We start from the raw sequence: 288358 nt of genomic DNA on the forward strand, positions 1-288358 counted from the left end.
AATCAAAAGCAAAAATTTACAAGTGATTAGAGTTCCAGAACAGGGGGAGAAAATGGAAAACACAGAGAGGATCATTGAAGAATTGTTGACAGAAAACTTTCCTGATACCATGAATGATGAAAAGCTGACCATCCAAGAAGGTCAATGAACCCCACATAAGATAGACCCCGAAAGAAAATCACCAAGGCATATCATAATCACACTCGCTAAAACCAAAGATAAAGAAAATATCCTGAGAGCAGAATGAGAAAAACAAAAAATCACATAAAGATGAGAAACAATAAGACTAAGCTCTGATTTTTCAGCAGAAATCATTCAGGCAAGAAGGCAATGGGATGGCATTTATAAAACCTTGAAAGAAAAGAACTCTCAACCAAGAATAATACACCCTGCAAAAGTCTCATGCAAATATGATGGTGAAATTAGGACATTTCCAGATAAACAGAAATTAAGGGAATATGTAAAAACCAAACGAAACTTGCAAGAATTATTAAAGAGAGTCCTTTGGTCTGAGAAGAAACAGCATCAGACCACAGCCTGAATCTGTGATGCAAGATTGTACTAGCCAGATACCAACCTAGGAAATGAACACTCAAGGATTATTCAAAACCAGAGGAATTACAACAGGGAACCAGAGAGGTTAATCCATAAATGACAACAACATCAGAACAATAAAAGAGGGAATAAATGGTGTAGGTATAGAACTTCCTAATGGAGAGGAAGGCAAGGCGATACCAAGTAATAACAGGCTGGTTCAAATCTAGGAAGATAAGGGTAAATTTCAAGGCAACCACAAAGAAAGTTAACAAACCTACTCATCAAAGCAAAGAACAAAAACATAAAGTCTCAATAAAAACAGAATCTACAAAAACAAAACAAATGAAAAAGAAATCCACAAATAAAAGGAATTCAGCACAGGAAAGTAAGAAGAACAAAGAAAATGTCAGCACCACAAAAAAAAAAAAAAAAAAAACACACACAACAAAGTGACAGCAATAAACTCACCCCCCAAAAAAAACCCACTGCCATTGAGTCGATTCTGACTCATAGCGACCCTATAAGACAGAACAGAACTGCCCCCATAGAGTTTCCAAGGAGTGCCTGGTGGATTTGAACTGCCAACCTCTTGGTTAGCAGCTGTAGCACTTAACCACTATGCCACCAGGGTTTCCAATACCTATCAATAATTACACTGAATGTAAATAGCCTAAATGCACCCATAAAGAGACACAGAGTGACAGAATAGATTAAAAAAACAGGACCCACACAATATGCTGTATACAAGAGACACACCATAGAAACAAAGACGTAAATTTATTAAAAATCAAAGGATGAAAAAAAAACATATCCAGCAAATAACTACCAAAATAGAGCAGGAGTGGTAATACTGACTTCAGGTAAAATAGACTTAAAAAAAAATCCACCATAAAAGACAAAGAAGGACACTATATAATGATTAAAGGGTTGATCCATCACGAAGACTTAAACATAATAAACATCTATGCACCCAATGTTAGGGCTCCAAAATACATAAACTAACAGCACTGAAAAGACAAATTGACAGTTCCATAATAATAGTAGGAGACCTCAAAACACCACTCTCAGCAAAGGATGGGACATCTAGAAAGAAACTCAACGAAGATACAGAAGAGCTCAAGAGCACAATCAGTCAACTTGACCTCATAGACATGTATAGAACACTCCACCCAACAGCTGCGAAGTACACATTCTTTTCCAACTCACATGGAATACTCTGCAGAACAGACCACATCTTAGGCCACAGAGAAACCGTCAACAAAATCCAAAACATTGAGATAATACAAAGTATCTTTTTTGACCACAACACTATCAAAGTAGAAATTAACAACAAGAAGAGCAAGGGAAAAAAATCAATTACATGGAAACTGAATAACACCCTGCTTAAAAACAACTGGATAACAGAAGAAATCACAGATGGAATAAAAAAATCCCTAGACTCAAATAAGAATGAAAACACATCATACCAAAACCTTTGGGACACAGCAAAGGCAGTGCTCAGAGGCCAATTTATAGCAATAGACGCACACATCAAAAAAGAAGACAGGGACGAAATCAAAACATTACCCACACAACTTGAACAAATAAAAAGGAAACAGCAAAAGAAGCCCACAGCCACCAGAAGAAAGGAAATTGTAAAGATCAGAGTAGAAATAAATGAAATAGAGAATACAACAGCAACAGAAAGAATCAACAAAACCAAAAGTTGGTTCTTTGAAAGGTTCAACAAAATCAACAAACCACTGTCCAAACTGACAAAAGAAAAACGCAAGAGGACACAAATAACCCCAATAAGAAATGAAAGGGGGGACATTACAACAGATCCCACTGACATAACAAGGATCATAACAGTATTACGAAAAACTATACTCCAAAGAATTTGAAAACCTAGAAGAAATGGACAAATTCCTAGAAACAACATTACCTACCCAAACTAACACAAAATGATGTTGAAAATCTGAACAGACCTATAACAAGAAAAGAGATTGACAAGGTATTAAAAAAAAACTCCCAACAACAACAACAAAAAAGCCGTGGCCCAGAGAGCCTCACTGAAAAATTCTACCAAACGTTCAGAGAAGAGCTTACGCCACTACTACTCAAACTATTTCAGAACACAGAAAAAGAAGGGATACTGCCGAATTTGTTCTATGAAGCCAGCATAACCCTGATACAAAAACCAGGCAAAGACACCACAAAAAAAGAAAATTACAGACCAATATCTCTCATGAATATAGATGCAAAAATTCTGAACAAAATTCTAGCCAATAGAGTTCAGCATCATATCAAAAAAATAATATACCACAACCAAGTAGGATTCATACCAGGTATGTAAGCATGGTTCAACAGTAGAAAATCAATCAATGTAACCCACCACATAAACAAAAGAAAAGAATCCCTTGATCATCTCAATTGGCCCAGAAAAGGCATTGGACAAAGTCCAATACCCATTCCTGATTTAAAAAAAAAAAAAAAAAAACTCTCAATAAAATAGGTGTCTCAGTGCTGTTGAGTTGATTCCGACTCATAGTGACCCTTAAAGACAGAGTAGAACTGCCCCATAGAGTTTCCAAGGAACACCTGGAGGATTCGAACTGCCGACCCTTTGGTTAGCAGCCGTAGCGCTTAACCAGTATGCCACCAGGGTTTCCAAAATAGGTATAGAAGGGAAATTTTTCAATATAATAAAGGGTATCTAGGCAAAACCAATGGCCAACGTCATTCTTAACAGAGAGAGGCTGAAAATATTCCTCCTGAGAACAGGAACAAGACAAGGATGCCATTTATTACCACTCCTATTTAACATTGTGCTGGAAGTTCTAGCTAGAGCAATAAGGCAAGAAAAAGAAAGGGCATCCAAATTGATAATGAAGAAGTTAAACTGTCCCTATTTGCAGATGATATGATACTATACATAGAAAACCCAAATGACTCCATGAGAAAACTACGGGAACTAATGGAAAGATTCATCAGATTAGCAGAATACAAGATAAACATACAAAAATCAGTGGGATTCCTACACACCAATAAAAAGAACAATGAAAAGGAAATCACGAAAACAATACCATTTGTAATAGCCTCTAAAAAAATAAAATACTTAGAAATAAATCTAACCAGGGATGTAAAAGACCTATACAAAGAAAACAACAAAACACTATTGCAAGAAACCAAAAGAAATCTACATAAATGGAAAAACATACCATGTTCCTGGACAGACTCAACATTGTGAAAATGGCAATTCTACCCAAAGCGATTTACAAACACAATGCAATCCTGATCCAAATACCAACATGGAAAAACTTATTAACTTTATATCGAAAGAGAAGAAGCCCCCCGATAAGTAAAACACTACTGAAGAAGAAGAATTAAGTAGGAGGCCTCACATTGCCTGAACTCAGAACCTGCTATACAGCTACAGAAGTCAGAACAGCCTGGTACTGCAACAGATACATTGACCAATGGATCAGAATTGAGAACCCAGATGTAAATTCATCCACTTATGGTCACCTGATCTTTGACAAGGGCCCAAATTCCAACAAATGGGGAAAAGACTGTCTTTTTAATGAATACTGCTGCCAAAACTGGATGTCCATCTGCAAAAAAATGAAACAGGACCCACACCTCACACCGTGTACAAAAACTAACTCAAAATGGATCGAAGACCTAAATATAAAGTCAAAAACTATGAAGTTCATAGAAGAAAAAATAAGATCAATGCTAGAGGCCCTAATACACAGCATTAACAAGATACAAACCACAACCAACAGCACACAAACTCCAGAAGATAAGCTAGATAACTGGGATCTTCTAAAAGTTAAACACTTAGGCTCATCAAAAAACTTCACCAAAAGAGTAAAAAGAGAACCTACAGACCGGGAAAAATTTTTGGCTATTACAAATCAGACAAACTTCTAATCTCTAAAATCTACAAGAAAATCCAACACCTCTACAACAAAAAGAGAAATAATCCAATTAAAAAATAGGCAAAGGAAGTGAACAGACACTTCACCAAAGGAGACTTTGAAGCAGCCAATAGACACATGAGGAAATGCTCGCTATCACTAGACATTAGAAAAATGCAAATGAAAAGCACGGTGAGATACCATCTCACCCGGCATTACTGGCAGGAATCAAAAAAACAGGAAATAATAAATGTTGGAGAGGCTGCGGGGAGATCAGAACTCTTATGCACTGCTGATGGGAATGCAAAATGATACAACCATTTTGGAAAACAATATGGTGCTCCCTTAGAAAGCTAGAAATAGAAATACCATATGCTCCAGCAATCCCACTCCTAGGAATATATCCTAGAGAAATAAGAGGCATCAACAAATTGACATGCACACTCATGATCATTTCAAGATTCTTCACAATAGCAAAAAGATGGAAACAACCTAGATGCCCATCAACAGTGGAATGGATAATCAAACTGTGGTACAGACACACAATGGAGTATTATGCAAAGATAATGAACAATGATGAATCTGTGAAGGATCTCATAACATGGATGAATCTGGAGGACATTATGGTGAATGAAATAAGTCAATCACAAAAGGGCAAATATTGTATGAGATCATTAGTATAAAAACTCATGAAAAGGTTTACCCACAAAAAGTAACAATCTCTAATGGTTACAAGGGAGTGGAGTGTGGAGATGGAAAAAACACTAAATAGACAACAGGTAAGTGGTAACTTTGTTGAAGGGTGAGACAGTACACAACATTGGGGAAGCCAGCACAACTTGTACAATGCAAGGTCACGGAAGCTCCACAGACACATCCAAACTCCCTGAGGGACCAAATCGCTGGGCTGAGGGCTGTAGAGACCATGGTCTCGGGGAATATCTAGCTCAATTGGCATAACATAAACAGAAAATGTTCTACATTCTACTTTGGTAAGTAGCATCTGGGGTCTTAAAAGTCTGTGAGTGGCCGTCTAGGATACTCCACTGGTTTCACCCCTTCGGGAGCAAGGAATAACGAAGAAAACTAAAGAGATAAGGGAAAGATTAGTCCAAAGGACTAATGGACCACATGTACCATGGCCTCCACCAGACTAAGTCCATTACAACTAGATGGTGCCTGGCTACCACCAGTGACTGCTTTGACAAGGATCACAATAGAGGGTCCCGGACAGAGCTGGAGAAAAACGTAGTACAAAATTCTAACTCAAAAAGACAGACCAGACTTACTGGCCTGACAGAGGCTGGAGAAACCCTGATAGTATAGCCCCTGGACACCCTTTCGGCTCAGTAATGAAGTCACCCCAGGGGTTCACCCTTCAGCCAAAGATTGAAGAGGCCCATAAAACAAAACGAGACTAAAGGGGCACACCAGCCCAGGGGCAAGGACTGGAAGGCAGGAGGGAACAGGCAAGCTGGTAATAGGGAACCCAGGGTTGAAAAAGGAGAGTGTTGACATGTCGTGAGGTCGTTAACCAATGTCATAAAACAATTTGTGTACTAACTGTTTAATGAGAAACTAGTTGGTTCTGTAAACCTTCATCTAAAGTACTATTAAAAAAAATAATAAAGAAGTGTTTTGCAGTGAAATAAATAAATTAAACCATAAAAATATTAACTGATCAGAACTATAGGGTCGCTGTGAGTCGAAATAAACTCAATGGGAGTGGGGTGGAGGTGGGATCAGAAAAATACTTAGATGTACAGTTCCAAGAGGGGAGTGTTTCCTACAAAGCAAATCTAAGAAACTTCAAAGAACTTTCATATGCAACTGTGTGATTTGTTAAGCATAAAGTACACATTGTTGGAAATTTGATTTTCCTTGTCTCCTGACAATTCCTCGTGGCGGGAAAGGCTAGCTGGAGGAGGTTGGGGAGGGGAAGAATGTGTGATTATAAGTCAAAAGCTGCTTTTGCCTTAGAAACAGTGTGCTAAAAGATTGTATTTAATTTCTCACTCCAGTCCTAACTATTGTGTGTGTATGCAAGAATTTTAACTCGACTCTACCTCATTTTTTCTCATGTATTTAATGAGGATAACAAATCCTACTTTGTAGAGTTGTTGTGAAGATTAAAAAGATTTTTGTATATAAAGCACCCAGTACAGTGTTGGTATACAGTAGATAGTCCTCGAACATTAGCTTTTGGCTTATTGGAGAAGATACCATTCCTATCCACAAAACCACAGCTACCATTGCCAGAAAAATGGGAGAAAGCCCTTCAGTGCCACCCCCAAACCCACCCCCTTATGCGTTAAAGGGATGGATTCTCTTTTTCAAATTTTTCAGCAGGGTTGTTGGGGTGGCCTCAGCAGCACTGGACCCACTGAGCCCTGTAATAAACCTGCTTTCTGATTTTTCAGGGTCCCTAGGAGACTGGCTGTGAGTGTTATAACTTCCTTTGGAAATTCCAATGGGTACAATGCACAAGAAGCTGAATAAATAAAATGAGAGAGAGCACCACACAGATGGACTTCTTTTTTCTTTTTTTAATGCTCATTGTGGAACATTTCAACAAATTCAAAAATATACAGAAGAGTAGTATAAGTCCCATGATCCACTGTCATCTAGAAATAACCATTTTGACATTTTGGTGAACATCATTGTAGGCCTTTCTCTATGCTAACATACATAAATGCAAATAATGGTTTGAATGTATAGCATTTTATTCTATGTGCTGTTTTGAAAACTGCTTTTTTTCCCCTCAGCAACTCATCATGACTGTCTACTCACATCAATGAAGGTAGACATACATAATTTTTAAACCGAAATCAAATCCTTTGCCATTAAGTTGATTCCAACTCATGGTGACCCCATGTGCTACAGAGTAGAATCACTCCATAGAATTTTCTTGGCTGTAATCTTTACAGAAGCAAATTGCCAGGCCTCTCTTTCACGGTATTGCTGGGTGGGTTTGAACCAGTAATTTTTAGGTTATTTTTTTTTTTATTACTTGAGTCCAAACTACTCGTGCCACCGAGGGACCTTCTCGTGGTCTTTACCAAAACGAAAACCAAACCATACCATTGAGTCGATTCTGACTCATGGCCTCCCCATGCGTGTAGAGTAGAGCTGCACTCCATAGGGTTTTCAAGGGTGTGATCTTTCAGAAGCAGATCACCAGGCCTTACTTCCAAGGTGTCTCTGGGTGTGTTTGAACCGCCAAAATTTCAGTTAGTAGTTGAGCACTTAACTATTCGCGCCACCCAGGGACTTACATGGTCTTTGTTGTTTGTTGTTGTTTTGTGCTGTGGGGCCAAATCTGATTCGTAAAGATATGCTATCATTTACTTACTCAGTCCCTCATTACTGGACGTTTAGGTAGGTTTTTTTTTTACTATTAATTCTAAATATGTTTCACATTGGTGTATGTATATACGTCTTCTCACACTTGCCCAACTATCTTTGGAATGGGATTGCTGGGTCCACAGAAGAGTGGTAACAATGCACATTCCCTCCTCAAGTGACTAGAAAATCAGAAAATCTAGCTTCTCACTTTAAATTTGTGATGATAAAACACAAATGGATACTCAACACTGCTATCCTACCATAAAAAAAAAAAAAAAATTTCCCTATGTATTCTGCTTTCCTACTTGTCAAGAAAAGTCTTCTAAGTCCTTTTATTTCTCCTGAATCCTCCCCAACCCTTTCTCCCTTGCACATGCTCAGCTGATGTCATGGTCTCATACTTCTTTGAAAAACAAACAAACAAGAAGCTACCAGAGAGGAATGCCCTTATCCATTCATCCCCAAATCAACACTCCTCCTTCTCACTGGAACCCATTCTCTCTGCCTTCCTGCTTCGTGGTGGCAAATGGTTCACTCTCCTAGGAATGGTCAACATTTCACTGGAACCATGCTAGCCTAACTACTCAAGAACTTCTTTTCTGCAATTATTGCCTCTCTCCCCTGTATCATCATCATCATCTCTCTATTGGATCATTCCCAACAGCATAAAACAAGTGCTGTCATCTCCCACCTTAAAAAACAACAAAATAAAATAAAAACCCTCTCTTGATCTCATGTTTACTCTAGCCTTCACTCTACTTCTCTCAGGGTCCCTTTCCAGCAAAACTTTTACAACAAGTTGTCTACACTCTTTGCCTCCAATCCCTCACCACCCATCCACTCTCCACCCACTCTGTGTCCCTACCACTCCTCTCCAACTGTTCTTGTCCAGGTCACCCACTCCCACCACGTTGCCATATCTAATGGATACTTCTTGGTCCTCATCTTACTTGATTCTCAGAGGCATTGTCTACAGCTGATCACTCTTTCTTTGAAACTCCCCTCTCTTTCTTCTAAGATAATACACTTCTCAAGTTTTCTTTCTAACTTACTGGCTTCTCATACTTAGACTGTTTGCTGGCTCCTTCCCCACCACATGAACTCTGAATATTGGAGTGCTCCAGGGCTCGGCCCTCTACTCTCTAAGCCTGCTGCCTCACTGCCTTGCCCCTTTTCTTCTTCTCAGTAATTGATACACAAAATCAGTGTCAAAACTCGACAAAGACAACCCAGGAAGGGAAATAGCTAAAGATCAATATCGTATCATTCATTCACTCATTCAATATATTTTTATTAAACACATACTATGTGCCAGGGGCCCCTGGTAGTGCAGTGGTTAAGAGCTACAGCTGCTAACCAAAAGGTCAGCAGTTCAGATCCACCAACCATTCCTTGAAAACCCTATGGGACAGTTCTACTCTGTCCTATAGGTTCACTATGAGTTGGAATTGACTCAACGTCAATGAGTTTGGGATTTTTGGATGTGCCAGGCACTAAGGGAAGAGAATGGTGAACATGACAGGCAAGGTCTCTGTTCTTGAGGAACTGAAAATCCAGTGGCAGAAACGGATATAACTTAACCAAGAAACAAGCAGATTGTGATGCTAGGATAGAGAGTAATGGGGTGGGGTTGGGGCACCACTCTACAGAGGAAGGTCAAGGAGTGATGCTCTCAGAGGAGATATATGATGAAGACAGCCATGCAAAGATTAGAGAACTTTCCAGAAGCTCTAAGGCAGGAGAGAACTCTGGCGTTTGAGGCCCAGCAAAGAGACCAATACTCTGGCGTTTGAGGCACAGCAAAGAGACCAACGTGGCAGGAAAGTAGAGAATGAAGAAGGGTAGTGAGAGTCCAGATGGTGTAGCCCATAGTTAGGGAATTGGATTTTATGTGAAGTCACTGCGAACACATTACATGTTTTCAGGCAACCTGCTTGGAATTTCTTTTTTAAAAAGCTCTCTTCAGCTAGCCTGTGGAAACTGAATTTCATGAAGATGGAAAAAATTGGTTGTAGGGTGGTCTAATTTTTTAAAAATATTAAATTATATGAAATTCCAGTAATATAATGATGTATCCATAAAAATATCCACCCCACCTACCATAAAATGCAAAAATCCCACATTCAAACCAGAAGAGAGTTAGCTGTCAAGAACCTAAAGTGGTAAAATTGAGTGTGAAGGTCTTTTTAATATCTGACTTCATTAAAGTTTACTTTTTTTTTTTAAGGGGGAAAAAAAACCAGATTAATGTCTTTGAAAGATACTTTGGCATAGATTCTAAACAAACATGCTAAAGCCATATTCTGTCATCTTCTTAGATTCATAAATGAGCTATTTCCGTACTTAAGTATAATTAGGAATTGCTTATTTTCTCAATTTTAAGTGAGTTTCTGAAACGTATCACATGATTCAGGGGATGAGGGGAAATTAGAAACTTGCTTCTTTTTAAGGTCATAAATCATGCCATCCTGCTTTTCCTCTGCAATTTGCTGCTAATAGTGTTGGGAATCTAAGACCACCAACATGAATTAATGAGTTAAAAGGACCTTACCCAACTCAGCGCTGTAGGCGATTGTTTACATCACCCACACGGTGATAAATTAGAAAGCCCTTCGTGGATTTAAGATTGATTTCGCAAACATTTGGATATTAGCGTAATTGCCTTTAGGATAAAAACAAGGTTCGTCTGGAGTTGTTTTCAGATATTTTAACACACATTTGAACTAAATGTACAAAAATATAATATGTTGTCGTTAGGTGCCTATGAGTCGACTTTCTACTCAAAGTGACTCCATATTACAGAGTAAAACTGCCCCATAGAGTTTTCTAGGCTGTGATCTTCATGCGAGCAGATTGCCAGGTCTTTGTCCTGCAGAGCTACTGGGTGGGTTTGAACCACGCTAACCTTTCTGTTAGCAGCTGAGGGCTTAACCATTGTGCCACCAATATATTATACATGCATAAATTATTTCACCCCCGCTACCTTTTAGGTAGCCACAAGAGATAGGTCTTTTGCTTGCACACATACTTAAGTGCCTATCTTTCTTTTACTGGGTTTCTGGCTTTATCTCCTCCCCTCCTTTCAGACTTTTTCGGGGCCATTGAATGGACATCTTGAATCATGAATTTCCTAGGCTAATTATTCCAACGGATTTAAGCCTGCTGGACATTGAGGCTGTGGTGTGTGCTCTTATTCCTCTGAGGTAAACGTTCTTTCTGATTTCACTGTGCTCAAGATCTCTAAGGAGAGGCTGTGAACCCAGAGAGTTTCCTCTAGAATCCCGAGGATGCAGAGAAGGTGTTGCTTCTGCCGGTATTGCAGACACTCTAGCAAGCCTCCCATTATAACAAGTTGTTCTGGAGAAGTCTGCAAACAAAACTGATTTTGCATCATGTTAATACAACAGACATTTATCTAGTGGCATTTTTAGAGCAGAGGTGAAGGGATACGTACTCCAGGGATGTCACAATCATTGTAGAGATTGTTGCAGAAGATTATAAAGTCAGATATCACATACCTTCCTAGCTGGCTTATTTTACACATGAGGAAATTAAGGCCCAGGGAGAAGTTCCCTGCCTCAAACCCACAGCTAAATTAGGGACAAAGCTGAACAGACCATAGACCTCTTTCTTCATAAGCCAGATCTCTTTCCTCTAAAATGTGTCCATCTGCATCCCCCCCGTCCCAATTTTCAGAGAAGAAAAAATGGTGGTTGGTGTTTAAGAGGTTTGCCTCAAGTCTCATAGCCACTAGTGGCTCAGATGGGACTCAAACCCAGGCCACGGAGGACAGCTAGCCAGCACTGTCCTGCAAACATTCTCACTAAATAAAATTAAACCCACTCACAAAGGCTGAAACACGAGGCATAACAGAGAGTGTGGTAACTTAAACCCAAGAGCCCTGGTTTCTGCAGTCATGACCTGAGTAAGAAATACAGGGGCACAGGGGTCTGCTTTGCCTCGGCTGCCATGGCATCCTGACCGTGCACAAGCTCAGTCAGCTGCAGGCATTCTCTTGGTGTGTTTCACAAGGGCTTAGCTGCAATGTGGTTTAAATTAGACAATTTTTTTTTTTTTGCCAGAGTAGAACAAATCACTTAGGTTATATGCCTGACAAAAAAGGAACAGTCTGCATGCTTGGAAAGCTTAGGGGGAATTAAATTATGTGCTGTCACTTCAAAGCTGTTGCCCTGTCCTCTGTTCCACCACCTCTCATTCGCTTGCAGGAGTCCTGGAGCCTTGCGTGCAAGCCTTGCCGTAACCCAAGGCTTAACATAAACGTCGGGCTCTCGGGTCATTGGGAAATAACAGGTATATCTGGTTGGGCCTTCTGTGCTTGTCTGCACGCAAATTAAAAGCTCGTGCAAAGCTGAAATCCTGGGAGCCTCTCTGACTGGGGAGAAGGGCGGATGCGTTGGAAGGGAATTCTCACACAATTGCCGTGTTTATTTAATTTTTCTTTTCCAGGGAATGGGGTGTTTATGGGATGTTCACACCTCTGGGAGGCTGAGCTCAGTAGGGGCAGGATGTGGGGGTGATCCTGTGCCAGATGGCCCTCTGTGGAGCAGGGCTCCAAATAACCCCAAACCAGAGCCCCAACAGGGTGAAGTTCTTATGGACCCTGGCAGGAGAGGGGACGAGAGGTCCGGGAGATGCAATTCCTGCATGTCCTCGCTGGAGCCAATAATGCTAAGGTGCCAGGGTTGTTACCGGCCTGGAAGGGCTGAGCTGGGTGGGAAGGGGTGCAGCAGGGGGTCTGAAATCCTGAGGGCACGGCCAAGCTCCGAGGGCTGTCTCCTGGGATCCCCATCCCCTCAACATTGTGATGCTCCCGGTATAATTCAACCCTAAAGCCTGTGGGAGACCAATTGCAGTGCCACAGGGGTAAGTCCTATTCCATGTTTCTGGCCACGGAGAGCAGGCATGTTCCTTTGGCATGACTACTGCCTCCTGCCAAAATAGAGAAGCCTCTGTGCCCTGCCCTCCAGCTGCCAAGGTCCTCTGGGTCAGTTTGCCCACCTTGTGCGGCTGGGAGGCAGTGGAGGCTTGTGGCTAACTAAGAACATAGCTGTTGGAGTTCAGTAGACTTGAATTTAAATCCTGGCTGAACCACCACAGGAGCTGTGTGACCTTGGCTGATAATCCAACCCTTCCTGCCTTGCTTTATTTGTCTGTAAAAAGGGGATTATGGCAAGAGTTACCTCAAAGGGTTGGTTGTGGGGGATTAATGCAATGATTTGAGGCAAGTGCTTGGCACATTGCCTGGCTCAAAGTACTTGAAAAATGGTACTTGTTTTATTATTGGTCTTATATTATTATTATCACTGTTGTTATTACTGGCCAAGCTGCCATCCAAATTGTCCCTAAGATTTCAGGCTGTCGCTCAGATGCCCTGCTGGCCCCACACCTGAGCAGACACTGCCTCTTCCACTAAGCTCAGCTCTCCTGATGCCCTGGCTTAGGCCCCCTGGACGCTGGGCAGCAGGCATTTGGGAATTACACTGTTTGCTACTTCTTCCTGGCCCTGCTAGGGCTAACGTGCATCAGCCAGGCAGTGTGGGAAGATGAGATCTTTCTGGCCAGACACCTGCAACAGCCCAACAGGGTTACAGAACTATTTGAATGTGCCCAGGTTGGTTTCACTGTTGGCTAGGAGTCCCCAACATCCTGGGTTTGAGTCCCATCTGAGCCACTAGTGGCTGTAGGGCTTCAACCACTGTTTTTTCTTCTCTGAAAAATGGGACCAGTTGGGGGAGCATCATTACCTTTGCCAAGTCCATAGTCCCTTTAGGATATTTTTTGGATGGAGAGACTCTCACAAAAAAAAAAAAAAAAAGCCCTGCTTTTAAGCTGAGATAGTGGTTTTCAAACTATAGTCCAGGGACCACTGGGAACTCCCCAAGACCCTTTCAGGGATCCACAAGATCAAAACCAAGGCCATAACAACAATAAGGTGTCATTTGCCTTTTTCACTTCTGTTCTCTCACAAGTGTAGCGTGAGTCTTCCAGAGGCTACAGGACACGTGACACCACGGCAGGCTGAATGCAGAAGCAGGTATGCCTATTCAGCTATCTTCTGTTAAATTAGAAGTTGAAGAGATTGGTGAACACGCAAAACAATGCCACTCCTCTTTCTAAATCATTTTGACTTTGGAAAATACAGTTATTTGCCATAAAATATGTTATTTGTATTAAAATGTAATGGATTTATTATTTTTAATGAATTAACAAATAAGCATTTTATTTTCTTCTCCATTTTAATTTCTAAAATGGTAAATAATGATAGCTATAACTCACATAAACAATAGCTTTTTGGGATCTACAATAATTTTTAAAAGTATAAAGGGGTCCTGAGACCAAATCATTTGAGAAGCACTGAGGTAAGACTTGAGCGTTGGGTCTATGAAATCATTGCTTTGCTCACTTAGTTCTAAATAAAATAATCATTTCTGGGGATCGGAGTAGTGTGAATTTCATGGTAAATTCCAACATAATCGATTTGGGAGTATCAGATTGAGTCAGGAGTCCCATACGGAGGCTTCAGCCCAACTTTCTGAATGGTCCAGCCACTGTTTTAAAGGAAAATTTTCTAAGACTTCCCAAGATTTGACTGTAAATCACAGAGACTCAATTGCATTGGGGAAATATCAGGGACACTGTTCACTGTGAGGGGAGGGAGAGCGTTTGAATCTCATTTGGCACTTGGATGAAAACTGGCTTTACCTATAGGGGTGCTAGTCCCCTAGAGAGAGTCCCCTCACCTGGCCGTGGAGGGGCTTAGATGGCTTAATAAGTACAACAGTACCAGAGAAGTCTATGCTTAGTGTAGAGTTAGAAGAGAGGGGCTTCTGTAAGATTCATGATGATGGGCAAGAAGTCAATCAGCGTTTAGTGGTATACGTAATATGAATGGATTTTGGGATCCACAGACCTGAGTTCAAATCTTGGCTCCATCACTTGTTAGCTGTGTAACTTTTGGCAGATAGTTCACCATCTCTGACCCTTAATCCCCTTACATGTAAAATGTTGTTGTTGTTAGCTGCTGTTGAGTCAGCCCCCAACTCATGGTGACCCCATCTTTTGGGGACATGGCACCCTCCTGCCTAAAGAACCACCTCAGGTCTGTGGATCCCAAAATCCATTCTGAACAACCACTGCCCTACTGTATGTAAAATAGTCTAATTATATCAATATTTTTAGGACCATTGGGAAGAGTAGGGAGTCCTGCTGGTGCAATGGTTAAGCACTGAAATGCTAACTGAAGGGTCAGCAGTTTATACCCACCAGCCTCTCCATGAGAGAAAGATGTGGCAGTCTGCTTCCATATAGATTTCAGCCTTGGAAATCCTATGGTGCACTTCTGCTCTGTCCTATAGGATCCTTATGAATCAGAATCGATTCAATGGCAACAGGTTTGGTTTCTTTTTTCTGGGGGGAGGAGTAAATTAAACAGTCGATGTAAAGTATGGACTACAGTTGAATTTTCCCCTCTCTGGTCTGCCTTAGGGAGCCCCAGGTATAGTGCTCAGAACCCAGCAGTGAAAGAGAACAGAAATGGGCCCTCCTCCCAGCTAGTCCAGAGTTCCACAGTTGTCCTTGCTGTGCAGGTAGGCTTCCATTTTGTCCCATAGCCCCAGAGATTCATTTGGGTGTGGCGCTGGTAGCCTGGTGGCTCAGGGCTCAGTCATGTCCTTACTGCACCAGGAAGTTCCGAAATAATGTACAGGGAGCTAGGCACTTGAGGTCATCGTTGTGGGTAAGAGGTTGCAGCCATCCTGGTCAGGCCAGGGCATTATTCTCTCAGGGCTCAGAAACTGACACGTCCCTCCTTCCTTATGCAGCCAACCCCTTCAAACAAATGACTACCCCCGCAGGACTGACTCAGCAGAATGGGAAAAAGAAAAATGAAAATTTGTCACCACCAAAGTAAAACTATTTACCCTAACTTTCTGTTTTGGATTGAAGAGCATTCTGGACAATTTCCTCCCAGAGTAGCTGTCAGATGTGCCCCATGCTGCAGGCCCCCACAGGAGAAGTCTGAGGTCACAGTGCACTTTCCCCCAGAGCTGTAACACACGAAAAGAAGGAGGTGTCTTCTGGGAAGCTGGACAGCATTACCTCATTTGTAGACATCACTAGGAGGCCCCACAACTGCACTCCCTTGAGCTCTCTCCCATTTTACTGCTAGAGTGGTGTTTTCCCAACTCTCCTTGGCAGGGAATTGTATGAGTGTTGTTCTGAGGCCTCATTACCACAGAGTTGCAAAAGTATCCATGAAAGCCAGGAGGGACTGGCCAAGCCTGGCTAGGAGGAAGGAACCCAGTGGGACCTCATCTGGGATCTTTGGGGATATGGCACTCTCCTGCCTAAAGAACCACCTCTGTCCTAAGGGTCCTGACGTGCAGCGCAGCTGGGTGAGGTGAAACGAGATGAGGAAAGAGTACTCATAGCTGCCATCTGAGAGATGGAGGAAAACATAAATTGGCCATTGCGTTAGCCAAGAGCAGATGGTTCTGTGAGTTTAGCCTTTTAAAGACAGCAATAAATTGCCTGCCATGGCATAATGATAACAGCTAATACTGCCTGGGTGCCTACCACGTGCCACATTCTACTCCCAAAGCTTTGCATGTATTACATCATTTAGTCCTCATAATAGTCTATGAAATAGGTACTGATACCATCCCCATTTCACGTAAGGACCTAGAGAAGGGATTTACGGCACCTGAAGTCACTCAGCTCCAGGATTCAGACCCTGCAATGTAGCTCTGGAGCTGTGCTACTGACCACTCAACATGCTGCCTCAGAAAGACAAGAAGGAGGTGACTGGTATCACCTTAGGCTTTCAGGAGCTTACAGGTGGGTAAAGGTGTATCACTCTGGGGGAGTGGAGGGCTGGGCATCAAAGTGAATAAAATAGGCTATGTCTTTATTCCTGAGATCCAGGTCCTTGTCATGACTCTGATTTTACTGGGCAGGAATAAAGGCTTAGTAATAATAATAGCAGCAGTAATAGCTAACTTTTATGAAGGGCTCCATCTTTGTAATCAACCATGCTAGATGGTTTCCTCAGGATATCTCACTTAACCCTCACCATCACCCTCTTAGGTTGGGATATTGTTATAGCTCTTGTATGAATGAGGGAACATGGGCTCAGGAAGGTTAAACAGCATGGCCAAGGCCACTGCTTATAAATAAAAGAGCCAGTCCCCACACCCAAGAGTGCCTGGGTCCAGAAACCAAACTCCTAATGATCATGGTATGCTGGCTTTATTACTTTTAATCTTCTCTGTAGGATTAGATAAGCCCAGAAGGCATTTGGTCCCGTGGCTGGGCCTATGACAAATTGTCATCATCTCCCAGGGTATATCAAGATGCGCGGAGGCTGCTCCCCAACTCGGGCTTCCATGGTTTCTTCCACAGTGATATGGAGATCAGGAATTTCCCCCTTCTGTCTTAAAAAAAAAAAAAAAAATTTTTTTTTTTTTTAGTGTCTTACCAGGGAAACCCTGGTGGCATAGTGGTTAAGTGCTACGGCTGCTAACCAAAGGGTCGGCAGTTCAAATCTGCCAGATGCTCCTTGGAAACTCTCTGGGGCAGTTGTACTCTGTCCTATAGGGTCGCTATGAGTTGGAATCGACTCAATGGCACTGGGTTTGGTTTTTTTGGTTTAGTGTCTTACCAAGGAGCCGTGGTGGTGCAGTGGTTAAGAGCTCAGCTGCTAACCAAAAGGTTGGCAGTATGAATCCACCAGCCTCTCCTTGGAAACCTTATGGGGCAGTTCTACTCTGTCCTATAGGGTCATTATGGGTTGAATCGACTCAATGGCAACAGATTTGGTTGGTTTTGGTTAGTGTCTTACCAAAGGAGCCCTGGTGGTACAGTGGTTAAAGCGCTAAGCTGCTAACCAAAGGGTTGATGGTTGAAACCCACCAGCTGCTCTATGGGAAAAAGGTATGGCAGTCTACATCTACAAAGATTTATCAACTTGGAAACCCTATGGGACAGTTCTACTCTGTCCTACAGAGTTGCTATGAGTCTGAATCGACTGGATGGCAAAGGATTTGGCTTTTTTGGGGTGTTGTTTACTAGTGTCTTACCAAGGAGCCCTGATGGTGTAGTGGTTAAGCACTCAACTGTTAACCGAAAGGTTGGCATTGACCCACCCAGTTGCTCCTCGGGAGGAAGATGTTGCAATCTGCTTCCATGAATATTACAACCTTGGAAACCCTATGGAAGTGGGCAGATGGGGGGTGCGGACTGTACCAGGTGCCAGATGGAGTGACACCAAAATGACTGTCTATAAAATTTTTGTGCAGTGTTCCAGCAGAAATGTATTATTTTTATAAAAATATTCCTGTAGTTATAACAACAAAAACATTTTTTGTAAGCCCAGTTTACGCGAATCCATATACCTACAAGGCTAAAACTCTATGCTAATTTACTTTTTGAACCTTTTAATGAGCTCTGGTCAGAGCTGTCATTATTAGGAGTTACAGTGATGCTTTGAACTACACGGTTTCATCTACATGCACTACAAACACCCGCTATTGTTTTCATTGCTGCTGGTGTTTTTATAGTTGCCAATTTTGTCAAATTTTCTGGTGTTTTAGCTACAATATTATGGTAATTAGCATGGGGGGTTGACACCATGAGTTACTGCACTGGGTGACACCAACACTAGTGATGCTACTGCCCCATGGGGGGCAGTTCTACTCTGTCCTACAGGGTCACTATGAGTCAGAATTGACTTGACAACAACAGCTTAGTTTTTTGTTTGTTTAGTGTCTTTAAAAAAACCCAAACCAAACCCATTGCCGTCAAATCAATTCTAACTCACTTGACACTATAGGACAGAGTAGAACTGCACCACAGGGTTTCCAAGACTGTAATCTTTACTGAAGCAGAAGGCCACATCTTTCTCCCAATGAGTGGCTGGTGGGTTCGAACCACTGACCTTTCAGCTAGCAGCCGAGTGCTTAAGCAGTGTGCTACCAGGGCTCCTTGTTTAGTGACTTACCAGCTTTAACTTAGGGATTTCCCTCAACTGTAAGAAAGAAAAGGTGATCTGAACACAAGGATGTATTTTATTTAAGATAAGGAAAAAAGGTTCAGAAAGATGAGTAATATTTTTGTTTTTGTTTCTGTTCTATGTTTGCAAAGCCAAATTAAATAACATAGTTCCTTATAGAAGGAAAAGTATTTGGGGCACATGCTGTTATTAGTTGCTGACGAGTCAATTCCGACTCATGGCACTCCCATGTGTTCCAGAGTAGAGCTGCTTCAAGGGGTTTTCAAGGCTGTGACCTTCAGGAAGTGTGACCTTTAGGAAGCAGATCGCTAGGCCTAACTTCTGAGGTACCTCTGGGTGGGTTCAAACCACCATCCTTTTGGCTAGTAGTTGAGCGCTTAACTGTTTGTGCCACCCAAGGACTCCTGGCACATACTATTTGGCACAGAAACCAAGGTCGTGGGGGTTGAAATTGGCACACCTTTTTGGAAGGCAATAAGAGCATATCCATCACCCTGTAAAATGCACCTCCCCTTGGCTTGGGCATTTCTACTGGGAATCACTCCTGGGGAAACACTTGCAAGTGGATATGGAATTATAAGGACAAGAGCAGTCACTGCCGCAGTGTGTGTAATAGAATTGGAAACAACACAAAGGACCATCTAAGCGAAATGGTTAAATAGATTGTTACGGTCATACTATGCAATAGTTTAAAGGCATGGGGTAGATCTATGCTTTTGTTGTGGAGATTACCGAAACAAATGGTTAAGTTAAAAAAAAAAAAAAAGTCCCTGAACAATAAATCTAGTATACTTCCATTTGTGTAAAAAATATGTATATATGGACAACCATATGCATGTAGCTGCCACTTGTCTGTCACTGGAGGCTTGAGTGTTGCTATGATGGTAAACAGGTTTGTGGAGCTTCCAGACTAAGACAAACTAGGAAGAAAGGCTTAGTGATGTACTTCTGAACATCAGCCAGTGAAAACCTTATGGATCACACCAATCTGATTGGCAACAGGTCATGGGGTTGGGGTATGCCCAGGCAGTGTTTCGTGTCGTTGTATGGTTGCCTCTGGGAAGGGTGAGAGTGGAGGCTCTCCCACTTTTCTGCATATTGTTATATACTGACTCTTGCAAGAAAAGTCTACTTATGTACTGCATGTGTGTGGGTGTGTGTTTTAAGAAGTTATACCTGGCCAAAACAGAAAAATATTTTATATTTTAAAAACCATAGTCCAAAGACTTTTGGCCTAGAAGTAGTCCAGAAAAGTAGACATCCTCTCCCCATGTCATTTTCTTGTCCCTGTCCCCAGTCTCTGCCCCTCAGGGGCTGCAAGAGAATCAGCATGGCTCCATGGGCCTAAAGCCATAAGATGCATTTAACAGGAAAAAGTGAAAATGTTTATATTCAGGTTTTTTTTTTTTCTGTTGAAATCAAGTGTATAAGTTTGATTAAATACTATGGTATCAATTCCTATTTTAAAAAAAGATGTGGCTTTTAGTTTATCACAAGTTTAGTATGGGTATAACAGTGTAATGCAGCTATTTTAAAATAAGCAAAAAACTTGGTTTGCATTGAAAGAAACACTGTGTGGTTGATGGGAGGTAACCACGGCCCTTTGGACTGGGCAGGATGTTATCTTTGTAGTATCGTGTTCAGTTTCAGGCATGTAATTAAACAGACATATTGAAAAACTACATTGCCCAGAAGGCACAGGTCAGCGGATAAAGTTCTAGAAACCAAGTTATTCAAAGAATGGTTGAAGGAACTGGGGCGTTTTTTAAATTTGGTGGAAGGGTGGCTCAGATGGCAGCCATCTTCAAATATGAGAAGGAGTACTACATAAAAGAGGAATTAGACTTTCGTTTATGTTGTTCCAATGGGTGGCTCCCGGTTCAGAACGTAGGATAATTCACTCTAGACTTTTTCTTAATATTGCAAAGAATCTCCTAACATCTAGAGCTGTCTAACCAGAACAGTCTAACAATAGGGCAGGCCATAGCAGAGAAATGGCCACTTCAATAGTAGAAGGGAAAAATCCTGTTGGGAGACTATGGTTAACAAAATTGATGTATAATTACCCAGCCCTCATGTTTTGTTTTGTTTTTTTCATGTTCTCTGTCAGGAACATGCAGGGGACGGATAACCATGGAAGTTAATTCTTTTCTCAAGCCCTGGATGTGGCTAGTTTTTGATCTGGGTTTTGTCCCTTTGTATAGAGAATTAAGAAAACCTGGGAGGGAATATAGACTTAAACTAAAAACTAAGAGGCTAGTGGAGAAAAAGGTACTGGACTCTGGATTCTCAACCAAGATCCAACCTAAACCTGGGAGTTGTACCAGCTAGCATGTTCATGGCCAGGTGCTGAGATTTGGCAGAACCCAAATATTTATTCTTCTACTTTTTTTTTTGGTACTTTACTTGTTGCTTTATGTATTTTCTTGGTAACTTAGTAAAAATTTGTTTTTAGGAAATGAAAATGAAAAATATCCTCTATCTGCCCAAAGATTTTCTGTCCTTATTTAAAGAATTAGGGAAGAAAGATTTTGCTCTGCTGACCAAAGTAGTGGGCAACAGGCTCTCAGTTCCATATTTATACAAGTGAATTTCAGAAACTGGAAGGGGTGGTAGTAGAAGCCCAGGGAACAAATGTGCAGAAGCAACCACAGACCTCGGCATCCCTTCACTTCCAATAGAATCATTGCTGTCCTGAGATAGTGAGAGTTTCATCACCACAAACATTGAGCAGGAGGGACTTATATGTCGGCTGAGAGATTAGAAAGAATGACTGGCCATGAAGGTTACTGTTTAGCTCCAGTGCTTTGTATTGTACTCCTTTTTGTCTTAGTTATTCTAACTCCCTCACCCTCTTCTTATGTTTTTCACCCCTTCTCTTCTCCTCTTTGCCCTTACTCTTTACTCTTCTGTGAGAGAGAAAAGGAAGGTAAACAAGAGATGGTAGAGATGGAGAAGATATAGGACAGCAGCAAGCTGGCAGCCAGAAATGGTGGAGAAAAGAATGGTGGTCTCAGAGGGAATGCGGGTTAGAATGAGATAAGAATGGACCCAGGGGAAGGGAGAATGAGAAAGAAGGAAGAAGAAAGTACTAAGACAGAAAAAAAAAAAAAAAATGGAGGGTGCGGTGAACCAAAGGCAAGAAGTGAAGAAGAGAAGGAAGGAGATTACAGGGAGAAACAATTAAAGCACTGCACCATTTGCTGTATTTATGAAGCACATGAAACTTTGAGATTATCTCTATAAAGCAAGGACAGAGTGAAAGTGAGGACAAGATACTATTTATACATTACATTTCTTCTCGTTCCAAAAGGAACTGAAAGTAGCTTATGATAAAAGAAACAGATAGACTCAAACCATTCAGACAAAGAGCAAGCACAGCAAAGAAGGCAAGGATCATACGAGACAATGCTCAGGAAAACTATTGTGCACAAACTTATTCTTAGACCTAAACTCTAAAAGTAACATATCACACAGCGGATACCGAACTGCATGTTAATCCCAGGATCTTTCCATGGTCCTTTCTCGTAGATCAACTCTCAGCAAAAGCTGACTGGAGTATGTGACATCATCATGCTATGAAGACATTTCTTTTTATGTTTTACTTTTTATTTTGATATAATTCCAAGCTTAGACCAAAGTTGTAAGAATATCACAAAGAACTCTCATTTACCTAGATTCATTTATTAACATTTTTACTACATTTCCTTTATTGTTATCATCTTTCTCTCTCCCTCCCCCCATCTCTCTCTTATGTATTTTTTTCTTGAACCATTGGAGAATAAGTGGCAGACATCAGTGTCCCTTTACCTCTAAGTCCTTAGGAAAACATTTTGGTGGGAAACTAGATTAATATAGTATAGCTCTGTGGCTTTCACTAATACCAGATTATATAGGAAGAACTTGGTAGGGGAAATTAGTTTGGAAGGAGAGAGGGGCTAAGAAACTTGTCTTGAAGTTGCATTGACTTAGCAAGCTTTACCTTTCTTACATTAACTTAAAAGCCAATTGATTTGAGTCAATTCCAACTCATGGTGACCCCATGTGTGTCAATGTGGAACTGTGTACCACAGGGTTTTCAATGGCTGATTTTTCTGAGAAGTAGATTGCCAGGCCTTTTTTCCAAAGTGCCTCTGGGTGGATTTGAACTGCCAAACTTTCAGTTAGTAGCCAAGTGCTTAACTGTTTGCTCCATGCAGGGACTCTTACATTTACTTAGGTCAATGAAAAGAGAAAAATCTTCTATCCACATTTTACACAGGATTGAGAAAACATCAATTGCCTATATCAGATAATAGAAGGGTGGGTGGCCCCAGCCACTCCATACAAGAAACCTCAGGACCACCACTGCTTAATAAAAAGCCAGATTTTACAGAATCCAGAAAATTGTTGTTAGCATGCTGATGCTTCCTCAATTCTAGAACACACTTTAATAAAATATTTTAGAGACTTACATAAGTGGAAGAACATACCTTGCTCGTGGATAGGAAGACTTAACATTATAAAAATGTCTATTCTACCAAAAGCAATCTATACATTTAATGCAATTCCGATCCAAATCCCAACGACATTCTTTGATGAGATGGAGAAACAAATCACCAATTTCATATGGAAGGGAAAGAGGCCCTGGATAAATAAGGCATTACTGAAAAAGAAGAACAAAGTGGGAGGTGTTACTTTACCTGATTTTAGAACCTATTATACTGCCACAGTAGTCAAAATAGCCTGGTACTGGTACAACAACAGATACATGGACCAATGGAACAGAATTGAGAATCCAGACATAAATCCATCCACATACGAGAAGCTGATATTTGACAAAGACCCCAAAACAGTTAAATGGGGAAAACACAGTCTTTTTAACAAATGGTGCTGGCATAACTGGATATCCATCTGCAAAAAAATGAAACAAGACTCGTGCACAAAAACTAACTCAACATGGATCAAAGACCTAAATATAAAATCTAAAACGATAAAGATCACGGAAGGAAAAATGGGACAACGTTAGGAGCCCTAATACATGGCATAAACAGTATACCAAACATTATAAAAAATGTGGAAGAAAAACTAGATAACTGGGAGCTCCTAAAAATCAAACACCTATCCTCATCCAAAGACTTCACCAAAGAGTAAAAAGAGTACCTACAGACTGGGAAAAAGCTTTTAGCTATGACATTTCTGATCAGCGCCTGATCTCTAAAATCTACATGATACCGCAAAAACTCAACTGCAAAAAGATGAATAACCCAACTAAAAACTGGGCAAAAGATATGAATATACACTTCACTAAAGAAGAAATTCAGGTAGCTAACAGATAAATGAGGAAATGTTCACGATCATTAGCCATTAGAGAAATGCAGATCAAAACTACAATGAGATTCCATCTCACTCCAACAAGACTGGCATTAATCCAAAAAACACAAAATAATAAATGTTGGAGAGGCTGTGGAGAGATTGGAACACTTCTACACTGCTGGTGGGAATGTCAAATGGTACAACCACTTTGGAAATCGATCTGGCTCTTCCTTAAAAAGCTAGAAATAAAACTACCACACGATCCAGCAACCCCACTTCTTGGAATATATCCTAGAGAAATAAGAGCCTTTACACTAATAGATATATGCACACCCATGTTTATTGCAGCACTGTTTACAATAGCAAAAACATGGAAGCAACCACGGTGCCCATCAATGGATGAATGGATAAATAAATTATGGTATATTCACACAATAGAATACTACGCATCGATAAAGAACAGTGAAGAATCTGTGAAACATTTCATAACATGGAGGAACCTGGAAGGCATTATGCTGAGTGAAATTAGTCAGTTGCAAAAGGACAAATATTGTATAAGACCACTATTACAAGAACTTGAGAAATAGTTTAAACTGAGAAGAAAACATTCTTTTGTGGTTACAAGAAGGGGGAGGGAGGGCGGGTGGGAGGGGGTACTCACTAATTTGATAGTAGATAAGAACTACTTTAGGTGAAGGGAAAGACAGCACACAATACAGGGGATATCAGCACAATTGGACTAAACCAAAAGCAAAGAAGTTTCCTGAATAAACTGAATGCTTTGAAGGCCAGCGTAGCAGGGGCAGGGGTCTGGGGACCATGATTTCAGGGGACATCTAAGTCAATTGGCGTAATAAAATCTATTAAGAAAACATTCTGCAACCCACTTTGAAGAGTGGCGTCTGGGGTCTTAAATGCTAGCAAGCAGCCATCTAAGATGCATCAATTGCTCTCAACCCACCTGAATCAAAGGAGAATGAAGAACACCAAGGACACAAGGTAATTATGAGCCCAAGAGACAGAAAGGGCCACATGAACCAGAGACTACATCATCCTGAGACCAGAAGACCAGAAGAACTACAACCGATGACTGCCCTGACAGGGAACACAACACAACAGAGAGCCCCTGAGGGAGCAGGAGAGCAGTGGGATGCAGACCCCAAATTCTCATAAGACCAGACTTAATGGTCTGACTGAGACTAGAAGGACCCCTGTGGTCATGGCCCGCAGACCTTCTGTTGCCCCAGGACAGGAACCATTCCCGAAGCCAACTCTTCAGACATGGATTGGACTGGACAATGAGTTGGAGAGGGATGCTGGTGAGGAGTGAGCTTCTCGGATCAGGTGGACACTTGAAGCTATGTTGGCATCTCCTGCCTGGAGGGGAGATGAGAGGGTGGAGGGGGTTAGAAGCTGGCGAAATGGGCACGAAAAGAGAGAGTGGAGGGAGAGAGCGGGCTGTCTCATTAGGGGGAGAGTAATTGGGAGGGTGTAGCAAGGTGTATACGGGTTTTTGTGTGACTGACTTGATTTGTAAACTTTCACTTAAAGCACAATAAAAATTATTAAAAAAATTTTAATATCTCTGAAATCGTGTGTCCTACACTTCAATGGCACAGTTAAAATTGGCAGCTTTCCCTCCTTTTTTAGTACGGAAAATAGTGGTGCTTCCTATAAATGATGGCTTCTTAGATTGCATGAAATAAGATACGGCATTAAACTCTATGGTTCTCAGCCTGTGTATTGCTAGGAGGAAGGAAGTGGAAGCAATGCAGATGAGACACAGGGTTTTGGTATCGGCTCCTAAGAATCCTTTCAATTGCCAGCACATGGTGTGAGAATTCTATAGCTCTCTTACCCTTCCACCACACTCTTAGTCACCTTAGACACCTGATGTGTCTCTAATTTCCTGTTTCTCCAGTCTACCAACATGTGTCTGATTACTGATTCCTCATGCCACACACAGGGACAGATTACCCAGTAAGCAAGGTAAGCAAGTGCTTAGGGCATCAACAAAACAGGGGCACCAGTTGTCCAAAGCAAAGACCCATAGATTCCAAGCAGACAGGACACAAGAAAAAGTGAGAACCACAGTGAAAGGGAACTGGCAGGGCACTAAATGAAACCGATACCAGCTCTGTTGTGTGAGAATGTGCCCACTGGAAATAAAGTTCACCCTCAGGGTCACGAGGGCGTCCACATGCAAGGTTGTTTAAGCTATGAGGCCCCCATCACTTCAACACCTCCGTTGACATCTGTCTCCTACAGCAGTCCCTCCCATGAAATTGAAATGCCTTATCTTGCTGGATCTCTTGGGAATATACTATTTCTTTCTAATAGACAAGAGATGGGGGTGGACTGTCGAGTCTAACTCTTGTTACATTCACCAACTATGCAACTAGATCCAACTTGGGTGGTTACTGGGCAGGGTCGGATTATATTAATAGATAACGGGTCTCTGAGCCATTTTGAGAGAACCGTCCTGTGTATCCATATCTGCTGATCCAGCAACTCCAGCTAGGAGGGCCGGCTATGCTCTTTGCCCTGATACAAACACAAAGTATGCTCCTGCAAACTCCTGGTAAACAAACAATGGGGGACTTCAGTGTGAGATAACGCAAAAAAGGGAGGGAACTGGAATAAGTTGACCACTCCAATGAATTCAATCAAGTTACTTTTCAACTGTGTAGCATTTACCTACAGAGTTATGTCCTAAGTTTTGTAAACAATATTTATAATTTTAGAATATTTTCACCAAACATGTGGACACAATCCAGCATACATTTAATATAATACTAACATGGGTAATAATTTAACATAATACTAATATATTAACAGCAAAATCCAAATACTACTGAAAAGATTAATATTTATCTAACATAAAAGTTTTAACTTATGTATCAAGTGAGTTTCATTTTTTATTGTCTGTTGTGCAGGACACAGTGCTTGATATTACCCTACATATGCTAACAAATGAGAAATTAGGCACATTAAAAGAAAAAGAAAAAAAAATTAAGAGGATGCAAAATTCAATATTGTGCAATATTTTGCAGCAATGACTATGTTTCTAAATTTGCCTTCCAAAAAAGCAACAAAGGGCAATATCAGAACATTACATTTATATTTTATCAGAATATTTACATATCTCTGTGTAAGGAAATAGAACAATTCCTCGAGGAAATCAATTAAATGAATATTTAGATAATAACAATTACATAAACGTATTTTATTTTCCATTTCCCTTCAGACTGACTTTCTTTTAAGAAACTGATTGATATTGTTATGACTCTCAAACTTGCTTGTCGAGAAGTGGTGTTATTGTTACATCGATTATGTACCTGTCACTGAATATGGAAGTTAAACAATTCCACAAAGAAATAAAATGTACATTTTATAAAATTTATACATGATAATAATTACATTTTCTTTTTCATTTCAGACCGACCACGTATAAGCTCATATTCAGTTCTCTCGTCGACCACATTAGAACGCTCCAGCAGCACTATAATCACATGATCTGTGACGTATCTGGTCCTTTCCTGTGCAAATGGAACTAAAAGGCGTCTTCACATTGAACACCCTTGTACTTGTATCGTGCTCTTTGCAATCACGTTCGCCCCCGTGGGTATCAGCAGTAGTCCAATGAACTGTGAAGATGCAGCATGAAAGGACGGAAAATGAGTGTGGAAGTTTTTAAGTATTATTTCAAGGCAAAAAAAACACTTGTGGAGATCTGCGAAGGGTCAACAAACATCTTACCACACACAAACACGATTATTTCTGGCTGCCTTGTAAGCACTATTTCTTTCAACTATCTCAGACCTGAAGAACAAAATTACATATCCCAAATCAATTTTTTTTATTTACTAATTTTCAAATATAAATTTTTGTATTAACTTCCAAATTCAAACGTAAATTTTATTTTTACAGATGTTACTTGTTCTATAAACTTATCTTCAATTATTCAAATTTATTTGCTACAGTAGAACCAAATTTAAAAAGCGACATAATTTTACATTCAGGTAAAATGAAACGGCAATAGTAAAGTGGAGCAAAAAAAACGAAAGCTCACAAAAGATAAAAAGGTTTTGTGAATCCCTAAAGATATTTCGAAAATTAACTTCCTTTTCAAAACATAATTAACCAGATGAGAATTCTTCCATTGAACATTCAAGTTTAATGGTCACAAATTGTTGTATTAGTACTGCTAGTGCTGAAATTAATAATAAAACCAAAAAGTAAACCAAACCTGGTGCCGTGGAGCCAATTCCAATTCAGAGCAAGCCTGTAGGACAGAGAACTGCCCCATAGGGTTTCCAAGCAGCGGCTGGTGGATTTGAACGGCTGACCTTTTGGTTAGCAGCTGAGCTCTTAACCATGATGCCACCAGGGCTCTGAAATTACTAAAAGCAATACGAATATAACAGAATTTGTTCCAAATTCTGCATCCGTTCCTTGCTGTGTTTTTTAAAAAATTAATAATGGTGTAGAAAATGAAACTATTTTAGAATCTGAAATGGTCACATCTGCAGGCCTCATAAGTAAGAGAAACACAGATCCTGCTTTGTGAAATGATTTTTCTTCTAATGGTGTAAATTATTGAATCAAAAGAGGGCCAAGTGATTGTCAACATCACAGTGGACCATTTGAAAATTCATGTCAAAAATTTCTGGGTGGTAAACCAACAAGGTTCTGTATGTTTCTAGGTGATGAATATGTTTCTAGGTGGCAAAGCTAATGGTGAAAATTATAAGAGGAAGTGGCTACTGCATTCTTCATCAGTTGGCTCTGTATATTGTTTTTTTTTTTTTATTTAGTCCTAAATCACTTAATTCTCGATTTGCTATGGATAGATTTAACAATTGGTGCAACTTAAATGTTTGATAAACATGAAAGCAGTTCAACTCACAGAGATTGTCTGTTGTAATATTGAAACCAAAGACATGATTTTGCCTTAACTCACGAACTGGAAACATAAGTTAATGAAGAACATCGGTATTGGAAAGCTGTTTTGCAATGCGTTGTTGCTGTCATTGTAACAATCACTGAACATGGGCTATCTTTTCGAGAAAGAAATGAAGTGTTTGGGTCCCCACAAAATGGAAATTTTGAGGGTTTACTTGAACTTGTTGCTCAGTTTGATCTATTTTTAGCATGTCACATCTCAAAGTATGGTAACACAGGAGAGGGCAACCCATCTTATATGTCTAAAACATCGCGTGAAGAGTTAATAAACTTAGTGATAAAGTTTGATCAACTATTTTCAGTGAAATAAGTACAGCTCGATGTTTCAGTTTGTCTGTAGATTCCACTTAGATCAGCTAAGTATTGTTTTAAGATGCATATCTCCAGCAGATGGAAAACATGTCAAGCAATTTATTACGTTTACTAGCTTAAAAATCCTACTGATAAAGAAGTTGCAAATCAAGTACTTCACTATGTTAAGTTTGCAAAATTGATTTTTCTTTTCTTTTTTTATTTATTAAAAACAATTTAACTCTTTATTGTGGAAATTTTCAAACATACATAAAAGTAGAGAGAAGAGTATGATGAACCTCCATGTACCTATTCCTCAGCTTCAATCATTATTGACATTTTGCCATTCTTTTTTCGTCTACCCCACCCAACTATTTTTCCTGCTGGAGAAAATTGAGACAAATTCCGTAATACTTCAGAATAGCTCTCTAATAGATAAAGACTTTTTAAAAATGTAACTGAAAAACTATTATCATAAAAAAAATTCATACGTAACAAAATTGACAATATTTTTTTGTTGTGCTTTAGCTGAAGTTTTACAGAACACATTAGTTTCTCATTAAACAATACACATATTGTTTTGTGACATTGATTGCCAAATCTGTGATGTGTCAACACTCTCTCCTTCTTGACCTTAGTTTCCCCATTTTCATTCGTCGAGCTTTCCTGACCCCTCCTGCCCTTTTTGCCCTTGCCACTGAGCTGGTGTACCCACTTAATTTCACATACATATATTATTGTTTGTTTTATGGGCTTGTCTAATCTTTGGCTGAAGGGTGAACCTCTGGAGTGTCTTCAATACTGAGTTAAAAGGGTGTCCGGGGGCCGTACTCTTGGGGTTTCTTCAGTCTCTGTCAGACCAGTAAGTCTGGTCTTTTTTTGTGAGTTAGAATTTTGTTCTATGTCTTTCTCCAGCTCTGTCTAGGACCCTCTATTGTGATCCCTGTTACAGCAGTCGATGGTGGTAGTTGGGCACCATCTACTTGTTCTAGACTCACTCTGGTGGAGGCTGTGGTAGTTGTGCTCCAATGGTTCTTTGGACTAATCTTTCCCTTATGTCTTTGGTTTTCTTCATTCTCCCTTGCTCCAGATGGGGGGAGATCAGTAGAGTATTTTAGATGGCCACTCACAAGCTTTTAAGACCCCAGATGCTACTCACCGAAGTAGGATATAAAACATTTTCTTTATAAACTATGTTATGCCAATTGAGCTAAATGTCCCCAGCCCTCAGCCCCAGTAACTTAGTCCCTTGGGGAGTTCAGATGTGTCTGTGAAGCTTCTATGACTTTGCCTTGGTCAAGTTGTTCTGACTTCCTCAGTATTGTGTACTGTTTTACCCTTCACCAAAGTTACCACTTATCTATTGTCTAGTTAGTGTTTTTCCTTCCCTGCCCCTCCCCATCCTCATAACCATCAAACATTATTTCTTCCTGTGTGTCATGGACTGAATTGTCTCCAAAAATATGTGTCAACTTGGCTAGGTCACGATTGCCGGTATTGTATGATGGTCTACTACTTTGTCATCTGATGTGATTGCCCTATATGTTGTAAATCCCATCAGGATTTAATGAGGTGGATTAGTGGCAGTTATACTGATTAGATCTACAAGATTAAATAATGTCTTAAGTCAATCCTTTTGAGATATAAAAGGGAGAAGCAAACAGAGAGACATGAGGACTTCATACCACCAAGAAAGCAGTGCTGGTAGCAGAGCACGTCCTTTGGATCTGGGGTCCCTGTGCCTGAGAAGCTCCTCAAAGACTAATGACAAGAACCTTCCTCCAGAGCTAAGAGAGAGAAAGCCTTCTCCTGGAGCTGATGCCCTGAATTCAGACTTGCAGCCTACTAGACTGTGAGAGAATAAATTTCTTTGCTAAATTCATCCAATTGTGGTATTTCTGTTATAGCAGCACTAGATGACTAAGACACTGTGTGCAAACCTTTTCATGAGTTTTTATGATAGTGATCTCACACAGTATTTGTCCTTTTGTGATTGACTTATGTCACTCAGCATAATGCTCTCCAGATTCATCCATGTTGTGAGATGTTTCACAGATTCATCATTGTTCTTTATCATTGCATAGTATTCCATCGTGTGTATGTACCAAAGTTTGTTTATCCATTCATCTGCCAATGGGCACTTAGATTGTTTCCATCTTTTTGCTTTTGTGAATAATGCCTCAATGACTTTGGGCGTGCATATGTCTATTTGTGTGACAGCTCTTATTTCTCTAGGATATATTCTTAGGAGTGGAATTGCTGGATCGTATGGTATTTCTATTTCTAGCTTTTTAAGGAAGCACCTTATCGTTTTCCAAAATGGTTGTACCATTTTACATTCCCACCAGCAGTGCATAAGAGTTCCAAGCTCCCCACAGCTTCTCCGACACTTGTTATTTTCCGGTTTTTTGACTCGTGCCAGTAATGTTGGGGTGAGACGGTATCTCATTGTCATTCTGATTTGCATTTTTCTAATGACTAGTGAACGTGAGCATTTCTTCATGTTTCTGTTAGCCGCCTGAATGTCTTCTTTGGTAAACTGTCCATTCATATCCTTTGCCCATTTTTAATTGGATTATTTGTCTTTTCGTTGTAGAGGTGCGGGATTTTCCTATATGTTTTAGAGATAAGAATTTTGTCGGATATGTCAGAGCTGGCAAAACTGATTTTTGTAAGTGCAGAGGCCAGTCCTATGACAATGCTGCAAATAGGTCAGGGTGTTATAAAGGCATGCAACTGCAAATTTTAGAACACAAGGAATAAGCCATTTTCATACCACATGCTTCACATTCACTTAACCTTGTAGGATGTAGCACAGCAGATTGTTGTCTGGAAGCAGCTGATCTTTTTTCTACTGTTGAGTTACTCTACACATTTTTTTCCTGCCTCGTCTCACTGACGGCAGCTCTTAAAACATATTTAGGCAATGATCGAGTATTGAAATGCCTTTCCAATACACAATGGGAAGTGCATGGTGTAGCAATGAGTGCAATCCTGGAGCTGTACACTCAGATTCTAGATGCCTTAGAAAATATTGCTGAAGAACAGACACAAAATGGAGATACTGAAAGAGAAGCTGAAAATATCACCAACAAAATGCAAACACTAGAGTATGTATTTATGTTGGTTATGTGGAACAACATATTGCAGCATTTTCATTGGACGAGTCAAGCTCTTCAAGACTCAGAAGTAAATTTAAAGACATGCACAAAAGCCTACCAGTCATTAACAGAACATTTACATACTTTAAGAGAAGATTTCGAAAACACAACAAAACAAATACTGATTATCAAGCAGTACACCATTGCAGATGCCTTAGAAAGAAACAATGACGGAAGTGCTCCAAAACAATTGGGTGTAAGATACCAATTTTGCATAATCACATACTACGCCATCACTGATGCACTTAAATCTTGAATGAAAAGAAGAGCAAAGATATATGAAGTTCTTTCAAATAGATTTTCCTTCTTAAACAACGTGAATGTACCTGATGAAGACTGCATGAGGGCATCCAAGAAATTAGAGCAGGCTTATCTGGATGACTTAAGTACAAACCTTTAATGGAGAAGTGTGACAATTTCATTCTTACATGAGAACTACATTTACAGATTCAGGAAAGACCAATTTTACTCATGTAGGCATCTATGATTTCATAACAGAAGATAAAATACAATGCATATTTCCCAATTGCATATTTCTAACGTTCATGATCACAAATTGCGTAACAGAACATTCACTTTGTCCCTAAAGAGACTCAAAAACCCTCAGCATACAACAATTCAGGAAAGACTTGATTCATTATCCTTATTATGTGTGGAAGTAGACATTTTTTGGCAGCTTAATTGTGATGAAATCATTGAAGAATTCCTAAGAAATGTTTTTAATTATAACATGTTAGAGATGAAAATCTATCTAAAGATAAAATATAGTAATTTGTTGCAATATTTGTTTTCTAATCACTAAATTTTCTTATATGGCATCTTATCATTTCTTTATTTATAATTATAGCATTTATTCCAAAATTGAAGTACGAGCCATTTTAAAGCAAAATTGATGAAAGTCAACTTTTCAATGTGGGAGATAAACAGAATTTTACCTTGATCGTTGAAAAACTAAGTTCACTGACTAATTTTCTTTGTTGTAGAATATGTGTAACATTCTTTTTGTAAAAAATGTGGAATATAGTAAAAATCTTAGTACCCTGCATCCGCTAAAAATTTTATAATCCAGTTCAACTCATTCTGCTGAAATGGCGTACATCACTTTTTGTGTTCATCTGCTAATATTATAGTCTCATTTAAAAAGAAGTTATATCATGGAGAGCTAAAATGCAAACACGTACAGACATATATACTGATGTATACATATAACTTACATATCCTGTTCGGTGCCTAAGCAGAGGAGGGGCACCATTGATTATCAGCGTTTAGGGTCCTCACATGCCTTAATCCAGCCCCGCCCACACATCAAAGACTTGCATCAAAGACTGCTGCTTCTTCTCCACTCTCATCTTGGTGCATGCATGTACGTGTGTTTGGGGGTGCATGGGAGAGCACAGTAAAAAAAAAAAAAGTACCCATAAAATCAACACAGAGATCATGCGAGAGAGAAAGCCCATGAAGAAAGCCAACTTTCAACCTCATGGCACACGGGTTGAGTTTTCTTGGCTACTGGTTCCAACCACAATGCGTCTATCTAATTTGCTGGTTTAAAATACTGCTGATAACGAGGGTTGTCCTCCAACCTAAAAGCGAGCGATTGGCAGCAGTGGGATGCATAGGGTAGTCTGTGGTGGCTCCTATCTTTGCCTTCCCAGCATGATTTCCCCCATCCCTCTTTTTCTGATAACAGACCCAGCCTCCTTGGCCACAGGGGTGGGTACCTGATGCTGACTTGGCGCTTCAGAGTCCTTCCATGGGCTTTGTATAAATGACCTTCAAAAAAAAAAAAAGTTCTCTTCTTTTGTGGTTGTTAATTTGAGGCTGATCATTGCCAGCTTCCCCACCACGCAAAGCATGTATGAAGAACAAAGCCCAAGCAGAGAACAGCATAGACTGAGATCAAATGGAGAAGCCCTGGGACCTTCTATCCTGCGACGTACCACACTTACCCTTCTCTGCCGTGTTAGCCAGTGCATTCCTGTCCTGCTTAAACAAGCTTAAGCTGGGTTTCCGTTTCTTGGAATCAATACAGTATAAAGTATTTAAACCTCTAGACTATCCCTCTAGTTTAGCTGTTCTTTTGAAAGTATTTGCAGCAAATAATTCAAGTTTGAGATTTGGGAAGATGAAATCCCTATATTCTATGTTGTTGACTAGAAGGAGATCCCTGAGCGTAAGATGCCTGCTGGGGTTGAGAAATTGTGCTGATAATTAAAGAGCCTGATATGGATTCTTACCAGAGGGAGAGGCCCACCTTGGCCAGGAGCTGGATGGCAGGTACCCACAAGACTCTGGATTTACCCAAAGTCTTCATCAGGTACCAGATGGGACCTGTGATAGAGGTCTGTACCACGAATCACCTGAAGATTCTGAAGAAGGTGTTTCTATAGCCAGTCATTTTGATTGGTCATAATTGATAAGGGTCTGTCTTTCTGACTGCATTTGCCCAACTAATTCCTCTGCTTTTCCAGGCCTGTCCGAGAGCATGAGCTGAGCCTGAAAAACCAGAGTTTAAAAGACATGCCTGTTCTATTTGCTGTGGCAAGAAGGCATGCACTGTAGTTTATCTGAAAATTGTATGGTATTATTCAGGAGTTAAACAGGAGGTCTTGAGAACTACCCTACTTTATAATTTTTAAGATAGAAATTTACTGATTTAAAGGCAACTTTCATCTGCTTTGATTCTGGTAGCAATACTGTGATAAAGACTTTCAGCAATGTTGAGAGCTCAGTATTGGCTTTAGCCCACAGATAATTTCCGTCAACTAAAGTAAAGGCTAACAAGAGATCGATGCACGCAATAGAGCTGTGAATTATTAGGATGAGGGTCTTGCAAAGCTGGACCTATTAAAGTTATGAAACTCATCGCAAAGGCAATGTAAGCCAATGCAAGCTCTGAGAAATCAATGCGTATTTACCCAGTTGCTTAAAAAAAAAAAAAAACCACTATATTACTGATCCAAGTACTCCATCATGGGATAGGGAATCATTTCCAGAGAACCTCCCAAAAGTTACGGAATGGAGACTTACAAACTGATATTTTCCTATCAGTTCAGGCATTTTATGGTTGATTTCAAAAAAGGTAGTCTCAAGAAGCAGTCTCTTCTCAGATCCCCGCTAGTTTCTTTAAAATTTAATCAGTTATTACACGATCAAATATGAGACAGTCCATAGCCCTCATACATTCAAAACCAATTTGATTGCAAAAGGTGAGCATACTGTTTCAATTCTGAAAAAGAAATACAGAGTAAACTATTTTTTGGTAAACTTTTAAAAAAAAAATCCTTCTAGCTGAAGTTTTTTTTTTTTTTTTTTTTTTTAAGACAGGCTGAAAAGTATTTGTGCCATTTATCTGCGGATTTCGTTCTGTGTAAACTTGTTTGAGGGTCTGGAGTGGGATTTCCTGGCTTCAAATCCTGGCTCCGCCTGTTTGTAGCTGTGTGATTTTGCGTTTAAGTCACATAAGCTCTCTGAACCCCAGTTTCCTCATCTATAAACGGGGCGATAAACAGTAGAGGATTAGTAGCGCCCACAAAGCGCAAAGCACAGCGTTGTCCAGCGGTAAACGGGCCACTTTTATATTTACACTCGATGAGCCCGGATGCCCCGAGGTACGATTCCTACTTGGTTAACATTCCACTCACTCCCACCTGCTGGGTTCCCCCTTTCCCCAGCCATGCGGACAAGACCTTGAACTCCCCAATGTCTTGCACCAGCCAGTAGGGAAGGGACGGGAGGCTAGCCGCCGGCTTCAATTTTGAAGAAAACGCGCCCAACGCGAGCGCACCCGCGCCCTGCAAGGAGATGGAGCCGCGAATGCGCTGCGTGGTGGCGAAGCACGCCCCGGCCCCGCTTGTGAGTGGTGGCCCGGGCGTCCTCTTCCCCGGCCGGGCGGACACCCCGGACTGCAGCCGTGCGTGCGCCACGCGGTGTGGCGCAGCCAGCACCCCGCCCTGGGTTGCCGCCCCTGCGTGACAGGTGCCGTGAGAAGAGCAGCAGAGGCGGCCGCGAGGAGCGCCGAGGGATATGACTGAAGCCAACTTTCCAGAAGCCGCGCACGCAAGGCACAAGCTCCGCACGCAAGGGGGAGGTGACTGCAGAGGAAACTTTTCAACCCCAGAAAGTTCGCTGGCGCAGCGGTTTGCCCCCACCCCTCCACCCTGGGTCTCTTACTCCCGGAATCCTCCGAGCGTCCTCTCCTCCCCGTTCGCCCTAGCTCGGCTGCGGGCCGGACGCCAACGGCCTCCGGACGCAGCAGGGTAACAGGGCAGCGGCGCCACCTGGGGTGCTTTCTCCGCGGGAAACCTCGGGGCAAGCAGCACTGGGGCGGAGTGCAGTCTTTTAGGGCATCTTGCCGCACGCGGTCCAAGAACGTTAGGCGCCAAAGGGCCTCAACCGAGGGGCCCATTTGCTTGGGAGAACATTAAAAGGGGGGGGGGGTGGTGGTGGTGGTGGAAGGAATAACGTGGCAACCGGCCACCTCAGACAAGCTTTCCTCATTTCCAAACGAACAGGTTTCCTTTCTCGGGATGGAGCACCCAAGGATTCAGAGCGATTCTCTCTCTGAGAACAAAGCTCCAGTCATTGCAAGGGAAGGGAGGTCGAGCCAACTAAACTTTCGGGCTGTGGGGCGCGCTCCCACGGTAAGCGCATCTGAACGAGCAGTTTCTGCTCCCTGAGGCCTCGACTGGGGGATGACCGGGATTAAGAGCGGCTTTTGGGCAAACGAAAAATTCACACCAACGCTTCTGGTGAAGCCGCCACTTTCTGCTCAAAGCCCCTCGGAGAGAACGCCGCGCGGCCCCGTCGCGTGACCACCGGTGCGCACAGACCGAGCGCCGATCGGTGCGGCTGGGAAGGTCCTGGCGCCCCCGCCCCACCCCCCGCAAGCTCCGCCCCTGCCAGGTCCAGCTTCCTCCTCCCCTTGCCCAGTCCTTAAAACTCAGAGAAGTGGGATGGCGCGTTGGGACTCTGGAGTGACTGTGTGCATACGGGCCACATCTTTGCGACGCTAGCTGCTAGAGTCGCTCGGGGGCTGTGGGCTCGGAATTGACTCCACGCATCGACCTCTCAGTCCCAATCCCAATGCAGTGAGAAAACCCTGGGGCTCCAAGTTCAGCGGGGATTGGCAAAGGAGGAACCTTTTTCTGACGACGCCAAGGGACCCCGGAGTGGGTGCTTAAAGCATCTAAAGTGGGCAGCAGGTGTCTAGGGCGCCTCCGAGTTCCGAGAGACGTTCGGGCTGACTTCCTGTCCTCTGTAAAGGCCCCAACCCCTTCTCTGAGCCGGCTGTCCCGCGCCGCTGGAAACCTCGCCTTCCCGCAGGTGAGTCGTTCCGCAGATGCACCTTCCCGCGTTCTCCTCTGATGAGTCATCGCAGGTCCGGGGTGGGGCGGGGCGCAGGGGCCGTGAAGATAGGCACTTTAGAGGGAACCGAGAGCCACCGCCTCGATGCCCGGTGTTGTCTGTCCCCGAATTGCAAAAACCGTTACGCGGCTACGGGAGGGGGGACTGAGTCACAGTCAGAACACGCCCCCTTCCCTTCTCCTTTGGAGAGTGGGTTGGGGATGCGAAGGGACGGCTTCAGCCACTTTCCCAGAGATCCTGCCTTGACCTGACCTTTGCACGACCTCCTCTCCACCCAAAGGCTGACGGTAGACCAGAGGCTGGGCTAGGACTCTGGGACGCACACACCTTTCTCTGCAAACCCGAATGTCATACCTTCGCCCTTCTGTCCCTAGCATGGCCACCAGCCTCAGTCCAGACGATCCCCGGCCGGCTAGCCCGCTGTCCACACAGCAGACCACGCTCTTGCTATTCCTCTCCGTGCTGGTCGCCGTGCACGTGGGCCAGTGGCTGTTGAAGCAGCGGCGGCGGCAGGCCGCGTCCGCGCCGCCAGGGCCCTTCCCGTGGCCGCTGATCGGAAACGCCGCGGCTGTGGGCCCGGCGCCTCACCTTTCGTTCGCGCGCCTGGCCCAGCGCTACGGCGACGTCTTCCAGATCCGACTTGGCAACTGCCCTGTGGTGGTACTGAACGGGGAGCGCGCCATCCACCAGGCCCTGGTGCAGCAGGGAGCGGCCTTCGCCGACCGGCCGCCCTTCGCCTCCTTCCGCGTGGTGTCGGACGGCCGCAGCCTGGCCTTTGGCAGGTACTCGGAGAACTGGAAGGCGCGGCGGCGCGCGGCCAACAGCACGGTGCGCGCCTTCTCCACGCGCCAGCCGCGCAGCCGCCGCGTCCTCGAGGGCCACGTGCTGGGCGAGGCGCGCGAGCTGGTGGCGCTGCTGGTTCGCGGCAGCGCGGGCGGCACCTTCGTCGACCCGAGGCCGCTGACCGTGGTGGCCGTGGCCAACGTCATGAGCGCCGTGTGCTTCGGCTGCCGCTACAGCCACGACGACGCCGAGTTCCGCGGGCTGCTCAGCCACAACGAGGATTTCGGGCGCACAGTCGGTGCGGGCAGCTTGGTGGACGTGCTACCCTGGCTGCAGCGCTTCCCCAACCCAGTGCGCACCGCCTTCCGCCAATTCCAGCAGCTCAACCGCGACTTCAGCAACTTCGTCCTCGATAAGTTCGTGAGGCACCGGGAAAGCCTTCGGCCAGGGGCCGCGCCCCGCGATATGATGGACGCTTTTATCCTCTTGGCAGGAAAGGAGGAGACCAACGGCTCGGGCAACGGCGGCGTGCGGCTGGACCTGGAGTATGTGCCGTCCACTGTCACCGACATCTTCGGCGCCAGCCAGGACACGCTCTCCACCGCGCTGCAATGGCTGCTGGTCCTCTTCACCAGGTACAGCCCCCAGTAGGCTTGGGTCAAGCCTGCCTTTTCTCCTCTGTTTATGGGCGAATGAGACCCGAACAAGCTATGGTCGCAACCAGAGCGCAGGGTTCAGTGTTTCGCACTAGGTCTTCACCCCTCAAAACTTAAATCGCACCCCAGAAGTGAAGGCAGGGAGCGCACAGTGGGGGACCGAGACATGCGCGCGCGCACACACCCCACCCAGGAGCGTCTGGACCTCCCCTCATCTCAAATTTTGTCTTTATTCCCCACCACCGCTGCTTCCGAATGGGGACAGATTTGCGAGAAACCCCTTTAGAAAAATACGATTTACAAAGTGGCGGCAGATCCGCTCTGCACTCTCCCTCCCTGACGCAGGAAAAGCGAAATTGGAACGGTTCAGAAAGAAAGTGTAATGCAGTGAATATGTTAAATAAACACAGTAGCATAACCAGCTCAGCGAGTCATCCGCACTGCGCCAGGCAAATCTCAAGGAGCGCGCCGCCGGGTAGGGCTTTCGTTTCCGAGGAAAGGCACCGCTCGGAGGCTCGCAGCCTGGCCCCGCTGACGGTTAGCGGGCACGGAAGCTTTAGGGTGGCGGCCAGAAACCAGCGGGCCGCGCTGGGTTTATAAAACCGCAGCACTTGGAGTAGGAGCCATGTCGGAGTAGAATCTGAGAAGTACTTTCACCCAGTGCAGAGCGGTGTCTAGAAAGGCAAATAGGAGAGCCAGAAGGAGCCTGCAGACCTTACTGTCTCTGCTCTGAGCTTGGCTAACAGGGCCCCAGTGCCTACCTTGATGAAGGAGGTCGACCTCTGCCACGCTCTGTGCACACACGAATTAAACAGGACCCTGGAATAGGGATGCCAGATTTAGCAAATAAATTTTGCTTGGAATGTACTTACACTGAAAGATGAGTCGTTTATCTGAAATTCAAGTTTTATCAAGTGTCCAATGTTTTATCTAGCAATTCTACTCAAGGGGCGAGACGCCGCACTCCAGGCCAATCTTGATTGCGGCTTGAGGGCCCTTTCTCCACCCACAAGGAAGCGCTTGTTGTATGCTGTAAAATGGATTCCGACTCATAACGACCCTTTATGACAGAGTAGAACGCCCCATAGGTTTTCCTAGGCTGTAATCTTTAGGGAATCAGATCTCCAGGCTTATGGGTTCACCACTGATTTTTCGGGGAGCAGCCCAGCGTTAACCGTTGCGCCACCAGGGCTACTTAAGGGAGCGGTGGGGACCCCTAAAGCTGTTGTCCTGGAAGCATTTGGAAGGCAGAGACGTTTCTTTTCACAGCATTTGTTTCTTTAGATACCGTGTAGTTACTTTCACAAATTAAAATTTTTTGTGTACTTAAAATCGCTTTTTAGTATTAAGGTCATAGAAAAATGTACGGAAGGGAAGAGGGGAGAGAAGTCGGAAAACATGTACTACTATTGGGCAGCAAAAAGAAAACAATTTAGATGCCGCTTTCAGTTCAGTAGAGCTGAGAAAAATTCTCTCTTCTTTTTAGGGAAAGACCTTATGACCCACTCCCACTGCCGTTGAGTCGATTCCAACTCCTAGTGACGGTATAAGACAGAGTATAACTGCCCAATAGTTTCCAAGGAGCACCTGGTGGATTCGAACTGCTGACCTCTTGGTTAGCAGCCGTAGCACTTAACCACTACACCACCAGGGTTTCTGATCTTATAACAGAGGTCAGCAAATTACACCACTTTGTATGTGTTGTAGTGAAATATAGCCTTGCCTGTTTGTTTTTGTGTTGTCTATGGCTGTTTTCAGGCTATAGGACAAGGCAGAGTTAGGTAGTTGCTACAGAGGGGCCCACAAAGCCTAAAATACTTGTTGTCTGGCCCTTTATGAAAAACGTTTGCAGACCCTGCCATGTGACGTTAAAGAAGCAATTTTTAAAAACTGCCCTTAACTCAACCACAGACATGCTTCAATTTTTTTTTCAGAGTTTCAATAATTAGGTACTTTTTAAAAATTTTTCTGATACTTTCATTTAATGTAGTGGACCATTCCCCATGATTTAACATGTATTTTAGTAATTTTTGATAATGTTTGCCATAGTAATATATAGTTATAATCACTTATTAAGCTTTAATGTTGGTCATTGATCCAGATTGCATTAAAAAAATTAGCTATTGTTTGGTTACATATTTTTGTACGTGTTAAATCATTTCCCGAAAGTACAATTTCAGATATGAGTTACTGGGCCAAAAAAGGAGAGGGTGGGTTGTCCTTATGGCTCTTGCTTTGTAATGGGATTTTGTTTTCCAGAAGGGTTTTAGCAGTTTCTGTTGGCAACCATGAATAAGTATTGCAGTTTGTACCATGATCTCACCAACACTGGAAATTTGTTTAAAAAAAAAAAAATTCTGGTACTTACAGCAAAACATTTGCCAGTTCAACAATTTCTGCGTATAAAATTTAGTGACATTGATTACATTCTTCACGTTCTGCAACCATTGTTGCTTTCCTTTTGGGAATTTGCTTTTAAATTTAGAAAATATGCAGCCATTATCTATCAAGATAACAATTATCTTTGTATAAAGGTGAGAACTGTCTGTCTGCTGGAAATGTTTGTTCATTCACTGGCTCAGATAAAGAAAAGTGAAATATGAAAGAAGAATTAATTTTTCTCACTTGTTTACTCCCTCTATTAAAACCAAACAGGTATCCTGAAGTCCAGGCTCGAGTACAGGCAGAACTGGATCAAGTTGTGGGTAGAGATCGTCTACCCTGTATGGACGACCAGCCCAACCTGCCCTACATCATGGCCTTTCTTTATGAAGCCATGCGCTTCTCCAGCTTCGTGCCGGTCACCATTCCTCACGCCACCACCACCGATGCCTCTGTCCTGGGCTACCATATCCCCAAGGACACGGTGGTTTTTGTTAACCAGTGGTCAGTGAATCATGATCCAGGGAAGTGGGCTAACCCTGAGGACTTCAATCCAGCCAGATTCTTGGACAAGGATGGCTTCATCAACAAGAACCTGGCCAGCAGCGTGATGATTTTTTCAGTGGGCAAACGGCGGTGCATCGGGGAAGAACTCTCCAAGATGCAGCTATTTCTCTTCTTCTCCATCTTGGCTCACCAATGCAATTTCAGGGCCAACCCTGACGAGCCCTGGAAAATGGATTTCACTTATGGCCTGACCATTAAACCCAAGTCATTTAAAATCAACGTCACTCTCAGGGAGTCTATGGAGCTCCTTGATCATGCTGTCCAAAAGTTACAAGCCCAGGAAGATTGCCAGTGAGAAGCCAGAGGCCAGCTAAAATCTTAGAAGTTCGCAGGTCTGGGGGTATGGGAGTAAAATGCAATTTGTCTTAGCTTCTCTGTGCTTTTAGCCTGTAACGCGTGCATAAACCCGCAGACTGTAGATGGGGTGTGCTCCACACCTGCCTGGGGTGATTCTTCCTGAGCACTGGGCTGTGCAGGAGCTCCCGGAAGATTTTTTGAGTCAAAGAATTAAAGGACTCAAGGAATGCTTCTATAAGTATATATATATCTGTGCTATATTTTTTTGAGAGAGAATTCTTTAGAGTCACACACACACGCACAAACCCTAATGAAGAGGTATTTTATTAACCAAACCTTCTTGAGTGGGATCCAAGATGTATCTTCCGTGAACCGAAATCTGCACCATAGAAAACTGCATTACGCAAGGTATCAGAACATATTGTTGAATATGCAAAGGCAAGTCACTTCAGTGTAAGATGTGTGACTGAGGGCGCGATAAGGAAAATGGTAAAGATCAGAGATTTCCTTTCTCACTTTTTCAATAAAATAGCTATGATAGGCTGTAGTATTCATGGATGGAGTTATCTTTTTGCCTACTGGTGGGCTTCTGTACTTTTTAGGACAAGTCATAAAGTTGCTCAAAAAGAAATTCATGGCTGATACAGAGACGATAGTGGGTTTCAGGAAACCCTGGTGGCGTAGTGGTTAAGTGCTATCGCTGCTAACCAAGAGGTCGGTAGTTCAAATCCGCCAGATGCTCCTCGGAAACTCTATTGGGCAGTTCTACTCTGTCTCTGTAGGGTCGCTATGAGTCAGAATCAGCTCGACAGCAGTGGGTTTTTTGGTTTAGTGGGTTTCAGTCATTTATCGTGAATTTTAAAGTGTAGGTTGTGAACTGTAAAATTTCAAGCTGAAGCCATCTCTCTCTTGGTTGCCAAAGTGATAGTATTCCAAATATGAGAAAAATAATTTGTCTGCCTAGCAAAGCTTTAAATTATGTGATTGTAATACACTGATTTCAATTAGTCTCATAGGTATAAATAAAAAACATTTCGCCAAATAATTTTCAATATGCATATATATTGCATAAGTATTCATGAACAATATGTTAATATTAGGAAAAGGTTGAATCATGTATGTCTTTCATGTAAATCAAAAAGTACAACATATTCAACAAATTTGGGCTCAAATATGTTAAATGAGCTTGATTAAGTCAAATATGTATATATATATAATAATCATTATGATTTACTTTTTTTTACATCACGGAAACCCAACTGAAGAAAAGTCTCTCTTCTCAACCAAAACTTGGATGAGAACAGGTAAACCTCAAAGTGGGGTCTGTAAGATGTGTTCCTTATCATTTCACAGTATTGTTTTAGTATAACCCCAAAACCCCAGTTTTAATGTAGCATCTATTATAATATAGCATCATAATATAGCATCTCTTTTTGAAATACCACAAATTGATCTAATTCATATGTTAAAATTCCAAACTCCTAGCATGTTTATATTTTAACTGAATTTTAAAGCCATCTGATTATTGAGTGTTGAAGTTGGTGGAAAGCTGGTCATTAGCTGTGGAAGGCCGAGAAATTGGATCTGTTTCTGCCTGATCCTAGTGGAGACCCCAAGGAGCTGTCTGGGTGTTCTCTTTATTAGGTAACAAGAAGGAAGAAATGCTGTCATAACTGACCTAGAAGCCAGAATTTTTTTTTTTTTTTTAGAAGCCAAACAAAGAAAGGTCCATTTTGTTTCTTTTCTCTTTTAAACTGATTTTTAAAAAATCATAATTAATGTCTGTTTTTTGGGAAGTCGGAAGGTAGTCCGGGGAGGCTCTTTTGTTTGTGTTACAGCGTAGCTGCCAGATCCAGTTGTGATATTTAGAACGGCCAACCTAGTGAGCAGTCACTTTGGTGGCTGTGAAAACATAAAGTGTGAACGAAATGTGTCTATTCAGCTTATGTAAATAACCAAAAACTTTTTAAAAAAGTGATGGAAGAATGCAAAGTGAACTTTGAAGTTTTAGTATTCATTGCTTGTGAACTTCAAAAGAAAGGTCTACAATGTCCTAAAAGCTTATCGCTTGTTACGTTTTTATTAAGTGTTTTAGAATCTTTTAGTCAAAATACAAAGGGTGTATTGTATGTGTGTGGGGGAGCGGGGAGGTGAAAATAGAAAAGAGAGAATGAAAAGGAGGGAAGATAATTAAACATTTCCTCATTCATTGCAAGTTAATTAATTTGAAGCACAAAATTTAAAGTATAAACATTAAGAAAAAGATGTTTAGTGTGCCAGTGTTAAATCACAAATAGACTTAAAAAAAAATTGTTCTTAATGACAGCATGGGTCCCTGGGTGGCACAGATGGTTTACACTCAGCCAGTAATCAAAACATTGGCCCTTTGAACCCACCCAACAGCACGGAGGAAGAAAAGTCTTGGCGATCTGTGTCCATAAAGCTTACAGCCAAGAAAACCCTATGGAGCAGTTCTACTCTGTAACACACAGGGTCACCGTGAGTTGGAATCGACTCGATGGTACAAAACAACAATAACATAGAAGATCTATTTTGTAATTTGGAGTTTTTTATTAATAAGAATCATATAATTTTTTATTATTAAAACTTTTATAGCTGTTTATCTCTTGAATATGAAAAAGGATGTCAGTATTTTTAAAAGGTATTTAGGTGAACTATAGAAATCACGCTAACCCAGTATTTTTTCATTTTTTGGTCATTGGTTATGCCAAAATGTTATATATATTCCAACAGGATGAGACAGTGAATTGGGGCCGCCCTAGCCTATTGACTCTGATTTAGAGATGTGTGGCCGCAACAGTAATCACGTACCAATCTGGATAGTTCATTAAGTCAGCCAGGCCCAGGTATGTCATAACCTGCTTCTATGCACGTGGGCTTAGTCATCACCTGGTGTTTGTGGTGACGGGAAAGCTTTTTTTGCTTATGTAGAAGAAAGTAAAGGACTTGTTAGGAGGTTACCTGGTTTATTTAATCTGTGTATAGCCTAATTAAAGGAAGAAAACCAAAAAACAAACAAACAAACGAACAAACCTGAGTTTGGGGGCTATAGTAATCGAATCACTGGCTTCATCAGAACGCCTCATTTTACTTCTGCCAGAGATGGAACGTAGTTGCTCACCACCACGAAAGTCAGAACATCTGCTCCAGGTTATTGCCGTAGTTAAAGTGCATTTGTTTATGAAATGCCTGATGAAAGACATTAAAGCTTTGACTTTGTAAGAAAATTGCTTTTTTTCTAAAACAAAAGATGCCTCAGGTTTGTTTTGTGGGTTATCTAAAAGCTCTCATGTTCCAGAACTTAGCGTTTACCTGTGAAATGTTACTACAGCCTTAATATTTCCACCTTAGATCTATATTAGATCAAGCAGTTGCATAGCAGATAGATGGATTTGTATGATTTTAGCTATGACACAACTGTGTGAATAAAAAGGTACACTTTAGTAGCTCATTACTATAACTGAAGGATCACTTTTTATTTACCCTTTTCTTAATTTTGTACTTTACGCACATAGCAGCCGCGGTGCACGGTACACAGTTGTAACTGAAATGGATTTTGGGGACACAGCGTTAATACGTGGCTTTTACTATTAGATATTCTATCTTAGAAAATTCTATATTGTAATTACCTATAATGGGGCACCATTAACCAAAATAATAAAAATCACTTTCATAATCTTGTTATGAAGTTTTACTTTATGTTGTAGCGAATACAGCCTAACGTTCACTTCAACTACTGTTTACAAATGCTTGAATTCACATGCTGCATTTGAAACATTTCGTTTGGCCATTTTAGGTGTTAGGTGCTTGCTTTTGCTTTTTTTTTTCCCCCAACAGGCCTTCATCATCCAGTTGCCTACCAAATTCCTGATCTCTGTGTTTTTGAATTTATGAGAACAATCCCAGGGTTTCAATTTCAATAATAAGCAACCTAGCAAAATGGGAATTAATTTGCAATTCTGAAAGATTGACATTTTAAGACTTCACCTTTCTGCTCCCTCTGAAAATGCGGGACACTTTTTTTCCCCTCAGCAGCATCCTAATCCATTTGTTCATTTTTTTAGCGTGAATTAATAAATGGAAAAATGTCCGGTAGAACAGATGGGTGAGAGTATTCTGTAATATATGATATGGAGATATTTTCTGCTGACCTTTTGACCTGGTCCAAGAGAGACAACTTCACAGGCCCGGATTGTGACTCTCTAGGCCCTCACACCCCACCCTCACAGATGGCAGGGCTGTGCTGGGCCAAGGATGTTTATGTTTTTTCCAGCCCATAGCTCCTGTTGCTGTGAAAACAGGAAAAGGAATCATGAAGCAAAAATTGCGCACAACGCCATTGATGCTTTGGCTCGTGAACACCACTTTAGCACCCAAAAGGTATGACCCTGAATTGGTCGAAGAGAACGCTTACTTGTTTCCAGATGTGCTCTGATAGGATCTTGGAAAAGGTCATAAAAGTTCAGGACAAGTAAATATTTTCATGGGAAAAAAAATCCTTTTAAAAGCTTGTAATTGGGGTCAGATTATTGCAAAAATGGCAAGCAGAGTTGGACTCTACCGAATCAGTCCTATAGAGTATACCATTGGACTGGACAGTGGGAAACGCATGCCGCTTTGGACATAAGGTGGGTTGTTGCAAACTCCGTTAGTTTGTTTCTACAACCTTAAAATCAGTCAATTCGACACAAGTGCTGTAGAAATTTTGGCTGCTGTATTTCTCTCAGGAACTCTGGTGGTGTACTAGTTAAGTGCCATGGCTGCTAACCAAAAAGTCGGCAGTTCGAATCCACCAGCCGCTCCTTGGGAACTCTATGGGACAGTTCTACTCTGTCCTATAAGGTCGCTATGAGTTGGAATTGACTTGATGGCAACAGGTTTGGCTTTTTTTTTTTTTCCCCTCATCTCATTTTGGCTCAGTGAATGTCACAATTTTGGCCTGTTATAATTCTGGGAGGGTGGGAAAGAAGGGAAAAAAAAAAAAAAGATATTCAGAAGCAATTCATTTTAACCTGAAAAATTGGAGGAAAATAGTTTAAATCAGCATGGACAAGCTATAGGTAAACGATAGCTTATGTTTGTAGTTTCTTTATTCACTTACATGTAGGCTTTGTAGGAAGAATGCTGCCATCTTCGTTGACACTTGGTAAGATGGCCAGTGCACCTCGTGCAGATCACCACCTGTCCCTCAGTGGAGGCTTGCATATTGCTATGATGCTGAGCTGGTTTTAGTGGAGGTCCCAGACTATGAAGAAAGGCCTGGTAATCTACTTGGGATATTCAGCCAATGGAAACCCTGTGGGTCACAACGGTTTGCTCTGCAACCAATCATGGGGATGGCACGGGACCAGGCAGCATTTTGTTCTATTGTACACAGGGTTGCCATGAGTTGGGACTGACACTATGGTAGCTAACAAGATGTGCCAGGTATGAGGGGAAGAAATAGAACTAAAATATGTTGAACACTCATTAATTTTGTGTCACCGTACTAAGCTCTTTTATTGCACATGAGGGAAGCAGTAATGTAATGTGCTGAAATTATACACTTAAAAGTGGCAGTGTCCTGATTTTTCCTGGAGATAAACTGACTTCCAAGCCTATTGTCTTCCTACTAAAGCTTTTGTGTCTGCATATATAATCTAGCCAGTCTATTTTTTAATTCCTATGATCCCTGGAGTTTCACAAGCAATTTATCTTCTTCGTCCAGTGTACATTCCACGCTCAGAGTAAGGGAGTGACTGACTTTGGAAAGTGCCAGGAAGACTCCAACGCTGCCCCCTGCAGAGCCTAGGAGCACTGAAACAATTCCTGAGAACCATTGTTGCAACCTGCTGGTATTCATAAAGTTTTCACGGGCCAATTCTTTTCAGAAGTAGACTGCCAGATCATTCTTCCTAGTCTGTGTTAGTCTGGAAGCTCAGCGGAAACCTGTACGCCATGGGTGACCTTGCTGCTATTTGAATACCGGTGGCATACCTTTCAGCATCACAGCAACACACAAGCCCCACCCACAGTACGACAAACTGACAGACACTGCAACAATTGGCTCAAGCATAACAATTGTGAGGATGATGCAGGACTAGGCAGTGTTTCGGTCTTTTGTACATAGGGTGGCTATGAGTCAAAACCAACTTGACAGCACTTAACAACGACAACAACCAGAGAGCAGGCTCTTGGAGTTACAACAATGCCTTAAAAAATACAGTTTCAAGTGGCCTGTTGGTTCTTTAGTTTTACATGCACCAAAGGACTCTAAATGGATTCTTTGAAGCACTTAATGGGTCTTCTCCCCAGACATTTTGTAGACTCTAACGCTGGCCTTTGTATCAAACGTCTATTATACCTGACTGAAAAGGATTTCTACCCTGATCTCAGTGGGGTTGCGGAGAAGAGCAGCCTCCTGTTACAGTTTTCAGGATCGCGTGTCACTTGGTGTTGCACTGCGTGGGCGGTAACGCTTTCCTTTCCTTGGTAAGGCAATAAAGCAAGGCAGTTACTGCTTTACCACACAGCTCTTGTTACTGTCTAGGTCTGGGAACGCCAGGAGTCAGGTTACGTCCAGTTTTGAGAGCACCACACAGTTCCATCCCCACATTTTAGTGAAAGCTGTTAGTGTTCCCTTGGATTTGGTATGTGCTCATGAAATGCAGACTCTGGGCTGGCCCCCTCCTTCGCCTCCTGCTACTCTCCTCACATTTCACAGCTGCTGCCTTCATAAGGCTAAGGGGCACCTCTGTTCTCTTACAGTCCTTCCCAGCAAGCGTCACTTTAAGGCTCTGTTTCTGCAGTTTCCACAGTCAATCCAGTTGGCGTACTGCTTTCCCAGCACTTAGTGTACTGCTTTCCCAGCACTTAGTGTGGACATGGGGGGAAAAGTGAGAAAACACAGGCTGGACAAAGCAGTGGGAGAGTACGATTGATTTTTCACACTGTTTTCCAACATGATTTCCAGGAACCTACTGCAGAAGAAAAGAGCCCTGGAGGTGCAGTGGCTAAAGCGCTCAGCTGCTAACCAAAAAGATCAGCTGCGGTTCAAACCGCCAGCTGCTCCATGGGAGAGCGATGTGGCAGTCTGCTTCCATAAAGCCTTGGAGATCTTATGGAGCTCCTACCCTGTCCTTTAGGGCCGCTTTGAGTTTGAGTTAGATTCCACTGGATGGGAATGGGGTTTTTTTTTTTTTTCATTGCAAGTATGTTTTTATTATTTATTTTATTGTACTTTAGACGAAGGTTTACAGAACAAACTAGTTTCTCACTGAACTGTTAGTACACATATTGTTTTATGACATTGGTTAACAACCCCATGACTTGTCAATACCTCCCTTCTCAAACTCGAGTTCTCTATTACCAGCTTTCCTGTCCCCTCCTGCCTTCTCGTCCTTGCCCTTAGGCTGTTGTGCCCCTTTAGTCCCGTTTTGTTTTATGGGCCTAATCTTTGGCTGAAGGGTGACTTCATTACTGAACTAAAAGGGTGTCTGGGAGCCATGCTCTCGGGGTTTCTCCAGTCTGTCAGACCAGTAAATCGGGTCTGTTTTTGTGAGTTAGAATTTTGTACTACATTTTTCTCCAGCTCTGCCCGGGACCCTCTGTTGTGCTCCCTGTCAAAGCAGTCAGTGGTGGTAGTTGGGCACCATCTAGTTGTACTGGACTCGGTCTGGTGGAGGCTGTGGTAGTTGTGGTCCATTAGACCTTTGGACTTATCTTTCCCTTGTCTCTTTAGTTTTCTTCATTCTCCCTTCCTCTCAAAGGGGTGAGACCAATGGAGTATCTTAGATGGCCGCTCACAGGCTTTTAAGACCCCAGACGCTACTCACCAAAGTAAAATGTAGAACATTTTATGCCACTTGAGCTAGGTGTTCCCCGACCTTATGGTCCCCACAGCCCTCAGTCCAGCAATTTGGTCCCTCAAGGAGTTTGGTTGTATCTTGCCTTGGACAAGTTGTGCTGTCTTCCCGAATATTGTGTACTGTCTTAACCTTCACCAAAGTTACCACTTATCTACTATTTAGTGTTTTTCCATCCCCACTCCTCCTCTCCCTCGTAACCATCAAAGATTGTTTCTTTTTGTGTGTAAACCTTTTCCTGAGTTTTTACAATAGTGGTCTCATACAATATTTGTCCTTTTGTGATTGACTTATTTCCCACAATATAATACCCTTCAGATTCATCCATGTCATGCATGAGATGCTTCACAGATTCATCATTGTTCTTTTATTGTTCATTAATACTCTGTTGTGTGTGTGTACCGTAGTTTGTTTATCCATTCATCTGTTGCTGGGCATCTAAGCTGTTTCCATCTTTTTGCTACTGTGGACAGTGCTGCAGGGAAAATGGGTGTGCGTATGTCTATTCATGTGATGGCTCTTATTTCTCTAGGATATATTCCTAGGAGTGGGATTGCTGGATCATATGGTATTTCTATTTCTAGCTTTCTAAGGAAGTGCCATACCATTTTCCAAAATGGTTGTATCATTTTGCATTCCCACCAGCAGTGCGTGAGAGTCTCAATCTCCCCGCAGCCTCTCCAACATTTGTTATTTCCTGTTTTTTTGATTTGTGCCAGTAATGCCAGGGCGAGATGGTATCTCATTTTGGTTTTGATTTGCATTTCTTTAATGGCTAGTGATCGCGAGCATTTCCTCATGTGTCTATTGGCCGCTTTAATGTCTTCTTTGATGAAGTGTCTGTTCGTTTCCTTTGCCCATTTTATTTGTCTTTTTTGTTTTGGAGGTGTTGGATTTTCTTGAAGATTTTAGAGATTAGACCTTTGTCTGATTTGTAATAGCCAATTTTTTTTTCCTAGTCTGTAGGTTCTCTTTTTACACTTTTGGTGAAGTATTTCAATGAGCGTAAGTGTTTAATTTTTAGAAGATCTCAGTTATCTAGCTTATCTTCTGGAGTTTGTGTTGTTTGTGGTTTGTATCCTGTTAATGCCTTGTATTAGGGCCTCTAGCGTTGATCCTATTTTTTTTTCCATGAACTTCATAGTTTTGGGCTTTATATTTAGGTCTTTGATCCATTTTGAATTAGCTTTTGTATATGGTGTGAGGTATGGGTCCTGTTTCATTTTTTTGCAGAGGGGCATCCAGTTTTGCCAACACCGTTTGTTAAAAAGACTGTCTTTTCCCCATTTGACGGACTTTGGGCCCTTGTCAAAGATCAAGTGACCACAGCTGTATGGATTTACATCTGAGTTCTCAATTCTGTTCCATTAGTCAATGTATCTGTCATTACACCAGTACCAGGCTGTTTTGACTATCATAGCTGTATAGTAGGTTCTGAGGTCAGGTAGTGCAAGTCCTACTTTATTCTTCTTCTTCAATGATTCTTTACTTATCCGGGGCTTCTTCCCTTTCTATATAAAGTTACTGATTAGTTTTTCCATCTCTTTAAAGAATGTTCTTGCTATTTGGATCGGGATAGTGTTGTATTTGTAAATTGCTTTGGGTAGAATTGTCATTTTCATAATGTTGAGTTTTCATATCCATAAGCATGGTATGTTTTTCCATTTAGATGGATCTCTTTTGGTATCTTGCAGTAGTGTTTTGTAGTTTCCTTTGTATAGGTCCTTTACATCCCTGGTTAGATTTATTCCTAAGTATTTTATTTTTTAGGGGCTGTTATAAATGGTATTGTTTTTGTGATTTCCTTTTCATTGTTCTCTTTGTTGATGTGTAGGAATGAAACTTTTTTTGTATGTTTATCCTGTTTCGTGCTACTCTGCTAAATCTTTCTGTTAGTTTCAGCAGTTTTCTAATGGAGTCTTTTGGGTTTGCTATGAATAGTGTCATATCATCCACAAATAGGGACAGTTTAACTTCTTCATTAACAATTTAGATGCCCTTTATTTCTTTTTCTTGCCTTATTGCTCTAGCTAGGACTTCCAACCCAATGTTAAATAGGAGTGGTGATAAAGGTCATCCTACTCTTGTTCCTATTCTCAGGGGGAATGTTTTCAGCCTCTCTTGGTTAAGAGGAAACCCTGGTGGCGTAGTGGTTAAGTGCTACGGCTGCTAACCAAAGGGTTGGCAGTTCAAATCCGCCAGGAGCTCCTTGGAAACTCTATGGGGCAGTTCTACTCAGTCCTATAGGGTCATTATGAGTCGGAATCGACTCGATAGCTCTGGGTTTGGTTTTGGGTTTTCTTGGTTAAGAATGATGTTGGCCGTTGGTTTTGTTGAGAAATTTCCCTTCTATACCTATTTTATTGAAAGCTTTTATGAGGAATGGATGTTGGACTTTGTTGAATGCCTTTTCTTCATCGATTGAGATGATCATGTGTTTCTTTTCTTTTATTTATGCAATTACGTTGATTGATTTTCTAATGTTGAACCATCCTTGCATACCTGGTATGACTCCTACTTGGTCATGGTGTATTTTTTTTTTGATATGATGCTGAATTCTATTGGCTAGAATTTTATTGAGAATTTTTACATCTATATTCATGAGAGATATTGGTTTATAATTTTTTGTGTGTGTGTGGTATCTTTGCCTGGTTTTGGTATCAGGGTTATGCTGGCTTCATAGAATGAATTCAAAAGTATCACTTCCTGTTCTATGTTGAAACAGTTTGAGTAGTACTGGCGTAAGCTGTTCTCTGAATATTTGGTAGAATTCTCCAGTGAAGCCACCTGGGCCAGGGCATTTTTTTTTTTGTCAGGAGTTTTTTTTTTTTTTTTTAATTACCTTTTCAATGTCTTCTCTTTTGTGGTCTGTTCATATTTTAACATCATTTTGTGTTAGTTTGGGTAGATAATGTTTTTCTAGAAATTTGTCCATTTCCACTAGGTTTTCTAATTTGTTGGAGTATAGTTTTTTCAGAGTATTCTGTTTTGATCCTTTTTATTTCAGTTCTGTTTGGTGTAATTCCACCATTTCATTTCTTATTTGGGTTATTTGCATCCTCTCCTGTTTTAATTTTGTCTGTTTGGCCAGTGGTTTGTTGATCCTTTCAAAGAACCAACTTTTGATTTTTTTGATTCTTTCTATTGTTTTTCTGTTCTCTATTTCATTTATCTCTGCTCTGGTCTTTATTATTTCCTTTCTTCTGGTCACTGTGGGCTTCTTTCATGTTCTCTTTCTATTTGTTCAAGTTGTGTAGCTAATATTTTAATTTTATCCCTTTCTTCTTTTTCGATGTGTGCATCTATTGCTATAAATTGACCTCTGAAGACTGCCTTTGCCATGTCCCAGAGGTTTTGGTAGGATATGTTTTCATTCTTCTTTGATTCTAGGAACTTTTTGATTCTATCCCTAATTTCTTCTATTACTCAGTGGTTTTTAAGCAGGGTGTTATTCAGTTTCCATGTAATTGATTTTTTTCGTTGCTTGTCCTGTAGGGTCTCTATGAGTCAGAAGTGACTCGATGGCAGCGGGTTGGTTGCTTGTTTCCTGTCGTTAATTTCTATTTTGATGGTGTTGTGATCAGAAAAGATACTTTATATTATCTCAGTGTTTTGGATTTTGTTGAGAGTTTCTCTGTGGCCTAAGATGTGGTCTATTCTGGAGAATGTTCCATGTGCATTGGAAAAGAATGTGTACTTTGCAGCTGTTCTGTGGAGTGGCCTATATATGTCTATGAGGTCAAGTTGGCTGATTGTGCCCTTTAGCTCTTCTGTATTCTTACTGAGTTTCTTTCTAGATGTTCTGTCCTTTACTGAGAGTGGTGTGTTGAAGTCTTCTGCTATTATTGTGGAACTGTCAATTTCTCTTTTTAGTGCTGTTAGAGTTCATCTTGTATATCTTGGAGCCCAGTCATTGGGTGCATAGATGTTTATTATGGTTAAGTCTTTGTGATGGATCATCCCTTTAATCATTATATAGTGCCCTTCTTTGTCTTTTGTAGTAGATTTTGTTTTTAAGTCTGTTTTGTCTGAGGTTAGTATTGCCACCCCTGCTCTTTTTTGGTAGTTATTTGCTTGATGTATTTTTTCCATCCTTTAATTTTTAATAAGTTTATGTCCTTCTTCCTAAGGTGTGTCTCGTGTAGACAGCATATTGATGAATCCTGCTTTTTTTTTTTTTTTAATCTATTCTGTCACTGTTTGTCTCTTTATGGGTGCATTTAGGCCACTTGCATCGGTGTTATTATTGATAGGTGTGAGTTTATTGCTGTTGTTTTGTAGTGCTTTTTTTTTGTGGTGTTGACATTTTCCTTGTTCCTCTTACTCTCCTGTGCTAAATTCCTTTTGTTTGTGGATTTCTTTTTTGTTACTTTTGTTTTTATTGAGAGTTTTTTTTTCTTTATTTTGATGAATAGCTTTGTTAACTTTTTTGTGGTTGCCTTGAAATTTATCCTTATCTTCCTAGGTTTGAACCAGTCTATTTTTTTATTATGACTTGGTATCACCTTGCCTTCCTCTCCATTAGAAAGTTCTATACCTACACTGTTAATTCCCCTTTTTACTGTTCTGATGTTGTTGACTTTTACTTTTCTCTGGTTTCCTGTTGCAATTGTTTTGGTTTGGGATAGTCCTTGAGAATTCATTTCCTAGGTTGGTATCTGGGTGGTACAATTTTGCATCCTAGATTCAGGCTGTGGTCTGATGCTGTTTGTTCTCCAACCAAAGAAATCCCTTTAATAATTCTTGTAAGTTTGGTTTGGTTTTTACATATTTCCTTAATTTCTGTTTATCTGGAAATGTCCTAATTTTGCCATCATATTTAAATGAGAGTTTAAACTGCTTGGCAATTTTTTTCTTTCAAAGGTTTATATATGTCATCCCATTGCATTTTGCCTGCATTTTTGCTGCCAAATGATCAGAGCTTAGTCTTATTGTTTCTCCTCTATATGTGACTTTTTGTTTTTCTTGAGCTGCTCTCAGGGTTTTTTCCTCTGTCTGATTATGATATGCCTGGTGATTTTCTTTTGGGGCCTATTGTATGTGGGGTTTGTTGAGCTTCTTGGATGGTCAGCTTTTCATCTTTCATGATATTAGGGAAATTTTCTGTCAGCAAGTCTTCAGTGATCCTCTCTGTGTTTTCTGTTTTCTCTCCCTGTTCTGGAACTCCTATCACTCACAGATTTTTGCTTTTGATTGTACCCCACATAATTCTCAGGGTATCTTCATTTTTTTTTTCTGATTTTTCCTCAAACAGAGTTGTATCCAAGTGTTTGTCTTCAATCTTGCTGATCCTGTTTCCATCGTTTCAAATCTCTTTAGCCTTTCTATGACACTGTTAATTTCTGAAAATTTTTTATCTTCCAGATTTCTAAATGTTGTTTTTGTATGATTTCTAGTTGTGAATTTATTTTGGCATTTTGTTCCTGTATTATTTTCTTGAACTCTTCCATTTTTTTGTCTGTATTTTCCATGAATTTGTCTATTTTTTTCCTCATTTTTCTCTGCTTTTTGCTTCAACTCTTAGATAGCTCTGAATATTAGAGGTTTGAATTCCCTGTCAGGTAGTTCTAGTGCCTTTTGTTCTACTGGAAAGTCATCTGGTGTTTTATTTTGGACTCCTACTGGAACCATTCTGTCCTATTTTTTTATTTTTATGTGGTCGCTATGAGTCAGAATTGACTCGATGGCACTAGGTTTGGTACATGTTTTTATATTGTCTGCTGTCTGTGGGACTTTCAGTAGTTATTCTCTTCATTTATTGATTGTAGATCTGTTTGTTTCATCCTGCTTTTTGGTTTTATTTGTTTATGTCTGAGCAGGTGGGCTGTGCATTCTTTGTTGTTTACTTGTCTGTGGTCATGATACTTTTCACCTCCTTGTCCAATGGGCAGGGCTAGTCACTCAGTTATGGTGCAGCAGGACAGGTACAGCTGACGGGAAGGGGCCGGGATAGGTCATTTGTGGCACATACAAGGGCTGACAGAGTAGGCTGGGAATCAGTCTTGGGCAGGTTCTGGTAGGCCGTGCCTGAGCTGCTTAGGGGTATGCAACTAGGCAGGAAAGATAGGAGAGATTGTGATATGCGGAACTACTATGGGTATGGAAAAGAGGAGAGAGAGAAGAGAGAAACGGGAGCTAAAAACAAACAAACAAACAAACAAACAAAAAAGAGTGCTAATGGACCTTGCCATTGGAGTGGAGGCATGAGAAACCAAGAAATGGAGAAAAAAAGAAAAAGGGAAAAGGAAAGAAAATAACTAGATAAAAATTTGGAAAAAAGAAAGAAAGGCACAAAAAGCCCCCAGGGGTCCCACCAGTGAAGCTGTGAAGACTGGGGAAGTGGCTCCCAGGCTGTGCAATACTGCCTGGCTAGAAGGGGTATACATGTCACACAGCGCCATGTATTCAGGAGACAGGAAAAGAAGGTAAGTATAGACAGATAAGAACTGAGAAATGAAGAAAGACAGAAAGGAAAAAAGAGGAGAGAAACAAAAAAAAAAAGAAAAAAGAAATTCCCCCAGGGATCCACGGACATGGCTGTGCAGGCTGGGAAGTGGATCCTAAGTTGTGTAGCGCAGCCCGGCTAGAAGGGGCTACTAAGCTGCAAAAAGAAAAAGAAAAGAAACAAAACAAAATAGAACATATCAAAACAAAACAAAGCAAAAAAAAAAAAAAATGCTCAGGGGTCTCACCATTGTGGTGTCGTAAGCCTGGGGAGTGTTTCCACAGTCCAGCAGTGCTTCACAGCCTTTCAAGAAGAAGCACAGATGGCACACAGAGCCAGGTGTTCGAGAGAAAGGAGGGGAAGGTGGTGGGAGGCGCAGAAGAAACCAAAATAAATGGAAAAAAGCAACACCAGTAACAGATAAATGGCAGTCAGGGAGACGGCCAGTGTGGGCAGGGTGAATCCAAGCAGCCTGTGGCCAAAGCAGTTGCCTATGGGCCAAGAGACTACAGCTGACAGGAAGTAGAGGAGGCTGGGGTGGGGAAGAAGGGTAGGGGTTAGGAAAGTGCTTATCTCCTGTTACCAGATGCTCTGTCTCCTGGGAACTTCGTGAAGCTGCTTTCCAATACTCCCTGTCCACTGTTCTCCAATGTGGGCAGGACAAATCCAAGTGACACAGATGCTACACTTCCCAGCTGGCCAAGCCACCACTGCCAGCCAGGCAGTGTGGAGGTAGGGTAGCAGGGAGAGGATGGGGGTGAGAAAGTGTGTATCGCTGGTTACCAGGTGCTCTGTCTCATGCTGGGAGCTCCGTGAAGCTGCTTTCCTGTGCTCCCTGTCCGCCAATCTCTGACAGGAGTCCAAGATGGTGAATCCATGATGCATTAGCTCATAGGGGACCCCTGCATGTATCTCTCCTCACTCTCTGTTCTCTGTCAGTTTCTTATTCCATTTGGTGCTTGGCTGAGTTCTCTATCTCTTCATTTGACACTTCAGTTTCCAGGATCGATGTTTGTTTTTGTTTTACTTTGTTTTTTGGGTGTTTGCTGTGGAGGGATAGCATGGTGCTTCTGTCTATGGCACCATTTGGCTGCAAGTCCCCCCCCCTTTTTTTTAAAATATATTTTCATATTGTCTGCTGCCTTTGGGACATTCAGTAGTTATTTTCATTGTTTATTGGTTATAGATTTGTTTGTTTCATCCTGCTTTTTTGTTTTATTTGGTTATGTTGGAGCAGGGAGACTGTGCATTCTTTGTTGTTTGCTCATGTGTAAGCATGATACTTTTCACCTCCTTGTCCATTGTGCATCAGGGCAGGTCCAGCTGAAGGGGAAGGGCTGGGATGGGTTGTTTGTGGCACATACTGGTGCAGGTAGGCTGGAATGAGGGGGGAGGTAGTGATGTGGGGAGCTAAAATGGGTATGGAAAAGAAGAAAGAGAGGAGAGAGAAACAGGAACCAAAAACAAACAAATGAACAAAAAGAGTGCTAAGGGGGCTTGCTCTTGGAGTGGAGAGATGAGAAACTGAGAAATGGAGAAAAACAAAAAGGCAAAAAAAAGGGGGGGAGGAATAAATAAATAAAAATCAGAACAAAAAAAAAAAAAAAAGAAAAGCCCCAAGGGGTCCCACCACTGCAGCTGTGGAGATTGGAGAAGTGGCTTCCAGGCCATGCAGTACAGTCTGGCTAAAGGGGTAGAGTTGTCACACAGCACCAGGTATTCAGGAGACAGGAAAGAAGGTAAATATGGAGACATGAGAAACTGAGAAATGAAAAATGACAAAAAGGACAAAAGAGAAAAAAATAAAAAAAGAAAGAAGAAATGCCCCCAAGGATCCCCAAAGCATGGCTGCATAGACCGGGGAAATGGCTCCCAACCTGCTCAGTACAGCCCAGCCAGAAGGGGTTCCCAAGCAGCAGGAAGAAAAAGAAAACAAAACAAAAAAAAAGCCCCGGAGATCCCACCAGCATGGCAGCATGGGCCAGGGAAGGAGTTCCCCAGTTGAGAGGTGCTTCACAGCCTTTCAAGAAGAAGCAAAGACAGCGCATGGAGTAAGGTGTTCAAAAAAAGGAGGGTGAGGTGGTGAGAGGCACATAAGAAACCAAAAGAAGTGGAAAAAAGCAATACCAGCAACAAACAAATGGCACTCAAGGAGCTGGCCAGTGTGGGTGGAGCAAATCCAGGAGGCATCGGGCCTAAGCCGGTGCCTCCTAGCCAAGAGTCTATGGCCGGCAGGAAGCACAGAAAGCTGAGTGGGGTGGCGGGGCGAGGGAGGGGGGGGAAGGATGGCAGGGGGAAGTGTATCTTGCTGGTTATCTGGTGCTTTGTCTTCTGCTGGGAGCTTTGTGAAGCTGCTTTCCGGTACTCTCTCTCTGCCAACCTACGACAGGAGTCCAAGATGGTGAATCCATGATGTGTTAGCTGGTAGGGGACCTCTGCATGTATTTCTCCTCACTCCGTTCTGTCTCAGTTTCTTATTCCATTCAGTGTCTGGCTGAGTTCTTTATCTCTTCATTTGATACTTAGGGTTCAAGGACTGACGTTTGTTTCTGTTTTACTTAGTTTTTCATGTCTTTGCTGTGGAGGGATGGCATGTTGCGTCTGTATATATCTCCATGTTTGCTCCGCTTCCTTTTTTGTTTAATTTCAGTAAAAAGCAGAGGGAGACTGCTTGCTACCTGTTTTAATCTCTAACTTCAAGATATGGTCTGGAAACATCTATCATGACTTTGTTAACAAAAAACAGCAAAAACTCCCCTTCGGTGCCCCACATGTGATAACGTGTCGGGGAGTTCAGCACATAAGTGCAGACCTCCCCATGTGGCTCTGCAGAGCACGGGGCCTTTTTCATTTCTGTGTCCAACTCCCTCACTTCCTTCTAGTTTGGCCTCAAATCTCACCTTCTTAGTGAAATCTACCCTGACCACCCTGTTTAATACTCAGCTTGTCCCCACAGGCACTTTCAATGCTCTTTACCTTGCTCTACTTTTTCTTTTTTTCTTTTCATAGCCCACTACCCTGTTAATGGAACATCAAATTAACCTTACAGGGTTGGATATCTTATGTTGCCTAATAAGTGGAATACTCAGTCACCTGCTATGTTTTTTACACAATACTCAACAACTGATTTGCATTATATTTAAATTAAGACTGTCTGACCAATGCCCAAATAAACAATCCACTCACCAGAAGAAAATTAGGTAACCAGGTGTTAATTGTCCTATAAGCTTGTGTTATCCACTATAGTAGTCACTAGCCACATGTGGCTATTTAAATTTAAATTAATTAAGTTAAAAAATTCAGTTCCCCAGTCACCCCATCCACATTTAGTGTCTATGGCTCAAGATACAATCCAATCTCGTATATTGAGTCCTGCCTTATTAATATAACTGCTATCTATTCCACCTCATTAACATCATAGGGGTAGGATTTACAACACATAGGAAAATCACATCAGATGATAAAATGGTGGGCAACCACACAATACTGGGAATCATGGCCTAGCCAAATTGATACACATATTTTGGGGGGATGTGTACTCAAGAGTCTTGAGGTAGGTACAGATAAAGTGCTACAGGAATTCAAGACAAGGAGATATTTGTGTTTTCCAGCTCAGGGTAGGAAATCAGGGAAGGCTTCTTGGAGGCGGAGGGCCTGAGATAGCTAAAAAAAGAAAACCCTTACAGAGTAAAACTCTGTTGGAAAAGTTAACTCCAAAACAGGAGATTCAAAGTTATGGTTCCCATGGCTTTTGCATTCTGCTCTTTCTTCTCCCTCACCTTTGCCCTGGGATAAGTAGCCCCCATGTCTGCAGAAATGAAGACTTCCGATCTGAGTGTCCTCAAGAACAAAATCAGGGCAAGGCAAAGCCCTATGTTTGTGCAGAGCTGAGCCAACCAGGTGAGGACTAACAAAACTTGGGCGATGTTTCTCCACCCCTTGCACTTTCAATTCTCCTAATGCTGCTGCTATTTGAAGGACAAAGCTTGAAGCCTTGAATGTGTTGAGGGATATTGAGTTGACTGAGTGTGATTTTTAGGTATCTGAGGTTCTATACCCTGGGCCCTTCCCCTGAGCTCATAGGGATTGACCTGTATTGTCTTGGTCTTCACTCTTGGTCTTCTATGTAGTCACAGGGGACACTCTGAAATGTGTTTTTTTTTACAAATTTTCATATATTACACTCAAACCCCAAATCGAAACCTATTGCTGTTAATTCCAATTCATGGCGACCCCAGGTGTTACGGAGCGGAGTCAAGCTCCATTGGGTTTTCTTGGTTGCAATCTTTACCGAAGCAGATCCGTAGGCCTTTCTTCCATGGTTCTTACATGCAGAGCACAGTAAATCAAGCACAATATAATTTTATATATATTTATCAGCCAGGTCTTCATTTATTCCACATCTAATTTATGTTTCTACATGTTGTTAAGCACTATTAGATACTGCTATGAAATAAAATGTTGTAAAAACAAACATATTCTGTGCTTCAGAAGTCTTATTGTCTATTTGAGAAGACAAATTCAAACACCCTTAACACAGTACAATGAATGCTGCAACAGATATGTATGTATATATAAGATATATACACACACACACATACACACATATATATACAAAGATACATACTATAAGTATATATCTTTGTTCCCATAAACTTCATATGTATGTGTCTGTGTGTGTGTGTCTATATATATACATATATATGAAGTGTAGTCTCTCCTCTGCAAAGGATGCTGTAACAGATATACCACACACATATATACACACATATACACTTCATACATATATATGTGAGTGTGTGTATATGTATATTATATACATACATATATATATGAAGTATGTTGTCTCCTTTGCATATATACACACACACACACACACACACATATATATCTTTGTTCCCACAAAAAGGGATCAAAGATCAGGAAATACCTAATTCTACCAGGGGATATGTGGAGGGTTAGTAAAGAAAGTCTCCGTAGAAAAGGAGCCATATGAGCTGGACCTAGAAAGATGCTTAGGGGTTAACCAGAGAGACATAATATTGGGGTCAAGGGGGATGAGAAGAACCTGGACAACACCTCGAGGTATGGAAGGGCATAGTCATCTGTCTTGTTTCCTGCTAAATCCCCAGTGCGTGGTATAGGACTTGCACCTCATATGGGGTCAATAAATATCTGTTGAATGAATGACTTTGATGCACTTGGGGGGGGTGGTAATCCACGTGAGGTGGGAGTGTATGTATGTATTTTCATGCAGTGTGTGTTGGGGTGAGGGAAAGTAGTAGGTACTGTTGGTGTTTGTCTAGCATCCATTCCTCTACCCATTGCTATCAAGTTGATCCTGACTCATAGAGACCCTATAGGACAGAGTAGAACTGCTCCATAGGGTTTCCAAGGCTGTGGTCTTTACAGAAGCAGTCTGCCACATCTTTCTCTCACAGAGCAGCTGGTGGGTTCTAACCACTGAACTTATAGTTAGCAGCCGAGCACTTAACCTGCACAGCTAAGACTCCTTTCCGTCCCTCTACTTAATGGTTAATAGAACTTCGGTTTTTTATTCAGTCTTCAGAGAAGATGACTCTATCCTAGTTCAGGAGTAAATCCTTATTTGCCTAAACCAATCCTAGTATTCTTATTCCCCTTTCAAATCACTGGTGTAGATGTGGGCATATAACCCATTGTGGCTGATGAGTTGCAAGGGGAAAGCCTATTGAATGGGTTCTTGAAGAGTTTCATGGCTCTTAAAAAGAAAACGCAAGTATAAGATAGTCTCTCTGCCTCTGCAGGATGCTGTTGTGTCTGGATGTGACTATTGTAGTGATCTTGTAGCCAAGAGCAGAACTGGCCTGAGTATCAAGCTGATACTCCAAGAATGGCTACATAAAAAGATGCAAAGAACCCATCCTTGATGAAGCCATCAAGCTACTTAATAAACTAACTCAGAGATTCCTACTTCTGATTTTCCTCCTGTGTGAAACAATTGATTTTATCATTTAAAAATACAATTGAATTAGCTTTCTGTTTCTGATGCTGACAGCCAAATACATCCTAACAAATGGGGCAGCTGTGGGTGTCGGGTGGGAGGTGAGCTTAGGTATGTAGGTTAAGGCAGGCTACAAAGGGTCATGCATGCTGGACTAAGGAGTTTGGTTTTATTCCATAGGTTCCTGGGTTGGGGTTGGGACACAGGAAGACTTAAGCAGATGAGTGCTTTAGAAAGGTAACTTTGTCTATAAGGTAGAAGGATGGTGTATAGAGAATGCATGAAATTGGATAGACTATGAGGAGGCTATGAAATCAAATAGGCAAGGGAGAAAGTAGATGTGGCCCTGACCTCACTGGGAGATGGAGAAGAATGGGTGGATTTGACAGACTTTTCTAAGGTAGAATAACCAATATTTGCAATATGACATAAATGATGGGCTGTTCTTCACAAAAATTATGATTTGTGGCACATAAATTTCTGAATGCCTTTTATTGATTTTACAAATATAACTTGATACACAAAGAATTTCCTGATTGAATATTTGGAGTTCCTCTGTCACCCCTTAACTTTGTGATGGGCAGAGGACAGGGCACTCATTTATGGAACAAGTACTGTATACTATATTGAGTGCACTTGGTAAGGGATAGTCCAGTGGTGAGGTGTCCAGAATCATGAACTGGGTAGTTTAATGGCATGGAGCTAGCTGGAAAATATTTGAAGAAATGTTCCTAAAGAAAGGTGGTAGGGAGGAGAGGGCATAGGCCATAACTGGGTAACTGGCCATGCTGTGAGCCACAGGATGAGCCAAAAGGGACAGAGATTTCAAGGATGTACCCTGAAGCAACAAAGAGGACAGGAGGGAAGATTCACATGGCAGACTCCCTGAGGCAGAATATAGGTCACCATTCGTTTGCAGGAGTCTGCTGGCTATACTTAAAGAGGATTTAAAATTTCTAGGTTCAGTAGTAATCCCATCTAAAATACCTATAAAAAAGCAAAAAAAAAAAAAAAATGGCCATTAAGTTGTAACCAACTCATAGCGACACTGTAGAACAGAGTAGAATCACCCCACAGGGTTTCCAAGGCTGTAATCTTTATAGAAGGTGACTGCCACATCTTTCTCCTGCAGAGCGGCTGGTGGGTTAAAATCTCCGATGTTTAGGTTAGCAGCTGAGGTTGTCTAAAACAATAGGGATTGTAACTGGTCAGTGTCAAAGTCTGGATTTTATTCTACTTACAGCTTGTTACTGTTTCATGGATGGCAGAAGACATGAGACTACTGGGTCAGAGACAAGGGACTTTACTACTCACAGCACAGCAGGCAGCATGAGCATCCTAGTTGCTCTGGTTCCTCATGCTTCCCAAGGAGAGGGTCAGCGAAAAAGAGAAAGACCCTCAACAAGATGGACTGACACAGTGGCAGCAACAATGGGCTCAAACATAGCAATGATTGTGAGGATGGTGCAGGAGCTGACAGTTTCGTTCTCTTATACATAGGGTCACTATGAGTAGGAACCACTCCATGGCACCTAACAACAACAACAACAACAACAATGTGGAAGGTCCCAGGTTAATACTGTGCATGTAGTAAGTTTGTGTCATAGCAGAGGAACACTGAGTTTGGAGAATTTATGGTTATTGTAGTGAGTAGGAAGCAATCTTACTTATTTACTTACGTCATCGTTAATGTTGCTCACTGTAAACATAATCTTGAGACTGGCAGGGTAAAGAGTGGCCAGAGCATTCTGTTCTTGGAATAACCAGCAAGAATGCGAGGGATGCTCAGAGCCCATGCTCTTTGCCTCTCCCAGCAATTAGTTATTTGAGAAAACGCTTAAAATGGGGAATCATTAAAAATAACACATGCATATTGGGCTGGGTTATATCTTAAATATTTGTTTTAACTAAAAACACATAAATATGCATTTGTTCACCAATCTTGTGATCGAAGGCTAAGGTCTTTCCTTTAATGATGCGTTCCCGTATCGGAATTTTGAGTGTTTTTTTCCCTCAAGTAAATCATATTCATAATGTATTACCTATGATGTCTAGTTTTTGTGTTTTTGAAAGGGAACAAAACTTGAAAGATACTTGCAGATCAATCTGAATGCAGAATCATTCCAGCTGTTGTGATATTTCCCCCAATCTTTTATAGTTGCCTGATTACAACAGCAAAATACTTTTGCATTTCAACTTCATTGAGTCCAAAGCATTCATCTTTGTGCTCATCGATACAATAGCTGTTCACATTATATTTCATGAGTTTCATATTAATTAAGTTATATAATTGTGGTAATAAAACTGATAAGACAGTTTTTGAAGCAAACCAACTGATTCTATATAAAAACACAGTTCAACCTGGAGAAGCAGAAGTGCACAGGAAAGATAAAGATCACCCCAATGGCCATGGCGGTCATAATATATGGGTACCCATCAGTGTATTTCATAGGAATGGACTACATACATTAATCTGATAAATTGGTCAAATGAAGGTTAATTAAGAGAACTTCTGGCACAACTGAGTGGTACTTCAGGCCAGTGAGTGCTCCTTGATCAGGTTTACTGCCTCTCTAACTACTTGCCTGCTGTTACAAATTGAATTGTGTCCACTCAAAATGTGCATTGAATTCCTAGCCATTATACCTTTGAATGTGATCCTGTTTCGAAATAGGGTGTTTCTTTTTTATGTTAATGAGGTCATACAAGTGTAGGCTGGATCCTAAACCTAATCGCTTCTGAGTTCTAAAAAGACGAGAATAGACACAGACACAGAGGAAGACAGAGGCCATATTAGGATCATCTGCAAGCCAAGGATTTCCAAGGAATTGAGGAAAACCTGGGGCTACTGACGAGGAAAGAATTGACATAGCTGCGTCCCTGATTTGGATTTTTAGCTTCCAGAACTGTGAGAAAATAAATTTCTGCTTTTTAAAGCCACCCACTTGTGGTATTTGTGTTACAGCAGCCATAGGTAACTAAGACACCTGCTAAAATGACTAAATTAGAGGTTGTCATCAGCCCTGACTGCATATTAGAATCACCTAGGGGCTTTGGAAAAAAAAAAATACAGTTGTGAGTCCCCTCACCAAACTGATGAAATCAGAATCTTTAGGGGTGGGACCCTGGTACTGGTATTTTCCAAAGTACCCCAGTAAAATCTAATGTACTGCCAGGTTGAGGACCACTGAGTTAGATCAAAGAGAGTTCACATAGTAAAATCCCATTAATATAACATGGAAACATGAACCATTAGGGACCTGAATTTTAAAAGGCACCTTTACCATTTTGAAGCCCTGGCAGCACAGTGGTTAAGAGTTCGAATTTACCAGCTGCTCCTTGGAAACTCTACGGGGCAGTTCTACTCCAACCTATAGGGTTGCTATGAGTCAGAATCAACTCAGTGGCAATGGATTCGATCTGGCTTACTATTTCAGTTAAATTCAGGATACCATTGAAATTAATAAAATTCATTCATTCAGATTGTTGCTTAGTAAATGCTATTTGGGAACCATCTTATGGACTAAATGGGACTGACTTAATATTGCAAGTGTTCGTGGGTAAACAAATGGCATTTTTAAAGGGAAATTGGGAGTTCTGACAAATAGCTTGTGCTCTCTCTTAAGTAGCATTTCTAAAGCTCTCTTGTGTTCTCTTGTGTTCATGAACACAAGTTCTCTTGTGTTCATGGTGGACAAAGTACACGTTTGACATTCCCATAAATCCCCAAAATTGTCCTAAGAAATTTAAGCTAATAGTCCTGAAGATACCCAACCATTCATGATACATCAGTAACAGTCACGTACTGCTGAATATGTGGTCTTAGATAAGATAGGTTATGGGTTTTAGCGATTGTGTTTGAAAGCCACCATTTCTCTCTCTCTTTCTCACTCTGTCTCTCTCGCCCTTCCTCCACAAATCCAAGATTCAAGTGAGAAGATTATAAAGATATATTAATCACTCTTTGTCCTATTTTTATGGAAATAATTTGTGCTTGTAGATACTTTATTTTTAATAACAAGTTACATTAAGTTACACAACCACTTGAGACATACTCTGGAATAATCGAGAAACATTACTTTGAACTACTGGAGAAAAAATAAAAGTTGTCAATGATTTTATCCTACTTGGATCAATAATCAACAACCACAGAAGTAGCAGTGAAGAAATCAAACAATGTTTTTCATTGGGCAAATCTGCTGTAAAAGACCTCTTTAAAGCTTCAAAATGCAAAAACGTCACTTTGGTGACTAAGGTGTGCCTGACCCAAGCCATGGTCCTTTCAGTCACCTCGTATGCATGTGAAACCTGGACAATGAAAAAGGAAGAGAGAAGAAGAATTGATGCATTCAAATTGTGGTGTTGGAAAAGAATACTGAATATACCATGGACTGCTGGAAGAACCCGAAACCCTGGTGACTTAGTGGTTAAGTGCTATGGCTGCTAACCAAAGGGTCAGCAGTTTGAATCCACCAGCTGCTCCTTGGAAACTCTATGGGGGCAGTTCTACTCTGTCCTATAGGGTTGCTATGAGTTGGAATTGACTCAACAGCACTGGGTTTGGTTTTTGGTTTTGGCCACAAGAACCAACAAATAAGTATTAGAAGAAATACTATCAGAATGCTCCTTAGAAGCAATGATGGTGAGACTTCAGCTCATTTACTTTGGACACATCCTCAGGAGAGACCAATCACTAGAAAAGGACATCATGTTCGGTAAGGTAGAGGGTCAGTGAAGGTGAGGGAGACCGTTAATGGGATGGATTGACACAGTAGCTACAATGATGGACTTGAACATACCAACAATCATGAAGATGGCACAAGACCAGGCGATGCTTTGTTTTGTTATACAGAAGGTTGCCGTGAGTCAGATCCAACTCAACAGACATTAACAGCAACAACAATATCTTTGAACTACAACAGAACTTGGTATTTGTGAATTTGGCAGTTGTAAAGTCAATGACTGAGAATCCAGTCTACATAGGGATTTTGCTGGGGCACATATTGGAACCCCATGGGCGACAAGGTCAGTGTATTGTAGTGAGTCCGTTTAGCTAGTGAGCCCAGCCCTCTGCTCACCCCCTCATCTCAAAGAAGTCTACTTGACTTCTGAGTCCCTATAATTCTTGAGAACTGACAAAATTTGTAGAAAATGGCCCCAGAAAGAACAGTTACTGCTGGCAATGGCAATAAAAAGAAGCAGTATGAGAAAGAAGGATGTTTAGTCAGGTTCATAAATGCCTAGAGGAAAATTCACATGGATATGAAGGCCACTCAGATTTTTCATTTCCACTGGACTACAGTGTACAGAGGAGATTTTAAATTCTATCACCACTCCCAATTGCCTCCAGACATATCCCAAAGTAAAGCTGAAGGGTCTACTATATCTTAAACATTCCCCCTGGCAATTTTATTTTCACCATGAATTTGCATGACTCTGAAGCAAGGTTTGGCAAATCAAAGAAAGACATCAAACCAGACTCAGTCTAATTGCATAAATTCCAGATTAATGAAGCCTGAGCTGATGAGGTTTCATGCCCTGAAGTATGTCTTAACCCTTGTCATTGGTGTCAGTGATGTTTTCCTGAGAGAGGCTCACTACCTGGGGCACATCCGGCCTCATGAGGCCAAGTTGCAACTTGTTCTCTCTTCTCCACAGCTCTTAGTCCTGGCACTTCTAAATAATGTGCTCTTCATGATACTTTCGAGGTAATTTTCCCAGGTGTAAGGTTCACAAAAGCAAAGGATTTCCCATAAGATTTATTCAAGCACTGTTTTCCTCTCTCTCTCTTCCTTCTTATTCTTAGATACTTTACCCATTCTGGGGTTGCCCAACTTGGCTTCTAAAGTTCAATGGACCTCTCTCATAGCCAGGAAACTAGACTCAAGCTGCTATTCTTCCAAATTCAATTCCAAGTTTTGATGCTATTTCTTTTAGGGAACATAGAGAGGAAAACAATAAATAAAAATTTTAGAAATAATCACCCCAAATTAAATAAGAACCCATTTCAGTTTTTTAAACTCATGTCTATTAAGGAGTATCTTTCTTTCACAGGATGTTTCTAACTTTTAAACTTCTTTTTATATTTATTGTCTCATTTTATCCTTACACAGATCCTGTAGATAACGTCGTTGTTAGCTGCTGTTGAGTCGGGTCCTACTTATGGCGACTCCACACGTAACAGAATGAAACGCTGCCTGGCCCGCACCATTTCCAGGATCAGTTGTGGCTCAGGCTATTTTGATTCATAGGGTTTTCATTGGCTGATTTCAGAAGTAGATCGCCAAGATTTTGTTCCTAGTCTGTCTTAGCCTGGAAGCTCCACTGAAATCTGTTTAGTCTCTTAGCAACACACAAGCTTCCACTGACAGACAGCAGGGGAGAGGGGGTGAGGAGTGGCTGTGCATGAAGCGAATTGGCTAGGAATCAAACCCAGGTCTCTCCGTGGAAGGTGAGAATTCTACCACTGAGCCATCACTGCACCATAGACAACAACATTAATAAGAGAAATTCAGTAGAATAACACATGTAATTGTACCAATTCAATTAATGAGGAGGTTAAGTAATTCACTTAGTGCCACATAGTGAAATGGCCCTTTGGTCTTCCATGAAGAAATACATATGGAAGTTCATTCAGAATCTTGTTTTCTTTCAATGTCAAGTTCTTAGTGAAGTGACTAGGAACTACATTAGAAATTAAACCAGGGAGAATATCCAGGCAGGATTTTCTGCCCAACAAAAATTTGAATTATATCCCAGTTGGGCCAGACTTAGGCCCTAGGGGCTTTTAAAAACAAACAAACAAAAAAACAAAACAAATCCATTGTTGTCAAGTGGATTCTGACTCGTAGCTATAGGACAGAGTAGAACTGCCCTGCAACATTTCTAAGACTGTAAATCTTTTTTTTTTTTTTCCTTTTTTAAAAATGTGCTTTAGGTGAAAGTTTATAGAGCAAATTAATTTCATATTCAACAATTTATACACAAATTGTTTTGTGACATTGCTTGCAATGCCTGCATTGTGTCAACACTCTTCTCTTCCACACTCCAATTCCCTGTTTCCTTTTTTCCTGTCCCTTCCTGCCTTCTTGTCATTGCTTTTGGGCAGGTGTTGCCCTTTTGGTCTCATATACATGACTGAACTAATAAGCACTTTCTTTATGTTATTGTTTGTTTTATAGACCTGTCTAATCTTTGGCTGAAGGGCGAACTTCAGGAGTGACTTTGGTCCTGAGTTAAAAGAGTGTCTGGGGGCCGTTGTCTTGAGGCTTCTTCCGAACTTTGTCTGACCAGTAAATCTGGTCTTTTTTATGTGAATTTGAATTTTGTTCTCCATTTTTTTCCCACTCTGTCCAGGGTCCTCTATTATGATCCCTGTCAGAGTGGTTGTTGGTGGTAGCTGGGCACCATCTAGTTCTTCTGGGCTCAGGATGGTGGAGGCTGTGGTACTTGTGGTCCCTTAGTCCTTTGGACTAATATTTCCCTTGTGTCTTTCGTTTTTCTTCATTCTCCTTTGCTCTGGACAGGATAGGACCAAAAGATGTATCTTAGATGGCCACTTGCAAGCTTTTAAGACCCCAGACGCTAATTACCAAAGTTGGATGTAGAACATTTTCTTTACAAACTTTCTTATGCCAGTTGACCTAGATGACCCCTGCTACCTTGGTCTGCAGTACTCAGTCCCAGTGACTCAGTCCCTGGGGGTGTTTAGATGTGTCTATGACTTTGCCTTGTCAAGTTGCGCTGACTTCCACTATATTGTGCACTGTCTTTCCCTTTGCTTATCTGCTATCTAGTTAATTATTCCCCCCTTTTTTCTCCCACCACCAACTCTCCCCTTCTCGTAACCGTCAAAGATTGTTTCTTTGTGCGTAAGCCTTTTCATGAGTTTTTAGAATAGTTGTCTCACTCAGTATTTGTCTTTTTGTGATTGACTTATGTCACTTAGCATAATGCCCTCCAGATTCATCCATGTTGTGAGTTGTTTTGCAGATTCATCGTTGTTCTTTATTATTGCATAATATTCCTGTGTGTGTATGTACCATTCATCTGTTGATGGCCCTTAGGGTTGTTTCCATCTTTTTGCTATTGTGAATAATGTTGCAATGCACATGGGTGTGCATATGTCTATTTGTGTGATGGCTCTTATTTCTCCAGGATATATTCCTAGGAGTGGGATTGCTGCATCATATGGTACTTCTATTTGTAGCTTTTTAAAGAAGCGCCAGACTGGTTTCCATAGTGGTTGCAGCATTTTATATTCCCACCAGCAGTGCATAAGGGTTCCAGTCTCTCCACAACCTCTCCAACATTTGTTATTTTGTGTTTTCTGGATTAGTGCCAGCCTTGTTGTGGTGAGATGGTATCTCATTGTAGTTTTGATTTGCATTTCTCTAATGGCCAATGATCACGAATATTTTCTCACGTATATGTTAGCTGCCTAAAATGTCTTCCTTGGTGAAGTGTCTGTTTGCATCCTTTCCCTATTTTTTAATTGGATTATTTGTCTTTTTGTTGTTGAGGTGTTGCAGTAACTTGTAGATTTCAGAGATTAGACCCTTGTCGGATATGTCATAGCAAAATTTTTTTCCCAATTTGTAGGTTATCTTTTTATTCTTATGGTGAAGTTTTTTGATGAGCGTATGTGTTTAATTTTTAGGAGCTCCCGGTTATCTAGTTTATCTTCTGGTGCTTGTGCATTCTTAGTTATAGTTTGTATTGTATTTATGCTATGTATTAGGGCCCCTAACATTATCCCCATTTTTTCTTCCAAGACCTTTATAGGTTTAGGTTTTATATTTGGGTCTTTGATCCATTTTGAATTAGTTTTTGTGTATGGTGTGAGGTGTGGGTCCTGTTTCATTTTTTTACAGATGGACATCCAGTTTTGCCAGCATTATTTGTTGAAGAGACTATGTTTTTCCCGTTTAATGGATTTTGGGCCTTTGTTGATAATCAGGTGGCCATAGGTGGGTAGATTTATGTCTGGGTTCTCAATTCTGTTCCATTGGTCAATGTGTCTGTTGTACCGCTACCAGGCTGTTTTGACTACCATAGCTATATAGTCAGTTCTGAGGTCAGGTAGTGCAAGTCCTCCTACTTTGTTCTTCTTCAATAGTGCTTTACCTATCTGGGGCCTCTTTGCTTTTCATATAAACTTAATGATTAGCTTTTCCATCTCTTTAAAGAATGTCTTTTGTATTTGGATTGGAATTGCATTGTATTTGTAGATTGCTTTGAGTTGAATTGACATTTTTACAATGTTGAGTCTGTCTATCCATGAGCATGGTATGTTTTTCCATTTATGTAGTTCTCTTTTGGTTTCTTGCAGTAGTGTTTTGTAGTTTTCTTTGTATAGGTCTTTCATGTCCTTGGTTAGATTTATTCCTAAGTTATTTTATTTTTTTTATGTGCTGTTATAAATGGTATTGCATTCTGGATTTCCTCTTCGTGTTCTCTTTCTTGGTGTATAGCAATGCAATTGATTTTTGTCTGTTTATCTTGTATCCCACTACTCTACTGAATCTTTCTAATAGCTCCAGTAGTTTTCTTGTGGAATCTTTTGACTTCTGTATGCATAGTAACATATCATCTGCAATTAGGGACAGTTTTACTTCTTTCTTACCAGTGTGGATGCTCTTTATTTATTTTTCTTGCCTTATTGCTCTACTTAGGACTTCCAGCACAATGTTAAATAGACGTGGTGTTGAAGGGGATCCTTGTCTTGTTCCAGTTCCCAGGAGGAATGTTTTCAGCCTTTCTCTGTTAAGAATGGTGTTGGCTTTGGTTTTATATAGGTTTCCTTTATTATGTTGAGGAATTTCCCTTCTATACCTATTGTATTGAAAGTTTTTCTAACAGGAATGGATGTTGGACTTTGTTGAATGCCTTTTCTGCATTGATTGAGATGATTGTGTGATTCTTTTATTTACGTGGCAGATTATGTTGATTCATTTTCTAATGTTGAACCATCCTTGCATACCTGGTGTGAATCCCACTTGGTTGTGGTGTACCTTTTTTTTGGTATGATGCTGAATTCTATTGGCTAGGATTTGGTTGAGAATTTTTGCATCTATATTCATGAGAGATATTAATCTGTAATTTTTTTGTGGTGTCTTTGCCTGGTTTTGGTATCAGGGTTATGTTGGCTTTGTTGAATGAACTTGAAAGTATCACTACCTTTTCATTGTTTTGAAATAATTTGAGTGGTCTGGTGTAAGCTCTTCTCTGAATGTTTGGTATAATCCTCCAGTGGAGTCATCTGAGCCACGGGGTTTTTTTTGTGAGAGTTTTTTTTTTTTTTTTTTAATTACCTTTTAATTCTCCTCTCTTGTTATGGGTCTGTTCATATTTTCTATCTCAGTTTGTGTTAGTTTAGGTAGGTAGTGCATTTCTAGAAATTTGCTCATTTTCTCTAGGTTTTCTAATTTGTTGGAGTATAGTTCTTCACAGTACTCTGTTATGATCCTTTTTATTTCATTTGGGTCTGTTGTAATGTCTCCCATTTCATTTCTTATTTGGGTTATTTGTGTCCTGTCCTGTTTTTCTTTTGTCAGTTTGGCCAGTGGTTTGTAGGTTTTATTGATCTTTTCAAAGAATGAACTTTTGGTTTTGTCAATTCTTTCTGTTGTTTTTCTATTCTCTATTTCATTTATTTCTCTTCTGATCTTTATTATTTCCTTTTTTTCTGGTGACTGTGGGCTTTTTTTGTTGTTCCCTTTCTATTTGTTCAAGTTATACAGCTAATGTTTTGATTTTGTCCCTTCTTTTTTGATGTGTGCATCTATTGCTATAAATTGACCTCTGAAGACTGCCTTTGCTGTGTCCATAGGTTTTGGTATGATGTATTTTCATTCTTATTTGATTCTAGGACTTTTTTTTATTACCTTTTTGATTTCTTCTATTACCCAGTCTTTTTTTTTAAACAAAGTGTTATTCGGTTTCCATGTATTTGATTTTTTTTAATCCTTGCTCTTTCCACTATTAATTTCTATTTTTATGGCATTGTGATCAGAACGAATGCTTTATATTATTTCAACGTTTGGTATTCTGTTGAGGGTTGCTTTGTGGCCTAAAACATGACCTATTCTGGAAAATATTGCATATGCGTTGGAAAAGAATATACACTTTGCTGCTGTTTTGTAGAGTGTTCTATATATATCTATGAGGTCAAGTTAGTTGATTGTGGCCTTTGGATCTCCTGAATCTTTGCTGATTTTCTTTTTACAAGGTGTGTCTATTACCGAGAGTGCTGTGTTGAAGTCTCTTACTATTATTGCAGAACTGCCTATTTCTCTTTTCAGTGTTGTTAGAGTTTGTTTTATGTATTTTGCAGCCCTGTCATTGGGGGCGTAGATATTTATTATGATTTTGTACTCTTTGTGGGCTGTCCCTTTAATCATTATATAATGTCCTTCCTTGTCTTTTATGGTGGATTTTGTTTTAAAGTCTGTTTTATCTGAGATTAGTATTGCCACTCTTGCTCTTTTTTTGTTGCTGTTTAATATTTCCTGTAAGTTTGGTTTTTGTGAATGACCTTAATTTCTGTTTATCTGGAAATGTCCCAATTTCATCATCATATTTGAGACAGTTTTGCAGGATATAGTATTCTTGGTTGGCAGTTTTTTTTCTTTCTAGGTTTTGTACATGTCATACCATTGCTTCTTGCTTGCATAGTTTCTGCTGAGTAATCAGAGTTTAGTCTTATTGTTTCCCCTTTGTAAGTGACTTTGTTTTTCTCAAGCTGCTCTCAGGATTCTTTCTTTGTCTTTGATTTTGGCAAGCATGATTATGATGTGTCTTGGTGACTTTCTTTTAGAGTCTATCCTATATGGGGTTCATTGAGCTTCTTGTATGGTCAGCTTTTCATCTTTCATATTCGGGAAGTTTTCTGCCAGCAAATATTCAACAATCTTCTTTGTGCTTTCCATTTTCTCCTCCTTTTCTGGAACCCCGATACGTGCAAATTTTTGCACTTGTGTCTCACAAAATTCTTAAGTTTTCATCATTTTTCTTCATACTTTCCTCTGATTTTTCTTCAAAGTGGCATCCATGTATTTGTCTTCAATCTTGCTGATTCTGTCATCCATTGTTTTACATTTGCTCCTAAAACTTTCTTTTGAGTTGTCCATTTCTGAAATTTTGTTGTTTATCTTTTAGATTTCTAGCTACTGTTTTTGTATGATTTCTGTTTGTTTTCATATTTGTTTGTTCTTGTATTATTTTCCTGAATTCTTCAATTGCTTTGTCTGTGTTTTCCTTGATTTTGGCTATGTATTTCTTGGTTTTGCCTGTTGTTTTAGTATCTAGTTCTGCTATAACAGAAATACCACAAGTGGATGGCTTTAACAAAGAGAAATTTATTTCCTCACAGTAAGGTAGGCTAAAAGTCCAAATTCAGGACATCAGTTCCAGGAGAAAGCTTTCTCTCTCTGTTGATTTTCTCAGCAATCGTCCCCTGAACTAGGGGTTTCTCCATGCAGGGACTCCGGGTCCAAAGGACACGTTCACTCTTTGCACTGCTTTCTAGGTGGTATGAGGTCCCGCCTCTGCTCACTCCCCTTTCCTTTTTATCTCTTGAGAGATAAAAGGTGGTGCAGCCACATCCCAGAGAAACTCCCTTTACATTGGATTGGGGTGTGACCTTAGTAAGGGTGTTACAATCCCACTCTAATCCTCTTTAACTTAAAATTACAATCACAAAATGGAGAACAACCACAAAATACTGGGAATCATGGCCCAGCCAAACTGATACACACATTTTTGGGGGGATATAATTCAATCCATGACATATGTGTTTTCCTTATCACTTGTAGAGTTCTACACATTAGCCTTTTGAATTCTATATCTGGTAGTTCCATGCCTTTTCTTCTACTTGGAGGTCATCTATTTATTTTGGTCAGTTGCTAGAGCCATCTTGTACTGATTTTTTATATGTTTTGATATTGTCTGCTGTCTCAGAGACATTATTGTTTTCTTTATTTATTGACTTTATGTTCGGTTTTTTTGCCCTTTTTTATGTTTTGCTGCTTACTCATCTGTGGACATGATAATTCTCACTGCCTTTTTTTTTTGTCTGGTGGGCAGGGGAGCAACAGTCAGGGTGAGTCTGCTTTGCTGTACACTGCTTTGGTGAGGTGGCTGAGGGCAGACTTGGTGAGTGCTGTTTCCAGCAGTGTAAAAGCTTTTTCAACCCCTCACCAGATATGCAGGAGCGTTGCATGTGAACTGGTGTGGGCTTGCTTCCCACCATTCAGCAGCTCGTCAAGTGGTGGGGCGGCAGTGTGGGCCCACTGTGGTGGCTGGCCTGAGCACCATGGGTGCTGTAGCTGTGGCAGTATTTTGGGGGCCCATAGGAAGGGAGAATTGTGTATGAAGATAGTTGGGGGACAGAAAGAAAATAGAGAAAAAACTTTAAAATGTAGCCAGTTGGTGGGGGCTAGGTGGATCTGCAGGCCAGTGTGAAAGCAGGGGGAGATGGTTTACAAGGCTAGGTGGGAGGTAGAAAGAAAGTAAAATAAAAAAACAAGTGGCGGCACAGTGGGGCGGGGGTGGTCCTGGGGCTGTGACAGGACAATAGCTCTCTAGTCGTGGTGGTGTGGCAGGTTCCAGCAGCAAGGGGGCAGGTGGCATATGGGGCTAGGTCTGAGGGAGAAGAAAAGGGAGAGTAAAGAAAAAAAAAAAGCTGGCAGTGTGGTGGAGGCCGCCAAGTAGGGGTGGGGCAGACTCAAGGGCTGGCTGGAAGGGAGGGGAGTGAAAAAGAACGAAAAGAGAGAAACAAAAGCAAAAAAAAAAAAAAAAAAAATGGTGGCACAGAAGGAGCCGGTGGGTGGGGTGGGCCAGTCCTGGGGCAGTTGTTGTCAGTGGCTCTCTAGCCAAGGCAGCAAGGTATGGCTTAGTAGGATGGGGTGGTGTTGGCTTACACGGCTAGGTTGGAGGAAGAAAAGGAAGAAAGAGAAACAGAGAAACCAAAACAAAAAATGGCAGTGTGGAAGGAGCCGGCAGGTGGGGGCCTGGCTAACTTAGGGAGGCTGTGTGCCAATAGCTTTCTAGCCAAGCAGTGCAGCATTGCCCGTTGAGAAGGAGTGGAAGTGGCATATGGCTAGGAGGGCAAAAGAAAGAAAGGAAGGAAGGGAAAGAGAGAGAGAAAAAAAACTTGGCACTGAGGGAGCCAGCTGGTGGGTTGGGGAAGAACTGAAGTGGTGGTGAGCTGGTGTCTCTCTCATTGGGTGGTGCATGTGGCTCCTTGGGAAGGGGGGGAGGTGATGCATGGGACTAGGTGGAAGGGAGAAAGAAAGGAAAGGGGGAGAAGGAAAGAAAAAAATGGCACTGAGGTAGCCAGCCGTTGTGGGCATGGCAGACCCAGGGTGGTAGTGAGCCAGTGTCTCTTCAGCGAAGCAACTATGGCATGTTGGAAAGTGGCAGAGGTGGTGTACAGGGCAGAAGGGTGAAGGTGGGAAAATGTGTTTCTCTGGTTACTGGTTGTTCTGTCTCCTGTTGGGAGCTCTGTGAAATTGCCTTCCAGTACTCCCTGACAGGGTTGTTGCTTGCTGTGCTCCAAGATGGAGAAGCTGTGCTGCATTAGCTGGCAGGGGACCTCCACTCTGTAGCTGTTCTCATTCTCTGTCAGTTTCTTCTTCTGTTCAGCACTTGATCTAGTTCTTTATCCCTTCATTTGATGTTTAGGTTTCCAGGATTGATATTTGTATCTGTTTTACTTTTTTTTTTCAGGTCTTTGCTGCTTCTGTCTATAGCACCATGTGTGCTCTGCCAAGGCTGTAAGTCTTGATGGAAGCAGACTGACACATCTTTTTCCTGTAGCATGGATGGTGGGTTCAAACCAACCTTTCAGTTTGCAGCCAAGCGCTTAATCACTGCACTACCAATGCTCCTAGGGGCTTTTAAAGGTCCTTCTAAAATGTCTGAAACCTGAAAATATGTAATTGTCTGGTTATGTTGCTTGCTTTTTCAGGTACCCAAAAGAATAATCAGAGATATCAGTACTATCTGTGGGGTAAGGTATTAAAAGAAAAATAATATTAAGCCAATAATAGAAATTGACAATGTTTAATATACAGTTGACAAATTGGGGCAACATTTCTGACAAGAAAGTTAAAAACGTTCCAAAGAAAAAAATCTTTACAGATTTTTATACTTAAACTTATTGCTAGGAATTGTATGTTGCCATGGAAACAGGGCCAGAATAGTGTTTACATAGTGACTTCTGAACATGTGGGATTTTCTACATCATTTTCTTGAAGAACAATTCAGATAATTACTGATTTACCTTAAAACATATCTTCAAGTCTGACTTCAGAGTTTCCGTTGTTGAAACTGACTACACACAGGTAATTCTTTAAAAGAGCACAATGCTTGAGGCAAATATTCTTTACTAATTAAGCTGAACTACTGTTTGACTTAAAGATGACTTCCTGGAAACCATTTTTCTCAAGGTTTAAGGCTCAAAGATTGTCTCAGGGCAATAGTTTGAGTGGGTCATTTCAACCCTTGTTTCCAGAAGGTCTGGGTTCCAAGAGAATTAAAAAAAATTTTGTTCCTTACAGGGGATGTATGGTGTTTTTTTTTTCCAAAATAGGTGATACTTAGGTCTGTGTGCATGCTGGTAAGAATGAGCCAACAGTGAGAAAGAAAGGACAAGGCAGGACAGAAAGGCGACAGTTGTAGGTGTGAAGCCCCTGAGAAGGTGCAAGAGGATGGGATGTATGGCACATAGGGACATGGTGTCAGGTACATGGAGTTCATGTAATGTAGAGTTAAGAGCTTTTTTTTCAGGGGTTATACAGATCTGGGTTCAAATCTTGCCTGTCAGTTTGTAGGGATGTGTGAATTTGTACAAGTCACTCAATTTTTTTAAGTGAATGTTCTCTCACATTTACAATGGAGATAATGAGGCCCCAAACTCATAATTGTTATGACTATTCAAGTAAATAATGCATGCCACAAGTTTGTTGTTGTTGTGTGCCATTGAGTTGATTCCAGCCATAGTGACCTATAGGACAGAGTAGAACTGCCCCATAGGGTTTCCAAGGAGCAGCTGGTGGATTTGAACTGGAGCCCCGGTGGCAAAGTGGTTAAAAGCTCAGACTGCTAACCGAAAGGTTGGCTACAAGCTCAGCACAAAGTATAGGGAAAGCGCTCAGCACAAAGTTTAGGGAAAGCACTCAGCAAATATTAGCTATGAGAGTAACAATGCTCATACCTAAATTATTATTAGGCATGGAAGACTGGGGAAGCAAGATGATAAAAAGATGTATAAATCATTGCAATGCTCTGCTGCTATTCATAAGGTTTTCACTGGCCAATTTTTTCAGAATTAGGCTGTCAATTCCTTCTTCCTAGTTTGTCTTAGTCTGGAAGCTCCACTGAAACCTGTCTACCTAGGGTGACCATGCTGGTATTTGAAATACCAGTGGCAAATCTTCCAGTATGACAGCAACACACTAGGCACCCCAGTATAACAAACTGACAGACAAATTGTAGCAGAGGTGCTATTGAGGAGTTGAAAATTCAGCATGTGAAAGAAATGTGTTAACAATTGTAATACAAGGCTGGATTAAGCCTTTACTTCTAGAGCCTTCACATTTCACTCTCAGAAGGGATTTAGCATCCTGTGAGAACCCTGGAATGTCATTCACGAGAACACAAGACAAGACCCCTAGGTTTCCATTTGATCTTCTTTTTCCCCTGTCACAGCAGAATGATCCCATCCAGACTCAGGGCTTTGTGGCTTTTGCTGGCCAAGGAAGAAAGCAGCTGCTCCTCATGAGGCTGGTTTTCTAGCTGTGACTTGCCCTAGCAAGGCAACAGTGCAATAAGCAACAAGCCCTCACACTATATAAAGCAGCGAACCCCATTTGAGAAAAGCTTCCTGGAAAACAGGATGGAACCATGTTCTCCATATTTTACAGACTAGAATATTAAACCATAAGATGTTTAAACCACAAGCAAGCTCCTCGAGGCCATTAGCTAAGTTTTATTTTATACCCCTATCACCTATATCACCTAGTTCGGTGCAATACCTGTTAGTTGAATGATCAGAATGAGTTAATTAATCAATTAAGACTGTACCTTAAAATCTATTGTGAAGTTCTAAATGGAACTGAGACCTACCAGCTCATGGCTTTGTATTCTCCCTAAATCTTAAATTGCAATGGGTTTAGTGGTAAATAAGCCCCTCTTCACTGTTGCTCATGTGGGCTGTGCAGGATACAGTCCAGAAGTTTTTGTAACTTGTTTCCTTCCCGGATGAGCCCCAGAGGTAGCAGGTTTCACTGGGAAGGATTTATGACTGCTCAGTTCTATCTTTTGTTAGTCAGAGATCCCTTTCTAGATATGCTGACTCCAACTCTGAGTCATCAGCTTTCTTTTAACAGCTGGAGTCCCATCCCAGGCTTTTACATATCAGCTCTGTTCCTGCTCCCCCAAGGGCAGGGCTAGTTTGCACACCAGAAACTTTCTGGGATGTACTGGTCCTCCTGTGCCTTCCTTTGGAAAACGAGGCCACAGGAAACCTGTAAATTTCCAGTACTCCCTTCTCCTGCAGGGGTCCTAGAGGAGGTGGGGAGAGGAGAGAAAGAGAAGATTGTAAGGTGCTGGAAGAAAGCAGCCACTTCAGCAAGGCCAACTATTTACTGGGGCCCAGATCCCAGTCCTGTGATTGGCTGGCATTTTAGCACCTGCTGTATACACTAATATCATTGTGAACCCAGTAGTTTTACTCTACCTCTAGGTATAAGAAGGAAAGCACAAGAAAAGACAGCATATACAGAGTCTCAGGCAGGGAGGACTGAAGCAAAGCCTCTTTTACTGTCCCCCGTCCCATATCTCGTAGCATCTCATTACATACAAACATATTTACCAAATAAAGGAGAAATGGAGTTCAGAAGGATGGGTCTGAAGCACTGCAAAATTCTCGATCATCAGAAATATTCCACAACCTCATTTTCTGTCTTCTTTAGCAGAAAAAAGTGAATGCACACATATTAGAATTTTTTTTTTCCCCTCGACAAAAGAAGTTTTGTTAACTGTTAATTGACACTTTTGGCTAGCCACAGCCTTCCATTTCTGTAAATTTTCTGATTAAAACAGAGTGAGCAGTGTATTTTTGGTAAGGAATTGCAGATATAATTTCTGTCCTCAACAAGTATAATGAGCCATTTAAGGATGGGGTGGAGTGAAGACACAGAAGGAAAGAGCAGAAATGAATGAGACTAGGCTGACCAAGAGAAAAGCCACGTATAACTACTAAACAAACTTGGCTTCAGGGACTCAACAATTTGGAGCTAGGTGTATATATTTGATAAGTGACTTATCCTAGATTATATAAAAGAGCTCTTATAACTCAATAATAAAAAGACAAGCAACCCAATTAATAAATGCATAAAGGACCTGAATAAGCATTTGTCCAAAGAAGATATACAAATGGCCAATAATACATGAAAAGATGCTAAAACTTATTAGCCATCAGTGAAATGCAAATCAAAACCACAATGAGATACCATTTCACATCTGTTTAGATGGCTGTAATTAAAAAGACAGATAATGACGAGTGTTTACAAAGATGTAGAGAAACTGGAACCTTCTAACACTGTTGGTGGGAATGTAAAATGATGCAGACACTTTGGAAAACAGTCTGGCAGTTTTTCAAATGGTTGGGCATCAAGTTACCATATGATTCAGCAATTCCACTACTAAGTATGTACCCAAGAGAAATAAAATAAAAATATGTCCACACAAAAACTTCTATACAAATGTTCATAGCAGCATCATTTGTAATAGTCAAAAAGTGGAAACATTTTAGAACCTATTATACCGCTACCGTAGTCAAAACAGCCTGGTACTGGTACAACAAACCGATTTAGGAAATAATGTTGGAATCATTACTGCCTGTCCTTGAGCATAGAGAATGTGACCCAGCTGGAGTTGGGCTCATGAGAGCTCACAAGGACTCACAAGGACACATAGACTGGGTCCTGAGATAAAGACAATAGATAGAATAATCTTGGAAAATATCTTTTAGGGAAACTTTCACACAAGCCAGAACACAAAAGACTTTCCACTCTTATCTTTTTCTCTGGCGCCTGGCGGATTTGAACTGCTGACCCTTGGGTTAGCAGCTGTAGCACTTAACCGCTACGCCACCAGGGTTTCCTCAATGAACATATAGTGAATAGGAATTTGTTAGACCAACGAAGACCGTCCTGACTGTCGTTACTGAAACCTGTACCAATGATCTTTAAGAAAGACAATTCAAAATGTAGGATGACAGTATCTAGCCAATCTGTGAAAAGGCGAAGCTTTCAATGGTTTTGCCCATTTGTAATGTTAATATATACTGATGACTCTGTAACCTTCCTTGGACTCAGGCAGACACAGCAGTAGCAGCATGCTTGTCTGTTTTCCCACTTCTGTCTATTCTGTAATATTCTCTGGACTCGGACAGACATGGCTGTTGCAGCATGCTTGTCCATTTTCCCATTCTGGTTTATTCTGTAATATTTCCTTGGATTTGGACAGACTTTAGCTCTGGCAGCATGCTTGTCCACTTCTCAACTTTTGCCTTCATGAATAAAACTTTCTTTTTGCTTTACTAAACTTTGTGATGTTTTTTCCCCTACAAAAAACACATAGATCATTGGAACAGAATTGAGAACGCAGATGTAAATCCACCCACATATAAGCAGCTGATATTTGACAAAGGCCCAAAGTCCGTTAAATGGGGAAAAGACAGCCTCTTTAACAAATGGTGCTGGCGTTAACTGTATATCCATCTGTAAAAAAATGAAACGGGACCCATACCTCACACCATACATAAAAACTAACTCAAAATAGATCGAAGACCTAAATATAAAATCTAAAATGATAAAGATAATGGAAGAAAAAATTAGGGTCAATGCTAGGAGCCATAATAGATAGCTTAAATAGTATACAAACCATAATTAACAATGCACAAGCACTAGAAGATAAACCAGAAAACCGGGAGCTCCTAAACATCACTTATGCTTATCAAAAGACTTCACCAAAAAAGTAAAAAGAGAAACTATAGAATGGGAAAAAAAATTTGGCAATGACATATCTGATAACGGTCTAATCTCTAAAATCTACAAGATACTGCAACACCTAAACAACAAAAAGACAAATAATCCAACTAAAAAATGGGAAAGTATATGAACAGACACTTCACTGAAGAAGCCATTCAGGCAGCTAACATACACATGAGGAAATGCTTGTGATCATTAGGCATTAAAAAAAAAAAAAACAAATCAAACCTACAATTAGATACCATCTCACCCCAACAAGGCTGGCACTAATCCAGAAAACACAAAATAACAAATGTTGGAGAGGTCATGGAGGGACTGGAACTCTTATGCACTGCTGGTGGGATTGTAAAATGGTACAACCACTTTGTAAAACTATTTGGGACTTCTTTAAAAAGCTAGAAATAGAAATACCATATGATCCAGCAATCCCACTCCTAGGAATATATCCTAGAGAAAAAAGAACCGTCACACAAATAGACATACGCATACCCATGTTCATTACAGCACTATTCACAATAGCAAAAAGATGGAAACAACCTAAATGCCTATCAACAAATGAATAGATAAACAAATTATGGTACATACACACAATGGAATAAATACTATGCAATGAGAAAGGACAATGATGATTTCATGAAACATCTTAGGACATGGACGAACCTGGAGGGCATTATGCTGAGTAAAATGTCAGTCACAAAAGGGCAAATATTGTATGTGACCACTATTATAAGAACTCAAGAAAAGGTTTAAACACATAAAAAAGTCATTCTTTGATGGTTATGAGGGTGGGGAGAGAGAGGGAGGGGAAATCACTAACTAGATCGTGACAAGGATCAACTTCGGTGAAAGGAAGGACAACACAATATAGGAGAAGTCAACACAACTGGACCAAAGCAGAAGCTAAGAAGTTTTCTGGACACATCCAAACACTTTGAGGGACAGAGTAGCTGGGGCTGGGGCCTGGGGACTATAAAGTAAAAGAAAAAGAAAAAAAAAAGGAGAAAATAAAAAAGTAGAAACAACCCAAATCCCCATCAACTGATGGATGGACAAGTAAACGTGGCATACTCATTCAACGGAATGTTATTTGGCAATATAAAGAAATGAATTACTGATACATGCTACAACATAAATGACACTTGAAAACATTATGCTAAGTGAAAGAAGCCAATCACAAAAGACCGCATATTATGTATGAGTCCCTTTATATGAGACGTCAGAATAGGCAAATCCACAGAGACTACTAATCCAAGTAGATTAGTAGTCTCCCATGGCTGGGAGAGTGGGGCGGGGGAGGGGGGGAGGATAGGGAGTGACTGCTAGTGGATATGGGGTTTCTTTTTTTCCAGTTTATTCTTTTTTTTTATTTTATTTTATTTCGTTGTCATTGTTGAGATTGTTGTTGTTAGATGCCGTCAAGTCGGTTCCAACTCATAGCAACCCTATGCACAACAGAACGAAACACTGTCCGGTCCTGCACCATCCTCACAGTTGTTGTTATCCTTGAGCTCATTGTTGCAGCCACTGTGACAATCTACCTTGTTGAGGGTCTTCCTCTTTTCCACTGACCCTGTACTCTGCCAAGCATGATGTCCTTCTGCAGGGACTGATCCCTCCTGACAACATGTCCAAAGTATGTAAGACGCAGTCTCACCATCCTTGCATTCTGGTTGTACCAGGAACATTCTGGTTGTACTTCTTCCAAGACAGATTTGTTCATTCTTTTGGAAGTCCATGGTATATTCAATATTCCTTGCCAACACCACAGTTCAAAGGGATCAGCTCTTCTTCGGTCTTCCTTATTCATTGTCCAGCTTTCACATGCATATGATGCGATTGAAAATACCACGGCTTGGGTCAGGCACACCTTAGTCTTCAGGGTGACATCTTTGCTCTTCAACACTTTAAAAAGGTCCTTTGCAGCAGATTTACCCAGTGCAATGCGTCTTTTGATTTCTTGACTGCTGCTTCCATGGCTGTTGATTGTGGATCCAAGTAAAATGAAATCCTTGACAACTTCAATCTTTTCTCCGTTTATCATGATGTTGCTCATTGGTCCATTCGTGAGGATTTTTGTTTTCCTTATGTTGAGGTGCAATCCATACTGAAGGCTGTGGTCTTTGATCTTCATTAGTAAGTGCTTCAAGTTCTCTTCACTTTCAGCAAGCAAGGTTGTGTCATCTGCATAACTCAGGTTGTTAATGAATCTTCCTCCAATCCTGATGCCCTGTTCTTCTTCATATAGTCCAGCTTCTCGGATTATTTGCTCAGCATACAGACACTCCCCATGTGTCTGTCAGTTTGTCATACTGTGGGGGCTTGCGTGTTGCTGTGATGCTGGAAGATATGCCACCAGTATTCAGATACCAGCAGGGTCACCCATGGAGGACAGGTTACAGCTGAGCTTCCAGACTAAGACAGACTAGGAAGAAGGACCCAACAGTCTACTTCTGAAAAGCATTAGCCAGTGAAAACCAGTTGTTGAGATTATACACAGCAAAACTCAACAATTTCTACATGTACAATTCAGTGACATGGATTACGTTCTTCTAGCTGTGCAACCACTCTCACCCTCCTTTTCTGAGTTGTTTCTCCCCCATTAATATAAGCTCACTGCCCCCTAAGGTTCCTATATAATCTTTTGAGTTACTGTTATCACTTTGATACCATATAGATAGTTCTTAAAAAAGCATAATACTCAAGGCAGACATCTTTTACTAGTTAAGCTATTGTCTGGTTTTAAAAAGACTTCAGGGGTTATTTATGCTTCAAGATTATCTCAGGGCAATAGTTTCAGGGGTTCATCCAGTCTTCTTGGGTCCAGAAAGCCTGGAGTCCATGAGAATTTGAAATTCTCTTCTGCATTTTCCCCCTTTTGATCAGGATTCTCCGATAGAATCTTTGACCAAAATGTTCAGTAGTGGTAGCTGGGCACCACCCAGTTTTTCTGGATGCAGTTGTTCATGGAAGCAATTAGCTGCACGTTCCATCCCTCCTCCTGTTTCTAACTCTCCTTCCTCTGTTGCTTGAGGCAAATAGAGCCCAATTGTCATGGCTTGAATGGCCACTTGCAAGATTTTAAGACCCCAGGCACTATGCAACAAACCAGGAGGTAGAACAGAAGCACTAAACATGTAATAAGACAAATTAACTAGGAAAACCTTCAAGCCAAGGAACCAAATCCCAAGAAGTTTTTTACTGTTGTCTTAGGCTGGGTTCTCTAGAGAAGCGAAACCAGTAAAGCGTATAAATATACAGAGAGAGATTAATATCAAGGAGAGGGCCCGTGTGATTGTAGAGGCAGGAATGTCCCAAGTCCGTAGATCAGGATAGAAGCTTGTCTTGATTACAGTAGCCACAGGGGCTGGCGAACCCAAGATTGGCAGGTCGAGAAGCAGGGCTTTTTCTTGCAGGCTGTGAAGATCGACGAATCCCAAGATCAGTGAGTCCCAAGATTGGCAGTTAAGCTGATACCTCAAGTCCCAAGAACCAGAGGTCAGGCGAACAGGAGGTAGCCACAGGATCCAGAACAAGCAAAAAGCCAGAACGTCTGGTTATATTCAGACACAGGCTGCAAGCCCAAGGAAACTCCCTTTCAACTGATTGGCTACTCATAGCAGATTCCATCACAGGAGCGATCACATACAAACAACTGGGAATCATGGCCCAGCCAAGTTGACACACCATATTAACCATTACAATTGTATATAAGCAGCCTCAGCAGCTCCTTTTTTTTGGTAAATATATCTATCACACAACTTTTGCTAGTTCAGCTTTTTATGGGTGTATAACTCATCGACAGCAATTACAATAATTGGCTGTGCAACTCTAACCTTAATAGGGTTTCTTCTTGGCATAATGGAAATGTTCTAAAATTGATTGTGGTGATGGATATCCAACTCTGCGTATACGCTAAAAACCACCGAATTGTACACTATAATGGGTGAATTCTATGGTATGTGAATTATGTCTCAATAAAACTGTTAAAAAAGAGCAAAAGTCAGCCAATTTACTGATAAGAGCAAGGTGGAAGGATGTCATTTTGAAAAGCATCATGTGGGAAGCCATAGGGCTTAGCATATGGAAGCCACATAAAATGTCCAGAGAAGATAACCATCTATTGTCCAAACATCCTGGAGGATGATGGGCCATGCCAGTCAATGTAATCTGCAGAGCTTCACAGAGGTGACTGGAGGGAGTCAGAGAAGAAGACCAATGGAGCCCATGTCCACCCACTTCCACCTCAATTCATATATTGGAGTCCCAAGTTAGGTTTTGTTTGAAGAACTTCATTTCCAACCAGGATGAAACATCGACATTCTTCTTGGGAAATGAGTCCCCTTTCTCTCTCTCTTTTTAAAACAGCTTTTTAAGGTATAGTTTACTTATAGCATTCTACTATTTTAAGTGTACAACTGAATGGTTTTTAGACAGTTTATAGACTTGAGCAATCCAGTTTTAGAACAGTCCGGTTTCAGAATATTTCCACCACCTGAGAAACATCCCTCATCCTCATTTACAGCAAAGCCATGCTTCCACCCGTAGCCTAAGAAAACCACAGGTCTGCTTTCTGTCTGTATAGATTCACCTTTTCTGAAAATTTCATATAAATGGAACCATAAAATATGTGTGTTTTTTTTTTGCATCGGGCCTCTTCGGAGGTGACTCCACACACACACACACACACACACACACACACACACACACACACACCCATCCACACCCACACACAAAGTCATTCAAGTGTACTGAAAGAATAGGGTCTTTTCATTGCTGGGCTTCAGAGTTGGTGTTCTATGTCCTCCCACTCCACATCACCCTTCTCGTAGATTGAATTTCTTGCTGCTTGCCCACTGGGTGCCAGGGAGGAGGTGGCATCAGAAATTCTGGCCACACGGGGGATCTGCCTATCACAATCCTGTGGGCTTTCGAGAGGCATCCAGTGTAATCAACTCATTCCATTCTGATTTTATTTACTCATGTATTCCACAGCCTTTTTCTGGGTATCTGCTAGTGTCAGGCTTTATTCTAGATGCCGTGGACACAAAGATTGAAGATGTTTGGTTACCGTCCAGCTGTACCATAGCAAGGACATTAAAAGGAGAACACAATTCATGCCCTCAAATGCTGGAGACTATTTCACAAACGACCAGCTGGCTCCACAGAGGTATGGGAGGCAGACAGCGGTAACCAGCCCTGAACCACACAGGAGACAGTACAGTTTCCCAGAAAACAGCTTACACAATGCACGGTATCAGTTTTCCTTGGCTCTTATTCTTGTGAACCGAGATAACTGAACCAGTAACGCAGGACTCAGCTTATTTGGTTGTTGGGAAAAACCAAAAACACCCTAGGGAGGGAAGAGCAAAGTGCTTGCGCAAGGCAAGACTCTAAGGGGAGTCTGCCCTCACTTGACCTGATGCACCCTGCAGGCCCTAGGGACACAGCCCAGGCCCCCTTGGAGAGGCCGATGCCCTGGAGTGGAAAGTCCCTAATGTCCTCCCTGGGAGCTTGGGAGTCAGTAAGTGCCTTTCTATGGTCCACGTGGGGAAAGAATGGAAAAGAAAAGGAAGAAAAGTAGAAAAGGGAGAGAATAGCAAAAAAAAAAAAAAAACCCTTTTTATTTTTTATTTTACCAGCTTACAAAGCCCCTGAGAATATCCCATTTTTGTCTTTTCTTAAAGTCCTCATTCTCTCACCACTTCATTCTGAAAGAGTACCCCAGATAGAACTAGATTTGATCTCAGCTCAGACAGGCCCTAGCTCTATTGCTCTGTTTGAGTTATTTAGTCTCAGGGAGCCTGGGTTTCTTCATTTGTGAAATGTGGGTAATGACCTTGTGGGGAGTATTAAAAGAGCCAAAGGGCTAGGTGTTAAAGTGTGTGATAGAACTGAGAGGCACTGCTCCTGTCCCTGGGCCTCACACACTGTGCCTTTGATGCTGCCTTGCACTTTCTTGGTTCTGGCTGTAAGCTCACTGCTGAGCCTGTTTCCATAGATATTTACTAAACAACCAGAATCTAGGGGAATAGTCAGCAAACATTTATCAAGTTCTTACTATTTGTGGGACACTCTAGTGGCATTTCAGGAGTATCTGTAAAAAAACCAAAGTGGAAAAGTCTCTGTCCCTCAGGGAGGGTGGCTGAGAAACAATTTCCATTTCTATGTGCCATTTATTTTTTTGTACATTTATGTAATCTTCCAAAGAAAATCCAGCACAGTAGGAATTTTTATTCCTATTTTACAGATGAGGAAACTGAGGCTCAGAGAGCTTAAGTCACTTGCTCAAGTTTACACTGGCAGCAAGTGTCAGGTCTAGATATGAACCAGATTCCCTGTTCAATACTTTTTTTTCTTTTATATCATGATACTTTTTCCCAGAAACCTAAATTTCTAGGAAATAAATGGACTCCAGTAATGCAGCAACACATTTTTCTGTTTGTTTTTGCTATTGATTCCTACTCACTCTTTCCCTGGGAATAGACAATAAAGCCACCAGGAAATCTGGGGCGACTTGGTCATCCTTCCACCATCATTAGCATGGTGAATTTCTGGCTCAGCATGGTGGATTTAGCAGAAAGAACACTGATTTGCCACCCAGTACAGCACTTTTTTTTTTTTTTTTTACAGCACATCTCTTGCTCCATTTTCATCCAGCAGGGACCTGAGGGTCTGTATCAGTGTGGGTGATTAGACTGGCTGAAGAGTTACATATACCCACCACAGAAGAGCAGAGCTTTCATGTGAGCTCCCCATAGGAAAACACTTGCTTTGGCTGCACTTTGCCTTGGACTTAAGGTCTCCAAGATGCATCATTGCCTTGCCAAGATCCAGGCAATTAAGCAGCTTGCAGGATAAACTTGCCTGCAATCAGCGTCTTCTTGCTGCACTATCCAGACTTGGTCATCCTTGCACCATCGTCCACGGTTAGTTCATGACTCTCAACCTCAACATCCTATGGAGGAAGGTATCTGGACTCTGGTTTGGTCTCTATAAGTCCATGCAGGCCAGGGCTCCTCTGGAAATCATAGGTGACAACAGAGAAGTGAGTGGATGTTACAAGCAAGGCTCAACTCAGAGCAAACTTCAATTCTTCCTTTGGTACCGCCAATCACTGTTCACAAACTGTATTTATACTTGTTGTTTCACATCATTATGTGAATCCTTTGAGCTGGGCAGAGCAGATGGAAGTATTTCCATAATGGGCACTTGGCTTGCCCAAGATCACACAGATCTCGGGCACCTGGTGTGGTGCCTAGCAGGTATTGGGTGCTCCCGGACAACACATCAGGGATCTTGCTGTGAAGAGCTTTCCTGATTCCCTGTCATGGCTTCCACTTTATCTTCAAGTTGGTCACATCAACAAGGATCCCATAAATATGTGCCCAGCTAGGCTAGTCTCTCTCTCTCACCCTCTTTTTCACTTGTCCTCTTTCTTTCTGAGTCACAAGGACACTATAGGACAGAGTAGAGCTGCCCCGTAGGGTTTCCAAGGAGTGCCTAGTGGATTTGAACTGCCTACCTTTTGGTCAGCAGCCAAATTCTTAAACACTGCACCACCAGGGATCCTACGAGTCAGAATCGACCTGATGGCAGTGGGTTTGGTCTTTCCTTCTGAGCCTTCCTTTCCTTCCAATTCTCCCACCATACCATAATATCCACAGATCCTCTCAAGGGCACACCAACCTGTTTAGTCAGTGACTCCCAACCTCAACATCCTTTGGGGGAAGGTATCTGGACTCTGAGTACCACTGAAGAACTGAATGGCGCTTCATGAAATCTCATTTAATCAACATTTCGCCATAAAACCACATGTTTGTAAAATGGGGATAATAGGTTGGGCTCTTGCTGCCTCCAATCTTTTCCTTCCTGTCATAGACTTGTCCAGCTAAAGTCCATCCTCCACAATGCAGCCCAAGATACTGTTTTAAAGGTTGCCTATGGGTCCCTATTTTCTATGGAATAAAGTATAAACTCCTGGTTCCAGGAGTTTCCACCCCTGGTAACGTATGGCAGGACATATGAAGCTTTTTGCCATTTTCTCGATTAATTTTTCAAGACCTTATATAAATGCTGTCCTCTGCTTGGATTTCTTTCTCTTTTACCTCAAAGATAAAGAACTCATCATCCAAGATTAAGCTTAAATGCTATCTTTCTGGGAAGGCTCAGAAGCCTGACCTCTCCAGGCAGAGTTGGTGTCTCCCTGCCTTACATCCCTAGAGCTGATTGCACTGTATTTCTATCATTACCTCTCAGTCTGAGGTCCCTGGACCCAGAGTCTGAGGATGTGTGGGACCATAATCTGCAATTTCTTCTCAATAACTTTCTAAGTGATTATATTTTCACTAAGATAAGTGTAAAAATGGTGTGGGGGTATTGTCTAAACCTCCTCCAACTTCACAAGGGGGAAGAAGAACCAAGATCAACAGCCCAAGGCTGATTCCTATAAAGTGGAGGTCAGACACTCCTTCTCTCTCCACCACCTTTACTACTTCTGATACCAACCATCCCTAGCACAGCACTCTCTACTTCTCTGCTGTGTTCTATAATTCATTGCAATGGCCACACAGAACTCAAAGACCATACTCATGATTATGCAATTTATTAGGGAAGTAACAGTTACAATTCAGGCTCAGGAACATTCAGGATACAGTTCTTTCATCAGGACAGCCTCTTTCAAACATGCTCACAGGCACACATTTCCCTGGCCCTCAGTCTCTGCCCAAAGGCACTCAGCTTTCTCTCTCCACGGGCCAGGAAGCCCACCGTGCTGTCTCGTGTTGCCAGGTCTGTTCTGTTGGTCTCTCCTTCTTTGGTGGTGGTGGGCTCTTTCTCCCTGCTCTGGAATTGGCTCTCTTTTAAGGCAAAACTGGCTAATCCCCTTGGATTACCCTATCACACAATCTCACCCAATCATCTGGGTGGGAGTTATAAGACCATGGCTAGAAAGGCCACACACAATAGTAATGAATTGTACTGCGAAGAGAATCTAAAAACAACAATAATAAAAGCATGTTCTGGCTGATTGCCTTATAAGTAAGTATGGTTATGGGATTTCAATACCGGCTTTGGTATTGACCATATTGCTGGGGTCAAGTAGTAACCACATTAGTTGTTGCAAACCAACGAGAAAAAGAAAATTGAATTAAATGAAATGACACAATCTCATGTGGTAGTCACAGTAACATAGATATATCTGTAGATATACATATGGATATAGAGATTTATTTTAAGGAATTGGCTCACAAGATTGTGGGGCTCACAGGCTAGGTGACAGGCTGGAAACTCAGGCAGTGTTGTGTTCAAAATCGGTAGACCAGGTGTTGTTGCTGTTGTGAGGTACCATTGAGTCAGCTCCAACTCATAGCGGCCCCATGTACAACAGAACGAAACACTGCCTGATCCTGTGCCATGCCCACAATCGTTTTTATGCTTGAGCCCATGGTTGCAGCCACTGTGTCAATCCATGTCGTTGAGGGTCTTCCTCATTTTCACTGACCCTGTACTCTACCAAGTATGATGTCCTTCTCCAGGAACTGATCCCTCCTGACAACATGTCCAAAGTATGTAAGACGTAGTCTCGCCACCTTTGCTTCTAAGAAGCATTCTGGTTGTACTTCTTCCAAGATAGATTTGTTCATTCTTTTGGCAGTCCATGGTATATTCAATATTCTTTGCCAACACCACAATTCAAAGGCATCAATTCTTCTTCTGTCTTCCTTATTCATTGTCCAGCTTTCACATGCATATGGTGTAATTGAAAATACCATGGCTTGGGTCTGGCGCACCTTAGTCTTCAAGGTGACATCTTTGCTTTTCAACACTTTAAAGAGGTCTTTTGCAGCACATTTACCCAATGCAATGCGTCTTTTGACTTCTTGACTGCTGCTTCCGTGGGTATTGATTGTGGATCCAAGTAAAATGAAATCCTTGACAACTACAATCTTTTCCCCATTTATCATGATGGGTAATTGGTCCAGTTGTGCAGTTGTGAGAATTTTTGTTTTCTTTATATTGAGCTGTAATCCATACTGAAGGTGTGGTCTTTGATCTTCATCAGTAAGTGCTTGCTTAGTGAAAATGAAGAGGACTTGAAGCACTTACTAGACCAGGTGGTGGCTAGAAATTCCAGCAGGATATCTATGTATAGTCTTGAGGCAGATTCCATTTCCCTTGGGAAACCTCAGTTCTTCGTATTACGGCCTTCAACTAACTGGATAAGAACCACCCACATTATGTAGGGTCATCTGCTTTACTTACAGTCAGCTGATTTAAATGCTGATTACAGATAAATACCTTTCATAGCAACACCTAAACTGGTATTTCACCAACCAACTGGACATAAAATTATCCAGTACACACCTCACACTCTCCTCTGGCATTTTCATTTTGCATGGGGTGTATGTGTAATGAGAATTGAGAAGAAATTCAAATGTGAAAATAAGGCCAAAAGATGACTGTATGTCCTATCAATTTTATACCGGATCATTGTCTAAGAAGCCTGTCTAAGGCTCATTTAATGCCCTAGGGAAATGTAACTCTGATTTACTACGTCCTACTGATCCTCCACTCCTGGTCGCCACACGTCGGAATTGACTCGGCAGCAAAGGGTTTGATTTTTTTTTTTACTGATCCTGTAAACTTACATATTAACTTGTAGATCACTGATAAATTGCAAATGACTTGCTGGTAGAGATTCAATTTTTTTTTTTTTTTTTTTTTCTGTCTGGCCGAGATGACCTGCAAGATTGTGGTTTTATTTCCCTGTTCCTTCTGTAACTTAGCAATTGTTCTCCATCATTCTCCCTCTCCCTCTTTTCCTTTTATTCCAGTGACTCTATATACACATGCTCACTATACATGTTTATGAGAATTACATTTTCAACATTTTGAAAAGCATACTTTAACAGGGCAGGGCCATCCTCTATCAAATGGAGATGATTTGAGATTCTGCTTATTAACTATCCAGACTTAAATACTTTGTCAGCCAAGTTTTTACTATTTAAATAATTTCTATTGTTTTTTAGAAGCCCTGGTTGTGCAGTGGTTATGCGCATGGCTGCTTACCTGAAGGGAAGCAGTCTGAATCCACCAGCGACTCCTTGAAAGCCCTATGGGGCAGTTCTACTCTGTCCTATAGGGTCGATATAAGTCGGAATTAACTCACCGGCAATGGGTTTTTTTAGTGTCTTTTACTTGTCCCCCCCCCCCTTTTTTTTAAACAAAAGAATAGTTGCTGGCCTGAAGTCATATGATATCTCGCTCATTGTTACTGGTCCTCTATACTCTAATTTTTCTCTTGACTGCTATTCTTCATGTAAACCACATTCCTGTACCTATGAAACGGATTTATTTCTTAAGAAGCTCGGTAATTAATTATTTTTTTCTTGGAATTTGTATAATTGTTAACTTAGCTAAAAACATACAAGTGTCTCCCATAGGGGGAGAAATGCTTCACTGGAAGAGAAAACAGTAATTTAATCCTTTTCCACAGGGAAAAAAATAAAATGGCTTGGTACAACTTGTGTCTAGAATGACTTGCATCAACCTGTTCCCTGCCTCCTGGGCTGCTCTTGCCATCCAGGCTTTCTTTCATCCTGTCTTCTGAGGCACACAGCATGGGGCACACAGAAAACTGGTACCAACTGCCGGGGAGTCGATTCCGGCTCATGGTGATCCTACATGTGTCAGAGTAGAACTGTGCTCCCTAGAGTTTTCAAGGGCTGGTTTTTTGGAAGTAGGTCACCAGGCCTTTCTTTTCAGGTGCCTCTGGGTGAATTTGAACCTCCAGCCTTATGGTTAGCAGCTGAGCACACGAACCATTTGTACCACACAGGGACTCCTTATGGACAGAGGAAGCGTCCCCGTTCTCCCCAAGAGACGGGCAGAGTTGGTCAGTGACAGGCTTCTGGCCAGGTAGGCTGCAGCCAGCGCTTGCTCATCTGCTTACCTCTTCTCCATCACTCTAGCCCCTTCTCCATCACACATTTCAGCACACACACACACACACACACACACACGCACACACACACACCCCTAAGTAGAATAAGGCATCTTTCTAGGTCATTCCCATGAATTTCTTACATGGACAACAAACTTCCTTTCCAGAGCCCATCTGTTTCCACTTCCAATGAGCCATTTCCCCCCGCTGTGGGAGATACTTCTGTTTTTAGCTAAGTTAACGATTATACAAATTTCAAGAAGTCTATGTTTTTAACATCTCTTTTAGCTGCTTTAAGCACTTCATGAAAAAAAAAAAAGGAAACAAAAGAAAAGGAAACAAAGAGTTAGTCCCTAAGGACTCTCAAATCTCAGATGATTTAAGACTGATTGTAGGGTTCTCTTCCATGTCACACTGCAAGGCCAGGGCTGGAAGTCAGGAGACCTGAGTCTAGCCCTCTCTCTCTTTAACTAGGCATGTAACCTTCACAAATCGAACTTTTGTCCCAGTTTCTGTTACTGTTGAATGAGGATGTTGTCACTTTCTTAATCTACCAAAGTGAGCTCAGAGGTTTCACTGAAATATTAGATGTAAAATCACTTTGGAAAAGTGAAATCTAATATAAATATTAAAACCAAAAATAAACCCATTACCATCGAGTCAATTCCTACTCCTAGCAACCCTATAGGACAGAGCAGAACTGCCGCATAGGGTTCCCAAGGCTGTAATCTTTACAGAAGCAGACTGCCACATCTTTCTTCCATGGAACAGCTGGTGGGTTCGAACCACTGACCTTCTGGTTAGCAGGCAAGCACTTAACCACTGTGCCACCAGGGCTCCTTCAATATAAATACAAAGCAGAGCTTTTTGCATTTGTTTAAACAAAAAACCCTTAAAATGCTATTATAAACATATGCGTCGTAGGACTGGGTCTGTAAAGCAATAAAAAATCCTCTGCCATCTTTTCATTTTCCAATTTGTTTGCAATGAGCACAGGAGATAGGAATCCCCAGAGAACACTCACTCTTACCCAGCTACCTGGAATAAACCACTCCCCCCACCTTGACTCCTCTAAATCTTTTTAAATTTCACACTGGGGTACTGCAGAGGTTACTTTATTACTAAAATAACAGGCCGAAAACTGAAGCCTAGAAATGAAATAAAAATTACAATTTCAAGACAAAAGAAAGTATTTGGGTTATAGAAATGCCACAATGACTAACCCTAGTATGTGGTCTGTACACCACTCAATGTAAAAACGAAAATAGAATGTCAACATTTGGGCATTGTTTTCAGGGGAGTAAGAGAGTACCATGGATCTGAAGTCTCGGCATCGCTTACTGTAAGTCTGTTGTCTAGTTTCTGACTTGCTGGGCTTTCCCTTCCCTCCATTCTCCTCTGTCCTCCTCTTCTCCCTTTTCCTCTGCTCTTCCCTGTCATGGAGCCCTGGTGGTGTAATGGTTAAAAGCTTGGCTGCAAAGCAAAAGGTCCGCAGTTTGAATCCACCAGCTGCTCCCTGGAAACCTTATAAGGCAGTTCTACTCTGTCCTATAGGGTCACTGTGAGTTGGAATCAACTTAATGGCAACTGGAAACCCTGATGGCGTAGCGGTTAAGTGCTACAACTGCTAACCAAAGGGTTGGCAGTTTGAATCCTCCAGGCGCTCCTTGGAAACTCTATGGGGCAGTTCTACTCCGTCCTATAGGGTCACTATAAGTCGGAATTGACTCGAGGACACTGGGGTTTTTTTTTTTTTTTTGGTTGGCAATGGGTTTGTTTTTTTTTTTCCTCCACGGTCACATCATACCTGAGGGTAGCAATGGCTCTCTGGGTTTTCTCATTTAGGAACCTTAGTAACATGTGAAATGTTTTTCATTTTCTTGAGTTTTGTTTGGTTCAATGAATGTTGATTGAACACACATGCTAGGCCAGGTGATACAAAGGTGAACAGTGCACGGTCCTTGCCCTCACCTTGCTGAAGATCTATGGTTGGTTGAGCTAAAATAGGACACACACACACAAAATGCTCTGGTGTTTTAAGGAGGGGGGTTTTGTGACACAGCTTTCCTCACTTAAGCCAGACCTACAGTGGAGAGAGAGAATTCTATGAGTGGGCACAGGGAAGGGCAGAAAAAATCCAAGCAAAAGGGCAGAAAGACACTAGACAGGTTAGAGCAACAATCAATCAAGTCTGTCTGGAATGCAGTGTGTTGTGTGTGGTGGTGGGATGGTAGATAGTCTGCTGAAAGGCAGCCTGGGCAGGAGCGTGCTGAGGACCTTGACCTGTATGCTGTAGGCCACGTAGAAGATGTGGCACTAATCTGCTCTTTGTTTCTACATTATGAGCGACCAGGGAGCAGAGGCTCCACGGTGTGCGTCCTGCTTCACCAACAGCATTTTGCATGATGTTGGTCTAGAGACCTAATGCAGCTTGACACTCGGGTGACCTCACTTGCACAGGCCCCTTCTAAAGCTGGGCTGTGCCCCTACCCCCGACCCCTGAGGGAGAGTAGCCCCAGCCCCACAAAGAAAGCTTGGAAGCTTGGAGAACAGGCCTCAGCCTGGCAACTCCTTCACATCTTATTGGTGGATTTAGTGTTTGCCTGACTGGCAGGCTGCTTCCAACATCCACAGCAGCCAGGCCCCAGAGACACTTTCTTGTGGAGGGTCTGCACTGGGCTTCAGAACCTGAATTTTGTCACAAGGAGAAGGATGTGAACAAAGGTGCTGTTCAGTTCCCTGCTCAGGCCCACTACAACCCAAGCTTCAATGCTTTCTGGGACCCGTATAGACCTCGGGTACGGAGGTGGGAACCAGTGATGCCAAGGATGGGCAGAGCTGGACGAGGAGTTGCAGAGGTGTCAGGGCTCAAAGGACTGGAGTTCTCCAAGGACTCACCTGGGGAAGAAGCGCTGCAGAGAAAGTTACTGCGTGCCATTACCAACAAGAAGTGAGGCTGAGAGAAGCTTTTCAAACCATTAGTAATAAACAACAAATTTCAATCAATCATGCTATATGAAGACTGATTTTTCTGTCCTTTTTATAGAAAATGGCATTAAAAAATTGATGACAGAAGATGAAGTGAACAAAAAGTATGAGGCAAAATATAGGGAAAAAAGTATTCTAGAGGTATGTCATATAGTTAATAAATAATAATGAAATATTGTTATTTTCCTGAATTTTGTGATATTCTTTGTCAGCTTTTAAAAACTTATAATTTGTGGTAATGTCTTTTTTATTCTAAATGAGTCACTTTCATGTCTAATTTTACATTTGTAATTTTGTATTCTTTTCCTTAATGAGTTACCAAATTGTGTAAGCTTCAGGCCTCACAAAACTTGAGTAAGCCCTTGGATGGTTTCATAATATTAGCTCAATAAATGCTTGGTTAATTATAATTGCCAAGTACACAGAGATCCTAGGACTGAAGAACTCTAGGGAAATAATATTCACTTCAAACAAAGAGACAAAATAAATAACTGAATTAATGGCTTGGTTGGAAAATCACTATCTTTATGACTAGGACCTCTTAAAAATTGGAACAGTTAATGTTGGGCTCCAGATGAGTTACACACTCAACATAGAGAAGCCAGTCTGCCTGATGGGAAGGGGCTGTCCAATTAGGCTCTGCTAGAGCCAGGGTTATGTGGCATTAATAATTTGTAATGCCATTCCCACATGTAATTTTCATCAGACTATTTTCCCAATCAGGTTTTGTAACTTTAAATTAGTTGGGATGTATAAACAAAAAGCACTCAGGAAGGAGGATAATTATAACTTAACTTTTCACTTGCAAATGTTATTTGACAAAGCTTAAGGATACTATTTATTAAAAAAAAAAAAAACCCAAAAAGTTACTTCAGAGTTCTAAGCAAAGTTCAATTAAATAATTAATTTCATAGTATAATTGGCTTAACTTGCTTTATTTTATAGAGTGACTGCATTTGAAACATAAAACCATGTTTAAAAAAGAAATTTAATAATTTTGAGTTTGCTATCTATAGAATAAGGGCTTACAGGACTGGGAAGTGTGGGGAGGGGTGGATGGTTTTTTATATTAAAATGTTGTAGAGATGCAACTGTCCTGTTATAATTTCTGGCTTGCAAAAACTAAAACACAGACAAAATATATGAAACAATGGTTTGCAAGATATTGGACAGCAAGGGAAGGACAGTGTCTTAGGCTGGGTTCTCTAGAGAAGCAAAATCAGTAAAGCATATAAGTATACACATAGAGAGATTTATATCAAGGAAATGGCTCACGCAGTTGTAGAGGCTGGAATGTCCCAAGTCCGTGGGTCAGAATAGAGGCTTCTCCTGATTCATGCAGCTGCAGGGGCTGGTGAACTCAAGATCAGCAGGTCAGAGAGCACGGCTTTTGCTCACAGGTTGTGAAGATCAATGAACCTCAAGATTGGCAGGCAAGACCACAGGTAGGCTGCTAGCTGAAGTCCCAAAAACCAGAGGTCAGATGAACAGGAGCCAGTTGCAGGATCCAGAACGAGCAAAAGCCCATGAGCCTTGCCAGAATGCCCACTTATATTCGACGCAAGCCACACGCCAATGGACACTCCCTTTCAACTGATTAGCTAGGCACAGCAGATACCATCATGGAGGTGATCACATTATATCAAAACTCATCATGTAAGTGATCACAATATCATACAACTGCCAAACTACATCATAACAGTCAAACCTCTGAGAATCATGGCCCAGCCAAGTTGACACACAATCTTAACTATCACAGACAGTGAGCCCTGAAAGAGAGATAACAAAAAAGGTGATCCCTGCACTTGCCCCAGTTTACTGCCTTGAGAGAGTTTCCAGGTCATGGTGCACAGAAGGGGAAGCCAAAAGGAGTCCAGCAACCTCCTTAAGTTAAGAGGACAAAGCTGAGAGTCTGGGAAGACCAAGCTGGGTAGAATTTGAAGGTCAGAGTACTGGAAAGAAGAGAGTTGCACTAGAGAAAAAACTGGTGATTTTCAGAGCATTCCCTTGAGTATTCAGCTGATCAGCTCAGGGCTGAGAATATTTCCTCTTCCCCACCAGCCAGATTGGACAATCTCATGGTTCATGGCAGATTGGGTGAGTACAAAGGGAGTCTTGCCTCAATCATGGAGAATAATTAGCCCTAGAGTGTACATTGGTCCTGCCTAACAAATCAAGACCTGAAAAAAATCAAGACCTGAAAGCATCGAACTGCTTCTGAATAACTTAATTGTGTCCCAGATCAATGCTCAAGAATATTTACAGGAATGAAATGTATGTGTGTGTGTGTATATATATATATATATACATATGTATCTAGCAGCAAACAAGGTAAAATGCCAACGTCTGACACCCAATAAAAGTTACCAACTATACAAAGCAGAAAAATATGACACATAATAAATAGAAAAATAAGTCAACCAAAATTGATCCAGAACTGATACAGATTTTAGAACTACCAGACAAGGACATTAAAACAGTTATTACAACTGTAATCCATATGTCCAAGAGGTTAAGCAGAGACATGTGGGATATAAAAAAGACCCAAATCAAACTTCTAGAGATAAAAATGACACTGTGTGAAATGAAAATATGGGATTAATAGTAGATTAGACATTGCAGAAAAAAAGATTTGTGAACTTGAAGACATTGCATTAGAAACTATCCAAAATAAAATAGAGAGCAAAAAGAGAATTAAAAACAAACAACAACAATAGAAAACAAACAACTAACAGAGCATCAGTGAGCTGTGGGACAGTTTAAAGCAACCTACTAACAAATATACCAAATTTGATGAAAACTATAGACCCACAGATCCAAGAAGCTCAATGAACCCCAAGCACATAAAACATGAAGAAAACGACAAGGCACATCATAACCAAGATATAATTAGAGATACAGAGAAGATGGCACTGGGTTTTTTTTTTTTTTTTACAGAGAAAATCTTAAAATCAATCAGACATTACATAAAGAACAAAGGATGACAAGAAGATTTCTTGTTGGAAACAATGCAAGTGAGGAGATGGTAAAGTAGTATCCTTAAACTATTAAAAAAAAAAGTCAACTTAAAATACTATAAACCAAAACCCACTGCCATTCTTTCAATTCCGACTCATAGTGACCTTATAGGACAGAGTAGAGCTGCCCCACAGGGTTTCCAAGGCTGTAATCTTTACGGAAGCAGACTGCCACATTTTTCTCCTGCAGGGCGGCTGGTGGGTTCAAACCACCAACTTTTCAGTTAGCACCCAAGTGCTTAACTACTGTGCTGCCAGGGCTTCTTCTAAAATACTTTGTCCCCCGCCCTTGCCGATATCCTTCTAAAATGAAGGTGAAATAAAGACCTTTTCATATACACAAAAGTTGAATGAATTCATCACCAGCAGATCTGTACCATAAAAAATGTTAAAGAACTTCAGGCAAAGCTGAAGGGGAGGAAAAAAGGCATATCAGATGAAAATATGGTTCTACACAAGGAACAAAAAGCACTGGAATGTTCATTGCTAAATATGTAAGATGTTTTCATAATCATTCAAATCTCTTTAAAAATAATTGAGTAAGCAGAAATATTAATGATATATTATGGGGTTTCTAACATATGCATTCTACACAAAGGAACAAGTAAATTTATAACATAAACAACAACAACAAAAACTCATTGCCTTCGTGTTGATTCCGACTCATAGTGACGCTTTAGGGCAGAGCATAACTGTCCCTTAGGGTTTCCAAGGACCACCTGGTGGATTCAAACTGCTGACATTTTGGTTTGCAGCTGAGCTCTTACCCACTGTGCCACCAGGGATCTGATAACATACTTATGTGATGTTAAAAACATCATATTTTATGGGGTTTATAATACACGCATAAGTAAAATGTATGACAGTAATGGCATTGTCTGGACAGGGAGAAATAGAAGCATACTATTTTAAGATTGTTATACTACACATGAAGAGCACTGGTGGCTCAGTGGTTAAAAATTCAGCTGCTAACCAAAAGGTCAGCAGTTCGAATCCATCAGCCACTCCTTGGAAATCCTATGGGGCAGTTCTACTCTGTCCTATAAAGTTGCTGTGAGTTGGAATTGACTCGATGGCAATGAGTTTTTTTATACTATATGTGAAGTTGTATAATATCACTTAAAGTTAGACTGTGATAAGTTAAAGACGTATATAACTCATGGGTCAGAGAAGAAACCAAAAGTGAAATTAGAAAGCATTTTTCACTGAATGAAAATAAAAACACCAAAAACCAAAACCAAACCCAGTGCCATCGAGTCAATTCTGACTCATAGCGACCCTACAGGACAGAGTAGAACTGCCCCATAGAGTTTCCAAGGAGCGCCTGGTGGATTCGAACTTCCGACCCTTTGGTTAGCGGCCTTAGCACTTAAGCACTACGCCATCAGGGTTTCCAATAAAAACACAATATATTAAAATTTGTAGGATACTGCTAAAGCAGTTCTTAGGGGGGATTACACTGGAAAAGAAGACAAGTCTCAAATCAGTGACTCCAACTTTCACCTTAAGAAATTAGGAGAAGAGCAAATAAGGCGCAAAGTAAATAGAAGAAAAGAAAGGTCAGAGTGGAAATTGAGGAAATAGAAAACAGAAAAATAGAGAAAATCAGTGAGACCAAAATCTGTTTTTTTGAGATCAAAAACATCGATGAGCCTTCAACCAGACTGATCAGAAAAAAACACTATCAGTATCAGGAGTGAGACAGATGATATCACTAGAGATTGTATAGATGTTAAAGAGATAATAAGGGAATATTATTAACTTTATGTCAACAAATTTGGCAATTTAGATAAAATAAGTCAAATTCTTTGAAAGATACAAACTACCAAATCGCACTCAAGAAGAAAAATAAATAGTCCTTTATCTATTAAAAGAATTTTAATTGAAATTGTGGTTAAAAACCTCCTCCAAGAAGAAAACTCCAGGCCCAGATGGGTTCATTAGTGAATTCTATCAAATGTTTAAAAAATAAAAAACATCAATTCTACACAAAGTTTCAGGAAATTGAAGAGGAAAGAATACTTCCCAACTCATTCTATGAGCCTGGGATTACCCTGTTACAAAGATCAGATAAAGATATTACAAGAAAAAACTATAGACCAACATCCATCATGAACATAGATGCAAAAATTCTCAACAAAAATTTTAGCAAATAAAATCCAGTAAAGAAAGATAATACATTAGGATCAACTTAGGTTTATCCTAGGAATGTGAGGTTGTTTTATATTAAAAATCCATCAATATAATTCACCACATTAACAAACTAAAACAGAAAAAAATATATGATCATCTCATTAAACGCTGGTTTAAAAAATTTTCAATATTCATTCTATAGGAAAACTCAGAAAATAGGAATGAATGGGAATTTCTTCAACCTGATAAAGGGTATCTCCAAAAAACCTACAGATAACAGTATAATGTTATTACATTATAATGTTCTCTCTCATTACTTCTATTCAACAGTGTATTGGAAGACCTAGATAGTACAATAAAACAAAACAAACAAAACCAAAAAAGAATTAAAAGCTATCAGATTAGAAATAAAGTAGTAAAATTGTCTTCTATTCACAAATGACATGATCACTTACGTACAAAATCTAACGGAATCTACAAAAAACAACTACTAGAAATATGTGTTTAGAGAGGTTGCAGGATACAAGATCAACATACAAAAATCAATTGTATTTCCATAAACAATGAGCAATTAGAAATGGAAGTAAGAACATAATTTATAATAGCATTAAATATGAAATACTAAGGGAGAAATCTGACAAAAATGTGGAAGACTTGTACATTGAAGACTATAAAATCTTGCTGAAATTAAAGAAGACCTATATACCATATTCATGGGTTGAAAGACTTAAAATTGCTAAGATGTCAATTCTCTTCAAATTCACCAATATAATCCCAATCAACATTCCAGCCAGATTTTTGCATAGAAAAAAAAAAAAAAAGGATTCTAAAACTCATATAGAAATGCAAAGGGCTTAGAACTGGAAAAACAAGCTTGAAAAGTAACAAAGTTGGGGATTCAAACTACCTGATTTCAAGACTTAATATAAAGCTAGAGTGATCAACAGAGTATTGATATTAAAATCAACTAATAGTTCAATGGAACAAAATGGAGAGTCCAGAACTAGACTCACCCATATATAGAAAACGGATTTTTGACAAAGGTGCAAAAGTTATTCAGTGGAAAAATCAACAAGTGATGCTGAAACAATTGGATATCCAGATACACAACAAATTAACTTTGATCCGTACCTCACACCATATACAAAAATTAACTCAAAACTGACCATAGACTTACATGTAAAGCCAAAAAATTATAAAACTTCCTTTTTGTTCCTGCTTCCCCCCATTCCCCCACCCTCATCTGCTTGCAGGATTGCACAGTGATTCAAACTACAACAAGGACTCTGAAGCAAACTACTCAAGTTCAAATTTTATGCTGATTGCATTCAGCATTTTATTTAATATTTCTGTGCTTTAGTTCCCCTGTCTGTAAATGGGATAATAACAAAAATTTCTTCCCATAGGGTTTTTATGAGGATTAAATGAGTTAATATAGTTAAATGCTTAGAATTTAAGTGTTACTATTTTTTATTATCCCCAGAGCCCCAACATTTTGTCAGGCACAAAGGAGTCCAACCAGTTAAATGTAAAAAAAAAAAAAAAAAAAAAAAGCCCTGTGCTCAAAGAAGAGTGGAGAAGACATGAGATCCCTAGACCTGGAACTCAGTTTTGGCTCGACCAGTAAGCAGTTCTCTGACCTTGACTGTGCATTGGAGTTTAGAGTGTTCATTTGTAAAATGAAAAGTTTGGTCTAGAAGATTATCTTTATAGTCCCATTCTGCTTTTGACACTGCTTTTGGTAATCCAAAAGTATACAAATATTATTAAATAAAAAGTTTTCTAAACAACTTTGAGGCACAATTGAGAGGTAGCATGGGTTTTCATGTTACAATGAAGGCCATTTGCTATTTAGTAAGAAAGATAATTAACATTGCCATTACATGTAAGTCACAGTTGTTAAAATTTTAGTGGAATACTGTTACCTCTTTAATGCTGTATGAGAAATTTTAACATGAATTTTGACTCTTAGCTTCTGAAATTGAACATAATCAAAGCTCTGGACTGGAACTCCCCCTTTCCAAAGTTGTGCTGGAGGTCTTTTGCGAGGTTATAATTGTGTGTCATGGGTCAGGTTCTACTGCACTTTTAGAAGAAAACCAAAAAAAAAAAAAAAAACCCAAACCCATTGCCGTCAAGTCAATTCTAACTCATAGCGATCCTACAGGACAGAGTAGAACTACCCCACAGGGTTTCCAAGAGTGCCTGGAGGATTCAAACTGCTAACCTTTTGGTTAGCAGCCATAGCACTTAACCACTACTGTGTCTTTGTGATGGGACCTGCAAGACTCTTCCCAGTAGTTTCAATGTCAGACCAGTTATCACAGGAAAGTGGGTAAGAACCAGTTGGACTTATCCAAGTGTCTCAATAGACTATTAAAAAGATGAGGTGTGGAAAACAGTCCGATTTGATGAACTGGTGTTACCAGGTCAGAGCTTCCAATTTTGAGTATGTAAACGTGTGTGTATTTGGGACAGCAAACTAGAAATTCAAGTTTTAACCTAATTTTAGGATGAGGCTGGTTAAAGGGTAGCTAGGTATGGGAATTAAGTCCTAGCCCCCCCACCCCCCCAAAATTTCATGTCTTAGTTTCTGGATATTAATAAAAAGTTGGAAAATTCAAGAAATGAAACACAGCCCCACAGAAATATGAACTACCACCATTTCAGTGTGTTTCAGAGTAGACACTCTTCTGTGCCCTTTTTCATATAATCGAGAAGATAATGTATTTGCAGTTTTGCCTTGTACAGTACTTAAGATGCTCTGTGTATTTCTTTATATCATATTTGTAAATATTTTAATGTCAAAATAATATTCTATTCTAGTTTTATTCTAATATGCTTAGCTGCTTTCTTATTGTTGGATGTAGTGTTTTGCTGTAAGAATATTGTTATGAACATTCGTGTATAAATCCTAGGACTTTTTCTCTTTAGGACTATTTTCATGAAACAGCACTATAAGATTAAAGACTCGGTACATTTTTAGGATTCTAGACACATTTTCCCAAATGTTTGTGCCAAAACACCCTTCTGCCAGCAGAGTATGAGAACCATTGCCAGCACTGAATGTTTCCTGAAAGAAAAATAATCCTTGCTAATTTGATGGTAAAAGAGTATCTTATTGTACTTTTATCTGTATTTCTCAGACTACTAGCTTCAATATTTTTCTTCTTTTGTTTTTCCTCTTCTATAAACTTATTCATGTCCTTTGCCCGTTTTTTCCACTTTTCATCTGCATTAATGAAATTATTTGCAGTCTCCATGAAAGCGAAAATACTAAAGTTCATTTTATTGTACTAATTTACATATTTTATTTAAAGAAATATTCTGAAGACTATAGCTTATTGATAGGAAAAATATAAAGCATACACATTTAGAGATCATTTTGACCTTACATTATAGTAAATAGATTCTCCAAGTAACATGATTAATTCCGGAGTGCTACTAGCAGAATGCCTCCTTCAGAAACATGGTTTTAACTTCAAACCCTTACGTGAAAATGAAAAAGGATAGTAAAAACACACACTTGATTAGCTTAAATTTTAGTAGACCACATCTGATTTGTTGGAGAGCAAGTTCTTTTATTTATCTCTTCAAGGAAGTGATCATTCTTTCCAGCTCTTTCTGTGCTTCTTTATCCTATAAAGGAAAAATAGATATGCAATTACATAATAAAATTTCACACATTCATCCTAATATTCTCAGTATTTTGAAACAGATTTTTGTTAAGTGAGGGCATATTTTTGAAAGACCATTACAAAGAAACCTTGGATCTCTGAGGACCAGGCACGACCCTGATCTATGAGAACGCGGACAGTGCTGAGTATTGTTTTGGGCTTTTTCTCCACCAGGTTAAGAGCAGTGGGATACAGGAAAGAAAAAGCCTTCCTTGTAAGCTGACATACTGGATCCGACCAGTGTGTTAAGAATTTTCTTTTCAACTACAGGATGTGAAGAAGCCCTAGCCCTAGCAGTAAGATTGGAATAAAACTGAGATTCCGCTACAAGAGCCAGAAAAACACAAATTTCATTATTAACTTTATCGGATAGCTTATATTTAAGATTAAAAATCATGTAATATATTTTATAGAATGTCATGCATTGTTATTTCTTTAAAACAAGTATGGAAGTTAGAAAAAATTGGCAATAAATTCAGATGGTAGGGCACGTTTATGCCTTTTTGCATTTAAGAAACATTGACTTTGCATCTACCAAAAAGAATTTGAGGAATGTAACAAGTTTAAAATAAAAAGATGAGGAAAATGGGACAAGGCAGATATTTAGAAGTAGCCGTTTGTTAAATATCGTTTAAATGGAAAGTTCTCTAGTAGGTTTCTGTTTTTTATTTTTTAGCTTCTTGTTACTTTATTCTACAGTTTTTTTTTTATTGTACTGAAACCATAGTTTTAACCATAAACATTAATATACTGATTACTTTGTCATATCTGATAAACTAGAAGTTTACCTTCTATCAAATCAATATTTACTAAAGCTTGTGACAAAATAAAATCAATGATATCCAGCATATTAGTGTGTCATTTATAAGAACTTATAAAAATCTATAATTTTAAGTATTGAGATTCATGTCTACATTTGTAACCCCAGGGCTAGCTCAGTGCCTGGTACCTAGAAGATCCTCAAGGAATGCCTGCTAAGTAAGACGCTGGTACTCACCAGCCATTTTCCATATCTAGGAATCAATTCCTTACAGAATGACATAGATGAGAAAGTTGTTTTAATTAGATGCCTAAAGAAATGAATATTCACAAACTATAGTGAGTTAAAAAAAAATTTTTTTTTATAGTGAAAGGTTTAAAATTAAGATCATGACTCAGCAATAATTATACCCAGGCATCACAAAGCTGAATCCCCCAGTCCTCTGCCTCAATCCTGACTCCCAACACACACACATTTATCTCCATTCCAGGGCTTCCACCCAAGTCTTATATTTTTTATGAGCTGAGGGAGCTGGCACGGCTTTTTACCTCAAAAAACCAGCTAAAACCACCACCTCCCAGACATGTTTTCTTCAGTCACTGTCCACAATGGATGTCCTCCAGGCTTTTAATCCTCTTTGATATATTTACCCTAATACTGCTCTTCTATGTTTTCTCTCCCTTGATTCAATCTCTCAACTCCTCCCCTCTTCCTCTGACATTTCCACAGTGTTCCCTAGAACTCCTATTAGGGGACTTATTTTGAAGTCATTTTTGCATAACTAGCAATGTATTTGCCAAGAGAGTATGTTTTAGGAGATGGAAGAGAGGCTGAAGGATATTACTGGGGGGAGGTTACAGCCATTAATAATTACTCTCTCTCATGGAGCCCTGGTGATGTAGTGATTAAAAATTTAGGCGACTAGCCAAAACGTCAGCAGTTCAAATCCACCAGCTGCTCCTTGGAAACCTTATGGGACAGTTCTACTTGTGTCTATCAGTTTGTCATACTGTGGGGGCTTGCGTGTTGCTGTGATGCTGGAAGCTATGCCACTGGTATTCAGATACCAACAGGGTCACCCATGACAGGTTTCAGCTGAGCTTCCAGACTAAGACGGGCTAGGAAGAAGAACCTGGCAGTCTGCTTCTAAAAAGAATTAGACAGTGAAAACCTTATGAAAAGCAGTGGAACACTGTCTGAAATACAGCCAGAAGATGAGCCCCTCGGGTTGGAAGGCACTTAAATGATGACTAGGAAGAGCTGCCTCCTCAAAGTAGAGTTGACCTTCATGACGTGGATGGAGTCAAGCTTTTGTGACTTTCATTTGCTGATGTGGCACGACTCAAAATGAGAAGAAACAGCTGCAAACAATCATTAATATTTGGAACGTGGACTGTACAAAGTATAAATTTAAGAAAACTGGAAATTGTCAAAAATGAAATGGAACACATAAACATCGATATTCTAGGCATTAGTGAGCTGAAATGGACTGGTATTGGCCATTCTGAATCAGACAATCATATGGTCTACTATGCCAGGAATGACAACTTGAAGAGGAACGGTGTTGCATTCACCGTCAAAAGAACACTTCAAGATCTATCCTGAAGTACCGTCAAAAGAACACTTCAAGATCTATCCTGAAGTACGAAGTCAGTGATAGAATAATATCCATATGCCTACAAGGAAGACCAGTTAATATGACTATTATTCAGATTTATACACCAAACACTAAGGCCACAGTTGAAGAAATTGAAGATTTTTACCAGCTTCTGTAGTCTGAAATTGATGGAACATAAAATCAGTATGCACTGATAAGTACTGGTGATTGGAATGCGAAACCTAGAAACGAAGAACGATCAATAGTTGGAAAATATGGCCTTGGTGATAGAAAAAATACTGAAGATCGGATGATAGAATTTGCAAGACCAACAACTTCATTGTAAATACCTTTTTCCACCAACATAAACGGTGACTATATACGTGGACCTCACCAGATGGAATACACAGGAATCAAATTGACTACATCTGTGGAAAGATGGAAAAGCTCAATAACATCAGTCAGAACAAGGCCAGGGGCCAACTGCGGAACAGGCCATCAATTGTTCATATGCAAGTTCAAGTTGAAACTGAAGATAATGAGACCAAGTTGATGAGAGCCAAAGTATGACCTTGAGTATATCCCACCTGAATTTAGAGACCATCTTAAGAATAGATTTGATATGTTGAACACTAGTAACTAAAGACCAGACAAGCTGTGGAATGACATCAAGGACATCGTCCATGAAGAAACAAGGTCATTAAAAAGGCACGAAAGAAAGCAAAGACCAAAATGGATGTCAGAAGAGACTCTGAAACTTGCTTTCAAACGTTAAGTGGCTAAAGTAAAAGTAAGAAATGATGAAGTAAAAGAACTGAACAGAAGATTTCAAAAGGCGGCTCGAAAAGGCAAAGTGAAGTACTGTAATAACATGTGCAAAAAGCTGGAGATAGAAAACCAAAAGAGAAGAACACACTTGGCATTTCTCAGGCTGAAAAAACTGAGGAAAAAATTCAAGCCTTGAGTTGCAATAGTGAAGGATTCCATGGGGAAAAAATTAAATGACGCAGGAAGCATCAAAAGGAGATGGAAGAAATACACAGAGTCATTATACCAAAAAGAATTGGCTGACTTTCAACCATTTCAAGAGGTACTAAAGGAAGAGTTCCAAGCTGCACTGAAGGCACTGGTGAAAAACAAGGTTCCAGGAATTGATGGAATATCAACTGAGATGTTTCAACAGACGGATGAAGCGCTGGAAGCGCTCACTCATCTATGCCAAGAAATTTGGAAGACAGCTACCTGCAAGAAATCTGTATTTATGCCTATTCCCAAGAAAGGTGACCCAACCAAATGTGGAAATTATCAAATAATATCATTAATATCACATACAAGCAAAATTTTGCTAAAGACCATTCAAAAACAGCTGCAGCAGTATAATCGACAGGGAACTGCCAGAAATTCAGTCCCGATTCAATAGAGGATGTGGGACCAGGGATACCATTGCTGGTGTCAGATGGATCCTGGCTGAAAGCGGAGAATACTAGAAAGATGTTTACCTGTGTTTTATTGACTATGCAAAGGCATTAGACTATGTGAATCATACCAAATTATGGTAGCATTGTAAAGAATGGGAATTCCAGAACACTTAATTGTGTTCATGAGGAACTTGTACATAGATCAAGAGGCAGTTGTTCGAACAGAACAAGGGGATACTGTGTGATTTAAAGTCATGAAAGGTGTGCATCAGGGTTGTATCCTTTCACCATACCTATTCAATTTGTATGCTGTGCAAATAATCCAAGAAGCTGGAGTGTATGAAGAAGAATGGGGCATCAGGATTGGAGGAAGACTCTTTAACAACCTGCGTTATGCAGATGAAACAACCTCGCTTGCTGAAAATGAAGAGGACTTCAAGCACTTTGATAATGATCAAAGACCACAGCCTACAGTGTGGATGACACCTCAACTTAAAGAAAACAAAAATCCTCACAACTGAATCCATAAGCAACATCATGATAAATGGAGAAAAGATTGACGTTGTAAAGGATTTCATTTTACATGGATCCAAAATTAACACTCATGGAAGTAGCAGTCAAGAAATCAAAAGACACACAGCGTTGGGCAAATCTGCTGTGAAAGACCTCTTTAAAGCGTTGAAAAGCAAAGATGTCACCCTGAAGACTAAGGTGCTCCTGACCCAAGCCACAGTATTTTCAATTGCATCCTATACATGCGGAAGCTGGACAATGAATAAGGAAGACTGAAGAATTGATGCCTTTGAATTGTGCTGGCGAAGAACACTGAATATACCATGGAGTGCCAAAAGAATGAACAAATCTGTCTTGGAAGAAGTACAACCAGAATGCTCTGTAGAAGCAAGGATGGCGAGACTGCGTCTTACATACTTTGGACATGTTGTCAGGAGGAATCAGTCCCTGGAGAAGGACATCATGCTTGGCAGAGTACAGGGTCAGAGGAAAAGAGGAAGACCCTGGACATGGATTGACACAATGGTTCCAACAATGGGCTCATGCATAACAATGATTGTGAGCAAGGCACAGGACCGGGCAGTGCTTCGCTCTGTAGTACGCAGGGTTACTTTTGAGTTGTAACTGTTTGGACGGCACCTAACAACAACATGAGTTGAAATCGACTCGATGACACACAACAACATCACTTTTAATACTTTAACAGACTGGGCACTCTCCTTTGTATTTTTACTTTGTTTTTAATGACTCTGGCACCTGGGTCACTCTCCCTCTCCACACCAAGTTCTACCATCACTGTTGGAGACTCTAGCATCCCCAGGGACTATGTATCCAATACCCTGGCCTTTTCAAGTTGGCCTCCCCATCTCCTTCCTTCCCCGTCATTCCGTCAACACACCCTGGTCTGTGTCAGGACATAAAACTTTTCTTCCCCTGAAATAGCCATCTTGTTCTCTGAACAAGGAGCCCAGGTGGCACAATGGTTAAGGTGCTTGGCTGCTAATCAGAAGAACTGCCTTTTGGGTCATTTATCCAATTACCTTCAGTAATTGTACCAATTTTTCCAACATCAACAGGTTCTTTAAGCAATTTTTCCTTGTTTTTCTCTATCAACCTTCTCCTGTTTTGACTTACTTTCATTCACTCTCTTAATAAAAGCCTATATCCGTTCTCCTTTCTCCCTCTCTGGTGCTCACCCTGGATCACTACAAATCTATAAACCCATCTGCTTCTCCTCCTAGCCTGTGACAAAAGAAGAGGCCCCTAATGTGCTCTAGGTACCATTTTCTCTGGTTTTCTCAGGATCTTATTCAACCAATTATTCCTCTGTCTCTACAGTCTTTCTTCAATCCTTCTTTCTTTGTGGCCCTTTCTCATTATCACTTAAATATGCTCCCATGTTTCTCACCTCGAATACACTATTCCTCAACTCAAGCATCCCCATAACTTCCACCTTACAGCTCTCCTCCCTCCCCCATCAAAGCCTTTGGAAGGGCATCTACATAGCAAACTGCAGTTTCTCACCACTGGTCACTCTGCGTGCTGTCTCACCTCTGTCGCTCCAGTGAAGCAGTCCTGGTTAAGGTCATCAGTGATGTACACATCACTACACTTAACAGATTCATTTCAGTCCTTTGCTTTCTTAACTTCCTGATAGTATCTGACAGACTTGACCACTTCCACATCCCTTGCCTTCTGAGGCAACATCTTCTCTGCTCACTTCTTCCTTTTTTTTTTAATTGTGCTTTAAGTGAAAGTTAACAATTCAAGTCAGTTTCTCATACGAAAACTTCTACCCACATTGTTATATGACCCTAGTTGCTCTCCCTACAACCAGATAGCACACTCCTTCTCTCTACCCTGTACTTTCTGTGCCCATTCAACCAGCTCTGTTCCCCCTCTGCCTTCTTATTTCGCCTCCAGACAGGAGCTGCCTACATAGTCTCATGTGTCTACTTTAGCTAAGAAGCACACTCCTCACCAGTATCATTGTATGTCTTATCTCTGGTCATTTCTTTTCAGTCTCACTTGCAAATTCCTCTTCCTCCACCCATCTAGCTATGTTGAAGCTTCTCAAGGGTTGATCTTCAGCCGTCTGCTTTTCACATACTACATAACCTCTAATGAGTGGTGTCTTCCATACTTGTGGCTTCGGACATCATTTATATGCTGCAAATCCAGTCATTTACTGGATATGAAAATCTCACAAACACAAACTCAATACGTCCAAAACTGAACTCACCTTTCCACTAAACCTGATTCTCCACTATTCCATGTGTCAATAAAGGGCACCTCATCTACTTGGCTCAGTTTCCCAAGACAGAAACCTAGAAGTCATTCTTGAATCTTCTTTCTCCCTTGATATGCAATCTCCAAGTCTTGTTAAGAATACTATGTACAGATCTATTAAATATGTTCCCTCCTCCTCATCCTCAGGGCCATCGCCTTCTTCAGGCCATCATCTCAGGTCTGCACTATCACTGCCATTACCTTCTTCAGGCCAGCACCTCAGGTCTGCACTATTGCAGCAGTCACCTACATGGTACCCCTGCTTCTAGTTTTGTTCCCTTCCGATTCAAGCCAGTCTCCACATGGTAGCTCTTGTGCCTGTCTAAAAAGTCTTACCACATTACCTGTTAAAGATTTAAACCACTGGATTTAAATCCTAATTTCCTCGAAATCTCAGGTCACATATCACCAGCTGCCCTTTCTTATCCCCTGGCCCACGGTGTGGTCCCCAACCTTACTTTCTCATAAATCCCTGTGCTTCCATTTCCATAACAATCATCGTACTTTATTGCTATTACTTGTTCAGTATCTGCCCTTCCTGGTAGATAACAGGATTCACGGTGGCAAAGATGGTGTCTGCCTTTCTCATTGTTTTCCAAGCCTTTAACAGGAAACCCAATGTAAATGAATAGAGATAATCTCTCTTTTACACACACACACACACACACACACACACACACACACACTCAAACATACAAATTTATTTGACCTGAAAGTTGTTGAGAAAATACATGTTTTTGGACAATATGTCAATGTTCTGTAAAGACTTTGGATAAATATGATACTTATATTAAATTGTTATTATACTCCTAGGATTTGTGAAATGGTTATAAAACGTCAACTTTATTAGACTGGGTACAGGTTAAGAGTGATTGATCCCAAACTGATGATACATCATCAGTTATTTTGAGGAAATTAATTAAAAGAAGATCTAAGAAACTTCTTTAAGGTGTTCTTAAGACCAACCAAAAGAAATACAAACCCATTGCCGTTGAGTCGATTCCGATTCATAGCGACCCTATAGCCAAAGCCATTATATATTGGGAAATCTTAAGAAAGAATACATTTTGAATGCAAATGAAAAGAAAGTAAGAGCTGAAAGAGTAGAAGTAGCAAGTTATAAGCAGAGTAACCCTTCCTGTAACTCATGAAAATGGCTCTTCAGAGAGTGGGAAAAGTTTGTCCATCCTATAATAGCCTTATAAACTTTTAAACAAACAAGGAAGAATAAATTCTCCAGACATGGATAGCATAGGTGAGTTCATCTACAAGAAACAAGCTGAAACCAGAAAGAAACAGGCAAATAAGAATTTCTAGCAAACAAGACCCTGGACAATATTTCTGGGCTTCAGTATGTGACCCACTTATCACTGTGAGCTGTAGCATTCTTATATATCTCTCACAGGATAGCTAGGTGGACATTTATGGACTAATTATAGTTTCTAAACCTCTTTGAAAAACTAAAATGATGTCTTGAGACAAGATTTTACTACTAAGAAGGGCTACTAATTAGAGTGATAATTCCCAACCTACATTAGAAGACTGGATTATAGCTTCAAACTGATTGGGACTGCAGCTCAGGACTTTATTCAACTTCAAAGACCACTATAAACAAACACACAAAAGAAAACAAAACAAAAAACAAACTCGCTGCTGTTGAGTTGATTTCAACTCATGGCGACCCCACGTGTTACAAAGTAGAACTGAGCTCCATAGGGTTTTCTTGGCTGTGATCTTTCCAGAAGCAGATCACCAGGTCTTTCTTTTGCAGCACCATCAGCGGATTCAAACTGCCAATCTTTCAGTTAGTAGTCGAGAGCAAACCATCTGCACCACCCAGGAAACCTTCAAAATCACTACAAGACAAACACACTACACCACTTCCTAAATATAAAGAAGCATTTACTTTAAGTATCCCCAAAGGGTACCCCTTTTTTTGTGGTTGCTTTATGGAGCCTTGGTAGCATAGTGGTTAACAGATTGGCTGCTAACCAAAAGGCCGGCAGTTCGAATCTACCAGCTGCTCCTTGGAAACCCCATGGGGCAGCTCTACCCTGTTCTATAGGGTCAATATGAGTTGAAATCAACTCAAGGGCAATGGGTCTGGTTTTTTGGTTGATACAATGTATTCACTGCCTTATAACAGTCTATTTGTCTTTAGAAGGGTGATTAAAGTTACCTTAAAGTATCACTACAATTTTAAAATGTAGTTTTTAGCAGACTAGTACACTCTCATTATAAAGCTAAATGTTACATAATGCTTTTTTAATGTACATTTTCTCAGTACACTCCAAGTCAGTGAGCTTTAATACTACCTTCAGACAAATAATTTTCAAGCTGATGATGAAATCATCCTTTCATTCAGCAATTATCCTCACACTGCCTTAGACACAGCAATCCCTTTTACTGTGACAAAGGAATGTTTCTCAGAACCTGAGACTACCATCCTAGGGTCAGGGAAAGTCCACATGAATAATAAAAATACGGCACTTTCAAATTCTGGGAAAGAAAATCTCCTTATAGGCAGGGATCACGGGTCTAGTGCCCAAATAACTGACATCCTCAATTTGAGTAGCAGTGTGAAGATATGTCACAAACGACTAAATGCCATAGAGATAGGGGGTACCACATATAACCCACCCCATCCTGTTTTCTTAGTGAAAAAGAAATTCAGATATTGCTGAGAGGACATTTACAGTTACTTGAAAAAAAAAATTCCTAGGAATATTAAATGGAGACATCACTGAAGGCAAAAAATGTAATGCAGAAAATATTTGCTAAGGCTATTTTCCTTGTCACTATGAATTGGAATCAACTCAATGGTACCTAAAAACAAGAACATTTTGCTTGTTACTGAAATACTTCCAGAGTGTCCAATTTTCTTGGTTATAGTTATTACCAGTCCTATTTTATCATCATCATCATTGTTACTTTTCTTTATATGATGATTAGTAGTCTCTGGATTCCTTCCACCAATGTTGTTGAGTGTTTATTATGTGCCAGGCACTACACTTGGCACCAGGGATGTAGCAGTGAACAAAAAAGGCATTACTACTTTCTTGGAACTGACTGTCTAGTATGGAGAATGGACATTAAATATAGGCATACCTTGTTTTACTGCGCTTTGCTTTATTGCGCTTCTCAGATACTGCTTTTTTATTTTTTACAAATTGAAGGTTTGTGGCAACCCTGCAGCGAGCAAGTCTACTGGTGCCATTTTTCTAATAGCGTGTGTTCCTTTCGTGTCTCTGTGTCACATTTTGGTAATTCCCACAATATTTCAAACTTTTTCACTATTATTATATCTGTTATGGTGATCTGTGATCTTTGATGTTACTATTGTAATTGTTTTGAGGCGCCACAAATCACACCCATATAAGATAGTAAACTTAATAAATGTTGTGTGTGTTCTGACTGCTTCGTCATTCACCCATCTCTCTCTCTCTCTCTCCTGGGGCCTCTCTATTCCCTGAGACACAACAATATTGAAATTAGGCCAATTAATAACCGTACAATGACCTTTAAATGTCCAAGTGAAAGGAAGAGTCATACATCTCTCACTTTAAATCAAAAGCAAGAAATGATTAAGCTTAATGGGGAAGGCATGATGAAAGCCGAGACAGGCGGAAAGCTAGGCCTCTTGCACCAACACTTAGCCAAGCTGTGAATGCAAAGGAAAAGTTCTTGAAGGAAATTAAAGGTGCTACTCCAGTAAACACATAAATAATAAGACAGTACAACAGTCCTATTGCTGATACGGAGAAAGTTTTGGTAGTGTGGATAGAAGATCAAACCAGTCGCAACATTCCCTTAAGCCAAAGCCTAATCCAGAGGAAGGCCCTAACTCTCTTCAGTTCTATGAAGGCTGAGAGAGGTAAGGAAGCTGCAGAATAAAAGTTGGAAACAACAGAGGCTGGTTCATGAGGTTTAAGGAAAGAAACCACTTCCATAACATAAAAGTGCAAGATGAAGCAGCAAATGCTGCTGTAGAAGCGGCAGCAAGCTGCCCAGAAGGCCTAGCTAAGATAACGGATGAAGGTGGCTACGCTAAACAACAGATTTTCCGTGTAGATGAAACAGCCTTACATTGGAAGAAGATGCCATTTAGGACTTTCATAGCTAGAGAGAGAAGTCAATGCCTGGCTTCAAAGCTTCAAAGGACAGCCTGACTCTCTTGTTAGAGGCTAATGCAGCTGGTGACTTTAAGTTGAAGCCAATCCTCATTTACCATTCTGAAAATCCTAGGGCCCTTAAGAATTATGCTAAATCTCCTCTGCCTGTGCTCTATAAATGGAACAACAAAGCCTGGATGACAGCATATCTGTTTACAACATGGTTTACTAAATATTTTAGGCGCACTATTGAGACCTAGTGCTCAGAAAAAAGAAGATTCCTTTCAAAATATCACTGCTCATTGACAACGTACCTGGTCACGCCAGAGCTCTGACGGAGATGTACAAGGACAGTAATGTTGTTTTCATGCCTGCTAACACAATATCCATTCTGCAGTAATGGATCAAGGAGTAATTTCGACTTTCAAGTCTTATTATATAAGAAATACATTTCATAAGGAGCCCTGGTGATGCAGTGGTTAAGGGCTCAGCTCCTAATCAAAAGGTCAGCAGTGTGAATCTACCAGCCATTCTTCGGAAACCCTATGAGGCAGTTCTGCTCTGTCCTATAGGGTCGCTACGACTTGGAATTGACTTGATGGCAATGGGTTTGGTTTGGTTTTGGCTTATAGCTGCCATAGACAGTGACGCCTCTGATGGATCTGGGCAAAGTAAATTGAAAACTTTCTGGAAAAGATTCACTATTCCTGGTGCCAGTAAGAATATTAATGATTCATGGGAGGAAGTCAATATATCAATGTTAACAGGAGTCTGGAAGTTGATTTCAATCCTCATGGATAACTTTGAAGGGTTCAAGACTTCAGGGGAGGAAATAACTGCAGATTTGGTGGGAATAGCAAGAGAACTAGAATTACAAGTGGAGCGTGAAGATGTGATCGAATTTCTGCAAAGTCATAAACCTTTAATGGATGAGGAGTTGCTTCTTATGAATGGGCAAAGAGAGTGTTTTCTTGAGATAGGATCTCCTGCTGGTGAAGGTGCTATAAGCATTGTTGAAAAGACAACAAAGGATTTAGAATATTACAGAAATTTAGTTGATAAAGCAGCTGCAGGGTTTGAGAAGATTGACTCCAATTATAAATGAAGTTCTACTGTGGGTAAAATACTATCAAACAGCATTGCATGCTACAGAGAAATCTTTCACGAAAGGAAGACTCAATTGATGCGGCAAATTTCTTATTTTAACCTCACGCGTCTATCAGTTTGTCATACTGTGGTGGTTTGGGTGTTGCTGTGATGCTATGTGTGTGCCACAGCCACCCCAACCTTCGGCAACCACCACGCTGATCAGTCAGCAGCCATCAACATCGAGGCAAGAACCTCCAACAGCAAAAAAAGATTACGGCTTGCTGAAGGCTCAAGTAATGGTTAGCATCTTTTAGCAATAAAGTATTTTTTAATTAAGGTATGTACATCGTTGTTTTAGAAATAATGCTATTGCATACAATAGACTAGTATAGTGTAAACATAACTTTTATATGCACTGGAAAACCAAAAAATTTGTATGACTCGCTTTACTGCAATATTCTCTTTTTTGTGGTGATCTGCAACAGAGCCTGCAATATCTCTGACATATGCCAGAAGAAGGTGTCAATGAAGAGCACCAGGTTTCCCAGCTGGGTGGATGGAGCTGCCACTTACTAAGGGGGCAAGAAACAATACAATGCCATAGTTACTACCTTTTTTGGTAGGTATCCAAAGGCCAAAAACGAAAAAAAAAATATATATATATATTTCTAATGTTCTACATGGCCTTGGACAGCCACACCCTGATGTGAGGTGGGGGCTGATGATGGCAACCCCTTGTACACTCACCTAGCTCTAAGCTGGGCAGCCTGTCTACCTAGTTTGCTTCCTGTCATAGTTTAGTTTAACCCTCAGCTCCCCAGCATCATGCTGTCCCATATCCTGCTTTCTAACACCCCACAACAAGCACCAGGATATGTTTTAACTGCTAACCCTTGATTTGCCTGCTTTTTAAAAATACAAGGGGTCCCCTGGTAATGGGTTATTCTAAGAAGATACAGCAACTTTAAAAATCATCTTAATACTTCATGTTCTTGTTGTTGTTAGTTGCCGTCGAGCTGATTCTGACTTATGGTGAGTCTACATGTGCAGAGTGGAACTGCCCCAAGGGGTTTTCAAGGCTGTGGCCTTCTGGAAGGAGATCACCAGGCCTGTCTTCCAAGGTACCTCTAGGTGGGTTTGAACTGTCAACCTTTAGGCTAGAAGTCAAGCACTTAACCATTTGCGCTACCCAGGGGCTCCTTCACAGTACATGTAAAATCCAAGTCAAAATGATTTAGTATAAAATAAAACCTGAAATGTATCTAATTCAGTTGTTTTTATTTTAAGCTTAGAACAGTACTGATAAGATAATAGCACTCGTTGTCACTGTTGGGACTTACCTCTTTGGTAACAGAAGAAAGCGACAATGCCAAATTACAGAACTTCAAAGTATCATGGTTTTGACGAAGATCTAAATAACACTAGAGATGAAAGATAATATTAAAAGGTAAGCACATTTTCAAGTAAATGAATTCAAAATAATAGTAGAACAGTGGTCTTCATTACCTTTGCCAAGTACATGTAATTGGACTTGGAATAACCAGGGCATAGTTCTTCAGTCTGATTTTAAGAGAAAACAGACAAGAGTATAACAGGACAATATTAAACTGACAACAATAACAACAAATGAAGAGAATATATTTCAATAAATCAAATACTGTTAATGAAGTTGCCCCAAGAATTTAGTTCAGCTGGTTCCCATCTGATTTTATCAGTTCAAGTTATCTTTTAGATAGAAACAGAGAGAGTTTTTGAATGTAGCCGTCAAAATGAAGTTGATTATTATGGTCATAAAGCTTACAAAGCAATGAGATACTTAAAGGTTTCAGAAGTCATTTGGCTCAGCCCTCCTTCTCTACTTCTCTATTCTTTTGTCTTTTTTGACGAACGAAAATAACTGGTGATATACTATCCCAAGGACAAGATCACAGTCTATGTAGGAAGTGAGAGTAGAACATGATTGGTATCCCATGGCAAGTATCATTCACAAGATTAATATTTGATTTATTACAGTTTTAGCACATTCCATATAAGTTGAATAATATCTGAAGTCCATCATTTCAAGTCCTTTTGAAGGAAAGATAGATCTATGAAACAACTTAAATCTTTAAGCCCAAAAGCAAAGATGAGAAGGCAGGAAGGGACATAAAAACTGGACAAATGGAAACAGGGAGCCCAGGGTGGAGAAGGGGAGAGTATTGACACATTCAGAATGTGGGGCTGGCAACCAATGTCACAAAACAATTTGTATATTAACTGTTTAATGAGAAACTAATTTGCTCTGTAAACTTTCACCTAAAGCACAATAAAAATTAATTACTTAATTAACTAAAAAATCTATAGCCAGCTTGATAACTAGCTAAAAGGTTGGCGGTTCGAACCCACCCAGAGAAACCTCAGAAGAAAGGTACCTGGCGTTGCTGCTAGAGACAGCTCTTCTTAGAACCTAAGTCAATCTTCGCTGCAGAGTCAGCTTTTTCTGTTGGAAGGGCTTAGGGTCCTAACCGACCCTGACCCAGAGGGATACAGAACCCAGGAGAAGGGGAATACTTTAAAAAATTTTACAAAAAATGCTTGCTTTATAAAAGACTAACAATCCAGAAATTTCCAAAATTATAAAATGAAAGTTCCTACTTTCTAATTTTATCTTTAACTTCAATTTCATCCCCAGTGGTAACCACTGTCAACAATCTAACATGCATACTACCAGACCTTTACCGAGCATATGCAAACAAAATAGATAACTGTTTTTTTTTATTTTTTTAAATGGGACTATTTTTACATATTTTTCTGAAACTTCTTTAACTTAATATTTATCACAGTACACAGTATCATGTACAAACTGTATGATTCCATTTATATGAATTTTAAAATAGGCAAAGCTAATCTGTAATAACAAAGCAGATCAATGGTTGCCTAGGGCAGGCAGTAGGGGGAACTAACAGCAAAAGGGCATAAAGATAACTGTGGGGTGATGGCAATGAGCTATATCTGCAAATGGTGGTGGTTATGTGGACATGCACGTTGCCAAAACTCAACGAACAGTACACTTAAAACTTAAAATAGGTGCATCTTATTGTATATAAATTATACCCAATAATTAAACAAAACATGGGTGCCTGGGGTCACAGACCCAGAGATTCTTAAATAATTAGTCTGGGTTGTGGCCTGGGTTGGCATTTTTTAAAGCTCCCCAGGTGGACTGCACCTCAACCTAAAGAAAACAAAAATCCTCACAACTGGACCAAAAAACAACATCATAATAAATGGAGAAAAGATGGAAGTTGTCAAGGGTTTCATTTTACTTGGATCCACAATCAATGCCCATGGAAGCAGCAGTCAAGAAATCAAACTACGCATTGCATTGGGCAAATCTAATGCAAAAGACCTTTCTTTAAAGGGTTAAAAAGCAGAGATGTCACTTTGAGGACTAAGGTGTGCCTGACCCAAGCCACGGTATTTTCAATCACCTCATATGCATGCAAAAGCTGGACAATGAATAAAGAAGACCAAAGAAGAATTGATGCCTTTGAATTATGGTGTTGGTGAAGAACATGTAATGTACCATGGACTGCCAGAAGAACGAACAAATCTGTCTTGGAAGAACTACAGCCAGAATGCTCCTTAGAAGGAAGGATGGCGAGACTGCGTCTCGTGCACTTTGGACATATTATCAGGAGGGACTAGTACCTGGAGAAAGACATCATGGTTGGTAAAGTAGAGGGTCAGCAAAAAAGAGGAAGACCCTCAACTAGATGGACTAATACAGTAGCTGAAACAATGGGCTCGGGCATAAAGATGACGGTGGTGATGGCGCAGGACCAGGTGGGTTTGTATGACTCTAACTCATGGTGACCCTATGTGTGCTGAGTTGAATTGCTCTATAGGGTTTTCAAGGCTGTGACCTTTTGGAAACAGATTGCCAGGCCTGTCTTCTGAGGTACCTCTGAGTGGGTTCAAACTATCAACCTTTCAGCTAGTAGTCATACTGTGATCCATATTCTTATAAAATTTAAGATGGGATAACTAATTCTCTGTGGTAGAAAAATGGTGAAGACATAGGGATTATGTAGTCTTAGACATATTTGTATCTTAAGAGCACCTCTTTGATTTACCACTGTGTGACACTGGACAAATTAAGTCCCTCAAATCTTTCTTCCCTTCTTAAAAAAATGAACAAAAAAAGATCACTTTAAATCAGAAACATATGACCATCATGCTTTTCTTCCCTGTACTCTTTTCTGCTGGGCTCACGCTTGATCTCAGAACACTTAATGTTTTCACAAAGCACTCAGGCAGCCACTGGCCATCATTCCGAGACGTAAAGTGAGATGAAACTAACTTAGACAATATGATCGCATCTTAGGCAATATGATTGCTAAATTCCAACTCAGCTCTACAAAATCAACCGAAAAATATATCAAAAAAGATTAGCATGTACAAGATGTTGGACAATACAGTTCAGAGCTGAATTTTGTCCATATATTCAAGAACCTGAAATAGGTAGGCGGGGAAAGAAAAGGCATTTTGATAACTGTAAGATTCTGTGGTGGCTTGTGTGTTGCTATGATGCTAGACGCTATGCCACTGATATTTTAAGGACTAGCAGGGTCACCCATGGTAGCAGGTTTAAGTGGAACTTCCAGATTAGACAGACTAGGAAGAAAGGCTTGGCAACCTACTTCCAAAAATTAGCCAGCTAAAATCCTATGGGTCACACAGACTATCGTCTGATACAATGCTGAAAGATAAGCCCTGTAGGTTGGAAGGCAGTTAAAATAAACAGTGGCCGCAACAACGGACTTGAGCATACCAATGATTATGAAGATGGCACAGGACCGGGTGATATTTCATTCTGTTGTACACGGGGTCACCATGAGTCATAGCTGACTCAATATTAGCTAACAAAAACAGTAACAACATATTAAGCTTACTTTTTCATTACTATTGGGTTAACGGTGTACCAGCCACTTTCTATGCCTCTGGACCTCAGGAATAAGGCACTATTCTGGTTCTAATGCATCCAGTGTCAAGGTGGGTCCCTTCTGAAATGCGTGAAGCTCAGCAGACCTGAGTTGGAGCCTCATTGCTGCGCAGGTTGAACATTCTATTAGGTGATGCTTCCTGGATGTGTTTGTTTCATAAACTTTTACTTTTTATTTTTTCCTTTATAAGGCTTGCAACCATAATTATGGCTCTCCTCCTGTGTGATAGTTACGGAGCCCTCATGGGTTTGTTTTGGTTTTTCCATGTCATATTTAGAAATTATTTATATAACTCTCATTGGTATACTATCATATCACAGATTAGGGGCACCACAGTGCCACTCACCGCATTGGTGGCTTGTATTACCAGATCATATTTCTCAAAATCCATATTACCAACCAAAAATTTAAACACACTCAATTAGTAAGCATGCATTCCAATACTGAAAACACATACCATCAGAAAAAAAAAAAAATTTTTAAGGAGAAAAAAACGTAGTAATGAAAGGGCTAATCAGGAGTACTTGGGACCAAGCCTAATCATCACGACACTGCATTTGTATGTCCTCACACGACCTGGAAGCTGCTCCCACAGTCTGCTAGTGAGGGCTGAGGTGCCTGTAACCTTCATTTAGGCTGCTGAGTTATTTTTTTTTAAAGTAGTTTGTTATGTATAGGACTTAGGGTATAACTAGCTGCTCTACGTAGTTTCAATTTAAAACGCAACTCACATTATAAGAGGCTTAAAACAGAACACACCAACACTAGAATACAAACTGGGGCTTTAGTCAGATATCTATGCGTAGAGAAGAGAAGGAGTTTTTGGCAACAAAGGTAGAAGGGGCTGGTGTAGATGGTAGCCTGTTTGACATTAAAATAATGGAAACACAAAATATACCTTAAGGAAATTGTGCAAAGCTTCTCCTACAGAGGAGGAAGGTATTTTTCCAAACAAAGTAGCAGCCATTTTTTTCTCAATCCAGGTCAGCTTTGAGACCTGCAAATACAAAGCAATATAATTCTTAGAAAGTTGTTCATATTTTGGCCGAAATACAGAGATATATAACTATATATATATATATATATAACTATGTATATATAATATATAGGCAGTGGTTAAGAGCTCAGCTGCTAACCAAACGGTCGGCAGTTCGAATCCACCAGCCCTGCTCCTCTGGAGAAGAATGTGGCAGTCAGCTTCCGTAAAGATTTATAGCCTTGGAAACCCTAATGGGGCAGTTCCACTCTGTCCTACAGGGTCACTATGAGTCAGAATTGACTCAACAGCTGTGGTGGGTTTTTATATATATAGAACAGATAGCACCTTTATGGTATTAATATTTTGCATTCTTTTTTCATAATTAACTCTTAAAAAAGAAAAAACTCCAGAAGCACTATTTCAAAAACAATTTGAAATACTCATAATCAAGATTTGTGTTCAACCATAGAAAAAGCAGTACAGAGGGGAATAATGCCAACCCTGTTTGTCCCTCAGATCTGTGACTCTGACTGAGATGACCACACAGCACTTGGATGGTGTGTAGCAGCTACACAAATTGTTTTCGAAATAGTACTTCTGGAGCACTTTTGTTTCTTGTTTTTGATTTTTTTTAGAATTCCAAATTGTTTTCTTATCACTAATCACCTAAGCTAAATTTCACATTACGATTCTTTATTTGAAGCCCTAGTGGCACAGTGGTTAAGAACTTGGCTGTTAACCAAAAGGTTGGCAGTTCGAATCCACCAGCTGCTCCTCAGAAACCCTATGGGGCAGCTCTGCCTGTCCTCTAGGGTTGCTATCTTTTTTCTTACTGTATTTTTTAATTTTTTTCCAAATATGGATATTAGATGTTTATTATGAAAGATTAAACTGGTTCAAAAATAAATACTTTAAGGAGTACTGATACAGTTGACACGCCATCCAACCCCATCTCGTGTCTTCCTTCCCAATCCCATCTTTTGGATTTCTAGGTCTTCATTATCCTCTTTTTTTGTTGTTTATTTTTTTTACATTTCTTGCCTTATTTTTCTACATAATTTTACTCATTTGTATGCTTATTTTCACTCTTAAACTTTGTAAAAAGGATATCAATGTTGTTTTTCTCCTATGACATGTTTTTTCTTATTGTACTTTAGATGGTTTACAAAGCAGATTAGTTTCTCATTAAACGATTAATATACATATTGTTTTGTGACATTGGTTGCTAGCCCCACAACATGTCAACACTCTCTCCTTCTCAAACTTGGGTTCCCTATTACAAGCTTTCCTGTCCCCTCCTGCCTTCTCAACCTTGCCCAGGGGCTGGTGTACTCATTTAGCCTTGATTTATTTTATGGGCCCATCTAATCTTTGGCTGAAGGGTGACGCCCAGGAGTGACTTCAGTACTGAGTGAAAAGGGTGTCCAGGGGCCATACTTGGAGTTTCTCCAGGCTCTGTCAGACCAGAAAGTCAGGACTTTCTTCGTCAGTTAGAATTTTGTTCTACATTTTTCTTCAGCTCTGTCCTCTATTGTGATCCCTGTCAGAGCAGTTGGTGGTGGTAGCCAGGCACCATCTAGTTGTCCTGGACTCAGTCTGGTGGAGGCTGTAGTAGTTAAGGTCCATTAGTCCTTTGGACTAATCTTTCCCTTGTGTCTTTAGTTTTCTTCATTCTCCCTTGCTCCCAAAGACCCCAGATACTATTCACTGAAGTAGGATGTGGAACATTTTCTTTATAAACTATTTATGCCAATTGAGCTAGATGTCCCCTGAGACCATGGTCTCCACCCTCAGCCTATTAGTTTGGGCCCTCAAGGAGTTTGGATGTGTCTGTGAAGCTTCTAAGACGTGCCTTGGTCAAGCTGTGCTGACTTCCCCAATATTGTGTACTGTCTTACCCTTCACCAAAGTTACCACTTATCTAATGTCTATTTGGTGTTTTTTCCATCCCCCACCCACCTCAAAACCATCAAAGATTGTTTTTTTGTGAGTAAACCTATTTGTGAGTTTCTATAATAGTGGTCTCATACAGTATTTGTCCTTTCATGATTAATTGACTTATTTCTTTCAGGATAATGCCCTCCAGATTCATGCATGTTGGGAGATGCCTCGCAGATTCATCATTGTACTTTATTGTTGCATAGTATTCCATTGTGTGTATGTACCATAATTTATTTATCCATTCATGTGTTGATGGGCACTTAGGTTTTTTCCATCTTTTTGCTATTGTGAATAGTCCTGCAGTGAACATGATGTGGACATGCCTATTCATATGGCGGCTCTTATTTCTCTAGGATATATTCCTAGGAGTGAGGCTGCTGGATCGTATGGTATTTTTATTTCTAGCTTTTTAAGGAAGCGCCATATCGTTTTCCAAAATGGTTGTACCATTTTACATTCCCACCAGCAGTACATAAGAGTTCCAGTCTCCCCACAGCCTCTCCAGCATTTATTATTTTCTGTTTTTTTTTTTTTTTGATTTGTGCCAGAAATGTCAAGGTGAGATGGTATCTTATAAAGTTTTTTGTTTTTTTAAATTGTGCTTTAGGTAAAAGTTTACAGTTCGAGTTAATTTCTGATATAATAATTTATACACATATTGTTATGTGACATTAGTTGCAATCCTCAGAATGTGACAGCACACTCCCCCTTTCTACCTGGGTTTCTTGTGTCCATTCAGCCAGTTCCTGTCTGTTCCTGCCTTCTCATCCTGCCTCTGGACAGGAGTCGCCCATTTGGTCTCATGTACCTGATTGAACTAAGAAGCACACTCCTCATGAGTATTATTTTTTGTTTTATAGTCCTGTCTAATCTTTTGTCTGAAGAGTGGGCTTTGGAAATGGTTTTAGTTATGGGTTAATAGAGTGTCCAGGGGCCACAGTTTTGAGGGTTCCTCCTCCAGTCTCTGTCAGACTGTTTAATCTGGTCTTTTTATGTGAACTTGAGTTCTGCTCCACACTTTTCTCCTGCTCCGTTTGGGACTCTCTGTTATGTTCCCTGTCAGGGTGGTCACTGGTGGTAGCCAGGCACCATCTAGTTCTTCTGGTCTCAGGCTGGTGGAGTCTCTGGTTTATGTGGACCTTTTGTCTCTTGAGCTAATTAATATTTTCCTTGTATCTTCAGTGTTCTTCATTTTCCTTTGCTCCAAGTGGGTTGGGACCAACTGATGCATTTTAGATGACCACTCGCAAACTTTTAAGACCCCAGATGCCACTCACCGCAGTGGGGATATGGAACATTTTTTTAATAAACTTTGCTATGCCAGTTGACCTAGATGTCCCCCAAAACTATGGTCCCTAGGCATCAGCCCCAGCTACTCTGTCCCTCAAAGTGTTTGGATGTGTTTAGGAAACTTCTTAGTTTTTGCTTTGGTCCAGTTGTGCTGACTTCTCCTGTATTGTGTGTTGTCCTTCCCTTCAACCGAAGATGATCCTTGTCTACTATCTAGCTAGTGAATTCCCTTGCCCCCGCAACCTTGTAGCAATCAAAGAATGCTTTCTTCTGTGTTTAAACCTTTTCTTTTCATTGTTCTTTAGATGGTTTACAGAACAAACTAGTTTCTCATTAAACAGTTAGTACAAAGCATATTGCTTTATGACATTGGTTAACAACCCTGGGACAGGTCAATATTCTCCCGTCTCAACCTTGGGTTCCCTATTACCAGCTTTCCTGTCCCCTCCTGCCTTCTAGTCCTTGCCCCTAGGCTAGTGTGTCCCTTTAGTCTCATTTTGTTTGATGGGCCTGTCTAATCTTTGGCTGAAGGGTGAACCTCGGGAGTGACTTCATTACTGAGCTAAAAGGGTGTCCCAGGGCCATACTCTTGGTCTGTCAGGCCAGTAAGTCTGGTCTTTTTTTGTGAGTTAGAATTTTGTTCTACATTTTTCTCCAACTCTGTCCGGGACCCTATATTGTGATCCCTGTCAGGTCAGCCCGTGGTGGTAGCTGGGCGCCATCTAGCTGTACTAGACTCAATCTGGTGGAGGCCATGGTAGATGTGGTCCATTAGTCCTTTGGACTAATTTTTCATTTATATCTTTAGTTTTCTTCATTCTCCCTTCCTCTCAAAGGGGTGAGACCAATAGAGTATCTTAGATGGTCTCTCACAGGCTTTTAAGACCCCAGATGCTACTCACCAGAGTGGAATGTAGAACACATTCTTTATCAACTATGATATACTAATTGAGTTAGATATTTCCTGAGGCCATGGTCCCCACAGCCCTCAGCCCAGCAATTCGGTCCCTCATAAAGTTTGGAAGTGTCTATAGAGCTTCCATGACCTTGCCCTGTACCAGCTGTGCTGGCTTTCCCAGTATTGTGTACTGTCTTACCCTTCACCACTTATCTATTGTCTATTTAGTGTTTTTACATCCCTATCCGTCCTCTTCCTCATAACCATCAAAGATTGTTTCTTTTTGTGTGTAAACTTTTTCATGAGTTTTTACAGCAGTGGTCTCATATAATATTTGTCCTTTTGGGACTGACTAATTTCCCTCAGCATAATGCCCTCCACATTCATCCATGTTGTGTGATGTTTTGCAGATTCATCATTGTTCTTTATTATTGTGTACTATTCCATTGTGTGTGTGTACCATAATTTGCTCATCCATTTGTCTGCAGATTGGCACCTAGGTTGTTTCCATCTTTGCTATTGTAAACAGTGCTGCAATGAACATGGGTGTATGCATATCTATTCATGTGACAGCTCTTATTTCTCTAGGATACATTCCAAGAAGTGAGATTCCTGGATTGTATGGTACTTCTCTTTCTAGCTTTTTAAGGAAGCAACACATCGTTTTCCAAAGTGGCTGTACTATTTTACATTTCCACCAGCAGTGCATAAGTGTTCCAGTCCCTCCACAACCTCTCCAACATTTATTATTTTGTGTTTTTTGGATTACTGCCACCCTTGTTGGGGTAAGATGGTATCTCATTGTAGTTTTTATTTGTGTTTCTCTGATGGCTAATGATGGTAAGCATTTCCTCATGTACCTGTTAGCTGCCTGAATGTCTTCTTTGGTGAAATGTGTGTTCATATCCTTTGACCATTTTTTAATTGGGTTATTTGTCTTTTTGTTGTTGAGGTATTGCAGTATCTTGGAGATTTTAAAGATCTGACCCTTATTGGATATGTCATAGCCAAAAACTTTTTCCCAGTCTGTAGGTTCTCTTTTACTCTTTTGGTGAAGTCTTTCGATGAGCGTAAGTGTTTGATGTTTAGGAGCTCCCAGTTATCTAGTTTCTCTTCTGGTGTTTGTGCATTGTTATGCTTTGTATTTTGTTTGTGCCATGTATTAGGGCTCCTAGTGTTGTCCCTATTTTTTCTTCCATGATCTGTATTGTTTTAGATTTTATATTTAGGTCTTTGATCCACTTTGAGTTAGTTTTTGTACATAGCGTGAGGTATTAGTCTTGTTTCATTTTTTTGCAGATGGATATCTAGTTATGCCAGCATCATTTGTTAAAGAGACTGTGTTTTCCACATTTAATGAACTTGGGCCTTTGTCAAATATCAACTGCACATAGGAGGATGAATTTATGTCTGGGTTCTTAATTCTGTTCCATTGGCCCATGTATCTGTTGTTGTACCCGTACCAGGCTGTTTTGACTACCATGGTGGTATAATAGGTTCTAAAATCAGGTCATGTGAGGCCTCCCAGTTTGTTCTGCTTCTTCAGTAATGCTTTACTTATCCCAGGCCTCTTCATTTTCCATAAGAAGTTGGTGATTTGTTTCTCCATCTTGTTAAAAAATGCCGTTAGAATTTGGATTGGGGTTGCATTGTACCTGTAGATCACTTTGGGTAGAATTGACATTTTCACAATTTTGAGTCTTCCTATCCATGAGCAAGGTATGTTCTTCCACTTATGTAGGTCTCTTTTGGCTTCTCGCAGTCGTGTCTTGTAGTTTTCTTTGTATAGGTCTTTATGTCTCTGGTTAGATTTATTCCTAAGTACTTTATATTCTTGGGGGCTATTGTAAATGGTATTGATTTGGTGATTTCCTTTTTGAAGTTCTCTTTGTTGGTGCAGAGGGATCCAACTGATTTTTGTATGTGTATTACGCATCTTGATACTTCGCTGAAATCTTCTATTAGTTCCAGTAGTTTTCTTGTGGATTCTTTAAGGCATTCTGTGTATAAGATTATACCACCTGCAAATAGGGACACTTACTTCTTCCTTACCAATTTGGATGCCCTGTATTTCTTTTTCTTCCCTTATTGCTCTGGATAGGGCCTCCAGCACAATGTTGAATAAGAGTGGTGATAAAGGACACTCTTGTCTGGTTCCTGTTCTCAAGGGGAATGCTTTCAGACTCACTCCCTTTAGAATGATGTTGGCTGTTGGCTTTGTGTGAATGCCCTTCATTATGTTGAGGGATTTCCCTTCTATTCCTATTTTGCTAAGAGTTTTTATCAGGAATGGGTGTTGAACTTTGTCAAATGTCTTTTTTGTATCCACTGATAAGATCATGTGGTTGTCTTTTTTTTTATTTGTGTGATGGATTACATTGATTGTTTTTCTAATGTTGAACCATCCCTGCATACCTGGTATGAATCCCACTTTGTCATGATGAGTTATTTTTTTGATATGTTGTTGAGTTCTATTGGCTAAAATTTTGCTGAGGATTTTTGCTTCTATGTTCATAAGGGATACTGGTTTGTAATTTTTTTTGTGGTGTCTTTGCCTGGTTTTGGTATCAGGGTTATGTTGACTTCATAGAATGAATTTGGGAGTATTTCTTCCTTTTCTATGCTCTGAAATACCTTTAATAGTAGTAGTGCTAACACTTCTCTGAAAGTGTGGTAGACTTCTTCAGTGAAGCCCACTGGGAGAGGGCTTTTTTGTTGTTGTTAGTTTTTTTTTTTTTAATTACCTCTTCAATCCCTTGTTATGGGTTTATTTAGTTTTTCTACCTCGGTTTGTGTTAGGTAGATAAGTGTGTTTCTAGAAATTTGTCCATTTCCTCTAGGTTTTCAAATTTGTTGGAATACAATTTTTCATAGTATTCTTTTACGATCCTTTTTATCTCAGTTGGCTCTGCTGTGATATCACCGTCTCATTTCTTACTTCTGTTATTTGCTTCCGCTCTTGTTTTTCTTTTGTTAGTTTGGCCTATGGCTTATTGATTTTGTTGATCTTTTCAGAGAACCAGCTTTTTGTCTTGTTGACTCTTTCAACTGTTTTTCTATTCTCTATTTCATTTATTTCTGTGCTAATCTTTATTATTTCCTTTCTTCTAGTCTCTCAGGTTTTTTTTTTTTTTCCTGCTCTCTGAGTTGTAGGGATAATGTTTTGATTTTGGCACTTTGTTTTTTAGATGTGTGCATTTATTGCTATATGTTGACCTCTGAGCACAGCTCTTCTGTGTCCCAAAGGTTCTGGTAAGATGTGTTTTCATTTTCATTTGATTCTGTGAATTTCTTTATTCTATCCTCGATTTCTTCTATACCCAGTAGTTTTTGAACAAAGCATTGTTGAGTTTTCATGTATTTGACTTTTTTTCCTTGCTATTTCTATTATTGACTTCTACTTTTGTGGCTTTATGGTCAGAAAAGATGCTTTGTAATATTTCAATATTTTGGATTCTGTTAAGGCTTGTTTTATGGCCTAATATGTGGTCTATGCTGGAGAATGTTCCATGTGCTTTGGAAAAGAGTATATACTTGGCTGCTATCAGGTGGAGAATTCTGTATATGTCTATGAGGTCAAGTTGACTGATTGTGGCCGAAAGGATGGGGCTGGGGGGCAGCGCAGGGTGGGGTGTGGAGACCTTCTTGGTGCTGCTTGAGGGTGTGGTGCATCGTGCACTGTGGAAATAGGCAGGAGTGAAGGGAAAGGATGTGATGTGCGGAGCTAAGTATATGAGGAGAAGAAGACAGATGAGAGAGAAACAAAAGGAAAAAAGAGCAAATATATTAAAGAAAAAAAGTAAATAAAATGGGGCACGGTAGCATTGGCCAGGAGGGGAGGGGCACACCCAGCAAGGCTGTGTGCTGGTGGCACTCTAGCCGATTGATGTGGCTCAGCCTGTTGATAAGGGATGTGGGTGACATATGGGGCTAGGTAGGTGGGAGAAAGGAAAGAAGGGACAGACAAGAAATCAACAAAAACAAATAAAAATAAGTAAATATGTTGGTGGGGAGCTGGCCATTGGGGGTGGGATGGAATTGGGGTGGTTGTGAGCTGATGTCTCTCTCATCAGGTGGCATGGCACAGCCCACCAGGAAGGGGCAGAGGCAGTGCAGGGCCTAAGTGGGAGGGAGAAGGAAAAGGGAGAAGGGGAAAGGTAAAGAAAAATAAAAAATATGGCACTGAGGGAGCTGGCCTGTGCGGGCAGCACAGACCAAGGGGGCTATGTTCTAGAAACTCTCCAGCCAAGCAGTACAGCACAGCCTGCCAAGAAGTGGGGGGAAGGGATGCCACATGAGGGTAGGTTGTTGGAAAAAGGGAAAGGAATGGAGGAAGAGAAGAAACAACAACAACAAAAAAGAAAGAAAAACAAAAAATAAGTAAATAAAATGGTGCTGAGGTTGCTGGTCGGTGACAATGGCGCAGACCTGGGGAGGCCATGCCAATGACTCTCCAGCTGAGTGGTGCCCCTCAAGAAGAGATGTGGGCAGTGTACAAGGCTAGATGTGTGGGAGAAAGGAAAGGAAGAAGAAGAGAGAGAAAAGAAACAGAAAAAAAAAAAAAAGAACAAAGCAAACAAACCAAAAAATATGGTATTAAGCAAGCCAGTTGGTGGGGTTAGCACAGAACCTGAGGAAGCCCTGTACAGGTGGCCCCCCAGCTGTGTGGTGCAGCAAAGCCCAACAAGAAGGGGCAGGGATGGCACATGGGGCCAGGTAAGGAAAGGAAGGGAGAGAGACAGAAGCAACAAAAAAAGCCAACAACAACAAAGAAAGAAAATGGCACTGAAGGGGCTGTCTGGTGGAGCAGGGCAGACCTAGGCAGCAGTGAACTGGTGTCTCTCTGGCCCAGCAACCATTGCCCATTGGAAAGCAGTGGAGGCCAGGTAGAGGGAAGAAGGGTGGGGGGTGGGAAAGTATGTATCCCTGGTTACTGGCTGCTCTGTCTCCTGTTGGTAGCTCCTGAAGTTGCCTTCCTGTACTCCCTGTCTGAGTTCTTTGGTGGCTGTAGTCCCAGATGGCGAATTGGTGCTGTGTTAGCTGGTAGGGGACCTCCACTCCATAGCTCTCCTGATTCTCTGTTCTCTGTCAGTTTCTTATTCCACTCAGTGCTTGATAGAGTTCTTTATTCCTTCATTGGCACTCAGAGTTCCAGGACTGGTGTTTATATATGTTTTATTTAGTTTTGTGGGTCTTTGCTGCAGAGGGGTGGCATGGTGCTTCTGTCTATAGCACCATAGAGGTGTTTTTTTGCTTAACATTATGTTTTTAAGATTTCATTCAGGTTGATGACTGTAACTGAAGTTCAGTCATTTTAATAATAGAATTATTCCATCATTTAAACACGTATCCACATTTATTTTATTCACTCTTATCCCTGAATATTTGGTCTTTTCTACATCTTTGATCTTATGAACAAGGCTACTGTATGCATTCTTGTACATGCCTCCGGAACACATTGCTGAGAGTTTCTCTAGGGTAGTCACCAGTGTGGATCATAAGATGGGCAAATAATAAAATTGAAAAGCCAAGGTTGTTTGCCAATTTATGCTCTCACCAACAGTGTAAGAATTCCTGTTGCCCCATAGCCTTACAACACCTCATACTGATATTTTAAATTTTTATCAGATGAGTAGGAATTAAATGGCATCTCCTTGTGGGTTTAATGATCATTTCCTATAATTTCTTATTTAAAGATTTATGTTTTTACACCGTTTTGTTTTTTTAATTTCTAAGTTAACTGCACTGTGATGAGAAAATATGCTCTGTACAATATAATTTTTTTTGGAATTTATTAAGACTTGCTTCTTGGTCTAATATATGGTCAATTTTAGTAAACATTCTGCATATGCTTGAAAATGTGCATTCTCCAATGACTAAGTACAAGTTTTATATAGGTTTATCAGATTAAGCTTATTAAATGTAAGGTTCCAATATTTTACATTCTTAATAATATTTCTTTTGTCTGCTTGTTCTATTAATTAAAAAAAGAGGTGGGTAAAAATCTACTACTGTGAGGTGGATCTGCACAATTTATCTTTATAATTAGGTCAATTTTTATTTTATATTTTTGAGACTTTTAATAGGAACATACTAGTATAGAAATGTTAGACCTTCCTCTTTAGAGATGCTTTAGACTTAAAATCTACTTTTTCTAATATTCATGTATGTATACCAACTTTATTTGGGCTACTATTTGCCCTTGTGGTGCAGTTATTAACAGTTCAGTTGCTAACCAAAAGGTCAGCAGTTTGAATCTACCATTACCCTATGGGAAAATTCTACTCCGTCCTACAGGGTCACTATGCATTGGAATCGACTCCATGGCAACAGGTTTTGTTTTCTTTCCCTAATACATTTTTTTCCATATACTTACTTTCTGTTTCTTAGTCCTTATGATATTTTTAAAACCAGCTTTATTGAAGTATAAAAATACAGTATATATAAAATGTGGCTGTAACAATGGGCTCAAACATAGCAACAATTGTGAGGATGGTGCAGGGCCAGGCAGTGTTTCTTTCTGTTGTACATAGGGTCACTATGAGTCAGAACTGACTTGATGGCACCTAGCAACAACAACAATATAGATAAAATAAAATTTCATCCATTTTAGGTGTACAGTTCAATGAGTTCTGATAAATACATATACCCCTGTAATCACCACAATCAACATATAGTACATTTCCATCACTCCTCAAAATTCTCTCATGCCCCTCTGCAGTTAATGCCTTCACACCAGGCAATACTGACCTGTCGTTATAGTTTGCCTTTTCCAGAATTTCATCACTGGAATTATGTGAAGCTTTTTAGCATAATGCTTTGGAGAGTCATCCAGGTTGTACTGCTATGCGTGTTATACTGCTAAAGCCGCTCTGAACATCCATGTACTAGTCTTTGTGTGACATTATTTATTTTAATTTTTCTTCAGTGACTAGTAACGGCTGTGCCATTTTGCAATTCAATCAGTATGCGTGAGCGTTCCAATTGCTCCACATCCTTGTCAACACTTCATATTGTCAATGTTTTTAAATTTTAGCCCTTGTGGTAAGCATGTCTGCCACCTGTCTGTCAGTTTGCTGTACTCTGGTGCCTTGTAGATTGCTGTGATGCTGGAAGCTATGCAACCAGTGTCTGAAATACTAGCAGGCTCACCCATGGTGGACAGGTTTCAGTGGAACTTCTAGATTAAGACAGACTAGGACGAAAGGCCTGGTGATGTACTTCCAAAAATTAGCCAATGAAAACTTTATGAATCACAACAAAACATTGTTCAACTAACTTACTTGCTTTGGGCATGTTAATCAGGATGGATCAATTTAGTGAAACAGAGGGCCAGTGAGGACGTGGGAGATTCTTGGTGAGATGGTTTTGATAACAATAACCACATGATGGACTGGAACATGCTGCCGAATGTGAGAATAACACAGGACCAGGGAACATTTCATTCTGTTTCTCCTAAGGTTGCCCTGAATCAGAGTTGACTTGATAACAGCTAACAACAAAACCGTGAGTGTGCAGCGGTCTCTCACTGTGGTATTAATTTACATTTTTCTAATGACTAATGATGCTGAATATCCATGTGCTTACACGTCACTCATAAATCTTCTTTTGTGAAGTGATTTAATTGAACATACTGAAATTTGATCTGGAAAACAATAAACGTATGCAGAAACACTTCTACTTTACTCCAGTATTGGGCCAAATGCTGTAACTAGTATCTCTAACGTTATAAAAACTGCCTGACATCTTGGAGTAAGAGAAAAACTCTGTCAAATCCTTTTCAACCTCTAGCTTTGTCACCTTGCCTCGCCATAAACTAACAGTATATTTTCAGAAAGCAGCTTTGAATTTTGGATTGTACTCTAGGAAAAAGTTTAACTTCTCATGAAGAACTTTACTTTCTGAACCAAATTACCAAAATTTCTACAGAACTTTCTAAAGGTGTATTCAAAAGACCATCCAGTAGCACATTTTTATAAAAACAAACATAATATTTTTTCTAGGCCTTTGAACATTTTTCCTCTATTATGAGAGTTTTACATAGATTTTATACTCAAGTAGACAACTTTAATAACCCATATTTATATTGTTTTAAAGTAAGCATTTGGCAAACTTAAGCCTTCAATACTCTTCATTCAAGTAACCATGTTTTTAACACGCTCTTTAAAAAAGATGCCAGTCCTTATAACGTAGAGTAAAACAAAAAGCCTGGATTTCTATATGGCTGAAAAAGTTACTTTATATGACTGGTAAAAGAAATACGAAAATTAACTTCTGGAGGAGCCAAAATTAGAGAATACATTTAAACATCTTCAGGATAAGCAATTTGGCCATGTATTAAGGTGATTATCCTTGTCCAGTTACATACTTATATAACTCCCCAAACCAAAGCAAACTCACTGCCATTGAGTTGATTTCGACACAGCAACCCTAGAGAATTTAAAATTGCCAAAGTAGTGTGGAACAATGTACTTGTTTTATTTAGTATGTTGATATTCAAAACATTATTAATTAGACATTATTGCTTTTTAAGTCAAAGTTGGATTACATTTATGAACACATATCACTTCCCTGGTTGTCATTCTTTCTTGCATCTTATTCTTTCCTTTGGGATCATCTTCTTCCCTGAACTGCCTCCCCTTTGGAAGTTCCTTTACTAAGAGTCTGGGGTGGTAAATTCTGTTTTCTCTTTATCTTGCTCTCATTCTTAAGAGATAGTTTCATTGGATATAAAATTCTATATTGACAACTACTTTTTCTCAGCACTTAAAAAAAATTATTTCTCAAGACTTCCATTGTTGCTGTGAAGAAGTCTGCTGGCAGTCTAATTTTTGTTATGGTGCAATTTTTTTCTGTGGTTGCTTTTAATGTTTTTGTCTTTGTGTTTCGCATTTTCACTTCGATGCATCTGAATGTGGACTTGCAACACACCCTACTGGTCCTAGCAACCCTGACCAGACATTTCGGTTCACATGACTACTATAAGCCACACTTGGGATCGGTTTTACTTAGCACAGGCGCAGGGAAACAAGACCCACTGGATGGAAGCAGTAGCGATCCTGGCTCAGAAGCTCTATGTCCCAAATAGGAAACAATATCTCTCGCAACAGCCCAATGAGCATAGGTTCAAAATCCCTGCAAGGGCCATGGCCAACTACAAAAGTCATCACAACAAGGATCCCAAAGCTGTTGTTTCTCATCAAGTATTCAAACTTCATTCACAGCCTTCCAGTCTAGGAATTGTTTTACCATAAGCAATGTTGCTTAGTAACACATTCTATCTTTCTTAGGCTTCCAGGGGAAGGGAGTTGGAAGGCCAAATTTGTCTGCAGAGAGCCGGAGAAAGGCTTTTGTTAACTCTTTACTCATAGGACTTAGTAATTATCCTGCCTGGGATTCAATGAGCTCCCGAACGGGAAGATTTGTATCTTTCAACGATTTTATAAAGTTCTCAGCCATTATTTTTTGAATGTTGCTTCTTCTCTGTTCCCTATTACCTCCTCTGTTGTTATCAGTTGCTGTCAAGTCGATTCCAACTTAGAAACAGCATTTCCCTCTCATGGCAATTTTTCATGCATCTCTTTATATTTTCACATTTTGTTAAACAAATAATGCCATTTAAGGCACTGGGTCTTAGGCTGACCAGCTACCTTTATTTTAGCTATTTCTATACATCTCATATCCCCTTCTAAATGAAGTTCCTTGAAGGCAAGAACAGTGTTTTATTCATCTTCTGACCAGTTAATTAGCACATAGTTTATGCTCAATGAACTGCTGAATGAAGAAGGTCCTCCTACAGAACTGGGGAGTAGAACACCTCTACGGGTGCGTGTGTGCAAGGGGTGGAGCCCCACCTGAGAGAGAGAGCCACAAGGGAGACAAAGTGACTGCTGCAAGGGGATAGAAAGGCAGGAAAGGAGAAATACGTATACGTATGTAAAGTAGCAAATAGTACATTATACGTAATACATAAAATATGTGATAAATGTATGCCAAACCAAAAAACCAAACCTGTTGCCATCGAGTCGATTCCAACTCATGGCAATTCTATAGGACAGAGTAGAGCTATCCCATAGGGTTTCCAAGGAGCAGCTGAACTGCTGACCTTTTGGTTAGTGCCTGAGTTCTTAACCACTGCATCACCAGGGCTCCAATATAAATGTATATAAATTATAAATTTATAAACTTAAAATATGAGTTTGTAAACTATAATACATAAATTATAACAAAACATAAATTATTAATTTATTTTAAATCCGAAAAGATATAAATTATAAATTCATGTAAGAGTATATGAATACAGATATATTGATTTTACAGTTTTCCCACAGTATACATGGGGTTGCCATGAGTCAGAATCAACTTGATGGCAACTGGTTGGTTTGGATACACTGGGTAAAAGAATAAAAAATGAATGCCTCTTAAAATGTATCATATAATCATAGTACATTCAAGTAAGATTTATAGATAAAGGTGTTCAACTTACAGTATAACAGTATCTTCCCTTGAGGTAATACAAAAAGGGTTCTTCAGGTAAAAATTGGATTGCTTTATCTAGATGTTCCTGAAAGAAACGTCCAAAGGAAACGTCATCTCCCAAGTTTCAGATATTGCTGAATGGAACTGTACCAAAGTCTAGTAAACTCTAAGGTGGCTTTCCAATGTTGTCTCCTTCCCCCCAAATAATCCATATCAGTTATAAAATTAATTCTTATCGATCATTCAAATATAAAAAATGACTGCTCACAACCAGAGCCACAGCTTTGTCTATGATTTAATAAGGCTACATATGATTTAAAGCCAAACTGTCACTATAAAAATAAAAAACATCCAAGTCAAAATGTGTGCCTACCTATGACTAGCCTAGCTAACACACAGTCATTCAGAAGTGAGCTTACAGATATCAAGTGACATGCAGTAGGGTGTGAGGGAGGAAGGAGTATCAGACGGTAGAGGAATCCAACCCCCTGGCATTGTCAAAATGCCTATAGGAAGCTGGAAAACAAGAAAGAACTGTTTGCCCATCCTGTAGTTATTGCCCCTGAGGGGTTATTTATTGAGCTGTTATAACCAGAGGCAAATTATAAAAAAAAAAAAAAATTTTTTTTTTTTAATGTATGTGGATTACTTATTTGGTTCATCTACCACAGTAAATTTAAAGCCTTAGATTGGATCCTGCTTCCCTGCACCAAGTTAATATGCAGAGAATGTTAACTAATTACTCTCTATCATGCTTATGACTTATAAGTTCGGTGAGCTGATGACCAGAAGACTGAAGTTGTAATTCTCTCTCTTTGAAAAAGATGATACTCATCTACTATGTGACTTCTTTCAGGATCTAAAATAAAATAATCTTTAATCACCCAAATAGTTTGATTCTTTCTGTTGTGGCACTATTTAAAGACTGCGTTTTATTTTCTCACTGTATATAAAAAAAAGATGAATCCCTAAAGCTGAATTTGTTGAATAATTAGATTAATATCTGTTAATGGAATATATAGCTATGATAAACCATTTTTAATATCAAAAAGTACCTTGAAGCGATGTCCATAGTTGATTTTGTTTTGTAAGCCCTCAAACTCAGATACATAGCCACACAAAACTGCAAACCTAAAAAAGATAAAAACAGTGGATGGTATAAGCTTTCAATCAAGTACTACCAAATGATACATTAAAAAAAAAAAATCTCTACTCATACATCAATATTTAGCAAAAGTATCATATAGAATCAAATGTCCTAAAAACAGTCAATACTTGACATTAACATGAGGCCAGTTTCTTCATCTATAACTGGGAATACTAATACCACCTATTTCATATGTATGTTAAAAAAAAAAAATGTTATGACGGTAAAATGAGCTAAAATATGCAACGTGCTTAGAACAGTGCCTGACACAGAGTTTCAATAAAGGTTAGCAGTCACTAGCAACATCAGCATCAATGTCAAAGTCACAAAGAAACGCTCAGGAAAAGTATTGTTACGTAAATATTTAATTGGAAAACGTACTGTGTCAACAGATTTAGAAATTTAAAAACATTATTAAAAGTTTCTTAATCTTTTAAAATGTTTTCCCTCTTTAATAAAAATAAAAATTTCATGCCTTACTTTAAAGTCATTTGGAAATAAAAATATCACGACTAAATGCAAATAAAGTCAAAGATAATTTTAGAATATGCTTTTTCCAAAAACTCACCATCTTCCTCCACCCTTCCTAGAAAAGGGTAAATAGGATTATTTACCCTTTTCCTTTGGGAACACAAATTTACATAAATAACAAATATTGCAATAATTGTTCAGTAATTTGCTTATTTACTCTAAAAATTAGGAATCTGTTTCTTTTCACATGGAGCACGTTTCTGTGCAAAAGTCTGCAAAGTATTTTGGAGCATTTATTGCCTGAGGCGAAATTTCCATTTACCTAAATATTTCAAGTATAGGTGTTAATTTTCACTTGCATTGTCAAATAACTGACATGAAAATACAATTTTGGATGTTATTTATCTCAATCATTTCTGTGAATAAGCATAACTTCCAAGTACAAAAATGAGGTGAACGATTTCCTTAATTTAGAAGAGTAAGACTGACTGTTCCTTGACACACAAGATCACAAAGTTCACACAACCTCTGCACAGCCAATAAAATGGCCACTTTCCAGGTATGATTTTTTTTGACCACTTTAATTTTCAGTTTCTATATAACTGACATTAAAGAAGAGCAAGAATGATGACTAAATCAATCTATGAAAAGTAATCTGAGAACTTAACTAGACTAGGGGATACTAGAAAAATACAACCAGAATGTTCCTTAGAAGTGAGGATGGTGGGAGTTCACGTCAGTTACTTTGGACACGTTATTAGGAAAGACCAACGCCTAGAAAAGGCATCGTGTTTGGTAAAGAAGAAGGTCAATGAAAATGGGGGAACCCTCAATGAGATGAACTGGGCTCAAATATAATAATCATGAGGATGGAGCAGGACCGGGAAACGCTTTGTTCTGTTATATGTAAGGTCACCATGAGTCGGAGTCGTCTCAGTGGCAACTAACAAGAACAACAGTAACAACAACTACTCTTAACTTCCAAGACCAGACTGAACTTCGTATACCTACATCTCTACACCCACTACTAATCTGTCCGGATATTGAGCATTTAAGAAAAACAGAGTCTGGAAAAAGATTCTTGTGCTCCCTTGTGAAAACTTTCGTTACTACCTCAGTCCTCACCAGGTTCTCTTGTGCCATTCTGTTCTATTATTCCTCCCAAAGAGTTTCCACATTGTGGAAGCAAGTACAATCCTCCCAAAATTCCACAAAACTACATCTCCAAACTTTCCATTTTTGTTATGGGGACATTATCATTTTCCAAATTATTTGGACTTGAAATCTTAGGCCACTTTAAGTTAAATGAACTTTTAATTTTAGAATAGTTTTAGACTTACAGAAAAGTTACAGTGGTAGTACAGCATATCCCATTCCCATTTTCCACTATTAACATCTTATATTACCATGGCACATTTGTCACAACTGAACCAATATTGATACATAATGGTCACAATTATTAATACACTTCCATTTGTTTTTCCCTATTGCCCTTAAAAAAAAAAAAAAAATGAAGGTCCCTAAATGGCGCAAATGGTTTGCCAACCTCAAGGGTGGTGATGTGAACCCAACCAGGGGTACCACAGAAGACAGCCCTGGTGATCTGCTTCCATTAAGGCTACAGACAAGAAAACTCTACGGAGCAGTCCTCTGTAACACATGAGATTGCCATTAGTCAGAATAGACAGCAACTAACAACAACAATAATGTCCTTAGGCACTTCTGACATATTCTTCTTCATCCCTCCTTCCAGATTTATCCCTACTAATCCACATCTTGCTAGCTATCTTTTCCAACATGTCAAAATCTTTGAATTATTATTGTCAACCATCATATAGTCATCTACCATACGCCTTGTTTCTAATTCTTGTTATCTGCAATGTTTAGAAGTATATAAATGTCTGTGTCTCCATCCACTGACAAAATTACTGGACATACTGGGGTTGAAGGTATAGACATGGAGCCCTAGAATCAGCTCTAGATTGACAGTGATCTATTATCCGACACACTGAGGCTCACACCATTCACCAGCATGAGTACCCTGGCAGCTTACTTGTGTTTCTGCATCTTGTCTGCAAAGATGTTATGAGTGAACTTGACTCAAGGCCTTGTTTCAATACAGATATACTAGGCCAATTTTCCTACTCTATCTACTAGCAAAAAAGTAAAAACAGATCATTTCACATTTTTGGAAAAATTCATGTTAAGTCTATTTGATCTTACTTGCTTTCTATAGATTGATAAAAGAATCCAATTAATTATCTGTGCTGGACTCAAAGGCATAGGTGTTCACTGGTCTACAGCGGTAGGATTCATGTTCCATTTTCTCAAAAGCAGAACTACTTATGCACATCTCTAGGCTTATATTTTGCTGTCTCAGCACACTCTGAGTGAAGGAAAAGACAAAAATGTTGATTTATCAATACAATTATATCAAATAGATATTGTCAAATATGTGTATCAATTTGGCTAGGCCATGATTTCCAGTATTGTGTGACTGTCTACCATTTTGTCATCTGATGCAATTTTCCTACGTGTTATAAATCCTACTTTTATGATGTTAATGAGGTGGGATAGGTGGCAGTTATGTTAATGTGGCAGGACTTAATCTACAAGATTGGATTGTGTCTTGAGCCAATCTCTTTTGAGATATAAAAGGGAGAAGTGAGCAGAGAGACAGGGGGACCTCATACCACCAAGAAAGCAGTGCTGGGAGTACAGCATGTCCTTTGGACTCAGAGTTCCTAGGAGAAGAAGCTGGTAGTCCTGGGGAAGACTGATGAAAAGGGCCTTCCTCCAGAGCTGACAGAGAGAAAACCTTCCCCTTAATTTGGACATCTAGCCTACTAGCCTGTGAGAAAATAAATTTCTCTTTGTTAAAATCATCTACTTGTGGTATTTCTGTTATAGCAGCACTAGAAAACTAAGACAGATACGTTTTTCCTTTTAAATAATTTCACTAGACTCTAATCTTATAATATTATTTGAAATCTTCTTTAAAGTCTAAAATATTATTTATCTTCCTACATATCACAAATTCAAAGGGGACGTGGTCACTTTCTCACAAAGGGTCATCACTACTTTTCTTTCAACAACCTGCCCATGTGTGTATGTGCGTGTTATTTTTTATACTGTCCACAAAAAAAATTAAAGTTTTATTTTGCAAACCCTAGAGTTCACGGCAACTCCAAAGAGTATTAATTTGAAGTATGGCCTATTGCCTCCATCTAGAAGTCATTCTAACTCTACATGCTTTAACGACAATTCTGTATTTTCTTTGCATTGCTGTCCTTGTTGTTGTTGTTGTTAGGTGCCGTCGAGTTGGTTCTGACTCATAGCGACCCTATGCACAACAGAATGAAACACTGCCCGGTCCTGTGCCATCCTTACAATTGTTGTTATGCTTGAGCTCATTGTTGCAGCCACTGTGTCAATCCACCTCGTTGAGGGTCTTCCGCTTTTTCACTGACCCTGTACTCTGCCAAGCATGATGTCCTTCTCCAGGGACTGATCCCTCCTGACAACATGCCCAAAGTATGTAAGATGCAGTCTCGCCATCCTTGCCTCTAATGAGCATTCTGGCCACACTTCTTCCAAGAAAGATTTGTTTGTTCTTTTGGCAGTCCATGGTATATGCAATATTCTTCACCAACATCACAATTCAAAGGCATCAACTCTTCTTCGGTCTTCCTTATTCATCGTCCAGCTTTCACATGCATATGATGTGATTGAAAATACCATGGCTTGGGTCAGGTGCACCTTAGTCTTCAGGGCGACATCTTTGCTCTTCAACACTTTGAGGAGGTCCTTTGCAGCAGATTTGCCCAATGCAATGCGTCTTTTGATCTCTTGACTGCTGCTTCCATGGCTGTTGATTGTGGATCCAAGTAAAATGAAATCCTTGAAAATTTCAATCTTTTCTCCGTTATCATGATGTTGCTCACTGGTCCAGTTGTGAGGATTTTTGTTTTATGTTGAGATGTAATCTATACTGAAGGCTGTGGTCTTTGATCTTCATTAGTAAGTGCTTCAAGTCCTCTTCACTTTCAGCAAGCAAGGTTGTGTCCGCCGCATAACGCAGGTTTTTAATGAGTCTTCCTCCAATCCTGATGCCCCGTCTTCTTCATATAGTCCAGCTTCTCGGATTATTTGTTCAGCATACAGATTAAATAGGTATGGTGAAAGAATACAGCCCTGACACACACCTTTCCTGACTTTAAACCAATCAGTATCCCCTTGTTCTGTCCGAACAACTGCCTCTTGATCTATGTAAAGGTTCCTCATGAGCACAATTAAGTGTTCTGGAATTCCCATTCTTCGCAGTGCTATCCATAGTTTGTTATGATCCACACGGTCAAATGCCTTTGCATAATCAATAAAACACAGGTAAACATCCTTCTGGTATTCTCTGCTTTCAGCCAGGATCCATCTGACATCAGTAATGATATCCTTGGTTCCACATCCTCTTCAGAAACCGGCCTGAATTTCTGGGAGTTCCCTGTCGATATACCGCTGCAGCTGTTTTTGAATGATCTTCAGCAGAATTTTGCTTGCGTGATATTAATGATATTGTTCTATAATTTCCACATTCAGTTGAATCGCGTTTCTTGGGAATAGGCATAAATATGGATCTCTTCCAGTCAGTTGGCCAGGAAGCTGTCTTCCATATTTCTTGGCATAGACCAGTGAGCACCTCCAGCGCTGCATCTGTTTGTTGAAACATCTCAATTGATATTCCATCAATTCCTGGAGGCTTGTTTTTCGCCAATGCCTTCAGAGCAGCTTGGACTTCTTCCTTCAGTACCATCGGTTCCTGATCATATGCCACCTCTTGAAACGGTTGAGTATCGACTAATTCTTTTTGGTATAATGACTCTGTGTATTCCTTCCATCTTCTTTTGATGCCTCCTGCATCATTTAATATTTTCCCCATGGAACCCTTCACTATTGCAACTCGAGGCTTGAATTTTTTCTTCAGTTCTTTCAGCTTGAGAAACGCCGAGTGTGTTCTTCCCTTTTGGTTTTCCATCTCCAGCTCTTTGCACACGTCATTATAATACTTTATTTTGTCTTCTCGAGAGGCCCTTTGAAATCTTCTGTTCAGTTCTTTTACTTCATGAATTTTTCTTTTTGCTTTAGCTGCTCGATGGTCAAGAGCAAGTTTCAGAGTCTCCTCTGACATCGACCTTGGTCTTTTCTTTCTCTCCTGTCTTTTCAGTGACCTCTTGCTTTCTTCATGGATGATGTTCTTGATGTCATTGCACAACTCGTTTGGTCTTCAGTCACTAGTGTTCAGTGCATCAAATCTATTCTTGAGATGGTCTCTAAATTCAGGTGGGATATACTTAAGGTCATATTTTGGCTCTCGTGGACTTGCTCTGATTTTCTTCAGCTTCAGCTTGAACTTGCATATGAGCAATTGATGGTCTGTTCCACAGTTGGCCCCTGGCCTTGTTCTGACTGATGGTATTGAGCTTTTCCATCATCTCTTTCCACACATGTCGTCAATTTCATTTCTGTGTGTTCCATCTGGCGAGGTCCATGTGTATAGTCACCGTTTATGTTGGTGAAAGAAGGTATTTGCAATGAAGAAGTCGTTGGTCTTGCAAAATTCTATCATTCAATCTCCGGCATTGTTTCTATCACCAGGGCCATATTTTCCAACTACTGATCCTTCTTTGTTTCCAACTTTTGCATTCCAATCGCCAGTAATTATCAATGCATCTTGATTCCATGTTTGATCAATTTCAGACTGTAGCAGCTGATAAAAATCTTCTGTTTCTTCATCTTTGGCCCTAGTGGTTGGTGCATAAATTTGAATAATAGTCGTATCAACCGGTCTTCCTTGGAGGCATATGGATATTATCCTATCACTGACAGTGTTGTGCTTCAGGATAGATCTTAAAATGTTCTTTTTGACGATGAATGCAACACCATTCCTCTTCGAGTTGTCATTCCCAGCATAGTAGACTATATGATTGTCTGATTCAAAATGGTCAATACCAGTCCATTTCAGCTCAGTAATGCCTAGGATATCGACGTTTATGTGTTCCATTTCATTTTTGATGATTTCCAATTTTCCTAGATTCATACTTCGTACATTCCAGGTTCCAATTATTAATGGATGTTTGCAGCTGTTTCTTCTCATTTTGAGTTGTGCCACATCAGCAAATGAAGGTCCTGAAAGCTTTACCCCATCCAAGTCATTAAGGTCGACTCTACTTTGTGGAGTCATCTTTTGAGTGCCTTCCAACCTGGGGGGCTCATCTTTCAGCACTATATCAGACAATGTTCTGCTGCTATTCATAAGGTTTTTACTGGCTAATGCTTTTCAGAAGTAGACTGCAGGGTCCTTCTTCCTAGTCTGTCTTATTCTGGAAGCTCAGCTGAAACCTGTCCTCCATGGGTGACCCTGCTGGTATCTGAATACCGGTGGCATAGCTTCCAGCATCACAGCAACACACCAGCCCCCACAGTATGACAAACTGACAGACACGTGGGGGTTAATATCCTTAGTAACTGATAAACACTACTGTTTCAACAATTATGAAACCAACTCCATGAGTCTTCCTGCAGGACTCTTGGTTCAGCACCAATGCCATTTATACTGCGAGACAGCAGATGCAGTGTATTATAATAGAAAAAATATCACGTATTATAAGGATCCAAGATCTGGGTTCTAGTTTGTTTTTCCACTTACTGTGAGACCCTGGCTATTAATTGACAGACACACACACAGTGCTTTGTTTACTCCATCTGTAAAGTGGAAACAGGCTATCCTGTGAATCAATGCTACAAGGCATGTGGATGTAATTTGTGAACAGTAGACCACAACAAATTTGTAAGACATTATTTATAATTAGGGTCAGGCCCATTTGGCCAACAAACTGCAAATCCATTTGTAACTTTACTCTCTAGATTTCAGAAGTATTTAAAAAAAAAAAAAAAGTATTTTAGGCTGGTATAATAAAAGCAACAGAATATTATAGAAAGTTTATGCAATGTTAAAGTTACAAAGCAATTTCATTTTAGAAAAGGTGAATATAGAAAACAAGCCTTTAAAATTAATATTCCCTAAATATTAATCCTTTACAATAAAAACCAAACCAGTTGCTGTTGAATCAACCAACTCATGGCAGCCCCATGTGTTGCAGAGTAGAACTGCTCCATAGGGTTTTCAAGGCTGTGACCTTTTGGAAGCGGATCACTAGGTGTTTCTTCCAGGGCACTTCTGGGTGGGTTTGAACTACCAGCTTTTTTGTCAATAGGAGAGCACTTAACGTTTGTGCCACCCAGAGATTCCTATCCTTCACAATAATTATCCCTAAAGATTTTATCTTTTGTTTCAAACTGAAGCTTACAAACCATCACATAACACTGCAAAGCAGAAGTCTGCAAACTTTTGCTATAGGGTCAGATAGTAAATGTTTTATGCTTTGGGGCCAGACAGTCTTTGCTCTAACTACTCAACTCTGTCACTTTGCACAAATGTATGTGCATGGCTATGTTTCAATAAAACTTTATTTACAAAAACAGGGAGTTGGATTTGGCCTGCTGACCACAGTTTGCCATTTATGCTGAATGAATGAAAAAAATGCTTTATTAACATCTTAACATTCTGATAAAAATTTTGGCAGAATAAGATCTTTTCTCAAAATTTTATTACAATTAATTATTGAAATAGCTAACCTAAATTTTACCAACTGTTTCTCAAGTCAAAGTTTAAATTTCTTTTCCATCATTTTTTTAGACCTCTACTATTTAATTGAATGAGAACTCTTATATTCAGTAGATACTATATTTTTATTCAGATAACGCACGTTTTCTACCTGTTGCTGTGAAAAAAATTAGTGCACTTACAAAAATACCTCTTAGGGGAAGGATGTGGTTTGCAAACAAATGTAGAAGGCACACATTATTTGCATAAACATACGGTATAATACATTCTAAGAATTCAGATATAATTGACATTCAGGTGTATTAAATTTTAATCAACTGATTACAATTTGATTTTTTTTTTAATTAAAAACTGATAATGAATAAGAAATCATGGGAAATACATTTGATCATTATTCTATGTGTATGTTGATAAAATTTAACCTTGGGGTAAATTCCATGGCTATAAACAAAGCAATTAGTTCACAACAAGAAGTGCGAAAAAACAAAAACAAAAGAACAAAAGAGAAGTAGTCTGATTAGTGTAAGACAGACAGGGCAGCCCACTAGGGAAGAGTTAAGCATGATCTATCCGCACAGGATAGATTTGGAGGCCCTTACGAAGCCCTTGGAGAAGGTTCGACATTGTTCCTCTGTGAGAATTTGGAAACTCACACTGTTAAATGTCCTCGAATCAAATGTACATTTTTAATGTGATTCTTCATGGGTGCAGATGCATGTATGGGAGAAGGAAGAGGACAGCAGAGGACGAACAACCCAGGAGGAAGAGGAGAAGCTCAGAGTAAAGAGCAGCACTTGGGTGTTCTTTCTGCATCCTAATGTGGCTAACCAGCTCCCAAACACTTCCCATATCAAAGGAGATCAAGAAAGAGATTGTGTCTTGATCAGTACAAATTAATCACAGTTACCACTACAAACAGAAGAGCAGAAGTACCTTAACACATACATAAGTCAATTTATTAGTACATATTATGGAGTCCCTAGGCACAAATGGTTAAGTCCCTAGGCACAAATGGTTAAGTCCCTAGGCACAAATGGTCAAACACGGAACTACCAGCTGAAAGGTTGGTGGTTTGAACCCACCCATGGGCACCTCAGAAGACAGGCCTGGCAATCCGCTTCAGAAAGGTCACAGCCTTGAAAACCCTATGAAGCAGTTCTACTCTGCACATGTGCGGTTGCACCGAGTCAGGATCGACCAGACAGCAACTAACAACAACAACAACAGATAAGCTTGGCTATAGAAATAATAGCTAAGACCCTTATATACTGGAGAAGTGATTTTAAAGATATACCAAGATGTTAACTGCAAAATAACCTTTCTTTCTCCTGTAGTTTTGGCAGGGGCTTCAAAGGCACGAACAACACTTTGTGTATTAGGTACTGCAATTTGTAAAGCAAGATGCTCTATCATCCACGCGTGACATGCTAAGGAAGTCATGCTAAGGTTCTGGCAGGCTTAGCCCCTCACCCATCTCCAGGCTATACAAGAGAAGGCAAAGAATTCACTGGGAAGAGGAAGACACTGGGAGTGAGAATTTCTGTGGGCAGAGCTGTCAGGGTGCTGTGGGTTCTATCCCCCACCTTCTCATGGGTGAGGGGAGGGGCTAGGCTTACATCTCATCTTAAGACAAGTGTCAAGTGAGAGCAGCTTGCAAAGAACTATTCGTATTTTGGCATATTTCCCTTGTAGTTGGAAGGACATAAAATATTATCTGGCTCCTGCCCAGGAAAATCTTAAGAGGTGAGTTTGTGACTGGAGCTCCCCCTGGTGATGACAGAGTAAACACACAGGTTCTGCTTTGGGAGAATGGACTGCAGTTAAGTGGGGCCAAAATGAATTTCTGTGGGACAAATGTGGACTTTGTAGACAGGAAGCCATTCTGAGAGAGACTTTAGCTAAGAGTGCCACCTAGAGAAATAAAACAACCCGAAAAGAGGGGTGGATTTCTGGAAACCTAGGACTGACGAGCCCTGGTGGTACAATGATTAAGCACTTTGCTGCTAAACAAGAGGTGAGTGGTTTGAAAAAAAAAAGACCTGTTAACTTGCTTCTGTAAAGATTTCATCCTAAGAAATCTTATGGAGCAGTTCCACTCCATCTTATAGGCTCACTATGAGTCAGAATCAACTCAATGACACCTACAACAAAAAGGCTGGGGGGAGGGTCATAATACATACAGTTAATATTATATGTTCTTAGCACCTAAGATGCTTTTATTTGGGGGTAGACAGTGCTAAATGGGACTTAAAAATGTTATAAAAATGCAACTAAAACAAAAGGAATCATAATAACTTAAAACCATATATTTCTTATCTGTGTTTTATAATTGTAATACTGTCTTAAACGGAATTCTATAGAGAAGCAAAAGCAGTAAAGTGTATAAATATATATATAGAGAGATTTATATCAAGGTATATGGAAACCCTGGTGGTGTAGTGGTTAAGTGCTACGGCTGCTAACCAAAGGGTCGACAGTTCAAATCTGCCAGGCGCTCGTCGGAAACTCTACGGGGCAGTTCTACTCTGTCCTGTAGGGTCACTATGAGTTGGAATCAACTCGACGGCACTGGGTTGGGTTTGGTTTTGGTTATATCAAGGAAATGGCTCACACGGCTGTAGAGACTGGAATGTCCCAAGCCTGTGGGTCAGGCTGGAGGCTTTTCCTGATTTGCCTAGCCTCAGGGGCTGGTGAACCCAAGATCCTCAGGTCAAAGAGCAAGGCTCTTGCTCACAGGCTGTGAAGATCGATGAATCTCAAGATCAGCAGGCAAGTAAGCAGCTAGTTCAAGTCACAAGAACCTGAGGTCAGATGAACAGGATCCAGATGCAGAATCCAGCGTAAGCAAAAAGCCCCGCTCTCTGACCTGCCTTCCATGCCTGTTTTATTGAGAGCTTTTATAGGAATGGGTGTTGGACTTTATTGAATGCCTTTTCTGTGTTGATTGAGATGATCATGTGATCCCTTTGCTTTATGTGGTGGATTACGTTGATTGACGTTCTAATGTTGAACCACCTATGCATACTTGGTGGTGGTATATTATGATATGCTGAATTCTACTGACTAGAATTTTGTTGAGAATTTTTGCATCTATATTCATGAGAAGTTGGTCTGTAATTTTCTTTCTTTGTGGTGTCTGTGCCTGGTATCAAGTATCAAGGTAATGCTGGCTTCATAGAATGAATTTGGTAGTATCCCTTCCTTTTCTATGTTCTGAAATAGTTTCAGTAGTACTGGTGTGAGCTCTTCTCTCAATGTTTGGTAGAATTCTCCAGTGAAGCCATCTGGGCCAGGACTTTTTTTTTGTTCGGAGGTTTTTTTTTTTTTTTTTACTCTTCAATCTCTTCTCTTGTTTTGATTCTGTCCCTTCTTTTTTTGTAGTGTGCATCTATTGCTATAAATTGACCTCTGAGCACTGCCTTTGTTGTGTTCCAAAGGTTTTGGTAGGATGTGTTTTCCTTCTTGTTTAATCTAGGAATTTTTTAATTCCATCTTTGATTTCTTCTATTACCCACTGGCTTTTAAGCAAGGTGTTATTCAATTTCCACCTATTTGTTTATTTTTACCTGCTCTTCCTGTTATTCATTTTACTGTTTTGGCATTGTGATCAGAGAATATGCTTTGTATTACCTCAATGTTTTGGATTTTGTTGAGGGTTTCTTTGTGGCCTAAGATGTAGTCTATTATGGACAGCGTTCCATGTGCATTGGAAAAGAATGTATACTTTGTTGCTGTTGGGTGGAGTGTTCTATATATGTCTATGAGGTCAAGTCGGTTGATTGTGGCCTCTAGATCTTCTGTACCTTTGTTGAGTTTCTTTCTAGAAATTCTGCCCTTCACTGAGAGTAGTGTTTTGAAGTCTTCTATTATTACTGTGGAACTGCCAGTTTCTCCTTTTAGTGCTGTTAGAGTTTGTTTTATGTATTTCGGAGCCCTGTCATTGGGTATGTAGATATTTATGATGGTTATGTTCTCCTGGTGGATTGTCCTTTTAATCATTATATAATGTCCTTCTTTGTCTTTTATGGTGGACTTTGTTTTAAAGTCTATTTTATCTGAGATTAGTATTGCCACTCCTGTTCTTCTTTGGTTGCTGTTTGCTTGATATATATTTTTCCATTCTTTGATTTTGTAATATATTTATGTCTTTGTTTCTAAGGTGTGTCTTACAGACAGCATATTGATGGGTCCTTTTTTTTTTTTTAATCCATTTTGCCACTGTCTCTTTATGGGTGCGTTTAAGCCATTTACTTTCAATTTGATTATCGATAGGTGTGAATTTATTGCTGTCATTTTGTAGTGCTTTTTTTTTTTTTGGTGTGTGGTACTGATGTTTTCTTTGTTCCTCTTATTCTCCTGTTTTAAATTCTTTTCTGGATATTCTTTTCTGTCCTTTTTGTAAATTTTGTGTTTACTGAATCTTTATGTTTTTCTTCTTTATTTCGGTGAGTAGGTTTGTTAACTTTCTTTGTGGTTACGTTGAAATTGACCTCTCTTTTCCTAAGTTTAAACCAATCTTTTATTACTTGATATCACCTTGATTTCCTTTCCATTTGAAAGGTCAATACCTACACCATTTATTCCCTCTTTTATTGTTTTGACATTGTTGTCATCTACAGATTAAGTCTCTGGTTCCCTGTTGTAAATCTTTTAGTTTTGTTTTATCCTTGAGAGTTCATTGCCTAGGTTGGTTTTTGGCTGATGCTGCCCTGTGTCCTAGATTCAGGTTGTTGTCTGATGTTGTTGGTTCTCTAACTGAAGGACTCCCTTTAATAATTTTTTAAAGCTTGTTTTGATTTTTACACATTTCCTTAATTTCTGTTTACTTGGAAATGTCCTAGTTTTGCAGTCATATCTGAATGACAGTTTTGCAGGATATATTATTATTGGTTGGCAGTTCTTTTCTTTAAAGGTTTTATATATGTCATCCCATTGGCTTCTTATCTACATGGTTTCTGCCGAGTAATGAGACCTTAGTCTTATGGTTCCCCTTTGTACATGACTTTGCAATTTTCTTGAGCTGCTTTCAGGATTCTTTGTCTTTGGTTTTGGCAAATGTGATTATGATATCTTTTGGTGAATTTCTTTCGGGATCTACCCTATATGGGGTTCAGTGAGCTTCTTGGATGGTCAGCTTTTCATCTTTCATATTAAGAAAGTTTTCTGTCAGCAAATCAATAATCCTCTCCATGTTTTCCATTTTCTCCCCTTGTTCTGGAACTCTGATAACACACCTATTTTTGCCCTTGATTGTATCCCACATCATTCTCAGGTTTTCTTTATTCTTTCCTCTGATTTTTCCTCAAACAAAGTGGTATTTAAGGATTTGTCTTCAATTTAATTGATTCTGTCTTCCATTGTTTTAAATTCGTTCCTAAACCTTCTATTGCACTGTCCATTTCTGAAATCTTGTTATTTATCTTTTGGATTTCCAATTGCTGGTTTTGTATGCTTTCTAGGTTTTGACATTTTGTTCCTGTATTGTTTTTCTGAACTCTTCCATTGCACTGTCTGTGTTTTCCCTAATTTTGTCCATATTTTCCATGATTTTCTCTGCATTTTTCTTCATGTCTTTCCTAATCTTTTGGCAGGCCCTGAATATTAGACTTTTGAATTCCTTATCAGGTAGTTCCCATGCCTTTTCTTCTACTGGAAGGTCATCTGGTGTTTTATTTTGGTAACTTACTGTAGCCATTCTGTCCTGTATTTTTGTGTTTTGATGTTGTCTGCTGTCTCCAGGATATTTCAGGGATTATTTTCTTCATTTATTCATTGTAGATTTGTTTGTTTCATCCTGTTGTTTTATTTGGTTATGCCAGGCAGGCGAGCTGCATGCATTTTGTTGCTTGCTCTTCTGTGAGCTTGATACTTCTCACCACCTTGTCCAAGTGGGCAGGGCCAGTCACTCAGCTATGGTGCAGCAGGCAGGTCCAGCCAGGGGGAAGGGCAGGGATCAGTCCTTTATGGTACGAACTGGGGCCAGTAGGCCTGGGTCGGGGGGCAGTGTGGGACAGAATATAGGGGCCTGGGTGTCCATGTTGGTGTCACTTGGGGTTGCGGTGCTCAGCGCATGGTGCAGATGGGCCAGAGGGAAGGGAGAGGATGTGATGTGGAGAGCTAAGTGGGTGAGAGTAAGAACAGAAAGAAACAGAAGTAGAAAAAAGCAAACTAAAATGAAGGAAAAAAGTAAATAAAATGGCAGCATGGTAGGATTCAGTGGTTGGAGGTGGGGCAGAGCCAGGGAGACCATGTGCTGGGGGCTGTCTAGCCAAACAGTGCATCTCAGCCTGTTGGGAAGGGGTGTGAGCAGTGCATGGGGCTAGGTTGACGGGAGAAAGGAAATGAAAGAAGCAAAAGAAGAAACAAAAACAAAAAATCGAAAATAACAACAACAAAAAATAAATGTGATGCTGAGGGACCTGGCCATTGGGGTTGGGGCAGAATTGAGGTGGTAGTGAGCTGGTGTCTCTCTTGCTGGGCAGCACAGCACAGCCCCTCAGGAAGGGAGGGAGGCAGCGCAAGGCCTAGGTGGGAGGGAGAAGGAAAAGGGAGAAGGGGAAAGATAAAGAAAAGTGAAAATGACAGCACTGAGGGAGCTGACCTGCATGGGTGGCACAGACCCTGAGAGGCTATGTGCCAGTGGGTCTCTAGCCGAGTGGTGTAGTGTGGCCCTTCAAGAAGGGGTGGGAGCAGTGCACAGGGCTAGGTGGGTGGGAAAAAGGAAAGGAAGGAAGGGGTAGAGGGAGAAGAAACAAACAACAACAAAAAAACCTTGCAAAAACAAAAAGATAATAATACAGGAAAAAAAAAAACACACACACATGAATATGGTGCTGAAGGAGCCAGCTGGTGGGGGTAGCATAGATCTGAGGAGGTCATGTGTCAGTGGTTCTCTAGCTGAGCAGTGCATTATCGCCCGTCGAGAAGGGTTGGGGCAGTGCATGGGGCTAGGTGGGCAGGAGAAAGGAAAGGAAAGGAGAAGGAAACAACAACGATAAAAAAAAATATGGTGCTGAGGGAGCTGCCTGGTGGGGGTGGCATGGATCTGAGGAGGCTGTGTGCCAGTGGCTCTCTAGCTGAGCAGTGCAGCACAGCCCTTCGAAAAGGGATAGGGATGGCACATGGGACTAGGTGGGTGGGAGAAAGGAAAGGAAGGAAGTGAGAGAGAGAGAAGAAACAAACGAAAAAAGCAAAAACAAAAAAATATGGCACTGAAGGAGCTGGCCAATGGTGGCATGCACCTGGGGAGGCTGTGTGCTGGTGGCTCTCTAGCCAAGTGGTACAGCACAGCCTGTCAAAAAGGGGTGGGGATGGCACAGGGGGCTAGGTGGCAGGTGGGCAGGAGACAGGAAAGGAAGGAAGAGAGAAAAGAAAGAAAGAAAAAATATGGTGCTGAGGGAGACGGCTGGTGGCAGTGGCACAGGACCTGGGAGGCCATGTGGGTGGCTCTCTAGCCCAGCAGTGTGGCACAGCCCATTGAGAAGGGGTGAGGATGGCACATGGGTCTAGCTGGGTGAGGGAAAGGAGAGGAGGAGAGAGAAGAAAAAAAAAAAAGCCAAAAAAATTTCAAAATGACATTGGGGGAACTGGGCTTTGGGGCAGTGAGCTTGTATCTCTTTGACCAAGCAGTGTGGCCCACTGGAAGTGGTGGAGGCTGCATAGAGGGAAGAATGGTAGGAGGTGGGAAAACGTGCATCCCTGGTTACTGGGAGTTCTGTCTCCTGTTGGGAGCTCTGTGAAGTTGCCTTCCCATACTCCCTGTCTGTGGTTCTTAGTGGCTGAATCCAAGATGGCGAATCTGTGCCATGTTAGCTGGTAGAGAACCTCCACGCCATAGCAATCCTAGTTCTCTGTGAACTTCTTATTTCATTCAGTGCTTGATCTAGTTCTTTGACCCTTCATTTGATGCTTTGGGTTCCAGGACTGACGTTTGCATCTGTTTTACTTAGTTTTTTATCTTTGCTGAAGAGGGACTGCATGGTGCTTCTGTCTGTTGCGGCATGTTGGCTCTGCATCCTGAGTCATTAATCTTGAACTAAATTTGATGCCTTGCAGAAGAAAGTAAAAGCCAGAGCAGACTTGTAAATTGCCTAAACTTTGAGTGCATTCCCTGAGCTATACATGATCCACAGGCAAAAGGTTGAATCCTTAATGGCTGAAGGTGTTTAAGCACCCCTTCTGACCAATTATTGGCTTATTGCTAAGGTATGCTCACCAAAAGAAGCCAGGCTTAAAAACAAAAACAAGGAAAAACAAAACAAGAGTCATCAGTGGCTGCATAGTGTGGGAGGAAATGGCCTCCACAGAATTAGGCCAGGCAGTCACTAATCAGATAAACAAATCAAAAACTCCCTGGGTGTTATAGAGAGTCAGAATCCAGAGATTCTGTAACATATTATCTAAAATGGACACTTTTCAACCAAAAAAGGACACAGGCAAAAAAATAAGAAAATTATGACCCATACAAAGGAAAAAAAAGCCGACAGAAACTATGTCTGAAAGGGACAAGAAGCTGGACTTAAAGACTTCAAAGCAGCTATTATAAATGTTCAAAAAACTAGAGGAGATCATGCTTAGAGAATTAAAGGAAAGTATATGACACTGAGTCATTAAATAAAGAATGACAGTAAAAAGCTAGAAAGTATAAAAAAGAACCACACAGAAATTCTGGAATTGGAAAGTACAAACATATGAAACGAAAAATTCACTAGAGGGACTGTAAGAAGATTTGAGCTGGCAAAAGAAAGAATCAGTAAACTTGGAAATAGGTCAATAGACACTAGACAATCCAGAAAACAGAATGAAGAAAAAATGAACAGAGACTCAGAGAAATGTGGGACACTATTAAGCATGCCCATATAGGCATAACGGGAGTACCAGTAGGAGGGGAGAAATAAATAAATAAATAAATAAATAAATAAAATTCAGGGAAATTAATGTCTACAAACTTCCCAAATTTGATGAAAAACATTAATAAAAAAGTTTAAAAAACAAGTAGGGTAGATACAAGAAGATCTACATGCAGACATAGTCAAAATGCTGGAAGTCAAAGATAAAAAACAGAGCAAAACAAGGAACAACAACAACAAAAAAGACTCACATGTACAGAGAACTACAACACGATTAATAGCTGACATCTCATTAGAAGCCATGGAGGCCAGAAGATAATGGAACTATATATATAGTATGTTAAAAAAAAAAAAAACCTGTCAAACAAGAATTCTATATAAAGCAAAAACTATCAGCAAAGGGGTTTATCCTTCAAAAATGAAGATGAAATGGATATTGTTTCTCAGTACTTCTGTTCTACCTCCTAGTTCGTGGCACAATGACTGGGGTCTTAAAAGCTAGCAAGCAGCCATCCAAGGTACATCAACTGGTCTCCATTCATTTGAAGCAACAGAGGAAGACGGAGAGTCAGGTATCAAAGGAGAAAACTGAATGTGTATCTGGTTGTCTCCATAAACAACTACCCTCCTTGCCATGAACCAGAAGAACTGGATGGTGCCAGCTACCATTATTGAACATTTTGATCAAAGGTTGTATAGAAGAATTCTAATAAAAAGGGTGGGCGGGGGGGAATGCACAACAGAATTTCAAATTCTCAATGGAATCTAGACTTTCTGGAGTCATTGAGGCTGGATAAGTCCCCAAAACTACTGCCCTTAGATAATCTTTAAACTTTAAACCTTAAATCAAAACTATCCCCTGAAGTCTTCTTACAACCCAAAACTAGCTTATTTTAATAGTAAAGTACATCTGCTTTGAGCACTGTGCTCTTTTAAAGAATTATCTATGTGAAATCAAATTGACAATGGCAACTCAAAAGGTTAGATGGGAATCTTAGGGGGCAGCAACTTTAAGATAATGGTGGTGGAATAATGTGGAAAAGGATAATGAGAATGGTAGCACAATTTGAAGAACATAACCAATGCCATTGAATTGTACATGCAGAAATAGTTAAAAATGGTGTATCTTTGGCCATGCATACTTTTACCAAAATAAAAGAATATACGGTTCCTGGACTAGCACCATAGGTATTACTTGGGAGTGTGTTATATACGCAAATCCTTCAGTCCCATTCCAGATCTACTGAATCAGTAACTCTAGGTATGGGGCCCAGTAATCTGTGTTTTAACAATCCTCCAAGTGGTTCTCACACCACTGTGAAGGAGGAACTGAAATTCAAATTGACTAGAGTGTATAGAATGCTCAAAAGTGGCTAAAGATTAACTTTGCAACAAGAAAGATAAGAACCAGAAAAATCAAGGCCTTGTAGATCACATGAAGGAAATAAGGATCCATGAAAAAGTTATAGGGAGGAGAGAGACAGCCATTCATTCAATTCACTTCCTTGGAGTTTTCCCTGACCACCTTATATAAAACAGACCACTGGTCACTCTGCCACACCGTAAGTTGCACCTGCATCATACCTTATGCTTCATTTGTTTAGCTTTTGTTTGCTTTTGCCTGTCATCTCTCACTATAATCTAAGTTCCTCGAGGGCAGAGATCTTGTCTGTCTTATTCAATACTGAATTTCTAGTGCTTAGAACATTTCTTAGTATGAAATAGACTCAATAAATGTTTGTTGAATGAATGAATCACTAAGTCACCAAGGATGCAGAGGTGAGAAAGACAGACCCTGATCCTTACCTCACTGAACTTACTTTCTGGTTCACATGACTAAATTTGCATTTTAGATAGCAATTAGATTGCTGTAGGTGGCGGTAAAGATTAACCCATTGTCGTCGAGTTGATTCCCACCTGTGGAAACCCTATGTGTTGTAGAGTTGCCCTGTGAAGTTTTCTTGGCTCTCATCTTTGCAGAATCAGGTTGCTAGGTCTTTATTCTGTGGTGTCACTGGGTGGGTTCAAATCACCAACATTTGGGTTAATAGTTGAGCGCAAACCATTTGCAACCCCCAGGGACCCCTTCCATGAAGATGACAGCCAAGAGAACTCTGTGGGGGCAGTTCTGCTCTGTGGTACATGAGGTAGCCATGAGTCAGAATGGACTCAATGACAATGGGTTTGGTTTTTGATTTTAGGGTGACTGGAAGCAAGGTTGGAGAGAGGAAAACTAATTTGGAAGCTAGCTGTTGCCATTAAAGTCAGAGATAATGGTGACCTCTATTAGAGAAATAACAGTGGAGGTGGAGAGTAATTTAAGATAAATTTAGGACATAGACTCATGAGGCTTTTGCACTTGATGAAATGTGAGAGGGAGGAGTCAAGCTACAAGGAGGTGAATTCTGGCTTGAGTCACTAAAGGACAGAGACACCACTTAGAGAGAGAGGGCTAAAAGGAGAGGCAGGCAGGAGAGGCATTGCATGGATCATATTTATCCTAAAAAAACTATACATTGTTTATATAAAATTCAGATTTAACCAGGTGTCTGGTGTTTTTATTTACTAATAAAATGTAACACAAAATGAAGGTGAAATAAAGACATTCCCTGATAAACAAAGACTGAGAGAATTTGTTCCCAGCAAATCTACCTTACAAGAAATACTAACGGGAATTCTTTAGACTGACAAGAAGTGACATCAAATCGTAACTCAAGTCCACTTCCAGAAACAAACAGCACCAGTAAACATAATTACATAGGTAATCACAAAAGATAGTATAAATACATTTTTCTCTTTTTATCTCTCAACTAATCAAAAGTACAATGGCATAAAACAAGAATTATAGAATTGTATTGTTCAGCTGATAACACACAAAGATGCAATATATGTGACAATAATAATGCAAAGGAGGGGGAGAAGATAGAGTTATATTGGAGCAAGGAAGTGATACCAGATGGTACTTGAATTCACAGAAAAAAAAAAACGAAGAGTACCAGAAATGATAAATATATAGGTTAATATAAAAAACTTCATATAATTTTTTTCTCTTAATGTCTTTAAAAGACAAAAGAGTCTGTAAAGCAATAAATCTGATATTGTCTGGGTTAGAACATATATAGACATAATATATATGACGATAATAGCACAAAGGAGGGAAGAGGGGATGGACCTATACTGGAGCAGATATTCTACACTTTAACGTATCTATTGTGATAAATTAAGGTGCATATTGGAATCCATAGAAAAGTCACTTAAAATTATATCAAAGACAAAGTTAAAAATGAACAAAGGAATTAAAATGGTACACTAGAAATTATCTTTAATATAAAATATGGTAGTAAAGGAGAACAAAAGAACAAAAAAGACATGAGAGATATAGAAAACAAACAGGAAAGGGCAGATGTAAATTCTACCATGTCTATAATAACATTAAATGTGATTAGATTAAATATTACAAAAAAAAAAAGCAGATATTGTCAGTCTGGATTAAAAAAATTAGAACCAACTACATGCTTCTACAATAAACCTATTTTAGATTCAAAGACATAAATAAGTTGAGAGTAAAATGATAGAAAAAGGTGTATACCATGCAAACAGTAACCATAAAAGAGCTGGAATGACAATACTAAAATCAGACAAAATAGACTTTAAGACAAAACCTGTTACTAGCGATAAAGAGGAATACTTTATAATGAAAAATAGTAAATTTGTCAGGAAAATATAACAGTTATAATCATATATGCACCTAACACCAGAGGCTGGAAATATATGATGCAAAAACTGAAAGATGTGAAGGGAAAAATAGATCACTTAACAATAAGAGCTGGAGACTTCGATAAACCAAAACAAACCAAACCCATTGTCAGTGAGTTGAATACTGACTCATAGCAACCCTATACAACAGAGTAGAACTGCCCCATAGGGTTTCCAAGGCTATAAATCTCTATGGAAGCACACTGTCACATCTTTCCCCCCTGGCGCAGCTGGTAGGTTCAAACCGCTGCTTAGCAATCGAGCACTTAACCACTTGTGCCACCACGGCTCCTTAAGCAATGCTTAAGAGGAAATTTAATAATCTATAGGGTCGCTCTCCCACGTGTCTGTCACTTTGCGTACTGTGGGGGCTTGCGTGTTGCTGTGATGCTGGAAGCTACGCCACTGGTATTCAGATACCAGTAGGGTCACCCACGGAGGACAGATTTCAGCTGAGCTTCCAGAATAGGAAGAAAGACCCAGCAGTCTACTTCTGAAAAGCATTAGCCAGTGAAAACCTTATGAATAGCAGCAGAACATTGTCTGATATAGTGCTGAAAGACGAGCTCCCCAGGTTGAAAGGCACTCAAAAGATGACTGGGGAAGAGCTGCCTCCTCAAAGTAGAGTCGACCTTAATGACTTGGATGGGGTAAAGCTTTCGGGACCTTCATTTGCTGATGTGGCACAACTCAAAATGAGAAGAAACAGCTGCAAACATCCATTAATAATTGGAACCTGGAATGTACGAAGTATGAATCTAGGAAAATTGGAAATCGTCAAAAAATGAAATGGAACACATAAACATTGATATCCTAGGCATTACTGAGCTGAAATGGACTGGTACTGGCCATTTTGAATCAGACAATCATATAGTCTACTATGCTGGGAATGACAACTAGAAGAGGAATGGTGTTGCATTCATCATCAAAAAGAATGTTTCAAAATCTATCCTGAAGTACAACACTGTCAGTGATAAGATAATACCCATACACCTACAAGGAAGACCAGTTAATATGACTATTATTCAAACTTACACACCAACCACTAGGGCCAAAGATGAAGAAATAGAAGATTTTTATCAGCTGCTACAGTCTGAAATTGATCGAACATGTGATCAAGACACATTGATAATTACTGGCGATTGGAATGCGAACGTTGGAAACGAAGAAGGATCACTAGTTGGAAAATATGGCCTTGGTGATAGAAACAATGCTGGAGATCGAATGACAGAATTTTGCAAGACCAACGACTTCTTCATTGCAAATACCTTCTTTCGCCAACATAAACAGTGACTATACACATGGACCTCGCCAGATGGAACACACAGAAATCAAACTGACTACATGTGTGGAAAGAGATGATGGAAAAGCTCAATATCATCAGTCAGAACAAGGCCAGGGGCCGACTGTGGAACAGACCATCAATTGCTCATATGCAAGTTCAAGCTGAAGCTGAAGAAAATCAGAGCAAGTCCACGAGAGCCAAAATATGACCTTGAGTATATCCCACCCGAATTTAGAGACCATCTGAAAAATAGATTTGACACATTGAACACTAGTGACCAAAGACCAGACGAGTTGTGGAATGACATCAAGGACATCATACATGAAGAAAGCAAGAGGTCATTGAAAAGTCAAGAAAGAAAGAAAAGACCAAGATGGATGTCAGAGGAGACTCTGAAACTTGATCTTGAGCGTCGAGCAGCTAAATCAAAAGGAAGAATTGATGAAGTAAAAGAACTGAACAGAAGATTTCAAAGGGCCTCTTGAGAAGACAAAGTAAAGTATATAATTACATGTGCAAAGAGCTGGAGATGGAAAACCAAAAGGAAAGAACACACTTGGCGTTTCTCAAGCTGAAAGAACTGAAGAAAAAATTCAAGCCTTGAGTTGCAATAGTGAAGGATGCCATGGGGAAAACATTAAACGACGCAGGAAGCAACAAAAGTAGATGGAAGGAATACACAGAGTTATTATACCAAAAAGAATTAGTCGATATTCAACCGTTTCAAGAGGTGGCATATGAACAGGAACCGATGGTACTGAAGGAAGAAGTCCAAGCTGCTCTGAAGGCATGGCGAAAAACAAGCCTCCAGGAATTGATGGAATATCAATTGAGATGTTTCAATAAACAGATGCAGCGCTGGAGGTGCTCACTGGTCTATGCCAAGAAATATGGAAGACAGCTTCCTGGCCAACTGACTGGAAGAGATCCATATTTATGCCTATTCTCATATCCAACTGAATGTGGAAATTACAGAACAATATCATTAATATCACACACAAGCAAAATTTTGCTGAAGATCATTCAAAAACAGCTGTAGCTGTGTATCGACAGGGAACTCCCAGAAATTCAGGCCATTTTTAGAAGAGGATGTGGAACCAGGGATATCATTGCTGATGTCAGATGGATCCTGGCTGAAAGCAGAGAATACCAGAAGGATGTTTACCTGTGGCTTACTGATTATGCAAAGGCATTCGACTGTGTGGATCATAACAAATTACGGATAACATTGAGAAGAATGGGAATTCCAGAACACTTAATTGTGCTCCTGAGGAACCTTTACATAGATCAAGAGGCAGTTGTTCGGACAGAACAAGGGGATACTGATTGGTTTAAAGTCAGGAAAGGTGTGTGTCAGGGATGTATTCTTTCACCATACCTATTTAATCTGTATGCTGTGCAAATAATACGAGAAGCTGGACTATATGAAGAAGAATGGGGCATCAGGATTGGAGGAAGACTCAGTAACAACCTGCAATATGCAGATGACACAACCTTGCTTGCTGAAAGTGAAGAGGACTTGAAGCACTTACTAGTGAAGATCACAGACCACAGCCTTCAGTATGGATTGCACCTCAACATAAAGAAAACAAAAATCTTCACAATTGGACCAATGAGCAACATCATGATAAATGGAGAAAAGACTGAAGTTGTCAAGGATTTCATTTTACTTGGATCCACAATCAAAAGCCACAGAAGCAGCAGTCAAGAAATGAAAAGACGCATTGCATTGGGTAAATCTGCTGCAAAGGACCTCTTTAAAGTGTTGAAGAGCAAAGATGTCGCCTTGAAGACTAAGGTGTGCCTGATCGAAGCCATGGTATTTTCAATCACATCACATGCATGGGAATGCTGGACGATGAATAACGAAGACCGAAGAAGAGTTGACGCCTTTGAATTGTGGTGTTGGTGAAGAATATTGAATATACCATGGACTGCCAAAAGAACGAACAGATCTGTCTTAGAAAAAGTGCAGCCAGAATGCTCCTTAGAGGCAAGGATGGTGAGACTGCATCTTACACACTTTGGACATGTTGTCAGGAGGGATCAGTCCCTGGAGAAGGACATCATGCTTGGCAGAGTATAGGGTCAGTGCAAAAGAGGAAAATACAAAAAACATAACAACTAGAATTAATAAACATGTTTAACAATGCCACAGGTTTAAAAAAATCAATATAATACAGCAAAATCAATTATATTTTTTATATGTTACAATGACCACTCCTAAAATGAAATTAAGAATGCAATTCCATTCACAATAGTATCAAAAAGAACAAAAATACTTACGAATAAATTTAACAAAAGAAGTTCAAGATTTGTACATTGAAAGCTCCAAAACACTGCTCTAAGATATTAAAGATCTAAATAATATGGAGAGACATTTATATTTAGTAATGTACATATTATTAGATATGAAATTATAATACATGAAAATATAATTTATGAAATTATATTAAAATAATTTGGAAATTCTTTACAACTAAATATTATCTATTTAAACATACTATTTTTTATATATAGAACATTTTAAGGTATTTTATTCTTTACAGCATTCTTTCTACATCATTTTAGTTGTCTTCAAGCAAAATGCTATGTTAAACCATTCTTAACTGAAATTTATGTTCGAAACCATTTGACTTGGTATATTCACTTGAGAAATCTTCAATGAAAATTTACCTTAAATAAATTTAAAATATGCATAATGAAAAATACATGAGAACAAACAGAAAAAGAATAGTACTGTGCTATCTACTAAATATATTCTTAAATGTGACTCACAGGTAAACTGAGTCAATAATATTAAAAAATCTATTGTAATTTGTAAAGTGGCATATTAGAATTTTAAAATACTGCCTGAATCATGTATGCTTACCACAGATGACAATATCCATTCGTGGGTGCTACCGTAATAGCTCTTTCACCCAAGGTTTTTCCTGAAAAATAAATGTGCTTATACTTAGTACCTTTCTTTGAGTTGGTAGGAACAAATTGTTCAGTTCAGTTGGTAATTCTCAAACTATGGTCCCAGGACAGAAGAAAGGGTGTCACTTAGAAACTTGTTAGAAGAGCAAATTTTCAGCTACTTGGGAGACCTCCTTGATCGGAAATACTCAAGGTCGGGTCCAGCAATCCGTTTTTTAGTGAGCCTCTATGATTCTACTGCACGTTCAAGTTTGAGACCTACTAGACTAAGTGATTTAGCCAAGGGCCAGGCAAGTCCTTCAACCATTATTTAAAATCATAATAGAGATTCTGTCATCACTTCAACAAACATTGCTGAGGGCCTACTAATTGCCCCATCGTGTGAGCTTCTAGGAATAAAAAATCAAATTAAGACACAATCCTTGACCTCCAAGAGCTCATAGTCCAATAGGCAGCAGCTACATAAACAAATTATATGCAAAAAATAAGCGAGGTATAAACAGAGCACAGCAGAGCACCCTGGAGTAAGAAAAGGCTTCCCAGAGAAGCTCTCTCATTAATCATGATAATGAACAGGCTCAGGGACATAAATGATTGCCCCAAATCATTTTATTTAGTTTTAGAATACCTTTTAATAATGCAATAATTAGGGAGAGGTTTGTCTAATGAGTAGAAAAATCAAAATGCTCGCAACAAAACAGAACTGCATTCTGAAAATCTTTCTCCAAAGCGTTCGTTTTGTTTTACTCCTTCATCCTTTTTTTCCCTGCTCCAATTTTGACCAAAATACCCAATGACCTGCAAAATGCTCTTCTAAATAAGTGGTTGAGATAATCTTTATAAATAAGGATGTTTTCATTCTAAAACTACTGTCCTGTTTATTTGTTAAGGTGATACCCTATAGCTCCATTCATTAAGAGAATGCCCTTGCAGAAATCTACATAAACTGGAAAAAAAATAAAAAGTGAAGCATTTCAATAATAACTGATGTTCCACTGTGGACATATTAAAGGAGTTAGAAATTTTCAAATGAACGATAAACATAAATACTCTTTAACGTACAAACATTAAAAATTCAACCACCATTTCGGCTGTATTGCCAAATGAGCAACAGCTTTTAGCTGACTACCACAAGCCTATGAAGAGGAAATTCTATCGGTACACATATAAATAAAATATAGAAATATAAAAGGAAGCTAGGTAGAATAAAGACGGGTACACCTACTTATACAACTGTAGCTTAAAAAGAAAGCTGCTTCTCTTACAGGATACTATTTTGTAACCTATCTGAGGCATTCATATCAATCACTTAATTATGAAAATTATAGTTATGTTCCTTTTAAGATATAAGATTCATATTTCACTTGGAATGCAAGTTTTGACCAGTTGTGGTGCTTCAGAAGACATACTGCATAGTGTATTCCACTTTGAGTTTTATGAAAGAATTCTGTACTCTCCAGTGATTAAGTATTCCCTTAGCCTAACAGTGTCAGTCATATGACAAAGAGGGATAACATTGGCACTTCTTCCCCCTCATACTGAATTTCAGTATCCTTCAATGGCTTGTCCACATCCTTTGCCTTGTTCTCAGCTCCAACGGACTCTGTCGTTACTTTGCCACATGCTTAGTACTAATTTTACACTGTAGGATAGTTGGTTGTCTCCATATTGATCTCTTCCTTGAGTGTGTAGGGTCATCTTACTCATATTTAAATCACTCACCTCTCCTTCCTCTCCCTCCCTTGTCCCCTCATTTAAACATTGACCCTGGACAGAGTAATTTTGAATAAATATTTCTTAAATGGAGAGAATTTTTAAAAATATATTTCAATATCTGAATGAACACTTACACGTCTGAGGCTTTACTGCTTTTTCTTTGGCACCATAAATCTTTCTTTTTTTCAGATACACTCTATTCCAATCCTAAGCTCCATCCTTGCCCCCAAACTTCCTCCAGCTTTTCTTTTCCATTTTCGCCATCTCATGCATTAACTCAATTAAACTCCTACTCCATTTAAATATAAAGATCCAAAGTGATTTTCCCTGCGTGAAACGGTTACTTCTGAAGGCAGACTTCCCTACATCGACCTCGCTCTGCCATCATATCCTCCTTCCCATTATGTACTCTCTTAATACCAGGCATTTCCTTTAAGGATACTCTTTTTGTTTCTTTATACCTAAGATTATTTGAATAATACTACCTCAAAAGCCACAAAGTTATCATATTCCTACCTCCTGACACAATGCTCAGGTTTCTCAAGCAAGTGCTTAAGAAAAAAATGTGTTTAATAATGAAGAACACTGGAATAGTTTACATAGACAGGCTTTGCTTTTCTCAGTAGATTTGAAAATAAATTAGTTTGTTTTCTTTGGTTAACTTTTTATTTACTCTGCAGTTAATCTCTTCTCTGGAATTCCATTTTGTATACGGCCTGAGAGGTTGATTGCTACAGAAAAACTGTCCCCTCCCCAAGCCAATGATGAATCTGTAAAACAAGAAGGTCAGCGGAATTACCTCATCCTCCTTCCCAGGGGAGAAAAATTAAAGTGAAGAGGCCAATTGGCAAGGAAACCTACTTGTGGAGTTTGTAATACATGTGAAGTTTGGCAATACTTTCTTCTTGGGAATAAAAAGAGGGAACTAGACTAAGAGGAGATATGTAGTATCATTTTCCTTCTTGCTGTTTCTTCTTCCTCATGCTATCTTAGAGAAGGAAAACCTGGAAAAGAGATGACTTTGAAATAAAAAAAAAGAATTAATGAGGTTTTGATGTCAAACTACTACTCTCAATCTCAGAGAGATGGCCGTTAAGGGGGTTTTGTAAGAAAAAGTTTTGATATCCAGGTAAGAGTTAAGGTGAGATTTAAAAAAAAAAAAAAAAAGATTCAACATTCTGGCTTTTTTTTTTTTTTAATTTAAGAATTTCAAACACAGACAAAAAGTATAGAGGACAGTATGAAGAACCAACATGTACCCATCACTCAGCTTAAACAAGTATTAACTCTAAGCTAATCTTGTTTTGTCTTGTTTGTCAAGATAAATTCTGAAAAAAACACAGGAACTAAAGTTACAATGGGATTTCTTTGACGTACCTAGAGGTTACTTCTTTGTGGCGCCTACAGTAATATGTTACCGGAAGGAGGGCGTGTTATTTTAACTGTGGCCAAGGACTACTGCTGAAGACAGCTGTCCTCTCTGCCTATTATTGTTTCTCAAACACTATCACTTGAAGTCTTGTGTTTGATTTTATAACTCTTAAAACTGAAATTTAAGTTTTTTCATTTGCTTATTCTAACATGCAAAGAGCCCTGGTGGCGCAATGGTTAAATGTTCTGGTTGCTAACCTGAAAGTCCGGGGTTCAAACCCACTGTTGGCTCTGCAGGAGAATGACCTGGCAATAAATATCACAGCCTAGAAAACTCTGGAGTCTTTGGAAACCCTGGTGACATAGTGGTTAAGAGCTACGGCAGCTAACCAAAAGGCTGGCGGTTCTAATCCACGAGGCGCTCCTTGGAAATCATGTGGGGCAGTTCTCCTCTGTCCTGTAGGGTCGCTATGAGTTGAAATAGACTCCATGACAATGGGTTTGGTGTTTTTGGTTTAGAAAACCCTATGGGGCAGTTCTACTGTTCTACTGTCATATGGGGTCGCTAAGAGTTGGAATTGACTGAACACCTGACAACATTCTAACGTATTCATTTTTCTTAAGAAACCATACTTTAGTTCCAAAAATGTTTTTTTCTGTCCTGAGGTTGTGTGTGTGTGCATATATATATATATATATATATATATATACATATTTTTTTTTTGGTACCAGGATATATTAAAATAGATTAAACATATTGGTTTTAAGAAAATTTAATTCAAATTCATTAGTGGTCTATTGCAGATTACAATTGCCACTTGAGGACATTAATCTTTAAAAGATACTTACCAATATTAGCATAATGCTTCTTTTCTTGTGTATTTGCAGATAACTCATACATGTCCCCATAAGCACGAGCTAACCGCCAAATAAACTCTACTTCATCTTTAAACTGAAAAGACAGAATTGCACATTAGGTTAACTCATTAGCTTGACCACAGTGTAAATATTTTCTAGTGCAACTTTTAAAAATCAGACAGGTAAACTGGTATTTATAGATGGCTGAATCTATGTACAGTATAAAACCAAAAAACCAAACCCATTGCCGTCGAGTTGATTCTAACTCATAGCGACCCTACAGAACACCGTAGAAATGCCCCATACAGTTTCCAAGCAGCAGCTGGTAGATTTAACTGCCAAGCTTTTGGTTAGCAACCACATCTCTTAACCACTGTACCACCAGAGCCCCATGTACAGTATACCAAACCAAACCCATTGCCGCCAAGTTGATTCTGACTCATACTGATTCTGACTTATAGTGACCCTACAGAACAGAGTAGAACTGCCCCATAGGGTTTCCAGTGAGTGGCTGGTGGACTTGAACTGCCCACCTTTTGCTTAGCAGCTGAAGCTCTTAACCACTGCACCACCAGGGCTCTACGTACAGTATCAAAAAAAAAGAAAAAAAAAAACACCAAACCCCTTGCCGTTGAGTGGATTCCGACTCATAGCATCTCTATAGGACAGAGTAGAATTGTCCCACAGAGTTTCCAAGAAGTGCCTGGTGGATTGGAACTGCAGACCTTTTGGTTAGCAGCCATAGCTCTTAATCACTACACCACCGGGGTTTAAGCATGTGTCAATATATAACATATTAAATTCAAATATTCATGGTTTAGAAATGTGACCTAATACAGTATTATACTTGGATCTTGAAATTAATATTATCCAAGATACTATCTCTACCTGTGTAGACGAGAGAATTGATAGGGGCCACAATGCACAAAATCCCCATTATACATACCATTGTCCTCTCTCGTCTGTAGCAGCCTCTTCTTGTTTTCCTTCCTAAGTTATCTACTGCCACTACGATACCTCAATGAACATTTCAAACAATATCTGTAAGCTGGATCACGTATGCTCAAAGGAGTAGCCACATTTTTTAATTTAGAATGCCAATATAACCCTGTTTTTAAAATAACTTTCAAATAATATGTTTAGAATTGCTAAATACTCAGAAAAAGGTTAGACTTAGCTTGCACATGGGAAAGAAAGACATTTATTTCTCCTTGTTGTTGTTAAGTGCTGTTGAGTTGATTCCAACTCATACTGACCCTATGCACAACAGAACAAAACATTGCCTGGTCCTGCACCATCTTCACAATTGTTGTTATGCTTGGGCCCACTGTTGCAGCCACTGTGTCAGTCCATCTGGTTGAGGGTCTTCCCCTTTTTTGCTAATGCTATACGTCATACTTTACCAAGCATGATGTCCTTCTCCAGGGACTAATCCCTCCTGATAACATGTCCAAAGTATGTGAGATATAGTCTTGCCATCCTTGCTTCTAAGGAACATCCTGGTTGTACTTCTTCCAAGATGGATTAGGTCGTTCTTTTGGCAGTCCACGGTATATTCAATAGTCTTTGCCAACACCAAAATTTCTCCTTGGGATGCTGCAAATACTTTTTTTTTTTTTTCTCTTTTTGATGGTGGTGGTAGGAAAGAATATCTTTTCCAGTTCAGGCCCAACATTAAACATTGAAAAATGACTAGTGGTAGAAATAGCTTTACACATTGATAGCTGTGGTGTTGACAAATAAAAAATAGCAAAATTAAAATATAGTTTTTCTCCCTCCAGGGAAGTGGTATTATGTGCCTTGGCATAATGGCCCATACCTTATTTGTTATAAAATATTTATTGAATATATAAAATTAGTAGAAAATCAAATAAATCTGTATAATCATAGCTCTAGTTCTCATTTTTATGACTTTAGAGCTTAATAAACTTTTACATTTACTTTTTAAAAATTTTAATCATTTTATAGAAAAATTATACATCAATCATTTAACTTGGTAAACCATGAAATAATTGTATGGTCATAATATGAACAGGATATTAAATTAAATTAAAAATTAAAACTATATGAACATGTTATTACATATTTCTTACCTTCTCCTTATGGTCACAGAGTAGTTCGAAACTCTCCATCTTGCCAGACTCATTCACACGTAAATGATCTGCCTTCTGAAGAAGGGTTTCTAAGTTTAATTCCTCTACGTGTGTGTTAAATGCCTTAGGGACTGGAAAACTCTGTTCTTCTGTGTCAGTATTAGCTGTAATATACCTAAAATTGTAGAAATAATCATCAACTCCTTTGAAATTTAAGCAGTAATAGCCAGAGTGATCCTTTTAAAAATGCAAGTCAAATCATGCCACTCATGATGGAAACTCTGCAATGATGGGTCCTTTCGCTCAGAGAAAAAGCCCAAGTTCAAACAACAGCACACAAGGCCCTATCTGAATTGTCCCCCAACCCTACTATCTCTATGATCTCATTTCCTAGGATTCTTCCCTGCGCTTATTCAACTCCACTCTGGCTCCTAGCCATTCCTTAAATATTCCAAACACACTTCTACCTCAGGACTGTTGCACTGGGTGTCCCCTCTGTTGGAATGCTCTTCCCTCAGAATGCCAAATTAACCATGCCCTTACCTGCTTCAAGCCTCTGTTCTAATGTCATCTTCTCAGTGTGACCCATCCAGACCATGCTATTTAATGCTGCAACCTCCCCACTCTGCCCCACCCACACAACCTTCATCTCCAATCTCCCTTATCATGTTTTTCTTTTCTTTTCCATAGCAAGTATCATTTTCTAACATACTATATAACTTACTAATCTATTACATGTGATGTTTTTTGCCTGTATCCCTCAACTAGAAAGCATGTTCCTTGATGGTAGAGTTGTTTGCTTTATTAACTGGTGTATCAAGTGCCTAGAGCAGTAAGCTCCTGGCATATAGTGGGTATTCAATGAAGGTTGTTGAATGTATGATACAGAGCTGTAGAAACTTAGCAGTCTCTCTCTTTACGTGTGTGTATATATACACACATATATACACACACATACGTGTGTGTGTGTATATGTATATATGAACCCGTTGTTGTTGAGGTGACTCCAACTCATACACATATATGCATATATATGTATATATGTGTATATATACGCATATATATATATATATGGCGCCCTGGTGGTGCGTGGTTAAGAGCTCAGCTGCTAATCAAAAGGTTGGAAGTTCAAATCTACCAGCCACTCCTTGAAAACCCTATGGGGAAGTTCTACTCTGTCCTATAGGGTCACTATGAGTTGGAATTGACTCGACGGCAATGGGTTTGGTTTGGGTTTTATATATACATATAGTGTAAAATGATGTTCCAGGAACACTGGTGGCGTAGTGGTTAAGTGCTATGGCTGCTAACCAAAGGGTCGGCAGTTCGAATCCACCAGGTGCTCCTTGGAAACTCTATGGGGCAGTTCTACTCTGTCCTATAGGGTCGTTATGAGTCAGAATTGACTTGACGGCACTGGGTTTTCTGGGGAAGATGATGTTCCAACTTCTTAGTTTTTAAAAATTAATGCTACTTTGAAATTTCTGATGGCATACAATGCAAATGATTCATTTTTATTCAACGCATGCCTTGTTCTAAAAAGATCTGAAGAAGGTGTATAAAGATGTATAACATAGAAAACATTACATTCTATTATGTATTGAGAAAAAAAGATAAAAGGAAATGTGAATGAAGTAAATTAAAAAAAAAATACACAACTTTAGATATCTATACACTTGCTAGAAGGGACACAAATGTGGCTCTATTATCTTCTAACTGCCAAGCAATTAGTCACATAACTCCCAGCCCTCATTAAATAAAACCAAAGAAAGTTCTCAAGTGCAATTATTTCCAGTACTATGACCCAAATTAATTTCTTTCAAAGTCCTTATAAAGATGACATTATGTGAAATGATGATCAAATTCTTCAGCAAAATTCTCTATTAATGAAAACTCCATTCTTTTAGTTGTTCAAACCAAAAATCTTAGAATCACCACTGACTTTTCTTTTTATCTTCTAAGCAACACACAGTGTTAATGAATCCTGTTGGTTTCACCTTCAAAAGATATTCTAAATCTTGCCAATTCTCTCCATCTCTACCACTACTACCCTAGTCTAAGTCATCATCATCATCATCTCATCTGCATTACTGCAATGACCTCCTATCATATCTCCTTGCTTTTGTCTTTAACACTTATACTATTTTCAACACAGCAGCCAGAATGACCTTTTAAAAACTTGAATGAGATCATGTCACTCCTTTGCTTAAGTCCTCCAATGGATGACCAAATCAGAGTGAAAACCTAACTCCTTACAGTGGGTTACAAGGCCCTACATGATCTAGTTCTACACTTCTGACCTCATCTCCTACCACTCTCCAACCAACACAGAGTACTCCAGGCACTTTGGCTTCCTTGATATTCCTTGAACATTCTTGCCTTCGGGCCTTTATATTTATTGTTCACTCTGTCTGGTAAGCTGTTTCTCAAATGTCCATAAAGTTTACTTCCTTGCCTATTTCACATCCTTGTTCGATGCACCTCACTGTAGGAAAGGATATACTTTTCTACTACAAATTATGAGAGTCACAGGAGAGTTTAGCAAGTTAGCTAGATATAAGATTATTATACAAAAGTCATTTTCATTTCTATATATCAGAAGAAAAAAAACAAAACTAAAAAGCATAATTAAAGTGAGCATTCCATTTACAATGATCTCAGGGAACACTGAACACCTAAGGAATAAACCTAATAAAAAGATATGAGAAAATTCTATGAAGAAAATGAAAAGTTGCGTTAAAAGACGTTTAAAAATAACCCAAATACTTGGAAAATAGCTCATGTTCATGGCTAGAAAGATTAAAAAAAAATCATAATACGTGAATTCTTTCCAGATTAATATACAGGTTTAATGCAATTTCAAATTAAAAATCTAACGGGAATTCTCATGGATTTTAACAAGATGATTCTAAATGTTATATGGAAGAATAAAGAGCCTAGAATGCACAAAGCACTCTTGAAAGAATGCAAGGAGAGAAGGTTTACCCCACTAGACATGAGGATAAAGTTATAATAATTAAAGACAATGTGGTATTGCCCGGGTATAAATGTGTGACTGGCAGAATAGACCAGAGCCCAGAAACAGACCCCCACATATGTGAATATGTGGTGCACAACAAAAGGTGGCATGTTAAATCAGTGAGAAATTAAAGAGCTAAGCTGGAAAAAAATTGGTTATCTCTATGGAAAAATATAAAATTGAATCTCTATAATCATAATTAAAAAAAACTCTAGATGATAAGGACTTAAGCATTAAAAAATATTTTTAACTCTCAGTAAAAAATTCTAGGTTACTATCTTTCAGTCCTTGGAGTAGGGAAAGTTTTCTTAACCAAGACATAAAAACATTCACTGTAAAATAAATTATTAATCAATTCGACTATATTAAAATGAAAAATTGCTGTTAATCAAAAGACACCTCCAAAAATACAGAAAGGCAAATTAAAAACCAGGAATAAATATCTTGGAATACATACCCTGGCAGAGATTAACATTAAGAATATATAAATATTTACTATAATTCATTAAGAAAAACATAGGAAACTCAATAAAAATATGCTCAAAATATATAAACAGGCATCTCCCAAATGGGAAAATACATTTAGCCAATAAACATATGAAAGGATGCTCAACATTCACAAGTAATTCAGGAAACACAAATAAAGACCACAAAGAGCACTGTGTTACATGTATTTCATTTGCAAAATTTAAAACATTTAATGATACCAAATGTTGGAGAGGATGTCAACCCGCAGGATCTGATGTGAATGTAAACTGGTGAAATGAGTTGGGCAAGTATTTTGGCATTATCTCCTAATACTGAATGTTCACATACCATCTAGGACCCAGTCTTTTGCTTATGTACAAAAGGAGACGTGTGTAAGAACAGACACAGCAGTACTTTCACAATAGCAGACATCAGGAAACAACCTAAATGCCCATCAAGAGACAGCAGTGAATCTTACACAATAATCATAATGAGTGAACTACAGTGACATGCAAAATGTGGATGATTTTTAACAAATTTATGTTATTGTAAATGGAAAAATAAAAACAAACCCATTGCCATTGAGTCGATTACAATTCATGGTGACCCCATGTGTAACAGAGTAGAATTGCTCCATGGGGTTTTCTTGTCTGTAATCTTTACAAAAGCAGATTACAAGGCCTTTGTTCCGTGATACTGCTGGGTGGGTTTGAACTGCCAAACTTTAGATTAGTAGTTGAGTGCAAACCATCTGTACCACCTAGGGACCTAGTGGAAAAATAAGCTCCTAAAATTATGTAAAGTGTGATCCCTTTCTAAAATAAACAACTAAAATTAAATATTAATTTTTAGGAATATACATAATAAAACTATATAAAAAAGAAAGCAAGGAATGAATAATATAGATTAGATTATCATTCAGGATGATAGTTACCCTCAGGTCAAGGGAGGCAGCGGGAGTCAAATGATTTGATGGGGATTACTATCTAGGTCCTATCTTTGGTAGTTTTTGCTGATGATTATTACATTATTTATAATGACTAAATAAATGAACAAAAATAGGACATGCAGGACCAATGATCAGAGTTTGTCATGCGCTAAAGATAGTTTTTAATCCAATTCTATGCACCTGAGATATAAGAGGAAAATAATAACCAAGAGAAAGTGACTAGATTAATATCAGACACAGTAGTCTTTAAGGCAAAAAGCATTAAACCTAAAGAAGGACAAAAAACAACACGAAAAGATTCAATCCATGAGGCAGACAGGGCAATCTTAGACTTGTACTCAACTGAAAACAGGAGCCTCAGATATATTAAAAAAAAAACACAAAATGACATAAATACAAAGAGAAACTAACGAAACCATTATCATAATGGAAGATTTTTAACATAACATTCTAAGTAGTTGATAGATTGTTGTTACCTGTTGTTAGTTGGCTCTGACTCATGGTAACCAATATATAACAGAAGGAAATGTTGCCTGGACCTGTGCCACAATCATGGTTATTGTTTGAGCCCATTGTTGTGGCTTTTGTGTCAATCTACCTCACTGAGGGTTCTCTTGTTTGGCTGACCCTCCAATTTACTAGCCGTGATGTCCTTTTTTAGTGATTGGTCTTTCCTGATAATGTTTCCAAAATAAGTGAGCTGAAATCTCACCAACCTTGCTTCTTAGAGAAACAGATGATTTAAACACCAAAATTAACAAGCTCAAATCCAACCTACAATATACAATCAGACTTTGACTACCTGGAGAATACCATTTTTCTGTAGCACACATGTAACACTCGTAAAAACTGCCACATATACAAGGCTACCAAAACAAACAAACAAACAAACATTTTTTATCATACAGACCATGTTCTCTGATCACAATGAAACTAATTTAGAAATCACCACTAAAAAGTAAAAAAAAAAACAATATTTTAAAAAATACACTTCCAACTATATATCTACCAAAATGAAAAACATATAAATATCAAGTGTTGGTGAGGATGTGGAGCAAATGGAACCCTCATACATGACTCATGGGAGGGTAAACTGGAGCAACCACTTTGGAAACGTTTGGCAGTGTATCTCCCAGCTGATATATGCATGCTCTACGGTCCAACAATTTCACTCCTAAGTATATACCCTCCAAAATGTGTATATATATTTTCTCAATCATAATAGTTCAAAACTAGAAGCTGCTGAAATGCCTATATTTATTCAATGGAAGAATATTTAGCAATGCAAATGAGCAACCTACGACTACACACAACAAAATTGATGCCTATCACAACATAATGTTAATTGAAAGAAGCTAGGCACAAAAGAGTACATACTGTATAATTCCATTTATAGAAAATAGAAAAATAAATGGAACCAGTCTACGTATTTAGAAATCAATATGGGCTATCCTATTGGGTCCAGGAGGCAGAGAGCAATGGGAAGGGGGCATATTGGGAATATCTGAGATGCTGGTAATATTCTGTTTCTAAATCTGGATGCTGGTTTCAAAGTTGTATTTAGTTTATGAAAATTCATTGATATGTATGTATAATTATGGCTTGTATACTTTTCTGCATGTGTATTTCAAAAAGTATAAAAAAGTTTTCTGAAATACATACCTACATAATCAGGTAAGAGAACCTACATAATAAGGTAAGAGAATGTAAGAGAATTAACAAACAATATTAGCAATGAACCAAAGAGTCATTATTAGTACAGATAGAGCACAGATTTTGCTAATACATTTGGAAACTTAGATGAAACAGACAATCACCTAGAAAAACATAACTGCTCAAGAAGAAACCAATCAATTAGGCAAGAAAATGAAATAAAAGGCACTCAGACTACAAAGAAAGAAGTAAAACTATCTCTATCTGCAGATGACATGATCTATATAAAAAACTCCCAGGAATCAAAACACACACACAAAACTATTAGAATAAACAAGTTCAGTGTAGTTTTAGGATATAAGATAAATATACAACAATCAGTTGTATTTTTATACACCAGCAATGAACAATCTGAAAATGCAAAGAAGAAAACAATTTTATTTACAACAACATTAAAATATCAGGGAATACATTTAACAAAAGAGGTGTAAGACTTGTACACTGAAAACTGTAAAATATTATTGAAAGAAATTAAAGAAGAGTTAAATAAAACAAAAGATATCCCATGTTCATGAGTTGGAAGACTTGGCATTGTGAAGATGGCAATACTCCCAAATTTGATCTACAGATTTAATGCAATCACTATTAGAATTCTATCCGGTAGTTTTTCTTCAGAAAATGACAAGCTGATCCCCAAAAATTCATGTGGAAATGCAAGAGACCCAGAATAGCCAAAATAATCTTTTAAAAGAAAAACAAAGTTGGCAAACTGACACTTCCTGGCTTCAACATTTACTACAAAGCTACAGTAATCAAGACAGTGTGGCACTGCCATAAGGATGGATATATAGATCAGTGGAATAGAATTAAGAGTTTAGAAATAAACCCTTACATTTGATCAATTGGTTTTTGACAAGAGTGCCAATACAATTCAATGAAGGAACAAATACTCTTTTAATAAATAGTGCTAGGAACAGTGAATATCTACATGGAAAAGACAAAAGGTGGATCTTTACCTCATATCATACACAAAAGATTATCTCAAAATTGAACAAAACCAGAGAGTTTACTCAAGCCTCCAGGACTAGTGAAAAGTGGAGCTGAATTGGCAAAAGATAAGTAGATGTGTCTGACCTACTACAAGGATCAAAAACACCCATTTAGGAAAAACCTGTCTCCCATTTACCTGCCCCCTCACCACTCAGTACCAGCTTCTGGGCCAGCTTCAGGAATTTCCCTTTCCCCTGGGCAAGAAGTAGGACCCATCACGTGTCCTGAACCATTCTCCTGGCCTTGGAGAGGGAACAAATTAACAAACAGGAAAAAATAATCTGCTAGCTCCCCTAAGCTGGGAACTTAGGGCAGGCACAGTTCCTTTGCCTTTCACCCCCGCACAGATCTGTGTGGGCCCATCTCAACAGTGTAGGCCCTCATTAGCACAGTACAACAGGATATATACCTGAAGCCTAACTTCAGCTGTATCAGCTATATGGTGGAGTGGCAGCTTCATGACATTTGACACCACTCTGCCTACTAAGCAGGGTCCTCATCTACCCACATCAGGGGCCTGAGGACTGGTAGCTCCACCAACTTTACTGAGCCACCTGCGACAGAGGTCCAAGAATAAGTGGTGCCTCCCAGCCCTTACAACCAACAGCATGGGGTGCCTATAGTCTGGATGCAAACCCACCCACCTTCATATTCTAGGGAACAGGGACACACTTTCCTTCCAGACACTCAGAGGCAGCTGTCAGCCCCCTACCTTGCTCAGCGTGTGATCTCCTACTGCATCAAGAAACCTGTGCCTACACCAATCACCCCTGCACATCTACAACTGTAGGTGAAAGCATGTACCACACACTCGGTGACTGACTACCTGGACGCCTGATCTGAATCCATACAAGAAAAGTAAATGGATTCTGGGCTCATATACCCAGTAACAAATCTAACCATGTGGTGACAGGATGTTAGAGCTTCAAAGGTGCCAATAATCAAACTAGCTCACACGAGCAGCCTATTTGGGCATTTCAAAACAAAAAAAAACCAAGAAGCTAGGACACAGTAAGCAAACATAAAGTAAATAAATATAATAACTTATTGACAGCTTGGAGACAATAGTCAAGAGGCAGACTGTGATGGCATCAGCAAGCTCCCAAAACAAGAATCAAGACATCTTCCAGAGAAAGAGAACTTCCTGGAATTACTGGGGGTAGAATACAAAAGATTAATATACAGAACTCTTAAAGAGATCAGGAAGGAGATCAGGAAAAGCAAGAACAAGCCAAAGAACACACAGACAAAGCAATAGAGAAACTTAAGAATATTATAGAACAGCATAACAACAAATTTAACAGGCTGTAAGAATTCACAGAGAGACAGCAAACAGAAATCCAGAAGATCAACAATAAAATTTCATAACTAGACAACTCAATATAAAGTCATAGGAGCAGAAATGAGGCAACAGAAGTCAGAATTAGTGAGACTGATGATAAAGCACTTGACACCAACTCATCTGAGGAAAAACCAGGTAAAAAGAATTAAAAAAAAAAAAAAAGAGAGAAGATACCCTAAGAATTATGTAAGACTCTATCAAGAGGAATAACCGACGAGTGATTGGAGTACCATAATGGTATGTGGTGGGGGGGGGGGGGGTAACAGAAAACACAGAGAGAATTGTTGAAGATTTGTTGGCAGAAAACTCCCCTGATATTGTCAAAGATGAGAAGATATTTATCCAAGAAGCTCATTGAACCCCACACAAAGTAGACCCCCAAAATCACCAAGAAACATTATAATTAAACTTGTCAAAAACAAAGATAAAGAGATAATTTTAAGAGTGACTGGGGTAAATAAAAAGTCATCTACAGAGGACAGTCGATAAGACTAAACTCAGACTACTCAGCAGAAACCATGCAGGCAAGAAGGCAATGGGATGACATATATAAAGTCTTAAAAGAAAAAAAAAATGCCAGCCAGGAATTATACATCCAGCAAAACCGTCCCTAAAATGTGATGGTGAAATTAGGGCATTTCTAGATAAACAGAAGTTTAGAGAATTTGTAAAAACTAACCCAAAATTACAAGAAATACCAAAGAGAGTCCTCAGGTTAGAAAATCAATAACATCAGATAACTCCCCAAGACTAGAACACAGGACAGAGCAACCAGATATCAACCCTGATAGGGAAGTCACAAAGGTAAATCAAAGCTAAAGCACTGAAAATAAAGAAACAGAGATGACAATATGTAAAAGATGACAACATTAAAACAAAAAAGAGGGACCAAAAAATGTAGTCATAGATCGTTCATATGGAGAAGTCAAATTTGATATCAGGAAATAAAAGACGGTTTGAACTTAGAAAAACAGGGGTAAATATTAAGGTAGCCACAAAGGAAACTAACAATCCTACGCATCCATGAAAAAAACAAAGACTCAGCAATTACAAAATCAACAATGAAAAAAAGGAAAAAAATACATAAAGAAAAATGACACAGCACAGAAAATTAAGTGGAACAAAGAAACTGTCAACAATACACACACACACACACATAGACATCAAAATGACAGCACTAAACTCATAAAAAAAATTACCTATCAATAATTACATCGAATGCAAACAGACTAAATGTACCAATAAACAGAGTGGCAGAATGGATTAAAAAAAACATGATCCGTCTACATGCTGCCTACAAGAGGCACACCTTAGACTTAAAGACATAAACAAACTAAAACTCAAAGGATGGGAAAAAATATATCAAGCAAACAACAGTCAAGAATGAGCAGGAGTGGCAATATTAATCTCTGACAAAACAGACTTTAAAGCAATATCCACCGCAAAGCATAAAGAAGGACACTATATAATAATTAAAGGATCAATACACCAGGAGTACATCACCATAATAAATATTTACAAACGCAATGACTGGGCTCCAAAATACATAACACAAACTCTAACAGCATTGAAAAGAGAAAGACAACTCCACAATAGTAGTAGAAGACTTCAACATACCACTTTTGGTGAAGGACAGAACATCTAAAAAGAAGCTCAACAAAGACACGGAAGATCTAAATGTCACAATCAACCAACCTGACTTCATAGACATATACAGAATGCTCTACCCAACAGCAGCCAAGTATACTTTCTTTTCCAACACATATGGAACATTCTCCAGAACAGACCACATATCAGGCTATATATAAGGCAAGCCTTTACAGAATCCAAAGCTCTGAAATACTACAAAGCATCTTTTCTGACCATAAAGCCATAAAAGTAGAAATCAGTAACAGAAAAAGCAAGGGAAAAAAATCAAACACATGGAAACTGAACAACACCTTGCTAAAAAACTACTGGGTTATAGCAGAAGTTAAGGACTGAATAAAGAAATTCATAGAATCAAATGAGAATGAAAACACATCCTACCAGACCCTTTGGGACACAGCAAAAGCAGTGCTCAGAGGTCAATTTATAGCAATAAATGCACATATCCAAAAAGAAGACAGGGCCAAAATCAAAACATTAACCCTACAACTTGAGTAAATGGAAAGACAGCAGCAAAAGAAGTCCTCAGGCGCCAGAAGAATGCAAATAATAACAATTAGAGCAGAATTAAATGAAGTAGAGAATAGAAAAACAATTGAAAGAGTTAACAAGACCAAAAGCTGATTCTCTGAAACGATTAACAAAATCAATAAACTATTGGCCAAACTGACAAAGGAAAAACAGGAAAGCAAATAACCCAAATAAGAAACGCCCTTGGTGATATCACAACAGACCCAACTGAAATTAAAAGAATCATAACAGAATACTATGAAAAATTGTACTCTTAACAAATTTGAAAACCTAGAGGAAATGCACAAATTTCTAGAAACACACTACCTACCTAAACTAACACAAACAGAGGTAGAACAACTAAATAAACCTATAACAAAAGAAATTGAAAAGGTAATTAAAAAGCTCCCAACAACAACAAAAAAAAGCCCTGGCCCTGACAGCTTCACTGGAGAAGACTCTCTTAACCCAGAACTAAAACCCGAAGCCAACTCTTCAGACAAAGAACAGACTGGACTGTAAGATACAAAATGATACTCGTGAAGGGTGTGCTTCTCAGTTCAAGTAGATACACGAGACTAAAAGGACAGCTCCTGTCCAGAGGGGAGATGAGAAGGCAGAAAGGGATAGGAGCAAGTTGAACGGACACAGGAAATCGGGGTGGAAAGGAGGACTGTACGGTCACATTACAGGCATAGCAACTAGGGTCACATAACAATGTGTGTATAAATTTCTGTATGAGAAACCAACTTAAGCTATAAACTTTCACCTAAAGTACAATTATAAAAAAAAAAAGTTGTTTGTTTTATATGTACATTTGTGTGTCTCTCTATCATCTATCTATCTATCTATCTGTCTGTCTGTCTGTCTGTCTGTCTGTCTGTCTATCTATCTATCTATCTATCTATCTATCTATCTATCTATCTATCTATCTATCTATCTATCTATCTAATCTACCTACCTACCTACCCACCTACCACCTACCTACCTACCTACCTAATCTTTTACCACAATAAAAAAAAGTTAAAAAAAAAAAAGAATTAAAAAAGAGGGAACAATCCTCAGCTCATTTTTAAGAAGCTAGTTAACAACCAAACAAGGATAGTGTCAGAAACGAAAATTATAGCCCAATTTCACACATGAACATAGCTGTAAAAAACCTACATAAAGTAGCCAAGGCATTACAACAAACATGAAAGAATGTATCATAACCAAAAATGTTTTATTCCAGGAATCTCAAACACGATTTAACACTAGAAAATTTCTCTAGGACAACAGATAAAATGAGAAACACTATATGATCACTTCAGTGGTTGTTAAAAAAAAAAAAAAAATCAAGAAATTATAACACCATTTCAGGAGAAAAGAAATGCCAAATCTTTAAACAAGAAATGGAAAGGCTTTTCCTGATCTAATAAAGGTTACCTACCAAAAATCACAATATATTTACACTTAATGATGAACCATTAGAAGCATTTTCCTTAAAATCAAGAATAGACAAGGATGTCCAATATTACTGTATCTATTCAACACTGTATGAGAGGTCCTGTTAGCACAGTAATCAAAGAAAAGCAAATAAAAATTATAAAAACTGGGAAAGAAAAAAAAGAATTGTCAATATTTGAAGATTAGTCAATAGAATAGAAAACCTGAAAGAATTTACAGGTAAGTAGTTAAAACTAAGATTTATGATCAATTTTTGATAATCAATTGTGTTCTTATACACTAGAACACAAGTTAAAAAGTGTAATTTTATGAAACATTGTTCATAATATCAGGAAAATATAAGGTACTTAGGAAAAAAGTCCATAAAAGTTTTTTATGTCCCTTCCAGGGTAACTACAAAATATCATCTGAGGACATTAAAAAGCACACAAATAAAAGGAGAAAGATTTTGTATTCTTGGACTGGAAAACTTTATATTAAAACAATTTCATACCCCAAATTAATCCATGATTTTAATGCCATTCTAACCAAAGCCCCAAAAGTATTTCCCCACAGAACTTGGCCAAAAAACCACACCCACAATCGAGCTGATTCTGACTCATAGCAACCCTACAGGCCAGAACGGCCCCATCGGATTTTCAAGGCTGTACATCCTTATGGCAGCAGAATGCCACATCGTTTTTCCATGGAGCAGCTGGTGGGTTTGAATTTCCCACCTTTCGGTTAGCAGCTGAGGCTTTAACTCTGCACCACCAGGGCTCCCCATAGAACTTACCAGAAAACCCACTGCTGTCCAGTCAATCCCTACTCATAGCAACCCTACAGGACAGAGTAGAACTGCCATGTAGGGTTTCCAAGGAGCAGATGGTGGATTCAAACTGTTGACCTTTTGGTTAGCAGCCGTAGCTCTTAACCACTGCACCACCAGGGCTCCCCCAAAACACCGTTGCCATCCAGTCAACTCTGACTCCTGGCGAACCCACGTGTGTCAGAGGAGAACTATGGTTTTCAGTGGCTGATTTTTCAGGAGCAGATAGCTAGGCCTTTCTTCCCAAGCAACACTGGATGGATTCAAACCATCAACTTTTCAGTTAGTAGTGGAGCACAAACCGTTTCTGCCACCCAGTGGGCCAACTGGCCAACGAAACAAAAGAGAACATTCAGGCTAGTCTCTTTTTCACATTAAAAAAATGCCCATCTGTGGGAAAGCTGTTTTTCCTACTTTGGACAGGGGTCTTTTATTTATAACTGGGCATTTCTCAGAAAATTATAAGAGAAATCTTTGAAAACAAATCGAAAAAAATAAGGCATATCTAAACATGCCTGGGAGAACTCAGCCCCATCTATAACTTTGGGTTAGAGCTGAGTTTTGTGCTAGGGCAAAGGAAAAGTCATTTCATATATTATCGGATGTCAAACCTTCAATATTCCAACACTCTTTTAGCAGGCCTGAAGAAGCTCACCTTACAATGCCAAATGTACTTTGAAACTTTTGTCTCTTCATGTACTTTTAATGATATCCCTTCATTTCTGCACATTCGACTATTTGCATCAATAGCAACCATGGCATCTCTGAAGGCAGGCGTGGTTGCTTTATTTAAATAAAAAATGACATTATTTACTACACGAATGTTGTTGTTTTGTGCCCTCGAGTCGATTCTGATTCATAGCAACCCTAGAGGACAGAGCAGAACTGTTCCATAGAGTTTCCTAGGCTGTAATCTTTAGGGGAGCAGATCACAAGTTCTGTTCTCTGGCAGAGCAGCTGGTGGGTACAAACGGATGAACTTTCTCTCAGTTAACAGCTGAGCACTTAACTGCTGCACCACAATGAAGTAGTGTATTTACAGAAGTATAGTGGTAGTGAGCTGCATCCAAACAGGCAAAAAGATTCCTGGCTACAGTACTGTGGCCCTTCTGACTTCAGACACCCTGATTCAGTTCCTTTCCTTGACTTTATCGTACCTCATCCTTGTTTGTTTTTTAAAAGATACATGCTAAGAGGAAGAGAAAAATCCAAAAATAAAAATAACATCTTATCTCAATGACACAGTTTTGGGGAGCAACTAATGAAATGATGACAAATTACTGAAAATAATGTAAATTGCTTTTCTTCTACAAAATCTTATTTTATCCTAACTTACTGTTTTTAATTGCCAATATTCATTTTCTACCCATTTGTTATTTTGATAAATATATTTATAATTTTGTTTAATGTGATGGAAAAATTCTGAAACATATTCACTTTAAAAAATAAAAATTTTAGAGTCTAGTATATAGGCTTTTTATTTTATGATTTCAGAGTTCTCTGAATTCTCAGATTTGTGCATATACAAACGTGAACACAGAAATCTGTATTAAAATTACTCAGTTAAAGAATCTGGTTTTTATCTGTTCTATATTTTTTTTTATATAGTTTCACTTTATTTACGTGTTTATTTTTACTTATAATTTTATCCTTGTATTAACAAAAACATCTCTCAGTCGGATATCTGGCATAAGAAACACCATGGCTACCGGGGCTGATGTAAATAAAAAATGGGAAAAATGATTAATAGAGCTCTATACATTATGTGGAGCCCTGGTGGCGCAGTGGTTAAGAGCTATGGCTGCTAACCAAAAGGCTAGTGGCTTGAATCCATCAGATGTTTCTTGGAAACTCTCAGTCCTATAGGGTCACTATGAGTCAGAATCGGCTCGACGGCAACGGGCTTGTTTTTTTTTTTTCCTTTGGTTTTATACATTATGTACAGTAGCCCTGGTGGTGCAATGGTTAAAGCGTTCCACTGCTAATTAAAGGTCGGCAGTTTGAACCCATCTGCCGCTCCTCAGGGGAAATATGTGGCAGTCTTCTTCTGAAAAGATTTACAGCCTTGGAAATCCTATGAGGCAGTTCTACTTTGTCCTACAGGGTCACTATGAGTCAGAATGGACTCGACACCAGTGGGTTTGGTTATACATTATGTAGGAATACTATTTCTAATGATTACAGTAGGATAAAATAAGGCCCTAGACTCCCAAAGAATGGAGTGCATATAGAAGACGGTACATCAAAGCTTGATACTAGGTTCAGACCATAGAAGTGTTACAATAGTCACTCAAAAACTGGGGACCAGCCGGTCTCAAAACAGTAAAAAACCTGAAACAGAGGAAAAAATCTTTGACTTCCATATTCCAATACTGTTAACAAACTATCTTTCAAAAAAAAAAAAAATACAACAATTAAAACTAGATTCAAAGTGCAATGTAAGGATCTTTTTCAGAAAATGCAGCGAAGCTTATTAAGGGGAGGGGCTTCTATGAGAACTGAGCAGGGATTTCTGTGGACTACCAACAGTGGCTGGTAGAAAAACTTCTGATTTTTTTTTCTGAGAGAGTAAGTCTGAGGAGACCTTGTGTTAGGAATTTCAACAGCTGAAGATTTGTCTTCATCTTCGGGTGAGTCAACAACTTTTCGATCTTGAAAGAAGCATGAAGTAATACTTTGACACGGGGTAAACCAGGAGCTGTTTTTACAACCTGAAGAAAATCCATCAACCAAAGCTGCAGAATAGTTTGGATTATGACTTTGAGAACCAGGATAGAGGGAATCTGTTGGATCTTTACTTAATTGGTTACTTTGCTGAATATCAGTGGCAACGTTATTTTGTGACCAGGAAGAAGAAACACCAACTGGATGAGGAATGAAGGCTGCTGTGTTTTGATAATAAGTGGCTTTATCAATGCTTTTAGGGGCTGACGTATCTGCTGTTTCAATACTCATAAAATGTTTACTGGTATATTCAGGAGCAGACAATCTTGCATGTTTTTGAGTATCAGCAATACTTGGGTCTTTAGAAAATAGTCCAATTTCATTTAGAGCCAAAAATTTCTGACAAGTTGGTTGAGAATCAAAAAAAGTAGCATTCTGGTAACAGGAAATTACACTTAGTCTAGGGGCAGAGAAAAATCTTCTGGATCTAGAGCCAAAAAGGTTTGTGGAAGAGTTTAAATCGTTGAGGCTTAATTTTTCTTGAGAATCAAAGTTAGCTCTACTTTGGTTTTTAGAAAGGGAAGTACTGTTTTTAAGTTTAGACAATAAAGAACGTCTTTTTCCAGATAAAGATATGACAGCAGATACATTTAGTTCAGTAGGTAAACTATGACTTCTTTTAGATGAACTGACTCTGTGTGTTACAGTAGGATGAGATGTTAAACGACCAGGAGGTATATCTGGTTGAGTAACAGAAGAGGCTCGAAGGTACTGGAATTCTGCAGTAACTTGTTCTTCAGGACAATATGGTTGGAAACACTGGTCCTTGTTGCAGCAGCTGGAGTGAGAAAAGTGTGAAGTGAGGAAAAAAAATAGGAAGCAGAGATGGAGACCCGCCAAGCCTCCTGAAAAATATCCACCTTACCAATATGGAAACAACAGGGAATAAGAAAAACTTGGCAGCTGAAGATAATATTCAGAGAGGTGTACCCAAAAGAATGCCTGAGTCTAAAATATTATCTCTAAATTATCTACACAGTGCCTGCCCAGTTCATTAAACCTTGGGAAGTAAGCTGAAAGACTCAGGGAAATTGGCAGAAAGAAAGATCATGGGAAATCTATGAGAGGGCATCAGACTAAAGGGTCCCCTGAAAGGAAAGGTAGAATTTCCTGTTTTAAAAATAATAAATTATAATATTTCTTTTAGGCTATTAAACTACTGCATTGAAAGGAGTTAAATGGAATAATACCCTGTTAACTATTTGCACTCTAAAAATATTAACTATGGGTGAAACAGAACCTCTCTGGAGAAAGTATTTCAGGTAAATATCTAGACATTCCAGATACCCAGTTATTGTGGGAAGGAAAAGGGAGCATTAAAGCTTGGTTTATGAATCTTTCTAACATCCTTCACCACATGAAATGGGGAGGAGTGCTGTTTTTTGTTTTGTATTGTCTTGTTTTTTAAAGACCTACCTTAAGCATTTTCCCATATTGTATTCAATCCAAAGTAAATCTTTAAAAACCCTTCCCTTCTAGGCCATCATCCTTAAGCCGTGAAATGCCCGAGTAGATGGAACAAGCCAGAAGACTGAATGCTTAAGCTGCTCGTGGAATTAGCATAGCAATAACACAGAATGTGATGAAAGCAGACTCTAGAATCCAATGACATCAGTTTAGAATAAGATTTTTTTGTGACTTAGCTTTCTGAAAAGCTGCAATTTGAGTGACTGTGGAATGTTTATTCTACCCTTCATTATGTTCGAAGAGCCAGCAAACAAGAGGCAAGGAAAAGGCAGGATGAGGGCAATAACATACATGATCGCCATACAATTCTCTCTCTCTCCCACCAGCTACTACTACATCCATAGCTAGCTAATTCACTCTTTCGCTTGAATTCTCCTTACCCCAGGTTTTTATGCCCTCCAGTGAAATGGGAGGGCAACTCTTATAGACTTCGCCCTGAAGTTATACTGAGAAGGAAAAAAAAAGACTTAATAAGGAGGAAATGTCCTTGCCTGAACAAGGAAACAATCTTCACTCACCCTGCTAGCAAAGTGGTATCTGCTTGTCTGAGCATGTGCGCGATGATGGAGGTCTGCTGTGACACTATTTATTACCACTTGAAACAGCTTACACCTACCTAAAGGCAAAGTTAATGGTCACTAGGTGAACAAACATTGTCCTCTCCCTTTTCAACCCAACTTAGAGCACTGTCCCCATAATAGGTGTATGAGCGTGTATAGCCACTTATGGAATAAAGCAACCCCTCAAATACTCTTTTTAATCTCCCAAAACCCTGACATTATACCCCACCACCACCTCCTGTTGTTCTCTTCCTGAATCCCTACTCTGGGAAACTTGAACAAATTCCTTTTCAGAGGTCTTGCTGTTGTTAGTTGCTGTCGAGTCACTCATACTCATGTAACTCTGTGTACAACAGAACAAAACTGCTCAGTCTTATGCCACCTCCCTGATCGTTGGCATTCTCAGTCCATTTTTGTGGCTTTTGTGTCAGTCCATCTCACTGAGGGTCTCCCTTGTTTTTGCTGAGGCTTCACTTTACCAAGCATGGTTTTTTTTTTCTACTGACTGGTTTTTTGTGATATCATGTCCAAAGTAGGTGAGCCAAAGTCTCACCATCCTCGCTTCTAAGGAGAATTCTGGCTGTATTTCTGCTAAGACTGATTTTTTTTGTCCTCCTGGCAGTCTATGATATAGTCAGTAAACTTTGCAACTCCACAATTCAAATACATCTATTCTTCTGCCTTTTAGCTCTCTAATTTCTCACCATACAATTGTCAGACTTACGATTTGATTTTACCCTACATACCCTCCTCCAAAAAAAACAAAAACAAAACAAATCCACTGCCATTGAGTCAATTCTGACTGATAGTGACCCCATAGGGTGTAAATCTCTATGGAAGCAGACTGCCACATCTTTCTCTGATGGAGCCACTGGTAGTTTTGAACCATTGACCTTTTGGTTAGCAGTCGATCTCTTTAACCACTGCACCATAAATTAATCTGTTACTGTTTTATAGATGCTGGCAGAAGACACAAGATTCCTGGGTCAGAGATAGGACTTCATTTTTCATGGCACAGAAAGCAACATGATCATCAGCATATTTGTATTGATTCTCTTTGACCCTAGTCCCACAAGGGCAACACAGAGGGTCCAGAAGATACCTGCATTCACAGGAAAGGGATACTGAGCTAAGGGAATTTTCCATTTTTATAGCAAGCAATAAGCAATTGTGTTAAACTAACTCTTAGTCCTGGAGGAAAATACTACCTTGTTCCTCAGGATTTCTTGACACAAACCTGAGAAATGGCCCTGATAAACAGGGGTCAGGGCCTTGCATTCTTGGCTATACCAGGTGAGACATGTGGGCACAAAAGAGGCCTAATGAGGGCTATCTCTCCCTACAGCAATCTATTATTTTTTCCCTTTCTCGTGAAAATGTTGTCTGCTGTCCCTAAGTCACACCAACATCTGTGATTACCTTTTCCAAAAGTACATCTTTTGCAAACTGCAGCAACAGAATATGTAATGCCCGAAAAGTTTCTACAAGAAACTTAGAAGTACCTGCCCACTGAGCAACCCCAAAGGAGATGATAAGGTTATGATTTGATCTCAATACTGCCAATTATTTCCGCTCAAAGGAAGTTATAAAAAAGGTCAGATCACTCCCTCAAATGAGGCAAATATATGGTTATCCATTCGAAAAAGGTGTGTGGGTGTGCGTGTTTAGAGGGTAGGAGTGGGGATCCAGATCTGCCTAGACATTTGAAAGGAAGAGAAATCTCATACTAGTGCAAGAGATACCTGGAAGTTGTTTAGTATCATTCTGGGTAGAGAACTTACCTAAGTCACTAGATGTTCTAAAATTGCCCCTTCAATGCTTATTCTTAAGGGGACTAAAATTAGACTTAGCCCAAAAGAAGGCAGTAACCCCTCATAATAACAAGCATCTAAAAAATGCTCCTCCTTCAACCCATTCCCAACTCTCTTTATTCTATCAATTCCTTGACTCCAGGTACCTCTGCTTTCTTCACGTCCTATGGCCGCCTATACCTCCTCCTTCCCTTGTTGAGCTGATTCCAACTCATGGTGACGTGTTCCAGAGCAGAAATCTACTTTATAGGGTTTTGAATGGCTGTGATCTTTCAGAAGTAAATAACCAGGTCTTTCTTCCAAGGCATCTCTGGGTGGATTTGAATTGCCAACCCTGCAGTTAGTAGTCAAGTGCTTAACCATTTATGCCACCCAGGGACTCCTCTCATACTACGGTTCCTCTATTCCCACCAAAACCAATGCTCAATCATTATACCTCGCTGTTCCTCATGAGCATCTGGTATATCTGTAACCATAACCCAACTGTAACCACACATTAAAAATACAATTTCATCATGATATCTTAGATAAATGTTAAGAAATCTTCTAGAACACAGTTTCTCAAACTTTAAGGTGCATCAGAGACACCTGGAGGGCTTGCTAAAATGCCAAGATTCTGATTCACTTCGTGTGAGATGGGGTCCAAGAATGTGAGTTTCCAACAAGGCTCTGGGCTAAGTGGGATATTGATGCTGCTGGTCCAAAGACCACATTTTGAGTAGCTCTGTTCTAGAACATCTGGGTCTAACCCCCAAAGTCAACGTTAGGAGAGTTTTCCAAAGTACCCCACACAGCTTTCCATCTGAGCTGGAGTCCAGTGAGCACAGTGATTGATGCCAGGACTGAACATCCCCCCTCCTGAGCCTCAATGAAAAGTCCTTCAGAAACCTAGATTACATCTGAGAAGAAGGAGGAAAAGGGAGAAACCCAAATGTCTTTAATATGAGGAGATTAGCTCTCAACTGCAATTGACTGAGTTAACTTGAATTGGCAAATTCAAGCTTTTCCATGTTAGTCAAAGTAACTCGTGAGCTACTTTGAATTCAGTTATAGAGAAATGTGCACTTACGTCTTTAGCCACCCTGAGTGAATTACCTCACCACATTCAAAACCTTTGCTATCAAGTGGATTCCAACTGATAGTGACCTCAGGACAGAGTAGAACTGCCCTATAGGGTTTCCAAGGAACAACAGGTAGATTCGAACTCCAAACTTTTGGTTATCAGCCAAGCTCTTAACCACTTCATTTCTCCCTCTGGAACTAAGACCTCTAGACCCGCAGAGCATAAGGTTGCAGGGACAGGAAGCAAAAACTTGTAGGTGGATCACCAGGGGTAATAGTGAGTGGTGCCACTCCCACTTTTACCCATTGATTCATGGACCCATGAATCCTAGCTATGGGAAATACAGCACCATACACTGGACACTGGTTTAGAACACATACAGCCTCCTGGAGAACACTGCCCCAACCTGTGAGGTATTGCCATCTAGCTGGTGCCATAATTGTATCTTTAGGAGGCCATTCCATCTTTCTATCAAGCCAGCTGCTTCAGGATGATGGGGAACATGGTATGGCCAGTGTGGCACGGGCCCGCTGGTGAGTCCCTTGGTCTAAGGCAATGCTGTATGGGATACCATGATGGTGGATAAGGCATTCTGTAAGTCCATGGATGGTAGTTTTGGCAGAAGCATTGCATATAGGGAAGACAAATCCACATCCAGAGTAAGTGTCTGTTCCAGTAAGAACAAAACACTGCCCTTTCTGTGTTAAAAGTGGTCCAATGTAATCAACTTGCCACCGGGTTGCTGGCTGATCACCTCAAAGGATGGTGCCATATCGGGGACTCAGTGATGGTCTCTGCTGCTGGTAGACTGGGCACTCAGCAGTGGCTGTTGCCAACTTGGCCTTGGTGAGTGAAAGTCCGTATTGCTGGGCCCATGCATAACCTCAATCCCTGCCCCATGGCCGCTTTGTTCATGAGCCCATTGAGTAATGATGGGAGTAGCTGGGGAAAGAGGATAAGTGGTTTCCACAGAACAAGTCATCCTATCCACTTGACTGTTAAAATCCTCCTCTGCTGAGGTCACCCTTTGGTTAGCATTCACATGAGACACAAATATCTTCCTTTCTTTGGCCCATTCAGAAAGGCATATTTACATACCTCTTCCCCACTAAATCCTTGTCTCCAATTTTCCAATCATGTCCCTTCTAAGTCTCTGACTATCCAGCCAAACCACTGGCCACAGCCCATGAATCAGTATATAGTCGCACATCTGGCCATTTCTCCTTCCAAGCGAGGTGAACAACCAGGTGCACTGCTCGAAGTTATGCCCATTGGGAGCATTTTCCTTCACCACTGTCCTTCAGGGAGGTCCCAGAAAGGGACCCAGAAAGTGCTGCCACTGTCCACTTTCAAGTTGCATATGGCGCAGAACCATCTGTAAACCAGGCACGAGTTTTCTCTTCTTCAGTCAACTGATCGTAAGGAACTCCCCATGAGGCCATAGGTGCAGAATGGGAGACAGAAGGTAATGAGACAGGAGTGGAGACCATGGGCATTTGGGCCACTTCCTCTTGTAACTTACTTGTGCCCTCAGGTCCTGCTTGGGCCTGATCTCCTATATACCACTTCCATTTAATGATGGAGTGCTGCTGTGCACATCCAACTTTATGACTCTGTGGGTCTGACAACACCTAGTTCATGATGGGAAGCTTGGGCCACCTGGTGACTTGGTGTCCCATGGTTAGGCATTCAGTCTCTACTAAGGTCCAGTAACAAGCCAAAAGCTGTTTCTCAAAAGGAGAGTAGTTATTTGCAGAGGATGGCAGGGCTTTGCTCCAAAATCCTAAGGGTCTGTGCTGTGATTCACCAATAGGGGCCTGACAAAGACTCCAAGGAGTATCTCTTATCTGCCACGGACATTTCAAGTACCATTGCATCAGCTGGATCCTATGGCCCAAGTAGTAGAACAGCTTGCAAGGCAGCCTGAACCTGTTGCAGAACCTTCTCCTGTTCTGAGTCCCACTCAAAACTAGCAGCTTTTTTGAGTAACTTGATAAATAGGTCGGAGTAGCACAAACTCAAATGAGGAATATGCTGCCTCCAAAACCCAAAGAGGCCCACTAGGTGTTGTGTCTCCTTTTTAGTTGTGGGAGAAGCCAGATGCAATAACTTCTCCTTCACTTTGGAAGGAATATCTTGACACGCCCCACACCACTGGACCCCTAGAGATTTCACTGAGGTGCCTGAATTTTTGTGGGATTAAATTCCTATCCTCTAGCACGAAAATGTTGTACCAATAAGCCCAGAGTCATTGACACTTCTTCCTCACTAGGTCCAATCAGCATAATGTCATCAACGTAATGGACCAGTGTGATGTCTTGTGGAAGGGAAAGGCGATCAAGGTCCCTGTGGACTAAATTATGACATACCAAAACCCACAGCCATCGAGTCAGTTCCAACTCATAGCGACCCTATAGGACAGAGTAGAACTGCCCCATAGAGTTTCCAAGGAGCGCCTGGCAGATTTGAACTGCCGACCTCTTGGTTGGCAGCCGTAGCACTTAACCACTACGCCAATTATGACATAGGACTGGAGAACTGATATAGCTCTTAGGTAGGCAAGTGAAGGTGTATTGCTGGCCTTGCCAGATAAAGGCAAACTACTTCTGATGGTCCTATGAAACAAGATAGAGAAAAAGGCATTAGCCAGATTAATAGCTGCATACCAGGTACCAGGAGACGTACTGATTTGCTCAAGTAATGAGACTACATCTAGAACAGCAGCTGCAATTGGAGTCACCACCTGGTTAAGTTTTTGATAATTCACTTTCATTCTCCAAGATCCATCTATTTTTTGCACAGGCCACATAGGCGAGTTGAATGGGGATGTGGTGGGAATCGCCACCCCTGCATCCTTCAAGTCCTTGATGGTGACATTAATCTCTGCAGTTCCTCCAGGAACTCGGTATTTCTTTTGGTTTATTGTTTTCCTAGGCAGGGGCAATTCTAATGGCTTCTACTTGGCTTTTTCCTACCATAATAGACATTACTCCATTTGTCAGGGATCCAGTGTGGGGGTTCTGCTAAATGATGAGTATATCTACTCCAATTATGCATTCTAGAACTGGGGAAAGTACTACAGGATGCGTTCAGGTACCCACTGGACCTACAGTGCCACTGATGTGAGCTAAGACTCCGTTAATAACCTGACCTCCATATAGCTCCATTCTGACTGGTGGGCCACAGTGACATTTTGGGTTTCCTGGAATTAGTGTCAGTTCAGAATCCCCCAAATATCTGATTATTTCCTTTTCCCCAATGAACAGTCACTCTCCTAAAAGGTTGTAGATCCCTCGGGGGAAGGCTAGGAGCAAGATTAACAGTAAAAATTTTGGGCAGTGTATTGGAGTCCTTCCTCAAGGGGACCCAGTCTCCCCTTCATTCAAGGGATTGTGGGTCATTAAACTCACTCAAATGTGGAATTGATTGAGGGACCATGACTCTCCATCCTGGCGATTTTAGTTAGACTGCTGTTCACCTGTCCTAGAATGCATCCATTTGTACAGATCAAGTCAATATTTAGCAGACTTCCTATCTATTTCACTCCTAGGGACAGCATGACTAAGTAGCCAATGCCATAAGTCTATACAACTCAGACTACTCTGATTACTGCTTTGACTCCGCTGTCCATTACTGTAACCATGCCCACCTTGTCTCTGCCGATTGAGTGCAGCCACTTGGCCCCTACAACCACAGGGCCCAATCAGCCCCATTGTAGTTAGGTGTCTTAATTCAGTTAGGGCAGTTCCCACTGTCAAATCTGATTTGCATAAAATAGCAGTCACAGCAGTTTTCGAGGATACTGGAGCTCACTTCACAAATTCATTCCTCACAGTTGTGGTGCAGGCCACATCCTAGGGAAACTCCCTTTACACTGGATCAAGCAGGTGATCTAAGTAAGGGTGGTGTTACAATCCCTACCCTAATCCTCTTTAACGTAAAATTATGATCACAAAATAGGCAACCGCAGAATACTGGGGATCATGGCCTAACCAAGTTAATACACACATTCTTGGGGGGAACATAATTCACTCCATGACAGGTACTCACCTTGAGGGGTAGTCTGAATTCAGCAGGTATTTCAAATACAGTATGGCCTTATCCCTCTTCCCTTTATCTTCCAGGATAATGCTTTTAGAGCAGTCTCTGACATCTTACATGAGGATGAGGAAGAAAGAGGCAGTGTAATACAGTGCCTAAGTATACAGACTCTGTCCCTTACTAGTGAGCTCCCTAAACTTTCCTAGACTTCATTTCCTGATCTCTAAAATGAGGATAATAGTATTATCTACCCTAGAGAGTTATTGTGTGGATTAAATGAGAAAATACACATCAAACATTTAGGACAGGATCTGGGAAAGAAATATTGATGGACTTGACAACTATTTCCTTCTGTAACATCCGTGCAGTCACAGAACTGGGATTTTTTTCCCCCCTCATTCTTTTTAAGAATTTACTATAAATTTGACACAACGCAAAGCATTGTATCATCCAATTTAAGACTTACTGCAACATAAGACGTGTATTATGAGCCACATTTTAAGATGAATAAATTCATGTTCAGAGAATTGAAGGGACACAACTAGTTAGAAGCTGAGCCAGAATTCATACTTGGGTCAGAATGATTCCAAAACCTGTGGTCTTCCACACTGTTCTCGAAATTCTGATCTCCCTGGGTTTCTATGATGTCTTTCTCCATTGGTTCTTTTCCACTCCCTTGACCAGTCATCAGTTCTCTTTTGCAGGTTTGTCCACCTCTGCCCACTCCTTCAGTACTGGTTCCAAAAGGCTCTGAACTTCATACTCTCCTCTTTTCCCATGCCACACGTACTGCCTGAGCAATCTCATCTACTCCCACAGCTTTCAGCACCATACACACACTGGTGGATGTCCAGCATATAAACTTCCCCCAGAGAAATGTATGTCTCAGCCTTACAAGCCACCTCCTTTCATAGGCTGCAGGGCATGACTGCTCATGGTGACAGCGGCTTCCATCTCTCAGAGAGCCCTGCCCAGGTGGGTCTGGCACCTGGCTTTAGGATGCAAGGGTACTTGGCACTGTTGGCTTTGTTCTTGGCCTTTTGGGCCCTGGTTAAAACCTAGACTGAGGGCATCTCTCTTTAACACGTGGTTACATTCTAATTTGTTTGCCTTGTGAGACTGTTTGGTTCTCTGTTGTATCTCCATAACCCAGATGGTGCCTGGCACAGAGTAGAAATTCCCATGGAATGAATAACGGGGGTCTCAGCTGTTAGTAATGCCTTTCCTTTTTATTTATTTTTCATTTTTAAGGAAATTCACAAGCCTAATGGCAAATAAACATTGAAAAGATGCCCAGTATTAGTGTTCAGAAAAATGCAAATCAAAATAATGATGAGTTACCACTTTATCTCCATCAGGTTGGCTAATATTAAAAAGCCTAACAATATAATAATTTGTATAGGGAAATTAGAAATCTTATACACTGCTTACAGGTGAACTGGTACAAACCCTCTGAAGAATAATTTAGCAATACATAATAATAATACATTCATTGAGTCTATAACTCAGCAATTTCACTTACAGAGCTTCAAGAAATTCTTACACATGTATTTAAGGAATTATGAAGAAAGATATTTGTCTTAGGCTGGGTTCTTTATAGAAGCAAAACCAGTAAAGTGTATAAATATACATATAGAGAAAGATTTATATTGAGGAAATAGCTTATGTGGTTGTAGGGGCTGGAATGTCCCAAGTCTGTGGGACGGGCTGGAGGCTTCTCCTGATTCATGTAGCTGCAGGGGCTGATGAACCCAAGAATGGCAAGTCAGACAGCAGGCTCTTGCTCATAGGCTGCAAAGACCAATGAATCCTAAGATTGGCAGGCAAGATGGCAGGTAAGCTCTTAGCTCAAGTCCCAAGAACTGGAGGTCAGATGAGCAGGAGCCAGCTGTAGGATCTTAGTGAGAGCAAAGCTCATGATCCTTGCCAGAAAGTCTACCTATATTGGATGCAGTCTATATGCCCAAGGAAACTCCCTTTCAACTGACTGACTACTCATGCAGATTCCCTCATGGAGGTGATCACATCATATCATATCATGGAGATGAGCACATCATTATACGACTGCCAAACTACATCATAACTGCCAAACCACTGAGAATCACGGCCCAGCCAAGTTGACACACGACCTTACACATCACAATGTTCAATAAAGAGTTGTTTATAAGAACAAAAAAGTAATTTAAACGCCCAGCAATAAAGAACTAAACGGAGTTAGTTTAGTTCAAATCAAATACAGTACAGCAAATGAAAAGAATGAAATATGTTTACATGTATAAATATGGAAGAAATCTCAAAAAAAAAGTTTACTGCAAAAAACAAGTTGCAAATGCCATGCACTATATAATGCCATTTATGTAAATTTTAAGAACAAAAGGCCATTTATGTATTGTTTATATGAACATGCACCAGTAGGAAAAACCTCAAAACTTCCAAGGGAAGAATGTACACCAACTTCAGGATAATGGCTACTTCTGAGACAAAGGAGTACAAAGAGGAATCCAATTATATGTGCAATGTATTATTTGAAAAAAAAAAAAAGATCTGAAACAATTTTTTTGTTTTGCAAATCTGGACTACTACAACGTTAGGAATACAAAATCATCACGTAATGAATATCTGAATCTGTATTTATCTCAAAGTCTTGAAAAACTAAAATTCAACACTAAAACTGACTTGACAAAAGTAGTAATGGTAATAATAAAAAATGTAAATGAGCAAAAAGCAAGGTCTATATTTTGGCTCATGAAAATAAAATTAAGGAAATGTTTTAAACAAAACCTCAAAAGCCTGTATTTGTCTGAAGTCTCCCTTCTATCACCATCCTCTATCATTTATAAATCACGTTCACCTAAGGTACTAGGTACTATGCCTTGTATTATGCTTGTGTTCTCTTGGAGGGAGATTTGGGATTTTTTACTTTCAAATAAGCAGTACAGTGTTCTGTCGATACCACCAGAGGGTATCATATTAACCTTACATCAATATGAAAATACCTAGGTCAAGAAAAAAAAGAAAAGAGGCCCATATGGTTACTATACAATCCTAACAGACTTGTCTAACTTTGAAACACATTTACTCTCAAGAATTTCAAGCTATATCACAGTCACTTCTTGTTGTTAGCTGCTTTAAAGTCAGCCCCTGACTCATGGAGACGCTGTGCGTTACAGAGTAGAACTGCCCCATAGGGTTTTCTTGGCTGTAACCTGTACAGAAGCAAATCTCCAGATTCAAAATGCCACTAGTGCTCCTTCGTTTACTAACAACAATCAAGTACAATTACTTCATTCATAAATCACTTGTTTTTTTTCATGAAAGAGTATCATTTAAGCTCTTGGTGTTAGACTTCAACGGATTACTCCACACGTGAATGACACTGAATTACTTATATATTCTCTAGTCTATTTAGGCCTGCATGTCCAATTTAGTGGACATTAGCCTATGTAGCTATTTAAATTTAATTAAAATAAAATATTCAGTCCCTCATCTGCACTAGACACAGGTGGCTAGTGGCAACCATACTGAACATCACAGAGATGGACCTTTCTGCCATCATAGAAAGCTCTATTAGACAGTGCTGGTCTGGAAAGCTCCTATATAAGGCGTCACACAATGGCCACACATAAAAATAGGCTACATATTTTAGCAAATTACTGTCTTCCTCAACACTCACATGACGCCACCTGCTACTACTTATGTTATTTACCTTGCTTTTGTCAATGAGGTCTAAACTATCTTAAACGCTGACCACTACTGAATATGGTTTTAATTATAATCTAAGCCAAAATAATCACTCCTTTTTATGTCTTATTCATAGCAGAATACATGACTTGAAATACTTTGTGGAAATACCTAAATAATAGCAATACTATATTAACAGCAATAACTGTAATCAATAATCAGTTCCACATGGGAAACATCTTAAGGCAACTTACCCTCCTTCACTTTCTGCGTCCTCTGAACTATTACTTGTTGCTGAACTTTGAACTGTGGCGAGCCTTCTTCTTCTAGCTCTGTGCTGAGGACTTACCCTATGAACTGTCACCTTCCCCCCAAGTTCACCTTGTACACATTCTTCCAGCCTTGAAACAGCTTCTTTAAGAAATCCGATTTCCTCTTTGAGTTCTTCCATATTTGTTAGTACCTCACTTAACTTCTCCAGTATCTGAAGTTGCCTTCCTTGGAAGACCACTGCTGTTCCTTGGTCATTATATATTTTATCTTGTAAAGTCACTGAATCAGATGTACTACCCAGAGAAAGAAGTTTAGGTAAATTCATTGCTATCCTGGGTTTACGGACCTTGTAGTAACAAAAAAGAAGCAAGGTGATTCCAGCAGTTCCCACTGTGATGCCAAGTATCAGTCCTTTGCTTGTGGAATGAGACATTTCTTGGTTTTTGTTTCTAAAATTAAAAACATAAATGTAAATGAATGCTGTTTCTGTCTTTGTCCATGATAATGATATTAGTGCTTTTTCAATCAACAAAAGCCAAGTCTACATCATGAAAAAACACTCGATAAATCATAAACTAAAATATATTATGAGTAATTCCTTCTATAATGTGTGTGAAGCAAATGGAAGTATTTACTTTAAAGCACATCACCGAAGTCTAATATAAAGTAGTTATCGATCTTAATTCAAAATCTGTACTCTGAATGGCTGATCTGAAATTTACCCTTTACTGTATACCTTAAGAGGAGCCCTGGTGGCACAGTGGTTAACCACCGGCTGCTGACTGAAAGGTCAGCGGTTTGAACCCACCAGCTGCCCTGCAGAGAAAGATGTGGCAGTCTACTTCTGTTAAGATTTACAGGCTTGGAAACTCTATGGAGCAGTTCTACTCTGTCCTACAGGGCTACAATGAGTCAGAATTGACTCAATGGCAGTGGGTTTGGTTTTGGGTATATCTTAAAAGAGTCTTATGGAGGAAAAGGCAGCACTATAAATTTATCAGAAAATGATTGAAGAATTCAGATTATTCTTAACTGTCTGAATCTTTTATTTGTATAAAATTATTGTGCTCATTTCTGAGTCTTATCCAGTCTTTAATCCAGGCCAAGAAGGCGCTCTTAGAGTCGCTATGAGTCAAAATCGATTCGACAGCAAGGGCTTTGGTTTGGTTTAGTTCACGTTAGTACTTAAATTTAGAGTAATAAAACGACATCTTTTAGAGTCCAGGTTTTGAAACGTGAAGTATATTAGAGAGCTTTGGCAAGTCTGTAATCTACCCCATCTCTGTTTTACGTGACATGGAAAGCGGAAATGCTGATTGGTGTGCAGGTTGCATTCCTTTCCTATTTCTGAACCAGAATTTCTCTGTTCCCTGTTTTTCTGTTTAAGTCTGAGGCCTCAATGCTTTTGTTTTCTTTCAAATTTTTACTTTTTTTAATTATAAAAAAGTCATTTCTTTGACCTCTTTCCTTTTTCTGAGCTTTCATACACACACACTCCCAAGGCCCAAGCTTTGGCCCTCCTCGTTCCATACAAACTCAGATAGAACAAAACAAAACAAAAAAAACTGTTGCCGCTGAGTTGATTATGACCCATAGGGACATTCTGGTTAGCAGCTGAGCACTTTAACCACTGCACCCCCAGGGCTCCTTTTGGAAGCAAAGAGGCCTCTATATATTTACATTTTCCTTTAGTGGTCTTCTGACTTTAAGAACAGGGACAGGCAATAACATTAATCAAGATGGGATTTTTGCTAAAGATTAAGTTGGCATTTAGTTATAGTCATAAACGCAGCTACTATGGGACAGTTCTACTCTGCCCTACATGGTTGCTGTGAGTCTGAATAGACTCCACGGCATTGGGTTTGGTGGGTGAGTTTCCTTCTGAGACTTTAAAAGAGCAGTAAGTATATTAGTACTATGATAAATTTTTGTAATTAGAATAAAATATAGTGAGACATTTTTGAAGACTTTGAAGTTCCCAAAAATATTTTCCCATTAATTTTCCCTATTTTGTAAACAGGTAAACACCTGTATTAAATTTTGCTATCAACTTTAGAGAAATATTAAAAATTATGGTAAAGTGTCCATTACAGTACATTGACTTGCAATTTTTGTTTTCTCCCTGACACTTTCTCAAGGAGTGGATTATTATAGCACTGCCACCGATGGTTGTTGGAGGGGAAATTAAAGGCAACAATTAATAAAATAACATTTTATAGGGAGAACAATCTATAGGGTCCCATAGAACTCCACCTCTCTGAAACTTCTGATTCCTCTTTGAAAATCCATAGTAACTGAGAATTAAGAACAAAATATAAGTAGTATAATGTATACTTCAAAAATTTAGTATCTCCCCAACAAAAGAAATTTAATGAGATGAAAGAAAAAACTAAGCTCACAAATGTCTACTAAACTATCTTTGGGGTTAATATATTCTATGTGTGTTTTTTTTAAGTGCCGAATTTCTTCTACTTTTATTTCTTTTTAACCTATTTTATCCTACAATTATCTTAGGAAGTCATAACTCATGACCCATCAAAAAACAAAAAAAAACCCACTGCTATTAAGTAGATTCCAACTCATAGTGTCCCTTTAGGACAGGGTAGAAATGCCCCATAGGATTTCCAAGGCTGAAATCTTTACAGAAGCAGACTGCCACATCTTTCCCCCACAGAGCAGCTGTGCATTCGAATCACCGACACTGTGGTTTTAGCAGCCAGCACTTAATTACTGTGCTATCAGGGCTCCATGATCCATCAAGGAAGTATTAAACAAACAAAAATGCTGGCCAAATATTTTACAACAATGAAGCACATATTTGAACATTCTATCCATGTAAAAGAATGATTTTCCTAGTAAAGAGTTATGTAATTTAAAACTGGAAGAGCACTTAGAAATCCACATTCCAACTCCTTTGTTAGAATACATGACTAAGTAAAGGACAAAGTTGCTCAGGGCAAAGTTGTTCAGTTGCAGAGTTGAAAGTAGAAGTTTGATTTTTTCCATTCTAAATCCTGCGCATATTTTACTTCAATACAGCATCTTATATCACATATTTTTAAAAAGTCATTTACTTTCCTTAAAATAACATATACAGTATGCTCATTTATATAGCATTCATTTACCATTCAGTCAACAATTGTCTATATACCAGGCATTGTATTAGATGCTGGGGACACAGTAGTTAAAAGATAAACATAAAATTATTCTACATATGGTGAAATTTCCATATGATTAAAATTTACTTTTATATTTATTTTGTCATGTATTTCCAAATACGTATCTTCTAATAATCCTTATGTAGAAAAAACAATGTTATTTCACTTATTCTTAAAAAAATCAAGAAAATTTTTATAAAAATGAATTTTGTGTCCTTCCAAGGAAATAAATGCTATCTTTTTATTTGTTTGTTTTAATCCTAGTTGGTTTATTTTTTCTCCTTCATTGGTAAACTTTCACTTTTTTTGTTTTTGGTTATAATTTTGCCTGCTTCTAGGAATTCTTTTCTTATATCTTTTACCCAGTCCCTGGCATGATCCTTCCAGGCTGTTGTGGGCTATGGAATCAGACATACAAGTTTGTTAGAAACGTATTTAAAATAACAGCATGTGAGACTATACATGGTAGGAAGATGTGGTAGTCTGCTTCCGTAAAGATTTACAGCTTTGTAATCCTATGGGGCAGCTCTACTCTGTCTTATAGAGTCGCTATGAGTCGGAGTTGACTTTACGACAGTGAGGGGAGGTCTATACAAATGCTTAAATTCTCTCCTGCATGGCATGGACTATATGATAGCCGTTGTGGATGCGAAGTGGACTTTTTGTTTCATACATTACGTTTTAAGAATATGTTTCATAGAATAATAGATTTGGCAAGATTGTTGAACAGAACCTTGGCAGGGGAAAGGGAACGTCTACCAGGACAGTGAAAGGGTTAAGAAGCAGCAGTTCTGAGTTGAGTCGCCTGGGTTAGAATCCCAGCTCTTTTGAGTTTTTTGTTGTTGTTGTTGTTTCCTATTGTGTGTCCTTCGACATGGTGTTTCAGCTTCCTCAACCGTGAAATGGGGATAATAGTCCTCCCATGACAGGGCTGTCGTAAGTATCAAATGAGACAACCCATATAAAGTGATTACAACAGTATTTGGCACATAATAAAGACTTAATAAATGTTAGTTACTATGTTGATGCTGATTTAGTACACTCCCATTTTTTGCTTGCATTGTGGGAGGCATTAATGTGATTATACATTACAGATTGTATGTGCCAAGAGATCTGGGGCCTTATAGTCGACTCTCTTCACTACAATATGCCCAGCACCAAACACAGACACTAGTTCAATAAGCATAATACACAGTAGTTAACTAAAATATGTATATCATTTGAGGGCTAAACATTTTTTTAAGTTATAGAAAAATAACAGGAAGGAGGAGGAGGAGCCAACATGGCACTACAGACAGAAGCAACATGCCGTGCCTCTACAGCAAGGACCCAAAAAACTAAGTAAAACAGAGACAAGTGGCAATCCTGGAATCCTAAGCATCAAATGAAGAGAAAAAGAACTCAACCAAGCACCAAATGGAATAAGAAACTGACAGAGAACAAAGAGCAAGGAGAGATACAGGGTGGAGGTCCCCTATCAGCTAATGAGACACAGAATCGCAATCTTGGACTTCTCAGCCACCGAGAACGGCAGGCAGGGAGTACAAGAAGGCAGCTTCACGGAGCTCCCAGCAAGAGACAGAGCACCCAGTAACCATATTCCCACCCCTTACCCTTCTTGCCCTGCTCAGCCTCTGCTGTTTCCTGTTGGGCCATGGTCACTTAGATGGGAGACGTAGGCTCCTTGCGACTTGGATTTGCCTGGCCCACGCCAGCTGGCTCTGTCAGTGCCATTTTTTGTTGCCATTGTTGCTTTTTTTTGCTTCTTTTGATTTCTTTTCTTTCTCTCTCCACTTCCCCTTCCTTTGTCTTGAGCACCTGGCTCTGTGTGCCATCTCTGCTCCCTCTCGACAGCCTGTGAAGCACAGCTCAACTAGAGAACCACTTCCCCAGTATGCATCGCCATGCCTGTGGGATCCCTGGGGGCATTTTTTTTTCCATTTTACTTTTTGCTTTTCTTCATTTCTCAGTTTCTCATCTCTCTCTCTACTTTCCTTCTTTTCCTGTCTCCTGAATACCTGGCACTGTGTGCAATCTCCACCCCTTCTGGATGGGCTGTGCAGTGCTGCTTGCCGTGTCTGTGCCACCAAGCCAGTGGGCTCCCTTGGCGACTTCTTTTTTTTCCTTTTTTTAATTTCTTGTCCCTCTCTATCATCCTTCCCTTCTTTTCTCCTGAACACCTGGCACTGTGTGCCATCTCTGCTCCTTCCAGACAGGCTGTGCAGGGTCACACAGCTGGGGAGCCACATCCCTGGTCTGCGCCACCACAAAAGTGGGCTTTCTCAGTACCCTTTTTTTCTTTCTCTGTTCTTTTCTCAGTGTCTTGTCTCTCTTTACTTTCCTTCCTTACCCTTCTCCTGAGCAGCTGGTGCTGTGTGCCATCTCTGCTCCTTCTTGACAAGCTGTGCAGCACCACTCAACTGGGGACTCACTTCCAGTGGGCTCCATCGGGGCATTTTTCTTTTCTTTTTTTTTTCCTTGTTTTTTTTCCCCCTCTGTACAGTCTTTCCTTACTCTTCTCCTGAACACCTAGCACCATGTGTCATCTCCACTCATTCTTGATGGGCTGTGCAGCGCCGCTCAGCTGGGGACCCACTTCCAGTACATTCCCTTGGGAGTGTTACTTTATCTTCATTTTTTTTCTTGGTTTCTTGTCTCTCTCTACCTTCCTTCCTTTCCTTCCTCCCAACCACCTGGCATCTTTTTTTTTTCCCTCAGTTTCTTGTCTCTCTCTACATTCCTTCCATTCATTTCTCCCGACCACCTAGCCGCATGTGCCTTTATCTCTCCTTTTGTTTTTTAATCTAGTTTCATCTCTCTCTCTCCCTTCCTTCCTTTCCTTTCACCCACCCACTTAGCTACATGAGCCTTATCTAGTCCTTCTGGAGGGGCTGTGTCCCACTGACAGTTCCACAAGAATAGTAGAAGACTTTAGCATACGACTCTTGGTAAAAGCCAGAACATCTAGAAAGAAACTCAACAAAAATACAGAAGAGCTAAAGGGCACAATCAGCCAACTTGACCTCATAGATATATACAGAACACTCTATCCAACAACTACAAAGTACACATTCTTTTCCAACACACCTGGAACGTTCTCCAGAATAAACCACATCTTAGCCACAAAGTAACCCTCAACAAAATCCAAAACACTGAGATAATACAAAGCATTTTCTCTGATCACAACACCATCAAAGGAGAAATTAACAACAGGAGGAGCAAGGAAAACAAATTAATTACATGGAAACTGAATAACACCCTGCTTTAAAAACCAGAGTAATAGAAGAAATCTAAGACTAAATAAAAAGTTCCTAGAATCAAATGAGAATGAAAACACATCATACCAAAATCTTTGGGCCATGTTAAAGGCAGTGCTCAGAAGCCAATTTATAGCAATTTATGCGCTCTACAAAAAAAAAGAAGGAACAAAATCAAAACATTACTACACAACTTGAACAAACAGAAAGAGAACAGCAAAGAAGACCACCATCACCAGAAGAAAGGAAATAATAAAAATCAGAGCAAAAATAAATGAAACAGAGAATAGAAAAACAATAGAAAGAATCAACAAAACCAAAAGTTGGTTCTTTGAAGGAATCAACAAAATTGACAAACCATTAGCCAAACTGACAAAAGAAAAACACGAAAGGACGCAAATAACCCAAATAAGAGATGAAATGGGGACAGTACAACAGACCAAACTGAAAGAAAAAGAATCATAACAGAGTTCTATGAAAAACTATACTCTAACATTATTAAAAAACCTAGAGGAAATGGATGAATTTCTAGTAATGCACTACCTAACCAAAATAAAAAAATGATGGTGAAAATCTGAACAGACCTATACAAGAGAAAAGCTTGAAAAAGAAAAAAAAAACTCCCAACAAAAAAAAGCCCTGGCCCAGACAGCTTCATCGGAGAGTTCTACCAAACATTCAAAGAAGAGCTTACAACAGCACTACTTGAACTATTTCAAAACCTTAAGAAGAAGTGATATTTCCAAATTCATTCTATGAAGCCAGCATAATCCTGATATTAAAACCAGGTTTTTTAAAGACACCACAAAAAAAGAAAATTACAGACTACTATCTCTCATGAATATATAAGCAAAAATTCTCAACAAAATTCTAGCCAACAGATCTCAGCATCATATCAAAAAAATAATACACCACAGCCCAGTGGGATTCATACCAGGTGTGCAAGGATGGTTCATCACTGGAAAATCAATCAATATAATCCACCACGTAAATAAAAGAGTCACATGATCATCTCAATTGATGCAGAAAAGGCATTCAGCAAAGTCCAACACCCATTCCTGGTAAAAACTCTCAATAAAATAGGTAAAAACCAAACCAAACCCATTGCCATCGAGTCAATTCTGACTCATAGTGACCCTATAGGACAGAGCAGAACTGCCACATAGAATTTCCAAGTAGCACCTGGTAGATTTGAACTGCCGATCTTTTGGTTAGCAGCTGAACTCTTAACCACTATGCCACCAGGGTTTCCAAAATAGGTATAGAAGGGAAATTTCTCAACATAATAAAGGGCATCTACACAAAACCAACAGCCAACATTATTCTTAATGGAGAAAGGCTGAAAACATTCCCCTTGAGAAAGGAACAAGACAAGGATACTCTTTATCACCGCTTCTATTTAACATTGTGCTGGAAGTTCTAGCTAGAGCAATAAGGCAAGAAAAAAGAAAGGGCATCCAAACTGGTAATGAAGAAGTTAAACTGTCCCTATTTGTGGATGATTTATGATACCATACATAGAAAAACCAAGAGTCCAGGAAAAAACTACTGGAACTAATAGAAAGATTCAGTAAATTAGCAGGATACAAGATAAACATACACGAATCAGTTGGATTCCTATGCACCTATATAGAGAACAATGAAAAGGAAATCATGAAAACAATACCATACATAATAGTCCCTAAAAAAAAAAACACTTAGGAGTAAATCTAACCAGGGATGTAAAGGACCTATACAAAGAAAACTACAAAACACTACTTTAAGAAACCAAAAGAGATCTACATAAATGGAAAAATATACTATGCTCATGGCTAGGTAGACTCAACATTGTGAAAATGACAATTGTACCTAAAGTGATTTACAAATACAATGCAATCCTGACCCAAATACCAACAATATTCTTTAAAGAGATGGAATAACTTATTATTAACTTTATATGGAAAGGGAAGAGACCTCAGATAAGTAAAGCACTATTGAAGAAGAATAAAGTAGGAGGGCTCACACTACCTGACCTCAGAACCTACTATACAGCTATGGTAGTCAAAACTGCCTGGTACTGGTACAATGACAGACATATTGACCAATGGAACAGAATTGAGAACCCAAATGTAAAGCCATCCACCTACAGTCATCTGATCTTCAACACGGGCTCAAAGTCCACCAAGTGGGGAAAATCAGGTCTTTTTAACAAATGGTGCTGGCAAAACTGGATGTTCATCTGTAAAAAAATGAAATAGGAGCCATACCTCACATGATACCCAAAAACTAAATCAAAATGTATCAAATCCCTGAATATAAAACCCAAAACTATGAAGATCAAAGAAGAAAAAATAGGATCAACACTAGAGGCCCTAATAGACAGCCTGAACAGGATACAAACCATAACTAACAACATACAAACTCCAGAAGATAAGCTAGATAACTGGAATCTTATAAATATTAAACACCTACGCTCAGCAAAAGACTTCACTAAAAGATTAAAAAGAGAACCTACAGACTGGGAAAAAATTTTCAGCTATGACAAATCTGACAAAGGTTTAATCTCTAAGAATCTGTAGGAAAACCCAACACCTCTACAACAAAAAGACAAACAATGCAATTAAAAATTGGGCGAAGGAAATGAACAGACACATCACCAAAGAAGACATTCAAATGGCTAACAGACACACGAGGAAATGTTTGTGATCACTAGCCATTAGAGAAATGAAAATCAAAACCACAATGAGATAGCATGTTGCCCCTGGCATTACTGGCATGAATCAAAAAACAGAAAATAACAAATGCTGGAGAGGCTCTGGGGAGACTGGAACTTTTATGCACTGCTGGGAAATGCAACATGGTACAACCATTTTGGAAAACAATATGGCACTTCCTTAGAAAACCAGGAATAAGAACACTGTATGATTCAGCAATTCCACTCCTAGGAATATATCCTAGAGAAATAAGAGCTGTCACATAATAGACATAAGCATACCTATGCTCATTGCAGCAAGCAGATGGAAACAAACTAGATGCCCATCAAAAACTGAATGGATAAACAAACTATGGTACACACACAAAGTGGAGTACTACAGAGTGATAAAGAACAATGATGAATCTGTGAAACATCTCACAACATGGATGAATCTGGAGGGCATTATTCTGAGTGAAATAAGTCAATCACAAAAGGATAAATATTGTATAAGACCAATATCATAAAAACTCATGAAGACAGAGCACCCATTTACCAGTGATACACGCTTTCCCACCCCACATACTCTCCCCACTTCTCTACCTCGGCAATTCCTGGTTGGCAGTGGTGGCTCGGCAGGCCAGGAACTGCAGCATCCGTGCCACTTGGGTTCGCCCCACCCACATCAGAGGTCAGTGGGCAGGGAGTACTGGAAAGCTGCTTCACGAAGTTCCCACCAGGAGACAGAGCACCTGCACAGGCACAGCCTACCGGAACCTGCCCAGCACTGATTCCCAAGCCACCTGTTGGCCCTAGTATGTGCCACAAACAACCCATGCCAGTCCCTCCATTTCAACTAGACCTGCTCTGCTGCACCATAGCTGAGCAACTGGCCCTGCCCATTGGACAAGGAGGTGAAAAGTATTGTGACCAGTGATGAGTAAACAAAGTGCACCGTGGCCCTGCTCAAACACAAATAGAACAAAAAAGCAAGACAAAACAGATATACAATCAATAAATGAAGAAAATAACTACCGAATGTCCCAAAGACAGCATACAATATCAAAACATAAAAAAAAAAAGGGCAGGGTGGCTCCAGTAGGCATCCAGAATAAAACACCAGATGACTTCCCAGTAGATGAAAAGGCACTAGAACTACTTGTTAGGGAATTCAAATCTCTAATATTTAGAGCTATCCAAGACTTGAAACAAAATGAAGACAAAAATGAGGAAAAAATAGACAAATTCAGGAAAAAGGCAGACAAATTCATGTAAAATGCAGACAGGAAAATGGAAGAATTCAGGAAAACAAACCAGGAACAAAATACCAAAATAAATTCACAGCTAGAAATCATACAAAAACAACAATTAGAAATCCAGAAGATAAACAAGATTTCAGAAATGGACAGTGTCACAGAAGGGCTGAGGAGCAAGTCTGAAATGATGGGAGACAAGATCAGCAAAATTGAAGACAAACATGTGGATACAACACAGAGGAAAAATCAGAAAAAAGAACAGGCAAAAATGAAGAAACCCTGAGAATTATGTGGGATACAATGAAAAGCAAAAATGTGTGAGTGATCAGAGTTCTAGAACAGGGGGAGAATATGGAAAACACATAGAGGATCACTGAAGGCTTCCTGACAGAAAACTTCCCTAATATCATGAAAGGTAAAAAGCTGACTATCCAAGACACTGAATGAACCTCATATAGGATAGACCATGTCTTAGTCATCTAGTGATGTTAGAACAGAACTACCACAAGTGGATGGCCTTAACAAAGAGAAGTTTATTCTCTCACTGTCTACTAGGTTGCAAGTCCAAATTCAGGGCATCAGCTCCAGGGCATGGCTTTCTTTCTCCGTCGGCTCTGGAGGAAGGTCCTTGTCATCAGTCTTCCCTCAGTCTGGGAGCATCTCAACGCAAGAACCTCAGGTCCAAAGGATGCACTCTGTTCCTGGCACTGCTTTTTGGTGGTATGAGGTCCCTGTATCTCTCTGCTCACTTCTGTCTTTTATACCTCAAAAGAGATTGGCTTAAAACACTATCTAATCTTGTAGACCTTATCAATATAACTGCCACTAATCCATCTTATTACATCACAGGGATAGGATTTACAACATATAGGAAAATCACATAAAATCATGGACAACCACACAATATTAAGAATCAAAGCCCAACTAAATTGACAGATATTTGGGGGGACATAATTCAATCCATGACATTCCACCCTTTGGCCCCCCAAAATTTATGTCCTTGCCACATGTAAAACATATTCACCCATCATATTATAGCAAAAGTCTTAAAACAAGTCCAAGCCCAAAATCCAAAAATTCTTCCGCATCTGTGAAATCTAGAATGCAAGTTACCTGCTTCCAAAGGTACAATGGCAGAACAGGTACAAGCTAGGCATTTCCGTTACAAATGGGAGAAAATGGAGGGAAAGAAGGAATAACAGGCACCAAGCAAGTCAGCAGAACACATTACATTAGCCCTCAAGGCTCTGAAAATTATCCTCTGTTCCCTGAGACAATTTTCACAATGGCCCTGCCCTCTAGACTCTGGGTATTGGCCACACTCTCCGGATACAGAGTGGAGGTCCCTCGGTCCTGGGCTCCAGTTCTACCTTCCAGGCCCACTGGAACAGCAACTCTGCTCCCTCAGCTTTAGGCACACCATTCTCCTAATCCATCTGAATGGCAATTCAGCCCTTAGAAACACCAGAGACCATGGCTCCACCCTTGAAACCCCAGAGGTCGTGGCCATATCTTTTGAGACTGAGGCAGCTCGGCTTCTTGTGTTTCTTGTCTCTCCAGCTTCTGCTTCCTGGTTTCTTGGCCTCTCGGCAACTCAGGCCTCATGCCAGCATCTGCCCTGAAGGGGCAAGCGTTCCAAAAGCCAGTAAATCTCCACCAGTAAACTTCAGCCAGAAGGCACTCAGCTCTCTTGGTCTGTGGGTTGGCAAGCCTAGCTCTACTGGTAAGTGCCCGGAGGCACCCTACTCCAACAGGAAGCCTCCTACACACAGGCACTCAGCTCTTGCTCCATGGGTTGGCTCCAGTGTCATCTTGTGCTGGTCTGCTTCTGCTGCTGCCGCTTCTCTGCCACTGCAGGTTCCGTGTTGCCACCGGTCCTCTGCTGCTGCCATCCTCTGGCTGCTGCCAGTCTTCTACTGCTGCTGCTTCTCTATCTATTCACAGTTTCAAAACTGTTTCCCTTTAGGTATCTGTTAGAGCAGCACCCCACTGTTGGTACCAAATTCTGTCTTAGTCATCTAGTGGCTTTAGCAAACGGAAGTTTATTTTCTCACTACCTAGTAGGTTACAAGTCCAAATTCAGGACATCAGCTCCAAGGGAAAGCTTTTCCTCTCTGCCGGCTCTGGAGGAAGGTCCTTGTGATGCATCAGACTTCCCTTGGTCTGGAAGCATCTCAGCACAGGAGCCTCAGGTCAATTCAAGCCAATATAGACCCCAAAAGAAAATCACCAAGGCATATCATAATCATACTCGCTAAAACCAAAGACAAGGAAAATCCTGAGAGTAGTTTGAGAAGAAGGAAAAATCACATCCAGAGAAGAAACAGTAAGACTAAGCTCTGGTTATTTGGCAGAAACTATGCTGGCAAGAAGGCAATGGGATGACATACATAAAGCCTTGAAAGAAAAAAATCGCCAATCAAGGATAATATATCCTGCAAAAGTCTCAATCAAATATGATGGTGAAATTAGGACATTTCCAGATAAACAGAAATTAAGGGAATATGTAAAAGCCAAACCAAAGTACAAGAATTATTAAAGGGAGCCCTTTGGTCTAAGAACAAATAGCATCAGACCACAGCCTGAATATAGGACGCAAGACTGTACCACCCATATACCAACCTAGGAAATGAACTCTCAAGAACTACCCAAAACCAAAAGAATTACAACATGGAACCAGAGAGGTTAATCTGTAAATGACAGCAACGTCAGAACAATAAAAGAGGGAATAAACGGTATAGGTATAGAACTTTCTAATGGAGAGGAAGGCAAGGTGATACTAGGTAATAACAGGCTATTTCAAACCTAGAAAAGTAAGGGTAAATTTCAAGGTAACCACAAAGAAAGTTAACAAACCTACTCATCAAAATCAAGAAGAAAAACATAAAATCTCAATAAAAACAAAAGAAACTAAAAAGAAATCCACAAACAAAAGGAATTCAGCACAGGAGAGTAAGAGAAACAAAGAAAATGTCAGCACACACACACAAAAAAAACCATTACAAAATGACAGTAATAAACTGACACCTATCAATAATTACACTGAATGTAAATGGCCTAAATGCACCCATAAAGAGACAGAGAGTGACAGAATGGATAAACAAACAGGATCCATCAATACACCGTCTACAAGAGACACACCTTAAAAACAAAGATGTAAATTTATTAAAAATCAAAGAATGGAAAATAATATATCGAGGAAATAACTACCAAAAAATAGCAGAAGTGGCAATACTAATCTCAGATAAAATAGACTTTGAAACAAAATCTACCACAAAAGACAAAGAAGGGCACTATATAATGTTTAAAGGGATGATCCATAATGAAGACTTAACCATAATGCACACCTACACACCCAATGACAGGGCCGCAAAATACATGAAGCAAACTCTAACAGCACTGAAGAGAGAAATTGACACTTTCACAATAATAGTAGTAGACTTCAACACACCACTCTCGGTAAAGGACAGAACATCTAGAAAGAAATTCAACAAAGATACAGAAGAGCTAAAGGGCACAATCAGCCAACTTGACCTCATAAACATATACAGACCACTCCACCAACGGCCGCAAAGTACACATTCTTTTCCAATGCACGTGGAATGTTCTCCAGAATAGACCACATCTTAGACCACAAAACAACCCTCAACAAAATCCAAAACACTGAGATAATACAAAGTATCTTCCCTGACCACAACACCATCAAAGTAGAAATTAACAACAGGAGGTGCAAGGAAAACAAATCAATTACATGAAAACGGAATAACACCCTGCTTAAAAACCACTGGATAAGAGAAGAAATCAGAGATGGAATCAAAAAATTCCTAGAATCTAACTAGAATGAAAACACATAATACCACAACCTTTGGAACACAGCAAAGGCAGTGCTCAGATGTCAAGTTATAGCAACAACTGCACACAGCAAAAAAAGAAGGGACAAAATCAAAACATTAGCTATACAACTTGAACAAATAGAAAGAGAACAGCAAAAGAAGCCCACAGCCACCAGAAGAAAGGAAATAATAAAGATCAGAGCAGAAATAAATGAATTAGAGAATAGAAAAACAATACAAAGAATCACCAAAACCAAAAGTTGGTTCTTTGAAGTAATCAACAAAATCAACAAGCCACTGGCCAAAATGACAAAAGAAAAACACGACAGGATGCAAATAACCCAAATAAGAAATGAAATGGGGGACATTACAACAGATCCAACTGAAATAAAAAGTATCATAACAGAGTATTATGAAAAACCATACTCCAACAAATCTGAAAACCAGAGGATATGTCAAATTTCTAGGTACACACTAACTACTCAAAGTAACACAAAATGATGTTGGAAATCTGAACAGACCCATAAAAAGAGAAGAGACTGAAAAGGTAACGAGAAAACTCCCAACAAAAAAAAAGCCCTGGCTTCACTGGAGAATTCTACCAAACAGAGAAGAGCTTACACCAGTACTACTCAAACTATTTCAGAACATAGAAAAGAAAGCGATACTTCTGAAATCATTCTATGAAGCCAGCATAACCCTGATACCAAAATCAGGCAAAGACACCACAAAAAAGAAAATTACAGACCAATATCTCTCATGAATACACATGCAAAAATTCTCAACAAAATTCTAGCCAATAGAGAAGATGGCAGAATAGACAGATGCTTCTGGCGAGCCCTCTTTACAACAAAGACCCAGAAAAAACAAGTGAAACGAGTATATTTATCACAAGCCAGGAGCCCTGAGCATCAAAGGCAAGCTTAGAAAACGAACTGAGGGGCAAGGAGAAGAAGACACGGTTCAGATGTGGAGAGGAGTTACCAGACTTCAGTCAGGGGGAGCCCTCAGGCACCATTCCTGGAGCGGCAGTGGCGGGCTGGTACTAGCATTCGGCCACAGTTTCCTCAGGGAGAAGCAGCCAGCCACACAGCCCACTCACACCTCCAGAACCAGAGAAGAACGGTGCTCTCGGCAAAATCTAAGTACTTGTGTATATTTTACTGCCCCTCCCCCCCCCGCCCCCAAGCCGGCTTCAGCGACTGTTGATTCTCCTGGGCCTGAGATAGGCCTGGGTGAACACCTAGAGTCATTCTCCAGGCCTTGGAGAAGGAATAAATTTGCAACTGGGGGAAAACATAACTTGCCATCTCCACTAAACGGGGGAGCTCAGGACAGAAGCGGCTCCTGTCCAGGCATAAACGGTCCATTGACTTTGAGTACCTTTCTGCATAAGCCTGTGTGGGCCTATTTCAGAATAGGCCCTTGTTGGCACACTAGAACCTTTTCAGCTGTGTGGCAGAGAGTTGGGTGTTTGAAGTTTGACATTGCTTTGCCTATCAAACAGGGTCCTCACCTACCCACATCAGGGGCCTAAGGACTCAGGTCACTTAGCCACCTGCAACAGGGGTCCAAGGATAACTGCTACCTCCCAGTCCTTACAACCAAAAACATTGGGTGTCCATGGTCTGTCTGCAGAATACACCCAACTGTACGCTCTAGGGATTAGGGACACGCTTTCCTCAGAGATACATGGGGACAATTCTCAGGCCCCTGTCTTGTTCAAAGTGTGACCCCCTGCTGCCACCAGATACTGATACCTACCCAATCACCCCTACCCCTCTAAGACTGTAGGACAGAGCCTGTACCACACACGTGATGATCAGCTACCTGCACACCTGAGCTGAATTCATACAAGAAAAGTGAATGGACTCCTAGACTGATATACATGATAACAGCTCTAGCCATCTGGGGACAGGACGAAAGAGCTCCAAAGATGAAAATAATCAAGCTAGCTCACTCAAGTAACCCATTTAGGCATATCAAAACAAAACAAAGCAAGAAGCTATGACACAGTAAGCAAACATAAAATAAACTAATACAATAACTTATAGATGGCTCAGAGACAACAGTCAATATCAAGTCACATAAAGAAACAGGCCATGATCACCTCAACAGGCTCTCAAAACAAAGAATCCAGGAATCTTCTAGATGAAAGTGCATTCCTGGAATTAGCAGAGGCAGAATTCAAAAGATTAATATATAGAACCCTTCAAGGCATCAGGAAGGAAATGAGGCAATATGCAGAATAAGCCAAGGAACACACAGGTAAAGTAACTGAAGAAATTAAAAAGATTATTCAGGAACATAATGAAAAAATTAATAAGCTGGAAAAATCCATAGCAATCAGAAATTCAGAAGATTAACAATAAAATTACAGAAGTAGACAACTCAGTAGGAAGTCAGAGGAGCAGAATTGAGCAAGTAGAAGGCAGAATTTCTGAACTTGAAGATAAATAACTTGGCACTAATATATTTGAAGAAAAATCAGATAATTAAAAAAAATGAAGAAACCTTAAGAATCATGTGGGACTCTATCAAGAGAAATAACCTACGAGCGATTGGAGTACCAAAACAGGGTGGGATAACAGAAAATTCAGAGAGAATTGCTCAAGATTTGTTGGCAAAAACTTCCCTGATATGGTGAAAGATGAGAAGATATCTACCCAAGATGCTTGTCGAACTCCACATAAGGTAGATGATAAAAGAATGTTACCAAGACATAAACAAATTTGCCAAAACCGAAGATAAAAAGGGAATTTTAAGAGCAGCAGTGGTTAAGTGGTATGGCTGCTAACCTAAAGGTTGACAATTCAAATCCACCAGGCGCTCCTTGGAAACTCAATGGGGAAGTTCTACTCTGCCCTATAGGGTCGCTATGAGTCGGAATCAACTCGACGGCAATGGGTTTGGATTTTTGGATTTTAGGGGTAAAGGAAAAGTCACCTACAAAAGACAGCCAATAAGAATAAGCTCGGACTACTTGGCAGAAACCATGCAGGCAAGAAGGCAATGGGATGACTTATTTAAAAAAAAAACTTAAGGAAAAAAAATTGCCAGCCAAGAATCATATATCCAGCAAAACTGTCTCTTAAATATGAAGGTGAAATTAGGACATTTCCAGAAACAGAAGTTTAGGGAATTCATAAAAATCAAACCAAAACTACAAGAAATACTAAAGGGAGTTCTTTGGTTAGAAAATCAATAGTATCAGGTATCAACCCAAGACTAGAACACTGGGCAGAGCAACCAGAAGTCAACCCAGACAGGGTAATCAAAAAAACAAAGCAAGACTAAAAAAAAAAAAAAAAAGCTCAAAACAGGGTATCAGTGATGTTATTATGTAAAAGAAGACAACATTAAAACAATAAAAGGGGATTATGAAATGTAGTCATAGATCTTCCATATGGAGAGTAAGATGAGGCAATACAAAGAAATAAAAGTCAGGTTTAAATTTTGAAAAATAGAGTTAAATAATAAGGTAACCACAAAGGAGACAAACTATCCTACACATCAAAATAAAATACAAGGGAAAAATAGAGACTCAGCAGAAACAAAATGAACAACAACGAATACGAGAAAAGGACAACATATAAAGATGATCCACTCAGCACATAAAATTAAGTGCGAAAAAGAAACTCTCAAAAACACACAAAAAAAGACATCAAAATGATAGCTCTAAATTCATACCTATCAATACTTACCCCGATTGTAAATGGACTAAATGCACCAATAAAGAGACAGAGAGTGGCAGAATGGATTAAAAAACAAGATCCATCTATATGTTGCCTACAAGAGACACACCTTAGACTTAGAGGCACAAACGAACTAAAACTCAAAGGATGGGAAAAAATATATCAACCAAACAACAATCAAAAAAGACCAGGAGTGGCATATTAATTTCTGACAAAATAGACTTTAAAGTTAAATCCAACATAAAGATAAGGAAGGGCACTATATAATGACTAAAGGGACAATATACCAAGAAGATATAACCGTATTAAATATTTATGCACCCAATGACAGGGCTGCGAGATACATAAAACAAACTCCATCAGCATTGAAAAGTGAGATAGACAGGTTCGCAATAATAGTAGGAGACTTCAACACACCACTTTCAGTGAAGGACAGGACACCCAGAAAGACGTGCAGTAAAGACACTGAAGATCTAAATGCCCCGAACAACCAACTTGACCTCAAAGACATATACAGAACACTCCACCCAACAGCAACCAAGTATACTTTCTTTTCTAGTGCACATGAAACATCCTCTAGACTAGACCACATATTAGGTCATAAAGCAGGCCTTAGCAGAATCCAAAATATTGAAATATTACAAAGCATCTTCTCTGACCATAAGGCCATAAAAGTGAAAATCATTAACAGAAAAAGCAGGGAAAAGAATCAAACCCTTGGAAACTGAACAATATCCTGCTCAAAAAAAGACTGGATTATAGGAGACATTAAAAAAAAAAAAAAACCCATTAAGAATGGAATAAAAAAATTCACAGAATCCAATGAGAATGAAAACACTTCCTATCAGAACCTTTGGGACACAGCAAAAGCAGTGCTCAGAGGTCAATCATATCAATAAATGCACATATACAAAAAGAAGACAGTGCCAAAATCAAAGAATTATCCCCACAACTTGAATAGAAAGAAAGCAACAGAAGAAACCCTCAGGCACCAGAAGAAAACAAATAATAAAAACTAGAGCTGAACTAAATGAAATAGAAAAGAGAAAAACAATTGAAAGAATTAACAAGACCAAAAGCTGGTTCTTTGAAAAAATCAACAAAATTGATAAACCATTGGCCAAATTGACAAAAGAAAAATAGGAGAGGAAGCAAATAACCCAAAGAAGAAATGGAAGGGGTGATGTTACAATAGACCTAAATGAAATTAAAAGAATCATATCAAATTACTATGAGAAATTGTACTCTAACAAATTTGATGACCTAGGAGAAATGCATGAATTCCTAGAAACACACTACCTACCTAAACTAACACAAATAGAGGTAGAATAACTAAATAGACCCATAACAAAAGAAGAGATTGAAAAGGTAATAAAAAAAACTCCCAACAAAAAGAAGCCTTGGCCCGGATGGCTTCACTACAGAGTTCTACTGCTACTACGAAAGGTATTTCACAACATAGAAAAGGACGGAATACTCCCAAACTCATTCTATGAAGCCACCATATCCCTGATACCAAAACCAGGTAAAGATACCATAAGAAAAGAAAATTACATGCCTATATCCCTCATGAACTTAGATGCAAAAATCCTCAACAAAATTCTAGCCAATAGAATTCAACAACATATCAAAAAAATAATTCAAACTATGACCAAGTGGGATTCATATCAGGTATGCAGGGATGGTTCAACATTAGAAAAACAATTAATGGAATCCATCATATAAATAAAACAAAAGACAAGAATCAAATTATTTTATCAATTGATGCAGAAAAGGCATTTGACAAAGTTCAACACCCATTCATGATAAAAACTCAGCAAAATAGGAACAGAAGGAAAATTCCTCAACATAATAAAGGGCATTTATACAAAGCCAATAGCCAACACCATCCTAAGTGGAGAGAGTCTGAAAGCAATCCCCTTGAGATCAGGAACCAGGCAAGGATGCCCTTTATCACTGCTCTTATTTAACATTGTGCTGGAAGCCCTAGCCAGAGGAATTAGGCTAGGTAAAGAAATAAAGGGCATACAGATTGGCAAGGAAGAAGTAAAATTATCTCAAAACTACAAAGCTCTTCTGCAAGAAACCAAAAGATAGCTACATAAGTGGAAAAACATACGTTGCTTATGGATAGGAAGACTTAACATTATAAAAATGTCTATTCTACCAAAAGTGATCCATAGACTTAATGCAATTCCGATCCAATTTCCAACGACATTCTTTAATGAGATGTAGAGATAAATCACCAACTTCATATGGAAGGGAAAGAGGCCCTGGGTAAGTAAAGCATTACTGAAAAAGAAGAACAAAGTGGGAGGCCTTACTCTACCTAATTTTAGAACCTATTATACCGCTACCGTAGTCAAAACAGCCTTGTACTGGTTCAGCAACAGATACATAGACCAACAGAACAGAATTGAGAATCCAGACATAAATCCATCCACATATGAGCTGCTGATATTTGACAAAGGCCCCAAAACAGTTAAATGGGGAAAAGACAGTCTTTTTAAAAAATGGTGTTGGCATAACTGGATATCCATCCGCAAAAAAATGAAACAAGACCCATACCTCACTCCATCCATAAAAATGAGCTCAAAATGGATCAAAGACCTAAATATAATACTTCAAAAGATAAAGATCATGGAAGAAAAAATAGGGACAACATCAGGAGCCCTAATTCATGGCATAAACAGTATATAATACATTACTAACAATGCAGAAGAAAAACCAGATAACTGGGAGCTCCTAAAAATCAAACACCTATGCTCATCCAAAGACTTCACCAAAAGAGTAAAAAGACTACCCACAGACTGGGGAAAAAGTTTTTAGCTATGACATTTCCGATCAGCATCTGATCTCTAAAATTTACATGATACTGCAAAAACTGAACTACAAAAAGACAAATAAGCCAATTAAAAAATGGGCCAAAGATACGAATAGACACTTCACTAAAGAAGACATTTAGGCAGCTAACAGACACATGAGGAAATGCTCACGACCATTAGCCATTAGAGAAATGCAAATCAAAACTACAATGAGATTTCATCTCACTCCAACCAGGCTGGCATTAATCCAAAAAAACACAAAATAATAAATGTTGGAGAGGCTGTGGAGAGAATGAAACACTTATACACTGCTGGTGGAAATGTAAAATGGTACAACCACTTTGGAAATCCATTTGGCGCTTCCTTAAAAAGCTAGAACTAGAACTACCATATGATCCAGCAATCCCACTCCTCGGAATATATCCTAGAGAAATAAGAGCCTTTCTACGAACAGATATATGCACACCCATGTTTATTGCAGCACTGTTTACAACAGCAAAAAGATGGAAGCAACCAAGGTGCCCATCAATGGATGAATGGATAAATTATGGTATATTCACACAATGGAATACTATGCATCAATAAAGAACAATGAGGAATCTGTGAAACGTTTCATAACATGGAGAAACCTGGAAGGCATTATGCTGACTGCAATTAGTCAGTTGCAAAAGGACAAATATTGTGTAAGACCACCATTATAAGAACTTGAGAAATAGTTTAAACTGAGAAGGAAACACTTTTGTGGTTACCAGATGGGGGAGGGAAGGAAGGTGGGAAAAGAGTATTCACTAATTAGATAGCAGGTAAGAACTACTTTAGGTGAAGGGAAAGACAACACACAGTACAGTGGAGGTCACCACAACTGGACTAAACCAAAAGCAAAGAAGTTTCCTGAATAAACTGAATGCTTCGAAGGCCAGTGTAGCAGGGGCAGGGGTCTGGGGACCATGGTTTCAGGGGACATCTAAGTCAATTGGCATAATAAAATCTATTAAGAAAACATTCTGCATCCCACATTGGAGAGTGGTGTCTGGGTCTTAAATGCTAGCAAGCCGCCATCTAAGATGCATCAATTGGTCTCAACCCACCTGGATCAAATGAGAATGAAGAACACTAAGGACACAAGGCAATTATGAGCCCAAGAGACAGAAAGGGCCACATAAATCAGAGACTACATCATCCTGAGACCAGAAGAACTAGATGGTGCCTGGCTACAACCGATGACTGCCCTGACAGGGAACACAACAGATAACTCCTGAGGGCGCAGGAGAGCAGTGGGATGCAGACACCAAATTCTCATAAAAAGACCAGACTTAATGGTCTGACTGAGACTAGAAGGACCCCAGTGGTCATGGCCCCCAGACCTTCTGTTGGCCCAGGACAGGAACCATTCCCGAAGCCACCTCTTCAGACATGGATTAGACTGTACAATGGGTTGGACAGGGATGCTGGTGATGAGTGAGCCTCCTGGATCAGGTGGACACTTGAGACTACGTTGGCATCTCCTACCGGGAGCGGAGATGAGGGGGTGGAGGGGGTTAGAAGCTGGCGAAATGGACACAAAAAGAGAGAGAAGAGGGAGAGAGCGGGCTGTCTCATGAGGGGGAGAGTAATTGGGAGTGTGTAGCAAGGTGTACATGGGTTTTTGTGTGAGAGACTGACTTGATCTGTAAACTTTCACTTAAAGTACAATAAAAATTATATATAAAAAAGAAACATAGCTTAATTTAATCTTTTTTTCCATTTAATAGATAAATAGGAGTGAAAAATCTACCTCAGGAGGCCTTATCCCTGAGACAAGACCAGGTGTAAACAGGTGGGAAAGGGTATTATATTTTGTTTGACCTTTCTTTAGGAATTATAGCTATTCCAAATTATATCTTTGAGGCAGGTCCTATTATTTCTATTTTGCAGGTCAGAAAACTGAAGTATACAGTTGTCAAATAATTTGCCCAGGGACCACCCAACTCGGAAGAGAGCTGTCACCCTTCAAAGTATCTGTTCCTAACTCCTGGATGCATTGCTACCATGATAAAGATTCAGAGAACATCAACAAGGACATGAAGGAGAACGCTAACTGGGCAGAGCTGTTCAGAGCTGAAAAATGGTTTCAGAACTATGAAAATTAACTGGAAAAAACTAGAATTAATAGAAGGGGTATTTATTTTAAATAACCACAATTATAGACCAATGGCCCAACCTATGTTTGTTTTGTATCAGCATAAAATGAATGTGCTAAGGCAATTACTTGAAAAATGCCACCAATAACTTAAAAAAAAAAAAAAAACTAATGTAGAAATGTACTAAATCAGAACACCTGCCTTCCTGCAGTGCAATTTTTCAAAGATTGTATTGTCATTCATAACCTTTTTACTTTTAATTATCAAATTAGTAGTGTATAGCTGTATTTCAGTATCGAAACACATTAAAATTTTCATTGACTAAATACTAAAATTCTAATGCTTTAATAACCAGATCTTAACTATTATTCCTGATACACGTTTCAATTTGTAAGGCACTAATAATAACGAGGGATAGACGTTATTTTAATATAAATTATCAGCACCTGAAATTAATAATACATAATTAAAGGTTATTTGGAGAGAATCAAGAATTCTAATAAATCATCAAAATATTAAGACTAAGGAAATTGCTACATTAAAATTCCTTTATAGAAACTTCATGAAAAATTAACTTAAAAATTATCTAATTTTCATCTTCTTGATTTTTTAGATATGGAAACTATGCTTTATAAAATTATGCTTAGCATATATGTAGTATATACATCCTCTTAAAATTCATCAGCAGAACCTTGGGGGAAAAACAAAACACACATTGATAAACTTGGGAAGTAAATTGAAAATTTAGCAAGAAGGGTAAACATTATGGGTTATGAGCATGTCTGAGGTTTAAATTGCCCTGAGGCTTTACTGAATAAACTATCAGATCCTTCGCAGGGCCTGGATAATCTGATACTTCCGAAGTGAATTCTAATACTCATATTTCACCAGATTTTCGTTATACTATTTTATAATTTTTTTTTAATTTAGGGCTCCCTGATGTTTATTTTATTTGCAAATGGTTGCAATGACGATCTGGTCTTAGTTTTTGTCTAAAATAGGTAGAGGATCCGAGTTTGAGCAAAAAAAAAAGCCTGCTGAACAGTCAAGGCTGATAGGTAAGCCCCAGGGGGCCGAGGTGAGAGCTGGAAAGGTGTCTCAGGCTGAAATTTCTCCGGATTTGCGGGGCAGGTTCCCATTCATCTCGCAAGTGGCGACCTGCGCGGATATACGGAAGACCGAGGGACCAGAGCTTCCGAAGCGCGGGCTCGCCCGAGGGAGCCGCCGCGGGTCCCCTCTCCAGCCTGGAGGAGGCACAGTAGCACTGACTGCCAGAACGACGCACAGACCCACACAGACCACTGGCGGTGACGACCGCAGCGTCGACGGCGGCCAGGAAGACACTACGCGACCCGGAAGCATCTCCTCCGCCGCCGGAAGTGCGCCGTTCCCCGCCTGCTCCCGGCCGTGTCCCGCCCTAGCTCGCTTCCCCGCCTCAGCGCGCACCTGTATCCGCCACGCGGGCTTTCCACCTAGGGGGGACCGGGGTCCTGCGGCCCGGCAGACGAGAGGAAAGTGGAGGGCGGAAAGCAGCCCTGGAGCGGCGGGTCCCGAGTACGGCGCCGCGGCCGCCGAGTCCTGACCCGACAGCGGAGGTGCCGGGGGAGGAGCCCGCGGCCGCTCGCCCGCGGTTCCCGCCTCTTCCCGCGGAGCGTTCAACTGGCCCGGGCCGAGCTCCCAGCGCACCGCTCACAAATCAGAATACCGAGCCCTGGCGGGCGCTTTGGCCGGGCCCGGCATTGTTGCTGGGATGTCGCCTTCCCTCGATGCCCTTGTTCTCGCCGGACCGCCGCGCCGCGCCTCAAGACCATCCGCACCTGACCCAGTGCGAGGCCCGGCGCGCGCCCTCCACCTTGCGGCCCGATCCCCTCAGGTCACCCCGCCGCCCAAACCCACCGCCCCTCCAGGCACTCCCGCCGCCCAAACCCACCCACCTCCTCTATTTTAAGCCTTATCTTGAGCCCCTTTCAGGGCACAGCCTTGAACCTTTCTCTATAAGGTGGTCAAACGTGGACATGTTGCAGTAAACATCTCTGCTTCTTTACAGCAACTTGCTGAATCTCAAGCCCATTGCCTCCCACCTTTCTGAGTTGCTTTCAGGTGAAAACCACTATCTTCTCAGCATGGCCAACGTTCAGAATTCCACCCAGCTCACTTTCTGAGGTTTGTGTAATGAAAATAAAATGAAGCTCCACCAGATAAACTCTTTAAAAACTACAAACCCCTTTCTGTATTGCCATCACTTAAAAGTAGGCTTGCATAGAGCTTAATTCCTAACTCTCATCTCCCTGCCGCCCCCGCCCCCGCCCCTGCCCCCACCCCTGGCCTTGTGCCGAACAGGATTAAAAACGGTACACTTCTATATGTCATGTAACGCTTGCCCTATTAAAAAATCAGAAGGCCAGTTTTACAATGCATAGAACACTTCATTGACGGGGATTAAGAATTATATGGATCTTAAGAATATAAGATATTTTTTGAACTTCAAGCAAGCCACACTAATGAATACGTAAGCCTAGCCAAGGTCATTTTATTAAAAATAGGTTATGTTGAACTTAGAGAACTTTTGGGAAAAAATGTACTAATACGTAACCTCTCACTTGCCACAGATTTGAAACAAAGCATTCCTTCTAAAGAACCACTCTCCCTCCCATTTTATTATGGTTTACAGAGACGTTACAGGTAATATTTGCTTTATTTAACCAGAATACCATATAATATAGACCTGTGATAATAGGTTTCTGTTTTAACAAGGTTTGGATACAAAAGAAACATTACTGTCTCCTCAGTAATAACTGAAATGAAACTTAAAGCACCTAGAGCTGTAAGCTTTCACAGGATCAGCCCACTGAGTTGTACTCTGCTACATCCTCAGTTCAAACAAAAAAAAGTGTGTCAGAGTAAAACTGTGATCTATAGTGTTTTCAGTGGCTGATTTTTCAGAAGTAGCTCACCAGGCCTTTCTTCCAAGATGCCTCAGGGTGGACTTGAACCTCCAATCTCTCCGTTAGGAGAGGCATTTAATAAACGTGTGGAGTAGGGTATGGACTGAGAACAGGGCCTGCCAACTCTTGATTCTTAAGACAAAGGCAGATGTCAGTACTGATTTCTTCAAGTTCAGAAAGATGGGAAAAATAGCTGGAATCTCGCTGTATTCCTATCAAATACCTGCACCCCTGCCTGTTCTCCAATATCTTTGATTCTGTGATCGATAAAAATTATCTGAGAGATAGAAACTCATGGGCAATGATAGCCATTGATTTTTGGTAAAGTTAAAACACTGAGTAGCCTGGTTTGAGATGAACTCTTTACCAGACACTGTTGAAGTAATGGCATAAGAAGAAGAAATGCCCTTCCCCCCAACTCGGAGTGTATAGTGTAAAAGGAACTCCTGGAGGAAAGAAACAAAAACACTACGAACTTGTTGTTAGTTGTTACACTAGTACAGTGTTACAATCATTAGCTATGAGTGGCCTCCAGGCCCTTCACAGTTTGTCCACAGCTATTTTTCCAGCTTTTCCCCACCTCTTCCTGTAGGCGTCATCGTATGTTTCAGCTATAAACTCCCCACAAGCCAAGCACTTTCCAGTCTCTGTTTCCTTTTCATGCTGTTCCTTGTGCCCAGAATGCTCTGCTACTTTGTCAAAAATCAGTCCATCAAGATCAAGGTCAATCAACTTCCCTTGAGCAACTTCTACACAAATCTTATCATTTCCAAAAGCTGTATTCTTTGATGCCTCATCGAACTTTTTGTAGAAGGTTGAGTTTAACTGAATACAATCCTTCCCTCCCGTCTTTGAGCACACGTATGTTATGCCTGTATCATCGCTGTTTACTCGGTGACAGTTGCGTCCATGAGCCTGTGAACATCTTCAAGGCAAAGATAGTATCACTTATCTTTGTGCTCCAAACACCTGGCATGGTGTGGTTTTCTATATTAGATAAATATCTGAAAGAATTTCTTTGAAAGTAATATGTACGTTTAAGGGGAAATTATTAGGAAATGTGTAGCCCTTGATACAGTAACATTAGAAGTGTGTGTCAAGATTTTTGTTCTTTGGGTTTGTTTATTTTGCTTTTCTTTTTGGTTTTATCTAAATCATGTTATTTCCAGAAAGCAATTAAATGATAAAGTTAATTGTAGCCTAGTAACCGTTACCAATACACTATATAGTTAACTTTCAATCTTATAGTTTAATTATTTCCAATTATTTTATCACCTGTTGAATTACCCAGTGAATGGACCAGTAAAAGAAAATGAGCTGTGTAGTTAGAAGGTAATTGTTATGGATTGAAACGTGCCCCCCAAAAATATGTATTGTAAATCCTAACCTCTATACCTATGGTCATAATCCCATTTGGGAATGAGTTTGTTATGTTAGTGAGGCAGTATTTGTGTATGGTGTGTCTTAATCTCTTTTGAGATAATAAAAGAGATGAAACAAGCAAGCTAGCAAGCAGAGATGGGGGAAGAGAGATGCTACATCACATGAAGATTGCCCAGGAGCAGACGCTGAAAAGAAACAAGGCCCTTCCTCAAGAGCTAACAGAGAGCGAAAGCTTCCCCTCGAGCTGGCACACTGAATCCATACTTCCAGCCTCCTAAACTGTGAGAAAATAAATTTCTGTTTGTTAAAGCTATTCACTTGTGGTATATCTGTTACAGCAGTACTAGATAACTAAGACAGTATAATCAACCGTTCTGCCTTTATTTCCTTGAGAAGATAAACTTCTTTTTGTTAGAAATTTGATCTGGATTTTCTTTGAAAGTTTAGGGATTGGTGATGGTCAGATATTATAATTTACATTCTAAGGATTTTTTTTTTCCACTTAAAATTTTCTAATTCATATCCTGTATTTCTTCATTTGTAAAAATCTAAATATAATTCAAAGATTGGTGGTTCAAATCCACCAGCCGCTCCGTGGGAGAAGGACGAGGCAATCTGCCCACATAAATATTACAGCCTTGAAGACCCTATGGGGCAGTTCTGCTTTCTCCTATAGGATCGCTGTGAGTTGGAATTGACTTGATGGCAACAGGTGTGGGTTGAATGCTGACCCAAAAAATGTATATCCACGTCCTGATCCCCGGAACCTGTGAATGTGACCTTATTTGGAAAATGGCCTTTGCAGATGTAGTTAAGGAATCTTGGATGCTGTCATGCTGGATTATCCAAGTAGGTTCTAAATCCAATGACAAGTACCTTTTAAGAGACACACAGAGAGACACGGAGAAAGCCACGTGAAGATGGAGGAAGAGATTGGAGTGAGCAGCCACCAGTCAGGGAATGTTAACAGCTAGCTACCAGAAGCTAGGAGAGGCAAGGAAGGATTTTCCATAGAACCTCTGGAGGGAGCACAGCCCTGCCAACACCTTAATTACCAACTTAAAGCCTTCAGAACTGTTACTATTAGTTGTCCTTGAGTGGGCTCCTACTCATGACATCCTCCTTTAGAGGAGGGAGCGCTTAACCCATGGAGAGCTTCCTCGTAGGGGCTTACCACTATCTCAACCACAGGATATAAAACTACGGTGTCTATCATCTTCAGGTTAGGCTAGGAATAGAGGTCGGGGGGGGGGTGGCGGAAAAAGATAGTGTCTAAACTTTTTTTGTTTTTTAATTTTAGTAGATCCGTAGAACAAAAGAAAATAACACACACACACAATTCTAAAAAGATGACTAAACCAAGAGCTTCTCTTGGGGAAAATGCTTTCTTTTGAAAAGGCAAGAGGATAAGTTTATTTAGTATTTCCGTAGAATAAACGATTAGTGCAGTAAATGACTAATCACTTAAATACAATAAAAGGGTTGACAGTGTTTCTGTACTGAATGACTCAAAAAAGTACTTTTAGAAAGCTATGCATAAATGAAAAATTAGCAATAGTAATTCAATGCAGAATACATTTATTAAAACTAAACCTCATTAAGAGACAGCATTCCTGTTAGAAGTATTCTGTGAGAAAAATTAAGTTTTCATTCAATGAAGAAATAATCATTTTCAGAAAGACATACTAACCTTGCTCAATGGTTATCAGCAGTTTTTCTGTGATGCTTCAAGACAGGAAGGAAGTTATAAAGACTTTAGAAATTGCAGAAGATTTTGAAGTCACATTCTTACTCTGATTTTTAAAAGTCAGCCTCAGATACGATCTAAAATGGAATGCAACAGGTTCAGAGTCAAGAGTAATTCTGCTCCTCCCTCTTGCGTTCATTCTTCGTCCTGAGGAAAATGTTCAGGGTCATCTTTGACAGTAGATTTGTCCACTTCACAAGCCAAGGTCAGTTTTACTGTTTGGGGCAGATTGAAAATAAAGTTGAATATCCATCATTTAGACAAAATATTATTATAATACATGTATGTGAAAAATAGTTAAAATAATTAGATGACTTTAATTATACATAATAAACAGAACAAAAAATTTACCTTTGGACCTAGGTATTATGTCATTTTTGTGTGATGTTTTGCTAGGAAAAGAATTGGGTTAGCAGTTTTCCAGACCCGTTGTCCTCAGGCAATACAAAGAAATGTTATTCTCCCCTTAGGAACAGATCTCTTTCAAGAAATTGTTCAGCAGATAGAGAGAGCCTCTTGGTATAAAATAAATCTTTAGCAAGGATCTGCTCATGTATGCTACAATGGAGACGTGTTAATTAAACAATCACTACCAAAACCTTTTTTCTACTTTATAAAATTGCATTCTTATCATTATAATTAAGTCATCTATTTGGACTCTCATTCAAAGAAGTGAATCTAGAAAAAGATGAAAACTGAAATTCACTACCATAATGGTTTTAAAGACTGTCATAAAGCAATCTACCAACCATATATATTGCCATCTAATCATTGAAGTCTGATTATTTAGAACCAAAAACGTATTTCCCATGAAAATTGTATTATAAATGGTGACTAGTTTCCTGAGCAAGCCCATAAAATTCTTTATAATCTGTATGATAACATACTGTATGGTTTTCAGCTGAGTTTTGAGAATACCTAACAACCGAAATCATCTATTTGTTGCTATGGCCTTGGTTGCTTCCACTTAAAAAAAATAAAAAAGTGAACTTGTCCCTGCCAGCTGCTGCAGCTGATAACCATCCAATGAGAAGAGAAACCCTACCCCCAGCTATGGCAAATGAAGAGAATTCCTCCTATTACCAGCCGTGGCCTCCAGAAGAAAAGAAATACCCATTCAGCCACACGGCCCTTTGACTTTCTCACTTGAGGCAAAACAATCCTTCAACTCTTCTTAAAAAAATAAAAAGAGGCAATTCTGATCCTAATGACATTACATTTGCTCCCTCTCTTAGTAATGGAAACCTCCCATTTTTCAAACAGAAGTTTCTAAGGGGAACTTTGTCCTAGACGTAATGATTAGGTAGCCACTCAGCTGCAGGAAGCACAAAACTAAAGGTAAGTCAAGGGACATCTATATAAGTGAAAGTCTGTTAATAAACTAATTTGAATAATTTAAATATTTGTATGCAGAAATGCAATATGATTTTGTAGAATGACAGTATAATAACTTAAAAGATTTTTATAAAATATTCAGTTATGAGAACCCAATTTTAGTCATGATTTTCCTTTGCTAATATTTGTGATTATGGAATTATGGCCATAGATACATAACGTTATTTTCTCCCTCTTTTAAGACATAGAAACTGTAAAGATCTTTTATCAAAATAATGCATTGCTGCAGTGGCTGACATATGACATCAGACATCACACATCTAAATGTGAAATGAAAAGTTGATGATCCAAGTATTTTAAGATACTTGGAACTGCCAATTATCCTTCCTTAAAAGCCTTGCATTAACCCTGTCTCCTCTCATATTCATATCTTATCTCACATGCTTCGCTACCAAATACTTTGAGAGAAGTTTCTCCTCACAGGTTCTACTTCCTGACTTCCTGCCCCCTTCTCAGAAGCTGCAGAAACCACCGCGCTATAACTGTTCCCACCAGGACGTCAAAGACCTCCACCTTTCCCAGATCAGTGGCTTTTGTGTAGAGCAAGTTTTCGTAACCTTGGCAATCTTGACACTTAGTGCTGTTTAATTCTGTGTTGTAAGACCTGTCTTGTGCTTTGTAGCAGCAGCATCCTTGGCTTTTACTCACTAGGTACCAGTAGCATCTCCCCAGTTGTGGCAACCAGAAATATTCCCAGATATTGCCAGATGCCCCCTGGGCGGCAAAATTGCCCCCAGTTGAGAACTATGGTTTTAGAGCAATGGATAATATTGATCATTTCCTCCTAAAAATCTTTTCTCCCTTGTTTTTCATTCCCTGTTGTTCTGCTTTCCAGTGTGGTTACCTGAGAAACACCTCCAAACACTTTTGCTCTAGATACTTCCTTGCTGTTTCCTGAACACACCATGCTCTTTCACACATTTATGCCAATGTATTCTCTGTTTCCTTGGCTGAAATTGACCCACTCCATCACCTCGTGGACTTCCTCTTCAAAATTCAGCAATCAAAGCACTCCTGCTCTGTGCTCCTCAAGTAGTTTAGATATTCTATTATAGCACAAAGAGAATTGTATTGCAATTCCTTCTTTTTTAGGTCTTCCTTTCCCATTAGACTGTGACCTACTCAAGGATAGTATCAAAGTATATTTTTCAAAAAGTGAACAACATGACTCTCATACAAAGAATGAATACATATCACATATTTTATTCAATTTCTTAATAAGAGAACTAGTAAAATGGCCAAGCTGGTTCTAATGAGAATTAGGGGAACAGAGTTACATAGTCCACCAGGAAGGCTATTTTGAAGTAAGGTTGCTGAGTTAGGGACAAAATTGGTTGATAACTTGCAGGGCAATAAAACTGTAACTTTTGGGGTTAGCGCTTGTGATTGTTAAGGTTGTGTGTCAACTTGGCTGGGCCATGATTCAGTGGTTTGGCAGTTATGATGTAGTTGGGCAGTCCAAGGAAACTCCCTTTCAACTGTTTGGCTACTCACAGCAGATCTCATCATGGAGGTGATCACATTATATCAAATCTCATCGTGTGATCACCTCCATGATGGGATCTGCTGCGAGTAGCCAAACAGTTAAAAGGGAGTTTCCTTGGTGATGCGGCCTGCATCCAATATAAGTGGACTTTTTGGCAAGGTTTGTGGGCTTTTGCTGGCACTGGATCCTATAACTAGCTCCTGTTAGTCTAACCTCCAGTTCTTGGGACTTGAGCTAGCAGCTTACCTGCCTTCTTGCCTGCTGATCTTGGGATCTGTAGGTTTTTGCAGCCTGTGAGCCAGAGCCCTGCTGTCTGACTTGCCAATCTTGAATTCACCAGCCCGTGCAGCTACGTGGGTCAGGAGAAGCCCCCGGCCTGACTCGCGGACTTGGAACATTTCAGCCTCTACGACTGCATGAGCCATTTCCTTGATCTCTGTATATATTTATACACTTTACTGGTTTTGCTTCTCTAGAGAAACTAGACTAAGACAGCTCTCCCACCAGAATGAAATTATTTTTTATCTTTATCAGACAAGATCTATATATTTACATGTAACTTTATAGAATCTAAGCTCTTAATTAATAGTAAGTAGTAAAGTCAAACTCAGACACATTCTCCTAGAAAACTAGTGTTTAGGTTTTCTTTTTTTTTTTTTTTTTTTAGTAAAGTCAAACTCAGACACATTCTCCTAGAAAACTAGTGTTTAGGTAGACTTGATGAGCCATGACTCAGTACTGAAAGTATATGCTATTCTCCCTTAATTTCTGAATTTTGGATAATGTTTCTTAAACGTATGGGCCATGTCTCACTTGTTTTTCTACTTGATACTCAGTAATGCATATCTTGAATGAATGAATGGATAGATAAACCAAAAAATACACTGCCTTTGAGTCGATTCCGACTTACAGCGACCCCATAGGACAGAGTAGAATTGCCCCACAGGGCTTAAAAAAAAAAAAAATTTTTTTTTTTTTTTTTTTTTTAAGGCTGTAAATCTTTAGGAAGCAGAATGCTACATCTTTCTTCTGCAGAGCAGACTAGTGGATTTGAACTGCTGATGTTTGGGTTAGCAGCTGAGTGCTTACCCATTGTGCCATCAGTGTTCCTTAAATGGATGGATAATTAAAAATACCTAGACATCTGAATTCTTAAGTTTTAAACCAGAATGTTTTTCAGATTTGCACATGAACAGCCTGTGTGTGAACTGCTTTTCACCCCACTGACTGGTTTATATCCTAACTTCCGGAAGTGGGCTCTAATCCTGCTCTGAAATCCAGCCTGCTTTCCTGGGCATTTACAGCCAGCCTAGCCTTTGCCTGTGCTTCCTGAGGGACTAAACCTTGTTCCTTTTTTCTAGTTTCAGGTCTCTCTTCAGTTAGGAGCCCTGGCATCTCCTGACCCATGGTGGGAACATCTTATCCCTGATCTGTAAAGACTTCTACGGTTCAGATGCCTGCATCTCCACATTTAGAACTCCTAGATGTCCGTAACACACTGGCTTGTCTTGAGTTTGCTACACCTCTTAGGCACTGGGCTTCCTTTCACCCAGGCCTGCCCACCCCCAACTTATTCCAAGATCCCTAGCGGTAGCTCTTGAAGATCAGCATATCTTAACCCAGTGGTTCCCAAACTTTGCTGCACATTAGAATCACTTGGGGACTTAAAAAAAAAACCCATGCCAGGCCAATGAAATCAAAATCTGTGGGGCTGGGGCCCAGGCATGAGTAGTTTTAAAGCTCCCCTCATGATACTAATGTGCAGCTAACACTGACAACAGCCACTTATCCACAAGAATAATACTCCTGTGGTTTTGAAGTCTCCTCTTAAAAGGCTAATAATACAAAATTCTTAATCCTGGGCCCATTTGGGTGGAAACACATCAGAGTCAGCTAGTCGGATTCTAACAGGGGCTGGGTTATGAGGTGGCCCAGGCTCAGGGAAAGCTAACCAGAGAGCCAGATCTAGTAGTTTAAGTCAACCCAGCAGAAGGGGAGGTAGATCTTCAATCAGGTAGCTGGTTGCAGAGGAGCGCTCCCAGGGCCAGGGAGTAATGGTCAGCAGTGCCTGGGGGATGAAGATGCCCTTTTGATATAAAAACTTCTTTTCCCAGAAAACCCTGTGCTGGGATATCTTGTCCTGGGAATGGGTGGAGATCAGCTAAAGTCACAAAAAGAGGGCTAATTGTAGGGTAATGCTATTCAGCTATATGCATCCCCTCCTAATGGAGGCAGCTTTGCTGGGGATGAACTCACGATGGACTTGGGATAAGGTACAAGGCTGGGAGTGGCATGACTGGGCTGGTGGCCAAGGCTGAGGAATGCCTTTGCAACAAGAAGAAAAACACCTGGGTCTGGACATGAAATCCCTGGGAACGCTGGCTGCTCAAGGACTTGGGAGGGAAAACAATAATCCTTAGCCCCAGCTGGAGTGGTATATAAGCTTGTGTCTCTTGCTAGGTGGCTGCGGAGCGCTAAACTGGTCCAGCCGCTGCCCTGGACCAACTGACTGCCCCGTAAGTAAGCTCCCCTAATAAATCATATGTCACCATCGCTGGTTCCAGAGTCTTACTTTAGTCTCTTGGAGATGCGACCAACCTTGGGTCCAGGTGCTGCTGGGTTGTTACACAACAATAATACAACCATTTTTTTTTTGATTGACTAATGCCAAGTAAGAACAGCTTACAGAGGAGAAAGCCCCATTGGTCATGTAGTATGAATTGTACGGAAGCTGAAAAAGGAGAAATGACGTTTCCAGAAATAAAAACGGAAAATTTTGATTTCACCTCAGAGGCCTAAAACTTGCCGAAACCCAACACTGTTTATTGAACTAACTTTTCTCACAGAATTTTACTATCCAGTGCTTGAAATTCTTTCTAAATACAGAAATACTTTAAGATGTTTTACTGTCACTGGTTTTTGCTTTTCAAGGCCCACAAAATGCTTTTGCAATTAAGAGGACAAAGCTGAAAGAATGGGGTATTTGGATGCTCATAAATAATTTAGGGTGCTTGCTGATTTTTTTTTTTTTTTTTTTTTTTTTGCTGATTATGTAGTTTCTCTGACCCACAAGTTCTGACATGGGGTCCAGGAATTTGCATTCAAAAGTTTATCCCAAGTTGATGTTACACACACCACCATTTGAGAAATAGTGCATGTAGATGTATAAGTGATGATCTATTGCTGAATTTCAAAAGTGAAAATAAGGTTCCCACTGCCATCCAGTCAATTCTGACTCATAGTGAAGCTATAAACAGAGTAGGACTGTCCCATAGATTTTCCAATGAGTGCCTGGTGAATTCCAACTGCCGACCTTTTGGCTTAGCAGCTGTAGCACTTAACCACTACACCAACCAGGGTTTCTGAAATGAGGTTTGGCAGCCTCATTCTAGAAGAACCATTGTTGATTCTGTCATTCATTCATTCATTTACTTTTGGTTTCTTATTTTATTTTTAATTGCAGAAAGAGGCTCAAAGACCACATTGAAATGAGCCAAATGAAATTTTGCTTTTGGAAAAGAGCATTTTATTAGAGGTCCTCTTTACAATTTCTTCTGCTAAACAGCAAGAGCAGTGAGAGTACAGTTCCTTTTCTCTCACCATGACAGGAAGCTGGCCCTGCTTTTCTCAGAGTGGGTTATCTTTTCCCTCTGGTGCAAGCTCACTCTGAGTCCTGCTTGTCAACTCTCAGAGCCTGCATGTTCTAGCAAGCCTTTGTGGCCTGGAATGAATTGATCATCATCTGAGCAGTACCTGCTCTTTATTACCTGGCCAACAGGTATATTATCATCCAGGTTAGTTGTTTGTGGCACAGTTGTTCTGTGTTTGCCAGATTCCTTTTCTCACAGAACGTAATTCTCAGGATGTGATATATTATAACAAAGGACATTTTATGTAACAATGTGAAAAAAGGCTAACAACCAATAGAAAAACTGTTGGTGAGCATTTAAAATTGTACAACATTCACAGAGCAACTTGGCAATAACTATCACAATTTTAAATATATATCTCCTTTAACTTGTAACTAAAGAGTTGTAGGGTCAGATTACAGTATGATTAAGGAAATCCACTAACTAAACCAAAAAACCAAACCAGTTTCTATTATGTCAGCTACAACTCATGGTGATCCCACATGTATAAAGCAGAACTGCACTCCATAGGGGTTTCAAGGATTTTTGGAGGCAGATTGCCAGGGCTTTCCTCTGGGGCACCCCGGGTGGGTTCTAACTACCAACTTTTCAGTTCGCAGTTGGGTGCTTAACCATTTTCAGCAACCAGTGGACAAAAGGGATTTGATGGAGAACAGTTGACAGCAGTTTGGAGAAATGAATTCATTCTGTGTTTATAATCAAATGAATTGACATTAGAGGTACCAACTTCTCTGATATTTGAAGCTCACCATAAGAACTTACTCTTCCCAGTTCTGATTCAGCTTTCTATTAAGACTGGATATCCTGGTTTTTCATTGTATAGGATTGTTGGTGTTGTCCTGTATAGGAAGAAGGAATGGATTTGGCACTTTTCTGAACTTAATGTAATCCAACATCAATTAATTACCTTAATAATTTTCAGAATCTTGTATGTCAATATTTCACCCAAAGAAAACATATGAAAGATTATTTCCCTCCAGGTGTTCCCTGAGGACTATTACCTGAGTAAAATAGGTCCCTGGGGGAATGGCCAAGCCAAATTAATTACTTTTACAACGTAATAGGGCTAAGAACTATCTCTATGTTACTTGCATTTTTAATCAAGGAGAACAGCATTATTGAATATTTAAAACCAGCCTTATTTGCTCATCATGATTTAAAAATATTTTTTGTTAATAAAGTAATTCAACTTCTTGCCTTAAAAAGTACAGAACTATGTTAAGAAACGGGTTAAAGTCCCTGCCCTTTCCATTCCACCCCACTCTCCAGAGGTAGATGTTGTCTATAGCGCTTTGGGTCCATGTTATGTGTGTTTGTTACATACATGGTTTAAAATGCACATAATATTTCACGGCTTTTTTTTCACCTGGTATATCATACATATCATTTCATGTATACCTCTTCCTTTTTGATAGCTAACAGTATTTCATTGTGAGGATAATTTTTAATTAGCCTTTAAACTAACAGACATTTAAGTTAGTTCCATTATTTGTTATTAAAAACAATGACTCACAGAATGTTTGTTATGAGAAAGAAAAATAAAGCAGCCCCTCATGTCCAGGATCAGACCTCATGCAGCAGGCCTCCATGCTATGACAAACTGATCTGATCCTCACAGCTAAACCGCTCTCAACATCTCACACAATGTCCACTTCAGACAAGGTCACTGTGCAGCACAAAATGCCAAACACTCACTGACTTCTCTACCAATTACAGCTTTAATCTAGCTCTAGACTGCCTTCCTTACAGATAAGATTTACCAGATACTCAATCACAGAATTGCCACTGCTTTCTTACAACACACTATCTAGAGCGAACATCCGTTTCCTTACAAAAAACCAAAAGCCTGTTGCTGTCAAGTAGATGCCAACTCATGGTGACCCCATGTGCACAGAGAGTGTTTTCATGGATGTACTCTTTTGGAAGCAGATGGCGGGGCCTTTCTTCCAAGGCATCTCTGGGTGATTTGGAACTGCTGGCTAGTAGCTGGACACCTGACCATTTGCACAACCCAGGGAACTCTATTTCCTTAGACCCTCTGCAAAGTACCCAACCAAAACCCAAGCCCGATAACACATTCTTTCCAACAGCCTAATACTGAGACAGTCCACGTTTTCTGTGGTGTGTGTTCCCCTTGAGGCAGCAAACTACAGGTGTGTTCCTGTTGGTCTCTGGCTGGAGGGCATTGACAGTTGAATTCCCAAATTATTTAAATACACAGAAATTTCTGGGTCAAAGCAGTATATATTTAAAATTGTGATAGATGTTGCCGAATTGCCCTCCAAGTGGTGTACAGTTTTAAATGCCCACAAACAGTTTTTCTATTGGTTCTTAGCTTTTTCCATACGGTTATGTAAAATTTCTTTTGTGATACTATAACAATGCTTACAACGAATCATACACTTTTCTAAGTGTTTTCCATGTTACAACAACCTCTTGTTAATCCTTACAACAAGCCTATGATGTAAGTACTATTAGTTCCATTTTACAGATGACAAAGCTATGGTGATTAGAGGTTATACAACTTGTGCCCAATCACACTTCCCCCATCATGGCCCTAACTCAGCATTTGTCTCTTGCCTGTTTCTCCATCCGTGTCCCTGCTGACCGGAAGCTCTGTGAGGGCAGGTGCTGTGCCTGTCTAGTTTGCTCTTGTACCCCTGGCACTTATTACAGAACTTAGTCCATGGTATATACGAAAAAATTAATTGTTGAATAAATGAATGATGAAGTAAGACTACTTTATGACTTCTACTAGAGGAATTTGCATTTTAATAGTTCTATGGGCTTTTAGGAGCCCTGGTAGTGAAGTGGAAACCCTGGTGGCGTAGTGGTTAAGTGCTATAGCTGCTAACCAAAGGGTCAGCAGCTTGAATCCACCAGGCGCTCCTTGGAAACTCTATGGGGCGCTCTGTCCTATAGGGCCGCTATGAGTTGGAATCGACTCAACGGTCTGGGTTTGGTTTTGGTTTGGTTTGGTTTGGTAGTGAAGTGGTTAAGCGTACAGCTGCTAAGCAAAAGTTTGGCAGTTTGAATCCACCAGTCGCTCCTTGGAAACCCTATGGGGCAGTTCTATTCTGTCCTGTGGGGTCACAGTGAGTCAGAATCGACTCAATAGCAACAGGTTTAGATGTGCTTTTAACCTCAGTAAGCCATTGGTGGTGGTTTTCGATCTAAGTCAAGTTTCCCCTTAGGGGAATCTGGCACTTTTTGGCAACATTTTTGGTTGTCACAATTTACAGGGCAGGGGAGGGAATAGGCGGGGTGCTAAAATCTAGTAGATCAGAGGCTCAATGATGCTAAATATCCTATAATACACAGAACAGCCCCCCATAACAAAGACTTATCTGGCCCAAAATGTAATAGTGCCAAGGTTGAAAAGTTCTGTCCTAGAAGAATTTTAGGGGCAGGAGGTGGTACCTGGACCGCTGAAATCACATCATTTAGGCAGTTGCTTATTTCTAAAACTGTTCTAGTATCTAAAGTCACAGAGTACTGACATTGCCTCCCTGATGTCTTTATGAGGACTTTATAGTCCACATTGATATATCTTTTTGGGCTTTGATTAAGTGAAAGGAAAAAGTGTATGTTTATGTGGCCTAGAAGATTTTGCTGCAAGTCTGTGAATTAGGGTTATATATTTATAAACTTGACTGTATCCTAGTGTCCCCTGGGCACTTACTACATGCCTGGCATTATTCTGAGATCAAGGAAACAGCAAAGAACAAGACATATGAAGTCACTGCTTTTAAGGTGACAACATTATAGTGGAGGGGGAGAGACAATAGACAAAGTAGTGACTCTATAAGATTCCAGCATTGCTAAGGCTCTGGTGAACTAGAACAGGGGAATGTGATAGAGAAGAAGGTTTAGACTGGATGGCCAGGGAAATCCTCATGGTGTGGCATCTGTCATTCCCTATCTCTGCTTCTCACTTGCTTGTTTAATCTCTTTTGTATCTCAAAAGAGATTGACTTATGACACATCCTACACTAATACTGTCTTATTAACATAACAAAGAAAACCCATTAACAAATGGAAGTATAACCACAAGTATAAGGGTTAAGATTTACAACACATATTTTGGGGGGACACAATCCAATCCATAACACTCGCCAGTAGCAGTTGCAACTCTTTAGGCAAAAGACTGTAATATTAGGAAGAAGAGGGTGCCTGGGAAAGGTTATTCATCTAAGGTTGATAGTGGAGAATGTATTTGATGCTTTTGTGAGCTTGTTTGGCCACATGCTCTAAATATAATCATCTCTAAGAACTTTTGTCTGAGAAGAAAGTAGAAAGATTTTGATATATCAGTTAGGAACACTTCTAGCTACAGGTAACAACAATAAAATCTGATGAACAGTAGCTTTAAAAATAAAGCAAGTGATTGCTGGCATTGACTTATCAATCAAAACTGCCCCAGAGACCCCCATGAAACTTATGCTTGCAGCTCATTGGCCAGAAGTGGGACACATAGCCATGTCCAGCTACAAGGGATATTGGGAAAGGAGGTACCTGGCTTCCTGACCTCCAGAGTGGAAGAATGAAAGACAGGAGGAGGTTGGAGATGGTTTGGGGTTAATCAACCAACATGGTCAACCGCACCAACCAAGTGGGAGGTGGTATGTATAACTGAGACCCAGATATGGAATTCTGCGATGCACAGCAGTGGATCCAATGCACACATGGTATGCGTTGGATAATGTCTTTTTCAGCCTTTCTCTTGTCTTTGTACAATGCTATCTTGAATGCTTCATGCCACACTATAACACATTAACATAACCGCACCAAGCCTTCTTGCACTTAAGGATTTTAAAGTAATACCATTGTCTATCCAACTGCACTATCCTAATTTTTATGTACAAATTCATGCTCAGATTTTATACGCTATTGGATCTAAGAATACATTCACCAGCGCTGCCAATTGCTGGCAGACTCAAGCAATATATTTTTTTTCTGAAAGGAGAATTCTTGTATATTCTGTGATTTATGTAAAACCCTATGGTTTGAGATGCCTCCAGCAAAACTGGGGAGACGGATTAAGTGAAATGGAAGAGGATAAAATAGGAACGAGCTGGGTGAGCATTTTTAATAGAAGAAAGGTTTCAGGAATACTATCTCAAGGATGTTGTAGAAGGTAGATCCAAGAAAGCCATAAGAAAAGAAACTGGGTCTAGAGAATATGATAAAAAAAAGGAAATACAACATTTAAAACTAGAAAGCCAAAGCATTGGGAATTACTATAACCAAACTCAGTGCCGTCAAGTCGATTCCGACTCATAGCCACCCTACAAGACAGAGTAGAACTGCCCCATAGAGTTTCCAAGGAGCACCTGGCGGATTTGAACTGCCCACCCTTTGGTTAGCAGCCATAGCACTTAACCACTACTCCACCAGGGTTTCTGCGAATTACTATAGTTAAATTAAAAAAAAATTCTTTTTTAATAGTAAAGCAAAAAGGAAGGTTTTATTCAGCATATGTTCAAAGAGGCAAAAGTGGGAAATGGACAGGCATGCTGCCAGAGCCATGTCTGCCTGAGTCCAAGGAATATTACAGAATCATTAGCGTATGTTAACATTACTAAATGGGTAAAATCCTTGAAAGCTTCACCTTTTCACAGATTGGCTAGAAACTGCTAAAACACCATGATTCTAAATTGTGAATTGTCTTTCTTAATAATCATTAGTACAAGTTTCAGTAATGACACTCAACAGGGTCTTCATTAGTTCAACAAATTCTATTATTCACTAAATGCTAATAGAAAAAGATAAGAGTATGTGAGTCTTTTGTGCTGTTTATGATTTTTTATGTGAAAGGTTCTCTAAAAGATGTTTTCCAAGATTGTCCTAGCTATTGTCTTTATATCTCAGGGCCCACTTGATGTGTTCTTGTGAGTCCTTGTGAGTTCAACTCCAACTGGGTCACGTTTTTTATACTCAAGGACAGGGAATAATGGCTCCAATATTAACTTCCTAAATCACTCACTCCTTTTGATCAGAGATTGGAGATAACACATCGATGATCAATATCTGGACTTGGGCTCCTCGATGGTGGCCATGGAAGGTTCATTAAACTCACAGTGCTGGTTTTCCACTGGATACCATCTCGTTCTTTACCAGGATCTTAAGTATGAGCGACGTTCTCATTAATTGCATTGGTGAGATGAGCAGACTCAATGTAGATCAACATTTTAGCCCAAGGCCTTCTTTTGCCTTTTAAGTGTGTGAGACAATAGAAGATAAGTTTTATTATGCTTAATACTATCAGGATGCAGACTAAGAATATTACTATTCCTTGTAATAGTGATCTAGCCCATGTACTTCTTCCCAATGATAACCAACCAAAAAAAATCTGGTGTTTATGAGGGTATTATAGTGTGTAACCAAGTAGCTTGCTGTCTAATTCTGTGTATATCCTGTCTACAGCACAGACTACACCTTCTTGGGCTAATAACAAAATCTAAGACTATTCTGTTATCTCATGACACCTTGACTAATGAGGTCAGAGGTCACTGTTGTTCTTCCACCCCATTAGCAACTTCGTCTGCAATTTGTCCCATTGTGATGGTAAACTAAATTTTTAAAAAATCTTTAAACACTTAAAATGATTGTAATGAATGTCTAGTGATAGTATCTGAAATCCCATGTACCTGATTCTCCCTGTCTAATTTTTCTAGATCCAATAGAATCATAAAAGGAAGAAAAGAACACAAATTCAAATGATTTTTTGCCATTCTCACAGGTTATGAGAATTAGTCATCCCTTTATAACCTTTAATGTATTGATTGGATGCTTCTGGCTGCAAGCAACAGAAAACCAACTTGACATGGCTCAACCACTAACGGTTTTTTTAATCACACATAACAAAAAGCCTGGGGGCAATTCAGCATCTCAGTAGCATCACTAGGAGCCCAGGTTTTTTCTGTATTTCCGTGCAACTGCCCACAGCCTACTGACTTGCATCCTCAGGTCTTTTTCCTCATGTTGCAAGATGGCTGCCACAGTTCCGGGAATCAAGTCCTCACGCAACTGCTTCAAAAGGCAGAAGGGAAGGAGTCTTTACACATACATCTCTTTCTTCATATTAGTGAGGGAAATGTCTCCAGATTTTTCTTATGTCTTAATGCCATGACTGGCCATACTCAGTGCCGAAGCTACAAGGATGTTATTTTGGAAGAGTAACTGGCATTTGCAACTCTGTTGTGGGAGGCAGCCTCATCTACTGAAAAATAAATAAGTTAAATTGTAAATATTTGGGAGAAGTGATCTATTCACACATTCACACCTGGATGAGATCACTCAGTTAAAAAGTGTACACAATGGAGGAATGCACTGGAACCTTTCTTTACTACCCTATATAAACACGGTTCCAAAGCCGAGTTGCACTCAGTGCACATTTCCATCCATTTTCCACTGAGAAATGTGTGACTGGCCATGGACAGGACTGCTGTGGGTCTGACGACAGATGACAAGTAGAATGTGGGGGTTTATAACCGAGACACAACACCAATTTCCTTATATGGTAGTAGGTTACAATCTTGAGTGTTGGTGGAGTTCCTTCCCCAGTTTAATGACAAAAGAGCTAGTGACTCTGGGCTTTGGACTGCTCGGGCCTGGGGAGCCCCCTCAATCCATGCAGGTTGCAATGACCGTGGGACTTTGGGTCTACCTTTGGGCATTAGCAGAATAAAGAAAAGGAGCAGAAGGGACGAGTGGTCCCGGGGGCGGCAGGATAAACATGTTGAACACAAAGGACCTGCACTGAAGTGTCAGTTACCCTCTCAGTAGCAATTTAGTTCTAGCAAAACAGCATCAACTAATTAACTTGAATTATATTGATTTTGTTTATATTTCATTTATATTCTTTCTCTTATAATTATAATGGGACCTTAAACAAGGATTTTACACCTAGTTTTATGTTTGTACTTATTTAAAAAACATTGTAACAGAAATTGGAGCCCTGATGGTGCAGTGGATAAAGCACTCAGCCTCCAACCAAAAGTTGCTGAATTCACCAGCTTCTCTTCAGGAATGAGGTAGCAGCCTGCTTCTGTAAAGGTTTACAGCCTTGGAAACCCTATGGGGCAGTTATATTCTGTCTTATAGGCTCTCTGAGTCAGAATAGACTGGACAGCAGTGGATTTGGGTTTTTTGTTTGTTTATAATAGAAGTAAGTTAACACAGGGATCCTGTTGGAGTTTGTCCTATTTTATTCAAAAAGCGTTCATATATTATTTAAGAATGAGAAACACTGACTAGAACACTACATACTAGGAATATTGATCCATTCTATTATTCGATATTAAGAAAAAGTCTTGATATTGTCAAAGCTAATTTCCCTATTAAGCTTTGGGTTAAATTTGTCTTAAGACATGCTGACAAATGCCTTAGTTTTTCGGGGGGGAGGTGGTAAAATATTTCATAGAGATTTGCTAAAACATCCCTTAATAAAATATTGCTAGTATAGCCAGTAAAATTTTCAGTCACGACATTCAAATGTGCAGAAAGGTCACGCTCCTTATAACTGAACTTGGTGGTGGAACTCTTAATTCTGGCTATCAACATGGATAGAAAAAATTGCCAGTTTAAGGCAACCCAATGACTTCGAGATTGAAAACCATCTCTACTTGGGTAACCACTCAGTCAGATTCAGGACTCTTTCCCCTCCTCTCTCACCTTCCCTCCTTCTCCTTGGGGGTGTGCTGGCAGGCAAGCTCTAGGAGAGGCTCGGGTATCATCCTGTCCTCCTGCCCCTGTAACCATGCTCTGTTCTCATTCACTTCCAATGACAAGGAGCTTGTCCTACCCTCCTTCACCCCCAGCCCCACCTCCACCCTGTCTTTGGGTTTCACACTCCAGCATCAGCTGCTGAAGTCTGTTTTTATTTCCGTGGCCTTTAATTTCAAGGTTCAACATTCCGTTTCATTTTTATCCCAACCACAAGCTTTTTCTGGTCTCTGGCCCTCTCAACACTTCTGCTTCCCCAACCATCCACCCCATCTCTGGGGGGTTTCAGAAACTCTTGCCTGTTTTCCCACCTGGGTGGGATAGAAAGACTTTCTGAGATAAACTAGCTTATATGCAAAAATAGTAGTGATAAATTTAATCATAAATATCTGAAAAGAGATTTCCTGACCATATAATCTTGTAAAATCCCTAATTCCCTTTTACAAAGTTGCGTGAAAGTCGAGATTTAGGTAGAGGAAAGCAAGAATCTGCATTGCTTCCAAAGGTACAAGGGCTGTTCCGGGAAAGCCAGAAGAATTTGATCCTCTCTTCTTAGATAAGGGAAGATAAGTCAGAGATAAGATAGTGTTGCCTTGGGAAAAATGTTTGCTTTCAGTGGTTTTCCCTCCTGGGAGCCTGACTGACCTCTGGAATTCATTACTCAGGACTGAGCCAGTGTTGAGAAGCTTGATTTCTGGGACAGTAAGGTTTGTGTATAGAGCATATAGCTCCTGTACCGTGGCATGTGGGCTGTGCATTTAAAAAAATACACAGTTTTTTTTCCCCCTTTAAACTGGTTTTAAATAAATGGAGAGATAGATGTAGTTCACTGCAATTTCCAAATGTTCTTTGTGCAGTTTAATTAAAGAGAGAGTTCTGAATGATGACAGTCTATTTGTTTAAATATGTACAATTTTAAAAATTAAGTTTAAAGAAGTTTTGTATGGGTACAAACCAATCAAGTTCTTTTTTTTTAATTTTATTTTAAAAAAAGGGGTTGTTTCAGTCTTGGGTGTTCTTGATGAAATAAATTCAGGTTCTGGTAGGGAGACTGAGTCACTGCTGTTTTGGCTTCAGAAATTGATTCCCTTTGTAACCTCAAGCAAGTTTCATTATTGGAGCTGTGTCTTAGATGAATCAAGGACCTACCTTTGAATTTGTATTAAGGGGTAAAGCACAGGCATATTGTTTGGGTGATTGGACCTTCTCAGAAGGTTGGTGCCGCAGAAAGAGCAACTCTGACTTTCTTGTGTGCTGGTGAACGTGATGTTGTCCGTGGGCCCATCAGTGCTAGAAGAGGCCTCTTAGGTCATCTGGCTCAGCCTCGCATTTGGCAGATGATGAGCCCACAGAGGGAAGATAACTTACCAAGGCCACAGAGCCAATGAGCACAGAGTTGGATCCATAACTCAGGTCTTCAGGTTACCATGGAGTTTTCGTTTTCCCCCCATGCCTAATTGTAAAAAAAAAGAGTTTCTTTTATGGTTGCAGGCAAGGCAAGTGTGCTCACAGTACTGGAGATAACATTCCAGGCTCCACGGCCTAACGGATGAAGAAGTTTCTCTAGTGAGTCAGGTGAAGGTCGCTTTGGGTCAATGCTATTATCCCCAGAAATGGGCCATCTCAGGAGCCCTGGAGTTGCAGCCTTGAAGCAGGGGGTAATGTGCTCCTCACCACAGAGACTTCGAGGGTCTGAGGGAGAAAGCATTGCATAAGGAAAGCAGGCTTGAAGATAGGCACATCCCTGGAGATGCTAAGCATATGCGCAGAGGACTTCCCAACAAAGCACTGAAGCACATTTTTTTCTTGGGCTCTCTGAAGAGTTTCATTGAAGCATTCAATCATTGCATTTAAAGCATGCAATTATGTGACACCTGATTTAAAAAACGCAGTATTCTCTGAACCAAGAAGCATCAACCCCAGACTTTGAGTCAGAGTAGACGGATGTGGGTAAAACAGGATCCCTGCGTGTTCTTAGCAGGCTGCAAGTGTTAAGTGAGAGGAAGTGGTGGGGGAGGAGGGGGAGAAGGCCAGCAGGAGAGTGGGGAAGAAAGAGACCTGCAAGCTCCTGCTGGGCAGGGCCCTCTGCAGACTCGATTGGGAGGTAGAGTCCTAGGAGGGACAGCTAGGCCAGAATAATGATGGGGTTTGGAGGAGACAGAATGGAGTCAAACTGAAACAGACCCTGGAGAAATCCCAAGGAGCTGCTACTACTAAAGGAGCCCTGGGGCACCAGATGGTTTGTTCTTTCTGGCTGCTTGAGGCTGCAAATGACTCCACCCTTGAAAGACAGCCATTTGAACCCTAAAAGACCTGGTTCAGGATAAATAATAACAAATAATAATTATTAGACACTTCCACATATATGAAAATGTGATAAGCACTTTTTTTCAGGCTCCGTCTTATTTGATTATCACAACAAACTTTGAGTTAAATAGTATTATCCCCATTTTACAGATGAGGAAATCGAGGTTTAAAGACATTAAAACAAGTGGCCCAAGACCACCCAAATGATAAGCCAGCAGAGATTCCAACTCAATTCTGATTCCAAATTCACATTTTCTAAAAAATTATTTATTTTGTTGTTGTTGCAAATATACACTTTAAAACATAAACCAATTCAACAGTTTCTACACATGCAATTCAGTGACATTGATTATATTCTTTGAGTTGTGCAACCAAACTCACCCTCCTTTTCTGAATTGTTCCTCCCCCATTAACTCACTGCCCTGTTTCCTATTAATCTTTCCAGTTGCCCTTGTCAATTTGATCCCGTATAGATAGTTCTTAAAAGAGCATAATGCTCAAGGCAGACATTTTTTACTAGTTAAGCTAAACCATTATTTGGTTTTAAGAAATCTTCAGGGAATATTTTTGGTTTAAGATTTAAGGATTATCTCAGGGCAATAGTTTCAGGAGTTCACTCAGCGTCCATGCTTCCAGAAAGTCTGGATTCCATGAGAATTTGAAATTTTGTTCTGCGTTTTTTCCCTTTTGATCTGCACTCCTCTATAGAGTTCTTGATCAAAATGTTCGGTAATGGTAGCTGGGCACCATCCAGTTGTTCTGGTCTCATGGCAAAGGTGGTAGGTAGTTGTTCATGGAGGCAATTAGACAAAAGTTCCATCTCCTCCTCCTATTCCTGACCAAATTCATATTTTTAATCGTTACACCTCACTGCCTTCCACTGGGTGGGTTGTGATATCCTGGGGGAGGAAGCAGGGATTTATTCACTTGAAAGAGGTCAGTGGCCATGTATAATGTTGTTGTTAGCTGCCCCGTGTACAATAGAATCAGAATATTGTGATCCATAGGATTTCCAGTGGCTGATTTTCAGAAGGAGATCACCAGTCTTTTCTTTCCAGTATGTCTTAGTCTGGTGGCTCTGCAAAAGTCTGTTCAGCATCATAGCAACATGCGCGCCTCCATTGATAGATGGGCGGCAGTTCCACATGAGGTGCATTGGTGGAGAATCAAGCCTGGGTTTCTTGCTTGGAAGGCAAGAATTCTACCACTCAACCACTACTGCCCTCCTTGTATCTTAACAGGACCTAAACTCAGGATTCATACGGGACCTGGGCTGGGCACAGAGGTGAGTGAATTAAGTGGGGACTCTACACACTTGGAACCTACCCCTGGAATCTGGGCTAGGCCCCTCCTTTGAGTTGCACCTATTCCATGATCTTTCTGAGTGAACATGCCCGTTTTAAGCAGAGCAAGAAGCAGCAGGCACTGAGTGTTTCCAACACAGCCTCAGGGCATCTATCTGTCTCAGGGGAGCATTTCTCTGTAGCCTTTGACTCTTGCCCTCATCACAGCCCTGGCCTTGTGAAAGTCAGAGTAGGATAGGATCATCCAAGAGAGGCCAAGACCAGGAGCCTAGGCAGACCACAGATGTAATTTGTTCAGGCAGAAAAGGAGGCCAGCTAATGTAGAAGGTGTGTGCATATGGTGGTCCAGGTGGAGGTGCAGAGTCCAGAGTTGAGATCTCCACAGGCAGTGTGCACCAGGCGGTAGGAGAGTTTGAGTAGGATGGAAGCACAGGAATGTAGGCTGGGCTACAGCACTTAGGACTTCAACAGATATAATAGACAAAGTAGTGGGCTCTAGGTGTTGTGTTTTGGCATCTAGCCCAACTGTGCTGGTCCTCAAAGCCATCAGCAAACCCAGACAGGCCACCCATGCAAGGACAGAATCTGATCTCTTGCTCCTTTGGGGCAGGCATGGCTGAATGGAAATAATGGCCACAAGAGGGCAGTAGGGCACTCCTGACAATCAGGCTGATTGCAGTGAGCTATTTCTCCATTGGCAGCCCAACAAATCTAGACAGGAAATTACCTAGACACAATGATGCAGACTCCTGGACATTCATTAGCCTGGGTGGGGGCTCACAGTCTGTTATTAACACACAGCCCACCTGATACAGATGCAACAGGACCACAGCTGGCTTTTAGGAACTACTCCCCTAAAGTATTCATTATCTACTAATCAGCTCACTTAAACCAGGATGACAAAGATGATAGCTGGGAGAAAAATACCTGTTAAAATGTTTTATAGGGAAAATAGATAATATAATAATGAATCTATAAAACGTATGTGCATTTCAAAGAATAATAAAACAAAAGGCTGTGAAAGCATTTCTTAGATTAAAAAATAGAATGTTGCCCGCACCTTAGAAGCCGTTTGTGAGGCCCTCTCATCTCACATGCCCTTCCCATCCTCAGAAGTGACCTCAATCCAAATGTTTGTGATAAATGTCCCCTTCTCTTTAAAGCTGAACATTTCTGTTTTTATCCTTAAATGATATACTATTTAACTTTGGTTAATTTTGAATTTTCAAGAATAGGAATTATTTCTTTCAGTTAATAGTATGTTTGTGAGACTCACATTTGTAGTTCGTTAGTTACATTGTGTGAACATGCTTATGTGTATTTATCTCTTCTGTTGGTGGACATATAGAAAGCTTCCAAGTTTCTTTTTTTCCCCCCATTAGAAATAATGCTGCTATCAATATTCTCGCACCTGGAGAATTTACAAGAGTTTTTCTAGGGCTATATACTTAGGAGTGCTTCTAGGTAGCGCAAACGGTTAAGAGCGTGGCTGCTAACTGGAAGGTTGGAGGTTTGAGTCTACACAGAAGTACCTCGGAAGAAAAGCCTGGTGATCTACTTCTGAAAAGTCAATGATTGAGTCCTATTAGCATGGTTCTTCTCTGACATGCATAGGTTGGCCAAGAGTTGGAAATTGACTCAACGGCAACTGATTTGGTTTGCTTTTATACCTAAGAGTAGAATTGCTGTGTGTCTTAGTGTATGCAAAATACCTTTTTTCTACAATATAAATGGTGACTATACACGTGGACCTCACTGCATGGAATACACAGGAATCAAAAATCTGTGGAAAGAGATGATGGAGAAGCTCAATATCATCAGTCAGAGCAGGGCCAGGGGTCTACTGAGTAACAGACCATCAATTGCTCATATGCAAGTTCAAGTTGAAGATGAAAGAAAGGTGATCCAATGGAATATGGAAATTATCAATATTAACAATATTATTAATATTACACACAAGTAAAATTTTGCTAAAGATATTTCAAAAGCAGTTACAGCAATACGTTGACAGGGAACTGCCTGAAATTCAAGCCAGATCCAGAAGAAGACGTGGAAATGCTGATGTCAGATGGATCCTGGCTGAAAGCAGAGAATACTAGAAAGATGTTTACCTGTGTTTTATTGACTATGCAAAGGCATTTTACTGTGTGGATCATAACAAATTATGGATAACATTGTGAAGAATGGGAGTTCCAGAACACTTAATTGTGCTCATGAGGAACCTGTACATAGATCAAGAGGCAGTCGTTCAAACAGATCAAGGGGATACTGCGTGGTTTAAAGTCAGGAAAGGTGTGCATCAGGGTTGTATTCTTTCACCATACTTATTTAATCTGTATAATCTCAGAAGCTGGAGTATATGAAGAACATGGCATCAGATTTGGAGGAAGACTCATTAAAAACCTGAGCTAGGTAGATGACACAGCCTTGTTTGCTGAAAGTGAAGAGGACTTGAAGCACTGGCGATAATCAAAGACTACAGCCTTCGATATGGATTGTACTTCAACATAAAGAAAACAAAAATTTTCACAACCGGGCCAATAGGCAACATCATGATAAATGGAGAAAAGATTGAAGCTGTCAACAATTTCATTTTACTTTGATCCACAATCAACGCCCGTGGAAGCAGAAGTCAAGAAATTATACTACGTATTGCACTGGGCAAATCGGCTGCAAAAGACTTCTTTAAAGTTTAAAGAAGCAAAGATGCCACTTTGAGGACTAAGGTGTGCCTGACCCAAGCTGTGATATTTTCAATCACCTCATATGGATGCAGAAGCTGGGGAATGAATAAGGAAGACTGAAGAATTGATGCCTTTGAATTGCGTTGTTGGTGAAGAATATTGAATGTACTATGGACTGCCAGAAGAATGAACAAGTCTGTCTTGGAGGAAGTACAGCCAGAATGCTCCTTAGAAGCAAGGATGGGGAGACTTTGTCTCAAGTAATTTGGACATGTTATCAGAAGGAATCAGTCCCTGGAACAGACACCATACTTGGTAAAGTCGAGGGCCAATGAAAAAGATCCTCAATGAGGTTGTTTGATGCAGTGTCTGCAACAGTTCCCTCAAACATAAAAACGATAGTGAGGATAGTGCAGTATCGGGCAGTGTTTCATTCTATCGTAGGTAGGATAGCTATGAGTCGAAACTGACTTGACAGCACCTAACAACAACAACATATATATATTTACTATATACACAATAAGTGCTAACCATAAAAACAAAGAAAACAAATTGGCTGAATAAATTTGATCACGTTAAAATTAGGAGCTTTTAAAAATAGCATAGAGGCAAGTCACGCACTGGGATAAGATATTTGTAATACGTATACCTGACAAAGGACTAATATGGGTAAGAAAAAGTAGAAAAATGAGCAACTGTCACATGCATTTCACAAACAAGGGAATCCGGAAAGCCACTAAAAATATTAAAAGATGCTCAACCTCATTAATTATCAGGGAAATGCTAAATAAAACCACAGGGAGATAGCATCACATAGCTTCTAGATTGGCCAAAATGTAACAATCTGCCAATACCAAGTGTTGTAGAGGCTCTGAAAGAACAGGAGCTATTATTCATTGCACAGTCAATTAGCATAATCGCTTTGGAAAATCTTTGGAATTATCTGGAAGTTCCGGCATGGGAGGTCAGGTTGGAGAAGGCAGGGGCATTGAGAAGCCAAGTGTCCAGCCTCCAAAATTGGATGATGGGGGAAGCTTGTGGCGAGACCTATGGGGCACTGTTGTCTCTGTGTAGTTCACAGCCAAACATCTCGTGGAGGGCCTGGGACACTGCTGGTCAGCAGTACCAGCTGTCTGGAAGAACTGGACAAAGAGTGGAAGAGTGTGACGCCAACTAGAGCCTACAGGGTACCTGATCTCATCACAAAGGGCTTCAGAGGGTAATCACTACTGCTTCATTTCCGTTTTCCAAATCTTGTCCAAGTTCCACATTTGAACAACTCTGACCTGAACAAACAGGAAAAAGGTTTCTGGGGAATGTAGTTTCCATCTCTATTAGTTTCCTATTGCTACTGTAACAAATAACCACAAACATAGTGGCTTAAAACAATGCAAATGTGTTCACTTAGAGCTCTGGAGGTCAGAGTCCAAAATGGGATTCACTGGGTTAAAATCAAGGTGTTGGCAAGGCCATTCTTCCTTCAGAGGCTCCAGGGGACAATCCATTTCCTTGTCTTTTTCAGCTTCTAGAGGCTGCCTGCATTCATTGTCTTGTGGTCCCATCCTCCATCTTTATTGTGCATCATTCCAAACTCTGCTTCTGTCCTCACACTTTCTCTGACTCTGCCCCCCAACTCCCCCTTATAAGGACCCTTGTAATTATGTCAGGCCCACTCAGATAATTCAGTATAGTATCTTTGGATGAGCATAGGTGTTTGATTTTTAGGAGCTCCCAGAAATCTAGTTTTTCTTCTACATTCTTTATAATGTTTTGTATACTGTTTATGCCATGTATTAGGGCTCCTAACGTTATCCCTATTTTTTCTTCCATGATCTTTATCTTTTTAGGATTGTTATTTAGGTCTTTCATCCATTTTGAGTTAGTTTTTGTGCATGGAGTGAGGTATGGGTCTTGCTTCATTTTTTTGCAGATGGATATCCAGTTATGCCAGCACCATTTGTTAAAAAGACTGTCTTTTCCCCATTTAACTGTTTTGGGGCCTTTGTCAAATATCAAATGCTCATATGTGGATGGATTTATGTCTGGATTCTCAATTCTGTTCCATTAGTCCATGTATCTGTTGTTGTACCAGTACCAGGCTGTTTTGACTACTGTGGCTGTATAATAGGTTCTAAAATCAGGTAGAGTGAAGGCCTCCTACTTTGTTCTTTTTCAGTAATGTTTTACTTATCCGGGGCCTCTTTCCTTTCCATATGAAATTGGTGATTCGTTTATCCATCTCATTAGAGAATGTCATTGGGATTTGGATCGGAATTGCATTAAATGTATAGATCACTTTTGGTAGAATAGACATTTTTATAATGTTAAGTCTTCCTATCCATGAGCAAGGTATGTTCTTCAGCTTAAGTAAGTCTCTTTTGGTTTCTTGCAGAAGTGTACTGTAGTTTTCTTTGTATAAGTCTTTTACATCTCTGGTAAGATTTATTCCTAGGTATGTTATCTTCTTGGGGGCTACTGTAAATGGCATTGATTCGGTGATTTCCTCTTCGATGTTCTTTTTGTTGGTATAGAGGAATCCAACCGATTTTTGTATGTTTATCTTGTATCCTGATACCCTGTTGAACTAGTTAGTTTCAGTAGTTTTCTTGCGGATTCCTTAGGGTTTTCTGTGTATAAGATCATGTCATCTGCAAATAGAGATATTTTGACTTCTTCCTTGCCAATTTGGATGCCCTTTATTTCTTTATCTAGCCTAATTGCTCTGGCTAGGACTTCGAGCACAATGTTGAATAAGAGTGGTGATAAAGGGCATCCTTGTCTGGTTCCCGATCTCAGTGGAAATGTTTTCAGGCTCTCTCCATTTAGGGTGATGCTGGCTGTTGGCTTTGTATAAATGCCCTTTATTATGTTGAGAAATTTTCCTTGTATTCCTATTCTGCTGAGAGTTTTTATCATGAACGAGTGTTGAACTTTGTCAAATGCCTTTTCTACATCAACTGATAAAATAATGTGGTTCTTGTCTTTTGTTTTATTTATGTGGTGGATTACATTAATTGTTTTTCTTATGTTGAACCATCCCTGCCTACCTGGTATGAATCCCACTTGGTCATGGTGAATTATTTTTTTGATATGTTGTTGAATTCTATTGGCTAGAATATTGTTGAGGATTTTTGCATCTACATTCATGAGGGATATAGGTGTATAATTTTCTTTTCTTGTGGTGTCTTTACCTGGTTTTGGTATCAGGGATATGGTGGCTTCATCGAATGAATTTGGTAGTATTCCATCCTTTTCTATGCTCTGAAATACTTTTAGTAGTAGTGGTGTTAACTCTCCTCTGAAAGTTTGGTAGAACTCTGCAGTGAAGCTGCCTGGACCAGGGCTTTTTTTTGTTTGGGAGTTTTTTGATTACCTTTTCAATCTCTTCTTTTGTTATGGATCTACTTCGTTGTTCTACCTCTGTTTGTGTTAGTTTAGGTAGGTAGTGTGTTTCTAGGAACTCACCCATTTCTTCTAGGTTTTCAAATTTGTTCGAGTATAGTTTTTCGTAGTAATCTGATATGATTCTTTTAATTTCAGTTGTGTCTGTTGTAATATCGCCCATCTCATTTCCTATTTGGGTTATTTGCTTCCTCTCCTGTTTTTCTTTTGTCAGTTTGGCCAATGGTTTATCAATTTTGTTGAGTTTTTCAAAAAGCCAGCTTTTGGTCTTGTTAAGTCTTTCAATTATTTTTCTGTTTTCTGTTTCATTTAGTTTAGCTCTAATTTTTATTATTTGTTTTCTTCTGGTGCCTGTGGGTTTCTTTTGTTGCTCTCTTTCTATTTGTTTAAGTTGTAGGGATAGTTCTTTGATTTTGGCCCTTTCTTTTAGTTTGTTTGTGTCTCTAAGTCTAAGGTGTGTCTCTTGTAGGCATCATATAGACCGATCTTGTTTTTTAATCCATTCTGCCACTCTCTGTCTCTTTATTGGTGCATTTAGTCCATTTACATTCAGGGTAATTATGGATAGGTATGAATTTAGTGCTATCATTTTGATGTCTTTTTTTGTGTGTTGACAGCTTCGTTTTCCCACTTGATTTTATGTGCTGAGTAGATTTTCTTTATGTATTGTCCTTTCCTCATATTTGTTGTTGTTGATTTTGTTTCTGCTGAGTCTGTATTTTTCCCTTGTATTTTATTTTGATGAGTAGGACAGTTTGTCTCCTTTGTGGTTACCTTATTATTTACCCTTATTTTTCTAAATGTATAACTAACTTTTATTTCTTTGTATCGCCGTATCTTCCTCTCCATATGGAAGGTGTATGATTACATTTCTTAGTCCCTCTTTATTATTGTAATGTTGTCTTCTTTTATATAATAACAGCCCTGTTACCCTGTTTGGGCTTTTTTTTTTTTTTAAATCTTGCCTTTTTTTTTTTTCTTTTGATTTCCCTGTCTGGGTTGACTTCTGGTTGCTCTGCCCAGTGTTCTAGTCTTGGGTCGATACCTGATCTTATTGATTTTCTAACCAAAGAACTCCCTTTAGTATTTCTTGTTGTTTTGGTTTGTTTTTTTACGAATTCCCTCAACTTGTGTTTATCTGGAAATGTCTTAATTTCATCTTCATATTTAATCGACAGGTTTGATGGATATATGATTCTTGGCAGGCAATTTTTTTCCTTCAATTTTTTAAATATGTCATCCCATTGCCTTTCTGCCTGCATGGTTTCTGCCGAGTAGTCCGAGCTTATTCTTATTGGCTCTCCCTTGTAGGTGACTTTTCTTTTATCCCTCGCTGCTCTTATAATTGTCTCCTTATCTTTGGTTTTGGTAAGCTTGATTATAATATGTCTTGGTGACTTTCTTTTAAGATCTACCTTATGTGGAGTTCAGTGAGCATCTTGGATAGATATCTTCTCATCTTTCACGATATCAGGGAAGTTTTCTGCCAACAAATCCTCAACAATTTTCTCTGTATTTTCTGCTATCCCTTCCTGTTCTGGTACTCCAGTCACTTGTAGGTTATTTCCCTTGATAGAGTCCCACATGATTTTTAAGGTTTTTTTCCAGTTTTTAAAATTCTTTTATCTGATTTTTCTCCAGATATGTTAGTGCCAAGAGATTTATCTTCGAGTTCAGAAATTCTTGCTTTTACTTGCTCAATTCTGCTCCTCTGACTTTCTATTGAGTTGTCTAATTCTGTAATTTTATTGTTAATCTTCTGAATTTCTGATTGCTATCTATGGATTTTTCCAGCTTATTAAACTTTTCATTATGTTCCTGAATAATCTTCCTGAGCTCGTCAGTCGCTTTATCTGTGTGTTCCTTGGCTTGTTCTGCATACTGCCTCACTTCCTTCCTGATGTCTTGAAGGGTTCTGTATATTAAACTTTTGTATTCTGCATCTGGTAATTCCAGGAATGCACTTTCATCTGAAAGATCCCTGGATACTTTGTTTTGAGAACCTGTTGAGGTGATCATGGCCTGTTTCTTTATGAGCCATCTGTAAGTTATTGTATTCGTTTATGCTTGCTTACTGTGTCGTAGCTGCTTGCTTTGGTTTGTTTTTGTATACCCCTATGGGTTGCTTGAGTGAGCTAGCTTGATTATTTTTGCCTTTGGAGCTCTGGTGTCCTGTCCCCAGCTGGCTAGAGCTGTTATCAGGTATATCAGTCAAGGGGTCCATTTAGTTTTCTTGTATGAATTCAGCTCAGGTTTCCAGGTAGCTGATATCAAGTGTGTGGTAAAGGCTCTGTACTACAGTCTTAGAGGGGCAGGGTTGATTGGCGTATATACCCGTATCTGATTACAGCAGGGGGTCACGCTCTGAACAAGGCAGGGGGCTGAGAACCAACCCCCAAGTGTCTCTGAGGAAAACGCATCTCTGCTTCCTAGAGCATGCTGGTGGGTGGGCTCTGCAGAGGGAACATGGGCACCCAAAGATTTTGGTGTAAGGACTGGGAGGTACCAGTTATCCCTGGGCCCCTGTCACGGGTGGCTGGGTGACCCAAGTGGAGACCCCAGTCCTTAGGCCCCTGTTGTGGGTAAGTGAGGACCTTGTTTAATAGGCAAAGCAATGTCAAACGTCAAACACCCACCTCTCCACCGCACCACTGAAATGTTTGGAGTTTGCCAACAAGGGCCTATTCTCCCGAAATAGGCCCACACGGGTCCACGCAGAAGGGAAAGGTGCTCAAGCTCCATGGATGGTTTATGCCTGGACAGGAGCCACTTCTGTCCTTAGCTCCCCCTGTTAATGGAGCTAGCAAATTATCCTTTCCACCCAGTTGGAAATTTTTTCCTTCCCCAAGGCCAGGAGGACGGCTCTAGGAGCTCACCAGGGTCTATCTCAGGCCTAGGGATTCAGCCGCTGAAGCTGGGTTGGGGATGGGGGGTGGGGTAAAATATACGCAAGTACTTAGATTTGCCAAGAGTGCCCTTTTCTTCAGGTTCTGGAGGTGTGAGTGGGCTATGTGGCTGGCTGCTTCTCCCTGAGGAAACTGTGGCCAAATGCTAGGACCAGCCTGCCGCCACTGCTGCTCTGGGAATGGTGCCTGAGGGCTCCCCACGATTCAGGTCCAATAACTCCTCTCCACTTCTGAACGGTCTCTTCCTTCCCCTGCCCCTCAGTTCGTTGTCTAAGCTTGCCTTTGATGCTCAGGGCTCCCAGCTTGACACAAATATACTCGTTTCACTTGTTTTTTCGGGGTCTTTGTTGTAAAGAGGGCTCGACGGAAGTGTCTGTCTATTTTGCCATCTTGTTTCCTCCTCCTGGAGTGCTAATTTTTAAGAATCGAAATGAGAAATACTGAACATTTGCTTCTGTTAGCTCTTTTTTTTTTTTTAATTTCTTGTATATAAATGTCACTCACGTTTGGATGGTTTCATTGCTTCATTAGCCAGTATTTCTGTATATTGTGGTTTTAGCACATCTTCAACATGGATGCAAAATCTGTAGGCATTATACTTTATAGTAAAACTCTATGAATTCCTTTGGTCTTCATTTCTTTGGAATTACTTCCATTTTCATTATCTGGTTTACAGCTACTGTGTCTTTTCTTGCCAAAAAAGCATAGGACATACATATCTATGTAATAGAAATTGGTGGAGACCTTTATGCATTGTTGAATTCTGGGAAATAAGCTTTTTCTGTATTTTCCAAACTTTCTATAAATGGACATTTATTTCTTGAATCAGAAAAATAAATTTTTTTTTCTTTTTTTTACAAAAAATGTCCATGGAAGCTTTTTTCACTGTATATCAAGTAGAATTAAAAATAAAAAATAAAAATTTAACTTCCCCAATTTAGTTAGTGGGAGCAGTGGTGGTTCGATGGTAGAATTCTCGCTTTCCATGCAGGAGACCTGGGCCAATGCACCTCATGGGTGGCCACTTCCTGTCTGTCAGTGGAGGCCTGCATGTTGTTATGGCGCTGAATAGATTTCAGTGGAGCCTCCAGACTAAGATGGACTAGGAAGAAAGGTCTAGCAATCTACTTCCAAAAACCAGTCAGTGAAAACCCCATGGATCACAATGGTCCAATCTGCAGCCAATCATGGGGATGGCTCAGAACTGGGCAGCTTTTTGATCCATTGTGCACGGAGTTGCCATGAGTCAGGCAGGGCAGCTAACAACAGCAACAGTTTAGTTGGTAACATTAAGCTGTAAGTTTAAAAAATAGGCTTGATTAAAAGAATGCAGGCTTTATCAAAATAACAAGTTAAAATATTCAAATGCTTACATTTTCTCAAAACTTTTTACATTCTTGGCTTATCTTTGACCGTGGTTGTCATGTGGTCTTACTGTCCATGCCTAGTACACAGCTGTGACACAGCTCATGAGTGTCGCCTCCAACCTGGCCAATGGGGTAATTCCACAGACATATGCTTGGGGGTTTGGACAGTGTCAGAGCCCTTGCCATAGAAGTTTCTAAACCATTACTCTCAGTTTCGGTACTTATCTCCTAAAATAGTGGAGGGGTAAAGTTCTGCGAGCCATACTTTCAATAGCACTGCTGTACAAGGCTTCAGAGTCCCTCATCCTGGGAAAAGCATACCACGGCTACATGTTCTTTTACCTGGTGGGATATTTCTGAAAACCATTGCCCCCCCACCCCTACCCCCACAAACACACCAAGGTATAGATGAGGGTGGGCATGGAGGAGAACTGGTTGTGTGACCCACTGATCAACTTCTTTGTTCCTTCCCTGTGTTTCCTTGGGCTAAAGGGAAAGGCTTTTCCCTCCCCTCTTTTTTACTTCCTATGTGAACTTCTACGGGGCTCTGGTGGTACAGTGGTTAAGTGCTCTACCGCTAATTGAAAGGTTGGTGGTTTGAATCCATCAGTGGTTCTAAGAAGAAAAGACCTGGCAGTCTATTCCTGTAAAGATTAAACCCGTTGCCGTTGAGTCAATTCCAACTCATAGTGACCCTATAGGACAGAGTAGAGCTGCCCCATAGGATTCCAAGGAGCAGCTGGTGGATTTGGACTGCCGACCTTTTGTTTAGAGCTGCAGCTCTTAACCACTTCGCCACTAGGGTTCACCCCCACTCCCGTAAAGATTACAAAAAAAAAGATTTACAGCCTAAAAAATCCTATAGGGCAGTTCTACTCTGTCCTATAGGGTCACTATGAGTCAGAATCGACTCGAGGGCACAAAACAACAACATACGGACTTTTACGGTCCTGTCTGGACTTTCATATATTAAAAAAGGAGATAAAGGGGTTTATATATTTTTTTCTTTTTTCTGAATGTAACCTATTTTTCCAGCTTAATGTCTTGCTACAAAATCTTATTTTGAATAACTAAAGCCGTTATTCAAAATATCAATTTTTTTCTCACCTCGCATTTTTGCTCTAACAATCTGAACCCTAGAGTCAGATGATGATTCAGGCTGACTAGGAAGAAAGAAGGGATTGTATCCCCAAAATGCAAACACATTAACATTTCTTCAGACTTCCTCTTCACCAAGCTTTGCCAGTTGGTTTCTACAGAAGGCTCTGAGGTCCTCTACAAATCGCGGCTTGCCCGTTTTAATAGCACCGGCCCTGTGATGCTACAGCTGCCGCTCTCGTCTGGGCTCTCTGTCATGATCAGTGTTTCCCCCATTAATGCTCCCAGCTACAGTAGCTTTGGGCTTGCTCTTTAATCTCTTCCTGCCCAACGCCACAGGGGACATTTTTACCCACCACAGGGAGGCTCCAGTTCATGAATGGTCTATGTTCTGAAGGCCTGTAAGTGTAGCACTGGAAACTCGGAGCTCATTTTTCTACAGAGAGAGTGTTATAAATGTTTTCTGGGTCTCCAGGTCAACCCACAATGGCCCATTCAAACCCCCAGTACAGGTAATGAATTTTCCCTTTGCTCCTTTTATATATTATAGAATTATAAAATGTCAGAGCTGAATGGATTTTAGAACACTGTTCATACAGAGTAACAGAGTTGTAGTCCACTGTATTCTGTTGAAAATGCTCCATATTCTACCAACATTAGACGCTAAGTAGAGTCCTGTGGTCTATCAGCGAAACTGAGTCATCCTATCCAATGTTGTAGATCAAATAAAAACATAAAAAAAAAAAGACATATACAACACAGGCGTGGTCTTGCCACAGAGAACTTCACCTTAGTCAATTTTTCTTTTTGTCCTTTGAGGCAACTGCAAGATCAGGTCTTTGTCAACGATGTCGCTGCATCTATGTCCATGGACAAGGCCAATACTTACGTGTCTTCAATCAATGTTATCATGGGAGCCACCATGGGGAAAATCAGAGGACTCAGGTGCAGGAGTAGAAGTGGGAGGGAACACCTCTTGGCAATCATTGAGCCTCAGGCCTTATGCTTCCTGTGCTCTTTGTCTGAAATGCTTTCCCCTGATATCCCCAAGGCTTACTCACTTCAGAAGCTCTTTGCTCAAATGTCGCTTGCTGGGTGAGGCCTTCGGTGACTGTTCTACCTAAGCCAGAGTCTCCTGGCATTCTCTATCTCCTCCCCCTGCTCTGCTTTTCTCCATGTTGTTGTTGTTGGGTGCTGTTGAGTCGATTCCAACTCATAGTGGCCCCATGCGGCAGAGTTGAACTACCCCACAGGGTTTTCTAGGTTATGATCTTCACTGTTGTACATAGCCATGCCTTGGTTGGGTGGGTTCAAACTACCAACCTTTTTGTTAGTAGCCTTGCACTCCACAGTTATGCCACCATGGCTCCTTAGCATTTCTCATTTGCTTATTGTTTGGACCTCCCCCCTCCTTCATGAAAGCTCCAGGAGAGTGAGCTTTTGTCTCTCTCGTTGCTGCCATACTGTCAGTGCTAGAACACTGTCCGCCCGGCACAGAGGAGGAGCTCAGGGCATGTGTTTTGGAGTGACAGAATGAAGTGAGCACTCTGCTCTGTGTTCCCTGCATGTGATTTTGTTTTATACTCAAACACTCCTTTGAGCTAGGTTTCTTTTTTCATTAACAGATGACTGGCAAAACCCCCTTAGTTTTTCCAATTTTGGCAATAAAATTTCATGATTTATGTATGCATTTTCTCAGTTTCTAATTGTCAATACCTTAGAACCTCGGTAAAATCGTCTTATATTCCTTGGAGAAGAAATTTGAATTGAAAGAAATTCCCTTCGGATTTAGCTATTAAAAAAGGGGAAAGATGGCATTCTAGACTGGTTTGTCTATCAGAAATAATTCATGGGCAATTTTTAATCAACCTAATTCAATTCGATAAATCTCAAATGAATAGCCACTATGTGCTTGAGTGGCACGAATTTGAGGTTCCTGCTTTTAAGAACCTAATAAAGACCTGGTCTCTTCATTCATCCATTCAGTGAGCATGACTCTGCCCTTGAGGAATTCAAATGCTATTAGGACATGTAAAATTATTTGTTTATCAGTCTTTTCATCCTTGGCTATGATCAAGATTGCATATCAAGCTCTTTAAGAATCTTCCCGAAACTATTGCCTTAATTATATATGTGTAGCACTGTTCTGCAGATTTGGCGCATCTATACAATGAGATACGTGCATCAGGGCCTCCAAGGGTTGGGACCACGTAGGTGTGTGAAAAGCAGAGCCACACTGATGGCCACAAAGCTAACATCCACAGAGATGCATTACAAGGGAATTCAGAGCATGTTGCAGTGTTTCGTGATGTAGTAGAAATGATAAAGACTTTGGAACCAAATGGAAAATTGGACTCAAACCTGGATCTCCCTTAGCTATGTAACCTGGGCATGGTACCTATTATTGCAGAGTGTCTCCATCTAACAGGATTGTGGTGAAGAACATTCCTACCTTTAGCATGTGCTCAATATGCGTCATGTGAAAATAGGTACGTTGTTCTGCTAGCAATGTGCTAAGTTCTACTTCTATTATCTAATCCACAAAATGACCTTATGAATATATTATTTATATTTTACAGATGAAAAGAAGAATGAGGGTAAAAGAAGTCACACAATTGCTAAGTGGTTTAGCTAAAATTCAACTAAATTTTTATCCTTTTTTCAAAGTTAATGCTGTTAAGCATTACGTTGTGCATAATTAAATAATTGTATTTTATTTTGAGGACTAAGGTGCACCTGACCGAAGCCGTGGTATTTTCAATAGCCGTATATGCATGTAAAAGCTGAACAGCGAATAAAGAAAACCAAAGTAGGGTTGATGCCTTTGAATTACGGTGTTGACGAAGAATATTGAAAATACCATGGGCTGCCAGAAAAATGAACACATCTGTTTTGGAAGACATACAGCCAGAATGCTCCTTAGAAGTGAGGATGGGAAGACTTTGTCTCACCTACTTTGTACATGTTATCAGGAGGGGCCAGTCTCTGAAGAAGGGCATCATTCTTGGTAAGGTAAAGGATCAGTAAAAAGGAGGAAGACCCTCAATGAGATAGATTGACACAGTGGCTGCAACAATGGGCTCAAACATAGCAACAATTGTGAAGATGGAGCAGGACTGGGCAGCGTTTCGTTCTGTCGTACGCAGGTATCTCTGAGTTGGAACCAACTTGATGGCACCTAACTACAATAACAACGTGAATTGGAACCAATTCAACAGCACCTAACAACAACACAACACTTTAATGTCATATGATCTGTTCTGTAAGCTGCTTAAGGATCTCATAACCTAAAATTAAAATGTGTACACGTTATATATTCATTATGTATACCCCATTAAGTCTTGGGGTAGAAAATTGTCTTTCCCTCACTAAACCCTCATTTGCATTATTAGAACGCCTCATGATTTTACTTCTTGCCAGCAGATGGCGCTAGGGATTGACAAAAGAGACAAAGATTCCACCACCTCTCCCTTTCCTTAGTCTTTTTTTTTTTTTTTTTTTTTAACCTGGTAAAAAGGAAGTAAAGATTTTTATTCCAATGAAAAGTTGAAGTTAAGGGTTTGTAACTCCCACGTAATTGAGTTGGACATGTATATGATCCATGTGCGTTTTATTTGGGACTCTACGGGAAGTCTCCTGGGCTACTTGCAAAATTTCATTACCAGGATTAAAACAAAATGCAGTAACATTTAATTACCCCAAAAAACAGTAAATTTAGAGGGTTTTTTTTCAGACAAATTTTATTTTCTGCACTATAATTTTAGGCTGAGGTGAATGTTAAGGTAACTATAAATTTAGTTTATGTACGTATATATTTAATATATATACATACACACATTTGCAGGTGTGTATGTGTGTGCAATTCGTTCATTTATTTGTTTCCAGAATTCTGAAGGTAGTAAAACGGAACATAGTAGCAGAATTGAAAACAAAAAGAAAAGAAAAAAATAAACCATGTGGCCCTTTGAGTAAGTTACTTAAGGTCTCAGGATATAAGTTTCACCATCTATAAAATGAAATATTTCTTGCCTAATTCACAGGACTATTGCAAGGAGCAAATGCAATAATATGACGGAAACACCTTGAGAATTTTAACGTCCTGTACACATAAGCCTTTCTACATCTTTACCATACATTTAACCCAAGCTCCTGTATTTACAACCATAATACAATGAAATCTTAAATTCAGAATAAAACTCTTGAGTATTCAGTTTCCTCATTTGTCCAAGAACAATTTCATCACCTTCAGTGTATTAGATTCATGTAGAAAAGGGACTGAACTATTTTCAAACACAAAAGGAATGTTTAGCTTAATGTTCAACTGTCCAGAAAATTAAATAAAACGTTTGAATCCAAATCACTTAGGTTAATTGAAGGAGCCTGTATCTTCCTCCCCCGATGGTCTTCATTCTTCTGCCCTCTGTCGGAGTGTGTATGCCTGTGCGTGAAAGTGGTGTGGAGTGAGTATACTCAGACATAGCTGGGTAGACTTAGGATGGGAGATAGTCATAACCCTAAGGAAGCCTCTCCCTTGGCTTTCTTGAGAGGCCTAGACGTTCACTCTGCTCTTCTTTCAACAAAGAATTCCCAAATCTTTGGTGACAATGGTAGGGTTACTGCCACTTAAGCTTCAGGAGCCCTGGGCCATTCAGGACACCAATTGCTGCACACAGAGCTGCCATCCCAAGAGGGCAGAACATACCCTCTGCACCAGCAGTCCTGTGCCAGATTCAGCTTCTTAGTTCCTACCAAGAATAACCTTTTTCCATGCCCCATTATTTGGTCTGAACTTTGGAGACCTGCAGCAACCTTACCACAGCATAGCAGAGACTGGCCTGCTTCTGGAAGCACAGGTGATAGATTTCTGAACGCTGCCCTCCACCTCCTGTTTTACAGAGCCTTTCAGCCTCTGGGGATCCTGAGAAGCAATTCCTCAGCTTTGATCTCCTTCTCAGGCTCCTTCAGGGCCATCCATCATCATCATCCCTTATGGCCTAATTGAATCTGTAATTACAAAATTGTCTTTGTGGTTATTTAGTTTCTGCTTTCCCACTGGACTGTAAGTTGAGGGAAAATGTGGAACAAGGCTGTCTTCTTTAAGGCTCTATCCCCATGCCCAGCAGATGGCCTGGCCCAAAATTGTTGCTAAACAAATGGTTGTTGGGTGACTAAAGGAATGGTTGGGTTTATCCTTCTTTGAAAGAGCTGGCAGACATCAAAAGATTAAACCAACCCACTTCGGTGACCCCCAAAGGACTTGCCTTTATGTCATTTTTCAGGACGGTCAAGCTGGGACTGGAGGGGACAGGCCTGTGGAAGAGAAGAGAGTTTCTAGCTGAGAGAGACTAGGTTTACGTGAAGGGTACTTTAAACTCTCCAGAGCCTTTCCTGCCTCCATGATCCCCACGGCTCCTATAGCATCTGGGGTATCCCCTTCCTCCTCTTTCACTTATTGCTCCCTGTGGGGATGGGGCTGGCAAGGAACTTGATCCTGAGTGAAAGTCTGCTGTAACAGGAAGCAAACAATATTCCTCCCCTGACGGAGGTGTTTCCTTCTTAAAGAAGTTACAAAGAGCTCTTTTCAGAGAGAAGGGTCTGGAATGGTGTGTGGCCTCACTGCTGTCTGCCCAGAGCATGTTCCGGAGTGCAGGGCTTCCACTGGTGGGCACTAAACAAGGAAGTCATCCCCGAGCTCAGTGCCTTACCTGCTTAATGGGACTGTGTAGAAACATCTTCTTTAAGCCCTTGGGGGCCTGGTGAAGATCAGGGTTTCTTTTCTTGGCTCCCAGGACACAGCAGTCCCCCTGGATGCATGCACCCCTCTTTCTAACCTCTGTCCCCTACTCCTCTGAACTCAGTCTCTAGGCTTCTTTTCTCTAACCACACTCACTCCCTTAGTGAGCGCGTCTCAGGCTCTAAATTCCATCTATATGTGAGGAATCCCATATGCTTAATTCCAGCCCTGGCCTCTCCCCTGGACTCCAGAGTCTCCTATACAACTGCTGACTCTTTCTCCACTTGGATCTCTAATAGGTGTTTCACACTCGCTAGAGAGACAGAGGGGAAGGGGCTGGTGGTGGTTCAGTGGTGGAATTCTTGCCTTCCATGTAGGAGACCTGGGTTTAATTTCCAGCCAATACGCCTCGAACACAGCCATTACCTGTATGTCAGTAGAGGCTTGCGTGTTGCTACGATGCTGAACAGGTTTCAGTATCCAGACTAAGATAAACTAGGAAAGGCCTGGTGATCTACTTCCAAAACAAATCAACCAATGCAAACCCTATGGGTCACAAACCAGTCCTATTCCATTCTGGTTGGGGTTGCCATAAATTGGGGGCTGATGTGACAGTAGTTAACAACAACAACAGGTCCAAAGCAAAACTCTTGATCCCGTTGTTCCCACCTTCCAATTTGCCTTTCCATCCATCTCTCCCACCTCGGGAAGGGGCGCTCAGTCCTCAAACCTTGGAGTCATCCTCGACGTCTCTCTTTCTTTCATAACCCATATCTAATGCACAGCAAGACCTGTCAGCTCTCTCTTCAAAATATTCCTGTCATCTTACCTCTTCTCACCAGCCCCACCTCAAACACCCAAGTCTAGATATAGAACAAGTCATCTCCCTGTCTCTCGGGACCATCACAATAGGCTCTGAACTTGTCTTTCTGCTTCCACTCTTGCTCCTCTACAGAGGATCCTTCATAGAGGAACCAGAGTAAGTTTTTAAAAGAGATTTGATTTTTTTTGGAGCAGTTTTATATTTATAGAAAAATTGAGAAGATAGTACAGAGATTTCCCATATACCCTGTGCCCAATTTCCCATATTATTAACTCTTTTTTATTATTAAGTTCTTATATTACATGGGCAGCTGATAAAACTGGTATCTGGCACTTTTGGTTTCTATGTGGTGGGATGTGGACTCTACATTCCTACAATAACCCATGGGGCAGGGAATCTCCAAACATAAGACAGAGGAGGGCCAGGTTCCAGTCACCCAAAAAGGAACTATGCTAGCTGGGTTTATATTATATATATTTATTAGTTTGTTGCCTATTTCTCATGCTAGAATGTAAGCTTCATAAGGTCAGGAATTTTGTCTTTTTCCCTCTGAATCCACAGAGTCCAAAACAGTGATATCACAGAGGCAGCCCTCAATAAATATTTATTGAATGAATATCAGAGACTGTATTGAAAGCATTTAATTGTAAAGATTAAACAGTCCAGTTGTTTTCATTCCTCCATTTTGGTAGTTAATGCTCCTGGCCCTCCTCTGGGTTCTTCTTCCTCCCCTGGTCCCTAAGGCAAAAGCAGGCCAGTTCAGTGGATGTCCTTGATAGTAAGGAGGCAGAGAGGTGACAAGAGCCAAGTGCTCTGTGCCAGTGATGGGAAGCCAAGAGCAGTGAAGGAGACCCAACCCAGTGCCATCGAGTCTATTCTGACTCATAGCGACCCTATAGGACAGAGTAGAACTGCCCCAAAGAGTTTCCAAGGAGCGCCTGGTGGGTTTGAACTGCTGACCTCTTGGTTAGCAGCCATAGCACTTAACTGCTACACCACCAGGGTTTCCAATGAAGGAGAATCTCAGGGAATTCCTGGGAGGGAGGACATGCCTAATTAGGGATAGAGGGCCAGAGTATAAGCAAATTGGATTGCTGAGGCAATGAGAATGCTTTATCGAGTCATCAGCTTCCTAAGTTTGAGGAGAAGAGCTTAGAGTCCCAGGAATTAGAGATTCTTTTAGCCAGACTTGGGGAGTCCAGTGGGGGGCAGCGGTGGGGGAGCAGTGGCTGGAGAGCCTGAGGCAAATAGAAAGTATGTCAGTACAAGACCATATTCCACCTCCTCAGGTTTCAGAAACCTCCTGCTGTTTTCCCAAGCTCCTGTGACTGCCTCTTACACATAACCTCAAGGAACTGAAGGGGTCTAAGTGAGTGTGTGCGTGTGCACGTGTGTGTGTGGCTGTGTGGAGATGAGATGAGACTCTTGTACTGCTAAGGGGGGTACAGTGGGGTCCCATTACACCTCTTTGGGCTCTGCTTCAAACCCTCTGTAGCTGCGTCTTTCTTCTGCTCTCTGACATTCGACTGTACACATTTTGAACATGCATGTGATGGGGTGGGAGTGGCTGGGTCTCTGTCCTGCTGCAGCACTGGGTGAGCTCTGGGTGGAGCAGGTGCATGAGAACAGTGCAGGCCACTTGCCCTGGCCACAGCCTCTGTGTTCTGGAACAGGAGTCAGGGCACAGGGTTAATGTTCCTGTGGGACAAGACAGAGGGCTCCTGGCCATCTGGTCCCCTCCATCCATTTCCGCCTTGCCTCTCATGCAGCCTCCTTCCTCCTGCTTTCCTGCCCTCTCCCCTGGAGTGCAGGCCTCAGGGTAAAGAAGCGTTTGGTGCCTCCTCTTAGCTGAGCATCACCCTCCTCTTGGCTGAGCACCACTCACAGCCACCCACCTAAGCCAGTCAGACCTATAAGTCCAGTCGGCCCCTGTAGGGCTTGGGAGCAGGGACAGCTGAAGTGCTCTTTAGGGGTCTTTAAGAAAGGGGATGGGGTAAAGAAGGCCTGGGGGCAGGTGATGGCTGACGGGAGGAACTCAGCTTTAGGTCAAGAGGAGGGCACATGGCATGTAGAACTCTGATCACTTGTGGAATGGGCAGGGGCAGATGCAACAGCTTCTTCTTTAATGAGAACTGAGAGAGGAATTGAGAGCGAAAAGTGTTTTCTGGGCTGGGTGTAGGGGCTGGATTGACTGCAGGGGAGGGGAAAAGAGTGGGGGTGGGGAAAGGGAAACAAGGGAGGGAACAGTAAGGGGAGAATTAGACTGAACAGAATGTCAGGGAGATGCTTCACACATATTCCATTTATAGAGTCTAGAGAACGTCTAAGAAGAGAAACTCTGACTTGGTTTAGCTGTATTAAAAGATGACTAATTACAGTCATTTATGGGTGATTATGCTAATCACCATACCGAACTGCATTATCCATGTGGTGAATATCTGCCAGAGTCTCTTTTGTTGTGCATTTTATTTAATTGCAACACCTGCTGGTGAAGACGCACTCTGTTCTCTTGAAGCCTGGTTACCTGCTTGGGACTCTAACAAAACAACCCAAAAGAGATGTCTTCTAAGAATGAAGGAAAACAAAACAAATCTCTGTGAGTATACTAAAAATTACTTTTCATTATTGTGAAGTACAGGTTGGAATGAAAGCTTCACAAAGCACCAGGATTTTTTATTTTTGCAACTCCCTACACCTCATTCCCTATCCTCACCGTCACCACCACCACCATCATTATCACACACACACACAAACACACGCACATACACACGTATATACACACACAGGATCTGTGACAATTTCACAAATTGGGGCTTCTGGCCTGCAAACCAAAGCCCTGGTGGCACATTGGTTAACAGCTACGGCTGCTAACCAAAAGGTTGGCAGTTTGAATCCACGAGCTGCTCCTTGGAAACCCTATGGATGGTTCTACACTGTCCTGCTGGGTCACTGTGAGTCGGAATCGACTCAACAGACAGTGGGTTTGGTTTTGGTTTGGTCTGCAAACCTACCCATAATGGTGCTTTGCAGATGAACAGAAGCTGTTTTCCCATTGCACCAAAAAGCATAAAAAGGCCTAAGTGCCCACTGCTAATGGTGTCTGGGTCACTCAGGAAATCTGTGTCATACCAAACAATGTGGGGTTTGGATTAGAACAATAAAAGGTTAGGGTAAATCCAAGGAAAAAATCCTGACTTTTTGTTGTTGTTGTTAGCTTAAAAATCTTTACATTAGATTTACATTTTTAAGTGTAACCTTCCCAAACAGATTCTGTGGGTGCCTGTAAATGTATCTGGAAAGAAATAGGCCAAGGTGGAGGCAACTTTCAGCCCTGATGCCTGCCACCAAGACCTCTGTGTGAAGAGGATGAATGGGGGCAGCTGACCAGGGCTTCTCTGCCAAGGGTTGGAATGCAAACAGGAAATTGCATACATAGAACAACAATAACAACAAAGATTCAAATTGTTCAGTTCCTCTATAAATTCATCAACTTCTATCAAGTCAACCTTTGGCATCGCCACTGGAGGATCAGTCTTTGCCTGCCTGTCATTTAGATGAAAACATACAGAACACAAAAGGCACGTCAAATACTCCAACATGGCAGTGGCCCGAGATTAAAAGCCAGACTTTGGATCAGAATGGGAACAAGTGATATTGTTCAAAAATGTTACTTACCTACTGTTAAAAAAATAATAATAATAAGGAATTAGGAATCAGAAAATAAAATATAAGGGCAAGATAGAAAAAATATCAAGCATTTTCTCCTAAAAACATTGCTTCTATGTAGAATTATGATTTGACCCTTAAAAAAACCAAAACTAGACCCATTGCTGTCGAGTTGATTCTGACTCACAGTGACCTCACGGGACAGAGTAGAATTGTCCCATAACAGCTGGTGGATTCGAACTTCTGAACTTTTTGGTTAGCAACAGATCTGTTTTTCTGTTGTTGTTGTGCTCTAGGTGACAGTTTACAGCTCAAGTTAGTTTCTCGTACAAAAATTTATACACATATTGTTATGTGACCCTAGTTGCTGTTCCTACAATGTGACAACACACTCCGCCTTTCCACCCCAGGTTTCTCATCTTCATTCAACCAGCTACTATCCCTTTCATCTCACCTTCGGACAGGAGCTGCCCATTTAGTCTTGTGTATCTACTTGAACTAAGAAACGTATGCTTCACAAGTATTATTTTATGTTTTATAGTCCAGCCTAATCCTGGCCTGAAGAGTTGGCTTCGGGAATGGTTTTAGTTCTGAGTTAACAGAGAATCTGGTGGCCATGTCTTCTGGGGTTCCTCTAGTCCCAGTCAGACCATTAAGTCTGTCTTTTTACACGAATTTGAGTTTGAGCTCTGGACCCCACTTTTCTCCTACTCTGTCAGGGACTCTCTGTTGTGTTCCCTGTCAGGGCGGTCATTGGTGGTAGCCGGACACTGTCTAGTTCTTCTGGTCTCAGGCTGATGGAGTCTCTGGTTTATGTGGCCCTTTTTGTCTCTTGGGCTAATATTTTCCTTGTGTCTTTGGTATTCTTCACTCTCCTTTGCTCCAAGTGGGTTGGGACAAATTGATACATCTTAGATGGCTGCTCATTAGCTTTTAAGACCCTAGATGCCACTCACCAAAGTGGAATGCAGAATATTTTCTTAATAAACTGTTATGTCAACTGACCTAGATGTCCCCCAAAACCATGGTCCCCAAACTCCTGTCCCTGCTATTCTGTCCTTCGAAGTGTTTGCTGTGTTCAGAAAACTTCTTAGCTTTTGGTTTAGTCTAGTTGTTGCAGCCCTGGTGGTGTAGTGGCTAAGTGTTATGGCTGCTAACCAAAAGATCGGCAGTTCAAATCTACCAGACGCTCCTTGGAAACTCTATGGGACAGTTCTACTCTGTTCTATAGGGTCACTATGAGTCAAAATTGACTTGACAGCAGTGGGTTTGGCTATTTTTTGGCTAGTTGTTGCAGCTGATCTCTTAACCACTGTGCCACCAGGGCTCCATGATTTGGCCCTTAACCAAAAAGCCAAACCCACTGCCACTGAGTTGATTCCTACTCATAGCGACCCCATAGGACAGAGTAGAACTACCCCACAGTGTTTCCAAGGAGTGCCTGGTGGATTCCAACTGCTCACCTTTTGGTTAGCAGCCATAGCTCTTAACAATTACACCACTGGGGTTTCCTGATATGGTCCTCAGTACCTCTAAAAAACCATTTATTGGGTAATAACAAAATAACGACAACTTAGAGACCCTCTAATACAATTCTTACCTGATACTTGAATCTCTTGTTTGTACCCCCATATCTTGTTGTCCTCGTAGTGACCCCATTTGTGCAGGGTAGACAGCTCCATAGGGTTTTCAAGGCTGTGACCTTTTGGAAACAGATCACCAGGCCTGTCTTCCAAGGAGCTTCTGGGTGGGTCTGAAATTCAAACCTTTCAGCTTTACCATTTGCACCACCCAGGGACCCCCAGCACATGCAGTTGCCATTGAGTTGACACCAACTCCATGACAACTAACAACCACAACAAATTTTATCATCCTACCTTTGTGTCAAGACTTCAAGTGGCAGTAAATCTATTGCCTGTTGGGACAACCCATCTGTCTTTGGAGCACGCTACTTGAGAGATGGAGTATCCTGCTACTATATCACCTCGTGGTCCTGGTGTTGCTATCTAAAGACACATAAGACAAGCCCGATCTCTCCCATGTGCAAGCCCTTCACATGGAAGAAACCTCAATCATGGGCCTTTGAAGACTGGGACTTATATCCTGAAATCTACAAAAACACTCCTTCTGAGACCCGGCTTCAGGCTCCTTCACCATCCCTGCTAAAATTTTTCTGTTCCAGTTTTCAAATATTCCTCTGAAAGTGTGGTACTGGCAACCAGACATATGTCTTGATCTGTAGTTTGAATAGGTTTAGTAGATTTCTGTTATGCTTTTGACCACCCAACAACTTTTGAACATCTCACCATAACAGCCTCCTTATGTGTAAGGAAGAAGTTGGAAGTTGCTTTCCAAACTTGCCTTGCAGTTAGGGATTGGGCATGCAATTCAGACACCACTAATCTCGTACAGCCATGTGAGACCGTGATTTGGAAGCTACTGACAAGAAGAAGCAGTTGTTACACTCTAAAAAGTCGCTGTGAACACTGAATTAGCAATATACTAAACCATTGCTTTTAGGAGAAATACAGGTTTAGTTTCCTGCAAGCCTCTGGTCACATCATTTTTGTCAACTGAGTAATACACAACCTTGTTTTTTGTGTGTTTCTGCTTAAAGACACCTTACTTAATACATAATAACATTCAGGTCATGGCCAACTATGAGTCGAGCACTATAACTCATGCTTGAACAGGGCTTATCTAACACAAGCATTCTCTCCATAAGGCACATATCAGCCTTCTTGCGCTTAGAAACACTAGAGAGCACTTCAGTACTATGGTTGGGGGCCATTTTAAACAGTGAAATCACCAACAAAAAGCACAACAAATTGAAAAATGTGCCACTAAATAGACTGCAAAAAGGACACTTATTTACAGCGTGAGAGCTGAAACAGGAAGGCACAGTGTCACCTTGTTCAGCCTCAGCTGGGAATGCATATAACGAGCAACTCAATTTTTTCACCTCTCTGTTTATGTCCATTAATAATCGCATAAGCATCACAAGTATTGATTTTGGGGTTACGACTAAATTTTAGTAAGTGAATTTGCAAATACAGGATCCATAAACAATGATAATTGACTTTATGAGTTTATAAAAACACTCTAATCTCAGTGCTTGGCATATAGTAGAGAGTTAATTATACATACGTGTATATGTGTGTGCTTCATGATTTGCCGCTCCTCACCTTGCACCAGCAAATACCTCTCATATAATCTTAGCATTTTCTTGCTGCTGCTTCTTTAAATTCAAAGGGCTTCCCTCTCATTCTTTTGCCTAGAAAACTCTTGCAAATTGTAGCTCGAATGCCATCTCCTAGTGGAGATTCTCTGACTCTCTCAAGCAAGGCGGGTCAGTACTTACTCTAGGAGCCTCTCTGGGGGCAATTATCTACTCTGTTGCAATGGCTGCTTACAAGTCATCTCCTTCATTGAGGGTCTTTTTTACTCTGGGATCTACAAAGTCCAGCACATTGCCCAGCAAGCAGCAGCTCATCAACCACTGTCAGAGGAAGAGATGAACAAAGTAATGGCAGCAAGGAGAAGGATGGAACTGCCACCTACTCTTTCTCAAAAGTAAGGTTTGACTGGCTGAAAGTACCAATTTTGAACCTGAAACTTTACACGACTGGATAACAAACCAATGTAGGAGATACAGGTAGGCTTTAAAGAAAACTAAGATTCGGAGCTGACACAACAGCAACTAAAAACAACAAGAACTTTAAGAAAGGTGAAGATTACATAATGGGTGAGTCAGGGTAATTATTTTACAAAGGATTTTTAAGTACACAAAAAGAATTTCTTACAAAAATAAGTTTTCTTTAAAGAGGAAGTTGATCAGTTGTTATGAGCTATTGTTTACTTAATAAAGAATTTCAAGTGTGCGCAGGGCAAAGTCTCATTTTCAGAGGCCACTGCTGAATGAATTTCTACCTGAAATAAAGCCAAAACACCCCAGAAACGAGTGCCAACGGGAAAATGAAAATCAGGGCTCTTCATGCAACTATTTATATTCTTGTGTACAGCGAAGCACACCTGGGCAATATTTGATTTTTTTCACAAAAACAGCAAGAAGCGTCAAACCATTTGATGTTTCTATATTTTCAATGTTGAATCACAGGTTGTAACTCTGAGAAAAGGGTTATTTTGTGAGTAACGTGGACTTTCAAACCATGTGTCTTGGTCATCTAGTGCTGCTGTAACAGAAATACCACAAGTGGATGGCTTTAACAAAGAGAAGTTTATTCTCTCACAGTCCAGTAGGCTAGAAGTCTGAATTCAGGGCACTGGCTCTATGGGAAGACTTTCTCTCTCTCTGTTGGCTCTGGAGGAAGGTCCTTGTGATACATCAGTCTTCCCTTGGTCTGGGAGCATCTCAGCGCAGGAACCAAAGTTCCAAAGGATGCACTCTGCTCCCGGCACTGCTCTCTTGGTGGTGTGAGATCCCCTGTGTCGCCCCACTTGCTTCTCTCTTTCATATCCCAAAAGAGATCAGCTGAAGACACTACCTAATCTTGTAGATCTCATCAATATAACTGCCACTAATCCATCGCATTACATCATAGTGACAGGATTTATAACACATAGAGAAATCACATCAGACGACAAAATAGTAGACAATCACACAATACTGGGAATCATAACCCAGCTAAGTTGACAGATATTTTCAGGGGACACAATTCAAACCATGACACCAAGTATACAACAAAGGGAGATAACCTGACTACTTCCCCTTCAGGACCTTAGGAACTGACTACACAAAGGTAGTTCACAGATTATTTGGCCTCTTGCTGATGAGAGGCCATATCTGCCTCGTTAGAGACATTTTCCGTAGGTGGAAATTCCATCTAGAACTTTTGGTCAGCTCTCACCCCACCCAGCTGTCTTTAGACGCAGAGTCACTCACAGGAGTCCAGGGGCAGCGTGAAGCTTAGTCGGGGTTGCTAAGGCCATGGAACCTTTTCGGAAAAAAAATGCAGCAAAAGGGTATGGCCTTGGTTGCATCTGAAGTAAAGGCTTTCCTGCTTTAGATTATAAAATGGTTGGGATGAAAACCAGCTGATGTGTGGACAATCTGATGGGTTCAATAGGTTTTTCAATCCTTGCAATTATCTCTCTAAAGTAAATGTTAGTGTAACCATTGACATTTGATAAATTGCCCTGTGCTACCCAAGACAGAGATAGATAAACTTTTATCATTTTTTGAGTAGTTAATCTACATTAATTACCATAGAACCCTATGCAATTTTGTTGAGTTGACGATAGATATATATTGTGCAGTTAAGTTAAAGTAATTGCACAAGTATGCAAGTTTTCCATTTTTTTCAGTGTGTGTATAGTTTTTAAGACATTGCATCCCTAAAGCACAAATGGTGATTTGAGACACCATCTTGTGCTACCCAAAACAGAAGACAAACTTTTATCATCTTCTGAGTAGCTAATATCCATTTATTACCGTAGAACACTATGCTACTTTGTTGACTTGAGGTATAGAGGCATATTGTGCAGTTAATTGTACACGTATGCAAACTTTTCTGTTTGTAGAAAAGGCAGTGGTAATGGTGAGGCAAGAAGGGGCCCTACTGGAAAAATAATCCAAATGAAAGATGAAGTGGTTCCATAGGAACCACAGTCCTCATGGGGTATATACTGTGCACAGCCCCGCTTCTCAGATTAGAGAGTAATCTTTCTGAAAAGATAAGAAACATGCCATTTCTCAATAAGGAGGAAATCTGTCAGAATCATGCATAAATAAAAGCATACTTGGAGGGCTTCAGTCATTTACAGCTATTAATTTCTTCCATACTCTTTGGAATAGCCCCAGGGAGAGACAAGTGACAAGCAGTTAACACAGAAACATGGGTGTACGAGGGACTCCTGCCAACTCTACAGGGTCTAAAATAGTCCTTTTGCAACCAAGCAAGAATGAGTTCTAAGCCCCAACCCAACTGTGCACATCACCAGAATGTACTCCCTCCCTCTAGCCAGGGCCCCAGCTAATCCTGTGGTCTTCCCCTTCCTGAGCAGGCAGTTCTCCCCTGGAGTCAGCCAACTAAGGCTTGACAAAAGCCAGTGGGGGAGCAGTGCAGCCAGAGACAAGTGAGGATCACGACAGACCAAAAAGTATCCACAAAGGAGATATCAGAGAGAGTAAGAGGAAGAGGGCACAGTGAGGGCCACCTAAAAGAAATCAAGGGAGAGGAATTTCTAGAAAGAGGGTGGGGGAGGTTGTCAATGGTGTGAAATTCTGGGGCAGTCACAGAGAAGAAGATGGATAGAGGTCATTGGAGTGGACAATCACAAAGTCTTGAAAACAAGATCATATAAGTTAATCTTGGATATCATCTACTCTTTCAATAAATTTGAAGGGAAGTAGAAAGAAAATTTGCTTAAAAGGCTAAAAAGAGTCAAAGGACTTGTTGTTTTGCAGGAATGGAAGACATATGCTTATTTACACATAGATGGAATGAAACCAAGGGAGAGAGAAGTTTTAAAACAGAAAAATAAAGGGCAGTTACTGGAGCAAAGTTACAGAGGAGGCAAGAGGGAACAGGATCAAGAGAGCAGGTCAGTGGTTAATGCTGACAAGAAAGATAAGTGCTCTTTCTCAGAAACAGAAGGAAGAGAGAATGAATGGGGGTTGAAAGGAGAGACATTGAGAAAAATCTGGTCTAAAGGTCTCAGGTATCTCAGGAGAGTGAGTGGTAAACATAAAAAGGGGGAAAGATTCAGGACAGCTAAGATGAGAGATGCCTGAAAGTCAACAAAAGGTATTCAAAGGATTGTCCAGCAGCCATGAGGGCCACGTGGAGGCTAAAAAGTTGGAGTCTGATGGCTTCAGTGAGCACATCTTTGTGGCTGTCTTCCATCAGTGCTCAGCACCTCAGGACCAAATGCAGAGAGGGCCATGGGTGTCACGGCTGGTCCAGCAGAGGTCAAGGTCATGAGGACATCTGTCGACCCTCTGGAAGATAGTGAGAGGTCCCAAGGAAGGGCCGAGAGACTGACAGGCATGAGGAGGGTGATCTAAAGGCTGAGGAGGAAGAAGGGATGGGAATTAAGGAGGTAGCGTAAGTAGATGTGCTACTCAGCTGCCAGTTTGCTCATATATTTGTTTCTACTCTTCCGGGCTCCCTTGCCCTTCAGGGTTCCTGTAGTTTACTCCAGAGGGAGGGATTGCTAGAGTACTGGGGATTGAAAGAAAGAGATAAGCACATTATTTCTCATATTCTCCCCCCTTCCAGGGCATCCCTGGCAGTGGTTGTGTTTCCTCTTTGGTTCTGGGTCCTGTAGGGAAGCCCCTCCCTTCACGGTCCCAGTTCCTGCTGAGCAGCCCCTGCCACATGGCCCTGGCTGCTGGGCTCTGGGACCTCCGCCTCCTCTTCCTGTCGCTCCAGTCCTAGCAGTGGTCCTGCGTTACTATAGATGCTAACGCTGTAACCTGTGAACTAATTTCCTGGTTGATACGTCTAGAATGGCTTCTCTCTTCCAAAGCAGACTTTTATGGATGCATTAAAACAGAAATTGATAAAAACAAATACCTCCTCTTGCTCTGTTACCTCCTCTTGGCCTGTTCCCATATCCTTCTTATTTCTTTGTCTCAAAACAACATATATTATTAGATTTAGGAACAATATATAGCTTTAAAATTAGTAAGATATATAGTTTCTTTTTTTTTGTAGTTTAAAATTATAGCTCTAAATTAAATAAAAAAAAACAAAAACAAACCCGTTGCTGTAGAGTCGATTCCAATTCATAGTGACCCTATAGAGATGCTATAGGACAGAGCAGAACTGCCCCATAGAGTTTCCAAGGACACCTGATGGATTCGAACTGCCTACCTTTTGGTTAGCAGTCATAGCACTTAAACACTACGCCACCACTGTTTCCAAAAATAGAGCCCTTTTTAATGCAGTAGTGCACAATAAGGAGAGTGCAAGTATGAACCCAAATCTCTACTGAACAGGACCAAAGGAGAGGCATCATAACTTGTTGAAGTCTAGTCAATTCTGACTCATAGCGATCCTATAGGGCACAGTAGAACTGTCCCATAGGGTTTCCAAGGCTGTGATCTTTACTGAAGCAGACTGCCACATCTTTCTCCCATGGAGCAGTTGGTGAGTTCCAACCACCAACCTTTCAGTTAGCAGCTGAGTGCTTAACCGGGGTTCATTGGCAGAGCTAGCACAAGCTTCCTTGTCACTTTTCTGAGATAGAGGCAGTGTGGAAATAGAGCTAGGGCTGAGTACGCTGTCCCCTACACGGCCCTCTGACCCCAAAGTAGCTCCTCTACCATAGGTCTTCCATGAAATTCCTCTAATTTTTTAATTTTCGGTTAAAGTTACTCTGCATCTTCAGGAGGCTTCTAGTGAAATACAAACACTCACAGAAGACGTCATACAAGAAAGCCACTCTATTAGACCAGGGTGGGCTGAAGTGGTTGAGGGAGGCTTTAGGGGTGGAGCCCTAAGAGAGAGCTTGGGTTGGAGTAGGCAGAGAGGAGGGGGAAGACCTTCGAGGGAAGGGTAGGGTGGAGGGTGGCTATGAGGATCAATTAACGGATAGGCACAGGCTTCTGGGAATGGCCACTGAGCAGCTCTACCTGGCTGGAGCTTTGAGCAGTGGAAGGAGAGAAGGTTGGACAGGTGGACTGGAGTCTGAAGGACCTTGACTCTCAGATTGTGGATCTGGATCTCACTCAGAAGGCAATGGGAAACACTCAGAGGTTTCTCAGCAGAGTTGGGGTACTTTGAATGCTGTATTTTTGGAAAAACTGATCCCGGTGGCAGTATGAAGAATGGATTGGGGGCAGGAAGAACCTGGAGACAGGAAGACTGGTGACGAGGCTGTTGCAATAATCCAGGTGTGATGTAATGAGGACCTGGACTAGAACCGTGGCAGTAGACCAAGAAAATAAAGGATGTAAGAGATATTGGGAAGGACTGTTCCATAGGATTAGGCTGATTGGACAGGAGGGTCATAGGAGATGGATGAGATTTCAAGCAAGGTTGATTTGTTGGACGTACTTCCAAAATGTGCACTTTATTGCTTATTTATGACTTCTGCAGTGTCATTACCTAACTCATTCACAATCTGAAAACTCATATCCACTTTATCCATCATACAGGCTGCACTCCTCCTCTGTATGTCTTCAGAGAAAAATTAGCCTAAACCTTTAAAAAAGTCTTTATATCATGATAACATGTAATTGATTTTTTAAAACCAAGGCTTACTCAATCCCAGAACTCCCAAATCCAGGCCTGATCAAAAATTCCTTAAGAAGCTCAGAACTGGTAGGTAAGTCTTAACCCAGTTTCCCTGATTAGGGGACAGACTACCACTTCTAGAGGTCAACTCAGCCACGTGACTGCTCAGAGCCCAGGTGCCCAGTGAAATCCAAGTTGTCCCTGCATTACTGCAGAGAGACGTGTCCACCAGAAAAGCAGGCATCCTGTCACTAAAGAAATGGTTAGTCTGTACTTTGAGGTAAATAGAGACCTTCCTAGAATTTTCTTTTGAGAGCCAATAGATAAATGAAGGCATTTAGATTTCACCTGTGAATTAAATAGACTGTGCTGTGTGTGCAAAGATGTCACCTTGAGGACCAAAGTGTGCCTGACCCAAGCCATGGTGTTTTCGATTGTCTCATACGCATGCCAAAGCTGGACAAGGAATAAGGAAGACCGAAGAAGAATTGATGCCTTTGAATTGTGCTGTTGGTGAAGAATATTGAATATACCATGGACTACCAAAAGAGTGAACAAATCTGTCTTGGAACAAGTACAACCAGAATGCTCCTTAGAAGCAAGGATGGTGAGACTACATCTCACATACTTTGGACATGTTATCAGGAGGGATCAATCCCTGGAGAAGGACTTCATGCTTAGTAAAGCAAAGGGTCAGCGAAAAAGAGGAAGACCCTCAACGAGAGGGGACTGACATAGCGGCTGCAATAATGGGCACAAGCACAGCAACAGTTGTGAGGATGGTGCAGGATGGGGCAGTGTTTCGCTCTGTTGTGCATAGGGTCACTGTGAGTCGGAATTGACTCGACGGCACCTAACAACAACATACTGTGTATCAACATATCAACACCAGAAAAATGAGCAAAATCTGCAGCTAAAAAACACCAGCAACAACGAAAACAAAAACACCTGCTTGTAGCGCATGGGAACGAAATCACGGGATTTGAAGTGTCATTGTAATTGGGTAATAATGACAGCTCTGACCAAAGGGCATTACAAGGTTCAGAAGGTAAATTAGTATAGAATTTTAGCCTTATAGGTAGATTGATACATGTAAACTGGGCTTACGAAAAATGTTTTTGTAATAACTATGGAAATATTTTTATAGAAAAAATAAAAAATTTCTGCTGAAACACTAAAAAGCAAATTCTATTGCCTTTGATAAAAGATTTTATTCTGTGAGATATATGGGGTAATAACGTTACGGTCATGTGTCACAACTAATTTTGCCCACAGCATAATGTCCCCACTAGTAACTATGATTATACTAACCAAAGCAGAATTTCTACTTTAAGAAGCAGTTATTGATGAGCAGTCATTAATATTCAGCCTGATGAGTTTCCTTTAAGTCACCACACTTAGAATCCCCACAATACATGCTGATACCAACTCTGAGAGCCCTTCAGCAGACCCTTTCAATTCACAGACCCACTTCCAAACCACTTGCCTCAACCTGTGATTTTCTCCTCTCCCCATCCTGCTTTTGAAGGTTCAGGTCATCAGCTTCATTCTCCTGTTTCTATCCTTCCTTCCACAGGACGCATGCACAAAGATTCCAGCTTTGACCTTGAAGTCTCTGCTGACCTGCTGATGCTCTACTCTGGCCATGTTTTTATTGTCATGACAATTCTTATTTTTCTGTATTAAAATAATATGTGCCCCTACCATTGAGTTAAATGTACACTTCTGGCAAGGTCCTGGTGTTAGGGTGACTTGCTCGTTCATTTGGCAAACGTTAATGAACACTTACTAAGTATGAGGCACTGTGCTAAATGTTGAGGTACCGAATTGAAAGCCATGGCTCTTGCCCTCAAGGAGCTCTCAGGCTGGAAGCTGTAGATAATTATAACACACAAGCAAAAACTTGCCACAAGAGCCCTTGTTGATTTGGGTAGGAATTTGCTGCCCTCGACCCAAGCCCAAAATAAAACTCTTAAAATAAAACCAATCAAAAGGAATAGGTAAAAGTAAAATCGGTTGTGTTTTGGGGATTAGGAAATGTTCATATTATTTAAAACTTACTTTAGTGGTGAAATGGTATTTATGCAGTAAATGCAAAAATAAATTTTGACAATGTTCACCCACCTGTCACATATGACTGATAAAGTTAGACCAAGGGACTGTCTGAGAACCCCAAGCAAGAGCTGTGGACAAAGCCATCACCCCTCTGTGGACACTTACCTGCCTGAACTTAACTGCAAGGCTGGGGAAAGGGCTGAAAAATGGCGGGATGACTTATAAAGGCTCTTCCTTCCGCTCTCCACTGCCTCCCTCTCTTTTGCTCACATTCTCAGTCTTTGCACAATCAGTGCTTGTTTACCTTTGAGTACCTTTACGTCTTGGCTAAGCCAAGGCCAGAGGTGTGTTGGGTATCAGGACAAATGGAAAGAAATGAAGGCCCTGCCTCCTAGGACTGCCTCAGAGGAGAGTCCAGGCACGGCCTCACCCACTGTGAGAGGGTGGGGAAGGTGGGACGAGGGGGCAGAGGACAGGGCTAACAGAGAATGTCTGTGCCGTATAAAGCCCATCTTCGTCACTTCAAGGCTCAGAGGATGGATGACCTGGAAACTCAATCTCTTTCTAGAATGGCACATAATTCCCAGACTGGATCAGAGTCATCAAATCCCAGAACCGCCTGTTGTTAACATTTCCCAGAGGCTGGAGCGACCTGGAGCGACACTGGTCAAAGCCCTTATAGCACCAGGCTCAGTCCCTGTGCAACTTCAGTGAATGGGGGGAGCGAGATCATCTCGGGGTTGTCATTTAGCCTAGAAGCCTTGGGAGACTGTCAGAGGAGTTAACCAGGGCTAACTGAGGTGCCTGTTGTGTAACCAGGCTGGAGGAGGCTGCCTCTCAGAGAGTTCACAGCAGGACACCACTTACTGTCAGGGTTTGCTCAGTGGCCACTTCCAAATTAGGAAGCCCAGCTAGCCTGGAAACCCTGGGGAATACAAGAGGAGAAAAAGGCATGTCCAAAGAGGGGGCTGAGTGAATCTTGCCCCACAGCTGGGAAAAGTTCCCGTTCTGCCCAGCATTCTGATCATCCCCTCCGAAATGGCAGGATAGACTTTCATTCCCTAAAACTCATTTGGTTTAACTTGTGACAATCAGTGTATTTTTCTTTATAAAAAGCATCAGGAAAGAACACCTGCAGCTTCATGACTTCTAACACTGTCCATTCTAACTTCTGTTTGTGAGAGAAGATGTTGCTCTTTAAAGTCATCAAGGTCAATGAACAAATTAGCATGTTTGACTTTCATTTGGTGTCAGGAACCCAGCTCAGACAATCCTGGCCAATGACTATCATTTATAGTAGAGAATTTTAAGTGGAATCTTGATTCACTAATTAATTATTAGCTGTTTGGTCTCAAAACGTGCAACTATACACTTTTACATGGAAAAATGTAAAAGACAAAGAGGTGCTGCTCTCTTGGTTCATGTGTTTTAGTGACTAGTAGATTAAGGGAGCCCTGGTGGTGCAGTGGTTAAGAGCTCGGCTGCTAATCAAAAGATCAGCAGTTTGAATCCACCAGCTGCTCCTTGGAAACCCTATGGGGCAGTTCAACTCTGTCCTATAGGGTGGCTATGAGTTGGTATTGACTCGATGACAACAGGTTTGGTTTTTTTTTTGGAGTAGATTGAGAGGTGGGGAGCAGGAAGGCAGGCAACATGCTCTCTGTCCCGAGGCCTGGTGGTAAAAGGCCTCCAGGTAAAATTTCTCAGGACTCTCAGCTTACCCCTCCTGTCATCTCCTGTCTCTACCTCTGTTCTGGATGAACCCCTTGTCTCGATCCCCATGCACTGTGAGGGCTGTTTGTACGGGACAGAGCCTCATTCTGTGTATCCTTGGGTCCCTGAGGAAAGCTTACCTGCTCTTCCGAAGTAAGAAGTACAGTATCTATCTGAAGAATCTAGGGAAATTTCCCTGGGTCCCCAGGCCCACCCGCTCCCTGACCCCAGCCAGGCAGTCTTCCAGCTTTGATTGCACTGCTGCACAACCACCCATCAGACCCCTGCCCCATATAATGCAGCTGCTCAGACCTGCACCCAAAATGGCAGGCAGAGGGTGGGGAGCAGACTGCACCTAGCGCACACCAAAAGGGAACTGGCCAAGCTGCCTCTGGTTGCTTCATTTCTGGGGTTGTGGGCAGAGAGGAACACACAGAGATACTGAGGGCAGGAGGGGCAGCTGCCTACCTGAAGGTGCATAGTGGATTAGGGGCAGAGGAGGACTGGAGTCCTGGTATCGAGGCCCAGAGGATCACTCCTGCCCTTTCCCTAGTGGGTGGAGGGGACCTTGGAGTGAGGAAAAAGCTGGCAGGGCTGATCAAAAGCATTTGACCAAATTGTTTTCTGGGCCTTTTGTTAATTAATTAATTTATAGCATCTTTTGTCCAACAAATTTGGTGAATGCCAGGCCCAGTGGTGAAGACATCTGCCACAGAGCCTATGGAGTTAGCCATCCAGTAGGGAACAGAGCATCAAGTGATTGGTCTACACTGTGGCAACGCCCTGACAAGGGAGTTCAGGGCCCTTAACCTCACTTGGCACAGGGCAGGGGGTGGGCTGGGGAAAACGGAAATGGAAGCCTTCTCAGAGGAAGTACTCTAAGCTAAGCTCTGAAGAATGAGTAGGAACTGGCCTGGCAATGTGCAAAGTGGGATTTGTGGGACAGCGAGGAGAAGACCCTAGGGAAGGTGCTCCAAGCAGAGGGGACAGCTAGCTTGAAGGTCTGGGGACAAGGGGAAGTAAAATAGGTTTTGAGAACTGGAAAAAAAAGAGGCTCATTAAGCCTGGACTGTTGGGTGTGAGGTGGCAGGGCATGGAGAGAGATGCTTGAAGGGAGGCCAGGGGATTGATCTGGTGACTTCAAAATCACATTAAAGGATGTGAGTCTGAGGGCCTCAAGCAGCCACTATAGGTTTCTACTGAATTGAGGAAGGCAGGAATGTGGACAGGCTGACCAGATAGGAGGGGTGTGGATAGAATGGATCCTGTCAGACAGCAAGGTGGGAGAAACTGGGGTCTAGGCAGCAGCAGTTGTGTGCACTCTGACTCCTTCCTGCTCAGCTCGCCTCCAGGTGGTCCATGGCCACTTCTCTTATCATGATCAAATGTTCTCTGAAACCTTCTGGGCTTGGGCAGGCTCAGAGCTTGGGAGAGAGGAGAAGAAAGCACAGGACTAAGTGACAGAGAGAAGCAGAGCTGTCTTCCCACCTGTTTCTGCCCTTGCCCTGCTCTCTACAGGTCATCAGGCTTTGACAGACGTCCTTGAAAGCCAGAGGGTGGAGAGGCTCTAGCACTTGTTTTTAATTTCCAGGTTGCCTTAATAAATGTCACTCTTATCTCAGGAAATGCTCTTTGAAACTGAGCAGACACATCGTGTCCAGGATGGCAGAACAGTGCTTGGCACATCTGAAGGGGCAGCTGTCCAACCCTGATGGCTGAGATTGCTGTCAGGGTCTCCTGTGGGATCCAGGGACTCCCTGGTCCTAAACACTGGCCATGTCCTGGACCTGTCTGTACCTGTTATGAACTGAATTGCATCCCTCCCAAAAATGTAAGTCAACTTGACTAGTCCATGATTTCCAGTATTGTGTCATGGTCTACCATTTTGTCATCTGATGTGATTTTCCTCGTGTGTTGTAAATTCTACCTCTACGAAGTTGATGGGATCCCTGTGGTGCAGTGGTTAAGAGCTATGGTGAGCTATGGCTGCTAACCATAAAGATGGGCAGTTCAAACAGCAGTTATGTTAATGAGGCAGGACTCAATCTACATACAAGATCAGGCTGTGTCTTAAGCCAATCTCTTCTGAGATATAAAAGACAGATGTGAACAGAGAGACAAGGGGATCTCATTACCATCAAGCAAGAAGAGCTAGATACGAATGCCTTTGAACCCTGGGGTCCCTGTGCTGAGAAGCTCCTTGACTGGGAAAGATTGATGACAAGGACATTTCTCCGGATGTGACAAAGAGAGAAAACATACCCCTGGAGCTGGCACCCTGAATTTGGACTTCTAGCCTCCTGGACTGTGAGAGAATAAATTTCTCTTTGTTGAAGCCATTCACTTGTGGTACTTCTGTTATACAACTGCAGTATTTCACTAGACAGCTGAGACAGTGCGCCTCCCCCTGCCATGTCCCAGGAAGAGCAGAGGCTTTTCTGTAAACTATCCCCAGAGCGTCCAAAGTGATCTGGGTATTCACGTCATTGGTACCTTAGTGGACGATGAGGAGGGGAGGAACCAGTGGAAGGTGGTGAGTGAGGCCACATTATCAGGTAACCTTACCGGGGAGGGGGAAGGAAGGTGGTGAGCTTTATCCCAGTTGTAGCACCTGACCCACCTTCTGCATTGCTCCGCTGAGTGAATGAAACATGAAGGTATTTTGTCTAACAAGTTGTTTTTTTTTTTCCTGTTTCAGACTCTCAAGGAGGAAAAGCTTTTTCTTCTCCTGGCTCTGTCATCTGCCCTCCCTGGACCCAAGCCGACTATTCTCCCTTCTGTGTCTCCCACCCACAGATAAGCTGCCCGCCATCCTGCCCTGACAGCTGGCTGGGTCCCAGGAATGGCCCACCCTGGACACAGCAGGTCAGAGTGGAAACGCCTTGGCAGAGAGGCAGGGGAGGGAGGGCAGCTTTCCTGGCCCTCAGCTCCAGACACTGGCTTTGAGCCAATATTTCTTTTCCTTCCTTTTGCAAAGCCTCTGTTCATCCACAAACTTGACCAGAAGATAACTCGTTTGCACCACGACGGCTCAGCTGATGGAGGTGAGAAACCAGCCTTGGGATCCAAGTGACAGGCTGACTCCAGGAGCCCCAGCTACCTCGTGCTGGGGAGCACCTTACAGGCTCCTGCCCATGGGGAACACAGCAGCTCCAACAATAGGCATTGCTCCTGCCAAGGAAAGCTGGCTGAGATCCTGGTGGGCAATACCCGGCTGCTCCCACCCACCTCCCCTGCCCCAGCAGAGCCAAGTGGTCTGAGAAGGTACAGAGCAGACAAGAGCTCTGTAATCCACCGGACACCAACAGGCTCCTGAGCACCCATGGCACCCACTGAATTCCTGGGGTTTGCCCTACCCAGGTCACATGTCTTGCACACTGGCTCCACTAGGATAAGATATTCTGTAATCCAGCCCTGAACTTTGTGATACTGGCTGTAATGGCCAGAAGAGCACTGAGGAGGGGAGGGTGACACGGGCTGGAATGTTGTGGCCCACGTGGAGTCAGGAAAGCTGAGCCTCTTGGGGTCTCTGTGTGAATATTTTTGCATCTTTAGAAGAATGCAGTTCTTTTGAACTACCATTTAGTAGTCTCTGAGGCAGGTGGAGCCCTCGTGGCACCGTGGTTGAGAGCTATGGCTGCTAAACAAAAAGCCAGCAATTCGAATTCACCAGCCGATCCTTAGAAACGCTTTGGAGCAGTACTTTTCTGTCCTATAGGGTCGCTTTGAGTTGGAATTGACTCGACAGCAATGAGTTCCTGTTTATTTGTTGTTGAGGCAGGTGGTGGGGGCATTGGTGGTTCAGTTGTAGAATTCTTGCCTTCCATATGGGAGACCCAGATTTGAGTCCCAGCCAATGCATCTCATGTGTAGCCACCATTTGTTTGTCAGTGGAGACTTGCATGTTGCTATGATGCTGAAGAGGTTTCAGAAGTGCTTCTAGACTAGGATGGACCAGGAAGAAAGAACTGGTGATCCGTTTCTGAAAACCCTAAGGAGCACAATGGTTCAATGGGCAACCTTTACCTCTACTTCTTCCAATCTTGGGCACGTCACCACTTCTCTGTGTTTTGGTTTCCCCAATTGGAGATAAAATATAACAACATAAAACCTCAAAACAGTAAAAAGTACTAATAGTAGCATAACATGAGAGACTCTGGTATAAACTTACTACAGTGTTGCAGAATTATCGGGTATACAGCTCTGAATCACACAATAAATGCCTAAGAATTTACTTTCTTTGTTGTGCTTTAGATGAAGATTCACAGAGCAAATTAGTTTCCTATTAAACAGTTAATAAAGAGTTAATACACACATTGTTTTGTGACGTTGGTTTCCAACCCCACGACACGTCAACACTCTCCCCTTCTCAAACTTGGGTTACCCATCACCAGCTTTCCTGTCCTCTCCTGCTTCTCGTCCTTGCCTCTGGGCTGGTGTGCCCCTTTAGTCTCGTTTTGTTTTATGGGCCTGTCTAATTTTTGGCTGAAGGATGAACCTCAGGAGTGACTTCAGTACTGAGTTAAAAGAGTGTCCAGGGGCCATGCTTTTGGGGTTTCTCCAGCCTCTGTCAGACCAGTAAGTATGGTCTTTTTTTGTGAGCTAGAATTTTGTTCTACATTTTTCTCCAGCTCTGTTCAGGACCTTCTATTGTGATCCCTGTCAGAGGAGCTGGTGATGGTAGCCAGGCACCATCTAGTTGTGCTGAACTCAGACTAGTGGAGGCTGTGGTAGTTGTGGTCCATTAGTCCTTTGGACTAATCTTTCCACTGTGTCTTTGGTTTTCTTCTTTCTCCCTTGCTCCAGACAGGGTGAGACCAGTGGAGAATCTGACAATTTACTTTCTGATTTTCCCCAACCCAGCAGCTGCTCAATACATTCACACTGAACCACTTTAGATGCTTAGATGATGACTGATTTTCCTCTAATGGGTCTTGCGGCTTGAGTTCCCAGGGAAGCAGGTTCTGAGATGGAGTTCAACACTCATGGAGTTATTTTGGAACCAACACCTGCTAAAGGGAAGGGAAGGAAGCAGGAGTGGCCAGAGGGAGAAATTGAGCTGAGATGTGAGCCCAGGAGGGCCTCAGCCACCCCACAGACTCTTGAGCTAGAATGCCCCCTCAGCATTATCTCAATTGTGTTAAGATGGCTGGACTTTATATCCCTGCGATGATCTAGTTTTTTTTTTTTTTTACTATCTATTATATTTTACCTCCAGTGATGGAAACTGAGACACAGAACAGCGGTGGCCTGCTAGAGATTGGAAGAAACAGAGCCAGGTCTCCAACCTAGGCTCCCTAATATCCTGTGTCACATTATGTGATGGTGAGCGGGAGGTGGAACTTGGGATGCATTAGCAAAGGGGGGCCTGGATGGCACAAAATAATGTCTACCATAAAATGTCTGAATTTCCCTTTATTCAACAAATTCATCATACACTTACTTTGTAATATCCCTGTCCTCCATGAGCTCACACTTTCTGTTACAGTTACAAACTAATTTCTCTGCAAAGTTTATTTAGAGAATCTACAAAATCAGCTAGTGTGCCTCATGCTTGAATATGCATATGGCTCTCCCAGGCATCTTGTTAAAATGAAAATTCTGAGTCAGCATGTCTGGGGTGGGCCTGAGATTCTTCATCAGGTAACACGATGCTGCTGGTCCTGGGCCACCTTGAGTGGCAACATCTACTCTTCCTCTTTAAGTCAATCCCAGCCTAGACTCTCCTCCTGGCTGAAACTTTAGTTAAGCTGAAGCATATCATAGGGATTTTCCATCCAGTGGTAGTGTAGCATCATGGATAAGAATATTTGTTAGGGTGTCAAGCAGACTTAAGCAGTGTCCTGGCATTACCTTATACGTGGAATTTGGGCAACTCCTTTAAGCTCTCTAAGACTCAGGTTTTTTCATCTGTCAGATAGGAATGATAATATTAGTACCTATTTCATAGATTGTTGTGGAAAGTAAATGTACAAATGCACGCATAGTGCTTTGCACAGCTCCTCACCCATAGTAAACACCCTTGTCTCAGTCACCTAGTACTGCTATAACAGAAATACCACAAGTGGATGGCTTTAACAAAGAGAAATTTATTATCTCACAGTCCAGTAGGCTAGAAGTCCAAATTCAGGGTGCCATCTACCGGGAAGGCTTTCTCTCTCTGTTGGCTCTGGAGGAAGGTCCTTTTTGTCAATCTTCGCCTGGACTGAGAGATTCTCTGGGCAGGAATACCGGGTCCAGAGGATGTGCTCTGT

The 288358-nt window shown here is 40.4% G+C and overlaps 3 protein-coding genes across 5 annotated transcripts; 1 reads left to right on the top strand and 2 right to left on the bottom strand.

Annotated features, from left to right (window-relative positions):
* Positions 1-37417: 37417 nt before the first annotated feature.
* On the top strand, positions 37418-45847 carry LOC100655003 (cytochrome P450 1B1). Of its 3 annotated transcripts, none has more exons than XM_064277187.1 (3): positions 37418-37850; positions 38173-39310; positions 41987-45847. In XM_064277187.1, exons 2-3 carry the CDS (start codon positions 38238-38240, stop codon positions 42573-42575), a joined length of 1662 nt encoding a protein of 553 aa, XP_064133257.1. In that variant the 5' UTR covers positions 37418-37850; positions 38173-38237; the 3' UTR covers positions 42576-45847. The 3 variants fall into 3 exon arrangements, with proteins under 3 accessions (XP_064133257.1, XP_064133258.1, XP_064133256.1); XM_064277188.1 differs by having other exon boundaries at positions 37420-37850; positions 38267-39310; XM_064277186.1 differs by lacking the exon at positions 37418-37850 and having other exon boundaries at positions 37862-39310.
* Positions 45848-105589: 59742 nt separating this feature from the next.
* On the bottom strand, positions 105590-224113 carry RMDN2 (regulator of microtubule dynamics 2). Its single transcript, XM_010595873.3, has 11 exons — positions 223956-224113; positions 199676-200143; positions 171183-171357; positions 169081-169183; positions 165095-165155; positions 140092-140167; positions 139044-139121; positions 124348-124446; positions 119971-120024; positions 119805-119885; positions 105590-106648 (listed from the first exon to the last, which is right to left on the bottom strand). Exons 2-11 carry the CDS (start codon positions 200125-200127, stop codon positions 106595-106597), a joined length of 1233 nt encoding a protein of 410 aa, XP_010594175.1. The 5' UTR covers positions 200128-200143; positions 223956-224113; the 3' UTR covers positions 105590-106594.
* LOC135228679 (uncharacterized) lies at positions 185966-192471 on the bottom strand. Its single transcript, XM_064276967.1, has 2 exons — positions 192432-192471; positions 185966-187658 (listed from the first exon to the last, which is right to left on the bottom strand). Exons 1-2 carry the CDS (start codon positions 192469-192471, stop codon positions 186526-186528), a joined length of 1173 nt encoding a protein of 390 aa, XP_064133037.1. The 3' UTR covers positions 185966-186525.
* Positions 224114-288358: the final 64245 nt, after the last annotated feature.

This window comes from Loxodonta africana, chromosome 26 (genome assembly GCF_030014295.1).
Source record: "Loxodonta africana isolate mLoxAfr1 chromosome 26, mLoxAfr1.hap2, whole genome shotgun sequence".
Taxonomy (NCBI): Eukaryota; Metazoa; Chordata; class Mammalia; order Proboscidea; family Elephantidae; genus Loxodonta; species Loxodonta africana.

Excerpts from the sequence above, each read along its gene's own strand:
- LOC135228679 (XM_064276967.1), bottom strand. The coding sequence starts at position 192,471 with ATGGCACCATCCTTTGAGGTGATCAGCCAGCAACCCGGTG. Across the intron at positions 187,659-192,431 it reads GATCAGCCAGCAACCCGGTG|GTGGATATTTTTCAGGAGGC; the intron begins GCAAGTTGATTA and ends CATATTGGTAAG.
- RMDN2 (XM_010595873.3), bottom strand. The coding sequence starts at position 200,127 with ATGTCTCATTCCACAAGCAAAGGACTGATACTTGGCATCACAGTGGGA. Across the intron at positions 171,358-199,675 it reads GACGCAGAAAGTGAAGGAGG|GTATATTACAGCTAATACTG; the intron begins GTAAGTTGCCTT and ends CTACAATTTTAG. Across the intron at positions 139,122-140,091 it reads ACTATGGACATCGCTTCAAG|GAACATCTAGATAAAGCAAT; the intron begins GTACTTTTTGAT and ends CGTTTCTTTCAG.
- LOC100655003 (XM_064277187.1), top strand. The coding sequence starts at position 38,238 with ATGTCATACCTTCGCCCTTCTGTCCCTAGCATGGCCACCAGCCTCAGT. Across the intron at positions 39,311-41,986 it reads CTGCTGGTCCTCTTCACCAG|GTATCCTGAAGTCCAGGCTC; the intron begins GTACAGCCCCCA and ends AAAACCAAACAG.